The sequence below is a fragment of the Mauremys mutica genome, chromosome 3 (assembly GCF_020497125.1).
Source record: "Mauremys mutica isolate MM-2020 ecotype Southern chromosome 3, ASM2049712v1, whole genome shotgun sequence".
In the NCBI taxonomy this organism is placed as follows: Eukaryota; Metazoa; Chordata; order Testudines; family Geoemydidae; genus Mauremys; species Mauremys mutica.
Window position 1 is genome coordinate 204024916 of NC_059074.1, and position 285484 is coordinate 204310399.

At 48.2% G+C, this 285484-nt stretch overlaps 7 protein-coding genes and 1 long non-coding RNA gene across 16 annotated transcripts; 3 read left to right on the forward strand and 5 right to left on the reverse strand.

The window, feature by feature from the left end:
• Positions 1 to 19847: 19847 nt before the first annotated feature.
• Positions 19848 to 28630, reverse strand: LOC123366706 (oxidized low-density lipoprotein receptor 1-like). Its single transcript, XM_045010349.1, has 4 exons — positions 28564 to 28630; positions 22804 to 22955; positions 21257 to 21399; positions 19848 to 20238 (listed from the first exon to the last, which is right to left on the reverse strand). The coding sequence occupies exons 1-4, from the start codon at positions 28628 to 28630 to the stop codon at positions 20091 to 20093; spliced, it is 510 nt and encodes a 169-aa protein (XP_044866284.1). The 3' UTR covers positions 19848 to 20090.
• A 9697-nt stretch (positions 28631 to 38327) lies between these two features.
• Positions 38328 to 47945, reverse strand: LOC123366031 (C-type lectin domain family 1 member A-like). Its single transcript, XM_045009116.1, has 5 exons — positions 47835 to 47945; positions 42355 to 42482; positions 41446 to 41588; positions 39954 to 40096; positions 38328 to 38725 (listed from the first exon to the last, which is right to left on the reverse strand). The coding sequence occupies exons 2-5, from the start codon at positions 42473 to 42475 to the stop codon at positions 38584 to 38586; spliced, it is 549 nt and encodes a 182-aa protein (XP_044865051.1). The 5' UTR covers positions 42476 to 42482; positions 47835 to 47945; the 3' UTR covers positions 38328 to 38583.
• Positions 47946 to 51274: 3329 nt separating this feature from the next.
• On the reverse strand, positions 51275 to 64205 carry LOC123366030 (natural killer cells antigen CD94-like). 3 transcript variants are annotated; one of them, XM_045009114.1, is made up of 8 exons: positions 63929 to 64205; positions 62380 to 62475; positions 60842 to 60934; positions 57518 to 57625; positions 55423 to 55521; positions 54514 to 54656; positions 53100 to 53242; positions 51275 to 51925 (listed from the first exon to the last, which is right to left on the reverse strand). In XM_045009114.1, the coding sequence occupies exons 1-8, from the start codon at positions 64017 to 64019 to the stop codon at positions 51784 to 51786; spliced, it is 915 nt and encodes a 304-aa protein (XP_044865049.1). In that variant the 5' UTR covers positions 64020 to 64205; the 3' UTR covers positions 51275 to 51783. The 3 variants fall into 3 exon arrangements, with proteins under 3 accessions (XP_044865049.1, XP_044865048.1, XP_044865050.1); XM_045009113.1 differs by having other exon boundaries at positions 62380 to 62478; XM_045009115.1 differs by lacking the exon at positions 55423 to 55521 and having other exon boundaries at positions 62380 to 62478.
• Positions 64206 to 70828: 6623 nt separating this feature from the next.
• Positions 70829 to 126805, forward strand: LOC123366034. Its single transcript, XR_006577892.1, has 3 exons — positions 70829 to 70948; positions 125392 to 125510; positions 126586 to 126805. It is a non-coding gene; the product is annotated as an uncharacterized LOC123366034 (long non-coding RNA).
• On the reverse strand, positions 78120 to 85272 carry CST3 (cystatin C). Its single transcript, XM_045009117.1, has 3 exons — positions 84999 to 85272; positions 80197 to 80310; positions 78120 to 78528 (listed from the first exon to the last, which is right to left on the reverse strand). Exons 1-3 carry the CDS (start codon positions 85215 to 85217, stop codon positions 78451 to 78453), a joined length of 411 nt encoding a protein of 136 aa, XP_044865052.1. The 5' UTR covers positions 85218 to 85272; the 3' UTR covers positions 78120 to 78450.
• Positions 126806 to 127681: 876 nt separating the features above from the next.
• DSTN (destrin, actin depolymerizing factor) lies at positions 127682 to 140999 on the forward strand. Its single transcript, XM_045011197.1, has 4 exons — positions 127682 to 127892; positions 138572 to 138879; positions 139177 to 139253; positions 140712 to 140999. The coding sequence occupies exons 1-4, from the start codon at positions 127890 to 127892 to the stop codon at positions 140819 to 140821; spliced, it is 498 nt and encodes a 165-aa protein (XP_044867132.1). The 5' UTR covers positions 127682 to 127889; the 3' UTR covers positions 140822 to 140999.
• A 12941-nt stretch (positions 141000 to 153940) lies between these two features.
• Positions 153941 to 210536, reverse strand: RRBP1 (ribosome binding protein 1). 3 transcript variants are annotated; one of them, XM_045008866.1, is made up of 24 exons: positions 210356 to 210534; positions 194880 to 195578; positions 186714 to 186859; positions 185310 to 185432; positions 182847 to 182999; positions 181913 to 182031; positions 179750 to 179903; positions 175726 to 175864; positions 174428 to 174615; positions 174201 to 174238; positions 172707 to 172797; positions 172078 to 172170; positions 171166 to 171258; positions 170982 to 171062; positions 170728 to 170817; positions 169760 to 169852; positions 167941 to 168012; positions 167616 to 167711; positions 164548 to 164631; positions 161097 to 161189; positions 159742 to 159825; positions 157761 to 157859; positions 156243 to 156386; positions 153941 to 154437 (listed from the first exon to the last, which is right to left on the reverse strand). In XM_045008866.1, exons 2-24 carry the CDS (start codon positions 195556 to 195558, stop codon positions 154399 to 154401), a joined length of 2991 nt encoding a protein of 996 aa, XP_044864801.1. In that variant the 5' UTR covers positions 195559 to 195578; positions 210356 to 210534; the 3' UTR covers positions 153941 to 154398. The 3 variants fall into 3 exon arrangements, with proteins under 3 accessions (XP_044864801.1, XP_044864802.1, XP_044864803.1); XM_045008867.1 differs by lacking the exon at positions 210356 to 210534 and adding an exon at positions 209697 to 209826; XM_045008868.1 differs by lacking the exon at positions 161097 to 161189 and having other exon boundaries at positions 210356 to 210536.
• A 19292-nt stretch (positions 210537 to 229828) lies between these two features.
• Positions 229829 to 235688, forward strand: BANF2 (BANF family member 2). Of its 5 annotated transcripts, none has more exons than XM_045008816.1 (3): positions 229829 to 229985; positions 233564 to 233692; positions 235485 to 235688. In XM_045008816.1, exons 2-3 carry the CDS (start codon positions 233567 to 233569, stop codon positions 235629 to 235631), a joined length of 273 nt encoding a protein of 90 aa, XP_044864751.1. In that variant the 5' UTR covers positions 229829 to 229985; positions 233564 to 233566; the 3' UTR covers positions 235632 to 235688. The 5 variants fall into 5 exon arrangements, with proteins under 5 accessions (XP_044864751.1, XP_044864752.1, XP_044864748.1 ...); XM_045008817.1 differs by lacking the exon at positions 229829 to 229985 and adding an exon at positions 230708 to 230792; XM_045008813.1 differs by lacking the exon at positions 229829 to 229985 and adding an exon at positions 232341 to 232498.
• The last annotated feature ends 49796 nt before the right edge of the window (positions 235689 to 285484 follow it).

The window sequence follows — 285484 nt, forward strand, 5'->3', positions numbered from 1 at the left end:
GGACGGTCCTGGAGGCAGGAGCCCTGGCTGGAGGGAGCCCTGGCCCGGGAGCCCTGCTGCTTACCCCGACCCTGCCAGCACCGGGGCGGCAGGGGGTGTGGGTGGGGGGGGTGAGAGCCCACAGCTGAGGTGGGGGGCAGCCAAAATTTTTTTTGCTTGTTTTTTGCTGCCCCTAGAGCCGACCGTGGGACTGGGCCCATGGAAAGGAACGCCATGATGTGCAAGTAAGTCATTGCCAAGCCAGACTTGAGGAGCCAGAACCTGAGCTGCTGTAAATGGGTATAGTTCTTCCCAGTCTTCACATTTTTAAGCCAATTTAGTGATCATGAAAGGTCCTAGACAAATAGCCCAGGACAATGAAGCCTTTTATTGAGACATGGGAATTGCAGAGCCTGGACAACAGCAACACAAGCCAGGGCTCTTGCCAATGAACCTACTTTAGTGTGCAAAACTGAGATCTGTGTGCCACAGGGGAGAGGTCTAAGAGTAAATTCCAGCCTCTGGGACTCGTTTTCTCAAGGTGAACCAATACCCCTTTAACTAGCAATCTTGGTTCATGCATATTGTAATGAATGAGTCTTTAGGGGATAGGTGTGAGAGGCAAAGAGAATCTGGGTGGGGAAATCTCTAGGGGAAGCTTATAAAAGCCATGGGGGATAGCCTATAAAGCCACTGCAGTCCTGCAGGGTCAGTGCTGGCCCCAGTGACCTGTGCAACTGCAGGCAGGCATAAGAGACTGGAACCAATTCTGTTCAACACACAAGAGGAATGGAACCCAGCTAGGTCTCTCCTAGCTGAACCTGAAGAAACCACAGACCCCGTTACCCTTCTCCTGGCTACCTACTGCAGATGCAGACTGGGAGGAAGGGTGGTCCAGGGGCTAGGGAGCTAGCCAGGGCAAGTTGGTTTCCTTGCTCTACCGGTGACTTCCTCTGTGAACTCGGGCAAGTCATTTAGGGCCACATTTCTCATAGTACTTGGGCCTCTCTCCCATCAAAACCAGTGGGAGTTGGGCACCTTAATACCTTTACAAATATGGCCCTAAGGCTCCCTGGGCCTAACTGCCCCATGAGTGAAGTGGAGATAACACTGTCCTACCTCACAGGGTCTGTAGGGATTAATGCAGAAAAGCTTGAGGTGCTCAAATATTCCAGTAATGGGAGCCTGTGATGAGGGGCTCACCCCACCTCAGCTCTGGAAAGGACTAAGGAAAGGCCAGTTAGAGAGACAGGCCGCACAAGAGGGGTTTAGGCTGGAGAAGCAACCCCTGAGTGGAAGTCAGAGGCCCAACCCCACCAGTGGCTCAGCTGGTAAGTATAAAGCCAGGAAGCTGGCCACAGAGATGACAGCAGTGAGGAAGTCTGCAGCTGCTCTGTGTGTGAGAGAGAGGAAGGAGGGACCCCTGGGAAAGAGTAAGAGCCTGGCTCTGACAAAGGGTGTACCCGGGAGAGTGATGGGTGGAGAAGAATAGGAAGCAGCCTGGGGAGGGACAGCAGCAAGGCGGAAAACTGAGCAGACTTTTTGGCAGTGTGTTGTAGGGTCCCTGGCCTGGAACCTGCAGTAATGGGCGGGAAGGCCTGGGTTCCCCTCTGGGCCACTGGGACAGCTGGTCCATTGAGATTCTGTACCCCAGAAGGGGCAAGCCCATAACGATCTGGCCGGAGGGCTGAGTCACAAAGAGTAAGCTGGAGGGGGGGCGGGGGGGAACTGTGGAGTCCTAGAGGACAATGAAGGGAGAGATGGGGAGGTGTTGGACCTGGAAGAGAGCCAACCCCCAGAACAGCCAGAAGGAGGCACCACCTGCAGCGAGTAGAGCACCCCATGACCACCACAGGAAGATTTTAGAAGGGCCCTTAGATTACTAGGGTATTCTACGGTGTGGCTCTGGAGAGAGGCTTGCTCAGAACTAGGTTGCACTGCAGCTCTTACCAACTGCTGGTGAGTCCTGTGAAGTCACCACACCTTTTTTAAGCAGGTGGCCAGAACACATTGGGCCTTATCATGCCATCAGTTTTAAAGCAGAGCATTCTCTGGATTTCCCTGCTGCGATTCAGCAGGACCCTATGCCCAAGTAATTTAACCTAGTAAAGTTAGAAAATACTGCTACCTTGTGGTGCTGTGGAGAGATGACATGGTGCTTGTTAATACTAGCTCTTTGCATCAGCACATCTCAAAGCACTTTACAAAGGGATCAGTGTCATTATCCCCATTTTACAGATGAGTGGGAAACTGAGGCACAGAGCAGTGAAGTGACTTGCGCAGGTCACCGAGCAGGCCAGGGACAGAAACCAGCTCTCCTGTATCCCACTGCAGCATGCTGTCCACTAGGCCATACTAAAATATACTGTTCCTTCCCTGAACTCCTAAATGGAGATGCTTCATTCCCATGGGCATCCAGCCCCTTTCTGCAGCTTTGAAAATTCCACACTATAGGACTTGCATATATTTTTTTTTGTTTTGTCCTTATTAGGTCTTTGGTCTATTGTTAAGCAGAATGGAGCAAGCAGTGCATTCTGAATGATCGCACCCAGGCAAATCAGGTTTATGGACTTCAACTAGATTGTATTGGGGCTGGAGGAGCTTGAAACAAAATGACTATGTAACTGTTGCTGTGATTTTCTTTTTTTTTTACTCTCCACCCCAAAGGGCTGTTCTGGCATCTAGGGATTGCTGGGGCATAGAGACACCCTGGCCTCTCCTTTCCCTGGGGAAGCCCCTTCTACCAGTAGGCAGGTGATCAGAGGTCCTGATTCTCAGCAGCAAGGGGTCATCCTCATTTCCTATTGTTGGCACCGAGGGGCTTTTGTAGCTCAGATGCTTGGCACCTCACAGAATCACACCTTACGTGTGTAAAAGATGAGGCAAATTCCTTTTGTGTCAGGACAGGCAGGTATCTTCCATTCCACAGTACCTATCTCATTTGCTGCCTCATTAAATGAATAAAAAAATTTTTTAATATAAATGGCTTACTCCTGTATTTATGTAACCATACTGGCAAAATGTATTACCTGCGCCTTTCCCCACCCAGTGTTTGATCCACAGGCAATAGCCACTTTCTTCTGCTCTCAGTTTACAAAGTTAGTCTTTTAGCCCAGGGAATAGAAACCTGTGCTTTGGGTTGGAGATCCTGGTCCTCTCCTTACTTATGACCCAAATTTTGAACTGCTGTGGACTTCAGCCTGTGTAACAAAACACTGGCAAAGTGTGTCGTATACCTACATGATCTTCCAATTCAGCTCTGCAATCCAGACCTTCATAGGTTATTTCCAGTTAGAACTGGCTGGAAAAATAGTAAGTTTTTCCCAAACAAACCACTTTTGAACAAAATGAATTTTTTATTAATTTTCCATTTTCAACAACTGAGTGGGGAAAAAAGCTTGCTATACAGTTTTGGATTCCTTTTCTTCTACTCTTCTCCTCCCCCTGCCCCCCTTAGGATTAAAAACCCAAAACTAAACAGCCAACAATTTTCAACTGTTGAAATATTTCAGCCAAATCAAAAAAAATTGAAGTGAAAATGTTCGTTTGGTCTATAAGCCATTTCCCATTTTAAAAGACAATTTTTGTCAAAACTTTTTATCAGCCTTCTTTCCATGAAATGATGACATTGTGAACATGGCCCATGCATAGTCAATAGTTTTCCTCTGAATGCCTTCCATTAGTCAATTCTCTCCACTCCCTATGCTCTTCCAATATGATTTCACACTGTTTTTAGCCTGCTGGAGTTTTGTTTTTGTTTTATTTGAGTAATATATTCTCTTAGGAGACCAGTTAGCAGAATCCTTTGTAATGAATGTTTTCCATAATGTTGATAAATTACACAGCTCTAAGGAGGCCTGCAATGAAAGAGAGCTTTATTTTGAAAGTGGTCCTCGTGTCACATCATGTTGTGAAGACTGATTACTTGACACGACTGAATGATCCCTCCATTCCCCACACACACCATATCACAACGCATGGTGAAAACAAGAAACAAAGATGGCTTTTCTCCATGGGCTAAAGAGGCGCCAAAGAACTATCTGAAACAGCAGGAAGTTCTGCTCTCCAAAGATCTGGCTTGCGTTCCAAGCTGTTTGATGCATCTCTGTTATAATGATAGCGTGTTTTTGTAACTCATCAAAGAATACTTCATTGTTTCCCCTTCCCTTGATGTGTGTGGTGTGCTGTTATTCTTTGCCCTTAAGTCCTCTTCACCCACCTCTTTCTACTAGAGCAGCATGGGTTGATTCCTTATTTCTCTTGAGACGCACTTCAGTTGTGTGTGCCCTAAAACCAGATTCTGCTTAATTTACAAGCCTGATCCAAAGCCTATTGGCATCAATGGAAAAACTCCCATTGATTTCAATGGCCTTTGGATTAGGCCCCAAGCATCTATTTGTTGAGGTAGTAACTCCCTTGTTCAGTATGTGCTTCGTGTTGACATCTGTTCCCAGTGCGCAGAGGATGTGAGTGCATTGCAGCTCTCACTTTGAGAGGTTGTTTCTTTAGCTCATGCTGGGTTGAGCCTTGTCTTCAGCTCTGGAGGTGCCCACTTCAGTCCTCAGAGTATTAGCCAACATGGCAGCCATCTTGGAGCAGAGATTGTTACTGGGTATTGTTGTATTGTTTTTCCGCCACTCCATTTTAACACCATCAATTCTGCACTGAGGAATAAAACATTGGGTCTGAGCCTCCAGTGCCTTACATCAGTTTGACACCAATGTACTTCCATTGACGCTCCACTGCTTCTGAGAGGCACCATTGAGCAAGGCTGTGGCTAGACAAAAGGTGCCTCAGACCCCTGGGCACAGAGCCCATCCAGTGCTCCTTCTGATTGTGTACAGATGATTAAGTACTCCACCAATGAGCATTCTTGACACACGTACCACCCCCTTCATGTCAGCCAATAGCATTGCAGCATTAAGTGGAGAGGATTGCTGGTGACTCATTGAATTGCCTCTGAAGCCAATGACTCTGCTTAAGGATGGATTCAGCTATTCCTAACTACAACTGAAATTTTAGATATAACAATCGTTAACTATGTTTAATTGCACTAATTTCTTATCCATCTCCTATGCACTCATTTTCCATAACTGTTTTACTATATGGAAAGCCTTCAGGGTTAATGGCAAGCTGTTCATTATCTAAATAAGGGCAAAAAAGAGACCCAATGGCAAACTTTCTTAAAGGGCTCCAGTTTTACTGAATTCATGATTTGAAATGAACAGATGTAAATTCTCAGAAAATTCAAAGTAAATCTGTACTACAAGATTAAGGACTATAAATCTGTGGAGGATGCACTGTGTATTTTTAATATATAAAAGAGGTTTAAACACTGCTTTAAATCCAAAACTCAACTCAACTTTAACTATGGAGCCGTTACCTACACTTCCATAAATATGTAAATTTCTTTAGGATGCTTTTAATGTTCTTTCAGGTTACTAATAAATATACTTTATCTACAGGCAGGGTTCTCATGAATGTTCTCTCTGATCAGATACCAACACTAATTGCTTTGGCACATAACTAGATCCCTTTCCGCAGCTCAATACACTGCTGTTTACCCTTATCGTTTCTATATGGTCATTTAGCCAATTTTCAGTCATGTGCTCATATCCAACCTGATGTAAATTACAGTTGCAAGAACCGCTACGTGAAAAAACGGAGTAAACACTTTAGAACAATCTAGATACATCGACTGCCTTCTTTTTCACTACCACTATCCTGATGCTGCAAACAGTCCCATTAAATTAAATTGATTTCGAAGCAGCCAGGGCACATGGACTCTCACCCCAGTCTGGCAGCACTGCTAAGGTTGCCTGACACTTCCCATATAAGACCCTGTTTTCAGTTGCTTATAACTGCCAGACTTGAACAATTTGTACAAAATTTCCAGTGCTGGGTTTCTGCCTTCCCATCCCTATTCAGGCTTTTCATCTCAGCTTCACTTGATGTGCCCTGATCCTTCTTCCCTTTCCTTTTTTTCCATTTAGATGATCCCCCTCAGCAAATCCACCCTAAATAAAATTTAAAAGTGGCACTTACTTGATGTTTGCTGCCATCACATTGTTCATTTTGTTTGTGTGTTCTACTCCTTCCCCCACCCTGTCTGCCTGGTCTACAATTCTCTCATCTGTAGCCATCTGTTGTATCGTGTCGTGTACCTGGATTATACTTGCACAGGTAACCTTAATTCTGGCGTTTCTAGCTTTTGAGCGCTTCACTTGCAACTGTAATAATCTTGTATATAGTTTTTGTGATCTATAATTCAACTTAACCTTAGCTGTGAAGTCTTTACCGCTGCTTCCATAATGTGCATATAACCAGCGCTAGAATTTTCACCCATTTCTTACTGACTCACTGTATCCCATCTGGTTTGCTTCTTGTAGGTAGGGCAATATCTCAAATTGGCTCTGACCCAACAAACAGCAAGGAAATAGTCCTTCAACAGCTGCAGTAATACACCCTTCCTTAGTAATTCTGCAATGCTTATTCCACCCAGTGCTGGCTAACTGTGTTCTTATACGAGCAGCATTCTTTCCTCTGTGCCGTCCTCCCTTATCTGCTCTCGTTTCCTGCTCTGCCTTTCCTTCTGATCTGTGTCAGTCTATCCAGGCTCACAGGTCTAACCAGCCTTTCAGTGAGGAAGAGGATCAGTCTGAAAACCTAAAAGGAAGGAGTTGGGTTAAACAGAAGCAGTGGGAAAGGGATTGCATTATGAGCCAAGTGCTCTAGGGAAATTCAGAGCCGTGAGGAAAAAGCGTCTTAAGAAAACTCAGTGGAAAGCTGAGAGTTAATCCTTCCGGCTAATATTCAGGATACTAATTCTCTAGAAAAGTTCTGTGTATGTTGGGCCAGATCTACAACTGGTGTAAATCCGCAGAGCTGCCTTGAAGTCGCTAGAGATTTAGAGCTATGCTGATTTACACTGGTGCAGGATCTGAGTTGTTAGCTGACATGGAGATTCATTTGAAAAATTAATAGCTCTAGTTTCCAGGGCCCCTATAACTGAGACCAAGAGTATTTCTGAGGGCCTTTGCTAGTTGGGGTTAATAGCCCTTGGCTCGGGACCTTGGATCATTGACTCCTTACTGGTCACTAATCCCTTAGAAATGCTTTGGGCCTCCATCATTGCCTGAAGTGTTGTTCTGCTCTGAAAAATGGCCCTGTGGGTCCTGTGTTTAATGTGACCCCATGACTCGTGCTCAGTTTACAAGTCCTAGATGGTGGGCCTGATCCTGCTCTCATGACACTAGCTTGAATAACTTCCTTGAAGTTAATGGAGTGTAGGCAGCCTCTAGTTGAAGGGCCTTTGAACTTAATTGGGATTGTTTCAGGCAGGAAGATACAGCGTGCTCCAACCCAGCCTTGGAGACTCCAGCTCCCATGATGCCTCGGGGAAGACAGAGACCTTCTCTTCCGGGGGCAAGGGGAGCCTTGTCTTGGGTGCAGACGCAGCATGGTGTGGGCTTCGTTTTGTGGGGAGCTGCGACTGTCACCAGTCCCCTAGTCAGGGGACAGGACGTTCCTTGGTGGAGCTCTGTCCAAGCCAGGAGCTGCTGCTGAGAAACCACTGTTTGGCCAAGCAGGGAGCCGAGAAGGCTTTTGCTGGGCATCATCAGGGCCAGGGCAGAGACCATAGCTGTCCCCAGAAGCGACTGAGGCTGGCCTGCAGTGAATGCAGTGGGAGTAAGCACCAGCATGTGTGTTAGGGAAAAGGGCTAGTGAAGAGACTTGAAGGGGGTTTCCTTGAGTCTGAGAAGGGAAGGGGTCTAATGGGCTAACCAGGATCCAGGTTACTGAGCTCCGGGTATAACAACTCCCATCTCCGGCAGGGTTGTGTAGCTCCGAGTGATCCCAAGTTAGAATGGGTCTGCCCCTTGTTGCCATGGCTGCACTGGTTACCAGTCCAATGGAGTGCCAGCCCCGGCTTCCAGATCTACAAGCACACCCTTGCGAGCAGGTGTCTGAAAACGCGGGGATGGGGTCACTGGTGGCAGTGTAAATGTAGTAAGCTGGTTCAATTCTGTTTACTGCTGCACACTGCATTTATTGTTTGAAGTGCCCCCTACTGAGGAAAAGTGGTTGTGACATTGTAATTATTCTCAATCTTATGTTTTTCTACATGGTTAGGAAAAGGCGTGTTAACTCCAGTCTGAGTATATTGTTTGTACAGCATTGATAATTGGTACTTGTAGGTTAGACCCACTGCATAGATTAGTTCAGGTTTATCCCTGGAGGCTCCCAGGCCATGCCAGTGAGTGTTGCCTGCTCCCAATTAACCTGGGAAGGAAAGGGGGTTTACAGCAGGATTCACAAGCAGAACTGAGCCTGTTTCTAACTGTCAGCTCTGCTCCTGCTAATTCATCTTCGCCTCTAGAGCTGAGTTCCTGCCTCGAATTAAGTCAACGGGAGTTTTGTCATTGATTTCAATGGGGCCAGGATTTCACCTTGAGTCACAGATTTCCTTCCATCACCAGCAGCAAAGATTTGGCAGACCAGATTAGGCCTTAACCTACACCTGTGCAATCCTACTGTCTTCCAGTTATGTCTCTGCTACCCTGTCCCCTGGTCTTTAAGGGGCTTCCCCAGGTGTAGCTTATTCTATTAAAGCTGCACAAAATAGAATAGGATTTGCATCTCTCTCTGCAGGGCTAACAGGAATGAAAAGCTATAAAAAAAAATCTTGTCACTAGGTCAGCAGACATGACTCTGAACACACACAGGGAACAGACAATAAGTAAAATTTTTAGACCATCTTCAACATGAAAACACACTCTGAATAAATACCAGGGTATTGAGTCCACTGAGAACAAGTCCATTGTTTGTATAGAAAGGGAAGCTGACAATGAGTTGAGCTGGAATTCTGACAATACCTCCTTGCTACCTGGGCTCTGTTCCAAGGAAAACCCAAAGCAGCGTCTGACTTCCTCGAATTAAATCCTAGTGCTAGCAAATCCCTTTCCTGGCAACTTACTGCACCCTTTTCAGAGGAAGTCTTCTGGAGGTGAGTAAGAAACCTGGCTTTGTGAAAGTCTGGGTATCACCTTAGTTGTTTTGACAAATTCCCCCATGACTGGAATCGCCCTGCACTTCAAAGACATTCCCGTGACAGAACTATAGCGAAGGCTCCAGTTCAGAGACTGATGAAAGGGTCGCAAAAGGGGATAGAGCCATGAAGGGATTTTGTTGCCTCGCTGCCACTTTAAGCGCCTAAAGTCAAAGTGTAAACTGCCTACACCTGGAGCTAGCTGTGATTCCTAGCTCAGCAATCCCGCCTGGGTCCCATGGGCACAGAGCATGGCTGGTCCCGGCTGCCACTCTCCGCTGCCTGTTACTGTGGCTACAGTATTGGTTTTTAGTGTGCTGGTTCGATGAGAGTTAGCATGAGTGTCTGCATGAGCTGGGGTTGCACCCTTGGCTCCGAGTGGAGACATAACCTTAGCCTCAACTCCTGCTCAGGGGCTGCCTAAGTCTGTAGGAATGGGGATTTGTAAAGGGATTTGCGCAATGTTCTGCACCTGCCACCTGACTTTCAATAGACAGGCAGGTATCTGTGCATGCCAATCCTGGAGCTGCCTTCCCAAATAATTACGCTCCTAACTTTGAATGCACAGGTAGTTGATTTGCATGCACAAGGGTGGTACTGACAGAGCAAATTAACTGCCAGACCCTCTGGTGGTGGAAATTGGTGTGGCTCCATTTAAGTAAATGAAGTTACACCAATTTACACCATATCAATTTACATCAGCTGATCTGGCTCTTGCTGCGCACCTATCTTTAAAACTAGGCCCTAGTCGTCATGTACAGGGGTAACCTAGTTAAAACTCTTACACCAGTAGACACTGAGTGCTATATCAAAGACCCTATCCTCCACTGGAGTAAATGGGATGTAAAATCAACAGCAGGAAACTGAAAAGAAAAAAGTTACTGTGAGAAATTGTTCCTTAGTTCAGGTTGGAGATTTGAGCCACTGCCGGAGGTAGAAGAAGGCAAAACACAGACTGGACATGAAGGAAAATGGGCTGTGCTCAGATCACGTGATTCAGGCTGCCGCAGGTGGAGTTGAATATCAACATAGAGCAAGAATTGGATAAACCAAGAGACCTGGCATCTCATTTAGGAAAGAAAAGTACTGAAAGGAAATGTCCTGAATGCTAAGACCAAGGAAATATGGGGGGGAGGGAAGATCTGGCAGCTGAAGCTGCTGCTATGATAGGAAACTACAGAGCCATTTACCAACTGAATAAAGCCCGGCATAGAAATTTCAAAACAGGAAATGCAAAGCAAAGATGGAAAAACTCTTGCAATTGAAGTGGAACAGAACAAGTTGAGCAGAGCATTTCAAAGGAATCCTCAATTGACCCAGCCCTACTTCAGCACCAGATGTTGATGAAACATGTGGACCCGATCAACTTGACACATCAGAAGTACTAGCTGCAGTCAAGAAGCTGAAAAATAACACGGCGGGAGATGATCAAATTACAACAGAAATGCTAAAAGCAACCATCACCTGAATGAAACTGATAGTGGATCAATGAAGTTTGGGGGGAAAAAAAGACCCCTCTTCACCAGCAGAAGCGTTGTCAGAATACCCAAAAGGAAAGGATGATTTTGCTGACCATAACAGCCGGAGAAGAGATGCATTACTCTGAGGGGAAATCCTTCCACAGTGCGATGGAACCCATTTAATAGCCAGACCCCTAGCCCCTGTCTGTGACACCCCTTCCCCCCCTGCCCCAAAGCACGGAGCATGTACTCAGAGGAAACCAAATGGTGTAAGGAAATGACAGCACCCAAGCAAAATCTTAAGAAGAACCCCTGAGCAGGGAGGACAAAACAGTCCATCCCAAGACCATAGAGCAGATGGAGGTAGCAGCAGCAAATGACAGAGGAATGGAAAAGATGAGCTTCTGTCCTATGCACCAGTATTGGTGCAGGAAGGATGTAATGTAACTGCAGTAGAAAATAAAGGCAGTGAATTATATCAAAGAACTACCTGTCTAGAATGCTGGGGAACAGCACTGAATTAGAAACAGAAACAAAATATTATATTTCTATAGCTTTAAGGGTGAAATCCTGGGCCCATTGACTTTTTGCCACTTTCTTCAATGGAGCCATGATTTCACGCTAATCTTCATCGGTCTCCTGCCGTTCATTGTGTAGCAGTTCTGTGCAATGGAAGCTGTACAGTTTCTCCTCCTCGTAGTGTAAGTCAGCACGCTACAGGAGTCAAATGTCTGCGCAAAAGGTAGGCGCGTCTGTATCGTCAAGCACCTCTTGCTTGGTGTCTTGTTGTTTGAGGGTTTTTGTACAAGGACTTTTGGAGTAAACTGTGTTCTTGGCTTTCCTGAATTATGTAATGTATGCGATACTCAGACTAAAGAGAGAGGACGTATCTCTCTGGCTTAGCTCAGGACGATCCACTCTGTTTGCGTGATGCATGTTGAGTTACCAGAGACATCCCTAAGGCTTTGCCCACTTGAGAAACCTGCCCTGGTTTTAGTACACTTGGGAATGGATTTATTTAAGCAGTGCATCCCCATTGTGCAGACACTCTCTTCTTTTGCTTTGAGGGCCTCATTTGGAAATAGACTCTCTGCAAGGAGTCAGCCTCAGCTATTTAGATTCCTGTATAATCCTCATCACCATAGTGTCTGAGCACCTCATAGTCATCCATGGACCATCACAAAACCCCTGTGAGGTGGGGAAACATTATTCCCAGCTGAGGAACTAAGACAAAGGGTAGACTACAACCCAGATCCTCAAAGGCATTGAGGTGCCGAACTCTCGTTGACTTCAGTGGGAGTTAGGGATACCTCGAGGATCTAGCCCTGTGTAGTCACACAGGCAGTTTGTGGAACTTCACTCCTGTCCCAGTCTAGTTCCTGCCACCCTTTAGAAACCTCAGGGAAATAACACTTTTAAACTGAGATGCGGGGCCTGTGCAAGGGCTTGCTCTCATTTTAACTAGCTCAGCTGCCAGACTGATTAGTTAGGCTTATTTATGTGGTACTGATTAGTTACTTTTTCCTCCATGACTGGAAGGATTTGCAAGCCCTGTGTGAACAATCTGTGCTAGAGTGTTATCTGCTGCCCTCTGCTGTTCTGTTACAAGCAGTTAAAACCTGTAGCTAGATGTCACTGAGCCTCACACCACAGGACCTTGCACTGTATACTCATTATGCTTGGCTGAAGTAGGTGTGGTGCCTTGGTGTTCTGAAAATCCCACGACCTGTCTAGCTGTATCTTTAAATACCTTTAAAAAAATCTGGCCTGACTGTCCCCTTCACTTAGGGCAGGTCTACACTTAAAATGCGGTAGCGCTTTAGTAAAGACACCACTTCACCAACAGGGACACTTCTTCTGTCGGCACAGTTACTTGACCTGCGTGAGAGGTGGTAGCTATGTCTATGGGAGAAGCCCCAGTGCTGTCTGTACCGGAGGGTTAGGTTGGTATAACTGCATCACTTGTTGGGGTGTGTGTGTGGATTTTTCACATGCAAGAGCTATATAGTTGTGGCAAAGTAAGTTTGTAGTATAGACCTGGCCTCACATTAGTTTTTATGCCAGTGTAACTCCACTGACACTGGGCTAAACTCAGGGTAAATGAGAGGAGAATGAAGCCCATAACTTTTTGAAAATGTCTGATTATTTTAGCCTGCCAAATCTGTAGCGAGAAAACAAGGACAACAAAGGTCAGGTTTTCTGCTGGCAATACAATAAACATCAGCTATAGCCCTCAATGTTGCTGTAGAATATTTTCTACCTTATTATTCCAACCACTTTCTAACCCAATACCAACCCCTGCCCTCTACAAAAAGTCCTCAAAAATGGGGAACGGAAAATAGTTCAATAAATATCCTCAAGCAATGTGACTTCACTCAGACCATTAGCCTGATATATTATTATTGCCAGGAATAAAATCTAAGCATGCACTCCAAGAGCCTGATCCTATGATATGTTCCACATATGCCTAAATCACCCACTACGGACTGTCCAATACAGCTTGATGTCTGTACATTTCATTAATAAACCAGATAGTTTTAATGCTATGAGGTGAAATACTGGCCCCACAGAAGTCAATTGCAGAACTGCTGTTCACTTCAGTGGAACCAGGATTTCACCTTATACTTTAAGAGGGGTCTTTTAAAAAAACAAAAACAAAAAACCCATCTTGTTTGGCTGATCTCTAATTTGATATGGTTTCTTCCACCAGGGTTTTTATTTTTCAACAGCAGTTTAAGGGCATGGTTGGCTAAGAACATTTGTCATAGCTATATAGCACATGGTTAATTACAGGTGAATCTTAACCTGCTAACCACCTGGATTTGCATCTGAATGTGTGCCGATGCATGGTGGTGGTGATTATTATAAGGTCATGCTGATGCCAGCCAAGATCAGTGCCCCAGTGTGTTAGGCACTGTACACAGTCGTAGCGAGAGACAGACAGGGAGCAGAGAAGGAATCATGATTCCCCGAGGCAAAATTGCTTCCTGCATTGTCGCACTGCCAGCCCTTAGCCCTGGCAGACTGTAAAGGCACAAGAGGATTTGTGTGTGATCTAGCTATTACGGCTGGGTTGGAAATAGATTTCCCATCCCAGAAGAGATTTCGAGAGTTCAGTACATTTTCCTGTCCTGAAATGGGATGAAAAGTTGACATCGCAAACATTTTCACAAACTAATCCAAAAAATAATAATTCAGAGCAGGTCAATTGAAATGTTTTGTTTCAATTTTGACCTTTTTAAATAAAACCATTTTTAGTATAAATTAACTACAATTTTAAAGTCATTTTGAATCGACACACAATATTCATTCTGAAAATGTCAAAGGAAGTTTGACTTGGGAATTTTTTTCCCAACATTTTTCTAATCAGGAGACTGGTCTAAAAAGAAAAATTCTTTCCTGCGAAAGTTTCATTTCAATAAATCAACATTTTCCAATGAAAAAACATCTTATCAGAAAATTCCAGACTAGCTCTATTAACTACCCAGTAGTAAGTGGGCCTCCTTTTAGGACCAGGTTTTGATACCCTTATTTACAAGGGGTGGTATCTTATGCCACAAAATAGCCAGTTGATTTCAGTGGCATTATTCTAACGTACTGTTTATTGCAAGCACAGCTACCAAATCTGGCCTTTAAGAGGTATTACACCTTCTGGTCAATTGATAGAGACTTGACTCTATTTTTGAGAAGCATTTCTAATTTTCATCAGAAAGTGTTCAGATTGTTAGTGCTAGTCAGAGGGTTATTTTGCCAGAACATCTAAAAATGCAGCATAAGGAACTAATTATTGCTGTGTTCTCTATGATGTCATTCACACCTATTCCCGAGTCTCTGACCACCTCTAACATTTATGGGTTCACTGAAAAAAATTGTTACAGAACTTGGATCCGTTTTGATAGTGAAACCTCCACTGAGAGTTGGGGGGAAAAAAACACTTTGTATGTTGCTTAGTGGAAAATATGAAAGTCATCTGCAATATTGTTTCTCCTAAATGATACCCCAAGCCAAAGGACAAAATGTCATTGGAAAACAAGTTCATAAGGATTAGCAATGGAATCAAATTGGCCAACAGCTCCAAGATATTCATCAAAAATCCAGGGCTTTCATAGGGTTCTCTTTGCCCTGCAATATGTATCTGACTGTTTAATTAGGCAGTGGCACTTTCTGGCAGTTGAAAATCAGTACATATCTTCTTCACCTGTTAGAGATCCTAGCTAAACAGGTTTTGTCTGGAGGTTTCTAGTACTTTCTGCTTGCAGCCATTTGGGAAATATTGCAAGAGAGCTGTTTTTTCATGGTATTTCAGCATTTCCAGTCCCAGCTGGACTAAGTTCACACCCCTCCAATTTTGCTTAAAACAAGTGAATTTAGGGTTTGAGAACTGGTTGCAGACCACAGGTCTTTTATGCTAAATTAATGGACCACTTTTTATTTGGGCTTATTTTTCCTTTGAGGATGCGGGTGGCACGACCTGCCCCCTCGTTCAGTGTGATGACATTTATTAAGCTCTCCCTCACCCCCTGCAGTCCACACTATCTAACCCCACCTGTAAGTGCTATGTTCTCTCCAAACCCCTTCCCCGCCCCTCCCTCTGACACGCACCTGATACCTACAGCCCAAGTGACTTTTCCAAAAAGTGAGCTATGGGGCACCTGATTGGGGGACACACACTAATCAGTGGTTGGTTCTGCCTGGGTGTTAAGTCTCACAGCAAATTTTTTTTCTTTCTCTTTTTCCCCCCGTGCGAGGACTCAGGGTGAAAGAGCCAAAGACCCAGAAAAAGCCCTGGGAACATGGCCCTGAGAATAGCTAAGGGAGCTTTTGGGCATAGATGTTGAAAGGGGCTTCAAATTCTGGGCAAAGATGTTGTCTCTTGTTTTTGATTCCTGCTATGTTCAGGAAAACAGGACTTTGTACTTTAAAAAAAAATCAACAGGATTGCATCATAGAAACACCCGACTTCATCACCAGTTTTTCCTCCTAACTGGACCATCCTGCCAGACCCTGAATTTTTGGCTAACTGCTCAAGTCAAAGGGGGCAACAATATAACGAAATGATGCTCCCTGCCCCCAAGAGCTTAGTCTCCTCCTCCATAGTTCAGAGAACAGCTGAATTGACCCAGTCCCTCCCCCCAAACCGACCACAGCTCCTCCATCCCCTTTATTTTTAACCCCACTCTTTCCCTCGTCTGTTTTGAACAACTAGAGACCAGATGCTAGAGCAGATTTGCGCCGTATGCATCCTGCGCATTACAGAAGCGGAACTGAGGAATCTGGTGATTTGCACAGGGCCCTGAAGCAACGTCCATACAAGTCCTTCCATGGACCGAGGGCTTTGAGCAACCCTAGCAGCAGCACCTTTGCTCGCTAAGCTGACCTCCTGTGTGCCAAAGGGCGTTATATTTCACCCACTTACCCCTGAGTTGAGCTTGATAACTTATGTTTGACTGAAGGGTGCCTTCCACAACGGCACCTGCCTGTGACTTAAAGACATCGAGATGGAGAAGCCACCACTTCCCCAGTCGTTTGCTCCAGTGGTCAGTCACTGGCGCTGTTAAATGTTTTGTGCCTTATTTGTCTGGCTTCAGGTTCCAGCCGCTAGGTCTTGCCTGTCTCTGCTGGATTAAACAGCCCACGCCTGCCTGATATTTTCCCTTTGACAGTACTTACCCACTGTATTCTAATCGCTTCTCAGCTGTCTTTTTGGTGAACCACTCAGACTGTGGTTCTACACTGTAAGATCTGAGCCATAGACTCTTTCTGTGATATGTCTGGATAGCCATGGTAATACCTCTCCCTCTCTGCCTTTACCCCAGATGCTAAGGAGGGTTTGTATCTGCTTTTCTTATTGTTCCAGGCACAGGCGCTGTGTGTAACTCACATACGACTAGGTGCCACTGCTCTGAGCTGTGACTTTTGAGGTGGCTGCTGGGGTCTCATTATTTATATCCAACCGAGTGTGAAGGATGGCAGGCTGGATTGGACTAGTTAATAGTTTTTGAGAATGCATTTGGGGACATTTTATTATTTATTTGTATTGCCCTGGTGCCCTTGAATCTGCCAAGGCTTTTGTTTCTCCAAGTTCTCTGCTACTTGGATTGACTGTTCTGCCCAGTGTCTGCTGGGACATGCCTCAGCTTTCTCTGTGGCCATTTTTCTGGCTCTTGTAAGGTTGGGTCATTTTTGTGGAGCTTGTCCAATTTTTGTCCTATCAAGGGCTAGTGCTTGTGGAATATTTACACCAAACCGCGCTGTCTGCAACCATTTGCTTTCACTAGTTAAGAGAACGCTGAAAGCCATGTCTCCTTTATGGGGGCTGGTATTTCCCATCTGACTGGCAGGATGTTCGTGGTTAGGACCTTGGACTAGAACTCAGGGCATGTGGGTTCAGTTCATGTGCACCAGACTCCCTTGGGCAAGTCACTTTAAGCCCGGTGTTCAGTGGTATTTTTGGCACCTAACTCCCACTGAAATCCATGAGAGCTAGGCACCTCGATAGCTATGCGGATCTGGGCCTTACTCTCTCTGGGCCTCGGTTCCCTATCCGTAAATGTTTCCTACTTCACCTGAGGGGAAAATCCACTAGAGGCAGTGCAGGGCTCAGATGCTTGTGATGACAAAGGCCACATAAATAGCCTTCTGGGTGTGCAGTTTCATGGTCTTTCTGAAGTTGAGGCCGTTCTTTGCAAAATGGTTTCTGGCTTCCAGCAGTTTATGGTCTATTTCCACTTCTGCATATTATTGAAAACAATCAGCAGCAACTTGCAGCTCAACCAGTGCTGGACACATTAGCTTCATGCTGCAAATTTTAGCTACATTGTCACTACCTAAAGCGATCAATGAAGAGGGACTTTCAAGGTGAGGTGAGAGGGGTTGGCTGACATGGGTCACTGTTTCCTCTGCAAACTGCTCTCCCAATGCAATGGATGTGGTTAACCTGTTTGTGCAGCCATGCAGAAAATAGCAAGCGGGAGCAGCTCAGCTTCTCTGTCACTCCCACGCTCCCCTCAAAGCCTAAGTGGGACCTGTGAAACGCTGATGTCCAACACCAGTGAGCAAGAAGCAAACACTGAGCAGAGATCCTGGCTCCTTTATAAAGACATGGGGCCAGATCCCGAGCTGGTGTAAATCAGTGTAACGCCACTGGAGACAATACACAGGTTGACCCCAGTTGTGGATCTGATCCCCAGTCTCTCTGCTTTCACTCCATCTGCCCACTTCCCCCAGGATTGTCTTTCTGAACATCTGCTCTCCAAACAGGGGACTTTTCCACCTGGGAAGGAGGTTCTGGATCTCTGCCCCTTTCCTCCTTGGAATTTCCCCAGTCTGTTCCTCCCCCCCCAGATTTCCACTCCTATGTGGTCACTGAAGGTTCAGTGCCAACCACATCAACCACAGCACCAGCACCTTGATTGCTCTCTGACCATGTGGTGGGATGTCAGTGTCGGGTGTGGATGGGCGAGAACAGGGACAATCTTGACATGGGCAGCTCTTCAGTGCAGACTCACATCTTCACCTGCAATCTTCTCTTTGGTGAGCATCACCCCAGCACAGACAGGCAGCATGAGGCCCAGGCATCACTTGGGCCTTTAATGCTGGTCCCTGGCCAGGGGTGAATTTCACTCTGTGTGATAGAGATGCATTATAGGGACACTTATTACCATTAGCTGTACTTGAGGAGATGGGGTTACTATCCCTGGCCATGCAAGATTGCTGTGTTTGGGGCTAGCTCTTTGCACTGCAGTTAGATAGCCTTTCCACCAGCAAACTGCCTCAGTCTTGCTGTCTCAGAGCACTTGCTGGTTAGCGTGTGTCTACACTGCAATCAGACATCCAAGGCTGGCCCATGCCAGCTGACTTGGGCTAAGGAGCTGCTTAATTGCCGTGTAGATATTTGGGCTCAGGCTGGCACCCTGTGAGTGGGAGGGTCCCAGAGCTCAGGCTGCAGCCTGAGTGCAAATGTCTGCACCGCAATTCAACAGCCCCTTAGCCCGAATCAGCCGGCATGGGCCAGCCGCGGGTATCTGATTGCAGCGTAGACACACCCTGGGGGCTAGGGGCTGCTCATGAAGACACAGACATAAATGGTGTTCTTCAGAGGGGGAGGTAGGGTTTTCTGCCCCAGTATAGAGAGAGTTCCAAGCAAAGCAATGGATGGGGTGCGGGACTGGAAGAGGCTGGGGGAGGGGGGGAGGGTATGTGAGGCAGGAGAAGCAAGAGCACATACCTCCACTCCCAGTGACCTGCTTCCCCAATTTATCCCTCAAAGCATGAAGCCCTCACCCATCTCGTGGCGTGTGCCGTCTAATGTCCATCTACTCTTCCAGTGCATGAACTGAAGCCAGGTTCCCTCACCAGCTTTCAAAAGCGCTGCATGCAAACACAAAGGTACCCCAATGCCAAAACCCTCCCATGGGGTTCACCAGCACCTCCCCTCCCTTCTCCAGAGAGGTGCCCCCAGATTTTTGGATATAAAAATCAGGCTACTCTAGCATTGTTAAACTACCTGTTATTTATGCCAAATGTGATGTAGCCAGCTAACTGTCCTTGGAGAATCTATTCTTAAACAGGCTAATTTGATTTATTCTGCATGCTAAATGTGTCTTATCCTCTCTATTCACATACAGCTAATAAAAACAAAGTGCATGCAGAAGTGCTCAGGGCAGTTTTGTGTATGGTTTCATTTAACAATTGTTTCAATTCATTACCTCAGACTTAGCACAGTAATAACACAGCGCAAGGAACTGGGAATAGACCTGTACACACACATTGTTTCTGATGACTTCAGTTTTGTCCTCATGGCTCCACATGCCATCCCATCAAACAGCCGATGAGAGGCGATTAGGTGATGATGCAAACATAGTATTATAGCATCACAGGAAGCAGAAATTGATCACTGAAAGAGGTAGATCTTAGTCAACACACAACTAGTGATAACACAGGGGACCCAAGGAGAAATCATTCACTGCTTTGCATTTTTCATTTTCTTACCAGCTGGAAACGAACACATGCTAGCATTTAATTCTCAGTAGGGCTGGATGAAATTTTTTGTTTAACTTTTTTCAGCTGCAAAATGTAGATTGAGGTTGACTAACCTTTTATGAACTCATGTTTGCTTTGCCAAATTGTTCCAGCTGGAAAGAAAAAACAAAATTCTGAAACTCTGTTTGATACAAGTGACTTCATTTCAAATTTTGCCTCAGTTTTATTTGTTTTAAAAAAAACAAATGAAATGAAGTGGTTTGCTTGGCCTCCTGACTTATTTTTACTTTTTCGGTTGGGTCAGCAAACTGAAAAACTGGTTACTGAGAAGTTGAGCTGTACAAATAGTTCTTAATGGGACACTGGTAATTTGGGCCAGTGGGAGCAATCTGATTGGCTGATAAGGTGTGTGACTATTGGCTAGAATTGCAGCATTGCACTCTGAAAGGCTGACTCTACCTCTCCTTGTGGCACAAACTCATTTGAATTTCTGTGAGCCTGTTTACAAATTGGAGGAGAGTGTGACACGCTGAGCCATATTTTCTCTCTACAGCTCCATGTTCCCCTATCTGCTGCTGAGTCTAGTCCTTCACTCCCTGCTGGGTGATTTGTTTGAGGGCTCAGCCTAGCTGATCTGTTGCCACTCTTGTCTTCTCACAAATACAGAATCGAGTTTCCTCGCAGTTCCCGGCTTTCGCGTTCCCTCCTTGGAAATAGGCACAAGCTCCACTCTGAAAATTGTCACTGGGGCCTCCTGGGACGTGAAACCTGGAAAACAGAATGGAGGGGTTCAGTACAGGCTCTGATGGTGGCAGTGGACCCAGAGGCTGACACAGGGCGGCAGAACATGAGCCTAGAAGGGAATAGGGTGACCAGACAGCAAATGTGAAAAATCGGGACAGAGGGTGGGGGGTAATAGGAGCCTATATAAGAAAAAGACCCCAAAATCGGGACTGTCCCTATAAAATTGGGACATCTGGTCACCCTAGAAGGGAACTAAGTCGTCTTTTCTAGGGGGAGGCCTGTAGGCAGACTACAAATAATGCTGAATCGGCACATTTACCCCCGCTGATCGTGGTAGTTAAATGGCATTATTATAATTATAGTGCAGCCGCAGAATAACACCCACCACCATCGACCCCCCAACTGCCTTCAGGCCCCTAAGAACTTCCTGTTACCCCGTCCCAGGGAATGGGGATCAGGGCACTTTTATCTCCCCAGGCCTGCTTAGCCCCATTCATCCTGAACCATCCAAAGGTGCCTTGTAGAGGGTGAGCCAATGGCTTGGCTTGTTCCTGGGTTTCTGTCCATGGAAGCTGATGCAGCCCTTACCAGAGGGCCCCTAGTGGCAGAGAATCAGCCCAGAAGTTAGACACCTGCAGTTGAGCTGGGGTCGTGGGGCTGTTTAATTGAGGTATAGACAGCTGGGCTCAAGCTGCAGCCTGAGCTCTGGGACCCTCCTAGACCCTGGACTCCAGCCTGAGCCGGAACAGCTACCCCAAAATTAAACAGCCCCTGAGCCCCAGTCAGCTGGCCCGGGCCAGCCACTGGTGTCTCATTGCAGTGCAGACCTACCCTCAGAGCACTACGGTGATGTAAATACACTTGCAAGCTCCCCACACCTGGGGGGCTGCACTCGGGCAATGGTGCTCTCACGGTGGGGAGGGGTGGTGGGAAATGGGCTGATGGACGCGCCGGAGGCTCACAGTTCCATGGCAGAGCCCACATAGGTGTTAGTGCTACACATTGGCTCATCACAGAGGACGTCGTAGTGCCAGAGACTTACAGGCCAGAGGACAGAGCCGTGCCATCCATCCAGCCCCATTTCTTGGTGCTGGGGTCGTACGATAATCCAATCCAGAAAGGGAAATAATAGGGAAGGCCTTGGCGATCTTCAACATATTGATAGGAGGCTTTTTTTATGAAATCCTGCACGAGAATAAAGAAAGACCCTAAATGCCCTCCGGTGTGAATGACTAGATCAGCAGAGTATCCCCGATTCCCAGCACACTATACTAGTCTAGAGATGAGCGCAATAACTTGAGGTTGACTCGTGCTCCCAGTATATTAACCTGCCCTATCAGCTGCCCAGAACTTCCTCAAATAAACCCGGTGGGGGCTGGAGTTAGCCAGGCTGAATTTCAGCCCAGAGCTGCCTTTTTTTAAATTTAATTTCAGCAAAATCCATGTAGCCATTTCCATGTTAAACAAGGTTGAAAAATGTATCTATTTCCTAATGGGGACTTTTGCCCACATGAATTCAAAGGTGCTTGAATAGATTTTATTCATACATGGCTCATTTCATAGATCTGTGCGATCACAGAAGATCTAAACAAAAGGCCTTGTTTGAAGAAAATAGCTACAGTCGATTTTGATTTAAAGGGCTCTGATTCTTGTTCCAACTAAGGTATTTTATACCATTTCATCAATTAAAGAGGCCTTAAAATGGGCATAAATTACATATACATGCACTTTAACATCCCTTTATGCTGCTAGAGCAGAGTAAAAATACCTTAGTGTAAATGAGAATCAGACTCGTCAATGTACCAACTTTTCTTGGACATATGCAGCAGGTTTAGATTTTTTCCTGCATTTCTCAATCTAAGCCCTAGAATGATGGCTGGGTAGTTGAAGGTGACTGTATCGTTCAGCAGCCAAAGGCAGCTGCAGAGCCTTGAAATTGTGGCACGAAGCTGGAAACTCAATATAATCCAATAACTTTAATGCAAAATCCAGGTTGGGGATTCAAATGCTCAGTCGCTAAATGCCCCCAAACAACCTTAACTCTGCCCCTTTCGTGCCACTATTTATGCCTTAACATAAGATGTCTATCATTGTGAACTATTTCCCAATTAACACAGTAGACAATACGAACGCGGGGGTAGAGTGTGACATTACAACCTGCCCAGTGTAAGGTAAGGGGCAACACATTGTGCTACCCCTTCAACAGCCTGGGAACGAGACCGTGACTTGGGGAATCAGAGTCTTCTTCCTGCTCCCTCCACTGCTGTAAGGAGGGAGTAAACTGCCAGATGGTCAGTCGCAGCTGTACCAGCTAGTACATTGCGAGGATCCACCCCCGTCCCTCCCACCCCCTGGCGGAAGTAGCCACTCTCTGGGTTCTGCTTCTGCCTTCCTGTTAGGTGGGTAGCAGGCACTGTAATGTAAGTGCCATGGGGCTAGCTGGGCCACAAGGTAGTCCACAATCCTCCTTTCATTTACCCAGGTTTATAGCAATATAATGATATTTCTCCTGATTTATTCATGGAGGATCAAGGCCCTAATTCTGATCCATTTGTTTCCACCAGTGGTTGAAAAGAGACTCATTTTTACCAGCTCTTCCTTGCCATCAATCTTGAGAAACCTGGACTCTTGAGAGGAGCAAAAGGAGCTACATCTTTGCCAAGAGAAGTTTTCATCGGAAAAGAGGTAAGAGGCTTGTCCCTGATGTATCCACCTCTCTGGACAAGGGCTGCTTTTATGTCCTCAAAAAACCAAACACATGACATTACTCTCTTGCATCTCTACATAAACGGTGCAACCTATTGTGGCTGGGAATCTGGAGACCCGCCACCTGCCAAATCATCAGCTTGCCAAATCAGCAGAGCGGAGTTATATCCTCCTTTATCATTTACCTACACTTGTTCTTTGCTTCAATTATTATGGGATTTACAATCAAATTGCTGTTGAATGGTTGGCAGGTAAATTGCAAATTCAACCGATCTACAGCTATAAAGCTTTCCTAAGGAGACATCAGGTTCTAGTACACAATTTACCTCGCTCCTGTGTCAGATGCTGCAGATTCTCTGAGGCGTTTGCCTTCTGGGCTTGGCAAATGTTCAACTGCTGGGTAAGGTTTTCCAGCTGCTGGATTAAATTTTCCTGTTGTCTGCTCAATAAAATGACTGAAAAGGACAGAACAAATTTATTTTAAAATAACAGTGGCTTCACACAGCAATGGTCCATTGAGTATGGCAATACCAAGAGTGATGCACTTAATATTCAAGATTCCTTTCAGAGCTTGAAACGATGTCAAAAAATGCACTCTCTCTAGAGTTTGTTCTGGTGTGTGGGGACACATGACTGATTGATTTAGAACCTGATCCAGAAAATACTGGTGCATGTGTTTAATTTTACATGAATAGTCTTTTAAATAATGCCTAGTCTGTGAAATGAAGAGCCGTTCAAATGCTATTTTAATGGGAGCTAGTAGCTGCTAAGCTCTTTAGAAAACCAGGCCCCAAAATGACAATTCAGTTGTTACAAATCAATGCAACAAACATTACTGCATGCCGACCCAAAAGAGTGATACATTTAACACCGCTGATTTGATCTGATTTTGGTTTTTGGTGTCTTCAAAGTATTTTTAAAAACTGTCAACTTTGCAAAACAAAGCGTATCCATCCCAGATGAGGAGGATTTTCATTTCATTAATTAAACAAGAATAGGAACCTAACTAGTTTTAAGATGGAACTTGATTAGTTGATGAATGCAATCATATGATGGGGTTGCCTGTGATAGCAGGGAACTGAATTTGATGGTCCCGGTGCTATGTCCCTGTGTAATAGTGTGCACTTAGAGAGAGCATAGAGAGGGGATTTCAAAGCATTCTGCCTAACTGCTGAGCTTCAGTTCATTTGCAAATTTGACACCATCAGTTTAGGATTAAACAAAGACTGTGAATGGCTTGCCAACTACAGAACCAGTTTCTCCTCCCTTGGTTTTCACACCTCAGCTGCTAGAACAGGGCCTCATCCTCCCTGATTGATCTAACCTCGTTATCTCTAGCTTGCTTCTTGCTTGCTTATATTTACCTGCCCCTGGAAATTTCCACTCTTGCATCCGACGAAGTGGGTATTCACCCACGAAAGCTATAAGGTGCCACAGGATTCTTTGCTGCCTAATATTAATTAATTTATGCTCTCCAACATCCCTGTGAAGAACGGACCTGATCCCACAGCCCTTTCTCATTATTTATATGTTTTAAACTGGGCCTGTTCCTCATTCTAAGTCAGGTACAATATACAGATATTTATACAATCTACAGAATAAACCATCCCTGCATTACTAGCTAGTCCTCACCCAGCTCATCTATCCTCACCTCTGCCCCTCCCTCCCTTCTTAACCCACCCTCTCCCCTTCTCAAAATCCTGCAAGAGCCAATGGCATTTCCAGCACACCCCCAAAAGACAAGAGACTCCACTTCTGTCAGACCAAGGAGGGAAGCAAGTTCCCCAGGCTAGGGCCCCTCCCTGAAGCTGCCCTGCCTCCAGCTCCCTCCTAGTTAAATGAGCTTGAGCAGCTCAGCTGAGTTCAACCATCCGGGTCAGACAGGAAGAGAGAGGTAGCAACTCAGATACGCAGGGACCAAAACAGAACCTCAGCCATTGACGCTGGCTGAATGCCATTGACTTCATTGGTGCTGTGTCCATTTACACCAGCCGAGGAGCTGGCCATAAGCGTGTTATAGCTCCAAACCTTGAGCTGCATCTGGAAACAAGTTGGAACCAGGGCAGGCATAACGTGCTTCCTGCCAGGTGAGAAAAGCAGATGTTCTGCAGGCATAAATGTTTCTGCACAGGCTTTAGGTGTAGCTCCATGCACAGCACAACAGCCACCCAGTCTTCAACTGGCCAAGGCACAGGTAACTGGAGCGAGGTCCATTTTTAAAAGAAATAGTCACCACTTTCATCCTATGCACCTGTGGGAAACACCCCTCCAGGCCAGCGCTGTTACCTGACCTGCCAGACACAGCCAGGGATCCAGTGAAAATCCTAGGCTAGGCACCTGTGTGGTGAACAGCAAGTTTGATCTCCAATCCAAGGAGCCAAAGTTATCGCCAACATTTCATCTTGTTGCTTCCTCCAGCCTTTCAGCATTGCCCTGATATTAGTCTCAGCCTCTGTGCAATTGAGAGGTGCAGCAGGCGAAGACAGAGAATCACAGAAGATTAGGGTTGGAAGAGACCTCAGGAAGTCATCTAGTCCAGCCCCCTGCTCAAAGCAGGACCAACCCCAACTAAATCATCCCAGCCAGGGCTTTGTCAAGCCTGACCTTAAAACTCTCTAAGGATGGAGATTCCACCACCTCCCTAGGTAACCCCTTCCAGTGCTTCATCACCCTCCTAGTGAAATAGATTTTCCTAATATCCAACCTAAACCTCCCCCACTGCAAGTTGAGACCATTGCTCCTTGTTCTGTCATCTGGTACCAATGAGAACAGTCTAGATCCATCCTCTTTGGAACCACCCTTCAGGTAGTTGAAGGCTGCTATCAAATCCCTCCTCACTACCTGAGTTAGCTTTGATCTAGCTAGCTAGATAAGAACAGCAGTGAAGCCATGGCAGCCTGGGTGCTGGCTGCATGCATATGTACCTAGGATCCCAGGGAGGAAGGGCTGGCCTGTGCCACCACCTGAGCTGCCGCAGCTTCACTGCTATTGTTACTTGAGCTAGCTTTGTTCTGCGCTCAGGTACGTCAACAGGTGCTGCAATCACACCACCCGATGACAATGTAGATGTACCCTAAGTCTCAGCCAAGCCCCCCTGTCAATTGTCACTGCATCACGCCAGCCGAACCAGAGGAGACTGGAGCATTTCTTTAATTTACTCTTCATGATTTCCAAATGCATCCAAGCAAATAGCTGGATTCCAAGAAGGAAAAAAGCTCTTCCAATCAAGCCAATAAACGTACTGAAAAAGAGCCTGGGGGAACAAGACGGCCAAACGACCTTGGCTGGATAATAAATGAATACAGCAAGACGTTAAAATGCCCGTCTCAATAACAAATTAAAAAGACGGTATAAGGCAATCGCTATAGAGTAACAGAAAAGAGACCCCTGGTGCTAGTTTGTAAATTAACAGGGCTTGTGAAAAGTGCTACGTACAGGAACATTAAGAAACAAGTGAGATGGGATCACAGGGATCGCCAGACTGGCTCAGATCCAGGATCCCTCTAATCTAATCCAGTATCTGGCCTTCCAGCGTGGCTGGACCCAGATGCTTCAGAGAAAGGTGCAAGAAACTGCAGCAGACAGTTATGGCATTTCTTCCTAACCCCCCGTGGCAGGGCGCTGCTAGGGAAACCTCAGCCAGCTCCTGCCACCCCAGCCTCGGTTTGCCTAATCACTGACTGCACCTGCCAGGCAGGAGCTATAAGGCTGGGAGGAAGTGAGTGGAAAGCGGGGGGCGGAGACCAGGAGGGAAGGGAGGCTCAGGGAGAGGTAGGAGTCTGCTATTCTGTTGTTGACCAGGCCACTGTAAATAGCCTGTATATAGTAGGAAACTGGTGGTGAGAAACGGACTCAAATAAAGAGCATGGATGTTGCACCGCTTGGAGCGTCCCTGAGTCTGTGAGGAGCGGGGCCGAGGGGCTGAATACGACAGGGCGCGACGTGATCCCGTTACACCCCCACTAGCCAGAGGTTAGTTGATGCCCTGAAGCGTGTGGGTTTATATCCCTTACAAAACTCTTGGCTTTTTAAAATAATCCTCTTTTTTTGTAATGAAATAGATCATTCAACTACAGTGCTTGATTCAGCGTTACCTTCGAGGAAAGGAAGATCTTGGCTTTCCCATAATATTAGTAATAAAGAATAATGTTTACCATCCTCGCTAAGCCAAACGCTTAGAAGTGAACAAGGCCCACGCTTTAAAAGCAAGATAAAAATGTCAGCTCTACAAAGGAACAGCAATGTCTTTCTCTGAGCTTGTGTGTTCTTAGAAACACCTGGGAATACCTGGAATATTTTAAAAACAAATTTCTTCACATGTTTCTCATTAGTCTTTCACGACTGGTTGGTGATACCAAAAGCAACAATCAACATACATGGAAAGGTCTTGCTGAGGATAATGAGGAAAAACTCTGATTAGGGACTGCAGGAATTTTAAAGGGAAGATTAAAATGTCCGTTAGAGTTTCATATCTTATTAGAAAATGGTTCCCCACCTGCATAATCCTCAGGGAAACCAAGCATCCATCCATTTTTGAACTTGGTAGTATTTCCCATTATTTCTATTTCTTGGGAAACACCATATTCTCTTGAATAAGCACCAGACAAGACTCTCAGCACTCGCCTCCTTTATCTCTAAATCAGCTGAGTTTACCTGAGTTTCGTTAAAATTATGCTCTGCTAAATCAGCTGTTTTCTCTAAATCAGACTTTTTTTTATCCAAAGACACAAATTAATCTCCTCCCAGGAGAATAGAAAACAGACCTGAAAGCCCTTGAACGACACCTAGTGAGTATTAACTATTATATTAGATATTTGTAGAAGAAACTGAAGACGAGGCAGTTGATACCTTGCCTGGTAGGATAACACCCTCCCAAGCAGAGCAATGTGACAGGGACTGAAAGGAGAAAGGAAGCATCCCGTCCATATTTTCAGCTCCATTCAATGCTTCCGCTGATATAAACTAATCTAAGATTACCTCCCTCTTAAAACTGGGTTCATTATTCCAGAGACTTCCATTCGAGCCAATGGGACTTCTCTCCTGAGTAACGACTGCAGGATCAGGTCCTATGTACGTAGCATATTATCTGTTTTACAGATGAGCAATTTGAAATACAGTGAGATTAAGGACCTGCCCAAGTTATGAAACATGTCAGTGGCATAGCCAAGAATAAAGCCAACGGTTTCTGACTAAAGGCCCAGGTGATTTTTCCCGCCAGAACTTACGCTTGGCACCAAAGATTCTCGCTGCTATCAGCAAAATCAGGCACAGTGAGAGGACGCCGAGCACGACTGCCATTGGTGACCAGGGAGATGATGGAGTGGGAGAATCTAGCACAGAGAGAAAGTGACATGAACACAAGATGAGCAGAGAGAGGGCTGAGAAACGAAGGTCACATTGGAGTTTATTTGGGCGGCACCAAACTCTAAAAGACCGAGACCAACCAGCCAGTTGAAAAAAAAAATGCTCCAACTTAACTTCCGTTGACTGGAAGTTGGATGGGCCTGATCCTCAGCTGGTGAAAATGGAGTGCAAACGGGTGGTGGTTGCACCACCATTTACTTCAATGGAGCTCTGCCTGTTTGCACGAGCTAGGTTTCTAGTCACATTTCTCCATAGTCCCATATTTGTTACATGGTGTACCTTTGCTTCCAGAGCTCTCAGGCTTTGGTGTCTGATGTTCTGATTTCAGGTCCTCCTGTTCACCCATTTCTGGTGGGGCAATAGGAATAGACATTTTAGACTTGCCTCCAGAGGTTGGATGAGAGTGGATGAAATGCACGTGGGTCTATAAAATAGATCATAAAGGCAGGTGCAGAAGCTTTCAGTGAAAAGATTTAAATAATACAATAATTTGTAGTATCTGGGTAAACTGAGATGAACAAAAATCATGGAATAGACCTACGAGCATGAAAAATGGCCACACCGGGTCAGAACAATGGTCCACCTAGCCCAGTATCCTGTCTTCCAACAGTGGCTGGTGCCAGATGTTTCAGAGAAAATTAACATAACAGGGCAATTATTGACATCCCTGCTGTCCAGCCCCAGCTTCTGGCAGTCAGAGGTTTAGGGACACCCAGAGAGAGGGAGGCAACCTGACCATCTTGGCTAATAGCCACCGATGGACATATTCTTCATGAACTTCTCTAATACTACTTTGAACCCAGTTATTCTTTTGGCCTTCACAACATCCCTTACAGGTTGACTGTGCATTGTGTGAAGAAATACTTCCTTTTCTTTGATTTCAACCTGCTCCCCATTAAGGCTCACCCGATGAAATTAAGTCTCATGTTATGTGAAAAGGTAAATAACACTTCCCGAGTCACTTTCTCCACATCATTCATGATTTTATAGACCTCTAGCATATCCCCCCATAGTCATCTCTTTTCTGAACAGCCCCACAGTCTTTTTAATTTCTCTGCATATGAAAGCTGTTTCATACCCGTGATCATATTTGTTGCCCTTTTCTGTACCTTTTCTATTCTAATATGCCTTTTTCGAGATGGGGGGACCAGAACTGCATGCAGTATTCAAGCTGTGGGTGTACTATGATTTATATGTAGGCATTATAATATTTTCTGTCATATTACAGGTCCCTTTCCTAATGTTCCTAACATTCTGTTAGCCTTTTTGACTGCCGCTGCACACTGAGCAAATGGTTTCAGAAAATTATCTATGATGATGCCAAGATCTCTTTCTTCAGTGGTAACAACTAAATTAGACCCCGTCAATTTGTATGTATAGTGAGGTCATTAATCGGAAAGATATTCTGATTTCCACTACCCTTTCCCCGCTCTCATTGTGTGTGCGTATTCTGTGTCTTTTGGGCTTAAAGTTTTAGTCCGTAAAGTGCTCTCCATAATCAAGGAAAGATAGGGAATATTGCTTCCAGCCGCCAATGCCTTCTGTCCACCCTACAACAAAAACCAAACTTGCCCATGCCTGGTTCAACGATAAAGGGCGATACCAACCTCCTTCCCAGAAGTAAAAATCTTCCTGCTACCCCATGACAAGTCTTCCCTCATCTCCAAAATCCTACCAAAATTCTCTGGGTTTTCTTACTTGAAATATTCAGTCACCTGACATACAATAGGTAAGTCCCAGCTACAGCAAACACCCATTATCAAACTACAATCCATGACAGCACCTGGGAGGGATACCTGAGTGTGTGTCCGGAGGTCTGTGAGCTGAGGACGGTGTTCTGGAATAGAGCTCTGAGTAATGTTTCAACCCCGCTGCTGTTTATGAACCCCAATGGGTGCGGCAGGGGGCGGAGCAAGGCTCTGATCCTCCTCCCACATCTGCTTTACACGGGATTAACTCCCTTGGCTTACTCCTGATTTACCCTGATGTAAATGAGGTCAGAATCAGACTCTAGCAATGTGTGTCTTCCAGTCGGACTGTCTGGATCTCAGGGGCCCAGCAGAGAGAGGAAGGATGATTTGCGTATTGCTGTTCCAGCAGAAACCGCACAGGAAGAGCTTTCTCGCTGCTAATTTGAGATGTGAAACTCCTACACACGACATTTACCTTGACGAGCTCGAGAAAGCAACGCCAAGGAGGAGGCCTGAAGAGAGAACTCCAAAGACCAGCGGAGGCTCTTAAAGTGCTGAAGTTATTAAACCAGAGCGTATAGGAAATAGATGCTCAGCAGTTGACAAGGCTTGTTGGAAAAATACAGGCCAACCATTGCAAAGCAGGGTGGCTAAAGACAGGCTCCTGGGGCCTGTTCCAAATGTCTCTGAAGTCAGTGGAACGACTGCCATCAACCTCAGTGGCCTTTGGATCAAGCCCTTCAAGCCATATTGCAGGATCTAGTCTGCGATGTTCAATGGAGCCTAGGGGAGTTAGATGCTAAACTTCCCCTGACTTTCAATGGAATTGGGTCAAGTATCAGAGGGGGAGCCGTGTTAGTCTGGATCTGTAAAAGCAGCAAAGAATCCTGTGGCACCTTATAGACTAACAGACGTTTTGGAGCATGAGCTTTCGTGGGTGAATGCCCACTTCGTCGGATGCATGACGACGAATCCATGAAGTGGGCATTCACCCACGAAAGCTCATGCTCCAAAACATCTGTTAGTCTATAAGGTGCCACAGGATTCTTTGCTGCTTTTAATGGGATTGGAGTGTCTTAATCCCTGAGGCCCCTTTGAAAATTCCAGACCTAACCGGTGACTTGATTTCTAGAAATTCTCAGCACCAGCTGCTCCCCCTGCAGTCCGTGCAAGTTTTGGTGCTCAGCACCCATGTAAACCAGGCCACTGTTATTGAGGTGCCCGTATTGAGGACACCCGTATTTCAGAAATCCCTGCTCTAGAGCATTGTCTTTGTGCTCTCAGGCCCTCTTCTTTCCCTTAGGGGGGACTCCACCTGGAATGGGACTCCCAGCACGCTGCCCGCTCTGCCTGGGCTGGAAGGAGATTGGGGAACGTTTTGTCCTCCCATCCTTGACATTTTCTTTTTTTGCTTCTGTGCCACGCTCAGCCTTGCAAGGCCTAACTGATTTAGGAGCCTACATCTCATTTTCAGAAGTGAGTATAGCAATGCCTGAATACCTTTAAAAATCTAGGCCTCAGTGAGCGGGCAATGCAGTCTCAGAATGAAGGGTGGAAACTGAGAAGAGAAACAGCATCTGACTTGGACCAAGGTTCTTCATCAGCACATCCAGGGATCTTCACCCCAATATGTCCCACCCAGCACGCAGCAGCAATTCGCCCCGGCTGATTGCAAGGAATTGCATAACAAGGATATTTTTATGTGCCCCAACTCCAGGGATTATGGTAATTGCGGACAGCTCTGCAAAGTGCAATTACCCAGCATCCTAGGGAATGCCAGGCACCACAAAGGCCAGGTACCATTTCTGGAAAGTGCAGATCCATGATACATAACCAGCAACACCCATTTTAAAAATATATTCCCCAAATAAGTTACAGTAGTTGATCTCTTCAGAATATTAACTCCCCACCCCCATCCTGATGAACTCTACAAACACACACATATGCGCGCGCGCGCGCACATACACACACACTTCTGAAACCTTTTCAACAATTGCTCATGGTGGTGGACTCAAGGATGTTTGGTGTGAGATTTATTTTAATAGCAATTATTTAACTCATGTTTCAGATCTATGATGCGGAGTCTGCCTAGGGACATGGTGGCACTTGAAAATCTTGAAATTAGACAGGATCAGACACTACAATATGTACATCTTCTTGCAAAGGCAGAATCAAGTTTCTCCACAGTCTCCATCTTCGATGTTCCCACGTTGGATCCGCCCAGTAATGGGCCATTAAAGATCCATTTCAACGTTGGTAGCAGAGGATGGTTACCGTGCTAGTGGGGAAAGTCAGAGGTTTCTGAACTGGTAAGCCAAGATAAAAGAAACAATATATTGTGTTAAAGCATTGTGTGGTGCTGGGAACTGGGGGAAAATAGCTTGGAACCAGAATATTCTGGTAAGCCAAGTGCAAATATTGTTTTGAGACAGTGTATGGTGCCGGGGAACCGGGGATTAAATACAACTTGGAACCAGTATATTGAGAGAGGAGAAACACACAAGTACGCAGGGTTGTTTCAGTGTTATCTTAAAACCAATGATGTTCGGCAAGCGCAAGCAAGGTGGGTTTACCTTGGAGGACAAGGGGGATGCCCCGAAGCCTGCGGGTATGGTGAATCAGTGCTTACTAAGACAGGCATGTGAATGCTTGGGGTCTAATTCATGTCTGGCTAATGGAGTCCCCACACTGCATGAGAAAGGTTTGGACAACTTGTTCTTGGGGTATCAGAAGGGTTACGCTCCTAAGAAAGCCCAAACATCAGCTGTGCTCTGGATCATGCTGTAAATATGCTTGTAAAGGAGCAAGATGTTTTGGAACATAAGCGAGAAAGTTGAGAACAGGAATTGGAAAAATTAAAATTGCAAAATGAAAACCTGAAACAGGACCTGCAAACTGCTGTGGCACAGAACGTAACTGAGGCGCAGCAGATAACAGCTTTAATCCATACATGTCAGGGCTTAGAGGAAATAATAAATGTACAGGTGGAAGAGGAATCGGAGCCCCTTCCAGGGCCTCCGGTAACCCAGACAGCAGTGGTAGTGCAAATACCTCAGCCTCCACAGCAAATACAAGAGGAAGTAATTCATCCTCTGGCTGAAACTGAAAAACAGACACTGGCTAAACAACTGTGTTCTTTGACTGAGAAAACATGTTTGTCTTGGCTGTTGGGATACCTGGTTAGAAAACATCTAGATCTTAGAGATTTAAGAGAATTGATAATAACTTGTGCTGGCCCTAAGGAATGAACAACATTGTTGGCAGAAATTGAGGCAGAGCTAAGCAAAGATAACAGAGACGGTGCTATCTGGAAGGTAGCCCGATATTTTCTGACTCTCTCTGAATTAAGGAGATTGGTTTTGTTGATGTATCAGGAGGAAGGGGGAGTCTGTTATGGCTTATTGTACTAGATTGTAGTTCTACTCTCTGGCTGGAACTGAGGAGAAGCAGGTGACAGATTTAATATCTTGGACAGATTTAGATCAAGCAGAAAGGGTAGTAAGTGGAACAAGTAGTTCTCCTCGCTACGGTAATCAGGCAGGCTATAATGGCTCCAATCACACTGACATGGGACGTGCCAGTTGCAATGCAATAGGACAAGGCAGAGAATGCTCTGGTAGGAGACACACAGTGTCTAGTTAGGGATCATTGTGAGCACAGTTATGGGCAAGACTTCAGAAAAGAGGGGCAGATATGGCTCATTTGGGTAGGCAACCTGTAGAGATGGTGTTAGCTGCTTTAAGTGATTTGATGGCAAGGGCTAGATCACAGTCAACGCTCCAACCAGGAGCTAAGGCTGTTGAGACCGTGGAAACAGGTACAGGAAACCCTTACGGTTTGTTATTCCAGGAATTGGCTCAGATGGATGTGGTGACTCCCCATCCAGGTGGCTCCATATTTCAGTAAAAATGCCGTAGCAACCCCTACCCCCAAGATTGGATATTAGTGGCCAAATTACAGCCCCACGTAACTAATAGACCCTACGTGGAGATGGGGACAGAAGGAAACATATAATGGCTGCTAGCATTAATTGACACAGGAGCAGAGGCAACTTCAATTAAGTCAGTGCAGGAGGATGTCTTCATTATTCCGGAAGCATGAGACAGAGCGTTCCATTCAAGTCAGTAGGTTTCTCACATGAGTAAGGACTGCAGGATCAGATCCTATGTACGTAGCAAATTATTATTCATTTTACAGATGAGCAATTTGAGATATGGCCCGAGTTATGCAGCACGTCAGTGGCATAGTCAAGGATAAAGCCAACAGTTTCTGACTGAAGCCCCTAGTGATTTTTCCAACCAGTGCTTATGCTTGGCACCAAGGATTCTCGCTGTTGTCAGCAAAAGCAGGCACAATGAAAGGACGCCAGGCACAACTGCCATTGGCAACCAGGAGGACGATGGAGTGGAGAATCTAGCACAGAGAGTGACATGAACGCAAAAAAGATGAGCAGAGAGAGGCCTGAGAAACGAAGGTCACATTGGAGTTTATTTGAGTGGCACCAAACTCTAAAAGACTGAGACCAACCAGCCAGTTGGAAAAAAACATGCTCAAACTTAACTTCCGTTGACTGGAAGCTCAATGGGCCTGATCCTCAGCTGGTGAAAGTGGAGTGCAACCTGGTGGTGGTTGCAGCGCCATTTACTGCATTGGAGCGTGGCCTATTGGCATGAGCTGGGTCATAGCTATATTTCTCCATAGTCCCGTATTGGTTACATAGAGTACCTTCGCTTCCAGCATTCTCAGGCTTTTGTCTCTGATGTTCAGAAGAAGATTGAAATCTCAGGTCCTCCTGCTCACTCATTTCTGGTGGGGCAATAGGGATAGACGTTTTAGACTCGCCTTCAGTGGCTGGATGAGAGTGGATGAAATGCAGGCGGGTATATAAAATAGATCATAAAGGCAGGTGCAGAAGCTTTCGGTGAAAGGATTTAAACAATACAATGATTTGTAGTATCTGGGTATACTGAGATGAACAAAAATCCTGGAATAGACATACAAACATAAAAAATGGCCACACAAGTCCAGTATCCTGTCTTCCGACAGTGGCCAGTGCCAGATGCTTCAGAGGGAATGAACAGAACAGGGCAATTATTGACATCCCTGCTGTCCAGCCCCAGCTTCTGGCAGTCAGAGGTTTAGGGACACCCAGAGATAGAGATGCAACCCTGACCATCTTGGCTAATAGACACTGATAGAGAAATTCATGAAGGATATGTCCAATACTTCTTTGAACCCAGTTATTCTTTTGGCCTTCACAACATCCCTGGCAACGAGTTCCACAGGTTGACTGCATTGTGTGAAGAAATACTTCCTCCTGTTTGCTTTAAACCTGCTGCCCATTAATTTCATCGAGTGACCCTGGGGTCTTCTGTTATGTGAAAAGGTAAATAACACTTCCTTAGTCACTCTCCCCACATCATTCATGATTTTATAGACCTCCAGCGTATCCCCCTTTAGTCATCTCTTTTCTGAACAGCCCCACAGTCTTTTTAAATTCTCCGCATATGAAAGCTGTTTCATACCTGTGATCATATTTGTTGCCCTTTTCGGCACCTTTTCCTATTCTAATATGCCTTTTTCGAGATGGAGCGACTAGAACTGCACTCAGTATTCAAGCTGTGGGTACACTATGGATTTATATAGAGACATTATGATATTTTCTGTCATATTATCGATCCCTTTCCTAATGGTTCCTAACATTCTGTTTGCTTTTTTGACTGCCACTGAACATTGAGCAGATGGTTTCGATGACGCCAAGATCTCTTTCTTGAGTGGTAACAACTAAATTAGACCCCATCATTTTGTATGTATAGTGAAGTCATTAATTGGAAAGATTTTCTGATTTCCACTACGCTTTCCCTGCTCTCGTTGTGTGTGCATATTCTGCGTCTTTAAGCCCAAAGTTTTAGTCTGTAAAGTGCTCTCCATACTCAAGGAAAGTTAGGGAATATTGCTTCCAGCCGCCAATGCCTTCTGTCCACCCTACAACAAAAGCCAAACCTGCCCATGCATGGTTCAATGATAACGAGCCAAGCAAACCTCTTTCCCAGAAGTAAAAATCTTCCTGCTAGCCCATAAGTCTTACCCTCATCTCCAAAATCCTACCAAAATTCTCTGGGTTTTCTTATTGAAATATTCAGTCACCTGACATACAATAGGTAAGTCCCAGCTACAGCAAATGCCCATTATCAAACTACAGTCCATGACAGTACCTGGGAGGGATACCTGAGTGTCCCTCTGGAGGTCTGTGAGCTGAGGACAGTGTTCTGGAATAGAGCTCTGAGTGCTGTATCAGCCCCGCTGCGGTTTATGAACCCTGATGGGCGTGGCAGGGGGCGGAGCAAGGCTCTGATCCTCCTCCCACATCTGCTTTACACAGGATTAACTCCCTTGGCTTACTCCTGATTTACCCTGGTGTAAGTGAGGTCAGAATCAGACTCTAGCAACGTGTGTCTTCCAGTCGGACTGTCTGGACCTCAGAGGCCCAGCAGAGAGAGGAAGGATGATTTGCTTGTTACTGTTCCAGCAGAAACCGCACAGGAAGAGCTCTCTCGCTGCTAATTTGAGATGTGAAACTCCTACACACGAAGTTTACCTTGATGAGCTAAAGAAAGCAACACCGAGAAGGAGGCCTGAGGGGATAAAAAATAATAATAATAATAATTGGAGATATACCAATCTCCTAGAACTGGAAGGGACCTTGAAAGGTCATCTAGTCCAGCCCCTGCCTTCACTAGCAGGACCAATTTTTTCCCCCAGATCCCTAAGTGGCCTCCTCAAGGATTGAGCTCACAACCCTGGGTTTAGCAGGCCAATGCTCAAACCACTGAGCTATCCCTCCCCGATTCACAGACCAGTGGAGCATCTTCTAGTCCTGAAGTTATTAAACCAGAGCGTATTGGAAATAGATGCTCAGCTGTTGACAAGGCTTGTTGGAAAAATACAGGCCAACAGTTGCAAAGCAGGGTGGCTAAAGACAGGCTCCTGGGGCCTGCTCCAAACCTCACTCAAGTCAGTGGAACGACTGCCATCGACCTCAGTGGCCTTTGGATCAGGCCCTTCAAGCCATATTGCAGGATCTAGTCTGCGATGTTCAATGGAGCCTAGAGGAGTTAGATGCTAAACTTCCCCTGACTTTCAATGGGATTGGGGTGTCTTAATCCCTGAGGCCCCTTTGAAAATTCCAGACCTAACCGGTGACTTGATTTCTAGAAGTTCTCAGCACCAGCTGCTCCCCCTGCAGTCCGTGCAAGTTTTGGTGCTCAGCACCCATGTAAACCAGGCCACTGTTATTGAGGTGCCTACTTTTAGACACCCGTATTTCAGAAATCCCTGCTCTAGAGCATTGTCTTTGTGCTCTCAGGCCCTCTTCTTTCCCTTAGTGGGGACTCCACCTGGAATGGGACTCCCAACACACTCCCTGCTCTGCCTGGGCTGGAAGGAGATTGGGGAAAGATTTGTCCTCCCATCCTAGACATTTTCTTTTTTTGCTTCTGTGCCACTCTCAGCTTTGCAACACTTAACTGATTTAGGAGCCTACATCTCATTTTCAAAAATGATTTAGGCACTTGGGAGCCAAAATCCCAGTGACAGTCAATAGGTTTTAAGCTTCTAAGGGCCTAAAGCACTTTGGAAAAAGAGAGGTAGGCTCCTAAATCAGATAGACGTTGCAAGGCTGAGTATAGCAACGTCTTAATGCTTTTAAAAATCCGGGCCTCAGTGAGCAGGCAATGCAGTCTCAGAATGAAGGGTGGAAACTGAGAAGAGAAACAGCATCTGACTTGGACCAAGGTTCTTCATCAGCACATCCAGGGATCTTCACCCCAATATGTCCCACCCAGCACTCAGCAGCAATTCGCCCCGGCTGATTGCAAGGAATTGCATAACAAGGATATTTTTATTTGCCCCAACTCCAGGGATTATGGTAATTGTGGACAGGGAATGCCAGCATCCTAGGGAATGCCAGGCACCACAAAGGCCAGGTGCCATCTCTGGAAAGTGCAGATCCATGATATATAACCAGCAACACGCATTTTAAAAATATATGCCCCAAATAGGTTACATTCATTGATCTCTTCAGAGTATTGACTCCCCACCCCCATCCTGATCAACTACACACTCACTTCAGAAACCTATTCAGCAATTGCTCATGGTGGAGGACTCAGGGATGTTTGATGTGAAATTTATTTTAATAGCAATTATTCAACTCGTGTTTCAGACATATGATGTGGACCTGCACCAGGGGAGTCCATAGGTCTTTTCCGACCCTCATATCTATGATTGTGTAACACACACACACACACGTCTGTACACGCCATAGGCTCTGGAGAGTTACAGTTTACTCTAGTGGTTCCCAACATTGCATCAATACAGCCCATACAGCCAAGAAAATAACATTAGGTGAGGTGTGCAGATTTATCCAACCACTGCAGGCGCCAGCAGATGAAGTTAGGCCATAGGGGAAAGCGATTGTAGTCAACTCTTGCACGTGCAACATAAACGAGCAGATGGAGGAAATTACCAAGCCAGGAAATGAGATTTTCCCATCTCTGTTTGGTTTAGCAGACAGCCCCAGGCCGGCAGTCCCTGTTCCATGTGAGGCCGTTCAGGTTCTTGTCAAATCCTTCATCTTCTCACACTGGCACAATCGAGTTTCTCCGCAGTCTCCAGGTTTGAAATTCCCACCTTGGATATAGGCACAAGCGCCATGCCGATACTGCTGGTAATCGGCTTCTGGGATTTCAAGCCTGCAGTGGAAAAAAGCACCATTTACATTGCATCTTAATAACCCCTCAGCCCCCTGCCTCAGGTCACAGTGCTTGGACTCTGTGTTCGTCCTGGGGACAGTAAGCGATGCTGAACCAACGTGTTACCCAATGTGTCTGAGGAGACTCTGTGACCACAGGATCACTAAGACCTCCTGGCCCTTGTGTTCTTTACTCCCCCTCCCATTGTGATATATCATGGTCAGCGTTGTCTCCAGTTTGGTGGTGGGAGAGTGAAATACACACACACACACACCCCCGCCACATTCAGTCACAGCAGTGGAAATGGTGTCCGTGTGATCAATTCATATGTCACATGGGTCTGCAATTTTTCAGGCACCTTAGATCAAATCACCTGCCCTCTCCCTGCTAACCCAGCTCAGTGGGACACTGAAAACCCTGGAGCAGTATGGAACAGCTGACTTTGCTTTTGTGACTCAGTCTGCTAGAGAAATGTTAACAGACATTTACACTGACATGCGTAGGTAGAGAAAAGTTATTTTAATACACTTAGGAGTTTTTTACAGTTCTGCCTGAACCCTGTAGTGTTCGACTCATGGCGTAACGAAGTCACCAGGCTCTCTCGGTAGAGGGATACAAATAGGACTCCTAGTACACTTTTTTATTTTTTTTACAATAACTCATTTTTGCTGCAATATGTGGCCTGTACAGAAACCTGGCAGGGTTGCGTTACCCGGGACTGACACCAGCGAGTTCAGCTGTTTGTCTCTCAGTGGGTGCTGGATAACCAGCTCCTCCTCCTCCTTTGCCATCCCCAGCCAACAAGCCCACATTGGACCCCAGTGTGTCTGGCTGCAGCCCATGGCAGGGGGAAGGAGCAAATGTCTTTCTCCTCCACAGCCTTCTTGGCCTTCTGGGCTGAATTTGTGTCACTAGGGGCCCAGCACCACCTACTATCAGGCTTGCAAATTGAGGGCACTTTGGGGTGTTTCAGGATAAAAGGCATCACAAAGGAGTTAGAATTGCTCAGAGAACGGCACTGTGGGAGCTGGGGAGAACAGGAAGTTCCCAGGGGCCTGAACCCCAGTTGAGGCCAGTGCTGTGGGTTAGTATCTCTTCTTCTCTGTGTCTCCACTTGAAGGAACCCACCTAACGCAGGCTGTCGGAGGCTCACAGTGGAGAATCAAACACAGGACTTAGTTCCACGCTTTGGTCCATATTCAAGGATATGCTAGTGACACAGACTTACAGGCCAGAGGAGAGAGCTGTGCTGTCCACCCAGACCCACTTCCTGGAGCTGGAATCATACGATAATCCAATCCAGAAAGAGAAATAATATTGAAAGCCTTGACGCAGATCAAAATAAAGAAATGATTCGTGTTGTATGAAATTCTGCAGAAGAATAAAATAATGTGTTAAGACCTCAAATTCAATCATGTGGGTATTAGTGGAAGTGGCTGGACAGGGTAGAAGATCAGGAACTCCCAGCACACGGTATCACCATCGGTGGTCTTAGAGGTATCACTACAGCTCAGGCTGAGTTCCCACTTCTTTTACAGTAACTGGCTGTTTCAGTGACTGATAACTTTCTCAAACCAAATCCTTTTGGGCTGAAAGTGTCCAGCCTGTGTGTCAGGCCAAAGCTGAATTTTATAGCAAAGTTACAGTAAAAACTATTTAGCCATTTTTGGGTTATGGAAGGGTGCTAAAAAACATCCGACATTTCCCCCAAATGTACCAGTCAGGAGCTGGTGCACACATTGAACTCAGAGGTGCCTGTACTGGTTTTGTGCAGACGTGGCTCATTTCATAGATCTCAAAGGGATCTAAGGAAAAGCCTGCTTGAAAGAACTTCGGTTGGTTTGAGTTACAAATGTTCTAACTTTTCTCAAATATTCCCAGTCCCCTTAGATTTAGCTAAATCCCTTTCACTGGTTTAACTGCTGAGAGTGTACAAAATGGTTAATTGAAACTTTCATTGATATCTGCTCAGTACCTGAGTGGGTTTGAATACAGGGGGCTGTGAAGGACTTTAGCTTCTTTCAGTCTCTTTTAGAGGTGCCAGTTCCTTCAGGATTCATGACGCTTCATGGGGGAAGTTTTCAAAACCCACCAGATGACTGAGTCACCCAATTCCATTCATTTCAGTGGCAGCTGGGTGGCTGAATTCTCTACTGGGCTCTGAATATTGCAGCCAGATTTCCATTCTTAGTTCTGCCACACGGTTCCCCTGCAGCCTTGGGGAAGTGATTTAGGAGAGACATTGCAACCATTGGTGCCCCTTCGCCAACCAGCAATGAAAGCTGGCCCCAAGCAGAGCTCCTAAAATGGCAGGTGGGCGAAATGAGGAGATGAAAGACGGTGTGGTTATTGCCATTGGTGGTTTGGAGTTGTTCACCACAAACAGAGTTCTTTGGCAGAAAAAGAAATGTTCTGGCCATTTTCATGGTCACAATATGGCGTTACCCACAGGGCTGTCAATACATTTACAAGAACTGATTCTGTTATCTTCAGAGTCTGCTTGTTTGGGGGAATCTCCCTGGCACTTAAAATCAAGCTGCATCTGAAGATGACAGGGCCCTTTGTGCCATGCAGGGCATTGCTGCAGAGTCACAGCACCCTGCATGTAGCATGGGGATGGATTACGTGTCGGGCACGGTCCATCCCACACATTCAGCAGTGGAGTCGCTGCCGATTAACACAAGTTTTGCCCCAATATTTTAAAAGAAACTCAGATTCACCTTCTCTTCCTTGCTCTCAGTTTTAAGCAGCCGGGCAGATTGAGATGAGCAGTAGGACTGACACTGGTCCCATGTTCTGTCTGCAGCAGCAAAGAGGTACAAGCTGTCACTGGACTGTATCCACCGTACCGGACATTTGTCCCCTTGAACGAACAAACACTGCTGATCAGTTCACCAGGATCCTGCCTCGCTCTGGTGTGATGAGGTGTGCTGGGGACATTGCTGTCAATCCCTGGGATTGTACTCCAGCCTTAGACCTCAGCCCCCATGGCTACTGTTGTCATGGACCATACAGTCCGGCAATCCCATCATCCCATGGGGCTGGGCCCTTTCCCTCCAGGAGCTGCAGCTGCCAGGCGGGGAAGAGCTGGCTGCCTGAAGGGACTGGCTTCCCCAGCAGCATGATGGGGTGACTGGAGAACCAACCCCCACCATCTTGGTAGAGGCCTGACTGCCCTCCTGAGCCCCAGTCAAGTTGTGGAGATGGGAGCTTGTCACGAGCAGGGAGAGGGGCACCAGGAGGAGCACATTGGCTCAATTTAGCTGAATCCCAGTTGCTAAGAGGAGAAGGGAGGAGCCAACTGTGGAGCTCGATGTGAGAAATGACCCACAAGCTTCAGCCTGAGTGTACAGCCCTCAGCTGGGCTGCGTCGGGCCACGGGAGGGGAGTTTATTCACTGACTACGTTCCTTCCTCTCTCAAGGGACAGGGGAAAAGCTGAGATGTTTGGGCTGAGAAGCGAGGTTGGGAGGGCTCTCCATCCCCACCCCACGGCTGGCCAGTGAGATCTCCTGCAAGCACCTACGGGGGAACTCCCATCCTAAGCCCAAGCATTTTGAGACAGAAGGAATCTCCTGTACGGATCTGGGTCTGGCTGGTTGGGACAGCGACTCCTCCTCCTCCATTTACCTCTGTTGCTTGGCAGCTCCTGCGGAGTCCCTTGGTGGTTTGTGCTTCGGCTTTGGCACAACTTCCGCTGTTGGGTGAGATTTTCACCTGCTGGGTGAGGATTTCCTGCTGGCCACGCCATTGAGTGTCTTAAATGTCAGAACAACACAACAGTGTCACTTACCAAGGCTAGGGCAGAATTTACAGAGCAGTCGTTCTCCGAATCATGGTGATACATGATACAGCATGGCACCTAACCATCGTATTACCAGTGCATTGTGGGTATCTATCCTACAGCTCAGATCTTCTAACTGGCTCAAAACTGAAAAACAGACACTCCCTAAATAACTGGGTTCTTTGACTAAAAAAAGTGTTTCGGATACATGGTTAGAAAACATCTAGATCTTAAAGTTTTAAGAGAATTGATAATAGCATGTGCTGGCTCTAGAGAATGAACGACATTGCTGGCAGAAATTGAGGCAGAGCTAAGTAACGATAACAGAGACGGTGCTGTCCGGAAGGTTGCCCGATATTTTCTGACTCTCTGAATTCAGGAGATTGGTTTTGTTGATGTATCAAAAGGAATGGGAATCTCTTATGGCTTATTGTACTAGACTGTTGTTGTTCTGCTCTCTGGCTGGAACTGAGGAGAAACAGGTGACAGATTTAATATCTTGGATGGATTTAGATCGAGCAGAAAGGGTAGTAAGTGGATCAAGTAGTTCTTCTCAGAGAATGGTTGGTGGGGCTCCCTACAGTAATCAGGCAGGCTATAATGGCTCCAACCACACTGCCATGGGACATGGTAATTGCCTTAGCAACCCCTGCCCCCAAGATTGTATGTTAGTGGCCAGATTACAGCCCCACGTAACAGATAGACCCTATGTGGAACCGGGGACAGAAGGAAACATATAATGGTTGCTAGCATTAATTGACACGGGAGCAGAGGCAACTTCAATTAAGTCAGCGTAGAAGTATGCTTTCACTATTCTGGAAGCATGAGACAGAGAGTTCCATTCAGTGATTTCCCTACACCCCCCCCCAGGGGGGGTGTACACCCCCCCTGAATTTTCCCAACACCCCCCCAAGTTTTGTGAGCTAGTTACATACCAATTTAGTGACTGTTTGGAAATCTGAATTTAAACTGAAACATTAATACACACTTTAAAAGCTTATACAGCGTATGGTAAAATATGTCAAGTATCAGAGGGGTAGCCATGTTAATCTGGTTCTGTAGAAGCAGCAAAGAATCCTGTGGCACCTTATAGACTAACAGACGTTTTGCAGCATGAGCTTTCGTGGGTGAATACCCACTTCTTCGGATGAAAGCAGTGGAAATTTCCAGGAGCAGGTATATATATGCAAGCAAGAAGCAAGCTAGAGATAACGAGGTTAGTTCAATATCAGAGAGGATGAGGCCCTGTTCTACCAGTAGAGGTGTGAAAACCAAGGGAGGAGAAACTGGTTCTGTAGTTGGCAAGCCATTCACAGCCTCATCCTCCCTGATTGAACTAACCTTGTTATCTCTAGCTTGCTTCTTGCTTGCATATGTATACCTGCCCCTGGAAATTTCCACTACTTGCATCCGAAGAAGTGGGTATTCACCCACGAAAGCTCATGCTGCAAAACGTCTGTTAGTCTATAAGGTGCCACAGGATTCTTTGCTGATAAAATATGTGTATCTGAAAAAGTATAATATATTTGAAAAGTATGAACATAGACTAGCTTCCTTGCTTCCTTATACAGCTGTTTTTTATGATGTCAGTGCATTCATTTAGTTGATGTTGGCCAACCTAATAGTTTCAAATGATGATTTGTAAGCAAAGTCTAAATGAGTTCTCCCTGACAGCTAGTGATGAGCTGGGGGCTAAGGCTTCAGGGCCAGATTATATTTACATTCACACCTAATCTACCTAGGTATCCAGCAAACAGAGCTGTGTTGTCCAAGTGATAGATTTTGGCTGGGGTTGGGTTACAAACCACTTGAATGTCGGGGAAGGGGGGATGAAATGTTGTTCTTATTGTATGAGTAAAGGGCAGTAGAACTGTACTTAGTCTGTGATGATTTTAAGGCATCAAGAGAGAGGGTGGGGACCTGTCCCTCTCCACTGTTTAAAGACAGAGCTGATTAGGCTCTATAGATAGTCTTTTGTTCTGTTAAGTGACCACTGCAGCTGAAATCACTGACAATCTGCTTAGTCCTGTTGTGGGGACAGTGTTCCTGTGGGTACAGTGTTTTTGTGTAAGAGACAGCCCAGACTGCACTAGCAGCGAGGTTCCCGCACTGACAGCTCAGCTGAAATCACTGAGAGCTGGTGGAACCTCAAGAGACCAACTCGCAGAGGTCACAGTGGTAAGTGACAGCAGAAGGTGACTGTGCAGGGCCATTGGCAACAGAGTGGTAAAGTGAACCATGGCACAACGAACAGCCGTGGCCAGAGCAAACTGTGCCTTTTTGTCCCCCACCTGGAAGGTGTACTCACGTGAAAGCACCTCTGAACTCTGAGTCTCCAATGACCAAGGACAACACCGGTGAGTGGAGTGCGGTGGAGGGAAAAGTGAGGGGCATGTTAAATAAACATTTGTTTGTTGGACTATATTTTAGTCACTTTGCTCCAGAATGCTAGATTTGTGACTGGGAATGGAAACTTATATAAATATGTTTCCCAGTAGGCCAAGATTTTTAAAATGCAGTATTTGCCAAGGTTGTTATCTCACATTGTTGCTATCTTGGGAGGTCATTATGTTGGGGAGTTTCTGTACTAAACATTTTTATTATAATTAATTTTTACATAAGAATGGTCATACTGGGTCAGACCCATGGTCCATATTGCCCAGTACCCTGTCTTACAACAGTGGTCAAGGCCAGGTGCTTCAGAGGGAATGAATAGAACAGGGAATCATCAAGTGATCCATCCCCTGTTGCCCATTCTCAGCTTTTGGCAAACAGGCTAGGGACACTCAGAGCATGGCGTTGCATCCCTCTCATCCTGGCTAATAGCCACAGATGGACCTGTTCTCCAGGAATTTATCTAGTTCTTTTTAAAATCCTGTTATAGTTTTGGTCTTCACAGCATCCCCTGGCAAAGAGTTCCCTGGGTTGACTTTATATTGTGTGAAGAAATACTTCCTTTTGTTTTTTTAAAATCTGCTGCCTATTAATTTCATTGGGTGACTGCTAGTTCTTGTGTTATGTGAAGGATTAAATAAAATTTCCTTATTCACTTTTCACACCAGTCAAGATTTTGTCGACCTCTATCATATCCCCATTAGTCATCTCTTTTCTAAGCTGAAAATTCCCAGTCACTTTAATCTCTCCTCCTGTTTCATACCCCTCATCATTTTAGTTGCCCATCTCTGTACCTTTTCCAATTCCAATATATATATTTTAGGATGCGTGACCAGATCTACACATACTATTCAAGGTGTGCACGTACCATGGATTTATATAGAGGCAATATGATATTTTCTGTCTTATTATCTATCCCTTTCTTAATGATTCCCAACATTGTTTGCTTTTGTGACTGTTGCTGCACATGGAGTGGATGTTTTCAGAGATCTATCCACAATGACTCCAAGATCTCTTCATTGAGTGTTAACAGCTAATTCAGATGCCATCATTTTGTATGTATAGTTGAGATTGCTTTCCAATGTGCATTACTTTGCATTTATCAGCATTGACTTTAATTTGCCATTTTGTTGCCCAGTCACCCAGTTTTGTGAGATCCCTTTGTAGATCTTCGCAGTCTGCCTGGGACTTAACTATCTTGAATAATTTTGTATCATCTGCAAATTTTGCCACCTCACTGTTTACCCATTTTTCCAGATGAATATGTTGAATAGGACTGGTCCCAGTACTGACCCCTCAAGGATACCACTATTTATCTCTCTCCATTCTGAAAACTGATAATTTATTCCTACCCTTTGTTTCCCATCTTTTAACCAGTTACTGATCCATGAGAGGATCTTCCCTCTTACCCCATGATGGCTTACTTTTCAAAAGTCAATTTAAATTAAATACATTTTTTTTAATTTTTTTTTTTTTAGAAATCTAGATCTGTTATGTGTTTTGGTGTAATTTGCATTTTCCTTATGTTAAATTTGGATTATCCTAACAAAACATTGACTTTATTCACTTTCTTCACATCAGTCAAGATTTTATAGACCTTTAGCATATCCCCCCTTAGTTGTCTCTTTTCTAAGGTGAAAATTCCCAGTCATTTTAATTTCTTCTCCTGTTTCATACCCCTAATCATTTTAGTTGCCCATCTCTGTACTTTTTGCATTTCCAGTATGTCTTTTTTGGGATAGGGTAACAAGATCTGCACACAGTATTCAAGATGTACATGTGCCATGGATTTATATAGAGGCAATATGATATTTTCTGTCTTATTATCTATCCCTTTCTTAAAAAAGCAAAGGTTTCAGAGGAGCAGCGGTGTTAGTCTGTATTGCAAAAAGAACATAAGCTTTCATGGGCTACATCCGATGAAGTGGACTGTAGCCCACGAAAGCTTATGCTCAAATAAATTTGTTAGTCTCTAAGGTGCCACAAGTGCTCCTGTTCTTTTTAAAAAGCAAACAGAATGTTGGGAATCACTGACTGCTGCTGCCCACTGAGTGGATGTTTTCAGAGAACTATCCACAATGACTGCAAGATCTTTCTTGAGTGTTAACAGCTAATTCAGACTCCTTCATTTTGTATGTATAGTTGAGATTGTTTTCCAATGTACATTACTTTGCATTTATCAACATTAAATTTCATCTGCCATTTTTGTTGCCCAGTCACCCAGTTTTATGAGATCCCTGTGTAATTCTTCGCAGTCTGCCTGGGACTTACCTATCTTGAATAGTTTTGTATCATCTGCAAATTTTGCCACCTCACTGTTTACCCATTTTTCCAGATCATTTATGAATATGTTGAACAGCACTGGTCCCAGTACCGACCCCTCAGGGATACCACTATTTATCTCTCTCCATTCTGAAAACTGATAATTTATTCCTACCCTTTGTTTCCCATCTTTTAACCAGTTACTGATCCATGAGAGGATCTTCCCTCTTACCCTATGATGGCTTACTTTTCAAAAGTCAATTTAAATTAAATACTTTTTTTTAAAATGTATATTTTTTTTAGAAATCTAGACCTGTTATGTGTTTTGGTGTAACTTGCATTATTCTTATGTTAAATTTGCATAATCCTAACAAAACATTTACTTTATTCATATCTCTTTTACATATCTCATTGGTCCTGACACCCCCCCTGTAAATTCGAACACCCCCCCTAATTTCAATTCCTGGGGAAACCACTTCCATTTGAATCAATGGGGCTTCTCATGTGAGTAAGGACTGCAGGATCAGGTCCTATTTACGTAGCATGTTATGTTTACAGATGAGCAATTTGAGATATGGCCCAAAATATGCAGCACGTCAGTGGCATAGCTAAGGATAAAGCCATCGGTTTCTGACTGAAGCCCCTAGTGATTTTTCCGGCCAGTACTTACGCTTGGCACCAAGGATTCTCGCTGTTATCAGCAAAAGCAGGCACAATGAAAGGACGCCAAGCACAACTGCCATTGGCAACCAGGAGGACGAGGGAGTGGAAGACTCTAACAGAGAGAGAGAGAGAGAGTGACAAGAACACAAAACAGATGAACAGAGAGAGGCCTGAGAATGAAAATCACACTGGAGTTTATTTGTACAGCACCAAACTCTAAATGATCACCCAGTTAGAAAAAACATGTTCAAACTTAACTTCCGTTGACTGGAAGCTCGATGGGGCTGATCCTCAGCTGGTGAAAGTGGAGTGCAACCTGCTACGCCATTTACTGCATTGGAGCGCTGCCTATTTGCATGAGCTTGGGTCATAGCTATATTTCTCCATAGTCCTGTATTAGTTACATAGAGTACCTTCGCTTCCAGCATTCTCAGGCTTTTGTCTCTGATGTTCAGAAGAGGATTGAAATTTCGGGTCCTCCTGCTCACTCATTTCTGGTTGGGCGTATTAGTCTCGCCTCCAGTGGTTGGTTGAGAGTTGATGAAATGCAGGCGGTTCTATAAAATAGTTCATAAAGGCAGGTGCAGAAGCTTTTGGTGAAAGTATTTCAACAATACAATGATTCGTAGTATCTGGGTAGACTGAGATGAACAAAAATCATGGAATAGACCTACGAGCATAAAAAATGGCCACACTGGGTGAGACCAATGGTCCACCTAGCCCAGTATCCTGTCTTCTGACAGTGGCCAGTGCCAGATGCTTCAGAGGAAATGAGCATAACAGGGCAATTATTGACATCCCTGCTGTCCAGCCCCAGCTTCTGGCATTCAGAGGTTAGGGACATCCAGAGATAGGGATGCAAACCTGACCATCTTGGCTAATAGCCACTGATGGACATATCCTTCATGAACTTCTCTAATACTTCTTTGAACCCAGTTATTTTTTGGCCTTCACAACATCCCTGGCAACAGGTTCCACAGTATGACTGTGTGTTGTGTGAAGAAATACTTCCTCCTGTTTGCTTTAAACCTGCTGCCCATTAATTTCATCGGGTGACCTTTGGATCTTGTGTTATGTGAAAAGGTAAATAACACTTCCTTAGTCACTTTCCCCACATCATTCATGATTTTATAGACCTCCAGCATATCCCCCCTTAGTTATCTCTTCTCTGAACAGTCCCACAGTCTTCTCAGTTTTTCCTCAGATGAAAGCTGTTCCATACCCATGATCATCTTTGTTGCCCTTTTCTGCACCTTTTCCTATTCGAATATGCCTTTTTCGAGATGGGGCGACCAGAACTGCATGCAGTATTCAAGCAGTGGGCGCACTATGGATTTATATAGATATCTATTATAACATCTGCCATGTTATCGATCCCTTTCCTATTGGTTCCTAACATTTTTTGACTGCTGCTGCACACTAAGCAGATGGTTTCAGAGAACTGTCTATGATGACACCAAGAGCTCTTTCTTGAGTGGTAACAACTAAATTAGACCCCATCACTTTGTATGTATAGTGAGGTCATTAATCAGAAATATTTTCTGAATAGCACAGAATATCAGGGTTGGAAGGGACCTCAGGAGGTCATCTAGTCCAACCCCCTGCTCAAAGCAGGACTAAACTCCAGACAGATTTTTGCCCCAGATCCCTAAATGGCCCCCTCAAGGATTGGACTCACAACCCTGGGTTTAGTAGGCAAATGCAAAAACCACTGAGCTATGCCTCCCCCTCCTGAAATACAATAGGTAAGTCCCACCTGCAGCAAACACCCATTATCAAACTACAATCCATCACAGCACCTGGGAGGGATACCTGAGCATGTGTCCGAGAGTCTGTGAGCCGAGGCCGGTGTTCTGGAATAGAGCTCTGAGTGGAGTATCAGCCTTTCTGCAGTTTTTGAATCCCGATGGGCGTGGCAGGGGGTGGAGCAAGGCTCTGATCCTCCTCCCACATCTGCTTTACACAGGAGTAACTCCCTTGGCTTACTCCTGATTTACCCTGGTGTAAGTGAGGTCAGAATCAGGGTCTAGCAATGTGTGTCTTCCAGTCGGACTGTCTGGACCACAGAGGCCCAGCAGAGAGAGGAAGGATGATTTGCTTGTTACTGTTCCAGCAGAAACCACACAGGAAGAGCTCTCTCGCTGCTAATTTGAGATGTAAAACTCCTACACACGACGTTTACCTTGATGATCTAAAGAAAGCAACACCGAGGAGGAGGCCTGAGGGGATAAATTCACAGACCAGTGGAGCATCTTCAAACGCTTGTTGAATAGATACTCAGCTGTCAATAAGGCTTGTTGGAAAAATACAGGCCAACAGTTGCAAAGCAGGGTGGCTAAAGACGGGCTCCTGGGGCCTGCTCCAAACCTCACTCAAGTCAGTGGAACGACTGCCATCGACCTCAGTGGCCTTTGGATCAGGCCCTTCAAGCCATATTGCAGGATCTAGTCTGCGATGTTCAATGGAGCCTAGAGGAATTAGATGCTAAACTTCCCCTGACTTTCAATGGGATTGGGGTGTCTTAATCCCTGAGGCCCCTTTGAAAATTCCAGACCTAACTGGTGGCCTGGTTTGTAGAAGGTCTCAGCACCAGCTGCTCCCCCTGCAGTCTGTGCAAGTTTTGGTGCTCAGAACCCATGTAAACCAGGCCACTGTTATTGAGGTGCCTACTTTTAGACACCCGTATTTCAGAAATCCCTGCTCTAGAGCATTGTCTTTGTGCTGTCAGGCCCTCTTCTTTCCCTTAGGGGGGACTCCACCAGGAATGGGACTCCCAACACACTCCCTGCTCTGCCTGGGCTGAAAGGAGATTGGGGAACGTTTTGTCCTCCCATCCTTGACATTTTCTTTTTTTGCTTCTGTGCCACGCTCAGCCTTGCAAGGCCTAACTGATTTAGGAGACTACATCTCATTTTCAGAAGTGAGCATAGCAATGCCTGAATACCTTTAAAAATCTGGGCCTCAGTGAGCAGGCAATGCAGTCTCAGAATGAAGGGTGGAAACTGAGAAGAGAAACAGCATCTGACTTGGACCAAGGTTCTTCATCAGCACATCCAGGGATCTTCACCCCAAGATGTCCCAGCAGCAATTCACCCCAGCTGATGAAGGAATTGCATAACGAGGATATTTTTATTTGCCCCAACTCCAGGGATTATGGTAATTGTGAACAGGCAATTACCCAGCATCCTAGGGAATGCCAGGCACCACAAAGGCCAGGTGTCATCTCTGGAAAGTGCAGATCCATGATATATAACCAGCAACACGCATTTTAAAAATATATGCCCCAAATAGGTTACATTAATTGATCTCTTCAGAGTATTGACTCCCCACCCTCATCCTGATCAATTCTACATACACACACACACACACACACACACACACACACACACACTTCTGAAACATTTTCAACAATTGCTCATGGTGGAGGACTCAGAGATGTTTGGTGTGAAATTTATTTGAATAGCAATTATTCAACTCATGTTTCAGATCTATGATGTGGAATCTGCCTAGGGCCATAGTGGCCCTTGAAACTCTGGAAATCAGACAGGATCAGACACTACAATATATACAGTAGGGGCGATTGGCAGGGAGCTGCACTAGGGGAGTCCATATGTCTTTTCCATCGCTCATGTCTATGACTGTGTAACACACACACACACGTCTGTACACGCCATAGGCTCTGGAGAGTTACAGTTTACCCTAGTGGTTCCCAACATTGCATCAATACAGCCATTACAGCCAAGAAAATAACATTAGGTGAGGTGAGGTGTGCAGATTTATCCAACAACTACAGGCGCCGGCAAAAGAAGTTACGCTGTAGGGGAAGGAGATTGTAGTCCACTCTCACACGTTCAACATAAAAGAGCAGATAGAGGAAATTACCAAGCAAGGCAATGAGATTTTTCAATCTCTGTTTGGTTTAGCAGACTGTCCAGGCCTGTTCCAGATGAAGGAGTTCAGGTTCTTGTCAAATCCTTCATCTTCTCGCACAGGCAGAATCGAGTTTCTCCGCAGTCTCCAGGTTTGAAATTCCCACCTTGGATATAGACACAAGCTCTGCGCGGATAATCCTGGTTACTGGCTACTGAGATTTCAAGTCTGCAGTGGAAAAAAACACCATTTACACTTCATCTTAATAATCCCTGAGCTCCCTGCCTCAGGTCAAAGTGCCCGGACTCTGTGTTTGTCCTGGGGACAGTAGACGATGCTGAACCAATGCGCTACCCAATGTGTCTGAGGAAACTCTGTGAGCACAGGATCACTAAGACCTCATGGCCCTCGTGTTCTTTACTCCCCCTCCCATTGTGGTATATCATGGCCAGAGATGGCTCCAGTTTGGTGATGGGAGTGTGAAATACACACACACCGCCACGTTCAGTCACAGAAGTGGAGTGGTGTCCGTGTGATCAATTCATATGTCACATGGGTCTGAAATTTTTCATACACCTTAGATCAAATCACCTGCCCTCCATCTGCTAACCCAGCTCACTGGGACTTGATCTAACACTGAAAACCCTGGAGCAGTGTCAAACAGCTGACTTGGCTGTGTAGGTAGAGGAAAGTTATTTTAATACACTTAGGAGTTTTTTACAGTTCTGCCTGAACCCTGTAGTGTTCGACTCATGGCGTAACGAAGTCACCAGGCTCTCTCGGTAGAGGGATACAAATAGGACTCCCAAGACATTTTTTTTTTACAATAACTTATTTTTGCTGCAACATGTGGCCTGTATAGAAACCTGGCAGGGTTGTGATACCCGTGACTGACACCAGTGAGATCAGCTGTTTGTCCCTCAGTGGGTGCTGGATAACCAGCTCATCCTCCTCCTTTGCCATCCCCAGCCAGCCAACAAGACCACATTGGACCAATGTGTCTGGCTGCAGCCCATGGCAGGGGGAAGGAGCAAATGTCTTTCTCCTCCACAGCCTTCTTGGCCTTCTGGGCTGAATTTGTGTCACTAGAGGCCCAGCACCACCTACTATCAGGCTCGCAAATTGAGGGCACTTTGGGGTGTTTCAGGATAAAAGGCATCACAAAGGAGTTAGAATTGCTCAGAGAACGGCACTGTGGGAGCTGGGGAGAACAGGAAGTTCCCAGGGGCCTGAACCCCAGTTGAGGCCAGTGCTGTGGGTTAGTATCTCTTCTTCTCTGTGTCTCCACTTGAAGGAACCCGCGTAACGCAGGCTGTCGGAGGCTCACAGTGGAGAATCAAACACAGGACTTAGTGCCGCGCTTTGGTCAATAGCCTAGGATGTGCTAGTGGCACAGACTTACAGGCCAGAGGAGAGAGCTGTGCTGTCCACCCAGACCCACTTCCTGGAGCTGGAATCATACGATAATCCAATCCAGTAAGAGAGATAATATTTAAAGCCTTGACGCAGATCAAAATAAAGAAATGATTCTTGTTGTATGAAATTCTGCAGAAGAATAAAATAATGTGTTAAGGCCTCAAATTCCATCATGTGGGTATTAGTGGAAGTGGCTGGACAGGGTAGAAGATCAGGAACTCCCAACACACTGTATCACCATAGGTGGTCTTAGAGGTATCACTACAGCTAAGGCTGAGTTCCCACTTCTATTACAGTAACTGGCTGTTTCAGTGACTGATAACTTTCTCAAACCAAATCCTTTTGGGCTGAAATTGTCCAGACTGATGTCAGGCCAAAGCTGAATTTTTATAGCCAAGTTACAGTAAAAACGATGTAGCTATTTCGGATTATGGAAGGGTGCGAAAACACACCCGACATTTTCCCCAAATGTACCAGTCAGGAGAAACCTGCTTGAAAGAACTTCAGCTCAGTTCTTTGAGTTATAAATGTTCTAACTTTTCTCAAATATTCCCAGTCCCCTTAGATTTAGCTAAATCCCTTTCACTGGTTTAACTGCTGTGAGTGTACAAACATGGTCAATTGAAATTTTCATTGATACCTGCTCAGTACCTGAGTGGGTTTGAATACAGGGGACTGTGAAGGACTTTAGCTTCATTCAGTCTAATGTAGAGGTGCCAGTTCCTTCGAGATTCATGACACTTCATGGGGGAAGTTTTCAAAACCCACCAGATGACTGAGTCACCCAATTCCATTCATTTCAGTGGCAGCTGGGTGGCTGAATTCTCTGCTGGGCTTTGAATATTGCAAGCCAGGTTTCCATTCTTAGTTCTGCCACACGGTTCCCCTGCAGTCTTGGGGAAGTGATTTAGGACAGACATTGCAACCATGGGTGCCCCCTTCTCCAACCAGCAACGAAACCCAACCCCAAGCAGAGCTCCTAAAATGGCGGGTGGGCGAAATGAGGAGATGGAGGATGGTGTGGTTATTGCCATTGGTGGTTTGGATTTATTCACCACAAACAGTGTTGTTTGGCAGAAAGAGAAATTTTCTGGCCATTTTTATGGTCACAATACAGCATTACCCACAGGGCTCTCTCAATCTATTTACAAGAACTGATCCTGTTATCTTCAGACTCTGCTTGTTTGGGGGAATCTCCCTGACACTTAACATCAAGGTGTGTCTGAGGATGACTGACCCCTTTATGCCATGCAGGGCACTGCTGCAGAGTCACAGCACCCTGCATGTAGCATGGGGATGGATTGCGTGTCGGGCACGGTCCATCCCACGCATTCAGCAGTGGAGTCGCTATTGATTAACACAAGTTTTGCCCCAATATTTTAAAAGAAACTCAGATTCACCTTCTCTTCCTTGCTCTCAGTTTTAAGCAGCCGGGCAGATTGAGATGAGCAGTAGGACTGACACTGATCCCATGTTCTGTCTGCAGCAGCAAAGAGGTACGAGCTGTCACTGGACTGTATCCACCGTACCGGACATTTGTCCCCTTGAACGAACAAACACCGCTGATCAGTTCACCAGGATCCTGCCTCACTCTGGTGTGATGAGGTGTGCTGGGGACATTGCTGTCAATCCCTGGGATTGTACTCCAGCCTTAGACCTCAGCCCCCATGGCTACTGTTGTCATGGACCATACAGTCCGGCAATCCCATCATCCCATGGGGCTGGGCCCTTTCCCTCCAGGAGCTGCAGCTGCCAGGCGGGGAAGAGCAGGCTGCCTGAAGAGACTGGCTTCCCCAGCAGCATGATGGGGTGACTGGAGAACCAACCCCCACCATCTTGGTAGAGGCCTGACTGCCCTCCTGAGCCCCAGTCAAGTGGTGGAGATGGGAGCTTGTCACGAGCAGGGAGAGGGGCACCAGGAGGAGCACATTGGCCCAACTCAGCTGAATCCCAGTTGCTAAGGGGAGAAGGGAGGAGCCAACTGTGGAGCTGGATGTGAGAAATGACCCACAAGCTTCAGCCTGAGTGTACAGCCCTCAGCTGGGCTGCGTCGGGCCACGGGAGGGGAGTTTATTCACTGACTACGTTCCTTCCTCTCTCAAGGGACAGGGGGAAAGCTGAGCTGTTTGGGATTAGAAGCGAGGTCGGGAGGGCTCTCCATCCCCACCCCACAGCTAGCGCAGGAGATCTCACTGAAGCACCTACAGGGGAACTCCCATCCTAATCCCAAGCACTTTGGGACACAAGGAATCTCCTGTACGGATCTGGGTCTGGCCGGTGGGGACAGTGGCTCCTCCTCTTCCATTTACCTTGGTGGTTTGTGGTTTGGCTTTGACACAACTGCAGCTGCTGGGTGAGATTTTCCACCTGCTGGGTGAGGATTTCCTGCTGGCCTCGCCACTGAGTGTCTTAAATGTCAGAACAACACACCAGTGTCACTTACCAAGGCTAGGGCAGAATTTACAGAGCAGTTGTTCTTTGAATCATGGTGATATGAAAGCCTCAGCTGAAACATAGTGCAGTGCAATGGATCCATAAAACCCACCCTGATTAGCCTAGATCTTTTCAGAACATCCATGCACAGCATGGCAACCAACCATCATATTACCAGTGCTTTGTGGGTATCTGTCCCACAGCTCAGATCTTCTAACTGGGAACCTTCTGCAGCAGCTCTCCACACCTGGGTGGGGCTGTTCTACAATTCTTTTGAGAACGTCTACTGTAGAAAGTCGCTTTTTTGATGTACACAGTAGCACACTTTTTGCAATATTGAACAGCGTTGGTACTTGCATGAAAATGTTCTGTATTTTTTAAACAACACAGGCTGCAAGCCAGATTCTCAGCTGGTGTAAATCAATGTAATTCAATGACTGTGTCAATTTCCTCCAGCAAAGGATCTGGCCCGAAACCCGTTTGTGTACAAATACAGACACTGCAGTACCTTAAAACAAAACCAGTCAGGCCTACAGAGGGCTATGTCCATTGCAGGGAGTGTTGGCTAATTGATTGCCCTTTCTGGGTGACATCATGCTGAGAGCTTAAGTGACTGATTGATGAGAGGGTAAATGTTGGTTGAGCTTTGGTCTGGGTCTGTTCTGCAGCTCCTCCTTCCAAAACATTAATTAGCGTGTACCAGTAATGAGCGCCCACAAGGCATAGCTCTGGGACATGTGACTCCTTGCAGAACAAAAGGTATAATTGCTAAACAAAGTAAATTAGTTAAGTTAGTTCCCTAATTCATATCTAAAGAGGTTTGAGACAGTGAGACAGAAATCCTCGGGGTGAGCCAGACCTTGCTTCAGGGGACATTTAACAGACCAAGGACCTAAGAGAAGAAAAGCCGTCTCCCTCTAGATATATCAGCCTTGTTTGCTAATCAGGATCCTGTGTAAGGCCAACATAGTGACTGAAACTTAAAGCAGACACTGGCTAAACAATTGGGTTCTTTGACTAACAAAACGTGTTTGTCTTGGCTGTTGGGATACATGGTTGGAAAACATCTAGACCTTAGAGATTTATGAGAATTGATAATAGCATGTGCTGGCTCTGTGGAAGGAACAATATTGTTGGCTGAAATTGAGGCAGAGCTAAGGAAAGATAACAGAGACAGTGCTATCCGGAAGGTAGCCTGATATTTTCTGACTCTCTCTGAATTAAGGAGATTGGTTTTGTTGATGTATCGGGAGGAAGGGGAATCTGTTATGGCTTATTGTACTAGATTGTTGTTGGTACGCTCTCTCGCTGGAACTGAGGAGAAACAGGTGACAGATTTAATGTCTTGGATGGATTTAGACAAAGCAGAAAGGGTAGTAAGTGGAACAAGTAGTTCTCCTCAGAGAATGGTTGGTGGGGCTCCCTACAGTAATCAAGCAGGCTATAATGGCTCCAACCACACTGTTGGAGCATGGAACATGGTATTTGCTATGCAATAGGACAAGGCAGAGAATAGTCTGGTAGGTGACACACAGTGTCTAGTTAGGGATCATTGCGAGCACAGGTATGAGCCTGGGAAAACACATTGACCCAACTCAGCAGCCTCCCAGTAGCTAAGGGGAGATGGGAGGAGCCAACCATGGAGCTGGATATGGGAAATGACTCACATTCTTTGGCCTCAGTGTACGGCCTACAGCTGGGCTGCGTCAGGCCACGGGAGGGGAGTGTATCACTGACTACGTTCCTGCCTCTCCAAGGGACAGGAAAAGCTGAGCTGTTTGGGCTGAGAAGCAAAGTCGGGAGGGTTCTCCATCCCCACCCCACCCCACCCCACGGCTGGCCAGTGAGATCTCCTGCAAGCACCTACAGGGGAACTCCCATCCTAAGCCCAAGCACTTTGGGACAGAAGGAATCTCCTGTACAGATCTGGATCTGGCTGGTGGGGACAGTGGCTCCTCCTCCTCCATTTACCTCTGTTGCTTGGCAGCTCCTGTGGAGTCCCTTGGTGGTTTGTGGGTTGGCTTTGGCAAACCTTCGGCTGCTGGGTGAGATTTTTCTGCTGGCCATCACACTGAGTGACTTAAACATCAGAACAACACAACAGTGTCACTTACCAAGGCTAGGGCAGAATTTACAGAGCAGTCGTTCTCTGAATCAGGGTGATACGAAAGCCTCAGCTGAAACATAGTACAGTGCAATCGGCCCATAAAACCCACCCTGATTAGCCTAGATCTGTTCAGAACATCCACGCGCAGCATGGCACCCAACCATTGTATTATCAGTGCATTGTGGGTATCTGTCCCACAGCTCAGATCTTCTAACTGGGGACCTTCTGCAGCAGCTCTCCACACCTGGGTAGGGCTGTACTACAATTCTTTTGAGAACGTCTACTGTAGAAAGGAGCTTTATTAATGTACACAGTCAGTAGCGTAGCTAGTGGGGTGCAGGGGAAGCAGCCGCTTCCCCTCAGCATACTTTCCAAAAGCAGCGTGCCTTAGTTAGGAGTTACCATGGCGCCCACTCTGCTCTGAAGCTTGGCCTGCCGGCGGGCGCTAAACTCCTGCAGGCAGGGGGCGGGCAGGGGCTGGTCCCTGCGGTGGGGCGGGGTGGCACCGGGCACAGGAAGTGGAAAGCAGTGGGGCTGGTACCGGGAGCAGCATGGAGCGGCTGCGATAGGTGGGTGCGGGCAGCCCAGCTCCCCCTGCCTGGGGCTCCCTTTGCCCGCCGCGGGGTGTGGGCTCCTCCTCTGCAGCAGTGCCCGCCGCGGGGCTGGGGCTCTCCCAGAGCTCTGCCCTGCACGCGCCCAGCACCCCCGGGGCCGCTTCTGCCTCCCTGGGATGGCCCCACATCCCCTCCCCCAGAGGCCTGGGGTCCTGCTGCGGCTTGTACCCCTCTGCCTCCTCTGCGGGGCAGGCAGCTCCAGGGGGTTGAGGCCGTGCCACGCCTTCCCCAGCTTCCCCTTCCAGCAGCCCCCGCACCGCCCTTCCGGGCCTGTTCAGCTCGGCCCCACCGGGTCCTGCCCGCCTCATGCAACCTGCCCCTACCATGGGGCCGCGCAGCCCAGGGGAACTGGGGGAGCCGCAGCAAAGCCCCGCCCAGAGCTGGTGCAGGAGACGAGCCTGGCTCTCAGCCCAGGCTCCAGCATCAGCCTGCAGCGGGGAGCGGAGCCACCCCCCACCGGCTCAGCTCAGCCCAGCCCTGCTCTTAACGGGACACGGACCCCACCACGGCTCGGCCTGGCCTGGGGCACGTGGGGGTATCACCTCACCCCCCGCCTGGGGGGCCTGGCGAGGGGTGTGCTCGGCACCGTAGCAGTGCAGAGGGGAGGCCAGCATGGAGTGGACCCCATGAGGGTGGGGGGGGGCGCGAAGCGGCCAGAAAAGGAGCCAAGGGGGGGCATGGCTAGAGGAGGAGCCAAGGGCGGGGGCTTTTTTATGTTTGCTCCCCCCTCTTAGAATCTGGCTATGCCACTGTACGCAGTAGCACACATTTTGCAATATTGAACAGCGTTGGTACTTGCATGAAAATGTTCTGTATTTTTTAAACAACACAGGCAACGGGACTGCAAGCCAGATTCTCAGCTGGTGTAAATCAATGTAGTTCAGTGACTTTGTAAATTTCCTCCAGCAAAGGATCTGGCCCGAAAGCTGTATGTGTACAAACGCAGACGCTGCAGTACCTTAAAACAAAACCAGTCAGGCCTACAGGGGACTATGTCCACTGCACGGAGTGTTAGCCAATTTATCACAGGTGACTGTCTCAACACCCCAGTGGTGTCTGCATGGATTGTTATAGCCTTTTTTCTATGGCGTGGGGGTGCCAATTAACCCGGTGAGAGGCTACACCTGGAGGAGAGCCAGGGCTGATGAGGTCTAATGGCTGGTGAAGCCCAGCTGGGGAGAGGAGCTGGGGCAGGCAGGAAGAGAGGAGGCTGGTGGTAAGAGAGGGTGGCAGGGAGGAGCTCTGCAGTCACTCCCTAGAGAGGAGGGGAGTTGGCAACAGACAAGGGGGAATAAGCCCTGAGGTCCTGTCTCAGCTACAGGCTGATTATGACAAGAACCCGAGAGTGGCCAGACAGCCATAGGGAGCAGAGGAAGCTCCACTGGTAACTCAAGGATGGGCCAGAAGGTAGGAAGGGAAGTAGGAAGGAGTCCAGGGAAACAGCCATGGGGCCTGGGAGTGAGCAGACTGAGGCTGCTGGCTAGAGGGTCTCTGTGCTGGACCCTGGAGTACGGTGGGCCTGGGTTCCCCTACCAGTCTCTGGGGCAGTGGGTCAGACTGGGCAGTGGAGCAGAAGACTGCCAGAGGCACTTTGCCCAGTAGGACTTTGATACCGTGGAATGGAAGGACTACAGTGAGCAAGCCAAGGCAAGAAGCACCTTGAGCGATGGGGAGGGAATAACCTGACTCCAGAGACAGAGAGCGAGACCACGGGGTGAGGAAACTGGCCATGAGCTAGCCCCCAGATGGACACAAGGAGGAGCCCCAGCGGCGAGTAGAACGCCCCGCGACAGGGTAGAACAAAGGCACAGAGAAGTAACGTGACTTGTCCCAGGTCAGAGGCCAAGCTGTGACTAGAACCCTGGAGCAGTTTTAGTACGTTGTGGTGGGTCTAACAAAACGAAAGTGCCTCCTGTCCAGTGAGACTGTGCCCAGGAACTGCCCCGGGGTTTGGGGTGGGCTAGTGAGATGATTCTAACTATCCTCTCGCTTACACTCCCCTAACTGAACTGACTCAGTGGATGCTGAAATTGCCCTTGGCATGGAGTGTGGGGAGACTCTCTGGGCTCCCACCTGCTGCAGGAGTGGAGCCCTGCTCCTTCCCACCCTAGTGTCATCCGTTCAGTTTTATTTCAAGGTTCTTCCCCTTCAAAAGTGCATTTTTTTAAAAAACGAAAGCCAAGATTTTTCTCTCGCATCACTAGTTCCCCAAGGCATGGAGAGGCTATGTATGGTGCAAAGGCCTGCTCCACCCAGCAGTCCTAATTCCTAGTCTCTTCAGTGGTACACAGAATCACTGTTTGTCTTAAACAGGAAGGCACTTGTTAAAGAGAACCCTTGCAATTATAGACAAACAGACTTCTACCCAGCTTGAGTTCCAGTCTTGTCTCTCTTGTTTACCAGGGAGCATACTCTGCCTTGAATTGCATACAGAGATAGCTAGTGGCTGAATAATATACAGCAAATGATATGGTATTAGTCTCTGCTATAGCCACTAGACAATGCTGTCTTCCCCTTCAAAACATTATAAGAACTCAGGTCAGATTCACAATGACTCCTTTTTCCTGTACTTACCCTTGAAAACCAAAACTCCTGTTGCTATCGACAAAAGCAGGCAGAGAATCCCAAGGATAACTGTAGTGAGCAACCATTGAGAAGGCAGAGGATCTAATAAAGAAATACAAATAATACATCATAATTATTGACATCTGCAAAGCTGCAAAATGAACATCAAAAATAAAGTACCTAATCAGAAAAGGAAGGGGGAGGGAGGAATGTAGTTGTCTTAAAAAAAATCTCCTAGAAAGAGAGCTTTTGATTTAAAAAAAGAAACTGAATAGCAGGGCCAATGAACAGTAAGCTAAGAAGATAATTCTGGCCTTCCGGTACCACAAATAGCTACGGGCCCTACCTTTGAAAAAGTGTGTGAGTTGCAAAGCAAGTAATGTGCGTGCAGTCATAGAGACTCAGGGTGCAAAGGCAGCAGTAGATTAGCCGATCACTGAAGAGGCTCCTGTAGCAATACTGAGAGGCCTGGGAATAAAGAGAAGGAAGTGTCTCTGGAAATGAAGAACGGAGACTCTAGCTATCTAGACCTTGCCACAATTAAAGTTGATACAGGTTCCCAAACCAATATATTGTCAGCAAAGTTACACCAGAAAATCAGAAATAAGCCTGAGCTGGGGAAAAAAGAGAAACAGCAGACAGAGCACAGGGGAGAGAAATGGCCAGTCAATGAGATTTCAGCCAGATAATGTCTGTGAAATCATTTGATTTTTAGTGAATAGGGATCAGGAAAGTCAGACTGTATTCCCCCACCCCGCAACAGAGATGTTATTTCTAGTGGTGCCAACTCTCTCCATTTGATCATGAGTTTTGCAAAATGTTTGTAAAGCCCCAGCTGCTGGAATCATGTTACCTGAGAATCTCAAATTTCATTGTAAAAAAAAAAATGGTAAGATTCTTGTACTCATTGGTTGTGGAGACCAGACTGAACTCCTGCCCCTAAACACCCCAATGCCAGAAGAAACAAAAGAAAACAAAATGTCATATTTTTACATCTCATGATTTTTAGTCCCGACTCGTGGTTTTTAAATGCTTGGGGTTGGCAGTACTGAATAAGCAGCAGACAGTGATGATCTGTGCTTCTGTTCAAGATTTCCCCTCTAGTGGTGATAATGTTTTACTTGTGTAACTTAAATGCTGCACCCACATCATGGCTACAGCTGAGATACGACAGCCATTGGCTATCTTGAGAGAGAAATTCCAACTTTAAGGTGCTTGGTATAGTGTCTGGAGCTATGGATTACATGTAGATGTTGGATTATTGGTGGTAAAGTAATAGAATGGTCAGGAGTACAGAGCATGCAGTGAGTTGTTAAAAGGTACAATACAGTATTGTGCTAGTCAGTTACTACAGGTAGAAAGTCTCATGGGGTTTTAATATGTGGCAGGTGGATTTAATAGGAGGTATTTAGTAGGATTGAAGAAGAAGAGTGTTGGATATGGGTTGCATTGGTGGTGGTGAAGAGTAGAAAGGCTAAATTCTGAGCAGCAATCAAGACCAGTTTAGCTCTGTTTTGCTGTGATGATGCTGTTGTTCCATACGGTACCTTTGTCTCCCCCACCTTGGGGTCTTTGGCTTCCCTGCTGCTTAGCTGAGGTGTGATGGTTCGGTTCCTGGCACGTTACCGATTCCTCACGTGTTGCTGCTGAGATTATAGAGACAGAAATTTTAGACAGAAATTCACCGTTAATTTTTCGCAGGAGCTGCCAGCAATATTATACCAGGAATAACTCTGTGATGGTGGAGAGGAGGGAAAAACACAGGGCCCAATGGAGAGACATTCCCAGTAAATAGGATATCAGCTGTGGAAAATACAAAGGTGCTGCGAAGACACTTGTTTTGCCGATGGTGGGTGAGGAAGCTCCATCTGTGTTAGGGACTGCAAGGTGTGAATAGCTAAGACAGGTCACCCGTATAACAGGAGCCTGGTGTGGTCTGAATGACAAGTTCCAGGAGAATTTATTGATGAGATGGGCTGGCATGAGGACATGCCTGAGTGCTGCCCTGCTATCATTCTACCCAGGGCAGTTCCATTAGCAGGGAACAGCTGGGCTCTGCAGGAACTAACATGCCTCGTGCATTTCAAAGTGAGAAATCAAGGCAGCCGACTGGCTGGGTGCATCCAAAAGTGAGGACACTTTTTCTTACTCAGAACTGAAGAGCTTTAGGGTGAGATTCTGGCCAACCAGTGCACAGCTGCAGAAAGAGCTCCCTCTGCCCTTTGTGTCTCTTTGCGGAGGTTGACCAGAACTGGTGTGTAGCGCATGCGTGTCCTTCCCTGGAGGCTAGCTGCCTGAAAGGAGATGGTTTCTCAAGTTAGACCAGCTCCTGACAACCTACATTAGAAAATTACCATAGACTCTTAGGCACTTGTTTGAAAACCGTTGACTAGAGCACCCCACAGAATGCAAAGGACACTTAAGCTCATGACAGCATCGGTTCAAACGAAGCCTGAGCTAAGACAAATTCCCTAGCAAGGGCAATGTTATCGGAAGCTGAGAGTAGCATGGAACCTGATCCAGACAGACTTGTTTACTGTGAAAACCCACTAACCCCTGCTGATAAAACATAGACGATGATGCAAGAAACTTGCAAAGATACAGCTCTAAAATCCTCAGAAGGCTGAATCTTGAGTGCTAGCCAGAGGTGAGGAGAAATCTCATCCACTGACTGTTATTGTTAGTCTGTTTTTGATAAGCTTCTGATGGTTAATGTAATCCTTAAACGGAAAAAATAATCAGTGAGTCCATGCATCATGAGGAATCAAGTGCTATGTTGCATTCATGATGAATTTCTGGGAATGAAATTAAGCGAAGAGAAGAGCTAGAGTAATCTTTATTAGCCTGGTACAAACACACAGGTTGCTGATCTGGATTTGAAATGTAGTGGTCACGGCTATAGAATCAGAGCATTTTTAGTAAGGAAAACAAAGACCTTGGCAAAATATATTAGACGATCTCTTTTCCTTTGTAAGCACGGATTATTTAGTGGTAGAGGACTCATATTCAGGCTACTTTGAGTTTTCTACCAGGTACCCTGAATGAAACACCATTAAGTGTTATTTCTGTACAATAATGTTTTATTACGTACTGTACCTTTGTCACCAGGTCTCGGCCTTCTAGACTCATCAAATTTCAGAGCTGAGTAGGTTACCACATCCTCATTCATTTCCGGTGGAATAGACATTTTAGACTTGGTTTTAGATGACTGAGGAAGCTGGGTGGGATTCAGTGAGAAACTCACGGGTACATGAAAGATCTCTATGTACCGTGATAACTCTGTCTAGGCCTTGAACTGCTGAGTTTTATAGCATGTTATAGTCTGAAATGACACTTTAAAAGAAATGTTAAGGTTGCAAAATCAAGCACTCAATAATTCGGAAATGCCAGATTTAAGGTTGCCCATGCAACCTTAATTCACCCCCTTGTGCATTTTGATACAGTCTTTAATTACACAGTCACATATTGTTTTTTCCACAGGACCCCTGCTTCATTCAGTGCTCAGGATGGATGGTGCTCTGTGAATGGGTAGTTATTCAAGATCTCTTTCTGTTTTCATCATTTAATATGTGGCCCCTTGCATTATCTACTGTGCGCTATTCAAACTCTGCACTGAATACAGAATTATTGAATTCCTCATTGACTTTTCTATGCTACTCTCATGGCAGTATGTTAGCGCTTTGCAAACGTTAAGGAATTCATCTTCCAACATCCCTGTTTGGGGAGGGGTAAGTAGTATTTGCATATTAAGGATGGGGAACCAATGCACAGAAATCAAGGCCAAAATTGTCAAAAGTGTTAGCTAATTTTGGCTGCCCAATTTAAGAAGCCCGGGACCTGATTTGTCAGAATACTTTGCTTTTTAAAGCACTTTATTTGTTCTGAGAAGAGCTCCCACTGACCTCAGTTTCAGCTGTGAGTGCTTAGTACTCTCGCAAATCAAACCCCAAGTATCTCAAGTCAGAGCCCCAGGAAATGAGGAGCACACAATTACTGACCACTTGTGAAAAGTCTCAGTGAAGTGACTTGCCCAGCATCACATAGGTAGAGTAGGTAGAATCCAGTCTCCTGGGCAGTATTCAACTGCCTTAACCAGAAGACCCTCCTTTCTCTTCCCACAAGCCCCTGCCTCATTCGCTGCACACCTTCCAGCTTCTGCCACAAATGACACCAGGGTCCTACAGAGAGCAGCCTCCTTCACTGCACACACTTCCTAAATGCTGTTTCGAAATGGAAAGTGCTGTTTAGCCATTTTGAATCATTTCGTTTCAGTCAAAACTCTTTTTGGAATTCTTCATGTCATGAAAAAAATGGACATTTCAACTTTTCCTTCTGATTCAGAACAGAAAACAATATGAAATTGCCAATCTTCCCGGCCAGTGGAGAGTTCCATTTTTTGAACAGCCCTAATCATAACTGATCTGAGTCCTGAAGGGAGCAAGAGCTTTAGATATCTATAATTTGAAAATATTTGGATGACCTCTTGAGTTGCAGAGGAGACTTTAAAAGGCAGCAACCCAAAGCCCCTTCAGTGTTGTTAAACCAAACGGTAAATATTGTTGTGAAATCAATGTTCTGCTGTCAAGATTCTTCTGGCTTCAGAAGGAGCTAGAAAATAGTCTGCTACAGGCTGCATCTAATGTATAAAGAGCCGAGAATTGACAACTGAGCTGCCAAAGTCTTCTGCACCAGCTTTCCATGCAGCAGTTCAAGTATAACTGTGCTTCCTATGATAAAACTAGCAAGGGACATATATAGGACCAGACTCTGCTCCCAGTTAAACCACTATAATTCCACTAACTTCACTGGATCTACTCCTGGTTGATTCCAATATCGCCCCAGTTAGTCCTGGGTAAGTCTGTCTCTACACTGGGCTAGTGTAATCAGCATGCTCCACTGGAGTCGACAGAGGGATGCTGATAGATGGAAGCTAAGGGTCTGGCCCATTGTGCCTTATGACAGGAGAACACAAGAATCTGATTCTTTTTTCTTGAGAACATTAACTCCTTTCAGAAAAGTCTCTTCTCCCATTTCATCTGATCGTGACGGGTTTCAGTGGAGTAAACACAGCAGTGCTCTCTCCCCTTTGCTCTAAGACCGACATTAACCTTTACCCCCAAGGACAATCACCTCCAACCTGATCCTGCTCCAAGCTGCAAAATCCTTCCACCTGCCCTGTGACAAACATTTCCAGCTGCCTCCCCGCTCTATTTCCTACCGAGACATTGACAAGCAACTCCAACCTGGCCCTCAGCCTCAGTTACCGGACACTTCCTGTGTATTTTCCAAAATCATCCTGCTTTCCTTCTTGGAAAACATGATTCTCTAAAACAGGATGTAGCCTGCTCTAAGGATGCGCCTCCCCCTTCCCCCATGCCCCCAGGATTTGAACACAGTACCTTTGTTTATCTCCAGTGGTTCACAGGCAGAGGTTCTGAAATGGACCCTGAAGTGGCACGTCCCACCATATATGAGGGGGATAAGGGAGACCAATGATTGGCTGTGCAAAGTTCCATCGGAAGCTGCACAGGAAGCTCTTGCTGCTAATTTGAGACACGGTCCTTACCTTGCGTGCTAACCAAAAAGGGACTTTAATCTTTACATGCAATGAGACCTTTTTACTCTCTTATAGCACATGGAAGGAGGTTGTGAAAGGTTTCAATTTCACATGAGAGGTCACCCACCTAAAAAGGTTGAGAAACGCGGATCTAGTGCTCAGAGCCCTGCATGCAATCTTGGGCACCTTACACTCCCATCTGGGCCTCTCACAAACAGCCCAACAGCATGCAAGCCTCATCCTGAGTGTCTGTGTGTACCTGCCGCCTGCCAGCTCCACGTGGGTTACGCTCTGGCTCTCACTAGCCTGTGTTATTCTGCAGGGTGACCCCAACACACTCCCAGTCCTGGCTTTCCCCCCATCAACGTATGTCTTGTACTGCCCAGCCCTGTCCTGTCCTGTCCAAATATATTGTCCATTATTCCTTTTAAGAGAATAATATACGCCAGTGTATTACCTTAAATAGTCACCCAGACGCTCTTATCTGATCCAATGTGTTTAAGTTAAACAATAAAACAAGTGACTGAACTACGAAGAGAGAGATTTTAAGTGAGTATAAGCAATGAGGCAGAAGAGTCAAACAAGGTTACAAGAAAAATAAAGATAAAACCCTTTCTAGTGCCAACTTAGCAAATTATATTTGATTTAAAGCAAAGTTTCTCCCAACATGCGTCTGACAGCATTCCTGACCAAACTCTTCAGGTTAGGGCCACTCCGCCAGAGTCCAACCGCTCCTCCTTTTCGTCTTCTGAGGTGCAAAGCGAGGGAGAGAGAGGGAGGGGTCTCTTGGGGTGTTTGCCCCTCCTTTTTATCGTTTTGGTCCCACTCTTGGAAAGCATTTCCAGCTGAGAACCGGAGCCAAAGACTGTGTGTGGAAGGATGTTCCTGCACCTGTGTGAACTTCCTTTGTTTTATCCTTCCCCATCCTGAGTTTTTGGAATCCGTTATTCACAGCTCTCATAAGGAGTAGCTGCTTCGGGGTTGGAGATTTCTGTCTTTCAGCCTATGCTGTTTCTCTTTGGACCATTGTGGCGGATGTAACAGTGAGACACGTTGAGTGAAGGCCTGTGTCTGAGCACTGAAGAACTAAGCCCAGTGGCACTTCATCAGGTGCTTCACGCAATAGACTCCTACCCTACAGATGGCTGATATGCTCAGCCTAGCTCAGTGCAATGCACTGTCATAGCCTTTCAGCTGTCATCAAGGTGTTTAAACTGGCTTCCCTGCGAGTGTTTGGAGGATGGTGTGACAGGTTGGATCACAGAACCCGCCTTGGGAGCTGCCACCCGATGTGCCAAGACTACGTCTGCCCCTGCCTTCCCTGCCAGCTCAGGACCCCAGCACCCTGTCTTGCTGAGCCAGACACTCCCGTCTGCTCCAACACAGACCCAGGGCCTGAATTACTTGCCCCAAAGCTGCAGGTTTAACTGAAAGCAGCTCACAGAAGTGTTCCTGTCTTTAACACTCAGATGCCCAGCTCCCAATGGGGTCTAACCCCAAATAAATCCGTTTTACCCTGTATAAAGCTTATGCAGGGTAAACTCATAAACTGTTCACCCTCTATAACACTGATAGAGAGAGGTGCACAGCTGTTTGCCTCCCCAGGTATTGGTACATACTCTGGGCTAATTAATAAGTACAAAGTGATTTTATTAAATACAGAAAGTAGGATTGAAGTGGTTCACTGCCCTTTGTTCCAGTTTCTTCCAAGTATCCTGGGGGGGTGGAGAGGCTCCCTCTTTAGCCAGCTGAAGACCAAATGGAGGGGTCTCCCATGGGCTTAAATAGACTTTCTTTTTGTGGGTGGAGACCCCCTCCCCTCTCCTATGCAAAGTCCAGCTCCAAGATGGAGTTTTGGCATCAGCTCGGCAAGTCACATGTCCATGCTGAATGAGTTCCTGACCAGCCAAGCCACGTTCCTGGGAAAGCCCAGATGTGTATTGGTGTCTCCAAGTTCATTCTTCGCTCAAGTGTTTTCGGATTGGGCACTTACTGAGAATAGTCTTTTCTCAGGAACCTGACCAACTGCGTCACTACAGCCTACTTAGACTCAAACAAGTATGCAGCCAATATTCAGAACCTCGAATACAAAAATGATACATGCCTACAAATAGGATGAATAGATTCAATAGATCATAACCTTTGCAGAGATACGTTACATGGCATATGTAGTATAAAACACATTCTAGTGATGTTATATACATACATTCATATGCATATTTCCATAAAGCCTTATGGGAAGTACCGTCACAGATGGGTTGTCTACAAGCTTACAGGCCCCTTGCAACTTCCCTCCCATTGATTCTCAGAGAGGGAGGTAGACCATACGTCCTGGATGTTTTCACTCTTAACTATCAAGGAGCCCTGCTGCAGCTCTGAGCCTTGCGTGGTCTCTGCGCTGGTGGCACTTACCTTTGGAGGCTAAAGTGGATTGAAAAGGGAGGGAAAGCTCCCACGGGACCAGCCCAGGAGACAAACAGCTAGGGGAGCATTGCTTTAGCAGTGTGTGATGGAATGCACCCCTATAGTCACACCCTACGCACTACTGTAATAATCTTTGTACAAGGCATGCCTTGTGTGGTATCATTTGAAAACTCATCATGTGCTGATCATTGATATCATGGTGAAATGTGTGTGGCAGCATTCTGTGTAAAGTTATAAATTTCCCCCTTTATGATGTTAAAAATACACGTTCAGACTCACGTAACATCGAACTGGTCAAACAGACCTGTCTTGAACAAAGGGGCGTGTGCTTGTCTTAGTTTGCAATTAAGCAGTTGTACTTGATGGGACCCATGTTCCTCCCAGATGGTTCATTCCCAGCACAGGTTAGCTCTCACTCCGGCTCCTTCAACATCCGATGGCCAAACAGCAACGGGAGCGGGATTCGCTCCTTCCCGGGTGGCTGGTGTCTTTCCGGGCCGCCAGGGGGCAGCAGTAAGCAGCGGGAGTGCCCAGGTAGGCCGGAGAGCGGCCGCAGCACAAACCCAGCCGCCCTCGACGTCGCGTGGGTCTGACTCCCCCGTGGCGGGAGTGGTATTTCTGCAGGCAGCTGCTAACGAGAAGAATGTCACGTCTGCATCTAATCGCTCCAGCGTGTGGCTGAAGCAATGGCCTCACGCACGCCTGCCGCTGTCTCCGCGCACCCTGCGCCACCCATGGGTCCTGGCAGGCTTGTCCTCCTGCTCCCGCCTGCACTAGGGCTTGGGCCGACCACGGCACAGCCTGAGCTGCCTGTATGTGTCTGGCTGCTCTGAAGGGTCAGTGGAGGGTGGCTAGTTATTAAGGGCAGCTCCAGGCACAGCTAGGGGGCAGCGTGTTTGGGTCTCCCCACTGAGTGGAGCTGGCAGCTGACTGACGCCCCGTTGTGCTTTGGAGAGGACGGGGGAGCACGGCTTCCCCCCGGGTCCGTGTTCAGATGCTGCATCCGGGAGCAAAGTTTTGGAAATATTAGCCCCAGATCTTTTCAACTGGCAGCTTAGCCCTTTGGCGCGCTGCCCGCCGCGCCTGGGGAGATCCCTACCGTTTCATTCTGCACCCTGGCCTGGGAGGAAGATCCAGCGGGTCAGTCCTGGAGCAGCACGGACAAGCCAGCCTCGAGGGAGAGCCAGGAAGGCTGCTGTCCTGGCTGTGCGATGCCAGCGCTGTTTATCGTGTGCTGTGTAAATGCTAATCAAAAACACAGCGCGGCTTGGGACTGGCAGCTGCACCCCGCAGGATAGCCTTGTTCTTGTCCCCTACGCTGCTCCGCGCCATGAATTCCAGGGCACAGGGTGGGGTTAGGTGGTTTCCTTGGAACCACAAAGAGCCAGGGAGCTCCTGGAATCCTGCTGCCGCGTGGCGAGTTTGCGGGTCTCATGCAATCGAGCGTCCTTCACAAAAACTCACGAGACCAGGTTCACGCACAGACGTTGGGGCACCCATCTTTGGCCTTTGCCTGGCTCCCGCTTCCACCGCCGTCCTGCACCATCAGCCCCTTTCTCGCCTCCACCTCCCTGCTAGTGTTAAAACGCTGACCTTCGTTCCCGGCTGCTTGGCAAATTATTGCCCACTCAGATGAATTCCAGTTGCAGACATCACTCCTGCCCCCACAGGATTTTCCGGCAGCAGGAGATTGGGGGGAGGAAGAGGATTTGGACTCTATGGCCTTCTACCTTATTTTGCCTCATTTGGGCAGATCTAATGGGATGTGCAGCCCCCACAAGGCAGCAGACACTAAAGAGTTAATGACGATTACCAGCACTCTCCCAGCAGGGCTGAAGTGACCATTAGGAATAGCTGGGGTAAAATGCTGCAACCCAGGCAAAGCAGGGGGTTGCTGGAGAGGCTGAACGCTGCTGTGAAGGTGCCCCAAGGCACCCAGAGGGGCAAACTTCCTGGCAGAAGGATCCAGGGGAGGTTGCCAGAGGTAGGGGACAGTCTGGGAAGGCAGCAACAGACCTAAATAAACAGCCTTTGACTCCCCAGCACAGGCTACCCGAGCTGGGGCCCTCTTCCAGCTCTGTAAGGGGAAGGAGTGGAGCTTGCTGACACCCCAGACTCAGGGTGGTGGTACTAACGTAAGTGTGTTGGCCTTTATTTTTTTCCCTGCTGTAATTTCCTTTGTTTCTCCCTGATGAAGGAGGGAGATACTAGACTGGGAGACTTTAGGTGGAGGTCTTACTCCCCTGACAGGGGAGGGACTCCAGTGACCAGCCAGAGGGCTGGAGCTGGAGAGAGATGCCAGGTGGTAAATCCCTAAACTGACACAAAGGGAAACTGAGGCAGGGCTACTGGGGGGTGCGTTTGGGGAAAAACCTGCTGACGTCCATTTTCTCTATGGTGTGTTTAAACATACGAGTGTATTTCTTCTCCTCTTTACTGTAGAGATACCAGATTTCTTCCATTGTACCCAGGCCAGCAAACCAAAATGTTGTACGTGTGATAAACCACGACACTCCCTGTCCACCAGCTTCTGTCACTGAAAGTCAGAGAATGGGGATAGAAACGGTAGCTGCAAACTGATCGCTGCGATTTCATTATGAAAATGCTGTAAGTTAGAACCCAGGAGTTCAAGCTACACTGGGGCCTTTAACACTAGGTGTCTGTTTTAGCTGCTATCACCACCATCATGTTCCCCTTACGCCTCTGGTGTTTTGGGCAGTGACAAAGCTCCTCTGCTCCTGTCTATTTCTGGCAAGTCTTTCAATGGTTCCCCAGCTGTGCCCCAGGTTTTTCAGCTCAGCTTCCACAGCTCTTTGCCGTGTTGTTTTCGGGCGGCCTCATTTTCGCTTGCCTTCAGGTATCCATCTTAATGCTACTCTGGTGATGGAATCAGTTTCCATCCGAAGCACCTGGGCAATCCATCGCCAGCACCTCCTGGCAATGACGGTGCTCATATCTTCTGGGCTGCACTGTGTGAATAGGTCTTGGTTTGAGATGGTTCTGGGCCAAAAGATTCGGAGGATTTTTCTGAGGCAGGTTGTATGGAACGAAGACAGTTTGGACATGTCAGACTTTCTCATTCCCCAGCGTTCTGCACTATAAAGTAGTGTTGGAAATACGCAGCTCTGATAAATCTTGAGTTTGGTTTTGGTGTATTTTGATGATTTCCAGACTGTATTTAAGCTCCCGAAGGTGTTCCTGGCTTTACTGATTTTGTTCCGGATGTCCTGGCTTGTTCCACCGTCCTGGCTGATGGTGCTGCCCAAGTGTGTGAATGTTTCTACGTTGGTGAGAATATGACCCTCTACCCGTACTGGTGATGGTGATGCAGTAGTAAAGGTCATGGTATTGGTCTTATTGTGGTTGATTTTCAGTCCAATTTGCTGTCTGAATGCATTGAGTCGAGCTGTTTTTTCTTGTATATGGTGCTGGGTATGTGGTAGGAGAGCGAGATCATCTGCGAAGTCCAGGTCTTCAGGGGATGAGAAGGGTGTTCATTTAATGCCTCTTGGCATGTCTCTGTTGTACACCGCATTACCCAGTCGGTGGCAATGCTAAAGAGGATTGCAGACATTACCCACCCCTGACGTAGTCCTGTTTTGACTTCAAAACTGAGCTCACTGTGCTCAACACTGCATGTAAAGTTCAAATAAAAGCTTCTGATGTTGATTATATGGAGAGGGATTCCATACGCCTGCAGAATGCGCCATAGGCTGGTCCTGTGAATGCTATCAAAAGCCTTCTCAAAGTCTACGAAATGTATGTAGAGCTGCCATTGCCAGTCTAAGCATTGTTCTATTACGTTTCGTAGAGAGAAGATCTGGTCTGTGCATCCACATCCTTTCCAAAAACCAGCTTGCTCTTTTCTGAGAACGCTATCAACTGCCTCTGATATACGCTGGACTATGCTCTTACACAATACTTTGCTTCCTATAGACTAACAGACATATTGGAGCATGAGCATGCATCCGACAAAGTGGGTATTCACCCACGAAAGCTCATGCTCCAATATGTCTGTTAGCCTATAAGGTGCCTCAGAACTCTTTGCTGCTTTTACAGATCCAGACTAACTTGGCTACCCCTCTGATACTTGAATACTTTGCTTGGCACAGATAAAAGTGTGATACCAGGCCAGTTATTACAATCACTGAGAGTGTCTGTCTTTGGTATCTTCACTATAACCCCATTGGTCCACTCAGCTGGCACTTTTTCCCTTTCCCAGACTGATGTAAATAGAGGGGCCAGGACAGATGCTGCTAACTCAGGATTTACCTTGAACAATTCTGCATTCAAGTTATCCTTGCCAGGAGCTTTCCCATTTTTAAAGGCTTTGATGGCTTGAATGATCTCTTCCTTAGTTGGGGTGTCTGTGTTGATATCAAGATCTTCTTCTGCCTCCTGGATGTTTTTGCTGCTTCTTTAGGTGGCTCCCTGTTCAGCAATTCTTTGAAATGCTCTGTCCAGCGCATTTCTTGTTTTTTTTCTGTTAGTAGGTGGCCTTGTTTGGCCCTAATGAGAGTGTTTGTTGGTGTCTGTTGTTTACCACTGACAAGCCGTGTCATCTTTTAGACAGTTCCTTGTTCACCACCAGCAGCTGCATCCTCTGTTGCCAGATTATCAATATAACGTCGTTTGTCTGCTCTCACAAGGCATTTGATCTCCCAGTGTGCCTGGCTATACTGCTCATGGTATTTGTCCTTTAGCTTCTGGGATTTCGTCTCGAAAACTTTTTTTCTTTAGGGCTCATCTGGTTTCTGTGGCGTTCCATGTCCTGGGTGTAATCCACTCCTTCCTTCTCCTCTGTCTGTACCCTAGTCAGGCTTCACTGCTCTGTTTATAAATTGCTGTTACTTTGTCCCACTTCTCGTTGATCTCCTCATCTGCATTCCCCTCCTCTTCATCAAGGCCTGCAAGTGCTTGAAACCTGTTCTTTAGCTGCAGAACAAAGGCTTTCTGTATTTCAGGGGACTTTTGCTTGTCAATGTCATAGCGTCTACGTCCCTTGTTTGGACCCACACTTCTCAGTTTTAGCCTGATGGAGCCTGTCACAAGGTGGTGGTGGCTGCCAACATCTGCTCCCCTTCTGACTTTCACATCTGTCAGTGAGCGTCACCATTTGCCATTGATCATCGTGTGGTCAGTCTGGTTCTGATTTCTGCCATTTGGAGATCACCAGGTCAGCTTGTGAATTTCACACTGTTGAAATAGGGTTCCGCCAATGACTAGGTAGTTCATATTGCAGAAATCAACAAGCCTCTCTCCGTTTTCATTCATGGTGCCACACCCATGTTTGCCATTGCTCCGCCATTGTTTGCGTTGGCCTTACTGACCTTGGCATTCAGGTCTCCCATGACGACAGTTAGGCCGTGGCGTGGTGCTCTCTCTAACTCCACCTGTAGCGTAAGGTAGAATTTGTCCTTTGCTTCTTCATCACTGTCATTTGTCAGCACATAGCACTGGATCAGGGTGATATTATTGCGTTTCCCTTTCAGTCTGGCTCTCATAAGTCTGCTGCTGATGGCCTTCCACTCGAGCAGGGACCACTCCACTCCCTTCTTCTAAAGCAGGGGTCCCCAACCCCCGGTCCGCGGCCCGGTACCGGTCCGCGGCCTCTTACAAACCGGGCCGCGAACCGACCCAGTGGACCTCCCGCAGGCGTGCCTGCGGGAGGTCTACCCGAGCCACGGGACGAGCGCTCCCTCCGCAGTCATGCCTGCGGGAGGTCCGCTGCTCCCGGGGCTCCGGTTGAGCTGCCGCAGGCACGCCTGCGGGAGGTCCACCGGCTCCGGTTGAGCTGCCGCAGGCATGCCTGCGGGTGGTCCAGCTGAGCCGCGCGACCAGCGAACCGTCCGCAGTCATGCCTGCGGCAGCTCAACCAGAGCCCCGGGAGCAGCGGACCTCCCGCAGGCATGACCGGTCCCTGGTCCTGAAAAGGTTGGGGACCCCTGTTCTAAAGGATGGCAACACCCTCCTAGTGTTGTCCAGAATACGGCAAAATTTCTCCCGAAGTTGTTGGTAATCTTCCTGATCCCGTCCATCTGCTCTGGCTGACACCCAGGATGTGTAAGCTGTAGCGTCTCATCTCTGCTGCGACCTGAGCTAGCTTCCCTGTTTCGTACATTGTCCATACGTTCCAAAAAACAGGTCTGGTTTTTGTTGTGGTGTTGAGCACTTGAGTCTTCAGGCCAGGGGCTTCCTTTCGGCTTTAGCTATGCTAACCCCATATTGTTCCAACAAATCCTGTATTCTGTTCAGAAATGCAGCCTCATAAATGTATATTATAGTAACTTCATGGTGAAAGCAGATCTGTGTATACACAGATTTTCCTCTCTCTCTCACACACACACACAGATTCACTCCTCTCTCTCAAACACGTGTGCACACGCAACTCTGGCTGATCTCCATGAAGACTAGAACAATGCATCTGCAGGAAATAAAGAGAAACAGAAAGATCTCAACTTACACTGGCTATATATCAGCTTTTCCTATTTGTTAGCTACCTCAAGTCCTACTCCATGCACTAGAGTCTGCCTTGTCTAGGTCCTAGAGATACCATGATGCTGGAGTAGCTTTGAAAGTTGCAGGTAGGGAAGGGGAGGAGAGGATAGTGTATTAAATCATGTGATCGGAGATGGTACATAGCTACAGCGTACACATGTGAATTATACCCAAATAGGCCCCTACTCATAGTTTAAGACCAGAATGAACCATTGGATCATCTAGTCCAGGGGTCGGCAACCTTTCAGAAGTGCTGTGCCGAGTCTTCATTTATTCACTCTGATTTAAGGTTTCGCGTGCCAGTAATACATTTTAACGTTTTTAGAAGGTCTCTTTCTATAAGTCTATAATATATAACTTAACTATTGTTGTATGTAAAGTAAATAAGAAGCTTCATTTAAAATTAAATTAAAATGCAGAGCCCCCCCGGACCGGTGGCCAGGACCCAGGCGGTGTGAGTGCCACTGAAAATCAGCTTGTGTGCCACCTTCAGCACACGTGCCATAGGTTGCCTACCCCTGATCTAGTCTGACCTCCTGTATAACACAGGCCATTAAATCTCACCCAGTTAACCCCTGTATTGAGCCCAATAACCGGGGTTTGACTAAAGAATATCTTCAGAAAGGCATCCAGTCTTGATGCGAAGACATCAGGAGATAGCGAATAATCCACCATTTCCCTTGGTAGTTTGTTCCAATGCTTAATCACCCTCTCTGTTAAAAAGCTCTGCCGTGTTTCCAGTTTGAACTTGTCTGGCCTCAGCTTTAAGACATTAGTTTTCATTCTGCCTCTCTGCTAAATCAGAGCCCTTTAGTCCTTGGTATCTGCTACCTAGACACTGTAATCAAGTCACCTCTCACTCTTCTTTTTGACAAGCTAAACAGATGGGGCTCTTGAAGTCTCTCACCATATGGCAAGGGACTGGACCAGGTGACCTCTCGAGGTCCCTTCCAGTTCTATGCTTCTATATCCTCCAGCCCTCAACTCAGTTTTGTGGTTCCTTTCTGCACCCTCTCCAATTTTTCATCTCTTTAAAATGTGGACACCAGAACTCTACCAATATTCCAGTGTGGACTCCCAAATACAGCAGTACAATCGCCTCTGTTTCTACTCACTCATGCCTGTTTAGCCAAGGATTGCATTAGTCCTTTTGGCCACAGCATCACACTGGGAGGGCATGTTGAGTTGCATGTCTACTGTGACCCCTAAATCCTTTCCAGTCCTTTCTTTCCAAGATGCAGTCCCCCATTCTGTTGGCGTGGCCTGCATTCCTCATTCCTGGATGCATAATTGGCTGTATTAAATGGGGCAAGGTTACCAAGCAATCTAGATTTGCCCTGTCCACTCTGCCAAACTTAATCAGCAGTGATTTATATTTACTTCCACAGCTACCTTTATCCACTGAACTTGTAATCTCATCAAAAAATGAGATCAAGTTTATTTGATAAGACCTATTTTCCGTAAGGCCCTGGTGCCTGGCATTAATTAAATCCTTATTATCAATTTAATTCCATGTCAGCTTTTCTGTTTTGCCTGGGATTGATGTCAGGCTAACTGGCCTGTAATTACCTGAGTCCTCCTGCTTGCCCCTTTTTGAATATTGGCGCAACAGTAGCACTCTTCCAGTTTTCTGGAATTTCCTGGGTATTCCAAGATTCATAAAAATTAACATGAAGGGGCTTGAGATTTTCTGAGCCAACTCTTTTTGGACTCTTGGGTGCAAGTTCTGCAGGGCCGCTGATTTGAAAATGTTCATCCCCAGTAGATGTGGTTTAACATCCTTCTTGTTTACTAATTGACTGGAAAGTATTTCATCATCCTTGTGTGAGAAGTACATCCTTCCTTACAGATAAATACTTCTGTATTGAACACTTCTGCGTTATTAACAATGTTACCATCCTCATCTAGCATTGGGTCTATATCTACTATGCTGCAAACACTTCTGCACCTGGGTGCATGTCTGCAGGATCAAAGCCATTATTTGTGGTGGTTTGTCTGCTGATAAAAAGCCTTCTCAGGTCCAGTCTCTGAAAGCAATTGCTCCTCCCCTATGCTGTACTTCTAACACTGACTGAAATGAAATCTCTGGGTGAGTGGGAGGGAATGGCCTCATGTTTAACCATTACAAACACAGGGAGCTCAGAGTACTGTCCTTGGGATACCTGATCCATGTGTCTAGGTGTTTATCATGCACTGAAAATTATGTATATTCAGGGGCAGGGAGGGGGTGCAAAATGACTTGGCACCCCATGATTCACCTCTCGATTTACCCCTCCCATTACATTGTACACGTTCTCTGAGCATCCCTAGGCAACTGAAACTGGGCTCAACCTTCAGTAGGGCTCCTCGGTTTTAGCTCCTTCTGGATTGATGGGCAGTACACACCTCTTAGAGCTATTGTTCCAGGCTCTCAGCAGACTGAGGCAGAGAGACACTGCTACCTTGGTTAATCCTTGAAAATGTGATCCCTTCACAACTAGGACAGCTACAGTTACTTTTCAGGCTACTGTCTTGCTGCCCAGAATTTTAGCTTTAAATTAAAAGAGGGATCTGTTCATTGTACCACCATAATCCAAGCCTGGATTATATGGGTGCTATGAGTAGGATCTCAACCACGCCACACAACTGGTGCAGCAAAACCCAGGCCAAACAGCATGCGTGCTGGTGGTCAGGACTGAGCTACGCAGGCAGAGCTGCGTGGGGAACTTGCAAAGCAGATGCTAGCTCCCGGGAAAGCTCCTCCCTTTAATAGGCAACACATCCGTTCGTAGGCTTATAACACACACTCCTGACAAAATGACTCCATGCTCTGGCACGTATTAGTTTTATTTCTGTCAGGCTCTGTAACAGGGACACAAACATTTCTCAAAACCTCTGACGTTGACAAGTTAGGTTAATGTTTTATTTGAAAGGACAGACTGGAGGAACAAAGTAATGATAGGTAAGAAACAAAAAACATTCTATTTTGCTTCAAAGGAAGGTTACAGAGCTTAATTGCATAGCACAAGTATACGGAAGCATTTGAGTTAACAGCAATGGACAGAAATCCATCTCGAGAGGGTAATTTAGATTATTGCTTTTTCTTTAAAAACAGCAAACCTACAACCGGTTGCCGACGTGTGCGGGAACCAACAGGTGCTTATTGGCATTTATTTTCCAGTAGGCTAATTTTGTTTAGCCAAGGAACAGTGTACACTACGAAGTTGCAAGTGACGTGCTGAGGAGAAAGGGGAGAGGGGGGAAAAAGTTAGTTTACAAATATAAAAATGCAGATACAATTGAACTGGTCATGCCAGGGATGCAAACATTTACTATCTGTGGAGGTCAGCAGCGTATTGCAGAACTGAGAAGGGGGCTCTTCAAATTATCTGCACTTGACGAAACTGCCCCAGAATATTCACAACAGGAGACCAGAGTTGGAAAACTAGTTTTCCAAGTATCAGAGGGGGAAGCCGTGTTAGTCTGGATCTGTAAAAGCAGCAAAGAGTCCTGTGGCACCTTATAGACTAACAGATGTATTGGAGCATGAGCTTTCGTGGGTGAATACCCACTTTGTCGGATGCAGTATTGTGGGTATTCACCCACGAAAGCTCATGCTCCAATACATCTGTTAGTCTATAAGGTGCCACAGGACTCTTTGCTGCTTTGAGTTTTCCAAAGTGTCAAGTACCCAACCCCTGCCATCAAAGTCAGCTAGAAAGGCTGAGTGCTCAGCACTTTTGAAGATCAGGTTAGCTCCTCTAAGGGGGTCTATACCACAACTAGACACCTACAGCTGGCCCGTGCCAGCTGGCTCAAGCTCGGGGGCTGTTTAATTGCAGTGTAGACATTCGGGTTTGGCTTGAGCCTGGGCTCTGGGCCCCTGTGAGGTGGGATGTCTACACTGAAGTTAAACAGTCCCATAGCCCAAGCTGTGTGAGCCCAAGTCAGCTGGCATGGGCCAGCCACCGGTGTCTAACTGCAATGTAGACATACCCTAAGAGCCTAAGTTCAGCCAAGACTTGCAACAGGAGTCTGAAGCTTTGATGGAGCTTTTCAGAAGAGAGCTAGCACCCATGTACATTTAAAAAAAGGACATGTCAGGGCAGCTAACTCAGTGCATGCATCCCTGCAGCATGCACAACTCTAGTAACTGCATACACAATTTACCAGCTAGCTGTGCAACCAGCAGTAACTCTGCATGTACAATTTCATGCAGAGTTGCAATAAATGTGCATGCGGGCACACATCTGATAATCTAGGCCAATAGTTCTGAAGTCCTTAATAGTGATAAGGATGTAGTAGTATTGAAAACTGGATTCTGATTAGGCACTATTTTGTGGCACAGTTTAGTCATTAAGGAGTTGATCTGAAATCAGGCGACATTTCCCCTTGGATTACGTTATTTGTGTGCAGAGGCCTGGGATTCTTTGCAAATCTGCCGCAACTGTCAGATCTCAACTCCTGTAGCAACTAACCTCTGCCACCATTAACCTATTTGTAGGCCTCAGTGACAAAATGAACCTTTAAGTTTGGGACCAAAACTTAAATTTCTCAAATTGCCAGTGAACAATTTGACAGAGGAGTAGATCTGGAGTGAGAGTGAAGAGCTGTGGGTTATGTTTCCAGCTCTGCCAGACCCATGTGACCTTGGATAAGGTCACTTATTCTCTGTTCATCAGTTCCCCATCTGTGAAATGGGGATAATAGCACTTTTCTCCCACCCTTTGTCTGTCTTGTCCATTTAAGACTGCAAGTGCTGCAGAGACTGTCTCCCTATGTGTCTGTACCACATCTAGCACAATGGGGCCCCAGATAAGACCTGGGTGTCTAGGTCATACCTTAATACAAGTTCTATAGATGCACTAGCCCTCTTGAGTTTTTTTAAGCTCTTTCTATGCCATACCTTAGCCAGATCTGGTGTTGAATGAAATTCACAGTGCTGAACTTCCGTTGATGACTTGGTGCAAGTTGTCCGGCCAACATTAACTTTCAGATAGTACTTGACTCCGGACACAATCTGTAAATTGAGGGGAAAAGCTTGTTTACAGCACTGATAGATTGTCTAGAAAGCACTACAGGCCATTGACCTGCCGAGAGGGTCAGAGTGAGACCGGACTAAACGGAAGCCTTGTTTTCGTGGTGATGTTGCTAGTCTAGGATGGAGTTCTTTGTGGCAGGCACTCTTTTCCTAGGTGTGCGTACAGCACCAAGCACAATTTGATCACAGAGGAGGCCTCTCGGGGGTCGTACTGCAATAAGTACTGAAGAAAAGTGTCAAACAAATGGAGGTGCAAGGAATAAGTGAGTGACACTGGAAAAGCAGAGAGAGTCCAAGGGACTGAAACCAAACATGCATCCAAAAGGACTGCGTGTGGCAATTAAAAATAAGGAGCCAGCACCCTTTGCAGGCCAGAAAACAAAACCCAAGGTGCTGACTCATGGCATGTGATAGCTTTGCTTACTGGCTTAAAAAGCTATTAGTAGATATGTTTAGTTTAAAAGGAACTGAAGCAGATTACTCGTACTTCTTTAGTTTATCAATGGGAGTATTGCCAATACCAAGCAGTGGAAGAAGAAGAAGAAAAAAAAAATCACAAGTCTAGCCCCCAAAATCATGATTGCCTAAAAAAGTCATGTTACAGAGACCCAAACATTTAAAAAATATTTGACTTCTAGGTTTTGAGCCTTCAGGGGTCCCATGTCCAAGCTTTTCTCTGCAAGTGTGAGGGCTAGAAAGTTGCCTCTTCCCCCAACCGCCCCCTTCCTTCCAAAAATTGAAGGCTGAACTTCTCATGTAATTACTAGTGCTGTTGATTGCCGTTAACGCCTCTGATTAACTGAAAAGAAAATTAATGCATTAATTTCATACCCCTGGATGAGGAGGGAGGCATTGGCAGCAGAGGGGCTAGAGCCCTGTGCCTATATTTGAAAATAGAGAAAAGCCCCCAAAATATTTAAATACATGGTATTCTATTATTGAACAGTGCAATTAATCACAATTTTATCTCATGATTAATTGTGATTTTTTTTTTAAATCACTTAACAGCCCTAGTAGTTGCATGACTCCAAGAGCTGGGGCTTTAAGAAAAACACCAAATATCATGTGACATGTGTTAAAGGTCTCAAGGGTTGGCAACGTTCCAGAGGAGACTCCAATGGAACAAAAGCAGGTGCTCAGGTATTTTGCTAAATCGGGGTCTCATTCTCCGGCTGACATCCTACAGGAGAACTGACCAAGTGAAGCATTTGAAACAGCAATTTTTTTTTTTTAACTGATTGAGGGCAGCCTATTTTAATTGTTAATAGAAAAATGAACTAACCACTCAAGGCAGAAGGGCAGCTGAGGGGAGTCTATAGGTTAGAAAACCATTGTGGAATGAACAGGTGTGTCTATCATAACCCTGGTCACTTTCTATGCCTGCTGTCCTTTTCACCCTCCTTTCTCAGACCTTGCCGCTTTGGGCCGTTGGCACGGTCTCTGTGTTTGTACACTGTCTAGCATAATGGAACACACACCCCCCCAATCCCCATCCCAGTCTCTGTTCTCTAATGCAATATGCATTAGAAAACAGTGACCGCTAAAGTCCTCCAATTTCAGTTTCAAAGTCTCCCTCCCATCATTGGGGGTAGCAGTGTGAACTAGTGGCTAGAGCACTAGACTTGGAGTCAGGAGATCTGGTTCTATTCCTTACTCTGCCGCTGGCCAGCTTGCAGAAGTCACTTCATTGCCCCGTACCTCAGTTTCCCCATCTGTAAAATGGGACTAATGCTCCTGACCTTTGTAGAGTCTTGCTCTACCAATGAAAAGCACCGTGTAAGAGCTAGCTATTGTTATTTAACTAGTCATTTCTTTTTATTTTTTTAAAGCATTGATGAAATTGTGTCACGGCCACTAAGAGTCACTTCAACCTCCAGAGATGTCCCGCAGAAGAGGAAGGGGAGGAGGGAAGGGTTTGTGGTGTTTGTTTCTTTATGATGCAAAGGAAAGGCCTAAAAAAGATTTTGGTTCTGTTCCCCAATTATTTCCCCTTCTCCTTGCTTGTCTTTCATTAGCAGTTAAGGTCCTGGTTTTTTTCCTGGGAAACTCTGGATGACTGGGCAGTTGGGCCGGGTGGTTATGACATTACAGATGCCATAGAAACAAAACCCAAAACACTGTGAAGGCAAATGATTGATTTTTATTCAAGCTGTTTAAAAGTCTTCAGTTTTGTTAACCTCTAAGAATCTTTGTTACAACAGCCTCAACCCCTTGGAATTAAGAAAACCTCTCCAGGAACGTACAAGAGGGACAGGGAAAAGCCCCTGCCCCTCCCTCTCCCCCACTAAACTTTCAAAAGGAACCAACTCATTCCCCGCTCCCCACCCCTTGTGCAGGGACATTTCAGATAAGTGTTTAGACGCTTTCTAGTGGCCTCCTCACAATGGGATCTGAGCACTCTCACAATGGGATCTGAGCACTCTCGTAGTGCGTTAAGTGCTGGGGCTAACATGATTCATTCTCTCATCTTCTCACCAGGGGGACACTTGTGTCTGCAGTAGACTTTTTTTTTTAAACATATGTAGGCACTACATGGTACAATCAACCACAAAGATTCTAAGTGCTAGAATGAAATATAGAGAAACACTCCTTGCTGGTTACTGTTTGCCTTTCAAAGAAGGCCTGTTTCTCGGTTCCTATTTGCTTTTTCAAAAAGCTGGCTTGGTGGTTTGTTTTCCTGCAACTGGCCTGGTCTACGCTACAGAGTCAGGCTGACTTGCACTGACCCAACTATGCAAGCGCCTACGCTGCCATGGTGCTCTCACAGATGGAAGTCGCCCACTGCGCCGACTAATAACTCCAGCTCTGTGAGGGGCATAGTGCTGAGGTCGATGTAGTTAGGACAACAGTGTCTGTAGACACTGCGTGACTTACATTGCCTGTTGGCTGTCTGCCCCCACACGGGGACTGACAGCCCCTCTTCTGCCACCTCTCAGTGTGGGATTGCATTTCCCCCTCAATCTCTCACTGAAAGGCAGCCAGGCTCAGGCTCTGCTCTCATGCACCTCCCCACCGCAGAGGCAGCAACAGAGGGGCCGACAGCTAGATCTGTGAGCCTAGGCACCTGGCCTCAATTTCACAGCAAGGAGCCTACCAGCAGTGTAAGTTTCACGGTTGCTATTATTTCACCCTTGGTCACCAGAGGCTGTCAGCCCCAGGGCTGGGAGGAGAGGGGGACCTCCAGCTGTGAGCCCTGCACTGGGCTGACAGCCAGAGATAAAATGCAGAAATAATAGCAGCTATGAAACTGACAAGAATGTCAATTTCATTGCTGGTAGTGGCCCTGCTGTGAAATTGAGCCCTGTGCCTGACTCACAGCTGGGGCTGTCAGGGGGTACTCCGGCTGTGAGCCCTGCACAGCTGGCAGTGCCCCACTTCAATGGGTGCAAGCGCTCCTGATGAGCGCCACCAGCAGAAGGAGGGTATCCTGGACACCATTTAATGACTGCAGTGGCTGTAGGTCGACCTAACTTAAGTTGACCTAATTTTGTAGTGTAGACAGGCCTTTAGTTCTCATGTAGTTCAGTGCCTATACAAGTAGTTCTGGCAAACAACTTGGGGGGAGAAGATTTTAAAGCCCCAATACACAATGCTTGATGAGTAAGAGATGGGCCCCCTAGGAAAGCATGAACAAAGGGAAAAGCCTGCAAGCAACAAGGGAATGAGGACTGAATAAAGCAGAGAAGCCCGAGAAGAAATGTTCACATACAGCATTTTGGTTACAAGGCCCAGCCTACTGGACTCACCTTCACCAACTGCATTTGCTCGGCACCAGCCCAGAGAGGAAACTCAGGAGTGGAACGTAACCCACCACTTACTGCCTCTGCTTCGGTTTTGCATCTCTTGATTTCTCCATTTTACATTTGCAAAACTCACTGTCATTCTCCCTCCCTGACCTCTGAGAAAACATAACTACAGGGGCCTGCCTGAAGCTGGGGGTAAGAATTGGGAGTCACTCCAGTTCTGCAGGAACCTTAACCTTATACAGGGGTAAAATAAATGGAGTTGGAGAACCAACCCCCTACAAGTCCCTCAGACCTACCAGTTCTTTCCCATGTCTGCTCCAGAGGCACATTTCAGGGCCAGGTTCACACACACACACCCTGCCCAGGGCCAGCCTGAGGGGCCCCATGGCCAAGGAAGTGCCATGCAGCGGTGCAGAGTCAGGCACTGCCGCTGTACAGTCAGAAACTGCTCCTGGCTGGCAGGGGAGCGTGGGGGTACCCAGGTTTTTCCCTCCTCCCTCCTGATGGAGGTAGGGGGAGGACAGCTGATGAGGACAGATATTACTTGCCCCCTCAACAGTCCAAGAGCTCGGTGCATCCAGGTCACTTCCCCGCCTGGGCTGGGCTGTGAGGTGAGCAGCCCCCGCCCCCCCTACACAGCCCAGGTGGGGAAGTGCCCTGGATGCAGGGAGCCCTGACATCGCTCCTCACTCCCCCCCCACCGCCCTTAGGGGGCCCGGGGAGCAGCGTCCGAGGGGGGTGCCAGGTGCTCCGGGCACCCAGATCTGTATCCCCGCGTGGGTGCGGGGCTCAGTGCAGCAGTGGGGGGGGGGTTTAAATCCAGGGATTCCCACGGGGGGGGGGTCGCTGTCCGCGCGGGGCTCTGCTCGGAGATCCGGGGGGGGGGCTGGCTGGGTGCCCCCCCGGGGGGGGGCGCGGTACCTGCTTGCGGGCCTGGAGGAGCTCGGCCGCGCGGCTGCGGTACTTGTCGTTGCTGGCTTTGTTGTACTCGCTCATGGCGAAGCGCAGCGCCCGCTGCACCCCCTCGTCGTTCTCCTCGGCGTCCATCAGCCCCCCCAGCAGCCGCGGGGGCCGGTCCTTGGCCAGCGCCGCGCCGGCGGCCAGAGCCAGGGCGGCCAGCAGGAGCCACGGGGCGTCCATCGTCCTGCGCAGAGCGGCGGTGCCCGGGGCCGGCCCCAGCGCAGCGCTATATCCCCGCGGCCCGGGGGGCAGGCACCGCCCCGGCCCGCCCACGTGGCCGCAGCCCGCGCCGGGACACGCCTCCCCCAGCCCCCTTCCTGCCAACGCCGAGGTCACCGCGCCTGGGGGGGTCCCAGCAGCGGGTGGCCCCTTAGAGATGGACCCCATCGCCCCTGGCCGTTTGCATCCCCCCACTCCGGGATGGGGCGGGGGGTGACTTGTGTTTGGCTTTGGTTTGGGGTGACCAGATGTCCCGGTTTTATAGGGACAGTCCCGATTTTGGGGTCTTTTCCTTATCTAGGCTCCAGCCCCCCGTCCCGATTTTTCACACTTGCTCTCTGGGCGCCCTGCTTTAGTTACACAGTGCAAAGGGGGAACTGTCTGTCTGCAAACAGGCCTGGGAGCACATTTCAATTGTCGGCTTCTCCCTGCCACTTAAAATGTTTCGCTTCTTTTTCTTTCCGCCATCCAAGTTCCATCTCGGGATGAGACAAACTCATCAGAATGTGGAATTAAAAACAGCAGCAGCAGCCGGCTCTACTTAGCGCTTCACTTCATCTCCCCCTGCTCGACAAAACATGAAGGAGGCATCAGCCCCCCCAAATCGAGATTGCTTAAATTACAATGGAGCTGGTATTTTTGAAGGGGCAAAGGGTAGGTTGCGTGGCATGCAGGGTAAAAGAAATACCTTTGCTCCTTTTGGCCCAAGCGGGGAGCCATTTGGCATTTTGTGGGTAGTTGCTGATAGGGGGCAGATATTTATGTCTGGTATGTCTTTGGTGCAAGCCCATGTAATTACAAAGAATGGTTCCCAGGACACAGCAGGAACAAACAATAGAAAGCCGTTTCCTTGCTCATAATTCCAAACCTGCCTTTTCAGCCAGCACTCTGCCCAAAGAAAAGGCTCCTCTCTTGCCTTCTTCTTAGAGACATGCTCCCAGAGCTTCTCTGGCTTTTCAGGTACTTTCTCTTGCCTGTCTGGTTCTGACACATATGGACACTTACAGCTGCAATCCAATCAATGCACTATCCCCTGCATTTGCAGTCACTTCTCAGGGAAATTCCTCTTATTCCTCCGCAATTAGTGCTTCCCCAGGCCTTCTATGTGGCCAGTGCTTTGGGCAGTGGTTTCTCTTTTTTCAGCTATCTTACTTTCTAAAGGAGCTTAATTGCGACTTCCATTTAGCCATTAGCCTCGAAGAGGTCTCTGACCTATGGGCAACCACAGACAGGCATGCTGGGAGCCACCAACATAACAACATTGAGCAACTACATCATTCAACATCCAATACATGCACAGAAATATGGACTCACATTGAGTAGTATATTACTTCACAAGTTACTTCAATGATTTCCATGAGGCTGTTTGCAGTGTGAGGCCTGGTCTGTGTTTACAAGTTTTCTGGCATAGTTCTGTTGGTTAGGGGGGGTGATTCCCGCCCCCCACCCCCAATCCTGACTGACATAGCTATGCTGGCAAAAGCCCTAGTGTAGATGCATTTATACCAGGAAAAAAGAAGTCCTTTTGCTGGTATAATTTATTTTGATCAGGGAAGTATTAGTATAAGTATTCTGGCAAAAACATTCCTTTGCCGGTATAAGCTGCAACTCCACTTTCTAGTGTGGACTAGACTGAAGATGGTGTAGATCAGACGTGGGCAAACTACAGCCCGTGGGACCATCTTGCCTGGCCCCAGAGCTCCCGGCCGGGGAGCCTAGTCCCTCTCCCACTGTCCCCCCTCCCCTGCTGTCCCCCCTCCCCCACAGCATGGGGAGCGCAGCTGGCTCTGGCCGGGTGGTGCGGCTGCGAGCTCCTGCTGCTGGTAAGGGGGCAGGGGGGGTTGGGTAAGGAAACAGGGGGTTCTGGGCAGCACTCAGGGAGCAGGGGGTGGGTGGATGGGGTGGAGGTTCTGGGGGGGCGGTCAGGGGATGGGGAACAGGGAGGGTTGGGAGTGGGAGTCCCAGGGGGCCTGTCAGGGGGTGGGGGTGTGGATAGGGGTCAGGAGGGCAGTCAGGGGACAGGGAGCGGGGGGGTTGGATAAGGGGGTGGGATCCCATGGGGCAGTTATGGGCGGGGGGTCCCAGGATGGGGCACTCAGGGGATGAGAAGTAGAGGACGGTTGGATAGGGGGTGGGAGTCCTGGGGGAGGCTGTCAGCAGGCAGGGGTGTGGATAGGGGTTGAGGCAGCCAGGGAGCAGGGAGGTTGGATGCGGGTGGGGGTCCCAGGAGGGGGTGGTCAGGGGACAAGGAGCAGGGCAAGGTTGGATGGGTTGCGGGTTCTGCGGGGGGCAGTCAGGGGGAAGGAAGTGAGAGGGGGCAGATAGGGGGTGGGGGCCAGGCTGTTTAGGGAGGCACAACCTTCCCTACCCGGCCCTCCATGCAGTTGTGCAACCCCGATGTGGCCCTCGGGCCAAAAAGTTTGCCCACCCCAGCTGTAGATCCAGAGTGAGAAATCTTGCCCTGAATTAGCTGGGGTCCTGCAGAAGAAATAGTAGGTGATCATGTAACCATAATGCCTACGCACAAGAGAACAGAGTGAAGGTTGTGCCAGCTCCCCTAACCTTGGCCTTTCTTGACTACCGAGTGCTTTGCAGACTTGAGTCTCAATCCTGCATAGCCTGATTGCAAAGTCGTGTGTAACATCACATCAGTTAATCCAACTCCTCCAGGTCACTTTCTTACACGACCCGAATTTCCTAGTGAAAACTAGCACACTGGCTTCAATGCTGCAGAAGGACGCACCGCTGGCCCTTTGATTAGAGCTGGCTGGAGCTCAGCAGTTCCATTTAGCAACAACTTCTGAGGTTTTGAAATTTGTTTTTGTTCTGTGTTGGAAGGAAACCAAAACCTTTTGAATATGTTCCCTAAATGGCTGTTTTCAGACTGAAAAGCTCAGGGTTTCAATTTGGGGCTCTCTCTCTCTCGCTCTCTCCGGCCAGAAGTGACCAGAGAGCTCTTGACCTCACAACCCTCCTCTGTAAAAACGTAATTGAAACCAGTACATCGCTGCCAGATGTCGTGGCTTTGATGAATCAGCTATTTCAATGAAATTTCATTTAATTGAAAATGTCCCACCCAGCTCCACTTCGCACATCTGCAAACACTGGGGTTCCATTTCATCAGACAGATCCTCTTGGCACCTTTCTTGGGGGGGGTGCACTACCTTGCAACGTACATAGTCCTCTATGTACTGGGCCCAGTCCTAGTCAATATACTCATAAATGATCTGGACAAAGGGGTTAAACAGTGAGGTGGCAAAATTTGCAGATGATACAAAATTGCTAGTGAAGTCCGAGGCCGACTGCGAAGAGCTAGAAAAGGGTCTCTCAAAACTGGGCAACTGGGCAACAAAATGGCAGATGAAATTCAATGTTGAAAAATGCAAAGTGATGCACATTGGAAAATGTAATCCCAACTATACATATAAAGTGATGGGGTTTAAATTAGCTGTTATCACTCAAGACAGAGATCTTGGAGGCACTGTGGATAGTTCTCTGAAAACATCCACTCAATGTGCAGCAACAGTCAAAAAAACAAACAGAATGTTGGGAATCATTAAGAAAGGGATAGAGAATGAGACAGAAAATATCATATTGCCTGTATATAAATCCATGGTATGTGTGCACCTTGAATACTGTGGTCGCCCCATCTCCAAAAAGATGTATTGGAATTGGAAAAAGTTCAGAAAAGGGAAACAAAAATTATTAGGGGTATGGAATGATTTCCATATGAGGAGAGATTAATAAGACTTGGACCTTTCCGCTTGGAAAAGAAATGACTAACGGGGTAAGTTGGAGATCTGTAAAATCATGACTGGTATGGAGAAAGTAAATAAGGAAGTGTTATTTATTCCTTCTCATAACACAAGAACTAGGGGTCATCAAATGAAATTAACAGGCAGCAGGTTTAAAACAAACAAAAGGAAGGAGAAGGGAGAAAACTTGTTCATCTTAGCCTCTAAGGATAGAACAAGAAGCAATGGGCTTAAACTGCAGTAAGGGAGGTTTAGGTTGGAAATTAGGAAAAAGTTCCTAACTGTCAGGGTGATTAAACACTGGAATAAACTGCCTAGGGAGGTTGCGGAATCTCCATCTCTGGAGATATTTAAGAGTAGGTTAGATAAACGTCTACCAGGGATGGTCTAGACAGTATCTGGTCCTGCCATGAGGGCAGGGGACTGGACTCAATGACCTCTCGAGGTCCCTTCCAGCCCTACAATCTATGAATCTAAGTATTTTTTTCACACAGTGCAGTCAACCTGTGGAACTCCTTGCCAGAGGATATTGTCAAGGCCACGTGTAGTGGGGTGGCTGCCCCACTCCTCAGGAACAGGGGTTAAAAGCAGCCCTGGGGAGGGCCGTGGCTGGGAGAAAGCAGCTACTAGGCTGATTAGGGAAGCAGCCGCAACTGGGCCATGCCCCAATCAGGCCAGTGCTGGCCCTATAAAAGGCCAGTGAGCCAGGAGCTGGCAGAGACTCTCTCTAGCTTTGAGAGGGAGGGACCTGGCTGCAGGGAGCTGAGAGAAGGTACCTGGAGTGGAGCAGGGCTGGGGGAAGGCCAAGGGAGCTGGGCAGCTCTGGCCTGGAAACCCCGCAGGCTGCGGCCTAGTGGAAGGCCAATTAGGTACTGGGGGCTGCAGGGAGAAGCCCATGGGTAGGCAGAGGCAGCAGGTCCAAACCCCCCTTGCCTATGATGAGTGGCTTTTATACTGCAGTCTGCCCCAGTGAGTGGGGGCTAGATGGTGACTGACAGTTGCCCACGACTGAGGCAAGGTGGGGCTAGAGGGTTGTGGGGGGAGACCCTGAGACTGTGGGGGTATTGCCAGGGGGCAGCATCCCAAAGACAAAGGGCACCGGGTCTTGGGAGGGACATGGGGGCCTGCAGAGGGCGCGCCGGAGGCTGGAAATGCTAATTCCCTGAGATGACCAGTAGGAGGCACTGCAGGGGTGAGTCCTGCACTGCTTACACAACGTCTATAACAGGGTTCAAAAAAGAACTAGATAGGTTCATGGAGGATAGGTCCATCAATGGCTATTAGCCAAGACGGGCAGGGATGGTGTCCCTAGCCTCTGTTTGCCAGAAGCTGGGAATGGGTAACGGGATGGATCACTTGATGATTCCCTGTTCTGTTCACTCCCTCTGGGGCACCTGGCACTGGCCACTGTCGGAAGACAGGATACTGGGCTAGATGGACCTTTGGTCTGACCCAGTATGGCCGTTCTTATGTACTTATAAAAATACAGGGCTGGAAGAAGCCTCTCAAGGCTCCTCCAACCTCTTCCCTGCCCCCCCTAATCTCCCCAAGCTCCTCAGCATTGAAGTAGGATTAAGTCACCAAGTGGGAGTAAAACACAACTATTCATTTGTTTATAGTATTTCACACCTACTTTACACAGGTGCAAGGCAGTGGAGCAACATGTCCTTTAAGAACACTGCATTTGTGTAACTGATTCTGACTTTTGTATGCAGCGGTGCTATAGCCATGTGGGCTCTAGGATATTAGAGAGACAAAATGGATGAGGTAACATCTTTTATTGGACCAACTTCTGTTGGTGAGAGAGACAAGCTTTCGAGCTACACAGAGATCTTCTTCAGGTCTGAGAAACTGATTCGACATGTTACTGCTAAACACAGGATTGTTTAACATAAGTAGTTAACCTAGGCCGTGTCTACACTACTAAATCGGCACTGCTGCGATCAATGCAGCAGTGTCCATTTAGCGGGTCTGGTGAAGGCATGCTAAGTCGATGGGAGAGCGTAAGTCACCGCTGCATGTCGACCTACGTTACATTGACTTCAGTATGTAATTTAGTGTAGAACAGGCCCTAGTATTTAGCAGTGACACTTGGGCCACGTCTGTACCTGCTGCACTGCAGCACAGGTGGTGAAGATGCATTATGCCGACAGAAAAGAGCGCTGCCATCGGCATAAAGAAACCCACCTCCACAAGCAGCATAAGCTATGTCGGCGGGAGAAGCTCTCCCTTAGATTGGCTGCGTCTTCATTAAGCGCTGTCATGGCGCTGTAAGTGTAGACAAGCCCTGAGTCCGTTTCTCAGACCTGAAGAAGAGCTCTGGGTAAGCGCTAAAGCTTGTCTCTCTCACCAGCAGATAAAAGATATTCCCTCCCCCACCTTGTGTCTCTGACTTTTGTAAACCTACTGTACAGACCTACGATATTTATGCAACGCTAGAAGTAATGTAGAGCCCCCTCCCAGTGACTGTCCAGAAGAGACTAATGCAGCCAGGTGAGGCCGTATGTGACAATGATCCAAAAAACCCCAAAGATTGAAGCACAAGGGCACAACCAAAAAAGATTCAAATGCCTCACTCTTAGCCAAAATAAAGTGAAATCAAATCATCATAATAAGTGTCCCGTAGTCCCTGCAAGGAAAGACCAAGGCTATTTTGATGACTCTAAAAAAAAGCCCAGTATCTGCAAGCATTTCAGCCAATGCGATCAAGTTTCAGAAATCTTATCTTCCTTATCTCCTCCACACATAACGCACCTTCCCAGCTTCAAAAAATGCAAAGCAGCCTAGACACGGTTTGATTCCAATAGCAGAAGCGGAGATTGTGACATTTCACAATCTGCCCTGGAGCTGGGTTGGCGCATGCACATTGCTGTGCTGCCTCCGCACAGATTAAGGAACTGATTGTGACTCTAAGTCACCGTTTGGTCTTTTTCCTCTCCTTGCTCCATGGGGGAAGTGACCTGCTGGTGGAATGTCTGTTTCCATGTTCTTCTTGCTTCCAAGCTACAACCTTGGAAAGGCATCCGTATTGCTTATTATTATTTATATTATCCTAGTGAGTTGCGATCATGACCCGGGACCCCATTGTGCTAGGTACTGTACAACCACAGAATACAGGACAAAAGACAGCGGATGATCCAGACAGACCAACGGGTGAGCGCAAGGAAACAGTGGGACAATACGGGTCAGTATGACAGGCTGTGGCCTCCGCCCACCAGCAGCCTAACTGATGCCTAGAAAAAACTTAACACAGTTTTGAGAAGGGATTTGAAGGAGGACAAGGAGGTCGCTTTATGGGGCGCTCCTTCCAAGCACGAGTAGCAGTGTGTGAGAAAACACACAGGTGCCAGGGCTCTAGGGAGCTGATTGACAGAAATGCTGAGCACCTACACAGCACCCACTGGCTTCAGCTGGAATTTGGAACTCTGAAAACCAGGCCTTCGGTTTCTCCTCAGGTTCTCCTCAGTTAGGTCACACTCCTCTGATCCTTTGGGTGGAAGGCAAGTCTTCCTGGTTGAGCTGAAGCCTCCATCATAGGCGAAGGGATGAGCATGCATTTTTTGCATTACGCCTTAAAATCATAATGTTCCTACTGCAATTAACACCCCTCACTGCTCCTCAAAGGAGGGGTAGGGCCCAGGCACGGGAGGAGGAGGAGAGCTGGTAGCTCCTTCAGGCGCTCCACACCTTGTGGGGACAGCAGAGCACAGCACAGAGGACACTGGCAGTTGCCGTGGGGATGAGGCCTGCCCTCTGCCCCCCATGCATGCTGGAGCTTTGTGGCATTTCCAGCTTCTGCCCCCTCCCACCATTTGGATTTGCTCCCCTTCTGTGGAGGAAATGATGCCCGGAAGGATTTTTTTTTAACCTGTTTAGGTGCTTCTACAGCTCCCATCACAACGCGCGTGTGTGTCCGTGCCCAGCCCCGTTTCACAGATGGGGAACGGAAGCACAGCGTGATGAAGCCAAGGTCACACAGGGAGTCTGTGGCAGACTTGGACACGGAACCCAGGTCACCCAAATCCTAGACTGATACAGTAACTAGGTGTCCTTACCTGCCTGGAATATTACCTGGTGGCAGTACACAGAGAGGGTGGGAGGGCACTGCGCGGTAGTCAGGCCAAGAGATGGCAACCGTGAAATGGTTTAGAGAATCACGTACACTCGGCGGCTGCAGCCTTGTCATGAAAACGAGGGCAGTGTGCAGTGACTGGAAAGGCCGTGTGGTGCTCGCTGAGCAGAAGTAATGTGCAGTGTGAGAATTACCGCAGGGACAATCCCTGACGTTGGCCACATGCTGTGCAACTCATTTGATGGAAGCAAAATGTGACAGTTGTTCATATCACTAGATCCTTGTGCACCACAAAAGATGTGTACTGTAGTATGCAGGGAGAGAGAACCACCGGGTGTAATTTAGAGCTGAATCCATGGAAATCAATGGGAGTCTTGCTCCATTTTCTTCAGTGGGCTTTGGATCGGGCCCTAACTGTTTTTAATCCTTGTAGCGGTAGAGTTAGGTGCTCCGTCTTGCATTGTCAATGCCTGATACTTGAAGAAACAAGCCTAATGTGTCGTGATCAGTCATAGGCCCTGCTTTCATGAGGTACAATCTCCCCTCAACCTCTGTTCTGGCCGCTGAATTCCAACACTGTTCCCAGGCTGCAGTACAAACCTGTGGGCTGTACAGTATTACCAGAGACATTAGAAGGTTTTAATGAAGAGGGGAGGATTAGAGAGTCCTGGGCACGTTTTCAAACAGGCACATAGGGTTTGAAAAGTGGTGGGCCAGCGTTCCCGTTGCCTGCAGCTTGTGTGGTCATGTATTCAATGCAAAGCTAGTGCAGTTGGTGTAAGATGCTGCCAGGTCAATATAGTAACGTTACAGTCACGTTGCTCTGGTGTAAAGGAGTAGGCCAGGGGCAGGGCAATAGAGAATCTGTCCCAGTGAATCCCATTTAAAAGCTAAAACCTTGCCCAACTTGAAATTATTATTGTGTATTTATTTGTGTTACTGTCAGGGCTGGCACAACCCATTAGGTGACCTAGGTGGTCACCTGGGGCACTAACATTTGCGGGGCGGTGACTGCGGCGGCCGGATCTTCAGCCACCCCGGTCGTCGGTGGTATTTCGGGGGTGGGACCTTCCGCAGCCTCTGTCGGGGCAGCATTTTGGGGGTGGGACCTTTCGCCACCTCGGGCGCCAAAAAGGCTGGCGGCGCTCCTGTTTACTGTAGCACCTAGGAGCCCTCATCACAGATCAGGACCCCACTGTGCAAGGTGCTTTATAAACACAGAACAAAAAGACAGTCCTTGCCCCAAAGATGTTACCTATTAAGGGAACTTCACAGTCGTCTCACTGAAGGTTTCAAAGTGATGCGTTGAGTTGTCTGCTGGTGTTACATGAAGTACACTCCTTCCCACTACAAGCAAATGTGGCCCCAAGGCTCCAATGAAGTTTATCCAAGTGAACTCACTCTCTCTCTTTGTACTGACGATTGGAAGGAGTCAGGAATTTCTCAGTGAGTCGGGAGTTTTAAGTCAGAAAATGCCAATTTGTCCAAACCAAAACTTTTCACGGTTTCGATGAAATGTTTGGGGAGAGAATTTCTCAGATCCAGTATGGAGTTTCTGGCGAGAGAGGTCCCTCCCCTCTCCCAGAACAGCCAATAGCATGGTGGTTCGGGCACTCACCGGGGATGTGGGAGACCATGTGAGGGCAATACGAGTCTCCCTGTTTGCTCTGTGTTTTCACAACAAAAGTTCAAACGGTCTCAGTTTTGTCCCGATACGGCCAAGAACGTTCTTTTGAAATCCTTCAAAATGTTCTCAGGACGGGAAACCATTTCCCACCCAGCTCTATTCATGACCCAGAAATGGAGGGAAGGAATTGACCAGGGTCAGTGCAAAAGACCGTTGCCCATAGGAGGAGACAGACAGATGGACACAGGAATACAATGAATCCCTCCTGGTTGGTTCTACACAACCAAATGCATTCACTAAGAGGAGCTGATTATATCGGTGAGGGGAGGGGGCCAAGGCGCGCTTCGTGTGTTTAAGTATGAGGCAACACTATGAAGTAAATGTTATAGATATGGGCTGGGATGTTCTGAGAACTTAAAGCAGCCGCGCTGAGATCCTCAAAGTATGTCGGCACCAAATTGCTGGTTCTGGGCCCAGTTCTCATTGGATTTCAGTCAGCTCTGAATGCTTCTCTCGCTTTGGCTCTAGTGAAATCTCAGGCTTATAACCTAAGCACTTGAACCAACTCTTTTGGATGCCACGGTGAATTTATGGCCCCTAAAATAACTCCAGAGGGCCTGGCCATGCCTTGGGGCAGTATGGAGCTGCACAGCCCTGGGGGAGCGTTGGAGACATTACGCTAACCCAGGACTTGTCTGCACTGGCATTTCACCAGTGCACACCCCAGTGCAGACATGGGTTATACCCGTGTAGCACCATTTGGGGTGAGTTACACGGGTGTGAATCGTGCTGCACCAGCAACAATTGTCAATATAAAGGTGACACCGATATAGCTACCCCAGGGGATAAACTCGCAGTGTAGGTGTGACAGACTGACAATATCCTGGACAAACCTTACGCAATTAAGACAAGCTGCACTGAATTAAGTTGGACCTTATTGAATTAGGTTCATATCTTTGGGGTCCAGGGTATTAAAAATGCAGGTGTTTCTGTTTCTAAGGCATGTCCAACTCCAACTATTGGCTGTATGCAAACAAAGCTTACCTATCTACCTACCCTACTGGCCCCCTCCGACTCCCGCCTGCTAACTTCATTCTGGCTAGCTCTTTTCAGACGCTTCATGAAAAAGCAGCACCATTGAAATAGACCTCTTTAAACAAGGCAGCTTGGCAGGCGTGTTCAGTCTCTTAATCCAAAGTAACTGTTTCTCCGCAAAGCTGACCCCTCCATGACCCTCACAGAAAGCAATTACTGCAGTAGATGGTGGTAGGTACAATAGAACAAGCACAACTGAAAAAATAAACAGCTGTTTTAAATTAATCTTAACCTCCAGAGCAGCAAAAATCTCCCAGAGGAGACAGTGCAAGCTGCTGTTTGACGCAGGGCCAGATCCTTAACAGTGGAGCGACGCAGAGTCACACCAGAAGTTAATGGGAACCAAGAGCCAGGCCTGCAGCTAGTGTAAGTCAATGCAGCACCATTGTGTCCAGTTCTGGCCTTTGGGGTTTTTTTCCTGCCCTGTAAATAAACAACGTGCTGCGTTTTGGAGAAGTACAGCTCCGAAAGGGCTGCAGTCCTGTGACCCAGATCCGAAATCAGTCAGCAGTTCATGAGGCAGCTGTTAGGAGTGATTTACATTTGAAGAGACAAATGGCCCCACTGGTTTCATCCCTGTGGTTAAGGCCCTACATTTTGGGGATTTACCAGTTTTCTCCAAAACATTCCTGGGTTTTGAAAAAGCCGGTTCGGGTTTGACCTATTTTTTTTTTAACCTGAATTTTGGCCTCCTGACGCTAGCCCTTCAGCATGGCTCTGTCCCCACTTCCCCTGCATGTGCTCTGTACATGCTTTGTGCCTCTGACTGTGACTCCAGGACTTGTCTACACTAGGACCCATAATTCACCAGCAGTTTCAGGTCCCCAACCTGGCAACCTTAAGGAGATGAAACTTGCCCCTTCTACCTACACCCACACTCCCTTTCTCTCTCTCTCCCCCTCACCTCCCCTCCTCACCTCCCCCCAGGGTGGCAAGCTCGGCACACACTGCACCTTTGACATTGACTTGCACCGTTAAGGTCCAGCCGTGCTCTCCTTGAGCCTCAGGACAGCCCTGTGAGATGCACCAAAACAAATCCATCACTTAGAATGGCTTTAAATGAGTCCTTGAGGACCAGCGCCTCAGAAGAGCTCAGCGCCCAGGGAGCTGGATTCTTTTGAAAATGTGGCCCTTATTTTCTGAGCAGTGACAAAAAAAAGTGACCGAGTAATTTATAATAAATTAAAGTCTAGCTCTTAGCTGGTGCTTTTCATTGGCAGATCTGAAAGCGCTTTACACAGCAGGTCAGCTGGGGAAACTGAAGCACAGGGAGGAGAAGTGACTTGCCCAAGGATATCCAGCAGCAGAGCTGGGACTTGACCCCCAGTCTCCTGAGTTCCAGTCTAGTGCTCTAGCCACAAGCCATGGCTAGTAATTAAGAACCAGGCAACAGACTTAGCCTTGTTTTAACTTAGTAATTAAATTACTTTAAGATTCCCCAGCCCTACATAGTTCCTGTCTATATTCCCCCCCGCCTCCAGCCCCTGATCCAAGGAAGTTCTGCCCAGTTTGAATCCCCTTCACTCATATAAATGATGGGAATACCCTGGGTGTGGCTAATGTATCGTTGTGTAAACATTTGTATTAATAATTCTTGATGTTAAGTCATTTCTGAATAAGCACAAGAGAACAAGTCATTCTTTCACTTCTTAATAAATAAAAGCTATTAAGTAACTTCCAGAGCTCTGTGTAAGCTCGAAAGCTTGTCTCTCTCACTAACAGAAGTTGGTCCAGTAAAAGAGATTCTCACCCACCTTGTCTCACTAATATCCTGGGACCAACACGGCTACAACAACACTGCATACAACAAAAATTGAGTCATTCTAAATAATCATCTAGGGCCATATTCAAATCTGGGGAGGCTTTAAGCAATGATTTCAGTGGGGAATTCTGCTTGAAAACTGATGGCATGTTATAGCTATTAGCAAATAAAAATGACGAGGTAATTTGTTTTTTTGAGTGAGGTGATTTCTATTATCAGAAATACTGGGAGAGGGACGACTGTGCACTCAGAAATGTTACTGTAGGTTGCATGCAATCTGGTTCTTAGATGATCCCGAACACTATATTGCCATGCGTTTAAAAATAGCAAAAAGTTGCTCCTGTTCTCTTTTCTCTCTCTCTCTCTCTGCCTGCAGAAGAAATCGCCTTGTTTTTAACTTTGTTGCTATCAGTTTGCTCTTGTCCCTGTATCTCCAAAGAAATGATTGAGACTAAGCTTAATCGAGGAAATGAGTTTTGCATTCAGTCCCTGATCCAGCAAATCGCTTAAGCACATGCTTAACTTTACCCCTAGGAGTAGTCCCTGTGACCTTAGTGGAACTCTTTATGTGCTTAAAATTAAGCACGTGCTTAAGTGCTTTGCTGGATCAGGGCCCTAGTGCTAGCAGTGGCTAGGTCCATGGTCCGTTCTTATCTCTTGCAGAAGCGGGTTCCAAAGTCTGATCCAAAGAGTCAGATGTTTCCATAGAAATTTGATTAAAAGGCAAACAAAAAAGAGGCAGCGTCTAAAGATAAGAGTGATTCTCTGAGCTGGTTTTGGGCCAGGCCTTCCTATCTGCTGCGCCCCATGGAGAGTAGCAAGCTCAATGGAGCAGAGGCCTCCAAACGAGAGGGAAGCAGGGCCGACGTTGCTTGCTGTCCCATGGGCCTGCAGAAAATTCTCCTTGAGAGACCTGTGCAGGGCAAGCTCTGCAGGTGTGGGGGGTGAAAGCTGGGGTGGAGCTGGCGAGCAGCCTCTGACTACAACACGCGCCGTTCCTTACCTTGTGGATTTCCGCTGCTCCCGATAGGGGGCTTCTGCACAGGGATGGGGGCTGCAGTCAACGGCTTCCAGTCCGGCCGCTCTGCTACTGGGCAGAAAGCTCCGCGACCCTCCCACAGAGGAAGGCCCTTCGGGTGGTAGATGGGTCTGTGTGGACTTCCCAGAAGCTGCTGGCTTACCAGCCAGGGCTCCTTTCCCCTTCACATGAGCCCAGACCGTTCCCATCCTCCCCCAATGCCTATAACTCTGCTTGTGCTCACTTGATGACCTTTGCGGGGGTGGGGAGTTACCCTAATCTGGGGTTCTCTGCCTTTGGGGGGCATGAAGCACATGATTCACTAAACACACAACACTGTCCATTCAAAAAAGAATTACCAATAATGTGTGTGTGGGGGGGTATCGATCAATCACTCATTTCCAGTCTGAGTCTATTGCTTTGAGATGCAGAGTCTTGTTGGCTTTGATGTGGTCTGCTGCACTAACATTTCTTTAAAGGGTTCAGAGTTGTCTCCCCACTGCCTAGTGGTAGCAGTTGTCAGGGCCGTGGACGGAAATCAGTCTGGGCCTAGTTTGAGTATAACTTGTTCTATTTACACCCTATCTGCCAGCCCCTGAGCCGCGGTGGTCACACATTCTGCTAGCTCAGCATTTCCATGCCACAGGCTGTGCTTGCCGCTTGGGAAGTGAAACCCTCTCCGTTTTGAAACATTCCAGAGCGGGGAACAACATGTTCTCATGGGACTGGCTTGGACGCCCAGCTGGTTCTCATTAGAAATGACTTAGGACCTTTTCCACACTGTGCACGCGGGGGGTGAGAACTTGACATGTTTTCAAGGTCTCAGTTGGCAAAGCACAAATTCTCAGGGAATCACAGTCCTTCGGCGACAGATCCAAATGGGCCGGATTCAAACTAGCGAGCAATAATGGAGGTGCACATACGCATGGGGGAAATTCATCTGATAGATTACACAGACACAGACACAGGTGATGGTTGGAGTTCTGAGCCTTAACTGGGCCCTCCTGAAGTGAACCAGGGAGGGGGAACACAGGTGCAGTTACCCCAGAAACTATGACAAACAGTATTGTTGGCTTCACACATTCAAAAATCAGGAGTCAGATCCCCAAAATCATGAGATTCCCTTAAATCATGAGACTTTTTTTTCCTATATTTTGGTTGCTTTTTATTTGCTTTCAGGATTTTGAACCTTAAGGATACACTTTGGTCACACTTTCAAGCTTTTCTCTGAAGTCATGAGGACGAGAAATGTTTTGTTTTGTTTTTTGTTTTCAAAGGAAAGCTGAGAGTCTCATATTCACATGACTCCAGGAGCTGGGACTTTAAGACATGCACCAAATATCGTGAGATTCCTCACAAAATCCTGAGAGTTGGGGCAGTTATCTGGCCTGTGTTATACAAGAGGTCAGACAAAATGATCACAATGATCCCTTCTGGCATTGGAATCTGTGAACACTGGGGGTACGTCTACACTACGGGACTATTCCGAATTTGCATAAACCGGTTTTGTAAAACAGATTTTATAAAATCGATTGCGCGCGGCCACACTAAACACATTAAATCGGTGGTGTGCGTCCATGGTCCGAGGCTAGCGTCGATTTCTGGAGCGTTGCACTGTGGGTAGCTATCCCGTAGCTATCCCATAGTTCCCGCAGCCTCCCCCGCCCCTTGGCATTTCCGGGTTGAGATCCCAGTGCCTGATGGGGCAAAAATCATTGTCGCGGGTGGTTCTGGGTACAGCCTCACCCCTCCCTCCCTGAGCAGCAGACAACCGTTTTGCGCCTTTTTTTGCTTGGTGAACTGTGCAGACGCCATAGCACAGCAAGCATGGACCCTGCTCAGCTCCATACCGCAATCGTGAATGTTTTAAACACCTCGCGCACTCTAGTGCAGTCTATGGTGAACCAGGACCTTCAATCCGAGGCGAGGAGGAGGCGGATACGGCAGCGCGGCGATGACAGTGATGAGGACGTAGACACAGAATTCTCTCAAACGGCGGGCCCCTGCGCTTTGGAGATCCTGATGGTAATGGGGCAGATTCTATCCATTGAACGCCGATTTTGGGCCCGGGAAACAAGCACTGACTGGTGGGACCGCATTGTGTTGCAGGTGTGGGACGATTCCCAGTGGCTGCGAAACTTTCGCATGCGTAAGGGCACTTTCATGGAACTTTGTGACTTGCTTGCCCCTGCCCTGAAACGCCGTAATACCAAGATGAGAGCAGCCCTCACAGTAGAGAAGCGAGTGGCGATAGCCCTGTGGAAGCTTGCAACGCCAGACAGCTACCGGTCAGTCGGGAATCAATTTGGAGTTGGAAAATCTACTGTGGGGGCTGCTGTGATGCAAGTAGCCAAAGCAATCACTAAGCTGCTGCTACGAAAGGTTGTGACTCTGGGAAACGTGCAGGCCACAGTGGATGGCTTTGCTGCAATGGGATTCCCTAACTGTGGGGGGGCGATAGATGGAACCCATATCCCTATCTTGGCACCGCAGCGCCAGGGCACCCAGTACGTAAACCGCAAGGGGTACTTTTCAATGGTGCTGCAAGCACTGGTAGATCACAAGGGACGTTTCACAAACATCCACGTGGGATGGCCAGGGAGGGTTCATGACGCTCGCGTCTTCAGAAGCACTACTCTGTTTAAACGGCTGCAGCAAGGGAATTACTTCCCAGACCAGAAAATAACAGTTGGGGATGTTGAAATGCCTGTCGTTATCCTGGGGGACCCAGCCTACCCCTTGATGCCATGGCTCATGAAGCCATACACAGGCAGCCTGGACAGTGGTCAGGATCTGTTCAATTACAGGCTGAGCAAGTGCAGAATGGTGGTGGAATGTGCATTTGGCCGTTTAAAGGCGCGCTGGCGGACATTACTCACTCGCTCAGACCTCAGCCAAACCAATGTCCCCTATGTTATTACTGCTTGCTGTATTCTCCACAATCTCTGTGAGAGTAAGGGGGAGACCTTTATGGCGGGGTGGGAGGCTGAGGCAAATCACCTGGCCGCTGATTACGCGCAGCCAGACACCAGGGAGATTAGAAGAGCACACCAGGAAGCGGTGTGCATCAGAGAAGCTTTGAAAACGAGCTTCATCAATGGCCAGGGTACAGTGTGACTGCTGTGTTTGTTGATGAACACCCAACCCCCTTGATTGACTCAGTCCCTGTAAGCAACTCCCCCACCCCCTTCGAGTACAGCTTACTTATGCAAATAAAGTCACTCTCATTTAAAAAGCATGAATTCTTTATTGATTCCTTATAAAAAGAGGGAGAGAAGTAAGGGTGTGGTTTGGGAGGAGGATAGGAGGGATGGAGAAGGCCATTAAAAAAAAATTCACAGTAACGACAGCCTTCTGGTTGGGCTGTCCACGGGGGTGGAGTGGGCGGGTGCACGGAGCCTCCCCCCACGCGTTCTTACACGTCTGGGTGAGGAGGATGTGGAACAAGGTGAGGGTTGAGGGTGGTTATACAGGGGCTGCAGCGGCACTCTGTGATCATGCTGCCTTTCCTGAAGCTCCACAAGACGCCGGAGCATGTCAGTTTGATCACGCAGCAGCCCCAGAGTTGCATCCCGCCACCGCTGATCTTCCTGCCGCCACCGCTGATTTTCCTGCCGGTCTTCCTGCCGCCACCTCTCATCTCGGTTGTCCCTCCTGTCCTCACGTTCATCCCTCCTGTCCTCACGTTCACTGGCCTCTTTCCTGTAATTTGAAACCACGTCCTTCCACTCATTCAGATGAGCTCTTTCATTGCGTGTAACTTCCATAATATCCGAGAACATCTCATCTCGCGTCTTCTTTTTCCTCCGCCTTATCTGTGCTAGCCTTTGGGATGGAGGAGGGATGGTTGAAAAATTTGCAGCTGCATGAGGGAGATAAATATTTAGAAAGATACATTTTACAGAACAATGATTATACTCTTTCACAGTGAAAAGAAGTATTCACCTAGCACATGTGATTTCCCTACAAGGTCGCATTTTTAATCTTAATAGTGAGTGCCTGCAGCTCTGGAGTTACAGATCTCACAGACACAGGTCCAGGCATCAGAATTCAGCTTGCATGCGGCCATGGTAAGCCACTGTCTTTCTGCTTCTGTAGTGATGTACCCCTCCCCCCCAACGCATGGCTAATACCATGCTAGCTCCCTGCTAATCAACAACCTTCCCACCCCCCCACCCACTGCGTGGCTGGTAGCTTGGGGAAGATCGCCGGTGACCAAACACAGAAAAGATCATCGGCATTTCACTCCTCCCCTCCCCCCGCTTCGCTACGTGCAGGAAAGTTTTTTTTTTAAGCTGATGCAGTCCACGAACCCAGTAGAAAAATGGCCACCCCCCTTACTTAAATTCCTGATTTTTAACCAGGTTATCCTGAACGATATCACTTTGCTGAGGATAACAGAACAAGATAAAGAACGGATGCTTCTTGAATGCCAGCAATCACCGGGACCATACGCTGCTATGCTTCTGGAGTACCTACAGGAGCGCTTCATCGAGATGTCCCTGGAGGATTTCCTCTCAATCCCCGGACATGTTAACAAACTTTTCTAAGTAACTATACTGTCTGCGAATGCATCCCAAGTCCTCAGGGCAAATCAATCATTAAAAAAGGCTTGCTTAAAAAACAATGTTTGCTATTTGCAAAGGTACACTCACCAGAGCTCCCTTCCATGGCGTCATTGTCTGGGATAGTGGCTTGTGAGGGCTGGGAGGACGGTAATTCCGTCAGGGTGATAAAAAGCTCCTGGCTGCTGGGGCTCACGGAGTGCTGTGTGCTCTCTGCTATGTCTTCCTCCTCTTCTTCATCTTCTTCATCTTCATCTTCCCCGTCTGCATAATCCTCAGCCATGGCAGAGATTACAACCCCCACCTTGGAATCCACCATCAGGGGTGGGGTACTTGTGGCGCAGCCCCCTAAAATTGCATGCAGCTCAGCATAGAAGCGGCATGTTTTTCGACCTGCCCCGGACCTTCCGTTTGCTTCTTTGGTTTTCTGGTAGCCTTGTCTGAGCTCCTTAACTTTCACTCTGCACTGCACTGAGTCCCGGCTGTGGCCTTTATCCGTCATAGCCTTAGAAATTCTTTCAAATACTTTTTCATTTCGTCTTTTGGAACGCAGTTCTGTTAGCACTGAATCCTCTCCCCAGATAGCGATCAGATCCAGTACCTCCCGTGCAGTCCATGCTGGGGCTCTTTTACGATTCTCAGGAGACTGCATTGTTACCTGTGCTGATGAGCTGTGCGTGGTCACCTGTGCTGATGAGATGAGATCTCCACGCTGGGGAAGCAGGAAATGAATTTCAAAAGTTCGCGGGGCTTTTCCTGTCTACCTGGCCAGTGCATCCGAGTTCAGAATGCTGTCCAGAGCGGTCACTGGTGCACTGTGGGATAGCTCCCGGAGGCCAATGCCGTCGATCAGCGTCCACACTAACCCTAATCCGATATTTTAATACCGATACTAGCGTTACTCCTCTCGTTAGGGAGGAGTACAGAAACCGGTTTAAAGAGCCATTAAAATCGATATATGGTGCCTCCTAGTGTGGACGGTTGTGGCGTTAAATCGGTTTTACGCTCCTAAAACCGGTTTAAACGCGTAGTGTAGACCAGGCTTGGGACAATGATGAGTAATTCTGACAGTACTCCAGCACAACACTAATTCAAAACCCTGATGGACATTTATTAATGCTAGATATTGTTCATTCTTTCCCTTATAAATAGAACATACACCAAAAAAAACCCCTCAAACAAACAAGGAGGCCCCACTGGAGGCAATGAGGCCACTTACATGGATAAAGTTATTCACAGACCTCTTTACTTGTAGGATCAAAGCTCTTAACACAAAGCCGTGTTTCTTTTTACATAAGTCTCAAGTCTCATTTTGATGATACACAGACATTATGATTTCCGCCCTTCCTCTTTTCTAAAATAGGTTGTTTATAGAAGAAATAAAGAGAAGTTTCACAGCTGGATGCGGAAGTAAATCAGCCACCTTAACTCTTAATATTTTCTTTCCACTTCTTTTCGGTCTTCTTGAGCCATCCTAAAGGAAAAATAGAAAGCAGAAATTCCACCCACACGTGCTGTTTTGTGTTAATATTCCATCAGAGATGCAGCTGTTCCCTGCTAGAAAATTGGTCTATAACCATAAGACCATATTCAGCAAAGTTGTACTTATCCAGCTGCAAAGAAGAGAAAATCATTTATTATTATAGCACTTAATAATACCCAGCGTCTTTCATCAGTAGTTCCCTAAGCACTTTACAAAGGAGATCTCTACATTTCATCAAAAAAATGGCCAACCATCTCTATCCAAAATCACTGATCACTTTTGAAAATTCAGGTCACAATTTGATACAGCATCTGCTGTTACCAACTTCAAAGGATGTTGAACTAAGACATTCAGAGGAGAGCACATCTCTTTGGTTTTACCTGCTATACCAGGGAAAAATTTAGGCAGCCAATTACTAAATTGGAGATGTGGATCTCATGTGCTTGACATAATTTGAAATCGTTCCGGATTGGTCCCCGCACCCTAAAACATTTCTGCCAGAATCCATTTGTCTCAAGTGGTTTTTGAAGTCACTTTTGGGAAGAAAAGATGAACATTACGACAGGAAGCCATTGGTAAAGGCTGTTCCTTCATAGGTACATTTTTTAAAGGTTTTGAACCAATAAACTATCAGTTGATCACCCCAAAAGAGGCACAACTGAGGTTGGCTGTCAGCCAAAGGAGGGTGCAAGTGGGTAGATTATCTTCACTGGGCTTTGAATCAGGACCTCAGAAAATCCAGAATCAGAGGTTGAGATTCTGAACGTGGTTTATGCCCTTTCAGTTCATTCTGTTATTCTTTCTTTCTCAGCCTAGCATATTTCCCTTCATTTATAGGTGAAAAAATCCTTCCAGTGGGTCATTGTTAACAAAGACAAAGGAAAATTCAGAGCTCTTTCTGACTGATTAGCATTAATGGCCCGTTCCATAATCCCTTTCACCTGAGCTAATACCATTCACTAATCCCGCATTACACGTAATTAACAATGTCCATTTTAATGCTGTCAGGAATGCGGCAAGAACCTTTGCTTTTTTTTTTAAGGCTTTCACTTAGACAAGAGTAAAGCATTTCACCACTCCTACTGGGCTTAGCCTTATGAGCAGCTCCCATGTCAGGTTATCCAAAGGTGTGTGAGCTGTTCTAGCCTGATACCTGAACTGAAAAGGAGATGTCCCTTCACCAAGGCCGGATTAAGGCATCAGCACTATAGGCCCGGGCTTAGGGCCCAGCTTCTGGAGTCACGTGATGAAGTCAGGGGAATCTCACCTTTCCCGTGATGGGCCTGATTATGTGTCTCCAGAGCAAAGAAGAGGCAGACCAGAGAAGATGGGGCAAAAGAGGTGTTAAGACAACTTTGTGCCCGCTGAATCCAGGGCTTTACAGGGACCATTTGGGACCACTGTGTAAGTCACAACAGCCTCCCCACTGCTGCCCATGCCATGCAGCGCCACCCAGAGTGGATACAGAAGTGGTATGAAACCATGTGAACTGTGGCCCCACTTCTCTGGCTTCACCCCCAGCACCTCCCACATGCAGCTGCTTCTGGAGGTTACCTATAGTGGGCCAGGGCAGTGCCTGAGTTGGGGGAAATACCTGTTCACAGCCCCTGTTGGCCATTGGAGCAGGGGTTGCAATCCCTTCCTATGTTTCTAGTGCTGGTCTATATTAGAAAGCTTGCCCCAGCATAATTACTTCGCTTTGTAGTTATTCAGCTTGGTTTACTGTTTTATCTACTCCAGGGTGTTTAAATTGAAGTAGCTGAATAACTATTTGAAATCATAAAATGGCGTATTTTTCTTTTCAAGAAATAATGGACTTAATAAAACTTGTACTGTCGAGGAGAGGGCTGGGTCGTACAGGGCACACATTTCTGGGGGGAAATCTAAGACTGGGGATGTGTTGGGATCACCCTGCAGAATAACCCAGGCTGGTGAGAGCCAGAGCGTAAGCCGCGTTCAGCTGGCAGGCTGCAGTTATGCACAGACACTCAGGGTGCGGCTTGCATGCTGGAAGGGTGTTTGTGAGCAGCGTAGGTGGGAGCTACGTCAGCAAGGCATTGTAAGGCCCCCAAGGTTGCAGGGCAGGGGTGACACAGCCCCCCACTGGTCTGGATTGTAGCCTGGGTCTGATTTCTTTGAAATTGTAAAATTCCTAGATTTGGAGAGGACAAACAATATGGTGACCCCAACGTTGCGACCCAGCGTACACAGCATGTCGTAACGCATTCAGCAAAACATAGTTCTCAACGCAGGGAAGTACCCAGACTAAAGGGAATATACTGGGGTGTAAATTATCAGAGTTCCATTGACTGCAATGGAGCTGTGGCACTTAACACAACTGAGGGTCTTCCCCAGTATGGGGGTGGGCCGTTAATGACTGTTTGAAGCCGTGATACTCAGACCTCAGGGGTTCAAGAGCCAAGTTAGCGATCAACGGGACCCAAAGGAGCCAGTCGTGTGAATTCACTGTTTCGTTTTAAAAATACTCACAGCAAAATGACTGACCAAGTGTTATTATTTGATTGACTACAGGTGGTTAATAATGTGGGAAAAGCATCCTGATTGGTTAATAACTGAGACTGGTGAATCATTAAATCACACGGCGTTTTAATATCGCGTGCTGCAGAGCCGCAGGAGGCCCATTGAAGAACCACTTGCGGCTCGCGAGCCTCCGGCGGAGTATCACTGGTTTAAAGGCGAGGAGGACGCCATGTACCCAGGGGCAATGGGGTGGGTTTCTCAGCTTCCTGCTTTGCCAGTACTGGGCTGCTTCCAGGTTGGCGGGAGGTAAATTCCTAGGGCAATTCCTGCTCCTCAGGCAGTACGCGCCCCATCCCTGCGTCCACGCTGCGTGTCTGTTATACCCCTTGGCATGTCTAGCTATACTGTAAGCCGGGGTGGCCAGCCTGAGCCTGAGCAGGAGCCAGAATTTACCAAGGTACATTGCCAAAGAGCCACAGTAATACATCATCCGCCCCCCTCCGTCAGCTCTCCCCCCGCCCCCGGTGTCTCCCACCCACCGGCAGCCCCGCCAATCAGCGCCTCCCTCTCCCTCACCTCCCAGTCAGCTGTTTCGTGGGGTGCAGGAGGCTCTGGGGGGGAGAGGGAGGAGCGAGGACACGGCAGGCTCAGGGAAGGGGGCAGGAAGGGGTGGAGGGGGGCAGGGCCTGGGGCAGAGCCAGGGGTTGAGCAGTGAGCACCCCCGGCCCATTGGAAAGTTGGCACCTGTAGCTCCAGCCCCAGAGTCAGCGCCTGTACAAGGAGCCGCATGTTAACCTCTGACGAGCCACATGTGGCTCCGGAGCCACAGGTTGGCCACCCCTGCTGTGAGCTCTTCGGGGCTGGGACTGTCCTTTATGCTGTACAGAGCCTAGCGCAATGTGGGCCCTGATCCCAGTCGGCGTCCCTCCCTGAGCAATTATATAATTATCAATAATGAATCCTGGGAATAAAGGGCCTGATTCTCATTTACACACAGGGCCCTGTACATCACTCTAGCAGTGCCACGGGGCCTGACTTACCGGGGCTCCCACTCTGGGCACGTCTACACTGCAGGCAGGAGGGGTGACTGCACCACGTCTTGGCATCCCCGAGCTGGCTTTGATCAAGCTGGAAACAGCAGGGTGGCTGCGGGGGCGTGGGTGGTGGCGTGGGCTAACCCGCCTGAGCGGGCACGTTGCCTGGGACCCCGGGCACATACTCGGGAGACTAGCCCATGCCACCACCCACGCTGCTGCTGCGGCCGCCCTGCTGCTGTTTTAGTGAGGTAGCCGGATTGCTGTGTAGGCATATCCTATATGGCTCTGTAACACTGCCACTGGGCTCATGGATTTCTGTCCCCATGGCGGGATGGGTAACATTTTCTAAAGCATGGGAGCATATAGGAGCCAACCAGTGCTTACGTTGTACTGAAAGAGGTGCTGGGGCTCAAGCAATTTTTCTACCTTCAGAGCGATCCCAGAGGTGTCAGCAGGGCTCAGCCCTGCCCTGAATGAAGCCCTGGAGCCGCTATCTCACCGAAAGCCACTTTTGAGAACGGGACGTCAGCTCCGGACTCACTTGGGAGCATTTGAAAACTTTCCCCCTGACTCAGGTACTTTCTCCCCCCGCAAGTCACACTTTAAAAAGCCGTCTCTGTCCTTCTTGCCCCTCGTGCTGGTTTCGTCCTGACGCACAGGCCAGCCGCTGCACTGCAGCCCTTAGTCCATTCCAGTGGATTAGCAAAGGCACCGGAAAGTTCCTTTGCCCCGCTCGCTTCCTTGGGAACTGATTCAAAGCTCTCCCACTGCCTGGGTCAGTGGCTCCACCACAGGACGAAATGGTTCTGACACAGTCAGTGACTCAGTGACCAGCGGCGCCAGACTCAGACCTGAGGTGAGTGTGTGCAAATCCACTGAAGACAAAGTAAGTTCACCCCCCTCTGCCCTCCCCCCCCGCCCCCACTCTGGGTCAGCGTTTGACCCCATCACCAACCATCACATTTCTTACTCAAACCATCTCCCCAAGTCTCTAGGGGGGGAAATTCCATCCCTGCACCCCGCAATCATGCTGTGGTCTGTGTCTAGATTTCTCCTTTTGGAGCCACAGTGTTAATAAGTGGAGGGGCAGGAATGTTCAGACCATTATGGAGTCATTCAATAGCTAACTAGCCAATGGTCCATTCTGGACTCTGTTAAAAAAAAAAAGAATAGCCAGGGGGAAAAAATATCTGTGCATAATAGACAACACAACTGACACCCTACATGTCTCTCTAATTCTCTGCAGCTTTGGCCCTGGGTACCATACTTCTGTGAAATTAGAGGTCTTATTCGCTGGGAATCTTTTCACTGACTTCCATGGGCCTTGGATCAGGGCCACGGGAGTCTGTTTTGCCAACTCCCGAAACAGTGGTGTTCAGATAATGCCACCGTTTGAGTAGTAATGTGCAACTTAAATCTGAACCCTGCATGTCAGCTTTTCTGCGCATAGCCAGCCAGGGTTTCAACTCTACCTCAATGAAATGTCCAACTACAACAGAACCTGTCATGTCATTGCTTCACAGCATGGGCCAGTACCCTCTGCGTGAGCCCACTCCAGATGCCCTATTTTCTTCCTGACGCAGAGGGATTCCATACTGTTAATCTAGGCACCCAACTCCCAGGAATTTCAGTATCCATTCAACTTCTTTAAAAACCCCAGTCTTGAAATGTGTCAAGTCTGTGTTCTCTTGCCTAGAAACTGAAAACTGAAATCAACCAAATCTTCTGCTGAACCAGCAGACTCCAAACAGCTTGCTCAGCCTAGACTGTGTGTGCGAATAACATTTGGAACGGATGGTGAAATCCCCCAAATGCTCATCTGCTATAGGCCAAATGCCTGTGAAATTAATGCTCTTGTAAAGCTAAAAGGTTGTAAAGCTGTCTGAGGTGACTCTAAAACCAAAGGGACTCAGAGACTGCAGTGATCAGTACAATATAAAAACAGATAACCAGATGCCTGATAACACCACTAAAAATAACCTAAAATAATGCCTAGCTCCCATATAGTGCTGTTCATTAGTAGATCCCAAAGCACTTTATAAAGGTCAGTATCATTATTCCCATTTTACCGATGGAGAAACTGAGGCACAGAGAAGTGCAGTGACTTGTCCCATGTCAGAGGCAGAGCTGGGAACAGAAGAGAAAGTTTCTAGCCCTCACGACTGCAAAGAAAACCTTCCCAATGTGAACCGATTGTCACCAACTCACTGCTGTCTTCCTGAGTCTGCAGACAACCTGAAACAAAGACTATGTGAGCTGTGAACTCCCTTACCTCTTCTCATCTCACTGGGGTGTTAACTATGAAACCTGATGATGGCACTTTGAAATGTCAGCATTCATTATTTTAATGGATGGGATGGAACGGCAGGACGGGAGTGAAGCCCTTTGGTAGGTGAGGATTGAGGAAATGCAGAGGCAAGAGCAGAGGAGACAAACACAGATGGGGGAGAGGGAGAGAAACAGAGAGGGGAGGATGGGAAAGGAAGAGACACTAAAGGCAGGATGATGCCAAATGGGACAGTGATAGTCCTGACCGTATATTGATCATAGATAAACATTTAGGCTGGGATTCAAAGGGACCTAGGCATTTAGGGGCCAGCAGTCAGTTAGTGAGAGCTCAGCATCTAACTCCCTTTGGGTGCATGAAAAATCCCAGCCTTTGCTATTCCAGAAAAGCTGAATTCCCCCTCTGGTACCTGTGCAGTCTCATGGGAATTCCACTGAGGACTGAGCAGGGGATCCTAAACTACACCTCGGTCCATGGAGCCTCACTGAAAATGGAATTCAGCCTTCTCCGCAGAATGGCTGGACACTGCTGACATGAACAGGCAGGAAGGGCGGGCTAGTGCCTGTGGTGTGTTGAGAGTTGTGTTAAAATTGTACGCTGTCACTTTAAATGTCCAGGGTTTTCCTGGTCCTGCTTGCAGGCTAGGGGGCTCTGTAGGGAAGCATGAGATCTGGGCATAGCAGCAGTCAGTCTCCAGACAGCAAGCTAGGGTAAGGTGGGTTGATCTGTGCCTCTCTGGTTTTAGGGAGCAGCCTGCTTTGTCTCTCTGCTTTGGGGGTCCTGAGTATTATCGTTCTGGATTCTAAGAAATAAAGTCGTGTTACACTGTAGCCTTCCAGCAAGAATATTTATGGGCCTTCTCTGTGCGCATGCTGTGAAACATACCAGGGCCACGCTGCACCACGACAGCAGCTGCTCTCCCTTCTCAGAGACATACGCTGGTATCGGGGTTTAGTGGACACTGAGCCCCTTGCTGGGTTGGGGAGTCCCATGAGAGCGATCACATGGCCCCAGGGGGCTGGGAACGGGATAGTTTAGGACTCAGGAGTGGGGTTAGCACCGACTGCCTGTGCAGGTAATCGTGTGACACTGGTTCCTAATGAGCCAAGCACACTAGCTAACGCGCGCAGTTACCTTAACAGCGCCCGCAAGAGAAGGGGCCAGCCCCTGCTCTCGGGGAGAGAGTCGCAGAGACGTCACGGCCGACTCGGTAGGAAATAAGAGGCGCTGCTGTTGTGGCTCGTTGTAGCCTCTCCCTGTACAGCAGCCTTATCGGTGTTGTTTTTAGTGACAGCTTTATCCCTACCTTGACTCTACAGCCTGTGCTGCGGGGTCCCCCCCACAAGCCCTGAGCGGGTTAATGTGGACCAGGAGGGGAGCCATTCAGATAAAATGCTGCTCTTGGGGGGGAACCAGGGCTTGATACAGCCCAATGGCAGCTGAAGCCCAGCTGGGGGCAGGGGGACTGGCATAGGACTATAAACCAGGAAGTGAGGGCAGGGAAGGGGTCTGCTGTCGCTCTTTAGAGGGAAAGGGAGTTGGGTGGGCACACGGAGGCAGCCCAGGGGGAGAGTAAGCCCAGGGATCCTGTCCTCGCCTAGGGAGCCCAGCAAGAAGCCAAGAAAGGTGAAGTAGCCACAGGGACCAGAGGACACTCCGAGGGGAAACCCAAGGCTAGGCAGAGGCAGAGAGGCAGTGTAGGCAGGAGCCTAGGGAAATGGCACCAGGGTCTGAAACTGAGCAGAGCTGGGTTGCTAGCCATAGGGGTCCCAGGCGGGACCCTGGTATTGCAGGTGGGCCCGGGTTCCCCTACCAGCCCCCGGGAAAGTGGCCCAGGACCTGGAGACTTGGACAACTGAGACAGCATCCAGCTTGTCCGGTGGGACCGTGTTACCACGGCGTGGGGGGGGACTGCAGAGTGACCTGGCCAGAGGGCCGAGTCATGCGGAGAGCACACCCGGAGTCATGAGAAGGGAACACCCGACTCACCGAGTGTGTGTGGGGGGGGCACAGCATGAGCAATTGCTGAAAGGGGTGCCAGGTGGGGCGTGAGGCCATTCCCAGACCCAGCCACAAGGCGGCGCACCTGCGGCGAGTGGACCCCGTGGCGTAGCCTTTTGGCCGTCCGGGAGCAGAGAACTAAAGGGCTTGCAGCCTATCTGACAGGCACCCGTTCGGGAAGTGGACACCTTGGGAGTCAACTAGCTGCCCCAGAGCCACGTCTTCACAGCTGGTTGCTCATACGCTGCCCCTGGCTGTTAGCGTGACAGTGTTCTGGCTGCCATGTGTGTGCACCGCTGCCCTGATCGGCTCCGAGCGTTAGGAGCTGTACGCCATTCGGCCCCAGCGGCCCTGACTGAGACCAGGGCCCCGCTGTGCTAGGCCCAGTCCATACCCATAACGAGAGATGCTCCCTGCCCCGCCGAACTTACAACAGGCAAAGCGGGGGAGCAGGAACAGAGGCACGAAAAAAAGGGAAGCGATTTGCCCAAGTTCTCCCAGCAAGTCTGTGGCAGGGCTGGGCCTCCAGCCAACATCGCCCCACTCACAGCTGTGTGCCCTTTCCGCTAGACAATGCTGCCACCTGCTGTGCAAGCTGCTACAAGTCAAGGGACTTCAAATAGCGGTGAAGCCTTTCTTGCTGCAGCCGCAGGGCCTGAGTTACATCCACCCTTTTAATTGCAAAGGACATGCAGCTGTTCGGACTAGTTCTGAACTGGATGTGAAGAGCTGTGAAACCTAGACATACAAGGGAAACCTCTGCCTGGCTGCTGGGACGCCACCCAGCAGTTCAAAAATTCCAACAAGTTCTAGTAGCCACTCGTCTCTCTTTGCCCACTGTGACCAGCCAGTTTACAATGGCTCCAGTAGCTCCATGGAGCCGGGACCATGCACAGAAGGGGACCCGGCCTGCTCCCCTTGCACTGCGCCCTGAGACCCCGAGACTCCCCCTGCCCACCACTTGCTCGACTCGGCCTGCCTGCCGGCTGGCTGAGGGGTCCTCTCCTCCCCCACAGCCCCACCCGTCAGCTCCTCTCTGCCCCCATGCCAGACCCAAGTGCACCTCCGGCTCCGGGCGGTCTCTGCTTCCCACCACCTGAGGGACTCCTGCCTGTCTCCCCAGAGCTGAGCCGCCTGGGACTGGTGCAGAAGCTTGGCAGCATTGCCCCTTGACACAGGGGGGCGCACTGAGGCGCACGTCATTACACCTGCCTGTGCAGGGGCTTAGGGAGGCGCAAGGTGGCCCTAACTCTGCTGAGCTTGCTACCCGAACTGTGCATAGTGGCATGGGAGGAAAAGCAAACACCCTCCCCCGCCCCCCCCCCCCGGGCCACCTGCAACACATGGGGGCAAAGGTAGGTAATGTCGATAAATTGTAGGGTCCATTGCTTGGCCTTGCTTTGGTATGAAATATATTCAAGAGTCCAAATAACCAACATCAGTCCGGTTTATTGCTAAAAGTCAGTAACAGTACAGTACATGAAGACAGGGCCAATACGGTAACAGTTACCGGGAAGCCGGCTTGTGCAGCGTTGTTAAATACACCTTACGCAGATGTGCTCCCAACGTTAGCCCCCACCCAGCCATCTCCTTATACCCAACCTGTTTACAAGTAATAGATACTGTTTGCATCATCTGAAACTAGATTTAACCAATCAGCTTATTACCTTGTTTTTCTGGTGCCAGGGAGTACGTCCCCCTTATCTCTTTGCTCTGAACACACGCATTCCATGGACCAAGAGGGCGTGAAGGCACCTCCTAGGCTTTGTACCAGGGTAGAACACTCATATGTCTTCCCTTTTTCCTTTGAGACGTTCCCGTGCTGGTCTGTGAGAGTAACTCCCCACCTGTTGCTATGGTAAAATGCCCATATGTTCTGCTCCTGACAGTTTGCCTATCTGCTTAAGCCAAAACTTACTTCAGCTAATGCCAGGTGTTATGGGATACTTATAAAAAGGCCTGGGCCAATTTAGGCCATATATTGGTATTGGGTGGTGTGAATGATACATATATATGAGCCCAGAATATACTGGTCATCAGCAAGGAGGGGGCTGGCCCCGTAGCATGCCAGCAGCTGCTCTGGCACACCAGGGATGTCATCTGTGCCAGGTATAAGATTGGCACAGAGTACTCCCCCCACCTTGGCGCATGGTGACTCTGACTGGCTCCTAGTCTGTGTGCTGTCCTCTGGGCAAACCTGCAATTTACCCCATTGTGTTTTGGTAAGAGGCCTGCAAGATTCACTCTAGCCTCACAGATGAATATTTTGCTAGATGACAAGCTGATGGAGAAATCAAAAAGCAGGGAAATGCTTCACCATCTCCTTGTATTTTTATTAAAGAAACCAAACCTAAAGGGCCCAATTCTTGTTTACACCAAGGCCCTTTCACGCTGCTCTGGCAAAGTAAAGGTGCCTTCGAATGGACATAAATGTAATTTATGCAAATTTCAAGCCCCTCTGTGCTGCCAGAGTGGTGCCCAGGGGCCTGCGTGTAAATGAGAATCAGGCTCAATATATGCCACAAGGTGAAATATAGCACTGATGTGAAAAATTGCCCTTGTATAGCTCTTGGCATGGGGGAGATGGAGGTATGCTACCCAGCAGCGAGAGCAAGGAGCTCTGGGCAGACGGGAGAGCGAGCCTGTTAGCTGGCTTGTTTTGGAGTTTGCTGGCTGTATGCTGCATGGAAGGAATGCAAGCAGTGACTTTTGCCAAGTCTGGGTGATCCTGCTTAGACTGGAAGTTCTGAAATAAGCCCCAAACCCCAGAGATGCAACCAGCGCCTCTTGCAGACTGCCTGTCCCTGGATGCTCTCTGGCCCTGTGGGGTGTTGTAAGGATAAACGCTGAGATCGAGTGATGAAAAGCACTATAGAAGAGTTAGTGATGATGATGATTGTGCTAAGCTCCCATCTCTAGCCTGGACTAATGCTGGTTGATGCTCAGCTGCTGGCTAGTAGAGTCACTGCTGTGTGTGACTTGACAAAGGATGAGGCCCTGGAACTGGCACATGTAATATGGTTCAATGACCCAGTTGGACTGTAGTTCCCACCCATGGTATGTCGTTCAGCAGGAGGCACTGGCAGGGGTGGATTTGAGAGGTGATAGAGTTGTGCTCTTTGCCTCCAGTGCAGGAGGTCTCCTAGTCCAAAGCTAGGTTGGACTCGGTACATCCATCATGTGTGTGAGTCCTGAGACAGGGCTGGGGTGAAGGCTGCACACCTCTCTACTTCCTAAACGCTTTAGTCGAGCTAACGCTAGGTAGCTCCTGGTGCTGGATCGGCTCAGCATTTCATGGCTGCGTGACAATCACTCTGGCGGTGGCTTGGGGCAGTTTAGAATGGATTTGTCTCCTTCACTAGCAATAGAGTGACCACCCCCAAGCCACCTCTACTGGTTTTGCTCTCACAGATCCCTGTAGTTGATCATCATGATGTTACATGATAATCTGCAACAGGTGAACCAAGAAGGGAGATGGCCAGTGGCAGAAAAGTCTCCGGTTGAGTCAGACCAACTGCAGCACAGAACCTATTCAGAGTCTTCTGTGGGGCGATGCACAATGTGAAGAACTAGCTCCTTTCCCCCACCCTACAGTCCCTGAGCAGCTGTGCAGCAGAATCACTCCAGATGGCGAACAGCTCGGCTATTCTGCATTGCCCCCTCTTCCTGCCAGTTACAGCTGAGTGCTTCTCACTGGGTAGAATGTCCCTGTGACTTTGTTGATAAAGTCGGGTAACTTTGCTGAACTGCCTGGCACCGTGGAGGCAGAATAGTATTGAGGGGGCCAATGCCGCTCACAGAGGCCACAACTAATACTTTGGGCCAGATTCTCTGCCCTGTTCTGCTGACACAGTGCAAAGGGAGGAGATGCCACCTTCCAGTCCCCTGCTTGGGATTCCCCCAACATGGAGAAGTCCCCAGTCAATGCAGACCCGGTGTAGCTGGCTCCTATGTCTCCCGATAGTCCCTTGTGCAGGAGGAAGTAGGGATGCCAGTGGGCGCCACGATCGGCCAAACCTGCAGACGCGTCAGGTAAACAAACCAGCCTGGCCCACCAGGGGCTTTCTCTGAACAAGCAGCGGCCCTAGTTTGAGAACCACTGGTCTAGATCCTACTGTGAACTCAGGATTGCACTGGAAACTTTAGTGTCCTTAGATGTAATTTTTTTACTAATTGTTTTCATTTTCACCAATATTTCTATTGTATCGTGACTAGTGAATGATATGAGAGCTCTCTAATGGCCAAAGCAACACCTCTAAATGCACAAGGTCTGATTTTCAGAGATCAACCCAGCCTCTGTTGGCTCTGAAAATCAGGCCCTTGATTACTGGCCTTAACTAGAGGCTAGACCCACAAAAAAACCCTTTTTCACAAAGGTAGTTAGGCTTAAAAACCAGGCAAGCCACACTTTCCAGAGCTCAAATGCTAGCACGTGAACGGCAAAAGCAATGGGGATATTTTAAAGGAAGCTGTTCTGGGGATTAAATGGAAGTAGGATATTGAGACCAGGGCCGGCTCCAGACCCCAGCGCGCCAAGCGCGTGCTTGGGGCAGCATTTTGCTGGCAGGGTGGCAGGCGGCTCCGGCGGACCTTCCGCAGTCATGCCTGCGATAGGTCCCACCGGAGCTGCGGGATAGGTGGACCTGCCGCAGGCATGGCTGCAGAGGGTCCACTGCTGCCGCAGCTCCGGTGGACCTCCCGCAGGCATGACTGCGGAGGGTCCGCTGGTCCCACGGCTCCGGTGGACCTCCGCAGGCACGTCTGCAAGAGGTCCCCTGGAACCACAGGACTGGTGTGCTTGGGGCGGCCAAATTCCTAGAGCCGCCCCTGATTGAGACAATAGTGCTCCTGGAAGGATGCAATTGGCTGCATTCTGAATCACATGCCACCAGACCATTCTGCAGAGAAAATGAAATTGACCCTGATCAGTGTGGGTTTTGCCACTGATTGCCAGGGGAGCAGCAGCAGGCCCAGAGCCTGTAGAATTTGGAACTGAAGGGGAAGATCACCCCACCCCTACTGGTGTAGATTCTCTTAACAATGGATGCCAGCAGAGGATCTGCCCCGGAGAGCACATCCTCATTTCTTCTCTGTCCTGGCTGCGGATTTTTGGCACTAGCCTTTCCTTTCTGGATGGCAGATCAGTCCAGCCTAAGTGCCCATTAGGATCAGACCGGAAGGGAGCTTGAGGAACCGGGGAAAGCAGAAACATTACAAGGTGTATCCTGACGAGTCCACAATCAAAGTCCTTTCCCCCAAGCTACCAGGAGAGGCCCCCTGTGGGGGCACAACGGGGCCCTGCAGCAGCCACTCTCCTCCAGCCATATGGCTCAGGGGAAAGACCCTGTCTGTAACTGGGGCAGCAGGGAGTGCAGAACACCAATGCTGCCGTCAGAGTGTTCACACTTGGCGCTTATTGGCTGTTGACTCAATCTCTCTGCCCTTGACTCACCGTCTCTTCACCTCAGCCTCACTGCATCTCCCTTCATGCCCTGCCCTTCCTGCCCTCCAGCTAGTGTCCCCAGTCCCTGGCTAAGTAACTCTGACCCCCCACCCCCAACAGAAAAATGGTGATACTAGCATGCCATCTGCAGCGATCGCATTGGTCACGCTAGCTGTTAGAGCTCTTTATCCAACCCTGCGTCTGTCTTGTCTGTCTCGACTGTAGCTCTTTGGGGCAGGGACTGGCACCCACTGTGCATCTGAACAGTGCCTGACACAACAGGGCCCTGTTCTGGACTGATCCCTAGACATGACCATAACAACGAGTGATCATTAAAAATAATACCGGCGCTTTTATACCAAGCCTGGCCTCTTGTGGCTCCTCATGATGGAAGCTGGAGATACAAAATACCATGGACCAAGGGTAGGACTTTCAAAGAAGTCAGAGAGAGTTAGATGCCCAAATCCCTTTACACTCCTGTGAAAGTCGCAGCCCACAGTCACTCCCAGGATAAGCAGCTGCAATTCCCATATGACGTTGCTGTTGCCCCAGTGTTTTACCTCCAGTAAACAGAATAAAACATGAAACTTCTCCTTGGGTATTTTGCTTTCCTTTCATCTCATGAGTCTGGAGAAATCCCTGGCTGCTGCACAATGACCCAGAACAGTATTTCACAGAGGGTCAAAGGACAGCTTCAAAAGTGAACCTAGCTATAGAATAAGTTAAATGAATTCTGCTGTGGGCAATCATTTCCCTATGGACCACCTCCTCCCCATCATCTCCAAGAACCTTAGGCCAGTCTCCCCTTTGAGTCAGCTCCTTCGCACCACTCAGGCAGTGTAAAAGAGCTGGAATCGCTTTGGAACTGGCCAGCAGCAAATTCCCCAGCCTCCCCCCATGTGGTAAGCTCTGACTTGGTGTAAAGCAATGTAGCTAGCTCCTTTGTACAGCACCCCTCCTCACCCCTGCCTGGTGAGCATGTCAGAGAGGAAGGGCTGGAAAATGGGGCAGAGGGCACCAAATCTCTGCTGACATATGGCCCTTTAGACACCATACCTAGCTGGTGTAAGTCGGAATAGCCCCTAGGCTGCTCTAACTCATACTAGACCCAGTGCAAATCACTCCATGGAGACAAGGAGTTGTAACCAGCTCTGTACTGATACCTACTTCCTTGTACTGAGTGGATCTTGGTACAGGAGAGAATCAGCCCTCAGGAACTGTGAACACAACTGATTTCAGAATTGCAAAAGCATGAAATACCCCCATGTTACATCACAAGATGGTGCTCTGGTCTCAGGAGTCATTAGCTAGAAGTTTGCTGTTCCTACTGCACACACCGAATATTTCAGTTTGAAGGAGTGGCAGAGAATGTAAGAGAAGGCAAGGGCGCAGTGGCCTTTGCAAAGTTATTAGCTATTTTGCCCCTAGATTTGTTTTTACTGACACAATCTTTTTAAGCTAGTTTCAGTCCCATCAATAGTCAAAACAACTATCCCTTCTGTCTTGGTCCATAACCCTGGCTTGGCATCTAAGAGGTACAGAACATTTCCAGTCCTGTGGGTTTTGAAAGAGCTGGGTGGGCTGAGGATATAGAAAAGGAAAATAAATCAACCACCTGCTTAGAGATGAGAACCCCACAGGGACTGGTGGGGAATGACAAAGTGGGAAGGGGGTATCCTTTGGGGTTAGGAGCTTTGTAGGGGGCAGGGATGGTGGAGTGACCTAGATGTGTATTTTTTGACGTTGAGGATCTAGGCTGGAATTTTCAAAAGAGCCTGAGGAAGGCACCCAAATCCCATTGGAACTCAGTGGGAGTCAGGTATTTAGTTTTCAACAAGGCAAAAGGTTACATCTGGAGCTTTCTTCTTCTTTTCACTAGCCTCAACTAGTAACGGTCCTCAAGAAAAATCCACCTCCACATTTGGAGCAAAAAGAGCATGAGCCATTCTGCTATATGTTCTAGACATTCTCGTACCTGTGTTGTGTTCAAAGTGATCCTCGAGCCGGGACGAAGCAATAGAACATTCTTAATGTTTCTAACCTGCTGAGAGGAAGGAGGACCCAGTGGGTAGGATGCTACCATGTGAAGTGAGAGACTTGCATCTAATGCCCTTCTCTGCCATAGACTCCCTGGGAGACCTTGGGCTAGTCAAGTCGTCCCTTGGCCCTCAGTTTCCCATCTGTATAATAGGGATAACAGCACTGCCTGACCTCCCGGGGATGTGGTGAGGATGCAGACATTAAAGACTGTGAAGCACTCTGATACTACGGTAATGGGTAGTTAAATGCAAGTCCGGAGCTTCAGCACATGAAGCACTACTTTCGCTTTTCATGGAGTAAAGAGAATTTCGGATGCAACTCACTCCTGTGCAAAGGAGCCCACGCAGCGCAGCGCAGCACGGACATAAGTCATACTTACCCCTATTTTGAGGTTTGAGGTGGGACTTAAATTGTGCAGAGGCCTGGAGCTGGCTCTCTGCATTTCACTCTGACTTCTTATGCAAAACTGCCAGAACATATCACCTAGGTGATGTATCCAAAATGTAATGAACTATACAGAAGAGAAGCAAGAGATGCAAGACAGTGATCAGACATACAGGATGCTATCCAGTGTGAGCCTTCCTCTAACTCCATTTCCTTTTTTATCCTTCTAGCCACTAAAAATGTTTCTGTGTATTCAAGGCCCACTACAAGCCAAACTCTGGGCCAAAGTCTGACCTCAGTTGCACCAGTGTAAATCCAGACTGACTCCACTGAAGTCAATGGAGTTACTTTGGATTTACACCAGTGTAACTAAAATCAGATTCTGGCCCAGTAGGTCTTAGCAGCGGTTGTGCAACCTATACTTAAAGTGACAAAACTTCAACCTGCAGCCACTATCGAAGCCAAGAACAGTTTCAAAGTACACTCGGTTCTGGCACTGATCTCTGGCAATTCAGGACAGGCTTTTCCTTACTGTAAAGAATGGTGTATTTCTAAACAATAATACATAGCTCTTTTCACCACTAGATCTCAGAGTGCTTTTTAAAAGGTCAGTTTCATTAGCTCCATTTTACAGATGGGAAAACTGAGGCACAGATTAAGGGCATTCTTAAGGTCACCCAGCAGGTCAGTGGCAGAGCAGGGAATAGAAACCAGGTCTCCTGAGTTCCAGCCCAGTGCTCTATCCGCTAGGCCAAAAGGAAATGAGATAACTTAGCTCCAATATCAGCAGTTTTTGAAACTGAACTTTCAGTTACTTTCCATTCAGATGTTGGTCTCTTTGTAACTTTTGATTTGGGAGATGCTATGACCTCTATCAATGGAGGTTTTATCACTCTCCTTTAGCCTCATACTAGCCACTGGCTCTTCGGTCTTTGTAAGCTTTTACAGCCATTTGCGTACATGTCAAAAATAATCTTCACTGAGACTTTTTACATGCCAAGCAAATGGATGAACCAATATCCCTGGAGTCGGAACAAAACGAACTCCTGTATTCAAGCACACAACATTGTTATAATATTATAATAGGTGCCAGTCAGAGATCAGGGCCCCATTGTGCTAGGTACCATATATACATGTAATGAAAAGATAGCTCCTGCCCCAAAGAACTTAGTGAAAGGTTCTGATCCTGCAATTCACTGTATGTGTGGATATGTGCTGACCTCATGTAGAGGCCTTTGAATTGAATGGGATTCTGTGTGGTCACCGCACTGCAATGAATTTTAGTACACCTCTACCCCGATATAACGCGACCAGATATAACACGAATTCGGATATAACGCAGTAAAGCAGTGCTCGGCGGGGCGGGGACTGCGCGCGCCAGCGGGTCAAAGCAAGTTCGATATAACGTGGTTTCACCTATAATGCGGTAAGATTTTTTGGCTCCCGAGGACAGCGTTATATCAGAGTAGAGGTGTATCAGGATGTAAAAATATGACAACAGGAGGATTTAGCAAAGGGGAGCACAAGGCATCAGTGATTAGCCTAATAAACAGCAGTCACAAGAGCACATTAGCAATTTGCATAGGAGCACAGTCCATGTTTGGAATGCACCTGCGAATCTGAAAGTATTTTAAAAAACAAACAGACAGGATTTCCATGGCACAAAAGCAAGGCAATGTATTGGCATGTAGGAGTTTGGGTAAGGCGTGGAGCATGCAGCCCAGAACACTGTGAAATACTTTATAGTGAGAGTCTATAAAAGGAAGGTTTAAAGGGAGGAAATGAGTCAGTGCCTTGGAGGATGGAAGGGAGAGAGTTATACTAGCTAAGGTATATACAGTAAGCAAGCCTCCCCCACCTGAACTGCAAGAAGACAGGGAAAGGGGTGGAACCCTCCAGAGACACTGAAGTCAATGGGAGTCCTTCTGAAAAGAGGAGACTAAGGGGGGATATGATAGAGGTATATAAAATGAGTGGTGTGAAGAAAGCGAATAAGGAAAAGTTATTTGCTTGTTCCCATAATATAAGAACTAGGGGCCACCAAATGAAATTAATGGGCAGCAGGTTTAAAACAAATAAAAGGAAGTTCTTCACCCAGCACACAGTCAACCTGTGGAACTCCTTGCCTGAGGAGGTTGTGAAGGCTAGGACTATAACAGGGTTTAAAAGAGAACTAGATGAATTCATGGAGGTTAATTCCATTAGGAATGGTGTCCCTAGTGTCTGTTTGTCAGAGGGTGGAGATGGATGCCAGGAGAGAGGTCACTTGACCATTACCTATTAGGTTCACTCCCTCTGGGGCACCTGGCATTGGCAACTGTCGGTAGACAGGATACTGGGCTGGATGGACCTTTGGTCTGACCCAGTATGGCTGTTCTTATGTTCACTGGGCTTTGGAGCAGGCTATGCCTGATCAGAAAGTCCCAACAGCTGGAATAAAAGCCAAAGTATCATAGAATGGAGTCAAAGTAGTGAGTCCATTGATGTTATAAGCTGCATTTTGACACAAAAGCCTTTTAACTTCCTGAAGAAAGCACCTTTCTGTCTGAAATGTCTAGAGCTCTTTCTCAGATCAGAATGTAAGAATGGCCACATTGGGTCAAACCAATGGTCCATCTAGTGCAGTATCCTGTCTACTGACAGTGGTCACTGCGATATGCTTCAGAATGAACAGATCAGGGCAATTACTGAATGATCCATCCCCTGTCATCCAGTCCCAGCTTCTGGCAGTCAGAGGCATAGGGACACCCAGAGCATGGGGTTGCCTCCCTGACCATCTTGGCAAATAGCCATTGATGGACATATCTTCCATGATGGTGAGGACAAAATTTGGGGGAGGTGAAGTTTCAGGTTAATTAGACGTGCTGTTTCTGAGTTATGAGACTCTGAAAATTTGTGGGTTTTTACTTTTTGAGACACGTATCTCAAAATGGTTTATTGTAAACACTTCAGATTCATTTTCTATCTATATGTATCCTCCATCAGTACTAATGCATTGGACTCTTTAATAATGCTGGGTGGAATGCTGGAGATAATTAGGAGAGAAATATAGAAAATCTGGTCCAATATGCCATTTTAGGGATGCTAAAGCGAGCCATTATTTATTCTTTGTTCTTTTGTTTCACAATCCTAGACCAACCAGCACCCTTGTATTGCACATAAATCCCAAAAGGAAATCCTGACCCACTGAAGTCTGAGTTTTTTCTTAATTTCTTAAAATAAGCCATGGCAGGATGTGCATTAGTGTAGCAGTAAACTATGAGCAGATGCATACAATAGCAATAAGCTATGATAGGGAGTGACATCCTCACCTGCACTCTGACCCCTTTACACCACCTAAAAGGGCTGGGATGGTGTAAAGGTGCACCCAAAGCCTCATTTCTAGCTGGGGGAAGATTCTCCCACTACAAGCGCTGTGGAAGACAGCCATTCGACTGCCTTTTGAAGACCCTTTTGCAAGCCCTATTGTAGGGGAAATGGTGATGGGGGTGTGCTTTGGAAGTGAAGTAATTATTCCAGATACTTTTATTCTGGAACAGAGTGTCCACACAGGGGAATTATACCCAATAAGCTCTTTGAGGAGGGAACCGTCTTTTTGTTCTGATTATACAGCACGTAGCACAACTGGGTAATGGTCCATGACTAGGGCTTGTAGGCACTATTGTAATACAAACAATAATAAATTCACTATTATACAATAGTTATTCTGCTATAGCTATGCTGGTCAAATTCCCTGTGCAGACTCGTCTTCAGTTACACCAGGGGCCCTGGAGCAGCCCAAGGGAAGACCGTCTTCCCTCACAACCTCCCCCTGCCCCATGCACCACAAGGATTAGGAATTCTGTGCTGCTCCTTTTGGAGGTGCAACGTGGGATTTCCCCTAGTGTGTGCATCAGTACAGCAGTAACCCAGGACAGAGTATGCACTGCTGGACTATTGGTATATTGCAACATGGGTATAGCACAGTGTTTCTCAAACTGGGGTCACTCTAGGGCAGTGGTCTCCAAAGTGGGGTGCACAAGAGGATCCTTCCGGGTGCGCCGCCGGAGCAGCGCCGCTTCGGCAGTTCGGGCGGCTTTTTTTATTTTATTTTTTTGCCTCGACAGTTCGGTCGGGAGTCTGAGTGTTTTTGGGGGGGGGGTTCGCTTCAGCAGTTCGGGCTTTTTTTTTTTTTTTTTGCTTGGGGCGGCAAAAATGGTAAAGCCGGCCCTGCTCAAAATTTTTTTACTGATAGGGGTGCGCAATCAAAAAAGTTGGTCTAGGGCAGTGGGCCCCAACCTTTTTCATCTGGCGGGCGCTGGACGACAAGCCACCGAGGACCGCGGCCAGCGGACGAGCATCTGCCGAAATGCCACCAACAAGCAGCGTCATCCAGAGGCGTCACTGCCGAAAATCTGCTTCTCGGCGCATTTCGGCGGATGCTCATCCGCCGGACAGTACGCAGGCACACATAGATGCCTGTGGGCACCGCATTGGGGACCACTGCTCTAGGGGGTTCAAGGGCCCCTCTGATCAACTCCTCCCCCTCCCTCCCACCACCTCCTGCACACCGGGGAACAGCTGTTCCGCAGTGTGCAGGACGCACTGGGAGGAAGGGGGAGACATAGGGATGGGGCATGCTCGGGGGACGGGGTGGAAAGAGGAGGGGCAGGGTGGAGTGGGGACAGAAAGAGGTGGCGTAGGTGTAGGGCCTTGGGGGAAGGGGTGGAGTGGGGGTGGGGCCTGGAGCTGAGCAGAGGACTTGGGGGGGTCTGCGAAAAATTTTAAATCAAAATAGGGGTCCTGGGGTTGCTCAAGTTTGATAACTGGTGGTATATCTCATACCTTTAGCCACCTGAAAAGCATATCCATCGCCTATTAGGATGCACATGCTAGAGTGGTGTATTGCTACTTTGCATTTCATTTTTAACAAAACCTTGACAAAACAGTTTATGGGCTTCTCCTAGCATGTCCTTCCAGTGTGAAAAGCAGTTCCTATGAAAAGATAAGAGACAGTAATAAGGAAGGGTTACGCATACCTTCTCTCTACTGTTTTAACTAGATAGGTTGTTTTTTTCAAAGCCTCCCCCCTTTTCTTTTTTTCAGGTTCCCTGGGTTACATGGGCCCCTTCTTCCCAAATGCAATACTCCCAGAAGCTCCGTTGCCCCTTCTGCAGCACTTTGTTGCCCAGAAGCCAGCTTCAACTCATTTTCTTTTATAAGAGGTAAGTACAGATTATGGAACCAGCCCGTCTGGCTTTTACAGTAGGGAGTGAGCTCAAAGGTCTGAAAGAGCCACAAACTGATATCTGGTATTTGATGGGGAGGGGAAGACAGTTTGAAACGATCACTTTTTCTCCTTCCCCACCCCAGCTACCTCACTTCAGCCCCAGCCCCAAATGGTGTCTTAATATCTCTGTGCGCCCCTTCCCCGTTAACATAACGGGCACAGTGATTTTCTCAGTCCGATCCAGCATCCATCGAAGTCATTAACTCCTACTGACTTCAATGGGCATAATTTTCAAAAGCACTAAAATGATCTTAGGCCTGGTTTACATTTCATTTTGCTGGCATAACTACATCAGTTAGGAGTTTGAATGAAAAAAATCACACCCCAACCAATATGCTAGCTAAGGCCCTAACATAGTTGCAGTTATTCTGGCAAAAAAGCCCCTTTGCTGGTATAATTTATTTCATTTGGGGAACTGGTATAAACAAGTAAAAGCTACATTCACGCAGGGAGGGTTTGCCAATATAGCTGTACTGTGTAACTGTACTGGCAAATCCTCTCTAGTGTAGGCAAGGCCTTACACTGGTATACTGCATCTACCCTGGAGCTTTTACCAGCATATCTATGTTGGTAAAAGAATCAGACCCTCTAAATGACATGTAGCTATGACAGTAATACATTAAGTGTAGACCAAGCCTTAGCAGTAGGACTTTTCTTACACTACCTGTGGCAAAAAACTGTGACTTCACATGATAGATTATCTTAGACCCTGATCCTGCAAACATTTAAGCAGATGCTTAACATTATGCTTGTGAGTAATTACGGGATTCTGCAGGCACAGGGGTCCACCCATGTGTATGATCGCACAGGACTGGGACTCTAAGGGAACGATTTTCCTTTTGGTGGTGCTCCTGGATTGAGAGGAGCCTCTGGAACTGGGCCAGAAATATCAGCCGTAGTCTTTTGATCCATTAGCAGTATAATACTACAGTATTTTTACAATTTTTTAAATTATTTTTAAACTAAGCTTGTGCTCGGGTTACAGAAAACCTTCTTTCTTCCTTGCACAGAAAGTCCAGGGAAATCAGAGTTTCCGTGAGATTGACGTTTCAGACACAACCTTACCAGGAGCACACTACAGTAAAAAGGGAAACACAGTTTCTTTAAGCCTTTTCTCAGAAACACCTTTCTGCCATCTCTCACTTCTCCTGTCTCAAAAACAAACCCTGTGTTGTTTTGGAAACATGAAACAAAAATGACTCAGACTGAGTCTGACTCATACACAGTGGAGCTACTGCTTCTTCGGCAGCTGCCAAGTCACCTCTGGGAAGAAATATACAGGGTTTCCCTATAGCACACAGCGAATCTGGTGGATTGAACCAATAGGGGGTGGTTTGCTATAATCGCACCAAAGTAGGTAAAAATGAGAGCTCCTTCCCTCATCTTTTCGCTGATCCTCCTCCTCCTCCTCCGCTTCCCCCATCTCTCTCCTCCCCTTCCCTCCTTGCCTCCCACTCCCTGCTCGCCTCACTCCATGCCTGCTCCCACCCCTGCCTGCTTCCTCTGCCTCCCCTCCCACCCCTGCCTGCTTCCCCCTCTCACCCCCCCTTCCCTGCCTGCTTCCACCCTGCCTCCCCTCCCCTCGCACCCCTGCCTCCCCTCCCCTCGCACCCCTGCCTCCCCCTCCCACCCCTGCCTGCTTCCCCCTCTCACCCCCCTCCCCTGCCTGCTTCCACCCTGCCTCCCCTCGCACCCCTGCCTCCCCCCTGCTCTCACCCTGCCTCCCCCGCCCTGCCTGCTTCCCCCCTGCATCCCCCCACCTAGGGTGACCAGACAGCAAGTGTGAAAAGTCGGGACGGGGGTGGGGGGTAATAGGAGCCTATATAAGGAAAAGACCCAAATATCGGGACTGTCCCTATAAAATCGGGACATCTGGGCACCCTCCCCCCACGTCCGGCCTCCACCCCCAGCGCCTCTCCCTCCTCAGTCCCTGCCGCCTCTGCCTCACCTGGGGGCACCTAGTCGCCCTCCCCCCGCGTCCGCCCGCCCGCGGCCCTGCCATTGGCAGGTGGGCACGTGAGCCCACCTGGCAGCGCCCTCTCTGATTGGCAGCCCGCCGGCCCCTCCTTCCTATATAAGGGCCCCGCCCCCCCGGGGTGGTGGAAATCAGAGCGCGGCGCAGAGCAGGCAGCGTTCGAGCGCAGCCAGTAGGGCTCCCTCATAGCAACCGTTTCCTCCAGGCACGGCGGCGTGACGTCGGCAGCGCTTCCGCCCGGCTCGCGCCTCTCTCTCGCTCCTTCCTGTTCCCGCGCCTCGCCCAGCAGCAGCACCGAGTGAGGCAGCCGCTCCCCGGACTCCGAGCCCCGCCGAGACCATGGTGAGAACCCGGGCAGCGCCCGCCGGGGAACGCGGGCTGTGCACTGGCTACCCACCGGCCCCCTGAGCGACGGCACCGTCCGCCGTATCCCGGCCCCTTCCATCGCTTCTTCCAACCCCCCCGCCCCCGCCCCCGCCCCCGCCGCTCGCCGATGGTACCGCCCGCCACGGAGCCCGGAGCAATGGAGCCTTCCGCTCCCTGGCCTGGCGACCCCCTCCTCGGCCTATGGTACCTCCCTCCCCCCCCTTTATACGCGCTGGCGCCGGCGCGTCCATCGCGGCCGGGGGGGGGGGTGGCGCAGCGTCATCTCCTTGCCGCTCCGCGTGGCTCCTCAGGCTTCCATCCTCCCCTCATCGTAGGGCGTGTCCCCGCCGAGGCGCTGCGGATGGGCCCTTCCGTTCCCGCCCGGCCGTGAGGGGCGGGGAGCTGGCGGGCGCCCCCGGGGGTGAGGCGGAGCGGCGGCCTGGCTCAGCCCGGCGCCAACGCCCCCCCCGCCCGTTGGTTGCGGCTGGGTGCGCGCGGGGTGGGGGGCAGAGAGGGCGGCGGCCTGGAAGAGGAGGGGGGCGGGGGTGCTGGGGGAAGAGGGAGCCGGGGGTGTCACTGCCCCCCCTCCCCCGCGCGCGCCTCTCCCGGGCCAGCGCGCTGGCTCCCCTGTGCGGACGGGACCTGCCCGGCAGCACGTGGGGGCGCGGCCGGAGCCGCTCCCGGGGCGGAGGGGGGGTGTTGCTGGCGGGCCGCGCTGGCTGCCCGCGCTCCCTCCCTCCCTCCCGGGGCAGGCTCGCTTGTGCCACGGGATCCCTGGGTCGGTCTCTGTGCCCGGGCTGACATCTGGCGGGTGAGGCCTTGGCACGGGTCGCTTGCGCGTTGACAGCTGGGACTTCTCCAGTCCCTCTCGGACAGTGGCTGACTTGGGAGGAATCCAGTGGCTTATTTGCGTTCAGCCATCTACTCCTGTACATGGGGAAACTTGACTTCAGGATTTGGTTTCCCCGGAGTAACGTTCATTGCCCAATGTTAAGCTTATACAACTTAATTTTGAAGGTCTTAATTCTGTAGGCAAAAATCTGATAATTCCCCTTTGCCCATATAATGCCCTACTTGTCAGGTAAAAAAAAACCTTTGCTCCCCATGTAATTAGCTGTGCGGAATTTAACGAGGAATTAGCCTTTAAAAAGTTTTTAGGCTGTGACTTGCCTAACGCTGGTAGACTCATACTGAAAAGGCTAGTTGGAGACATTACATGTTGGGATGATAGCTTGTACTGAGGCCTTGATTTGCCGCTTCAGCTGAATATAGGTTGTTCAATTTACAGTTCGCTATGAAACTTTTTTAAAGAAAACTAGCATCTAGCTATGAAAGGACTTCTTCAGAGGTCATCCAAAAGAATGCTTGCCTGTGTTTAACCAGGCAGTCTCTAGTCTGTAACTTATTAAACCTATTTAAAGAGCATTCTTCCTCAAAGCTGTTTCTGTTCTCATTTGATATTATAGTGAAGTTAGAAAGCTGTATGCATGTTGTGTTGTCATAGAAATGACTGTCTCAAAACCAGAACTGACTCACCAGAGAATGTTTTCTCCTAGCTCTAGCTGACTGCTAACACTTCTCTCTATTAATTACTACTGTATTCCTGTGTGTTCCAGTATACTGGGTGGGGTGATCAAGCCTCTTTGATTCTAATTAATCAGTTTTGTTGTCTGAAATCAACTTTTAATAGCCAATAGAAGGATGAGAGGTAAATCAACTTTACTACAGTAAACTCTCAAGCATAACCTCTTTAATGCTGCCACACCATTGAAACTTCAAAGCTGTTAACTGATATACCTACTAGGCAAAGATTGTATTGCCATACTTTGGTCTGTGTAGTGCAGCTTTACAGTGAAGTGCTGAAAAATAAAAATTGAAGTAAATATAGAAATGTGCTGCTTCTCTCCCTGTCCTTAATCGGTTACAGAAGTAACTTTCATAAATCACAAAGGGTTTTCTGTGAGTGGGACAGAAGGGAGTTGGCATTTGGGCTTAGTTCAGTTTCTGTTAGCTTTGCTGTTCACCTTTATGGCTTTGTCTGCAGTAGAGCTTGAGGTGCTACCAGGCCACAAACTAATGAGGTTTACAATTACCTTGTTAGCTACTCTGATAAATGCTACCTTAGCCTAAGCCTAGGATAAACCACAAATACTTGTCCTGGAACAATATTTGAATTGTCTAGGTTAGTATTTACAAATGTTAGCTAATTTGAGTCTGTTCCTAATTTACTCATTTAAAACAGGGCTACAAAGCATATTACGTAGTTTTCCAAACACTTCCATCTATATAGCTAATAAAATACTCAACTACTTTAGCAGCAAAGAGTCCTGTGGCACCTTATAGACTAACAGACGTATTGGAGCAAATACATGCATCCGACGAAGTGGGTATTCACCCACAAAAGCTCATGCTCCAATACGTCTGTTAGTCTACAAGGTGCCACAGGACTCTTAGTCTGGATCTGTAAAAGCAGCAAACACGGCTACCCCTCTGATACTCCTTCGTGCACAGCCTGTTGGTGGAGTGTACGACTGTCCCTTCACTGCCTTCTCTAAAAACAGGTTAGAGGAAATCTTTGTCTAGAACAGCCCCTACAAGATAGGATCTTGCTAATGGGAGTACTGTTGGAAGGAACTAAAACTCCGACAGAGTTGCTTTTAGAAACTAATGAATTAAACTTTTCAGTCCATTTTAAGAATGTGTAGTTATCATTTGGACTAAACTTGATGTTAAACATTGAGGTTTCCTTAAAGGAGAACTTAAAAAGTGCAAATCTGTTGGCTCTTGTTCTTTGTGGAAAATGCTGAAACTGGCTTGTTCAATCAAGTCTATACCTGTACTACAGCATGGAAAATCCAGTTTAGAATTATTGTATTTGATGAAGATCTTGAAACTTATTGTCTGTGTACAAGCTTAATGTTTGCTTCTAACATAGCAATGTATGATTGAGAGTTGTTATAAAGTCCCAAAATCTTTCATGAGAAACTAGTTTTTGTGATGGTGGCCTTCATGTTGGAGCAAGGTCCAATTTAAAGAATCCTCCAACAAAAGACAAACATGCTTTAAGACTGTAGTGCTCATCTTATAGAGCACTGGGTTGTCCTGTGTGGATTACTGCACCCAATAAGATCCATGTTCTCTGCTCATAAACATTATATGCATTTGATTAATGACCTCTAGAAACTTTCTCACTCTTGAAAGAGCCTTCAGAGTACCTTGGTGTATTTTTTTGCAAAGGCATTGGCTAATATTTCTTAAAGCCTATAATCCCTATAACTAGGCTTGGAAAGATTAGACTTTTATTAGTAAATGTTTACCAACATTTATTTTGCCATACATAGAAATGGGCACAAATGCTTCCATTGATTGAGATCTACATATAGGCAAAGTGAGAAATGCTTCTCAAATTTGGCTTGATTTAGGAATATTTATTTTTTTATATGATGTGATTTTGTGTTAACATCAATAAAGCCTACTTTCTGAATCTCAACCAGGGTGACCAGATGTCCCGATTTTATAGAGACAGACCCACTTTTTGGGCCTTTTTGTTATAGGCTCCTCTTACCCTGCACCCCGGTCCTGATTTTTCACACTTGCTGTCTGGACACCCTAATCTCAACATCTGCCATGATTAATTCTGAGCCCAATGATTTCCCACAACTGTAATAAAAAAATTAAATTAACAATGGCTTTTAAATAAACATAATTCTGCCAAGATTACCTTATAGACTTTGTGGGCTACCCTGTGATGCACTGACATCACATGTGATAGGAAGCTCTTGACCAGCTGTGTTTTGGGACTAGGCATGGCACTCTGCATGTCCTCCCATACACTCCAGAGTATCACCATTCATTGACAAGCTCCCACAGGAAGCTGGGGCTTACTTGAGAGGCAACTGATAGCCAGAACTTTGCTCCAAGTAGCCCTGGATGTCTCTGATACAGCAGTCTTGTTTCTCTCTGAAGCTATCACCGTGAAAAGGGCATCCTGGTTACAATCCTTGGGGATTCAGAGAAATTCAAATAACTGAAAGGGGGAGACGTTTAAAGGACCATATGAGTTGTTTAAAGGCCCTTCAGATGAGTTGTTACATGCCTTAAAGGTTTCTAGGGTCACACCAAAATCCCTGGGTATCTATAAATCTGCTACCAAGACAATCTTTTTAGATACCAGGGACAATTCAGACAGAACTTCCTCCTCATGAGCAGCAGAGGCCTGCTGACTACTGTATCGTGAAGCCTAACTTCTGTAAAAGAGCCCTAAATCATTCTTCTACTAGCACCCTGCATCCTCTTTCAGAGAGCAGCATTGACACTCATGTACCAACCCTCCAACAGCATTCTTCTCTACAGCCCATTTTTGGGTGCCACAATTCTCATTTTTCTCTGGCATGGGCTGGGATTACTCCACACCAGTGGGTACTGGAGATATGCCATACAATCTCTGACCACCTTCAGGGACTAACCTGATGATCCAACTGATGAACTGAACCATCACTTCAGCTAGGAGTGATGGAGTAATGCCAGGAATTCACAAGGAAGGGTTTCTATTCCAGCTATTTCCTAATCTTCCTCTGCCTTTGTCTAGCTAGTAAGATCTCTTATTAGTAGACAAGGCTGAATGGAGTCTTGACTCTGGTTTGGAAAGAAACTAGGTTAATACAGAGTGACTTATTCGTTAGGCAAATCATGCCAGCCAGGCTAGGATATGATATACGGAAAAACTTTGTACTTTTTGCTGCTTTATGATTTGTAAATGGTCTCTCTCACTAGCAGTAAACGGCAGTTATCTTAAATGTGATATGCAAACAATCGTATCTTAAGTACCCTTTTGCAGAAATTTAGACTTCCTGCACTGTGTAGAACAGTTGTCTGAAGTACTGCTGCCCGAGGTCCTGTCTATACCACAACTTATAAGAGTTTATAACCAGTTACTTACGATACTGTGTACAGACTTGTCACTATTTAATCATGTTCTAACCTGTCAAGGGCCTGGCTTGATACAAGGTAGTCTTCCCCAAATCAGCTGATCATAGCCTCCATCAGCTTGTTTGTCCATTGCTTCTGCCTTCCAGCTTTCAGTGCAAAGGACATCCTAGGGGTGTTGCACAGCAGCATGTGGGAAATAAGTAAATCTAGCATCTTCCTAAAAGGAATGTTCACTTCCGCCACATGGTAACTGACTAAGGAAAATTTGACCAGCTCTCAGAAAGAGGTACTGTGACAAATCAACGGTTACTGGGTCTGATATAAATGCCACACAGCTACAGAAATGCAGTTGCGTTATCAGTATAGATGGGTCCCCAGTTTTGTGCAGCAGGAGAGGATGTCAAGTTCAATCAGAACATACTGTTGCTTGGAAGTAGGGAATTAAGCGCATTCTGTCTAGCAATCCTTTTATTAGACTGAAGAAGTACAAAGTTTTAGAGTCTCTACTCATGCCTTCTATATTTGGCTAGGCATGCTTGAGGAATGTAGCTTTCAAGCTGTGTACAACTGAACTTAAGAACTGAATCTTTTTTCCAATAAGCAAATGTTTTCACTCAGGTGGATATGGGTAGTTCACATTGCTTAGAACACATGCATGCAGTTGATGTAAGATTTTGCTTTATTTGGGAGCTACATTAAGACCCAGGTCTCAAGAACAACTGGTAAACCAGTTGAACTGGTTTACCATATGTAAACTTAACACTGGTATTATGGCTTTTGGTTCTATACTGCTGGCCTTGGGGGAAGAGAACCTACATGTTATCCATGCTGGTCTCCTCCTCATCTCTTCTCCCTTGCCGCCCCCTCCCTTCTCCCCCTCCCCCCCAAACATCTTTGTGCAAAACTCCCAAGTAGTTTAAAAGCTTTTTGTCTCCTCTGCAGTTGAGAAGGGGGAAAGATTAATTTAAGCTTTTTTTATTTTTGGCATAATCAAATACTAAAGGAAAATCCTAAGGTTCATAGCCCAGGGTTTTGTTGGGAAGCACTAGCTTCAATACAACTTGCAGGGCCTCTCTAACTTCAAAACTATACTAAAGGAATAACTAGTTTAGATTTTGTGCAAGGTTTTCGGGCACTTGTTGAACATAATTAAAGAAAGCAAAATGTGGTAAGTTGACATGGCTGTCGTGAACAACCTTTATCTGCATCCATCAAGATGGGGTGGGGGGGGACTGGAGGGGGACTCTTTAAAAGGAAAGGTCTCTTGCTTTTTTAGTACATAGTGGTAGTTAAGTAAGGCGTTCCTCTAGCACAAGACATCAGAGCATCAGCATGCAAGGTGTAGGAAAAGTGCTACACACTCAGAAAAGAGATGAGAAATGGGCTGTGTCACTGTCATGCATTCTTACTTGGCATCTAATGCATCTCTTGTATATTAGCAGACCTCGTGTGCCTGCAGTAGTCTAGACAGGTTTACAGTCTGGTGTTGCAAGAATTCACAAACATTCATGCCACAGCTCCCTTTAGGCTCACCTCTGGAACTCAGTATTCAGGTTGGCTTTGCACAAATGAACACTCAATTTTAAGAGTCTACTTTGAAAACTATGCATGGGCAGCCAAGCCTGGATTAACCAGTGTGTACATGGTGCACTTGTATAGGGCCCCTGTCTCTGGCAGGGCTCAGGAGCACCAGACCAAAAAAGGGATGGACAGCTGGTGGCTTGAAGGTCGCATCCAGCTTGTCAGATCCCTTTATTTGGTCCTCTACCCTGTGTGCTGGAAGGGAGGTATTCTTCCCCTTCTCTTCCTCTCCCCCACCCCTTTCCAATTTCAGCATGTTGGTCCTGCATCCTCCACCTCCACTCGTGTGACCGGCTCCTGGCCATAGAAGGCATGCTGCTGTGAGTGCTTCTATTGCTCTGGTAGCAGTCAATGCTGCCTAGCTGGCCAGCTGCTGCGGTGAGTGCTTTGTTGATCCAGTAGCAGCTGGCGCTGCCTTGCTGCTGTGAGAGCTGTTTGCTCTGACGCTTTCCTGCATTTTTCTCTCATCTCATGACACACCACTCCCAACCTGCAATTTGGGAACTATTGCACTATTTAATAGCAGCCCATGAGACATGCTTCCCTCCATGCTTTCCATTATATAACATCCCTGTTGAAAGGAATAGATTCACAATACTAATTTCCAAACTAATGTAGAACTTTATCCTTTTTAAAGAACTCTGTACTCTTCCTGTGTCTCCTATTTCTTGCATTTTTACCACCTGGCCCCCTCTCTCCTAGGTTCTTCCACCCTTGTAATGAGATGGTTTCTTTCCTTTCTTCCTCCTAGTAGGGTTGCTAGTAAGGTGGGGAGGGGGTTTCAAATGCCTTAACAGGCTTGAGGGCTCTTGCAGTAGGCACCTGTGGAAGCAGATCAGGGTGGATTCATGCATCTGTTCTTTGTTCTGGGAATCAGAGTCAAAATTTGTCTTTGTCTATATGCTAAATCAGAATATATTCCAGTGGTGACCTGGCCTTGCCTCACACAAGTACCAGCAGCTTCACATTTTAAATAAGCAGCCATAAGTCTAGATCTTGGCTAACAATTTTGATGCCCAAGGTGGAGTAGAATAGAGTTAGTTTTTTTCACTAGATCTGTGCTAGTCCTGCAGTGTTAACGGTAGTGTTGCTCCATTTCATTTGCCAAGTCAAGACAGCATAAATAGTGATATGTGCAATATGCACTCCTCTGACCTGAACACCAGTAGTGAGCAGCTATGGAAGATCAGTGTTCCAAATGCTGGGGAAATTTTTTCTCCTCCAAAGAATCCATTGTCCAGGAGACTGGGAAAACTCACTTAGCTACAAGATGTTTCAAGTAACTAAAAGATGTGCAGAGGTCTGATTGGTGCCAAGGAAGTAGTAATCCCCATTGCAGTAATCTGCATGTGCTTTCATAGAACTGTTGCTTCCTACTGCAACTAAAACTGGCTGTCTTCTATAAAGAACACTTACACTTACCCAGCCCTGTTGGCTGTGCAAAGTTTACATCCTCTGGGAGAGAGCCGTTCAACAGCAGTTGTTAAACAATCAACTTGAGTTCCCAAATTTAACCCTCTTAACCCTTTTTGAATCTTAAATAACTTGCCAGACATGTTGGATTTCTTTGCAAGGAAACAAGTAGTTTCCTGCCTCGATATGAATTACTGGCTCTACACAATAAACAAAAATCGTCTCTTGGCTGTATTGTTGAGACTCACAGCTCTACTGTAGCTTTTCTCTGGTCTTCTAAGGTTGTGTTTTTATCCACAGTAAGATCACTAGCAGGTCTGGGTTTAAGCAAGCAGGTCAGTGTGGGAGCTGGAGCCAAGGTTGAGGGTTCATAAGAGAAGACATATGGCTTTTGCCATTTCCATATGGAATGTAGGGAATGACGAGTACTGTCTAGTTCAAATTTCATAGGCCACAAGTTCTAAACATTGTAGCATCTTGCAACTTCAACTGGAAATGTAATGTTTACATGGTAGACTATCCTGAAACAGATTCTGTTGCCCACTTCTAGGTGGTTTATCTCTAAATGCTGCTCTCAGGATGGCACTTCAGATTTCACATGAAGAAATCCTAGCTACAGGGAATGAGCCAGATCAGGTGGTATCTACCAGCATGGCAGATGTCTGAACAAGGGAATTAACATGTATTCAGTGAGACTACAGTTCAGTAGCTGAGTGGCTTGAGTCAATTCATTTTCTTGCACCGGGAGGGGAATGACAAGGGGGGTTAAGTTAAATCCTTAAAGGCTGTTCATCTCACTGAAAAGCAGGGCTTCATTCCCTCTCCATTTTCCTATCGTGTAATGTCTTACTGCTAGCCTTGCAGATTCAACCTGGCATCTGAAAAGCAAGTTGTTTTCATACTTCAGTGCACTAATAAAGATTCTGCAGGCTTTATTACCTCTGAGGTCTTCAAATCATGCTCTGCGTGACAACCATGCAACTCTGCTTCATCAGTAGGCTTGCACAGGTGCATTCTAACCAATTAGAACTGTGCCACAACTTAGTGCAAAGCCACAGACATCATGGCTCTATTTCTTTCTTTGCAAGAATACCTCATTAAACAAGACTTAAAATACACAGATGTGAGTAAGAAGGTACCATGTTAGTCACATTAGAGTAACTACCTTAAATGGGTACCAAACTGAAATCCGTCTAAACTGGTACCAGTGACTTTAAACACTGCACCTCTGGAGTCTCTTAATGACTTCCATGGTACTACAATTGAACTATTATGTCTCTTAACAATATTTTTCTCTCCTCTTGCTATGAAAGACCCCTACAAACAAGTGACAATACTCTAGATAAACAGAGCTGTCAGATGCATACAAAAAACTTTTCTTTAACCTCAGTCCTAAACGTTAATCAACTGCTTTGTAAGCTAGCTGCACTTGATTGTTTGTGAGCACCTAAGTCAGTTACTAATGTGGTGTAATATTGCAGCCTATCAAGGGCACTTTAATAATCAAAGGGCGTTTGCATGTGCTGAACTCGGATGTGTGAACACGTAGTCTCTCAAATCATTGCAAGGATGAAGAGGTTTAACACTCAGATATGGCAGGCTCATTACATTGAAGCATGTATCATTTTGAACAGATTAGATTAGACTGAAGCATGTCTAGCAGTCATCTTCTACTGCTCTAGCCTAAATGATATCTCTGTGGGAATACCTCAGATGAGAAGTGTGCCCTGATGGACAAACTTAGAGCTGTCGGGGACACACATGCATCTACTGCACAGAGTATATGTATAACAGTACGTATAACCCCAGCCATCCTTCAGTTCTGAAGGAGCAGCAGGCTTTTATTCTATTCGTGTCTTTTACCTTAAATCTTGGTGTCTATATGTGGGAGGCTGAGTTTGTGGCATAGATGGGCCATATAAGAGGATTCTATTATGTAGTCAAAATTCCCTGTTGGATTATTTTAATTTAACTAAGCCAGCAGCAAACCAAAGAACTAGGAAACTTATCAACCAGTTTCCAGAGATATTCTAACCCTTTAATAAAAACATGACATTTTCTTTGAGTAACTTCAGTGCAGACTTGTCACTCACTCTAGTCAGATCTTGAGCCTAAAACCCAGCATTTTTCATAAACACGTTTTGCTCCAGTACACCACTTCTAAACCTGAACCACACAGACGTGTGACTATACAGGTAGAATCTGATAGCGCTGCTTTATTTTCCTGTAGACTAAAATGGCTAGTCAAAATAGTGGCAAGTTGAGACTTGTCAAATAGCTAAAGAATGCTGTCTCAAAATGACTGCCTCATAAATGCTACTTTTGGTGTTTCCAAATGATCAGATATAAGCATTCACTTCAAGATTGTCCGTTAAACAGATCTGGAGCTACAAGTTCCTGTCCCTCAGTATAAAGCCTTCAGTGCAAGCAGGATCTTCCTTCTCCATCAGTCACTTTTCAAAAATGTAGTTTATGTGCATTAGGAACTATGATTTTAAAAGTTAACTATAGCCAGAATGGGAGACTTAGTTTATACCCTGTCTTTCCTATATAAACTTCTGGTGTTAACTACTTCAGGCTTTCTGTATCTGCCACTCAAGCCTTTGGTACTCTAGGAAGTATTGCTTGTCTTCTAGTCTCATCAGCCAAATGCATTATGGTGAGGTTATGCAGGAGTTATACTAAGTGCATAGTCCAGGACTGAAATTGACTTAAAGCATTTTCTGTCATAGGCATCAGGAGTACAAGTGGCTGATGAAGTATGCCGTATCTTTTATGACATGAAAGTTCGGAAGTGCTCCACGCCAGAGGAAATCAAGAAAAGGAAGAAGGCAGTTATCTTCTGTCTCAGTGAAGACAAAAAGTGCATTATTGTGGAAGAAGGCAAAGAAATCCTGGTGGGAGATATTGGCGTAACGGTTTCTGATCCTTTCAAGCAGTTTGTGCAGATGCTCCCTGAAAAGGATTGCCGTTACGCCTTGTATGATGCAAGCTTTGAAACAAAGGAATCAAAAAAAGAAGAGTTGATGTTTGTCCTGTGGTAAGCTGGAAACCTGGCTTATATGTGGGATGTGGTCTCTTGGCTTCCCCAATGTACATACCTATCTGCCATGCCTGGCATGTGCACAGAGTCTACATTAATGTGTAAGACACTGAAATGTGCAGACACACTCATCTGGTCCAACTGCATGCAATATATTGATGTGGGTGTCAAATGTTCCTAAACTTTTAGGGCTACTGCTTCAGTCACCTGAGTCTGTAGGTCTTAAGATTCTGATACATGTTGGATATTGAACATCATTGTCTTAATTACTTTCCCCTTGGTATATCCAACTAGGGCACCCGACCAGGCGCCTCTCAAGAGTAAGATGATCTATGCCAGCTCGAAGGATGCAATCAAAAAGAAATTTCAAGGTATGTAATACAGGCAATGCTTCCTGACTTGGCCCAATTAAATCTGACTTGCACCATAGAACTGCTGACACACAGGACTTAACAGTTGCTAATTGACGAGTGTGTGTTTAGAAATGCCAGTCAAAGATGACGACTTAGCAAGTGAAACTTCTTGAAACACGATTAAAACACAGCATAGCAAAAGTGTTCGAATGGCATGTGCAGTAGAACTGCATTTTGAAGAGTGAGGCAAGACCAACATGCCATGTTAGAGCAGATATTTCAGTGCGTGTGTTTTGGGGGGGGGAAATAAGTACGGACATTGTTCTGCTTAGTGTTCAATGGCATAACTTGGGAATGGGGGGGATAAATTTTTACTACTAAATTGGATCATCTTGGCAGCTGTCCATGTGGCTCAGGGTATTTCAATCCTGCATTCGGTGAGATACTGAACATTCTATAGCAAACCTTACGATATTGCTCTTTAAAGAGCAAAGGTAGCCGAGTAAGCAACCAAGATGCTATCCTGGGTTACTAAGGCATAGTCAGCAACCGTAATCACTAGTGGAACAGGACTGCATACCCCGATGTATGTTTGGTTGGTTGTATTGTGACCCCTTAATCTTCACCTTCACGCTTCCTAAATTTTTCCACTGATATGTAAACTCGCAAAAATAGTTTGGAGTGAACATGTATTGGCACCTAAGCCTAAACTTGCTCCAGGCTTACACAGTCTGCAGTGGCAGAACGGGACAAGAATGCAGCAGTGCTGAACAACCAGTTGGGGTTCACAGGTAGCCTGCACAGTCCAAAAAACGAATTGGCATTGGTCAGAGAGTGGTCCTGACTGTAGTGCATGAAGGAGTTAAAGCCGCCCTCCATAGGAAGGAGCAGATATTGCCATTTCCAGTGTATTTGTCATCTCCTCCCCAGATTAGCAAGGCCTTGCTAGTACAGAGGTGACTTAATCTTCTCTTCACTACTTCACTGAATTTGGTCTCTCTATTTTGAATTGGCTTTTTAGCCATTTATTAAAAGCTTGCTTTTGAGATTCCCCCAGTCCCTAATCCCTCTCTGAGCATGGCTTCCCTGCCAACTAGTCCATGGCTTTTCAACTGCACGCATCCAGGGTCCCATGCCACTTCAGTGGGGTTTTTGTAATGCTGAAACTCCCAGCTTCACTCCAGCAAAATCTGCAGCTGGGAAGACCAAAACATACACATGCAGTTTGTGTCCAAATGCCTTGTACTTAGTGATGTGCAAGCACTGACACTGAACTCCCACTGAAATTCAATGGCACTTGAGCACCTAAATCCCTTGGGTTCTTAAAATTCTAGATGGGACTGCCATGTGCTTGAATTCCTGTGAATTGTTGTATATGTAGCCAAGAGTGTTTGAGCAGGTAGTCCAAGTTTCTAATGAGAATTACTAGCATATGGGAGAACTTGTGAATCACTGAATTTTTTGCCTTTCTTCTAGGCATAAAGCACGAATGTCAAGCAAATGGGCCAGAGGACCTTAACCGAGCTTACATTGCCGATAAGCTAGGAGGCTCCCTAATCGTAGCCTTTGAAGGCTGTCCTGTGTAGATGCCATACAGTGCCACAACTCTACAAGCATTCCATGTTTTAATATATCAATTATGTAAAGCAACCATTCTAAACCAGGGTTTCACTAATGGTAGGGAAGCTGTCTGTCTTGTAGAATAAAGTAGACGTTGCAGACGTAGTTATGTACAAATGATCCTAAATAAATCAAGTCTAAGGATTTCTCTTGCCTGAGCAGTCTTATCACAAACAAGTTTAATATTGAACTCTGGCTTCAGTACTGCGTAGTGAAGGGGGGGAGTTGATCTAAATTGTAGCAAACATCACAATCTTAAATTTTCTCTGTAGCCATCAGCCAAGTCACACAGCCTTTTTTTTCTTCCTGGCTAGTGTCTTCGGACAAGATTAATACAACTTTATTAAATGTCATATGCTAAAAGGAATGCTGTCTGTCATCTTAACCCATCAGTGTACTGCTCAGAACTCCTTTTTTTATATTGAAACACATCAAGCTCTGGTGTACCCTAGCAAATAGCTAAAATCAAAGTACAAAAAGGCACACTTTGCTGGGGGAAATAATCCTAAACCATTTCTTGTAAACTCCTGGTCTTTTATTAGTGTGTCTGAAAGCTTCCTTGCGGTGCTTTCTCTAACTGCTTTAGAACAGTTGTGTTCACATAGTGCAAGCTGTATAGTGCTAAATCAAACTTGTACACAAATACTAACCAGTCAACTTAAGTGTCAATCAGAAGCTCTTATTTCAGTTGTGCCATAGGTGGTGGTAGGGTTCTGGAGGGACCATTTTAACTCCCCTGGGCAATGTTCTGAACCTCTGATCTGACTCAGACCAGTGGAATAGGGATGTAAACTACCCTGTGTTTCTCAAGCTTGGAACAAAGCCAGTGTAATGAAAATGGCTTTGAGCTAAACTGCTGTAGGGGCTTGTAGAGACTTCTCAACCCTGTTCCCGTAGAAATCTGTAGTCAGACTTCAAAGCATCTAACTTACAGCTGCCTTTCAATAGATGCAGAGACTGTTCCACCCAAATATACCATCAAGCTTCCAAGTTTTACCTCTAGCCAATCAGCTTCATAAAGGAAGGACTTTTAACCAGTCTCTCAGGCTCTGTCACTTGTGCAATTGTATAGGACGTATCTATAGCTTCTCATGCACTAACCTATGTTCTGGGCTGGCAGTCCTAACAATCTCCAGCAGAGAGTCTGTCTCCACCGGGTTAGTGGCAACACCTGGCATTAGATGTACCTTGTGAGATGTACAGCAGAGACTGCTCCAGGGCAGTACAAGCCAAAACCCTGCATGCCCCACACGTTTATGCACTTGGTATGAGTGATGAAGTGCACAGTGCTCCTCTCTAGCTGTACTCCTGCATGATGGTAGGGTCATCTTGGTCCTGGGGCAGCTGCACTGTTGATGCAGGTTTTTTCCCTGACTTACTGTACAGACACATCCAAACCAGGATTAGAGTGGGGAAGGGGCATTGGATGGAGCACAGACCACAACACTCAAGGCTAGGTGACTTGGTATCACTCTTCTTGTGCCTCCATTTCTGTACAAGTGAAGGGACTCTGAGTACCCAAGTTTCAACAGTACTATCAACTTTTAGTGTGCTCAGTGATCCTTGGAGCGCAAAGTTGTACTACTCTACCCAGACAAGCCCTGCTGCTATCTACAGCTACTGTAAGCATGGTGGTGTCCCTGCACTGTCAGTGATGCTCCTGGAGCAGGATGCCAGCCATGGTCCAGTATGTGAGCTGGCTTGTTAATGTTCCCTTGGGCTCTCATCCCAATACCATTGTTGCTGTGGGACTCGTGTAGCTGGAACTCCTGGCACCACTGTAGTTCCCTATTTCTAGATGCCCTGTGGCAGAGGACCTGCTCAGGAGGGAAAGCGAGTGCTCAGTTGAAGCAGGGAGTCTCCCCACCCCCCACAGACAGTGGCAGCTGCTGGCCTGCATATCTGCCTCTAGCAGCCACTAAAAGCAGCTGCTTCTGTCCTAAACATCGGGTGAACAGCAGGCACAATCTCTCAACATGAATATCTCTTCTTCTTTCAGTACCTTCCAGAGCCAGCCCCAGTTCCTTACCATCTAGAAATAGGAAGTGGCTGCTGTGTAACTTCCACTATTGTGCTATAAAGCTTGCATGAGGACCTAGTCAGCAGCCCAAAGTGGTCTCAGCTCTTGGCTATCAGATACTTTGTCAGCTCCTCAACTTGAATGCCAGAAACACCAAAGGAGAGTTTCTTATAAGTTGAAGCGCTTTCTGCTTTCCAGGTTCATGTGGCAGTGAATGGGGTCAGCAATGGGAGGGTTTGCCTTGTTTAACTGGGAAAATATTGGAACCTTCACTTTCATTATAGTGATGTTTAGGTAGTCAGTACACATCTGCTACTGACGAGACCTGTTTTTCTCCTTAAATGTAATAGATCGTTGCATGATGCATAAACACACTCCCTGCTCTGCATGGTCTCTGTTGCATTGCTGTTGAAACCTTCACACTTGCATTTTCTGATTAACTGGGCAGCTGCTCATGTGGTATCCACCCACTACCTTTTTTGTGATTGAAATCTATGAAGATCCATGAGGCATCAGAAATCCTTCTTTAAGTCAAGAAAAGGAAGTAGGCTGTGTTAAAAGTATCTCTTTGAGCATTTGTCCTGACTCACTCCTCCACAAACTGGAGTGAGTAATACCTGCTAGAAGTTTCTGCTTTCTCAGCTGGTTAAAGTCTGCTTTCAGATAAGTGCCGCTCCTAGTTCCTTACTCAGACTTTGCCTTAACAAATAAAGAGAGCTCACGGTTAAGGTGGAGCTACAATCCAGAAGAGATTGTCAAGCACTGGATCAAAATCTCTAAGGAAAATTCCTGCTCCGCTTAAGTCAAGGGGAGTGCAGTGGACCCAGGCTTCCATTCCCTATTTAACAGGATTCATTGCTAAATGGCAGAGTAAAGAAACCAATTGGAACGGCTTAGCCTGGCAGGCACATTGACTATCCTCTCATCATGAGTGCCCTTGTGAGCATAGAGATGAAACGCAGTCACGCTTGCTGGACCTGGGAGGATAATGCCCAGTCTTCCCAGTTCCAGCTGATGGGAGTGGCTAATGGCTGCCTTCCCCATCAGCCTTGATGCTGGTGAATAGGATACTGGTGTTTGGAGTAAAATGGTTCTTGGTACTGGCAATATTCCTTGGCAGGAGACACTGACCCTACTGCCCGAGGGTGGCCAAGGGTCATGCTACGCCAGGCTCTCCGCAGGCACTAACCACACCCTACCACTCCTAGGGTGAGTTACCGAACAAAACTTCTCTTCAACCTTCCGTACAAGGCCTCTGCTTGTATGACCGAGTGTGAAGGGGGAGAAGCTTAGTGTCAAAGAAAGGGATTTCATCACAGGCACCTTGGCAGGGAAGCCTGACCTAGGAGCCACAGGCAAGAGGAAAAGAGTCCCCTCTGTCTTGCACCAATCTGTCGGCATTGCTAGTGGGGTGGGAGTGGTAGGAATAATTCTCGGCTCGGAGAATATTCTCAGCTCTGTGGCATAGATTGCTGTGGATTTCTGCACGAAGGAGGTTAGGCGTACCATGGCTCTGTCCTCTAGATGGCAACACTGAGCAGAGACATTTTAAAAGCCCAACGGTTTGAATGTGGTCACTTCAATAGTCTGTCAAAGCTGCTGCGTACCTGCAGTTCCTGTGGCCTTGGATGGCGGTCGGGTCTGCAGCCTTCTGAAAAAAATAGAGGAGCCTAATTTTAGACTGTCCAGTTTGAAAAGTTTTGCCTAAGACACCTACCCCCTGTCCAAGAGTGTGTGTGTGTGTTGGGGGGGTGGAGATAGAAGGTGCCAGGTCTCCTGACTCCTAGAGTTGCACTATCCTCCCTCTACAGCCCATGCCACTGGTGGACTCTCTCCTCGCCCCACCCCCCGTCATGTGTCCCATCACCCTCGCTGCCCTTTTATGGTAAAATAAGCAGAGCTGCCATCACAGCACTGGGCTCTTCCTGGAAGTGGAGAGCCCTTGGCATACAGGTTATAGCATTCCCTAAGCAAATACAGTTGCTGGAGGAGCGGCCCTATCTTGGCAGGGAGAGGAGTGAAGAAACTGGGACCTGCCTGCCACTCCTTGGCACACAAGAGAAAGGGGAGTGTTCAGCCAGTGTGGCTGTGCAGTGCCTGCTGCAGCCTGGCAGATCTGTGCATGTGGCCAGGGGAAGTGTGACCCTCCTGCAGCCCTGCTCTGGGAGCAGCAGCTGGAGTGAAGCCAAGGGCCGAGTCAGCGGGGAGGGAGGGAGGCTCTCAGGGTTAACTCTGCCCCTGGATGGGAGGGGATGGAGGCTGGGGCTTTGCCTGAGTGTCACAGCCAGCGGGCACCAGCTGATGATGCAGATCTGTAGGGTAGCCCAGCAAAGCCTACACCTGGTTGAAACCAAGGTTAAACTGCTGGGGTGAGATGCCAGGCTGAGAGCAGTTTAGCCTGCGCCCTGTAGGCATTGGGACTGGTATAGCGATGGCACTGGCTGAAATCCAGCAAACCTCCCCTGTAGAGACGGGGGAAGTGACACGGGGCTAGGCCAGGCTGTTAGAGAGAGAGCATGTGCTAAAGGGGAATGAAGAGAAACCAGTGTGACACAGGGTGTTCTACAGCAGGGGGCTCAAGCACGGGGCCCACGCGGGGCTATTTCCTGTGGCCTGCCAAGCAGCTTGCACCCGCCCCCCCCTCAACCCCCGCGGGCCTACCTCCAGCCCAGGGGTGGGCAAACTACACCCGCAGGATTCCCCCGAGCCCCGTACCACTCCCTGAAGCAGCTGGAACCACGTCCCCGCTGCCACCCCAGAGTGCAAAGCCCTCCTGCATCCTGCCCCCCCAACTCCCTGCCCTGAGCTCCCCCCTGCCCTGAGCCCCCTACTGCACCCCATTCCCCTCTCCTGAGCCCCCTGCCTGCACCTCAGCCCCCCCCTGCCCTGAGCCCCCTACTGCACCCCATTCCCCTGTCCTGAGCCCCCTGCCTGCACCTCAACCCCCCCTGCCCTGAGCCCCCTACTGCACCCCATTCCCCTCTCCTGAGCCTCCGGCCTGCACCTCAACCCCCCTCTGCCCTGAGCCCCCTGCCTGCACCTCAGCCCCCCCTGCCCTGAGCCCCCTACTGCACCCCAGTCCCCTGTCCTGAGCCCCCTGCTGCACCCCATTCCCCTTTCCTGAGCCCCCTGCCTGCACCTCAACCCCCCCTGCCCTGAGCCCCCTACTGCACCCCATTCCCCTGTCCTGAGCCTGCTGCCTGCACCTCATCCCCCTGCCCTGAGCCCCCTGCCTGCACCTCAACCCCCTGCCCTGAGCCCCCTACTGCACCCCATTCCCCTGTCCTGAGCCCCCTGCCTGCACCTCAACCCCCCTGCCCTGAGCCCCCTACTGCACCCCCCACCCCATGCCCTGAGCCCCCTGCTGCACCCCATTCCCCTGTCCTGAGCCCCCTGCCTGCACCTCAAACCCCCCCTGCCCTGAGCCCCCTACTGCACCCCCCACCCCATGCCCTGAGCCCCCTACTGCACCCCATTCCCCTGCCCTGAGCCCCCTGCCTGCACCTCAACCCCCCCCTGCCCTGAGCCCCCTGCTGCACCCCATTCCCCTGCCCTGAGCCCCCTACTGCACCCCATTCCCCTGCCCTGAGCCCCCGTCCTGCACCACAAACCCCCCTGCCCTGAGCCCCTACTGCACCCCCCACCCATGCCCTGAGCCCCCTGCTGCACCCCATTCCCCTGTCCTGAGCCCCCTGCCTGCACCTCAACCCCCCCTGCCCTGAGCCCCCTACTGCACCCCCCACCCCATGCCCTGAGCCCCCTACTGCACCCCATTCCCCTGCCCTGAGCCCCCTGCCTGCACCTCAACCCCCCTGCCCTGAGCCCCCTGCTGCACCCCATTCCCCTGCCCTGAGCCCCCTGCCTGCACCTCAACCCCCTGCCCTGAGCCCCCTGCTGCACCCCATTCCCCTGTCCTGAGCCCCCTGCTGCACCTCAAACCCCCTGCCCTGAGCCCCCTGCTGCACCCCAAACCCCGCCCTGAGCCCCCTACTGCACCCCCCACCCCATGCCCTGAGCCCCCTGCTGCACCCCATTCCCCTGTCCTGAGCCCCCTGCCTGCACCTCAACCCCCCCTGCCCTGAGCCCCCTACTGCACCCCCCCCACCCATGCCCGGAGCCCCCCACTGCACCCCATTCCCCTGCCCTGATCCCCCTTGCTGCACCTCCACCGCCCCTGCCGTGAGCCCCTACTGCACCCCAGTCCCCTGCCCTGAGCCCCCTGCCTGCACCTCAACCCCCCCTGCCCTGAGCCCCCTGCTGCACCCCATTCCCCTGCCCTGAGCCCCCTGCCTGCACCTCAACCCCCTGCCCTGAGCCCCCTACTGCACCCCATTCCCCTGAGCCCCCTGCTGCACCCCATTCCCCTGCCCTGAGCCCCCTGCCTGCACCTCAACCCCCCTGCCCTGAGCCCCCTGCTGTACCCCATTCCCGTCCTGAGCCCCCTGCCTGCACCTCAACCCCCCCTGCCCTGAGCCCCCTACTGCACCCCATTCCCGTCCTGAGCCCCCTGCCTGCACCTCAGCCCCCCCCCTGCCCTGAGCCCCCTGCTGCACCTCAAACCGCCTGTCCTGAGCCCCCTGCTGCACCCCATTCCCCTGTCCTGAGCCCCCTTTTGCAACCCACACCCCTTCTGCACCCTCAATTCCCTGCCCTGAGCCCTCTGCCTGCATCCCACACCCCTTCTGCACCCTGAGCCCTTCCTTGCCTGCACCCCAACCCCCTGCCTGCACCTCAACTCCCTGCCCTGAACCCCCACCACATCCCTCATGCACCCTCTGGGGGGCAGCGACTTCAGGGAAGAGGTTGGAATGGGGGCTGGGAAGAGGCAGGAACTCATGGAAGGGGTGAGTGAGGGGCAGCGGGGTTGGGGGGAGGGTGTGTGAGAGAGAGAGAGAGAGAGAGTGTAATGCGGCCCGCAGGCCAATGAACTAGCTCCCATGTGGCCCGTGTGGGCATTTGAGTGTGAGCCCCCCCACCCCGTCCTACAGTAATAGAACTAGACGCGGGGCCAGGTGCTGCCAGCATGTCCGGCGGAGTGACAGCACTGTGCAGAGAGACAAGGAGGATGGTTGGGGTGCGGGGGGGAACAGCACAGGGGTGTTACCAGAGGTGCTGCCTGGACACCACCCAAGGCAAGCCGATGGGGTGATCTCCCCACACTACCGTCTACACGGGGGGAGCTGGCTCAGAGTGCTGACCCCTGCTGTCCAAAGGCTGAAATTACAGGTACGTGCACCAGGGGCCAGAACCCCCACCCTGCTGTTCCAGTCCAGCTGACACTAGGGGACTGGGGTGTTTTATTTGTTCACTTTCTGGAGTGGCTCAGCAGTGCTACTCCCTGGGAGGGCTGGCCTGACCCCATTACAATACTGTAGGGCTCTTCTGCCCTCCTGGGCTCAAGTTAAGATGCACTCAGCCACTCCACCCCACCCCTCTGCCATAGTTAGCTCCAGCCCTGCTTATCAGTGTCCAATATGGGTTCTGGGTTACAGCTGCACCCGTGTGTGAGCCACTCACAGGGGCCCAGGGGAGCATACCCTGGTCTTCAGCTAAAGGGGACCAAACTATTCTGTGTCCAGGAGCAGCTGACTGCAGGGTGTGGTTTGCAGACTCATACAGCTCTGCTACTGAATTATACACTGGGGAAGGGGGATCTAGGTCTCCCTTCACAGAGAGGCTGCTTGGTGTTAGAGGTCAGTGGATGAGACAGCTCCACCAGGGTATCCTACCTCTTCCGGCAAAGTGTGAGGCCGCCAAGCTGGTCAGCTACAGCGCTCAGCCCCTGCTCCACTGGGACGTGTTTAGCTGACTCTGGTGTTGGCTTTGCCTCCATCATCCAGTCCTACCCCCCTTCCCCCAAGAAAATGTGTAGCTGGTTCCCGGGGGCCACTGTGGCCATGGCATTAAAGACGAGCCTGTTACCACACAGCAATGTAGCAGTCCTGTATGTGAGCCTCACTTCCAATGCTAGTACCCCTTTAACAGTGCCACGGCCCTGTTGTGCAGCACAACCGGTGCTCATTGCTGTGGCCCCCCCGGGGCTCTGCTTGTTATTACCGCAGGCTGTTTTACATAATGCTCTTTACAAAATCATTGCCAAAAAAAGGGTGAAGTTATTGTGCTGTTGCCTAATGTGATGAGAGCCCGGCTTGTTGCTGCTTCTAAACAGCAAAGGACATGGACCGATGCCTCTTCTCAAGGGTTAGTGCGCTATCCACTTTCCTTGAGCGGCTTTTGATGAGATTTTCCCCAAAGTTTCTCTCCCTCACTAATCCCCTGACCCTGCCTTTTCCAGATGAACAGGCACCTGGGAACTCAGTGTCTGAGTAGTAGATATAAAGTCACTTAGGGCTGTGGCCAGTACTGAACAGGCCCCACTGCTGCCACTTCTGCGGCTGGAGAGAGGGTAAGAACGCCTGGCTGATGTCAGGCTCAGTGCTGAGCTGCTGCGGTGGTGAACATGGGATCACAACTGATACAGAACAGAAGGCTGTCTCGGCTTAGACACAGGGTTAGGTTTTACTAGGAGCAGGGTACGATGCAGACAATGCAGTACAGCAGCAAGAGACCTCTTCCCCCTCTCCCCCCTAAAAATAAAAATGCATCAAAGGGAGGCCTGGGGCATGCAGAAATAGAACTGATGCCCTGCTTGCTGTATTCAGCTGGAGCAGGCTGCACTGCCCCAGGAAGCACCAGCTCCCCCCTGCCTGGTTCAGGGTAATTAACACTGATTTCAAAGTGGTGCAAGTACCACCTTTAACTACTCTTCTCTTCTTCCTCCACGTCCGGGCTGCAGCTGCTCAGCACAGTGCCGAACGGGTGGAGTTCTGATTGCTTCTGGCACTCTGCACAGACAGCCGTGAGTGTGAGCCAGGTGCCAGGGGATCTGGGTCCTTTTCCAGCCTCTACCATGAACTGCTTATGTGACCTGGAGCAAGTCTCTTCCCCGCTGTATGTGCCTATATTCCCCTCTAGACACTTTGTTACGCTCTTGGAGCGCTACAGGAAGCAAAGTCGTATTATTAATACAGAGCTATAAAGGGAGCATGAGTTCAGTGACCCTAGTGACTTCCTTCCACGCTCATACCGGCGCTATTTAAACTCAGCCCAGCCCCCGAGCTTCTGGATCAGTCCTAGGAGTTTTGATGTTGAGCTGGGTGATTTTAAAGACTCTTGTTCCTTCCATTAGGTCTTTGGAAAAGAGAGTCAGCTCGTTCCAGCCACACCGCTTTGCTGGGGCAGTTCAGCCTCAGCCCAGGAGAACAGGCAATGACATAGCCTCTCTCTCTAAGAATAGGCAGTTGCTGTACTGTGTCAATGAAGGGAGAGTTGCTTTGGCAGAAAACAGTCCTACAGAATACACGCCAGGTAAATCAACCTAAGATACGCCGACTTCAGCTACACTATTCGCTGGTGGCGTAGCTGAAGTCAGCGTACCTTAGGTCGACACCCCCCCAGTGTAGACCTAGCCTCAGGGAGGTAGGAGGAGCTCTGCTGGCATCCCAACATATACTGCATCTCCACGAGGGGGCTCTGTCAGCATAGCAATAGCAGCAAAGGCTCTGTCATGTAGACAAGGCCTTATTCTTTTATTAACCTGTTATACAGCTAATACCCCCAGACACCAGGCCGTGACACTAGCTGCAGCCTGCTACCCTGCAGTTCTGCCTCCCAGGCCAGAGAGCAACATTTCTCACTTGGGCAGCCACCTCCTCCCGCACAATACACGCACCATCTCCTCCGCAGCGGCGAGGCCAGTGGCTGGAGCGGAGGGGCATGGGAGCCGGGGTCGTGCAGGGGCTTACAAAGAGCAGAAAGCAGAGAGGAATAGGCGGCTAGAACCACCACCACAAAGGGAAGCTGGATTTTGAATGGTGAAGCGGTGCTGTGAAGGCAGCCTCATGATGGCGCTGGGAAACCTCCCTGTGCAATCCTATGCCCCGTTTCCTGCAGGGAAAGCAGCTGGTGCAGGTACCAGGCAAGGAACCACGGCATGTGACAAAGCTGCGGCCTCAAGCAGAGTTACTGCTCGCAGGCTGATGGCCAAGAAGGGGACGTGAATGAATGGAAGAAGCACAAATCAGCTCTCACTCCTCATCTCCTACCCACCCCACCCCCACCAGCAGAGTTGAGCACAGGATGTTGTCACATGGCTGCAGGCTACAGGAGTTCAAGTTCCTAATGCACAAATTTAATTTGAATCAATGACTCTCGGCCCCTGACATTTGGGGTATGTCTACACCTTGAGATAGACTTAGGCCCAGATCCCTAAAGGTGATGAGGCCCCTGACATCCACTGATTGAGGTGGATGGAACGAGCCTGAATAGCTTTGAGGACCTGGGCCTCAGGCACCGGTGCAGAGCTGAGGAATCCCCTTCCCTACTCCCTGCCTGCTGGATGCAGACAGCTCCAGGTAGATTAAAGTTAGGTTGCAGGGGAGATTCTCCAAGGCACCACTAGTAGTTACTGCCCAGTGGCTAGTCCATGAGAGGCAGGTGCCTACCCACCCTTTCTGTGCCTTTAAAGACCCACCCGACCGTCTATGGAAAGTTATTTCAATTAGAATTAATTAGCTGCCACGTTACCCTCCTGCCTTTGGTGGGCAATCGTGGGAGGACTTGGCCTGGGACCCGCAGGCTGAGAGGCCATATCCCCAGCCCCCTGGGATCTGCAGCCCAGTTTTGAGCTATGAGCTGCTACAGCACAGTCCATATCCAGCACAGGCTGCCAGAACCCTCCAGGAGTAAGAGACTAGCCCAGGAGCCACTGGTGACGTTTAGGTGCCACGTGCCAGCAAATGGAAGGCTGGGCACAGGGCCAGTTGCCAAGGCAGCGACAGACAGCCTAGGGTCTAGTGGTTTCCCTGAAGGCAAGAGGGGTGGATCCTGAGCTTGGAATGAAAAGCTAGGGGCCGGCCCAGCCATGCAGCAACATTGGCCCACGCCTGCAGCCAGCCAGGGACACGGCCGGGTGGAAACACAGCTCACAGCTGCATGCCCACAGTTAGTCAGCAGGTAATAACCACCAGTGAGTCTTCACCATGCCCAGCCTCTGGTGGCTGCTGAGCCTGGCACCTCCACGCAGATGGCGAATCCTCCCTCCCGTTGCTGTTTAAATCAGTGAAGTGGTTACTGCTGCAGCAATGTTCGGCCAGGGGAGATAAGCACAGCAGGACAGAAACCGAACTCCTCCGAGTGTCAGCGAGCGAGCAGCACAGAACATCCCTCGTCGGGCTCACCTCCAGGAGCAAAGCAGGGTTCAGCCACCCACGTGTCCACGTAGCCCTTGTTGGTTCCCAAACCGCGAGGTGCAATGAGCATAAGGCTTTACTCCAGCGCAGCATCATACGGGATCAGGACTCGCCTCCCACAAGCAAGTGAGGGGCACCAGTCTGGTGTAATGGGGGGAGCAAAGGACCTCCCAGCCGGGTACGACTTCACTAGGCAGCACAACAAAGCACGGCGAGATGCCCAAGAATCCTGGCTGGCCCAGAAGCACCGGGCAGGTGGCTGCTGTATAAATACGTCCCTGGTCTGCCAGGACAGTCCCGGTCGAGGAACTCCTGGAACTAGAGTCACTTAGAGGCACTGCGCTGCTCAGTCTTCGGGCCCTGCCGCCTGGTGGACTTCACAACCCTGCGTCCCTATACCACGCCTGGGCAGAGTTAGCGGCCTGTGAATGGCATTCACGGAAGCCAGCAGGCTGGGCTGGGAGCTGCCAAATCTAGCCAATAGGAAACGCTCAGGAGAGGGGTGTGGCCTAGGCCCTGCCCCTCAAATGAGTTAGGCCCCTCCCTCCATTTGGGCTGCACCGCCATGAACCCTCTCCTGTAGTCAGGCCTCTCAGGCCATCGGGCAGCCAATCACTCGAATTGCTGCCGTGATGTGCTAGGGGCAGCCAGAGCCTGGGGCAGGAATCTGATTTCAGGTGTAAATACAGGGGAGGGGAACACACAAGGCACCAAGACAAACATCAGCACTGGTTCCACCTGCACCCGGACCCCTAGAGCCCTGCTGGGAACAAAGAGAAGGGTCTTTATCCTCTACTGACAGAGCCCCAGACTCTGCCCCGACTAACCCCACTCCACCCTGGCTTTGAAGGCTCCCTTTGATGCTAAAGCAGCGCATGCTTTGCCCACGAACGCCTGGGACCCCTGCAGACGCAGGACAAGGAACAAAATGAGTGCTTAAGCAGCAGGGGGCGCAAAAGGGCTGGTTTAACATAAGCAAGTCCAAGTAGGTTGTACGGAGCAGCACGTGCACCAAGCACCAGTTAAACCTGCCCTTAAAGAGAGAGGGACTTGGCTACCTCGGCTACATCCACACAAGCCTCCTGATCCCCACAGGATCAGACCAGCCCCTGTGCTCTCACCTCCTCCAATCAGGCCACTCTATCGAACATTTAAAAGTGACCACCGGGGGGCAGCACGGGGAGGAATTAGATCTTTCGAGGGAAAAATCTCACCCCTGAAAGCACCAAGTGCCGACCCAGCTCAGCTCCTACCGAACCAAAGTCAACAGGAGTTTCGTCACCAACGTCAATGGCAGCAGAGATGGGCTCACGGCTCACCTGCGTTCAGAAAAGCTGAAGCCACAGCTTGGCCTGACTTCTCCATACAGCTCTTCCCCTCCTGGACAACTCCAGGTTCGAGGCTCCCGTGGGACGCCGTGAAAATCATGCACGCGACCAGCAGCAGGGAAACTTCCTGGATGCCCAAGATGGACCAGGGCAGCTGGCACTCCCGCCATGTCAAACCCGTCTCGCCAGCTCCCACTGCTGTGTTCAGCGCTCCTGGTACAGGACACATTCCCCTGACGCCCCAGGACCATCTCTGTCCCTCCCTCACACCGTGGAATCAGGAGTGTTGTAAACTCCGCCCTCTGCTCACATCACTCACGGAAGAGCAAGAAAAGCGGAGCGCCACCTTTCTGTTCCGTCCTGCGGCTGGGGGATGGGGCCTTTGGGACATGGAGGACTCAAGGTCTGTTACGATCGTAGCACTTTATACCATCACCAGGAGCATTTGCTGCTAGTGCCTCAAAATAAGACCAGCACAACCCCTCGTTAGCTACACCATTGGTTTAATTGCATTACCGTCCAGAAATTCACAAGGACACTTGCCAACAGCCGCCTGGTACAACGAACAGGGGCGTCATGTACCTTCCAGGCTTCATTCACTCCAAAAAGACAAAAATTGCACTGATTGATGAACAAACACAGAGTCTTCCCTTTTCGCACATTCATGGATTCTGTTACTACAGAAGGTAAAGGCTTGGAAGCAGCTGGCTGACACAGTCAGGGCTTTCCCCAGGGAACACAGTTTTACAAAAAAACAGTATGAAAATTCCTTTACAGATGTACGTCTGCAGTGTGTACTTGTATCCTTTTCAATCTCAAACTAGGAGGTTTCTGGGGTCACTAATGGCTTGTGTGTCTTTATCTGCAAAGAACTGAGCATATATTTTTAGGAACGTGTAAGGCATTTTGGTAAGTGGAATAGTAAATTCTAGATCTTAGACCCATCAGACAGAAGTTCCTTCCTTTGAACCGTTGTCTTCTCCCTGGAAGAGAGAGAGAGCAGAACAGGTTATAGGATTGTATATAGAACACGTATTATGTTTTTAGTAGTTGAGTAAGCAGGTATTCTTAGGGACAGGGTTTTATCTAACAATTACGTCAATATCATAATGCAGAGACTGGATTCAACATTTGACTCAAAGAACCCCTGATCCAGTGATGTTAACACTGATGCCCCTATAGGCCAGATCTGGCTTCTGGCCATGCAGTCAGATTAACTTTTGTTGGTGAAAGAGACAAGCTTTTGAGCTCCATAGACCTTTTCCTCAAGTCTGGGAAATGTACTCAGTGTCACAGCTAAATACAAGGTGGAAGAGATTAAGCATAAGGAGTTAACACATGTTGCAAGAAACCATTCAAAATGAAGGGGGTAATTAACACCTCTGCACTCATAGGAAAAGAAAGAGTAGGTTACAGATCCTTGTAACGAGACAGAAAACCAAGGTCTCTATTGAATCCATAATTTTTGGTGTCTAGCACAGTTATGAATTTAAGTTCCCAAGCTCATCTTTAGAAGGTGCATCAAATGCACCAACAACTACATGTGTAAAACCAAACAGAACTATACTCTCAAATGAACTCATACAGGAAAACGATAAAAAGACAAAAGCACCCTATCACCTGTGGGTGAACACTTGCTATAAAGTGATCACTCCATATCTGACCGCTCAGTCCTCATCCTCAAAGGAAACCTGCACAGCACCTTCAAAAGATAAGCCTGGAAGCTTCAATTCTGTGAGGCGCCGAGTACCTTTCCCAGATCTGAAGAAGAGTTCGGTGGAGCTCAAGGGCTCGTCTCTTCCACCAAGTGGAGTTGGTCCAATAAGAGAGATTACCTCACCCACCATGTGTCTCTCACATCCTGAAACCAACATGGCTGAACTACCAGTCATGCTGTCCAGAATCTGAATTTTTGTTGAAAAAGTTGATAAGGGGAAATGGATTCCTCTACTCTATGTTCTGCCACCGCTAACAGCAGCCCGGGCAGTGTCCCCTTGTAAAATTCCCGTTTTTGTGCATTATGTGCGTCTTGAATAGGAAGTGGGTATTCACCCACGAAAGCTCATGCTTCAATACGTCTGTTAGTCTATAAGGTGCCACAGGATTCTTTGCTGCTTTTACAGAGCCAGACTCACACGGCTCCCCCTCTGATACTTGAATAGGAAAGATGGTCTAATGGTTAAAGCACTGGGCCGGGACTCAGAAGATCTGTTGCCAACTGTCGGATTCCCTGCATCCTTGGGCAAATCACTTCATCTCGGAGTCGCTGTTCCCCAGGGCCGGCTCCAGGCACCAGCATTCCAAGCAGCTGCTTAGGGCAGCAATCTGCAAGGGGCAGCAGTGCGTGTGTTCTTGCCCCCAAGCAGCGTGCCGAATTGCCACCCCAGATGGCGGGGGCAGTCCATGTGCCGTTAGGGCGCACGCGCATTTCCGCGGCGGGAGCTTCTATGTTCAGCTGTCCGCAGCGGTGCAGGTTCTGTCTTCCAGGTGAAGATGCCGAATTTACACCGTCATGGAAACGCACGTGCTGCCCTAACAGCACACAGACCGTCCCCGCCGTCAGCGGCGGCAATTCGGCACGCTGCTTGGGGCAGCAAAAAACAGTAGAGACGGCCCTGCCGTTCCCCACCCTTTGATTCATCTATTTCAACTGTAAGGTCTTCAGGGCAGAGACGGTCCCTTCCTGCGTGTCTGTGCAGTGCTTAGCATAACAGGGTCCCAGTCTCGGTTGTGGCTTCCTGGTTCTATCCGCACACCATTACGTTCCATTTGAAGACAGATGCAATACCGTGTCTTGAAGCTGCTCTTTCAATTTCTTCACTGCTTCTCTTTCTTTGGCCAGTTGTCCCTGGGTAATCTTCAATAGCTCTTGGAGTTTGGTAGCAGCTTGTCCCAAGTCCTTCGTTAGCTTCTTCTCCTTCTCAAGTCTTTCCTGCACACAATTGAAGTAAACTATTATTTGTGATAACTAGATCAATCATTTACTGATCACTGGACACAGAGCAGCAGCATTCACAGGCCACTCCCACCTTGCAGAGCCCCTGGAGAGGTTTTTGCTATGGGGTTGCACTCTGGTTTTTGTTTGACAGTGGAGAAACCTTTGCTCAGCTCCCTCTAGACGTAACTGATGTTCATCCCCACATTTCACAGGTCGGTCTCCCTTAATGAGAGTCTCTGTGCAGGAACAAAGAATCAAGACTTGCTTCTGCACAACAGACATTTGCCAGGATCTCATCGCCCCACCAACTGTCTAGCCACCTTCTGCGATGGGGCCAAAGCAATGGATGGCCCCGTCCCACACAGTCAGCGCGCCCCATTCCTTCCTGTATGAATCCGACTGGTGTCTGAGGATGACATGCTGGTTGCCAGTCTCTGGCCATCAGAGGCAGAGTCTCAGGGCTGCTCCTCACCTGCCTGCTCTCCCTCCCCGCTAGTGCCATGGACCCATGGGAATGGGCAGGATGGGGCTCGGCTTCACCTAAACCCCCTGCCACACTTGATGCCAGGGTTGAAGGGAGAAGCAGCCCTTGGAGTCTTATTTCCTCTGCTCTGCCACCCTACCAGGGCCAGATCCCACAGCCCGAGCCTGGGGAGCTCTGCCGGCTGCAGCGAGACATCACACGAGGAAGGGCTGAAGGTACACCGTGCAACGCCCGATGTGAGGAGTGGCTTCAGGATCCAGCTCTCAGGCCCAAGTCAGGGACCACAGCGATAGCAGCGAGTGTGCCCCTACTTACCCTGCGTATAGCTTCCCTTCCCTGGCTTGGCAAACATTCCCCCTTAATGCACAGCATAGCATCATAGAATAGCAGGGTTGGCAGCGACCTCAGGAGGTTTCTAGTCCAACCCCCTGCTCAAAGCAGGGCCAATCCCCAGACAGATTTTTGCCCCGGATCCCTAAATGGACCCCTCAAGGATTGAACTCACAACCCTGGGTTTAGCAGGCCAATGCTCAAATCACTGAGCTATTCCCAGCCCCGCCCCCAACGGTGCTGCTCAGGCCGCCCTGCTGGGATCGGTTCCGGGCTGCATCAGAGGGCAGGGCTGCATTCTGGGCTGCTATGGGGACCCAGACTTCCCACTTTGTGGATTACATCTGGCCCGGCAGCTGCCAGCACTGAATGCAGTGCCCCTGCCCCCTCACAGGGTTAGGCCCGCAAGCTAGAGAATTCTCACCCAGCCTGCGGTGGGACCGTTATGCTACCGGAGCAGCAGACAGAGACTGGAAGCAGAATCTGGCCCAGGGCACCCTTCGCCCTCCCGGGCTTGCAGACCCCACACTGTGAGGAGGTGTGCAGGGAATTACCTTCAGGTGCTGAACCTCCTCTGTTTCCGAGGACGCTACGTTTGCAGCGGATCTCAGCTTTTCCAGTTCGGCTTGCAAACTGCACACAGAGCTCTGCGCCTGCGGTTGCAGGAAGTGAGAGGTCAGTCCTACCCTACTAGGATCCTTGACACTCAAACGGGTGGTCAGCAGACAGGACGAATAGGGGTCCAGGAGGCACGTCCCAGAAGAGCAGAGGGGAAGCTCTCTAGCCAAGAATCCCAACACCACACGGCCGCAGGTATAGCGACACTTATCCTTCGCCCGCCGCGCAGAGCTACGTTACACTGCTCTCAGTGGCTACATTAAGAAACCAGCTCAGGCTAATCCTAGCTTCAATTTTCAAGATAAACCCTCTTCACGACCACCACGCGCTACGTTTTCCCACCCGTGGCGTTGGTTTGCATGTACCCGTGGCAGGCTGCGAACAGAAACTAGCCAATGCATTGCAGGCCTTGGTATTGCTTGGGCAGGTGAGTTTGCCAGCAAAATGCACATACATCTTTTCGTATCAGGCTCAGGAAGTTTTAAAGATCTCCCTACAGCCACGCCCCTCCCTGCAGCCATGCTGGTTTGCTCCTTGGAAAGAGGCAGGGCAAGGCGATATCTCAAACAGCCTTCACTTACTGCTAGAATTAACCGGCTAGCATGTGCACCCATGTGCTATGGCCGGTAAAAGGGAGCTGATGGCAGCTGCAGCCACTCGGCATTTCATACTTTTGAGTTGCGGGGGGTGGGGGAGTTGCACAAGGACACACAGGGCACAGACTTGTGTTCTGCCTTTCCACCACCCCATGAGCAGCTGGCTGGGACATTGTAGCATTTGCCCCAGAAGCAGCCAGCCTGTCCTCCCCCCATTTACAGGCCAGGGTCCTATTGGTTAAATTCAAGCTGGTTTTCCACTTTTTTGTAGAGCTGCGTTTAAAAAAAAGGTCCAGTGACAGCCAACTCGACCCAACAGAAGCAGACTGGGGGAGTCGTTTTCCTGCAGCCCTGACACAGACAAGCAGGCTAGAGGAGTCCCAAAGATTTTAGCGAGAAGAAATGGACCAAATGCACGTGGTGAAACAGGCTGACAGAGGTATGGCCGAGGAACCGTTTCAGTCCTGCAAGACAGGTAAAGCCTGCTGAGATTTTTCAGGAGCGACTAGCTACTCTGGCGCCTAATTTGAAACCTTCCAAAGGGATCCCCAAACTGTCAAAGTGCCAAGCACCTGCCCCTTTAAAATGCCTCAACATGGGCACCCCAAAACTTGGAGAACACAGGTCAGCTGCCACCTGTAGGTGAAAGAGCATCTCCAAAATAAACACTCGCCGGCACGCAGATGTTCCTTGGGGTTTGCTACTGCAGCTTCAGACCCTTCCCGTTTGCCAACCAGGATAACGACCAATATTTAGGAAGTAGCACATGTAAGTTCTTTGGCATTGACAGTTTCCTTTTAGGATTATGAGGACGCTTGGAAACAGGTAGAGGAATTGGAGACGTGTGTTTGGACAATGTTCTTTTTGCTACCGTTTTAGTCCTGCAGCAGCAAGCCGCTGCCTTAAGTTTCAAAAAAAGTGAGCACGGCTGAAAAGGCAAATCCCAAATGGGGGAAAGAGAGCGCACTTCACTGCTTAAAGTGACACTCGTTGTAAAATGCTGGTAACGACCCAATAAGTAAAAGATGATTAAAGGCCCAAACTTGTTGCTTTCGGTTTTAGGTCTTTGTCAGTAATAGGCATAGAGGAAAGGCCAGAAGGGATGATGACCTCTGCAATCCCACCCACATTAAGAGCTCGGAAGAGCCAGCATCCTGGAAATTCTGCTATGCTGGTGATCACATACAGCCTTTCAAAGGGACTTTCCCTCCTCCATCGGTTTAAACACAGACCTTCTGTCCAGAGGGAAGCAAAGCCCCCAATCCCGTGTCACAGACAACAGGCCAGAGAATGTCCCATGCACACGCAGGTCTGAACTTACTTCTTCAAACTCCAGCGCTAGCTTCTGCCTCAGCACTTGCTCGTTATCCACGTTGGCTTCGGTTTGTTCCAGCTGCGTTTTCAACTGCACAGAAAACGAAGTGAATCAGTCACATCGGAAAGATCAACTGGAGCCGATGGGACCCCGAAGCCTGCTACACACAGATAAACAGAGACAGACTAGAGCTTTCCCCAAAGCTTCCAGGGCCTGCTTCCGATCTCTAATCCCCAAAGGAAATCTTCCAGGCTTTCCCCAATTTGGTGCAATATTCCACCCTTGTTCCAGCCCCAGCAACTTGAACTGGAGCCGGCTGCAAAGGCCAAGAGCAGACTGACCCCACCCGTCTCATCTGACGGCTCCCCACCACCTTGGGGAAAACTCCACCATGGACAGAATTAAGAGAACACAGCTTGTGGGGTCAGTAAGCTAGTGAGGAGAGAAAGATTAGGCTGAAAGACTCTCAGTTAATTCCTGGAACCCAACTCTGGTTAGTGAGATTAGAAATCCACTCCTACACAAAGTCCTTGCCCCTCTGAATTCTGATCCTTAGCCCAAGAAGTCCTGTAAGACCAGAATTCTCCACCCTCCAGGGCCTTGAGTAGACAAGGCAGCACCCCATAAAACCGGCCAGAGAGAGATATGGAGTGCCGTGTAATGGATTCCCTCACTTCAAGGACCCAGTGCCTCAACTCTGCAGGACTCCCTGCCCACCCATTGTCTGACCCCAGATCCCCTAAAGCATAGTGCTGCCACTAAGCCCAGCGGTCAGCCCACTGTCATCGACCAAGGAGGTCTCAAAAGCAGAGAGCACTGATCAAAGCCAGATCTCATTCCTGCTCAGAAAGTGACCAGATGATGGTCTCACTGCTAAGGCATTGAGCTGGGACTCTGGTGATCTGGGCTGGATTGCCGGCTCTGCCACAGATTTCCTGCATGACCCTGGGCAAGTCACTTCATCAGTCCCCCCACCCCCCCATCTGTAATGCCACTTCCTTCCTCTCGCCCTGCGTGGTATCTACTTCAACAAAGCGCTCTGGGGCAGGGGCTGTCTGTACAATGGGGCCCTGGTCTCAGCTGGGGCCCATTAGAACTACCATAAGAAAGTGGGTGTTTTGAATCCTCTCTTTACAAATGGGCCATGGTACGAATATTTGTTACGTGAAGCTTGTTCCCTTCCCTTATCTAGTTAAGAAAATTAACCACCTCAATAGAAGCCCCACAGAAACAGCACAACACACACATTCTACAGTCATCAGTGAAGCCATATACAATTATCATGCAGGTGCCGAGCGGGAGACGGGACAAGTGCAGTCGTTAATCAGTGCCTTAGCGTGCAGTGCTCTCACCGCCCTAACCTCGAGGGGCTCACGCTCGCTTGGGTCAGCCCGCGACCCAGCTGCTTCTCCATCATGCACATGGCTCTTCATCTCCCTCAACTGCTGCCTGACCTGAAACAAGGACCAGCAAGCCTGGCTCAGTGACACACAGTGGCAGCCAAGGTGTGGGCGAAGTTTTGAGGTAGGAAGGGTGGCCAATGGAAAAACACGCCTCGTGGCCAGCAAAAGTAGGAACGCAGCTGCAGTCAGATTTGTTCTGCTGCCTGAACAAGTCAACAGGAAGTTAGCTGAGCAACAGGGGAAGAGATTCACAGAGTTGCCTAGGGGGATGAGACACCCAAATCCCACTGCGCTCCGTCAGAAATCCCACAAAGGATCCATGAAGATCAAACACGGAACGTCCTCCTGAAACTGCCCAAAAGTAACAGTTCAAAGTTAATCAGACCAGACTCAGTGACATAAGAACAGCTGCAACGTCACTGGTATGGATGGGGTTCGCCAGGTACCCCCAGCAGAGAAATTCACCCGTCACAAACTCAACCCTATGGAAGAGTTACAAGAACAGACCCTGATCCTGCAGTGGAATCCCCACATTCAGACTTCTGTGTTCACATGTGTTCCTGGGGTTCCTCAGAGACACAAGGATCAGATCAAGGTGGAGCCAACTGGAGGATTAGGGGCAGGGCTTTCAGTCCATGGTTTTGGAGTCCTGTAGTTAATAAATGGACAGTCGGTAACATTAAAGGGAGGGCATGGGGCTGATAGATTCAGTCTTGCTTTCCAACAGGTCATCTGCGGAAGGAATCCCAAACACAGCTGATTTTGCAATGGATCCAGAAGACACTACAGCCTGCATTCAGATTCTGTAAAGAGTTTACTTCTATGTGGAGCTGTGACATTCACAGTGCAATAGCAACAGAAAGGCAGGGAAACCGCTTTAATGCAACACTCTATTAATTGCCTGCAGCGTAACAGTGGGACAACTCCTTGGTTAGAAGCTTATCACACAAAAATGACTCAAACATGATTGGGGGGGGGAGTGTCTTAAATGGGGTCTTTCGACAACTTTTTTCTAAGCCACACAGGCCAAAATTTGACACTTCACCTTCCTTGCATTTGTTTAAGGACATTTTATTTTTTTAAGTTGTCTCCACTTCCGTTATGAAGAGCAACATTTCCAATGAGAGCGGCAGAGCCAGAGGCTGCTATCAAGAGAAGCCAGCGTATATTTCTGCTAAGTCTGCCAAGGAGCCCTGGAGTTGCTCAGCCCATCCACAGTGTGGCGCTGCCCTTTACGGAGACGTGGGTTTGAAGGTTAGAAGATTTACAATGGGTCCTGTTCTGGGAAAAGAGATGCTCCATCAAAATACAAGTTGCTAAATACCTGCAACTGCTTCCCTGTTTAATTGGTCTAATTAGTCCTCAGCAGCAGGTACAGATCTGTGACAACTACCTGAATGATCCAAATGATTAGACTTACAGTGCAGGGGAGGCTTTCATTATTCCAAAGACGCTATAACCAGACACCAGCTGGTGCACTGTGGAGGGAGATTTTGAACTGCCTGGCTCTCGTCCATTTAAAAAGTAACCAACCCTCAGGATTTTATCACGTCTCCCAATATCAAAACTCCTTTTCTGAAAGCTCCAGTTCCTGGAGTTACACAGCTATGTGAGAATCACAGTTTTTGTTTAAAAAAAATAAAATAAAAATATAAAGCTTCTAGCCCACATATTGGGAAAGAAAAGCTTGAAATGTGAGCCGTAAGGTTCCCAACCCCAGAAAGCAAATAAGAATCCAGCATATAAGATTCCGGCATTTTTAGATAAACCTCATGATTTCTTAACGCTTAGGAGTGGCACTCCTGTTAACTTCTTAACACTCCCCCTTCTTACAGGGTAGTCACATCACATTGATCAAATGGCTTCACAGAATATCAGGGTTGGAAGGGACCTCAGGAGGTATCTAGTCCAACCCCCTGCTCAAAGCAGGACCAATCCCCAACTAAATCATTGCAGCCAGGGCTTTGTCAAGCTGGGCCTTAAAAACCTCTAAGGAAGGAGATTCCACCACCTCCCCTAGGTAACCCATTCCAGTGCTTCACCACCCTCCTAGTGAAAATGTTTTTCCTAACATCCAACCTAAACCTCCCCCATTTCAGAGATAGGTAGGCAACCTTCATAGATTTCTATGGCTAATTCTTACATACAGAAAAGCCAGTTTCAAAAGGAACCCGAAGTAAGATTCCTCCAGCCAACAGATGATCTGTAAGGACATCTGAGGGACCCCGGACGCCCTCAGGATCCCTCCCATAAGGGGACCTACTACCAAATCCAATGGCAACCAACAAAGGAATGTGTGCACATATGTATTAGACAGACACTCTACACTAAAATCATATTAAGGTTGCAGAATCAAGCATGCCGAACATAGGAAATGCCAGAATGAAGGCTACCTTTGCAGCCTTGGCTCGTGTTACGCAGGAGGTCAGATTAGATGATTGCGTGGTCCCTTCTGGCCTTAAAAGTCGATGAAAAGTTTACACTGGCATTTCCCAATTTACGTGCTAGACTTCGCAACCTTAACAGTCTAATATAGTTGTGTGTGGGCGCAAGGTACAGGGAGTGAGTCAATTTGTTATTTGATCCCTGGACCCATGAGAGCATCATTCCCTGTGCCCAGAGAGTCAGTTCACATGGTAACTCCTTGACATTCTGAAGATGATCCAGTAGCGCTTATGTGCTGGCTGGGTTGTATACATTTTACAGCAGCTTCGATTCATGCTTCTGCCTGGGAATCATCCGGCATAGCTGAAAAAATGGCCTAATCAAGAAAGCAATGATGAGAATTGCAAAGAGTTTCATGGTATGAAACCCTTCGCCGCCTTCTTCAGCATTTTCAAAATACAAATCCCCCTGGCAGATGGTTCGACGGGCACTTGGAGTTGGACATACTTGAAGTCCGACCCCATGCTGAATTCAGTGGAGATTTGGGAAATTCATCAGTGTCAGAGTCTTACATCCCTTCCAACTAACCACAGTTTACAACAGCTTCCCAGCCTGCCACTCTCCACCGAAGAGCGCCTCTATGTTAGGTCTCATCGACACTGGAAAGTTATGGAGTTAAAGAGGTACTGGTATAACTGAAGTGCTACAATCCTCTCTAGTGTTGGCAGAGTTATGCCAAGATAAAAGTGCTTTATGCCAGTATAGCTATTCCTGAACACGAAGGGGACTTTAATCCACTTTATAAGTTAATTGAGAACAATTCTGAGCATTCCCATGTAGACAAGCTCTAAAGATACGCAGGTACAGGCACCTTTACATCAGTATAGCTGCACCCACTCTACAGATTGTATCGATACATCATTAACAATAATCACCCCCCTAACCAAAATAGTTCTGTAGAGACAACAACTTTTAAGTGTAGGCCCGACCTTAGATTAGATATTAACGAGAAATTAGCCATTACCAATGCAAGCTCCTGGCTTTGTTTCTGTGCTTCTGCTTTTGCTGCATCCAGCTGTTCTTGGGATTCAGAGAGGAGCTGCCTCAACTGGAAAAAAGAAGAGGGAAGTCAGCAGCTGTGTTAGTGTCTGGAAGAAGCTTGGGGGTTTGGAGTGGCAGGGAGAAGCAGCAGCATATCAGTTACATAAGAATGGACGTGCTGGGTCAGACCAAAGGCCCATTTAACCCAATATCCTGTCTTCCGACAGCGACAAGTGCCAGATGCTTCAGAGGGAAGGCACAGAATATGGCAATTAGCAAGGGATCCATCCCGTCATCCAGTCCCAGCTTCTGCTAGTAAGAAGCTTAGGGACACCCGCAGCATGGGGTTGCGTCCCTGCCCATTATGTCTAATGGGCATTAATGGGGCCTATCCTCTGTAAACTTCTCTAATTCTTTTTTGAACCCAGTTATACTTTTGACCTTTACAACATCCCCTGGCAATGAGTTCCACAGGTTGAATGTGAGCTGTGTGAGGTCTGCTTTAAACCTGCTGCCTATTCATTTCACTGGGTGACCACATTCTTGTGTTACGTGATGGATAAACAACACTTCCTTACTCACTTTCTCAACATCAGTCATGATTTTATAGACCTCTAGAATATCCAGTCCAAGCTGTCTCTTTTCCAAGCTTAACAGTCCCAGAGTTTTCACTCTCGCCTCAGACAGAAGCTGTTCCATACCCCTAATCATTTTCATTGCCTTTCTCTGTACCTTTTTTTATCTTTTTTGAAATGGGACAACCAAAACTGCACACAGTATTTAAGGTGCGGGTGTACCGCGGATTTATACAGTGGCGTTAGGATATTCTCTGGTTCTGTTATCTAGCCTTTTCCTTATGGTTCCTAACAATCTTTTGATATTTTTGACTGCTGCGGCACATTGAGCAGATGGTTTCAGAGAACTATCCATGACTCCTCCAAGATCTTGCTTGAGTGGTAACAGCTAATTTAGAGCCCATCATTTTGTAGAGCTAGTTGGGATGATGTTTTCCAATGTGCATTACTCTGCACTTATCAACTGATCTCCCCGACTTAGCCCAGCCCCCTTGTCCAGGGAGCAGAGGATGGGAGGCTACAGCCTCCTTAGGAAGCTCTCAGCCTGGCCCAGCAGGCCGCTAGGCCCAGCGCTCAGCCCCTAGAACAGACCACACTAGAAAAACGTAAAACAAGCACCCAGCAAGCAGCATACAAACAAAAATCTCCCTCATCCCCTAGGCTCACGTAGTCACTCCTCCTGCACCCAGAGAGCCCCCTCGCAAAACTCGCCCGTTTGCCGCTCCTGTTCGCTAGGTGGTTTGCAAACACACTAGGCCTCTCTCCTCCCACTTCATCACCATGTATTCTTATGGTGCGATGGCTAGGACCATCAGACTGACCAGAACAGCTAAATCATCAGTCAAAGCAGCCTCTTTTCCTGCCAGCATCTTGAAAGCTCTATGGCTGGATCGCCAAAGGAGCCCATGTTAAGTACCCAACTCTCACTACAATTCAACAGGACTCAGGTGCCCGACTCCCTGAGGCACCTTCGAAAAAATGACCGGTTTCAGAGCCAAGCCTGAGGTCTTGTAAAGCCCATTTTAAAGAGGTTGTTTGTCCTTCTGCGAGCAGACGCAGGCTAGTGAAGTAGGATCCGCATCTCTGGCTAGTGAAGGCGTAGCGGGTCCAGCCAGGGCCTAGTGGTCGCCATGCCAACCTGCTGCCCATTTCGGAGCCGCTCCTTCCCTTTCAAATCCTCCAGAGAGTTATTCTGCAAATCGAAGACTTGTCTGTTCTACGCAGTTCTTCGGCTTCTACAGGCACAGGAGCTGGGGCATCTCAGCCTTCACCTGGCCGGCTAGCTCAGCCAGGCGGACGGCAGACAGCATATTTACACCCAGACACAAGGCTTCCTTTATGCTTTGCAAAGCCATGGATGACTGAGGAGTTCCGCCCTCACTCTGTTCAGTACACAAGCGGCTCTAGCTTAGTCCCACCTAAAAGTTAACTCAGCTGCTTGTCTTCAAACACCGGATTTGATGTTAAGACAAAGCCTGGTGGTCTGCAGGGAGAGGAGTGGGCAGTGCCCTCTGTGTCCTCTGACACCTGTGGCTTCATTTATCTGCTCCTTCTAAACCCTAATGCCAGGGGGATTAATTATCAGCCATTCAGAGATGCGAGGAGTGTTTAAAAACCTCAGAAGTGGAGACTCTTCTGCACAACTCCCTGTGCATTTCAAGTCAGGAATGCATCCAGCTGTTCACTAGTGGGATGGGGCAAGGCCAGATGGCTACAGTAAAGTAGTGAGGAACAGGTATGTTAGCCCCAGGCTAAACAAATCCCTGGTACCATGGTAACCAAACAGCAATTGCTCCAGGTTAATCAAGACACCTGGGGCCAATTAAGATCCTTCTAGAAGGCAGTGGAGATATTTACATTGATTGGGACACCTGAAGCCAATCCAGGGCTGGCTGGAACTAGTTAAAAGCCTCCCTGTTAGTCAGTGAGGTGCATGCGAGGATCTGAGAGTGAGAAGACATACTGCTGGAGGACTGAGAAGTTCAAGCGTTAACAGACATCAGGAGGAAGGTCCGGTGGTGAAGATAAAGAAGGTGTTTGGAGGAGGCCATGGGGAAGTAGCCCAGGGAGTTGTAGCTGTCGTGCAACTGTACCAGGAGGCACTCTAGATAGCTGCAACCCACAGCGCCCTGGTCTGGAACCCGGAGTAGAGGGTGGGCCCAGGTTCCCCCCAAACCTCCCAACTCAGACACAAGAGGAATTGACCTGGACTGTGGTTTCTACCAGAGGGGAAGGTCTCTGGGCTGTTTCCCGACCCACATGGTGAATCTGTGAGACGAGCAAATCCGCCAATAAGCACAGGACCCACCAAGGTAGAGGAGGAACTTTGTCACACTAGGCAGACACCACCTAAAGTATTCTCCAAGGGGGAAGGATGAGCTTGTGGCTCGCAAACTGGACTACAGCTCTGGAGATTCCTGGCCCTGATTAGCTTTAGTCTCTCCCCACTTCCCCCAAAGAAATGACCAACACTTACTGCTTCAACTTCTTTTGTGTAGTTCTGGCGTTCGGAACTGGCCGTCTCCAAGTGATTTTCCAGCTGTGCTTCCAGAAGAGAAGTATATTCCTTCAGCTGATTAAAACAAGGAGAGCACGGTGATTTGATCGGTAATGATGCAGGCGTTCATCTGTTTGCATATCTAGCCTCCCTAGACCAGCAAGACCAATTCTCCCAACCTCCCCCCCGGAGGGGTTGAGAAGAAATTATAATCGCCTCTCTCCTGGCAACATTGAAGGGAAGTTCCTAGGGTGCAGCAGAAATCAGTACCCTTGCCTTTTGGAGTAGGTGGGAATGTCCATACCTGATCTGTGTTCTGGAGCTCTGCCCTCAGCTGGTCCACAGCCTCTGCAAGAGATTTCACTTGGACTTGTGCCTACACCAAGCGTTGACCCCCCCAAAAAAATGGAAAAGAAAGAAACAAAAAGTGTTAGTAAGCAGTATGTCCCAGCGTGGGCTCTCCTCTAAAACGTCTCTTACAAGCGACTAAAAATGGCACAGTGGGGTTACCCTGTAAACTCTTTGAGGGAAGAGACCATTTGTTGTGTTCGTACAGAACCTGGCACAACTGGGCTCCTGATCCAGGATTGGGACCTTTACTAACAGCATCCAAATAAGAATGACGATACAGTCATCCCTGCAAATTAATCAAAGGATCTGAGAGTCAAGCTGGGTTCCTCCCTTTTAGCGAGTCACCACTGACATCAATACAATGTTTTCTGTTGGCCGCATTTGATGCAAAAAGTGGCTTTTTGAGGGCATTGAAATTTTTGCTGAAGAATCCAAAAAATAAAATTAAATTTAAAAAAATCTGAAATTTTTTTGGTTTTAAACTGAACATTTTTGAAGTTTGGGTTTTTCAGTGAAAACCTCAAAGGAAAATTAACACACAAAAAAACCCACCACTCACTATTTTTGTTTTTCAGGAGGAAAACATCATTTCCTGACCAACTCTAGTCACCAACCATGACAAATCTGTTGGCCATATTATGCTCAGCTACATCCCTGCAACCTCACCAACTTCACATTACACGCACGGGCAAGAAAGAACATAATATGGCCAGCAGAATCTTGATTTCATGCACCGCCATCAAAGAAAAGAAGCCAGCTTCTCTCAAAACTCTGGTGTTCACGGGAGTGGGAATTACACACACCCCTTGTAACCAGAGGAAATTTAACATTATCTATTTGACACAAATACTGAACTCCACAATGCTATGCTTAGTTACTTTTCAGTGTAAAATCTTTTTAGAGGGACATTTTAAATTCCTTTATACTTTAGTGTGCCCAGGCAGGTTCTCAGGAACATCAGCTAAGAAATAAGAGATCAGCAACACCCCTTCATTCCCACACTCACTAAAGCAGGGGTGGCCAACCCGTGGCTCCAGAGCCACATGCAGCTCCTTGCATAGGCACCAACCCCGGGGCTGGAACTACAGGCGCCAACTTTCCAATGGGTTGGGGGGTGCTCACTGCTCAACCCCTGGCTCTGCCCCCACGCCACCCCTTCCAACTCCCTCCCCTGATTCTGCAGTACCCTCAGGAGGTGCAGGCAAGGAGAGGGAGGGGAAGACTGACGGGAGGCTGCTGACGTATTACTGTGGCTCTTTGGCAACGTATTGGTACATCAACGTTCAGGCGGCTTTCCAGCCTCCCCTGGATGGAGTGGAGGTGCCCGAGTTTGATTCTCGAGCTGGGATGCGAATGTTGTAAGGTAGGTAATGGAATACTGTCACCAGCTCAAGAGGCAGAATGTGTGTGTCAGGATCTCAGGGAGGCAGAAGATTATACGGAGGGCATCTTTCCTTCTCACCTTTCAGCATGCGCACACGCAGTATTGCAGAGGGCAACGGACGTGGTATCGCCCTGGAGTTTACCTTTATTTCAGAAGATGCGTTTTTACACCAAGTTCAATCCTAGAGCCTTTTAACGCTGTGCCCCTTCCTAGCAAGGGACCTCTAAAGCCCTCGCCTTTCATAGATTGAGGCCAGAAGGGATCATTAGGATCCCTTTGTTATTTACAAGGTTAGACACATCACCAGCCCATTGGTTTCCAGCACCTATAGGCAGCCAGCACCCCAGGGATTCCTGCTCACACACAGGCGAGAATCTTTAGGATGCACCTTTTGCAGTTCCTCTTCGGACACCGTTAGCTTTGCTTTCCACACATGCTCCTCCTCCTCCACGCTCTTCTGCAGGTCTTTGAGCATTCTTTCCTGCCGAGGGAGAAGGGACGGAGGCGTGAGGCTGGGCAGGCGGAGAGGGGAAGGCTCATGGGGGCAGAGCATTCAAGGCAGGCATTCAAACTGCTGTCAAGGCAGGAAGTTATGGGCATGGTCCAGTTCCCACTGAAATCAATAGGTCAGCTTGGGTTCTAGGTTCTTTAGAGAAGCAGCCTCCTGCTGGACTCAGCACTGGACTGTCTCTGCAAAGCTAGGAGATCACTGACTCACAGGAAGGCTGCCTGCAAACAGAGCCAGCCAGTCAATTGTCCTGGTTGATGGGAGCCATTAAGATTCCAAACCACCATTAACGGTCCACACTTTGCCTAATTACAATAGGCCCTCAGAGTTATACTTCCTATTTCTAGTTTCAGATACAAGAGTGATACCTTTATACAAACAGGATGACCACACTCAGACAATAAAGCTTTGTAATGACACCTTACAAGAGACCTTTTGCATGAAGCATATTCCAGTTACATTATATTCACTCATTATCAAATTTTTCTAAAATCATATGGAGTGCAACGTCACAACACCATCCTGCCTCTACTTGCTCCAGACCACCCCTTTCACAGGATGTTCTCAGACCACGTTGTAGCAGAGCCGGAGAATTTACAAGGGCAGTTCTATTGTAAATACTCAGAAATAAGAATGCTAGATGTAATCGGACAGTGAAACGGAGAGGAATATTTTTAACCAAGCTCTGCGAAAGCCTCCCAACAAAGGCTGCAAGATTCACGTGCATCACATCTGTACAATGTCTTGAGAGACTATAGGCACGGATTGGCTGTTACCAAGTCAGTGGCAAGAAAGGTGGAGCGGTACTTTCAGTGAAGAAGAGAAATTGCCTGAATGGCTTAACCTACCGTCTCAGCAAGAATAGTTCTGTACTGCTCGCATTCTGCTTGTAAAGTGCTCTGCGCCTCTTCTGCTTCTTTTAATTGAAGTGCTGAATCCTGAAAGAAAAAGGAGTTTTATAGGGTTCCCCCTTCTCACCACGCCCCCGCAATAGCTGCTGCTAGATTTGATGTTTGTCTGTAGCTGCTAAGCCTTACACCCAACGCCCACAGAAAGCAAGATGTTTGGGGCGTGGCTGTCCGGTCCTGAGGAGCTCACTTACAAGAGATTCTGGTTTAGCTGTCTGCTGCTTTAGCATTTCCACACTCTTCTCCTTAAATTCCTGCAGCCACTCCTCATAAACCTGATTAAACAAATCAAAACAGAGCGTCAGTTGGTCTATCCCATTCCTGCACTGGCACAGCTGTCTGATCACCTTCCAAAAGTACGGGAAGGTCAGTGCCTACCTGCTGTGGAGCTAGAGTGATCTGTGGGAAGAGAGAAAGCAGCGTCTGCTTTGTTTGCGTCTGAATTGCACTAAGCTGCTGCTCCAAATCTTCCTGAAAGAGAGAACGTAGGTTTTCATGAACTAAACTTACGCCAGCACCTTTCAGCTGGGGCCAGATCCCAGCTGTTCTAATTTCACCGAGGTCAATGGCACGATGCTGATTTAAACAAAGCCTGGCCTTTGGTTTGTAGTCGATACGTCACTGTGAAAGAGGGGAGGGGAAGAGCCAAAACCAACAAAACTTGCACAAATCTCCACGAGGCTAATTATGCAAGAACGGAGGAGGCAAGGTCCCATTCCGAGACGCCCGTACGTACATCTGAGTATGTCAGCATCCCGGGCAGCGACGCTGCCCATCTTTGGAGGAGTCAGAAACGCGGAAATATTGACAAGCCATTTGCGTCATCTTCCTTTCATCATAACATTTACAGAACGTTGTAACATCGCCACCTCCCCACACCATCACCAGGGACATTAACGACCATAAATATTGAGAGGGGAAAACACCACCAGCTCTGTACAAAGTTTGTTTTCAAAGCGTTCAGGCGGGTAAGTTACGGGAGACCGCCGTTGAAAAGATCATTTCACGGTGGCGCTCAGTCTCCCTGCCCTGTGCCTTCGCCATGCGTGGAGGCTGCAGGATCAAGCCCCAAGGGAAAACAATTGTGGCAAACTTTTTTTTAGAAGAGCTCTAAGGGGTCAACAAGCACAGAGGGTAATCACAGGTTTTAAACAGAATCTGGGCAAACAGAGAGTTGCTGAAATTCAGTTTAGAAACTGAACGGGGCCCTAATTCCGTAGCTGCTCCCTGGCAGCAGAATCCAGCTCCAAAGAACAGCCCCACTTTGTTACTGATTGAAGCAAGACTCACCTTTGCTTTTGTGGAATAAAGCTGCTTTTCTTCATGTGCTTTCTCAGCTGAGGCCAAAGCCTCCATTGCTTTCCAGTTCTTCTCACGAAGATCCTGTTGGGACAGACGCACGCAGGAATAAGCCACACGCTGCCATGGAGACCACCACAAGGTTTGTTTAGCATAATGTTACTTGCCACTATTGGAAGTTATGGATCCACATCAAGGGAGGGGGGGAGGCTGCCTCAGTGGTTCACCCACTCCCATGGTGAACTCCAGCCCTTGTTCCTAGTGTTCCTTCATGGGATGGAGACACTAAGCCTACAGAGGCCGCTTGGCTAGCTGGAATCCCTTCTCCACCCCCACCCAGCCAGAGGGCCGCAGCTTTGTTCGTTCCTCTGTCAGACTCCCCCACCGAAGACTTGGCTTTCTGCTACTCGGAAGTCAGCCAGCTTCTCTCCTAGCAAGGCGCCTAGGATAGAGATGAGCGTCCCTCAGGGCACACAGAAGTTAAGCCTTTGACTTGCCCAGCGCTACATTTTAAATTTTATCGGGCAACTTTTAAAACCCAATTGTTGGTCAAGTGCAAACCAGGGGTTTGTTCAGGTTTGCGCTGGCAGAACGAGAGTTCGGCTCGTCCAGTCGCTCACGTTGTTTTTTGTTTTCTGCTGTTCGATTATCTCTCTCAGCTCCAGAGCTTCCTTTTCGAGCGAGGAGACCTGGTCAGCCTTCGCTTGAAGTCTGCAATGAAACAAGAGGGAGTGTCTGGAGTGGTGCTCATCTCCGAGGCTCTCAGCAGTCACGATCCAATCCCCCCACACACCCCAGAGTGCTAACAGAACAGCGATGTAGCGCCAGAAGTCCCTGCAGACCCCAGTGACATGCAGCCAGACTGTGCCAGCAGCAACAGAGAACCCTAGGACTGGAAGGGCCCTCGAGAGATCTAGTCCAGTCCCCTGCACTCATGGCAGGGCTAAGTATTATCTAGACCATCCCTGACAGGTGTTTGTCCAACCTGCTCCTAAAAATCCCCAATGATGGAGATTCCACCAAATATGCACCAGTGTGTTTTGGGGCTCTCTTTATTTAAACAAAGCTCTTTCCCCAAAGCAAATGGCAGGCAGATTGTTTTGGGAGGACAGAATACCATTGCTCAAGTTAGAACTAGTTTGCTGAGTAGTTACCTGTACCATTTCCCCCTGTGACATCAGCTAATTAGGCAAGAGAAACTGGCTAGGTGGGTCTTCAAAACGGCACCCGGAAAGGAAAACAAGCATTCAAAACAAGAGTGCAGTTTGTCAAGCCATGAACTCTGTACGGGGAGATGCAGGACTCGAAACTGCTCTCAGCTCACCTCTGTGAGAAATTAAACTAGGCCAAGAGTTTTCAAAAATGGCTACTGAGAGCGAAGGGCCCAAATCTTCAGAAACGACTAGTTACTTGGGTGCCACGGTTTCTGTCCACCAGCTCGGGACCTTGAAGGGGGCCTGGTTTTCCCAGCAGCATCGGGCACCCACCTATAGGTCCCTTTTAAGGAGCCACCCAAAAACTGAAGCACTCAAATCACTAGTTACTTCTGAAAGTTTTGGGCCAAGGCTCCTCGAGCTGTATGGAGACACTCAGGCAAGCGACTGGTGTGCTCGGTCGGTCAATGGTGTTTGCGGGCATCAAGCCAGTCTGAAAAGTCAGGCCCATCTATTTATTTTCGGGAAGTCTGCAATCCGTTTGTTGGGGGGTTTTAAAGAGGGTATGGAGAAGTTGCTCTGATTGGTGGGCAAACTTCATTTTGATGGACACAAAATTGGCCTCTACTTCAGCATCTCTCAAAAACGGGAAGCTGTTACGGAACTACAATGCAGTCAGCTCTAAAAAGGCATGCGGTCTTCAGCTGTATGTGCATTTGCAAAAAGCGTCACTTCAAAATGGACCAGCCGTTGTTATAGGCCAGCATTTGAAGCAACATTTCCATGGTCTACACCTGCCAGAAGTCAGTTAGATGTAACTGTGCCTTCTAGTGGCAGCAGACCGGAGACCATGCCCCAGTAACATCGGACCATGAACAGCTCACGGGATCCCAGCCCATATTCCTTTGTTGCAGCCTTTTAGCACACGGACTGAGAGGTCGGTACATTCATCAGTCTTACCTTAGCTGCAGCTGGCTCATTTCTGCTTGATTAGCTGCCTGAAAGTTAGACAGAGGTTGCCTTTACTACATGCCTTAGAAACACATGACAGGACAGCCCCCCCGCCCCATCTCCAGTACGCTTATGGTGCATGCAATGCTATAAGTCACCCTTCATCCCAGGCCTGCTCTCCCCTTCAGATGTAGGGACCACCACCATGGTGCTAGGATGTAAGCAAAGCCTCTGACCTGCAAGTCTGCGTCTTTCTCCGCTTCCTTCGCGCGGCCTGCCTCCAGGAGAGCTTCGATGGATTTGATCCTCTCCACGAGCTGCTCGTTTTCAGAGCTGGCTTCTAGCAGCTTCACTTTCAGGCTGCTCAGCTCCTCCGATTTACTTTTCACCTCTGCTTCATAGGACAGCAGCTTGGCTTCAGACTCTGCCAGAGGACGGTGGGTAGAGGAGAAAGAGACACGTTAGCTATGTACAAATTCAAAGAGGGAGAGAGAACGCAGGCGGCTGGAGCTAAAGTTAGCCCTACAGATGACAGGGCTTTGGATCGTGAGCATGTTTCAGACAGCAAGGTCCTGGGCAGACAGGGAAAGAACACGCGCAGAGAGATCAGGCACTACGGACGGTTACTGGCCCTGGGCAGACAGGGAAAGAACACGCGCAGAGAGATCAGGCACTACGGACGGTTACTGGCCCTGGGCAGACAGGGAAAGAATACACGCAGAGAGATCAGGCACCACGGACGGTTATTTGCAGGCTCACCCGGAAGAATGCTCGTGTTTGATTGTAGCTCTCACTTCAGTGAGAGAGTGATGGATTTTCAACAATATGGTTGGCCAAAAAACACACCCCAAGTATTGGCTTTAACCTGCAAGTCCTTGTGCGTGATACAGCAGGGAGCACACACTTCTTGTCCTCTAGTGCAAGGGGGAGTGGAGGATCTACCATACCAAAACCTGTGCCAGCTGAACGGCACAGGCTGCAGGTAGAGGAGAGGCATGTCGGAGATCCGGACTTACATGCAGACCTCAACATGCAGGCAGCTGAGTCTCCCGACTGCCACCCCGAGGCAGGAGGAACTGAGACTGCGCCGCAGCACTTCACATAAAGCAGCGACTTCACCAGCGCTTCAGCTCTGAGAGTCAGACCCTTAGCGCAACACCCTCGGCCAGGCAGGACGGAGCCTCAGAGAGGCTAAAATTGGGAACCTCCCGTCTTCTCGTGTATTCGTCATCGCTAGTGCAGCCGCCCCTCTCTGGACCACCCTACCCGAGCTCCCCACAAGAGCCCAATTCTCCCCACTCCTGCTCTCAGCACTTCACCAGCAGCACCCACAGGCCACCAAACAATCACCCTTGGATTTTCCCTGCTCCCGCTGGGCCAGCCGCCGAAACTCAGACACAGAGGCCTGCCCTGTTCAGCTTCAGAAAGGAACGCGATAGCATTTGCCAGGCTAAGACCGCAGCTTAAGGGCCCCGTCTGAGCTCCAGGTCAGAGCATGCGCGCACCCCTGGGCGTCCACGCAGCGTCCTCTCACCAGCAATGCTCTGCTGCTGGTCCTTCGCCTTCTCCGTCTCCGCCAGCAGGTTCTTGTAGCTGGTCTGGGATTTGCGGAGCTCCTCGCTTACTTCATCCAGCCTCTTCTGCAGCGTCGCCTCAGTTTCTTTTTGAGATGTCTGCATGAAGGAGAGAAAATCAAAAGAGAGAGTGCTAGAGAGAGCAGCCCCACTGCACGTCTGCCAGTTCCAGCCCAGTCTGTAAGCTGGGGTTTGAAACCCAGTCTTCCCGCAGCATTCTCCAGGCAGGAAGCGTCCACACGCACGGTGCTTGGATTGGAGGTACACGAACCCATCAGCGGCCTCCTCCTTCCCTAAGCTGACAGCAACGTTGTTCCGTGTATGCCGCCGCCCCCCCCCCATTCCCCAGTTTTGGGCCATGCTTGTTACTGTATGTTCCTAGGGTGAGATTTTTGAAGCGGACCTACAATTTCCAGCATGGCACAAGCCAGATAGCTAGGGATGCAAGTGCATCCAGCCATTCATGCACGACCAGGGAAATTCCACGTGCACGTCAGGTGTGCACAGTTTGCACATCTGATATTTAGGGCTGGTCCAAAAAAAGTCTTATTGGAGAATGTTTCCGGTTGGGAAGAGTCTCGAGGGAGTGATCAGAAACGTTTGCTTCTTTTGAATGAGCGTTTTTTCCCAGTGAGGGGAATTCTCATTCTGAAGCAACGTGTCTCTCTGGGGGCTTCACTCCTCCAGCCTTTACGTTGCCTGGGGGTGATGAACCACTGTGGTGAGCCACCTTTAAAGTCAAGCCCAAAGCTCCAGCTGGCACAGGACACTGCTGCTTACCTAGCCAGCGGGGTAGGGAGCACGGTCCGTGCTGAAATCTCCACCCTGCATTCCTGTGCTGGGAACAATTCGAGGGGCTGGCGGGAACCTTCCTAGCCTAGGATCTGTCTATTTTGGTACCAACGTCTCATGCTTTACCCCGGCCCCGCAGTTACTGTGTTCTTGCTGCCCGTCCTCACCCCTTCAGGGGGCAGGGTTCCCAGGGGAAGGGCATTTGCTCCCCATGGCAAGGAGGTCCTGCTTATTTTGCTCGCCAATGGCACGCGCAGCTATAGAATTCAGCCGGCTAGGAACAGAGGTACTCGATACGTTATTATGGTTGAGTGTGTTCCGCTCAGTGGATTTTTCTGTGTGGTTTGGTACAATCCTTCCACATCAAGAAGTGGCAAGAGAAGAGCGCGCACTGGCCGGCCCTTCATGGAGGCGCAAGAGCAAACAATGCGATGATCACGCTAAGAGAGAAACTCGCTTCATTTCTCCTCCCCTACCCCCTTTCCGACAAGAAACCCCGGGGAGGATAAAGTTATGGCGATCTGTGGCTAACACTTCCTTCCATCTGTCCTGTTCCTCCAGCTGCCAGCAGGGAGGCAGATTTTAAAAGCACATATCTGAAACTGAAAGCTTTTCAGCGGGATGACAACATGGTGCAACCACACAAACTTAGCTCAGATACTGGGCCACACTTAAAGTTCCTAAGTCACTTGAGAGCCTAAGTCACTTGAGATTGAGTCAATCTCCAAGACAGGATCTACATACACACAACATATCTACATACCAGCCATGGTCACAACTAGCTCTTACCCTAACTTAAGGCAACATGGTGATACAGAGATGATTCACTTGGAAATATGTCAGCCAGGTGCTCATTATTTTGTGAACATTAAAGGATGCAGCAGGTAGGCTGAGTTGTAGATCATGCAGAAAGGCCAGTGTTACGTGTCAAGAGACCTGTGTTTGTCTGGTAGCCACGCGGCTCTCAAGCTTGCAGGCCTGAGCCCCTGTGGCCACTTCAAAGGAGCTCCCCTCCTGAGACTTGACCCATTCCCCAGTTCCATTCAATCTTACGGCAGCCGGGCAAGCGCACAGTTCAACAGAAGTGCGCGTGCTTTGTGCATGTACTAATGCGTGTTGGGAGGCGCCTGTTCTGAACTGGGAGCTATCAAAGACATCCAACCACATCTCAGCAGAGAGGAGGGAGTTTACAGCAGAGCGATATTAAGGTTGTAGGTTACTCGGTCCAGATGCTGCGCGCCACGTATCCACGGCTTATATTGACACCCAGTGCTATACTGTTTAAGCGCCTCCCAAGTGGTAACAAAACAAGCTACCAAACACTAAAAATCCAGCCTACAGGAAAACATTCCCCATCAGTAATGCAAAACCAGTTTTCTAACCTATCTGCAGGTAAACAAGCTCGGAGAGAGCAGAGGTTGAGCGAGACAGAGTGCAAAGTGCCTGTTGTGAGAGCATTCTGGTACGTCATATCACAAACCCCCTCACACGAGAGGCACATTGCCGGTAAGTTTCACAGTGGAACTATTTTTATGATGCTCCGCTTGATAACAGGATGGCAAATCATTGTTCTAGGCCGCCCGAGTCGTGTGTCACTTTGACCCGCTCTGTGCTGCAGCGGCACTTGGCAGCGGCACAGTTGGGTTGGACATTTATATGGCTGAGAATACGCAGAGTTATTTTAAAAGCCAAACAAGGGCTTGTAAACCCTCATGCTCCAGGGCGAGCACCAGCCTCTGGAGTACTGGGGGTCAGGAGGGAATTTTCCATGGGGGCAGATTATCTCCCAATTGCTTATGCAGGATTCTTCAATATTCCCCTGAGGCATCTTGTGCCAGCCCCTGTCTGAGGTGGGATACAGGAATAGGAGAATCACTGGTATGGCAGTTTGATGTGAGGGCAGCACTAATGTGCCAGACGACTTCTGACCAGCGTCAGGTACCTTCAGCAGCACTCAGTGTTAACCCCCCATTACACAAATAGTGTTTTTAGTTGCTTTGACCTCATGTCAGGCTAGGCTTGTCTTTCTGGTGGCAACTGACACTCTCTGGGACAGGGAAGAAGCTGCAGGGGGTGAATGCGGCCAACGGTCAGTTTGACCACCAGTTTCCATCAGAATAGAAACGGACCTGGCTACGTGGTGTTAAGGCCGATCAAACCATCCCTAGGTTTATCATCAACTGCACTTTTGGTGTCCTGAGGAATTTGTTTTTAAATGGAGATCCCCGCCCCCCCTCATTTTATGCTTTGTACCACCCTTTGAGTTTCTGTCAGTGATGCAATAGGCTCACCTTGTAAGTCTATGGTGCACAGGCTACCATGGGGGGAAGGGAAGGGATGTGAAGAGGTTGATTTTTCAGCAAGAAATAGGCCCGAGACAATACTCTTCCTTATCAAGAAACCTTTACCAATTCACAGTCTAAATATTCCACATTATTAGCTGCTTGTTTGGCCATTACAGCTGGGCAGGAAACTGGTCCCAGCCCCACACAAACCTGCTGTAGGGGAAAAAATGTTTCGGTCCAGAACTGTGACCAGGAGGGAAAAAAAAAAAAAGGCAATTTTCATGAGCTGAAAATCCAGAATCATCATTTCAGAGAAGTATTTTTGTTTTGCTTTTGGCCAATTTTTTTTTTAAACCAATTAGCTTAAAATTTCAAACCCGCTGTTTTGAAGCAGAAATATTTCATTTCTAAAAGGGCGAAATGGAACAACGTTTGGACTGTCTCCGCCTCCCTCTCCCCCCCTCAGTGGCAACAATTCATCAAGCCCAACACCCTTTCCCACAAAGCTTCCATTTTGGCTAATCGGTATTTTGACAGAAAGACATTTCATCCAAAAACTCTCCCCCAGCTCTAACTCGAATAGCACCCACTGCTCCACAGCTTAATTAGGACCCTGTTGTGCCGCATGCTGCGCAGACATCAAGAAACAGCTTTGGTTTGAAACAGACAACCCCATCGTTCGCCTACGTTTTAGCCCCATTTTACAGAAGGGAAACTGAGGCACCAAGCTTTACATGACTTGCTTAAGATCAAACAGCCAGATCTCCAGAGTCCCAGTCCGATGCCTAACCACAAGACCACCCTTCCTCTGTGTAAGCAGCGGCTGCAATAAAGGTAGATACTTCAGAGAAGAAAGCCACATGACTAGCAGAAAAACAAAACAGTGGTTTGTTGGCACAGCGCTGACCTGGAGCTGGTTGATTTGTTTTTCATGTGCAGCAGCCTTTATCTCCAGGTTCTTTTTCTGTTGCTCCTCCTGATGAAGCGTCTCCGATTTTTCAGACAGCTCTTTCATTAGTTTACTGCACTCCTGCCGCAGCTTGGCTAGTTCTGCATTTTGCCTGGACCGACAGACAGATCTGTTACATTTCTGTAGAGACTCATACTATTCCAGCTCAGTGGGGCTGGAGTTATCTCATCAGCCTCAATCCTACACTTGCATAGGTACTGGAAGTAGAACTGCGGCCGCACCCCCTGGCTTGAAGTGGTTTCCATTCTAGACAGGGTTTATACTTTGGTTCAATGGCTCTCAGCACCCCCACTATACAAATTGTTCCAGTGCCCCTGTACACTTGAAACATTTTTACTGCATTACTTAAGATGCAACTATTCAGAGACGGGTCATTTTCCTGCTTCCTCAAACGTGTAATTTCCTTCACAGGAGAGAACCTCTTTAGCAAGAAAAGTCACAATGAAGTTAAATCACCTTTTCAAAAGATGGAGTTTCATTCTTAGGATGTAAAAATCTGAGGATTTATGCTTCCGGACATAAAAAGGAAGTTCTCTAAGCATTTGGAGTTGAGTCAACAATTACTTTAAAGCTTTTATATAAAAACTAAATAGTCAATGATCTCTTATTTTAAAGAGATTTGTTTAGTATGCAATGGCTAGTTCTTGTTTCTCTATTGTTAACCTTCCTTTTCTCTTATTCTACAGCCAAAAAAATTGGAGGTTTTTTAAACCCAATTAGGAAGTTTTTCCATCAATCACGCATGCAATGTTATTTTAAATCAGGTGGATAATTAACTAGGGTAGGTTAGATCTAGGTTAGATAGACACCGCAAAGAGTGAAACTGAACAGTATAATTTACCTGCACTAAACAAGACACCTATGGTTTGCCAATTTAGTGGTCCCTTCTGGACCTGAACTCTATGAAACTATAAAGCTAGAAAAATGATACAAGTTTAATCACCAAATATTCTGAACCCCCTCAAACACAAAGAGCCCCATCACAATGCATGAGCCAGGAGTGTGTTAGTCTTCACAGGTGGCAGCTAAACTGAATTTTGAATTTTACTGTAACTTCAGAAAATGGTATTTCAGTACCGAGTGTTACGGAGTTGGGCTTAATTCCAGCCCTGGTTAGATCAGGTGAAGGAGTTCTATCATTTACATCACAATTTAACTGCCCCATAATCCAGTGTGAATTAGCAGCCTGCTCCAGAACTAGATTGATGGGGTGCGGGAAGGCCAGCATTTTGCAATACATCGGTAATAATGCTGGGTGGAAAACGGGTTCCCACCCACAGAAGACTGAAGGGGTTTAATGGAAAAAAGAGAGAGCTGCCCTGGTGCCTCCTGGGAGTTGTAGTTTGGGTACCTCATGCTCATACTATCTTCTCCTGTACTCCACAGTCAGAGTACATTGCCTGGGTGTCAATTTCACTTCCTATCAAGGGAAGACTGTGCATGAATAGAGGCACCTGAACTACAACTCCCATGAAGCACCATAGTGACCATGTGCTTTTCCAGCTGAAAACATTGACTTAACACTCCCCAAGTGCTCCCCACTCCAAAAAAACCCACGACATTTTCTGCAGACAACGCAGACACTTTTCCTCAAGAAAACTGAGTCATCCAAAAAAACAAAAACAAACAAAAAAAAAAACTGTCAAGTATCAGAGGGGTAGCCGTGTTAGACTGGATCTGTAAAAGCAGCAAAGAATCCTGTGGCACCTTATAGACTAACAGACGTTTTGCAGCATGAGCTTTCGTGGGTGAATACCCACTTCTTCGCTTGCATCCGACGAAGTGGGTATTCACCCACGAAAGCTCATGCTGCAAAACGTCTGTTAGTCTATACGGTGCCACAGGATTCTTTGCTGCTTTTAAAAAAAAAACAAAACTGATTTCAAAAGACAGATTCAACAGAAAGCTTGCAACCAGCTCTACCTGGCAGAGAGATGAGGAAGCTTGGAGCGTGCCTTACTTTCATGGGCACTGGATGTGCCCTATGGTGGTTGGCAGGTTGGACTTTTGGAAGGGAGGAAGACAGTGTAGTAAAGCTAACCTACACGACCCACGTCTGCAGCTCACATCCGTGTATTCACCAAAAACACAGTTTCTTACTTGCTCTCCGTCTGGCTCGTGGCTTGGTTCAGAGCATCCCGCAGGATCGAGTTCTCCTGCTGCAAGCGAGCTAGCTGCGTGCTGGGGCCGTTCTCAAGCTGTTCTTGAAGAGTCCGAATCTGGAAGAGCAAGGACGTCAGTACACGGGGACGCCTCCCATGGCGCGCAGGCTCCGCGGCCCACCACGCTGGGCCCAAACTACAGCAATAATTTTCCTTTATTTAAAGTCACCCACAGAAACCATGATTTTTTCCCCTCCACTTGTCCACTGTAGCAAAAGCCTGGCTTTCCACAGATGGGCCCCTCTGCCCCCAAATCCCTTGCCCTCTTTAAGAGTCCTCCCTTTTTAGTACATCTTTTACCATATTGGTTATAACCAAATGCAGAGCCCAAAATAAAGCATGTGAGAAAGGGGGGAGGACAGCTACCCCCCCCCCCGCCCCACACACACACACACACAAGCCATTGAATAGGGGGAACTTCTGTAACAAGAGCTAAATCTTAGGCAGTTCCTGTGAGATCCTTTCATCTCTCCTCCTCCCCTAACCCTACCCCAATTAAGTAAGTTTGGAAAGGTATTTTGGGAGGGGGGAAATGGGACGCCACTTTCTCCAGCTTCAGAAGTGTTTATAAAGTTACTTTGTTCCATTCTGGCCTTAAGATCCATTAATCCTAAACTCCAAGAGGGAACTCCAGTGGTATTTCCTTAGAATTACAGCTGTGGGAATTACTCAGATGTTAAAGCCAGTGGTCATAGCTTCAGCCATGCCAAAGCAGGTGGAGTTGGGGGTCCCCCTTTGGGGTTTTGAATGAAGTTTACCTTATATCTCCAAGGAAACTAAGCCCTGCAAACCAATCTCTGCTCCCAGTGCTGCCAGAGTGCAGATTAAGTCTAGTAGGAGTCTGTGTTTTGAAGCATAAATGCGTCTCCTACCTTTCCTTGCAACTGCTGGGTTTCGTTCACATGATCCTGGTAACTAGCCTGCATGCGAGCTTGCACGGCGGTAATCTCTTGTTCACGTGCCAACAGCTGCTCTTTCAACTTGGTTTCGACAGCGACGGTCTTGGCCTTCTCAGCTGCAAGCTCCTTCAAGAAGAGGAGATGCTTTTAATTCTCAGCAACTTTTCTTTAAAAAAAACAGACACCTCACAATCTAAAAACATTTACGCGTTCAGCAATTTTATAGCCAGAGGACATCCATCCAATCCCATGCTAACACAGCATTAGCCAGCACCGTTGATCGGAATTATTCAACTCCAACAAAACCTTATGTTTGTTTCTGAATGCTGTTTTGAGTGCTGTAGCCGCTCTAGTTCAACATGAGGTCAGCTAAGGGAGAGGAGTAAGACATCCTAGAGTTTCTCCAGATCAATAACCTTTCTATTACACACACGTGTCCAAGCGGGAAAGTCACACCAGAAGGCGGCACCACTGTTCTTTAGTTTCGCTGTCCCACTGCACTATTCTGCTCCATTAACTCACATGGGTCACAAGCAGATTTGTGACACCAGCTAGGACGGGATTAGAGAATATTTGCAGGATGGGTGGCTAATGAAGGACAACAAAAGAGAGGAGAATTGTTGCTCTGTGTAATTTCCGGAGTCTCACACACACCACTTATTAAATCAGGTCCAGATCATGGCTTGGCCTGAACAGGGGGTGTAAGGACTTGCTTATTGGCTTTCAGCTTTAATTAGAGCAGGAGGAGTTGAAGTTTGGTTCCAGAGTGCAAGGAGGTAGAGAGGCTAGCGTGTCGTCAGAGGGGTACCCATCCCAGGCTCTAATGAAGACACTACACTGCAATTTTCACGTTCACTATTTGCAAGGAGAGGAGAAGAATCTCTCTGATTAGGGTGCATACAGATGAGTTTGGTTCTTTCCATCCTTCTCCCCCTTATGGCCAATAACCCACCTTGCTATTACATAGCGATTCCGGGAGCCTAGGACAGGTGACTAGTTTTGACCTGTTCTGGCCCCCATTGACTGCACAGCCTCAGAAAATATTTGCATTAAAAGTCAACACTAGGATTTTAGATCTCGGCTGGATTCTGGAGGACGGCTCAGAAACAGAATTCGTATGGTTACACTGTACAACTCATTTGGCTTTAAAAAGCATCCTCCTGCCAGGGAAGGAGAGCAAGGACGTGCTCGGTAGTTTTACACTGAACATGTGCGAAGCTGCCTCGGACCCATTAAACTGTGCAGAATTCTCCCCCAAACAAAGAAAGCAAAACGTTTGTTGAAATTTTGCAGAAGGTGTTTTTCTGGATAGCCACCACCCTGTGAGCGTGTGACACAGACTTCCATGGGTGAGCTCTTTTGGACAGGGACTGTCTTTTTCTTCTCTGTTTGTACAACACCTAATATGATCCCTAGGTGCTACCACAGTTCAGATCGTAAACGTGCCTTGTATAGAATCAGCGTCACACCAGAAATGAGCTCTCTGAAGAATTTTACATGGCAGACAGCTAGATTTGAGAGTCCACTGAGAAACACTGGCAGCAGGGGAGCATGTCAACAAGGACAAGTGCATCAACAAGGACAAGTGCAGAGTCCTGCACTTAAGATGGAAGAATTCCATGCACTGTTACAGACTAGGGACCAAGTGGCTAGGCAGCAGTTCTGCAGAAAAGGACCTAGGGGTTACAGTGGACAAGAAGCTGGATATGAGTCAACAGTGTGCCCTTGTTGCCAAGAAGCCTAATGGCATTTTGGGCTGTATAAGAAGGGGCATTGCCAGCGGATCGAGGGACGTGATCATTCCCCTCTATTCGACATTGGTGAGGCCTCATCTGGAGTACTGTGTCCAGTTTTGGCCTCGCACTACAAGAAGGATGTGGAAAAATTGGAAAGAGTCCAGCGGAGGGCAACAAAAATGATTAGGGGGCTGGGACACATGACTTATGAGGAGAGGCTGAGGGAACTGGGATTGTTTAGCCTGCAGAAGAGAAGCGTGAGGGGGGATTTGATAGCTGCTTTCAACTACCTGAAAGGGGGTTCCAAAGAGGATGGATCTAGACTGTTCTCAGTGGTAGAAGATGACAGAACAAGGAGTAATGGTCTCAAGCTGCAGTGGGGGAAGTTTAGGTTGGATATTAGGAAACACTATTTCACTAGGAGGGTGGTGAAGCACTGGAACGGGTTACCTAGGGAGGTGGTGGAATCTCCTTCCTTAGAGGTTTTTAAGGTCAGGCATGACAAAGCCCTGGCTGGGATGATTTAGTTGGGGATTGGCCCTGCTTTGAGCAGGGGGTTGGACTAGAGACCTCCTCAGGTCCCTTCCAACCCTGATATTCTATGATTCTATGTCAGATAGACACTTTCTCCATCATTCAGGCTAAAGCCAACGTGAGCAGTCCAGGCTACAGGGAATGCAGGAGACCACGCTGTCCTCACCTTAGTGAGCTCCCTCAGTTTGTTTTTGGCAGCAGATGCATCCTCTTGTTCAGTAGTAAGTTGCTTTTCTTTCTCTTCCAACTGACGTTTCAGAGTAGTAACTGGGTCCCCTTTCTGAGTCGCCTGCGAAGCAGAGATCACATGTTATTTGTGCACTCCACCTCGTAATCTCTTCTTCCGTCAGGATAGGAAAGATTAGCAGGAATTTGTGCCTAAACTGCCAAGTGCAACAGCAGGGAAGCAAACTCAGTAAGAATGCAAACACTTAGGTGGACAGAGCATGCAGAAGGTGGTTTCTAGCCAACCCTCGCTTAACCTCATCACATAGGGGAAGGGCGTTTCCCACTGCAGAGGGAAACAAATGGAGTGCCTGGCATGGGATTGAAGGCTAGTATGACAACCCAGCATGTCCCCATCTTCCAGAAGGCTTGTCAGTTGGACAGCCACACCGAACAATCAAGCAACAACCAGATCTTTGGCTCGCAGAACTCTGCTGATATCGCCAGCAGGTAAGAGGAGATCTAGACAGCGCTCCGCACACACTGTATTTTAAGGGGATGCACCACGGAAGGACTTTAGAATTGCTGGCACCAAGACACTGCAAGGCAAGCGTTAATAAAACCTAGTGCTGATGTTGCACTTTTCACCAATGGATCTCAAGACACTTCACAAAGGAGGTCAAGAGCATTATCCCCATTTTGCAGATGGGGACACAGACAGGGGAAGTGACTTGCCCAGCATCACCCAGCAAAGCAGTCGTAGAGCTGGGAAGAGCGTCCAGGACTCCTGAACCCCAGTCCAGTGTCCTGTCCACTAAGCTGCACTGCCTCCCCTCGCACAGCATTCTCCCCCAGCTGACCTCGAACCGATGGAGTTTGCCTTTAATCTCTGCATGCAATGCTGGGATTCGCTCTCAGAGGAGTGGCAGGGTCTAGAGAGATTAGTAGTTCTACCTCCGAGGACAGTTGGGTGCCACAGCGTGCCAAGAAACAAAATCCTATTGTCTCAGTCCCGTGAGGTATGTGTGCCAATGCGGGAGTCCTCACAAGGCTTCTGACACCCGAGGCATAACTTGGCACTGCATAACCCTGGAAGTCAGAGCTTCCTCAATTACGTTTATGGACCGGATGGGTGCTTTGGGGAGAGTTCTGCAAAACTTATTTACACTCATGCAAGGCAAGTATGTTATATCTGAAGAGCAGGGGCCAGGTCCACAGCTCCATTCCTTACACCAGGAGCAGATGCGGCCCCCTCCATCTTCTGGTTGCATTCTACAATGCATCTGAACGTAACACGTGCCAACAATTTAAGGCAGAGACGAACGACACCATGCGGTTAATGTTGGGTCTCCCTTCGTTATTCGGAAATCAGCAATTGAGCTCTTTGTAGCTAGAGTTACAGTACCGTATGCCAGGTGTCCTGAACGCCTGCTTTATCGGTCAGGATCTCAATGAGCTGCTGAGCCTCTCCCTCGCTGAAAACCATGCTGCTAATGGTGGAAACCAGGGTCTTGTATGGGAGGTAGAGGGGGCCATCAGCATCTGTAGGAACTAGAGATGGAAAAGCGAGAGATTCGCATAAATCATTGAATTCTCCACGGCCGGGCACTAGGGGGTTCTCACATGCATATTTGTACTGATTTAGTCAAACTGGTGCAACTCCCTGTGCAAACATACTTGTTTTGGTTTAAGAGCCTCTTATTTCACTAGCTGAAACTGTTCCTAAACTGACTTAAGTTAAACCAAAATAAGTCGGTCTTAAATTAAATCAGTATCCACGCAGCAGCCTTTTGCATGGGTTTAACTAAAAGATTATATATTTTTTTAAATTAAAAAAAATCACTTCAGGTTGTAGTGCAAAATTAGTAATGAGGAAGACTGACAGCACATGCAGTTCTCAACATACAGCTGAACTGGTTCACGAGACTATTCAGATACCACATATATCATCATCTTATAGCACCAAGAGTAAACGTCATCTTTGGTGTCTTGTCTTCTTTCTTACTAACACATTCACCTAGTTCCGGGGTTCTCAACCGGTGGGTTGGGACCCCAAAGTGGATCGTCCCCCTGCTTTAATGGGGTCGCCAGGGCTGGTGTTAGACTTGCTGGAGCAGGGCGGCCTCAAACTTTGGTCCCCGTCCTGGGGTCATGTCGTAATTTTTGTTGCCAGAAGGGCAATGAAGTTTGAGAACCGCTGACCTACTTGAAACCTCACAGACCACAACTTTATAAAGTGACGTTTAATAGACTAGAGTTGAATGAATTTCGGACACACCCAATCTAGGTTAGTTTTAGTCCCACACTCCAGCTCTGGGATTCTAATACAGCCTAAACATTTTGAAACCTTCAGGAACTCAGCATCTTCAGCTAGTCTGCACATAGTGAGTGGTGAGGCCACGTGGGTCATTTGCAGATACAGTCTGATTTTCCAGAGCGCTGGAAGTTCACAAAAATGGGATCATCTCCAGTAATTACTGGTGCAAGATTCTTCAGACACAGCACAGATGGAGGAGAACTACACAGCTGTGAAAAAATGCCAGTTCTCAAGATTCAGATTCTGGAGTGGCATCACCTCCAGAGTCAGCAGTTTCTGTAGTACTGCAACAAGTTGTATAATACTGTTGTGACAGATCTATGGTTAGTTTAGCAGTGGTTCTCAACGAGGGGTACGTAGCCCTGGGGGTATGCAGAGGTCTTCCAGGGGGTACATCAACTCATCCAGAGATTTGCCTAGTTTTACAACAGGCTACAGAAAAAGCACTAGACAAACTAAAATTTCATACAGCCAATGAGTTGTTTATACTGCTCTATATACAATACACTGAAATGTAAGTACAATATTTATATTCCAATCCATTTTTTTTTAAATATAATTATATGGTAAAAATGAGAAAGTCAGCACTTTTCCAGTAAGTGTGCTGTGAAACTTCTGTATTTTTAATATCTGATTTTGTAACAAGTAGTTTTTAAATTAGGTGAAACGTGGGGTACACAAATTAGCCTCCTGAAAGTCTGCAAAGGTTGAAAACCACGGTTCAGGGGATGGAGGAAATCGTGGTTTATAGATTTGGACTCGAGACAAATTAAGATAACCAGTTGTGGCCAAGGCCTCTAGATCTAGATTTCTGCAGAATACAAAAGTCCTGCAGCAATTTCATACCAGTTTTAGGAATGGAGGTTTTCAGCGGATTAACTGGGATAACGAATAATACAGTCAGCGTTGGAGCCACACTCTTAGCGATCATATGTGATGTTGCCCCTGTGGTTTCAGTGTGTACCTCACAGACCGTCTATACGTGGGAAGTTATTCCAGAACAAGATAGGGTGTAAATGTAAAGCACAGCACCATGGCTATTCCGGAATAACTCCCCTATTCTGGAATAGCTCTTCCACTCGGCTCCCCGTGCGAATGAACCTCAGCCTGTCGCTTTAGGTTTCCAACCCATTAAGATGGGGCAGTTCATATCTTGCGTCACCACACAGGCTGAGACTCCATTCACATTTCCCAAGCTCACTACAACCAGGAGGACTAGATTCTGGAGTGCACGTCACCGCCCCCAGGGGAAATATGGCTCCTGTCCATCCACAGAGCGCCTGTTCCCCATTAAAATGGTGGGGTCTCAGACAGCTTCCAATTAACCGCATTGGTCCTTCGGTTTTAGTTCCTGGGTTCAAGTCCCACTGCTGACTCAAGCAGGGTTAGTACCACAAGAAGCCCTGTTTATTGCTTCAATTTGCTGGTACAGTACTGCGCCCCCACCAAACACACACCCAGATAAAGAGTTGACTTGTTGAACTTTGTCTGCATTCACTTCATTCTGCAAGCGCAAGCGTCGAACACATCTGGCAAGCAAAGCTGAGTCTGACCTTAAGCTTTAGCAGACAGACCAAAGGGTTTTTGGCTTGATATTTTGTTTATGTAGTTTTATCAAACTAAGCGCTTTCTCTGAGCATTAGAACACCACCACTAGCCTTGCTGGAAAAGGATTTGAGACGGTTTCTTTATACAGCAGCATGGCAGCAAACAGCTTGGGATCGAAGTGTTAAATAGCAGCAAAATTATGTCACAGCCCAGAAGCCTTTTATAAGGGAGGGACTGCAGAACTACAGTAACCGCATGCCAAGAGCTTCCAGATTTTTTGAAAAGAAATTCTGGAGAGCACTAGCCAAAGGGTGAGCCTCATGCCAGGCACAATCTCATCTCAAGCCTACAGAGAAGGTGAACAGTGGCTGTTTGAAGTCATGCAAACATGGTGTCTCGTAATCTAAATCAACCGGGCACCTGACACAAAAAGCTAAAGTTCGCTTCAGACACGTATTTGCCAGGCCAGAATAAAGCACATGCAGTTACCATACTCTGGGGCTGAGAGGTAAGCAGGATTTAAGTGAGCACGCCCGTAGGAACGCTAGCTGGTACGACAGGGACATGTTCATGGGATGAGGCCAACTACCCATTTCACTGAGGTCGCTTAGACACCAGGCACAGATCCCCAGAGGCTCCAAACTTTACTCCCTTCCCTGCCTTTCTTGGCGCTTTAAGCCGGAGGACTAGTTCACCTCAGGGGACGCTGTTTCTCCTGGCGGGGAGGGGGGGGAGAAGCTGGGCTGCCACCAGCTGGCTCACTAGGCCACCCAGGAGACCCTGCAGCCCAGCAAGGACTCGAGAAGATGGGGGAGCAGGGAGCCTGCCCTTCCCCCTCCACCCAGCAGCGAGGGTGGGAGAGGGAGGAAGAAGAAAGCAATTGCTGGTCTGGGAGCAGGCTCTACAACCCACCACGGCCCCCAAAATCAGCCCCAGCCAGTCCAGGAGAACCCCTGCCCCAGGGAGTCCCAGCCCAGATCAGTGTATGGGGGAGGAGCTTTCTTCTTCCCTCACGCACCCCCATGAAAAAGTGGTGTTGGGCCCAGATGGGTAATGGCGGGGGGTGAGGAAGGGCAAAGCAGGCCACAGAGCTGCCTGCAGGGCAGGGCTGCCACCAGACTCGTCCCCTTTTTGAGGCCACTGTCCTGGGAAATCTCAGACTCAGACTTTAAAGGCCAGAAGGGACCATCGTGATCCGACCTCCTGCACCTCAAAGGCCTCACACCCCCAGATCTGCCTGGTGCTCAGTACATGCTACCAGCTGCCTCTCCTTAGGGGCTCAGATCATGCCCCTGGTTTTGTACTTCAGAGGTGGCAGCCCTACCACAGGGGCAGGGTTAAACAGATCGGGATCGAGATCAGTCAATGGGGGCAGAATTTGAGCAGGAGGGGACAAGTGTTGACAATGGTGGGGAGAGAGGATGGGAAGCAGCCAGAGAACGGGCATTACCCAGGCCAGTCTGGCCTGGCCGTTCCCTGCACTCCTCTCCTCTAGCTCCTGAAGCGTGAGCTGCCCAAGCACTGGCAGGAGCTGATCTCCATCCTGCCACGCTCTTTCCCCGTGAGCCCTCCCGTCGGAGTTCTGCGCAGCTGGGGCAAGAGGGGCGTGCTGGCAAGAAGCAGGGCTGCTTCAGAGATCACCCCTCGGGGCAGAGAGCAGCGCTCAGGAGAGCCCAGCCCCACCAGGAGCAGAGAAATAAGCAGGCCACCCACCTTAGGAAAGCCGCAGCGAGACCAGGATTAAGTGATTTGCCCAAAGTTACACAAGAACCCTGTGGCAGAGCAGGGATTTGAACCCAAGTCTTAAATCTTAGGCTAGTGCACTACCACTGGGCCACCCTCCTTCCATTTCCCCCTCTCAGCTTTGAGTTTAACTACAAATAATCAAAAACTCATCTGGCTCGGACTGAGCAGCCCCAAAGCCCGTAACACCTGGTCTTCCCATTGCACTGAGAGAAGCGAAAGAAGGGACAGTTCTCGATCCTCCCTACTTTGCTTCACAGCCAATGAGGCAGCAGTCAGTGAGCCTCTGGCCACTTCCAACTCTCTTTCACTGTCTGGGTCACGTCTAGTTGGCACCGGGCAGAATTCTTCTTCAACAAGGCGTGGGGAAGAAAGGTGTCCATCTCCTCTTCGTTTGGATCCTCTTACTAGTTGCTACTACTTCTAGCAAGCAGCCGGAGACTCAAATATTGGTTTTGTTCCATTTTCAGTTTTAAGGCAGGGGAAAAGCACAACCCAAAATCTGCATTTTCTTGGGGCATGGGGAGACCGAGGATGGACGATCTCCGCCCCCCCCCCCCCCCGCCAAAGAAACGGATTCTAGCTGTCTGATTTTAGGTAGGGGCCCTGACATTATGGAGAGGTGTGCAGAGGTTTCAAAATAGCCAGACGGGGGGAGGGATATCTCAGTGGTTTGAGCACTGGCCTGCTAAACCCAGGGTTGTGAGTTCAATCCTTGAAGGGGCCATTTAGGGAACTGAGGCAAAAATCTGTCTGGGATTAGTCCTGCTTTGAGCAGGGGGTTGGCCTAGATGACCTCCTAAGGTGCCTTCCAACCCTGACAGTCTACGTTACAGCCCTCCAAAAATGAGCAATATGGACTAAAAGCTCAATATCAGATGAACGGTGTTTTTGTTTAGGCATTAAATACTTAACGCTAAGAAGCCGAGAACTTTTCAAACCCGCATGGACATTCAGCAGCACGAACACACAGTAACGCTAAACCAGGTTTGAAACTTGGCAGTTTGCTTCTCCTCCAGGATGACAGGACTGGCTTTAGGCCTACCCCCTACATTTGACGTTTGCAGGTGCCGATGGAAGTTGCACCTTTCGTTGTCTCGCTGTTCTAACGATAAAGGAGCTAGATGCATGCTAACTTATGCTCAGGTTCGGTTGGAACTCATGGGTAAGGAAGAAGGGGGCAGAAATGCACTACACACATGGCCCTAGTTCAAGTCAATGGCAAAACTCCCATTGAGTTAATGGAGACAGCAATTCACTGGGTCTTTGTCCACAGTTAGAGATCAAAGGGATAGCAGTACAAAAGCTAGTGCACTTCCTGCTTCCGAACACCGAGGTCCTGATCCGTCACGTGACAGTTTTGCTCTCTCTTCTCTAAAGGAGGTAGATCCACAATGTACACCTTGAAGGTTACACAGTGCCTCTTAGTCCAGATATGGGCAGCTCAGTGCAGCTATTTACACCAAGTAAAAACACTCAACTGCTAACAGTAGCCAGAGGACCATTCTCAGCTTTGAGGCAAGGTCGTGAAACAGCTGCTCCTTCTATACCAAGGTATCGCTATATGGCGCACCAACTACAGGGCTGCTAGGTTTAGGAGGCAGTTTTGCAAGTCAGTGGGAGTCTTCCTGCGTGACTTCAGTGGACTTTGGATCAGGTCCCATATTTATTGTGGGTCACACAAGTTACATTCTGTTCTCCAAAATGGGACCTCTTAGCAGGCACCGGCTTTGCAATAGCCACATACTTCTCATATGGAACCAGCTTTCAGGAGCATTGGTCTTTGGAGATGAATGGCTCCTTGCTTCAGCTGTACCTGGCATTCTGAGGTGGAAATATGCTTTGGGCAAAATCCATTTCACAGGAAGATTTTTGGAGAGTGGAAGAGGAGGAGAATGGGAAGATGTTTTTCAAGTAGTCCAGCCTTACCGCATCTGTACATGATAGGATTACAGCAAAAGCTAGCTGAAGAATTATGCTTGGCAAGACAGTCCAGTGGACCAGGAAGGAGATGAATTCGAGTACTGGAGGTAGGAGGTGAAGGTCACATTTGAGTTTGCTCAGTGGACAGGGATAGCTCAGGGGTTTAAGCATTGGCCTTCTAAACCCAGGATTGTGAGTTCAATCTTTACAGGGGTGCCCATTTAGGGAACTGGGGTAAAAATCTGTCTGGGGATTGGTCCTGCTTTGAACAGGGGGTTGGACTAGATGACCTCCTGAGGTCCCTCCCAACCCTAATATTCTATGATGTCTATGACATCTGCCATGGTGTTGAGTGACAACATGTGCCACTGGTGCGTACTTTCTGCCCAGCAAGGTTGCCCCTCCTAACTGCAGATGTCCAAGTAGTTTATATGCAGGAGATTTAAGCACCCGACACTCTGCTACTTTGTTGGGGTAGGAGAACAACATGGACACTAAGAATCACAAATCTTGCAGTCACCGCCACCATCTGAACTATCTCAGGCTTCCATTTAAAGAGAGTGCTTCGGTGTTTCCATTTGCACAAGGCACAGAGGTAGCCATTAGCAACACAGACTTTTGTGGGGTTAGCCTGTTAGCCCATCTTGGGGAAAGTCTCTGCAAATCAGATCAGAGAAATCCGTCCCCTACTGCGTTGCCGCAAGAGAGGAAAAAGCCTACATAAGCCCGGAAAGTTAACTGATTACACAGGAATAAAGTGGCACTAGCTTGTGTCAAGGTGCCTAGTGTAAGAAAGAGAGACACCTTGGTAATAGTATTAAAATTTTCAAAACCGCTGCTCTCAAACACAAAGTGCTTTTTGCCCTCCAAGTGGATTTACATATAAGACTACAGTAAAGCAGACGTTTCAGAATGATTTTAAGAGGAAGTCGGGAAGCGTGAACATTAAGATTCCAACAGCAAAACTGTTACGCTGTGCATGTGCAATATCCTCCATTCTCTCAGTGGACACCAAAATAATCTAAAGACAAAGAAGCCAGCCAATAAGAATGTAAAGAAGTTCTAACTTCCTGCCTCTCCAAAGCATACTCATGCTTTGCTTCCCTCTAGTTACAGTTTAATTAGAGGAAGAGTTCCTGCAGTGCACGGTAGCAGTTTCTGAACAGTTATCAAATGCAAAACATTAGTCCTCCAAGACTAAACCCAATCAGCTTGCTTTCTGGATACAGACGGATAAGGTGCTCCTTCTTCAGCTATGTATAGCAGTCTGCTAGCAGTACTCAGCCTTTGCATGGGCAGGTCCACCTTAGTGGGATTCCTTTCATTACAGAGGTTGACAACTAACTAGCCTGATCACCTTCAATATAAAAATTCAACAGCCACCTGTCCCTTATGAGGATCAGTAAGAAGCAATCCACGCACGCTCTCTAACTTCATGCTTGCTTCTTCCAAGATGGCACAATGTCTAAGCAGGGGTCTCCCCCTTTCCTGGGACAGGTAGGGGAGAGAATACAAATCTACCCCTCAACCACTCATTCTGCATTCGTGCAGTTTTGCAAAGTGTTCAGGTACCTGTGATGAGCATATTACAAATACCTACATGACTTAAGCGGTCAGACTCAGGTATTCAGAACCAAGGAAATAGACTCATAGACTTTAAGGCCAGAAGGGACCATCATGATCATCTAGTCTGACCTCCTGCACGCTGCAAAACGATAAGCCAGCTCCAAGCACACAGAAGCACCCAGCACAAGATGCTACATTAAAAAAAAAAAAAGAGGCATTGAATCAAGAAATTAAGGCTGTAGTTGAGTTTCACAGAGAGGAACCCAAGCCACTGAGGCTTTCCCAGTCTAACAAGAGCCACACACACGTAATCAGCCCTTCAAAAACAGCCTCCTGTGGCAACACCGCCATTTCTAGGCAAGTTAACAGCGGAGAAAGGGGGCTCCTCACCTGACATACCAATGCTCAGTTTCCCCACCACATAGCGCCTCTGGTGACATACCGTAAGGACGCTTGCAGGAGTCAAATACTTACTCAGCTCACTCTTCTTCTTGGCCACAGCCTTCTTCCTGGCAGCTCCGTCGTGCTTTGTCTCTTCTTGGGTTACCAGAGCTTCTGCTTTTTTGACAGCAACAGAATGAACTACAGGAGCACTTTGTAGCGTGCCGACCGGTGGGACTGCCACAACAGGCACTTCTTTGGCAGCTACCTCCAAGACTGGAGAAGATTTTGATACAGAGACTGATGGAGAAGTAACAAGTGGGGGAGCTGGCTCAACCTTGGCCACCTTCTTTTCCTTCTTCTTCTTGTCTTTAGGTGACGGGGCAGGTTTCTCCTTCTCCTGAGGGGGAGCCGAAACCGCCAGAATAGGAGACTCAATGATCACTGGCTCAGACACCGCAACAGGTTCAGGGTCTACTTCCTTGGGAGCGTCAGTCACATCCGGAACCAGCTCCTGCTCAGGTATTTTCCCATTCGGTTTCTCCTCTTTTTTCTTGGCCTTTCCTTTCTTCTCAACAGGTTTCTCTTTCTTTTTCTTTTCCACTTTGTGCTGCTGCGTTTTCTCGAGCTCCTTGCGTTGCTTAGCCAGGGCTTCCTCGTAAGAGGTCTCCTTCATGGAGAAGGTGGATACCAGGAAGATCCCAATAGCTGAAATCACCATGAAACCACCAAAGACCATAACACCCAGTGTCTGAGGATCGTACAAATCCATCCTGGCTTATCTCTCTCTACCTGCAAGACACAAGGACAAAAGTTAGTGCTAAGATATTGCTTCCCAGCACCAGCTCTATTGTGGTGGAGGCGGGGAGGGAGGTACATGTGTGCGTAAGTAACACTTGTTTTTATTGCATAGCCACCAAAGGGTGAGGCCCCATTATTCTAAGCACTGTACAAAAACGCAGAAGAAAATCCACATCCCAGCAAGCTACAAAACTCAGTGTGTGTCAGACTGGAAAAGATGTGGTGAAGAGCCGCTTAAACGAGTTGATTTCTTAGGCTACAGTCAGCCAACGGATCTAGAGGTTTTAAAGAAGCTCATTCGTTACACAATGTCCAAGTGTGCATATAGTAGGATAAAACCGGGACATGAGGCATCAAGAGTCTTGTACTCCTTCCCTTCCAGGTCTAGTGAACCCAGAAACACGTCCAGCATTTTAGATGCTAAAGGGAAATACCCATTTGCAATCAGGTAAAGCTTTTCACACATCCATTAGCAATAGAATGCTACCTTATTGGTATACAGAATCATAGAAGTGCTGGAAGGGACCTCAGGAGACCCTCTAACCCATTCCTCCCCCCCACACACACACACACCCACACCCCCCTGCTGAGGCAATACCAAGTATACCCAGATTATCCCTGACAGCTGTTTGTCCAGCCTATTTCTTAAAAACCCTCCAAAGATACAGATTCCACAACCTCCCTTAGAAACCTGGTCCAAGGCTTAACTATCCTTATAGTGAGGGAAAACTTTCTATTATCTAACCTCAATCTCCCTTGCTTAAATTTAAGCCATTTTCTTCCTGTCCTACCTTCAGGGCACATGGAGAACAACTGATCACTGTCCTCTTTGTTACAGCCCTTAACACATTTACATTACAAGAGAACAAGCCAATGTCGAGACTTCTTTGCATGTTCCCTGTTACAGCCAAGTGGGTATTAATAACCTACAACAAGAATTATTCTCTGCAGCAGTATGTAATCCTCACTATACACATTAGAGCCAGTCCTTTAACTATGATCTGATGCTTGAGACCTGTATTAGACACCAAATCAAAGTGCAAGTCCCAGTTATTTGAACCCATGTTTTCTGTGTGGGTACACAGCCAGTCTGCAGGCATGAAACTGCATGAAGATAAATACATATATTTGACTGCTAAACTAACCAAATCGAGCAGTGCAAAGCAGAGACCCCAGCCTGTATTCTTGATTTTATTAAAGTTAACTTGTGTATATTTAATTTTAAACATTAAGAGGGAAAGTACTGTACATCTGGGGTCAGGCTGGAGTTACCAGGGATTACAGGTATCAGTTACAAGGTTCACAAGATACATACACAGCACATAACCAGCATAGACCCAGATTGGAGTGTGGGGGTTTTTAAAGTGTCAGTGGATAAGTGGGCTCGGGTACGCCACCCATGGAATGTATTAAGAGTCCGAGTCAGTATCAGTGTAGTGAGTAAGGACATAAGTACACCTCTCCCCAGCCCAATTTTTTTTTTTTTAAATAAGGGACGTATCAACACCCCTTGCCCCAGTGTGCGAGTTTATTCAATGTCTCTAGCACTTATTCCAATTGCAGCAGGTAGGTTTTCAGCTCCTGGGGCTATAAACACAAGTTAGAGCAGCTACGCCTATGCAGCATGCAGGACAGCTTCCCGCCTACTCCAGGAGTTGCAGCCTCCTGGCCGACCCCCTCCGCTGTGATCCATCGGGCTACAACATTCGAAAGCAGAAGCCAGGGCCAGTTCTTGCAAAGCTGCCAATCCTGGCTCTCCAGATGCCCCATAGGCGGTGGGGGATTCCCTCCCCCACCTCCCACCCGACCCCAGGTGGAGGGACAGCATGCCGTTCACAGCTGCATGGTGTGGAGCCTGCACGACGTTGTGTTGCCTGAGCACAGTGGCAATTACACAGACACACAGAGACAAGGTTGCTCAAGTGTATTTCTCGAGATATAAGCCCTGAAAGGCAATAAATGGTAAATTAAGACAATGGTCACACGTGACACCGGCGAGCCCATGGCCAGCACAACTCTCACCCCACACTCGCTGTCAATTCAGCCATGCCCTCAGCGTACAGCAAGAGCCAAGACACACACTGCAACTCACAACTAAAGCCCGAAGGAACCATTCAGATCATCTAGTCAGACTTCCCTGCAAAGCACAGGTCACCTAACCTCACCCGGCGGTTCTTGCAGCCAGCCCATACTTCTGATTAGCCTACGGCACGTATCTCAGAACAATTACCAGCTTTGATTTAAAGACTGCAAGCGACGCAGAATCCACTACTGCAGGGGTGCCCACCCTCCAAGACTGGCCTGGAGTCTCTAGGAATTAAAGATTAGTCTTTAAAGGAGTGGTCCCCAAACTGGAGGAGCGTTCGGGGGGGGGGGATGCAGCAGAGCTCAGGCCAGCCCCCAGAGGGGGGCAGGAAGGCAGCACCATCTAGCCCCGCTCTACCCCCAGCTACAGGCCCCAGCTCTCATTCCCTCTCCACCCCCAGGCCAGCTCCACCTTCAGTCCCAGTTCCTCCCGCATCCCCAGTTCTGCCCAAGCTCCTCTGCTGAACCAACTGTACAGTAATGCGGGGATGGGGGGGCGCTGACAGATTCCATTACTGGTCGGGGGTGGGGTCACGACAGGAAAAGTTTGGCACCGCTGCTTTAAAGATTACGTCATGTGATGAAACCTCCAGGAAATATGTCCAGCCAAAACTGGCAACCCTACCTAAGTAAGTTGTTCCGACGGTTAATTACCTTCACTGTTAAAAATCTGCAACTTAAATTCAGGTTAGAAATGTCTAGCTTCAGTGTCCAGCCACTGGATCTCACTGTGCCTTTTTCTGGTAGATTACAGAGCCCTCTGCTATCAGAAATCTCTTTCCTCTCCCTCCCCCAGTACTTGTAGGCCATGACCAAGTCACCTCTTAACGCTCTCTGGGATCAGCTACAGATAACTGAGCTTCTGAAGTCTCACTAAAGAGTCATGTTTTCCAGACCACGAGTCATTCTTGCAGCTCTTTTCAAGATCCTTTTTGAAGCGCTGACAACAGAACTGGCCACAGTTTTCCAGTCCCTGAATCACTTTCAGTTTGATTCACTATATAGCATTACGAATATGTCTACGGACTACGCTGAGTAGGGCGGCCAGAGCCCCAGAATAACGGCCATTCCAGTACGTCTGGGAACAGCATGGGCCCACTCCTGCCTGCATACCCCTGTAACGTCACACACACACGGTCCATGTGAGGTCCCATCGCACAGACAATGCCTTTTTCAGAACCTGCTGCTCCACCCGCACCTGCGTGACCCTGTCCACGCAGTGTATGTAAGGTCACGCCAGAGAGAGAGAAAACGACGTTCCCCATGCAGTGTGACAATACCGGACATCCAGTACCGGGCAGGGAAAAGCCTGTCCAAAGACAGGACTGGACAACTTCAAACTGGACAAACGGCCAGCCTACTGTTGATATAGGGTTCATCATCAATGTGGATGAAAAGTCTATTTTATTTAAATTGGAATTTAAAAAAAATTCATTTAAATTACATATTTAAAAAAAAATAGCTTATTTTCAAATTCAATTTGAAATTGACAACCTATGTTAAGGTCTAAACTTACTAATCATTTAAATACATTTTATAAAGGCTGCATCAAGGAGCACTCCTCACGTTTTAATGAGCTAAAGGGTGCTGCTGTTTTAATTTATAAAGACTTGGGGTGGACAGAAAACAAGACACCTTTAACTTTTGACATCAGCTCAAGCTTTATAAATATGACACACTGTCCTGTCCTGCATGATGTAATTATTTTCAGTCTTTCCAATGGAGCAAATGCTAGTATTTACATTTTTCCAAGGGTCAGTACTTGGAGTTTGTTGTGCAGAAAAGCTTTTGCCTTAATTGCTTTTGGTTTCAGTACAACAAGCACATGCAGAGAATGTTTTCTTTAAGTTGAGAAACCGATTGGGCGTTTAAGCAGCAGGAAAGCTTGTTTTCTTCAAGCCTGTAAAAGCGGGTGGGGGGAAGAACAGTTAGAAGAGGAGGAGTGTGACGGGTTCGGTCACAGAGACCCCCTTGGGACTGTTACCTGATGTGCTGGAATTACCTCGGAGCCCATTTTCCCTGCCAGCTTGGGACTCCAGAACCCTGCCTTGTTGAGCCAGACACACTAGCCTGCTGCAACACAGACCCAGGTCTGGTCCATGCCCCCAAAGCTGCAGGCTTTAACCAAAATCTGCTCAGTAGGTCATCTAGCTCCAGCACCCAGACACCCAGCTCCCAACGGGATCCAAACCCCAAATAAATCGGTTTTACTCTGTATAAAGCTTACACAGGATAAACTCATAAATTGTTTACTCTCTAACACACCGATGGAGAAAGATGCACAGCTGTTTGCTCCCCCAGGTATGAATCACTTACTCAGAGTTCATTAATAAACAAAAGTGATTTTACTAAGAATAAAAAGTAGGATTTAAGTGGTTTCAAGTGATACCAGACAGAACAAAGTAAGTCACCAAGCAAAATAAAGCAAAGACACGCAAGTCTAAGCCTAATACATTAAGAAACTGATTACAGGTAAAATCTCACCCTCAGAGATGTTCCAATAAGCTTCTTTCACAGATTAAGTATCAGAGGGGTAGCCATGTTAGTGTGGATCTGTAAAAGCAGCAAAGAGTCCTGTGGCACCTTATAGACTAACAGACGTTTTGGAGCATGAGCTTTTGTGGGTGAATACCCACTTCCGACCCATGGATCCGACGAAGTGGGTATTCACCCACAAAAGCTCATGCTCCAAAACGTCTGTTAGTCTATAAGGTGCCACAGGACTCTTTGCTGCTTTCACAGATTAGACTCCTTCCTAGTCTGGGCCCAATCCTTTCCCCGGTACAGTCCTTGTTAGTTCCAGCAGACATCTTAGGTGGAAACTAGGGGTGTTCTCATGACTGGCCGCCCCCTTTGTTCTGTTCCACCCTTTTTATAGCCTTGGCACAAGGCAGGAATCTTCCCTCTCTCTGGGTTCCCACCCCTCCTTCTAAATGGAAAAGCACCAGGTTTAAGATGGATTCCAGTATCAGGTGACATGTTCACATGTCCCGTGGGACCCCAGCCTCCATTCTTCCAGGGCTGGCCCGCACATATCCAGGAAGGTTTGCAAGTAAACAGAGCCATTTACAGGTCATTGATTCTGAAGCACCCTTAATGGCTTCCACTTAACATGGTGGTCCCCAACCTTTTCGTCTGGCGGGCGCCAGACGAAGGACCACGGCGGCGGTGGAGCACCTGCCGAAATGCCGCCGAATTTCTGCAGCATTTTGGCGGTGATGCTTCTCGATGACGCCGCTTGTCGGCGGCAAGCAGCATCATCGAGAGGCGTCCCCGCCAAAATGCCGCTGAAATTCAGCGGCATTTCAGCGGGTGCTCCACCGGGGGTCAGGACGCGGGCACATTTAGCTGTGCCCGCGGGCACCGCGTTGGGGACCCCTGACTTAACATGTTTACATCAGTGATACAAGTTTATATCTTATTCTCCTAACTCCAGACATCGAAATAATATATGCAAACAAATAGGATGAACACACTCAGTAGATCACAAGCTTTGTAATGAAACCTTACAAGAGACCTTTTGCATGACGCATATTCCAGTTACATTATATTCACACTCATAAGCATATTTCCATAAAACATTATGGAGTGCAACGTCACAATGAGATCTACTAAAATTCTAAAAACCCTGAAGGACATGAATTTTCAAAAAAGTATTCAGGCACCTGAAAATGCAAATGGGAGCTTCTGAACCCACTCCTAAAACATCTGTCTGCATCTTTAGGTGCCCAAATAACAGAAAAAACTGGCTCTTGCGCCAAAAAAAACCAATTAATTTACTAATCACAGTTAATATTTCCTGTATTTAATAAGTCAGTTTTAAATGCAAATTATGTTTTGATACACTCACTTTCTTTGTATGTACCCAGCACATTTAAGGTAGTTTTTATTTAACTAATAAAAACAAATTTTAAAATGTTTTGGTACATTTTAATTGAATTCCAATTCCCATTCAAGTACAGCTTGACCCAAACCAACTAGTAAAATAGTGCAGCATTCACCAATTTCTAACCAAAAAGTCTGAGTGTGTGTGTGTTAAACTGCTTAAATAAATGTGCATGGAAATAGTGTATCACACATGTAGCAAACAGTAGCAACAAATTTAGTGTAAAGGATGTATCTGGTTGTGAATAGACCAAATATTTATCAAACAAACCAATGAGAATGAAACTCTTTTTAGGAAAAGAATTAAAGGGCAAAACAAGATGAAAATCAATTATTTCAGTCAAGGTTTCCTCCTTGCTGGTTTAAAAATCAATCCACCCTATTGTTTAGTACTGTGTTGCGTAGATATGTTTATTAGATATTTACATTATGATTTTTAAAATACTCAGTTTTAATTTATTTAGTCAACTTGGCAGTCTTTTCCCATCCAGTGGATTGGTCAGGTCTCATGCTGTCGGCTGGTTACCAGAGGCTATCGAATGCATTATGCACCTCCAAGATGTTCTGTCCTGAACCAAAACTGGCACGTTACAAAAAGTCAGAGGTCTGTGAGGGGCAGTTGTCTATTGACACCAGACATTCATTGTGTTTTAGGTCTTTTGGGGGCGGGATTTAAAGGGCCTGGGGCTCCCAGCAGCAGCCGCAGCCCGGGGCTCTTTAAATCACCGCTGGAGCCCTGCCACCGCTACCCGGGGGCTCGGGTGGCGCTTTAAAGGGCTCGGAGCTCTGGACACTGCAGGGAGCCCCAGGCCCTTTAAATCACTGTCGGAGCCCTGCCGCTGCTACCCCGATATAACGCGGTTTCACCTATAACGCTGTGAGATTTTTTGGCTCCCGAGAACCGCGTTATGTCGGGGTAGAGGCAAACATGGAGGCAGAGGATCCAGGCTGGAGAGAGGGATTAAATGATATGTGGGCAGAAAGGGGAGCTACAGAATCAGTGTTCAGAGCTCCCTCTAGAGAGGTACGGATGCCCAGAGGAGAAAGCTTTAAACCCATAATCCAGCTTCCTCTGCCTGGTTCTCAGAAAATCTCACGTGAAGCTGGAAGAGCCCAAAGACCTTAGAGTGCCAGCTGGAGGAATTCTCCTCTGGGAATGTCAGTCTAGGTTGCAGCAAGGTCCATGGTACAGATTATTTAAGGTTATTTAGTGGGAGAGTTGTGAAATTAAACACTACAAGTCACGTCTAACTTCAGCTCAATTGGCACTGTCACTTTATCAGTGTCTATAATTTGTTGGCTAATGAATGCTCCGAAATCCGTATAAAGCTGTATTTCTAACCTTCGTGGCTAAGAAGGGTCTCTTCTCTCACTCATAAGGGCTAGGAACACTGGGTTCTTAAGAGTAGGTCACCAATCCATTTCACAAAGTCCTTTTTTAAAAATCATCTTCCCACATCTATCAGCCACTAGTGGTAGATTAAGGCCTGGTCTACACTGGGGGAGGGGGGTCGATGTAAGATACGCAACTTCAGCTATGAGAATAGCGTAGCTGAAGTTGATGTATCTTATTTCGACTTACCTCCCGTCCCCACGGCGCGGGATCGACGGCCCCGGCTCCCCCATCAACTCCGCTTCCACCGCTCGCCCTAGTGGAGTTCAAGTCGACGGGAGCGCGTTCGAAGATCGATATATTGCGTCTAGACAAGAGCGATATATCGATCCCTGATAGATCAATCGCTACCCACCGATCCGGTGGGTAGTCTGGATGTACCCTTAGATTTGCCAGTGACAAATTTAGGAGTAACGACGCTGCCTTCCAACACAGGTTGATAGGGCTCTGCCCTGAGACTCTGAAGACCTGGATTCCTTCCCCAGTTCTGCTAGTGACCTGCTGGGCGACCCCAAGCAAGTCACTTCCCCACCCCGTGCCTCAGTTTCCCCTCCCACCCTCTGTCTTTTCTATTTAGGTTACAAACTCTTGAGGGCAAGAGCATCTTACTACAGCAGTGTCTTCATTGCCGAAGTGTGCGCACCAGGGCTTGTAAGGGAAGCCAGGCCCTTCCTCTCCTCTGGGTTGCAGTCCAGGGACCCCTGAATGGGCAGCCAAGGCCTGGCTACAGACTTAATGCCGCCTTCCCAGGATTACTTTCTGCCTTGCACTGCCTTGGGCCTTAGCTCCAGCCTCATCCTGGGTTCCCAGCACATCAGCCCAGCTCTCTCTAAGCCTCTTTCCCAGGCTCCCTGCGGCGCTTCACATTTCTGTCTGCCACCCAGCTGGTTCTGCTGAGTTTCCTCCTCTCCCAGGGCAGTCTCTGACTCAGCAACGGACCCCGGGCGGGCTCACTTCCTGCCGCTTTGCTTCCCAACTGCCTGGGTGCCAGGCTCTCGCCCAGCTCAGCTCCTTGACCCTGGCTGTGCTTCTTCCCCGGAGAGAGAGGTAAGGCTGCTCTCCTTCCTGGTCAGCCCTTTGAACTCCTCCCACCCAGCTTGACACATACCCCATGCAGGGCCAGGCTGACTTAGCCCCCACCCCAGGCCCAGTGTGGGGTTGGTACATCCCACCATAAATAAGCACTAGTTATCCTGCTATTTAAAAACAACCCCACCCACCCATTTCGGCCATAAGAACACAGCCCATGTTTGTACAGTGCCTAACACGAGAAAGCTCTATCGTGATGTTACCGCAATACTAAATGTTACTGTTTCCAGCCCCACCATGTCTCCCATGGGATCATAGGGTCAGAAGGGATCACAAGGGTCATCTAGTGTCATGCCATGTATATTTTAATTTTGATTTAGCCAGGGACTTTGAAGCACACAGACAGACATTTGCTAGATGGGCTTGGGAGGAGGGAACCATCTAATTTGAGAGGCTGGTCCAAGGTGTTTGAAAGGAAAAAAAAAACTTTTACTGCAAGAGTTCCCAAAAGAAATTAGTCTGTAGAGCAGCAGTTCTCAAACTCCACTGCACCATGAACCCCCTTCTGACAACAAATACTACTACACAACTCCAATAACCGGAGCCCAAATCCACCGCAGCCCTGCCACCCTGGGGCCCACAGCTGAAGCCCAAGGGCTTCTGCCCTGGGCAGGAGACACATAACCTTAGGCCCCCTTCCCAGGGGCTTTGGCCCTGGGGGGTGGGGCTCGGTCTTTGCCTTCAGCCTCGGCCCTGGGCCCCAGCAAGTCTAACACCAGCCTTAGCCACCCCAGTTTGAGAACCCCTGCTGTAGCGCTTAAAAAAAAGACGTTTTACTCCTGCTTCCAGCTAATCATAAGCAACCTTAATTAGGAACCTGCTACTCCCTAGCTCCACAACAACATATATGACAACTACACTCGGCTGCTGAGCTTCATAGAGAGCCTGATCCCTTCAATTATACTCAAAGGAGGGCAGACCAAGAAGACAGAAATAAGGCATTTTTAATAATCACTAGGCAATAGCCAGCCTTAAGGTTTGTCCTCTCCAGCATATGAAGTCAAAGGGCCTAAGTCCTGCAGAGAGTTCAGCATTGACTTAAATGCAACTCAAATGCACGTCTACCCTGTATTAAATACAGCCGGACCAGGTCAGCTGACTCTGGCTCATGCTGTAAAGTTATACTTTCCAAAGATACCTACAGCAACGTGGTCATCATTAAAAACTCAGGCTCGATGGGGGTTGGACTAGATGACCTCCTGAGGTCCCTTCCAACCCTGAGATTCTATGATGGCTCCTTAATACCAAAGGATGTAGGTTTCCAGGAGTAACTGACTTTCGTAAGTGATCGCCAACTACCTCAGAGCAGTATCTGTGATATTGCAGCTAGTTCCTGAGTCAGAGTGTGAGTGGATGGAGTGTCTGGTTTCACAGCATGGTAACCTTGGACTAATGCAATAATGCCAGAGATGAAGGAGCCGTTTTGTAATATCAAAGATGGCGCCATAATTCACAAACAGTTCTAGTGACACCAGAAAGTGAAAGACACAAAAGGAATCCCAGGAGGAGTCTTCCAAGCTGATTTACTGCCGTGTTTAGCAGCATAACAACCAGGGATGATTTTAGCAGAACAGAAGCCAAAGTTTAAAAATCAAGAAGTAAATTCCAATAGAATGGCAAACTAAGACCTGATCCTGCAGAACTTTACTCACACTGGTAGTTGTTACTTATGAGTAGTTCAATTAACACCTGTGGAGAATAGGTGCATAAAAACTCTTTGTGCAAATTAGTTTGCCATAGCAAGACAACAGTTATTAAGAAAGCCAACAACTCGGGGACAAGAAAACAGCTACATTTGATGTAGAAATTAAAAGTGTTACTGATCCAACCCCACTCTAATGGGAAGCCCCCCCTCCACCCACTAGTTTTTAAAATGGAAGCCCCTAACCTTGTCAATTTAAAAAACCCACATTTAAAAACTTGCACAATGGGTGGAGGGAGGATATTTATTGCAGAGAAAGTCACATCTCACTGATCACACCCTCCATACTTTACTTTATTCTCACCATCAGTTGCGAGAGAAGGCCCCCCTCCCTTCCCACAAAGGCTTTTGAAGTTAAAGTACACAAGGGAAAAAAAAGTTACACTTGAGCTACCAAGTGAACTGGAGTCACTCTCTGTCCAGCTCCACAGCCATGCATGACTGCAGGCAACAGAGCCGCCTTCGGCTGACGGAGCCACCTCAAACAGGTTAAAAAGCGTATTTCACACAAATCCATGGAGGTGGATGCTGATTGACCATCCAAACCTTACACTGAGAGTTCTGCTTCTTTGGTATCCTAAGAGACAGTCTCATTCTTCCAAACACAGGAGGCGATAATATGCTTTAAAAAACTCAAGTCTGGAGTATTCAAAAGGTCAGTTACTCTAGCACTAGTCTGTACTCTTATTGTCCCATTAACATCACTGGGCCTCTGCAAAGACAGAGTGATCCTGATCCTGCAAACAGAAACTTTCAAGGGATTCTGGCAACATCATAAGCCAGAAAGGGATGCCGGAGTGGTTTGTTAATGCACAGATGATACCTCTGACAGAGCCTTACCCCATTGCACACACTTCTGGAAGGAAGATGCTGCTATGGCTTAAGGAGGAGAGACGTATACACCTCTCTCAGATCCGCTCAATTTTTATATATTAACATTCCAAAGAGGCATTTAATATTGTTCAGTACTGACAATGAGACGCAGTGACCTTTCAGACAAGAGACCCCACCCACGTATTACAGTTATAAGTTACTTAAGCTTGCGTAGGCACTTTTAACGAGCCACCGCAAGAGCTAGGCAGCTGCAGCTGTGTAGTGGTAGCTTTACACTTTATTTTTCCCCCGGTATATTTTTGTAGCTTTTACTAAAAGGAGTTGAACAGGCCCCTGTTAGGCAACGTTTTAAGACCCTATTTTTAATCACATTTTTAGAGTCCTTGAAATGTTATCACAAACCCCCAAAAAAGGCAGCGGTTCAATGTCAGACCTCAAAAGCAGCCCCTCAGCTCTCATAAGTAAATGATTTTTGGCAAGGAAACAGTCTGGAATTCAATTCCAAAGGGTTATTTTTGTAAAAGGGATGATTGCTCCCTTCATTCTCTTCACTGTGTTTGCTCCAGCAAGATGTACTCTTGTTATTTTCTAGATGTTACAATGACAGTAGCTTTTCCTGATCGTTCTCTTTAAAGAGTTATGGTCTTTATAAAACTACGATCAATACAAATCATGTTACTAAGTAAGTTTAGACTTAGGATAACCATGGAAGTTGAGGTTCACAAAGAGAATTAGATCTCTAGATTCCTCCCTGTCAAGGCAGGATAATTCTCCTACTACACATCTGGCAGTGCTGTGCTTGGTCTAGTGCAGTGGTTTTTCACCTTTTTTCATTTGCAGGTCCTAAAACATTTTGAATGGAGGTGCGGAGCACTTTGGAAATCTTAGGCATAGTCCACAGATTCTCAGGGATCCACAAGTTGAAAAACACTGGTCTAGTGTTAAGGATACCAAACAGTGGAATTTTCACATCTTCCCTTGGAAGGAATCCTCCAGTAGCTATTGTTAAAAAGTTTGCGATAGTCTGCTGAAGTCTTCCAATATACATCTCCCTTCTTCGTGGCTAGGGCCTTCTAGCATTTGTAGCTTCAGGTGACTACAGAGTATTTCAAGTAAGAAGGTGTTATGAAAGATTTATGCTACCTTTGTACCTGTCTCATTTATTTTGTTGTTCAGATGTGATCGGACATCAGTTCTGGTCACCTTATTCAAGAAGAATGCCATACTCCAGAGGCAGCCACATTAGAGCTACTTGGCACAAGATTATTATTCTGCTTCTACATTATGTATACCCAACCCAAAGAGACCTCTCACTGCAAGCTCATTGGTACTTTTCTATACTCACTCTCTCTCTTAAGGCCATCATTAGAACTTTGTTCCTTCCTGTAGATATCTGGTTCTTCTTCTACACAACCCCAGATGCATTGGTTGCATAGAATACCTAGCTTTTCTATTGCACTTTTCTCAAAGCACTTTACAAAAGGAAGTCAGTATCAGTATCCCCATTTTACAGATGGGGAAACTGAGGCGGAAAAGTGACACAGCTTGCCCAAGGTCACCCAGCAGGCCAGTAGTAGAGCAGGAATAGAACACAGATCTGAGTCTCAGTCCAGTGCCCTGTCCTCTAGGTCCCAGTCATTCAACTGACAACATGCAGGCAAGCCTGACTGGTCATACAATCAATTACAGAATCAGAGCCCTTTACTTGCTATGTTACTCTGTATAGTTTCTCTGTTCTAACTAAAAAAAGAACAGGAGTACTTGTGGCACCTTAGAGACTAACAAATTTACAAGTACTCCTGTTCTTTTTGCAGATACAGACTAACACGGCTGCTACTCTGAAATCTGTTCTTCCTGGTTTTCGCATCTCTAGCATCCTCTCTGTACTGTATTGCTATGGTCATTTAATTCTGCACCAGTCAATGGCTCATTTTATGGGTTAACACAGCTGAAAGCCTTTGTTCCCTTAAAAAAGAAATCCTGTCATGGTTGTGACCTCTTGTAACTGTATTTAATCAGATTACAGGATTTCACCAGATCAGTTCCAACTATGGTCAAAGGAATTTGTTTCAAATATTTGCAGCAGATGGGATTGTTAAAAGTTTGCCATGACTGTTTCAGTGGGGAGAGGTTAGCTCTGAGGACAATCTATTCAGAGACAGCAGCCTCTCAGCTACTACAGCTCCGTGTCCAGGGTAACTCCTTGTCGGGTATGCCAGATAAAGAGAAAACTTTTACCCGTCCAGGATTTCATAAGACCAGCTACATCAGAGGCTACACAGAAGCACAATGCACATCTGTAGCTAACCCATTTGTTAAGCAAATATTGCCTTTGAGGTGAATCTTTCTCCCTGGGTTGTGAAACCCTTACCCTGGTATCCCCCCTCCGTTAAGCTTCTGGCGGAGGGAAATGCAGACATTCCTCAGTTTCCCCGAAGATAACACTTCGGTCTTTATTTGGGGCAGCCTTGTGATTGCACCAAGGGAGAGCAGCGGCCAGGGCCCGGCCACTAATCCATCCGGAAGCCGGCAGCAGCCAGAGCCAGCGGCCCGCGATCGGGGAGGGGTTGCCAGCGGCTGCAGGCGAGGGACACACGGGGGGAGGATCGGGGACTCCCCGAGCACTTTCAAGGAGCGGGCAGAGCTCTTGGCTAGCCACCCCCGCTTTGCAAGCGCTGAAGCGAAGGGCCTGGGGACGTGGGTTCTGAACAGCAGAGGAGGAAACAAGCACTGGCGCTGGAGCGGGCTCCGTCCGCTGTGCCCTGGGGCCGGGGCAATGTGAGCGCTCCTCCTCCCCGACTGAACACGTCGTCACTCCGCACCGCCTCTGGCACAGCGCGGTCCCATTCATCCGGAAGGGACCGGCCCCCCCCGCAAACCCAGCCGCTTATGAAAGCGGCGGCTCGGCAGACAGGGCACGGATCGCCCCGGGGAGGAGAGGGGGAGGCGAAAACTCCGCCTTAAACTGTTCTGCAAACTCCGCCGCCACGTTTTAATCCCCTTCTCCCCCGGCAGCCTGCCCCCGGCGCCCCAGGCCAGGGGGAGGCGTGCACACGGATCTGGGGCACGAAGCCGCAGTTCGTGACGTCCCTGCAAAGCCCGAAGCCGCCCCAGTGCCCACCTTTCCAGCCCCCTCCTCCAAGAGGATCGCAGTCCAGGGGCCGCCTCACCGCGGCTCTCACGCCAACCCGGTCCCTGGCTCCACGCAACGATCCAGCCCTGGCTTAAGGCTTCCAGGAGGCATTTAAATCCCCTGGAGACTTCCAGTCAAGCAACGTCAGCTGTGAGCGCTCCTGCCATGTAACCCTTTCCTGCTCCAGCTGTGAACGTGGCCGGAGCCGCACAACTTCACCCGGCGCTTCCAAGGGGAAACGGAGCACTCGCTACCGGGGGGGGGGGAGAGATGCTGCTGGGTAGGCGCGTAGTGTTAGCCGGGGGGGTTCCCCCATTAGATCTAGGGGGGGGAGAGGTATCGCTACCCTCTGCGCCACCACACACACACACACACACACCGGTTCTGATTCTGTCCCACTTCGCTTCAGCCGCCGCTGGGGGGTGTCCCGGCCCGGCGTGCTTTGGAACGCTGAGGAGGAACCCTATGGAACGCTGGGGGGACCCTATGGAACGCTGACCCGGGCTCATGGAACGCGGAGCGCCCCAGAGTTCGGAAGGCTGGCGCTGGCAGGCTGAGATCGCGGGCTCCGCTTCCCGGCCACCGGCCTCGCTGCAAGCAGGGGCAATGGGGGGGGGGGTGGCGTTGGGGGGGTTCCACTTTCCTACCTGACTGGAGCCTCCGACTTCGCTCTCTCGCCCCGGCAACGAGACGCCCCGTTCCAAGCTCTGCCGCTGCCAATGCGACGCCCAGGCTGCAGGAGACAGCGCCTCCGGCCGGGTGATGCGCCCTGCTGCCCTTGCCCCGTCCGGTGCCCGAAGCCCCCCAACACCCCTCCGCCGCTCGCCGCCTCTGTGGAGTCGTGGCACTTTTTCCTCTACGCTGGCACCGAGCCTTTCCCAAGGCTTCCCTCCACCCCGCCCCCGCCGCTCAGCATGGGCCTGCTGCGGTTGGTGCCAGCCCCGCCAGTCAAGCCTGCGGCGGCCCAGTGAGCGAGAAGACAGCTGGAGGGAGGGCTCCAGGACTCGTGCGAGTGGACGAGCAGGGAGGCCAATGGGGCAGCTGGAGGCGAGTGGAATTATGGGAGTTGTAGTTTGCCAGCTGCAGGCTTTGCCCTGGAGAATAGCCCCAAGGAAGGGCATTCCCTTTTACACCTGCTAGTTCCACACGCTTTACTAGGGCATCCTGGAGTCTCCCCTGCGCTGCACCCGGCCTCTCCAGGCTCCGACCTTCTCTGTCAACTGGGTGGGTGGCAGGAGTGAAAATAAAAGATTGTCAGCACTTGGGGGGCAGGGATTGTCCCTCACTATGCAATTGTACAGCACCTGACGCAGTGGGGGCCTCGATCCTGGCTGGAGTGTTCTAGGCACTACAAATAGTATCTGGTTATGGCTGATGATTGCAAAATCAGTTACTTGTTAGGGCACCTAAGGGCTTTTTGTACTGGGGTTGTTAAGTGCTATTCCACTCGAAAGAAATGAAATGAGTATATAATTCATAATCTGGAGTGATTACAGGAGCCCAAAATTCAGCCATCCTAACTCAGGCAAAACTCTCCTTAACTTCAAAGTGAGGGGAGGGGACTATTAGCTAAGGCCTTGATCCTGCAAATATTTAAATATATGATTTTCTTTACTTGTACAAATAATCCCATTGACATAAATGGACCTAATCCTGAGTTAAATTAATAATCCCTAGCTCTTATACACACACTATATTTCATCAGTAGATATCAAAGTGCTTTACAAAGGTGGTCTGTATCATTATCACCACTTTACAGATGAGGAAACTGAGGCACAGTGGGACCATGACTTGCCCAGAGCTGGGAATAGAAACCAGGTTTCCTTAGTCCTAGTCTAGTGCTCTGTCCAGTAGACCATGCTGTGTCCAAGTGCTTAAGCAAGATAAGCATGTGCTTAAATCATGGCAGAACTGGGCTCTTAGAAAGGACTGAAGGTTTGGGATCACAGGCATTACTTTGTGGCATGTTCAATTTGGTCAAATACTGGAACATTATTTCAGAAGCGCCTTTAAATCCTGTTTGGGGATCACTTTTGTTTGAGGCACTGTGCACACATATCATAAGATAGGCCTTGCCTCTAAGTGTTAAACTTTACAGTCTTGTATATACCAAGAGAGCAGATGGATAAAACAAACAAATGGAGGGAGAGAAGGTAAATAGTGAAACATTTCTGATTAGCCTAAGAAGTAGACTTGTCAGACCTGCCCACAAGTCATATCTATTCACAAGGAGGTTGCTTCACATAGGATCAATTTTAAGGGCTTTCTGGTTAGACCCAGCTGATCTGAAAGATCAGGCCCTGGTGTCCCAAGTCGGTCACCCAAAATTATTGGACACTTTGAAATTTGGCCTTGGCCTCTCTGCTTTAATTTCCCTATCTGTAAAAATGGGGATACTCTTCCCAACCCCACAACTCGCCCCTTCCCAGGAGTTGTCACAATTAATTAATGTTTGCAAAACACTGTGTAAAGTGTTAAAATTCCCCCATAGCCCTCCAGCTGTTGTGATTTCAAATATAGTGAGACCTCCCAATATTAACCCTGTAAAGCCCTTGATCCTGCAATGAACTCTGCATGAGCTTTGGGATCGGGGCGCATGGGCTTGATTTAGCAAGGCACTTGAGCAGCTGTGTAACTTTAAGCGCATGAGTTTTTCTACAGAAGCCAATGGGACTCCTCACGTGATTAAAGTTATGCATATGCTTAAGAACCTTGCTGAGTCAGGGCCAAAGGGAGGGAAGTGCCTACATACCTTTTGAGGATCTGCGCCTAAGTACCAACCATCACGCTAGTGGCTTGTTCAGACAGCTGTCCCTAACACAACTTTTGGAAATGCAGGCAGCTGTGCAGGAACACCAGCACACATGTAGTGCTGCCTCGTAGAGCAGGAAGCTGGTGGTGACATTCAGACCTCTGGCCATCCCATCGCCTTTGTACATAAAATGAGCCGGTTAAGTGCCTTATAGAATAACCTCGCTGGCCCTCCATGGTGTCTTCAGCTCAGTCCTGCATGATCACTTTCTGGGAGTGGTAGAGTGAAAAAATTTTTGGCAGGCACCACCTAAAACGCTAAGGCTGGTGTAGGATTTTTGTGTGTGTGCTTCAATGAGACATATAAAAGTCATTCGTTATTTTTCAAAATCTTCCCCATTCGAGTTACCATCGCAACTTTAGAGCTTGTTTGGAAGCGGATCTTTCAAGGCTTAAATTACTGCCTGCACAAACAGGTGTGGAAGCCTAATTCTAACTAAGAAATAAAAGATCCTAAGTCATTATTTAATATATCTAGCATTCTCAGTGCTGGTGAAACGCTGCAGACCTGCTCCTTGTCACATTCCCTGGGAAGAAAGACTCCTTTGTTGGACTTAATTTCAAGTGGAATATGGTGAGAGATAGTACAGCATTAGCCTCTTAGAATTAGGGCCAGGGGCTGATTTAACACAATGGCTACATCTAGCTTCAACACTATGCAATCCAAGTTGTGAGGGTTTCTATGGTGCATCCAGAAGGCTGGATGTATTTACTTTTCATATACATCATCTCTAATTAGTATAATTCTATAAACTAGGAGTGGGCGGGAAATGGTTTTTCTGTCCCAGGAGAATTCTGAGATTTTGAAAAAATTTCCCATCACACAACAGGACGAAAAGTTAAAATCTCAAAATGTGCACAAAGGCAACAAACCAAACCAAATTTCAGTTCAGGTCTTGTGACGTGTTTGGTTTTGATCATTTTGGAACCTTTCAATACAAATCTGACCCTTTTTTACTTTCTTTTCTTTTTTAAACCAATTTCTTGGTATGAATTCAGTGCACATTCTAAACGAAAAGTTGTTTTGAACCAAAACTCCCGCGACTTTTCATTTTCACAATGTCAAAGGAGGACATCTTGGCAATTTGGAAACTTTTTTCCAACGTTTCTCGAGTCAGGAACGGTGTGGAAACAGGCTCTTTGCCGCCAACAGTTTCAGTTTTGACAAATCAGCTTTTTTTCAGGGAAAAAAATGTTTTGTTAAAAAATTCCCAACCAGCTCTGCTATAAGACTGGACTGTCCTCTGCCAGGGGGAGGAAAGGAATTGGGGGAGACTACAAATAGACGGGAAACTCAGCAAGTTTCCACTGCATTAATCCATCAGATGGTGGGAGTTTCCCCTTCCTCTCTCTCAGCATTGGCCTGAGCCCTCTCAGGATAGCTCAGTGGTTTGAGCATTGGCCTGTTAAACCCAGGGTTGTGAGTTTAATTCTTGAGGGGGCCACTTTGGGATCTGGGGCAAAATCAGTACTTGGTCCTGCTAGTGAACGGCTGGAATTGATGACCTTTCAAGGTCCCTTCCAGCTCTATGAGATAGTTATATCTCCATTTTATTATACCCTGGGATCTGCATGTATCCCAAGAGCTCCTTGGAGTCCAACACCTTTTATTCAGAGCCAGGGAAGTCCACACAGCTCAGGGGGACAGTGTGTATGGGAATACTGACGAAAGCAGCATGATTTGGTTTAAGGATTCTTTATGGGTCTGGTGTCCTGATGCCATGGAAAGTGGCTGCTGGTGCTCCTGCCCCATCCCTCATGCACACGCACGTGTACATCTCAGTTCCTCTAGGGCAGGGTTTCTCAACGACCGGTACAGGGACTGGCGCCGGTCCTTGAGATCTCACTGACACAGTTTGGGAAGGCAGCAAGCTGGTCCCTGGTATCAAAAAGCTTGAGCGGATCCACAGACACGCTTCTGTTGGCTGAGGTGAAGAGTAACGCCCAAAAGCCAGAGTTCCCCACGTGTCGCACCCCACCAGCGGATCCACGATACCTGGGTCCCTTCCTCGGACGGAAGCAGAGTGGACTATCTGGCCCATAAGCTTTAATACCTAGGAGGAGCAAAATGTTAGCCTGAGTAAGGGTCCATTGACGTCAATGGGAAGATGGCCATCCATTGATTTCGGGGGGTGTTTAATCAGGAGCGTCGAAGACTGCTTACATCCCCAGTGGGGCCTGGTGGCAAAGCCATGGTGGGGAGGCGCTGGCTAGCAGTGGCACTGATTAATTGTCTTCCTAGGGCCAAAGGCCCTGTACAACAGGAGAACTGTGCCGGAGAAATAACAGGTTCCCTGCCCTAGCGGACTGGCATTTTAAGAGCACGGGTACAAACAAGCAGAGCAGTTCGGTGCAGTAATGGAAGGGCATGGGGTTACTGTAGCTGGATCGCATCACTGCCCCGGCAGCCTGTTCACACTGGGGGAAGAGACGGGGGAAGCAGAGACGCCAAGTGGAAAAACTGCATTTGCTGAAGGTTTTGAATCCCCAGCCTGGCACGGGAGATTGCTCTTCTCCTGCAGCTCCACCCCCGCTCTCCCTCTGACATGCTCAGCTGGACACAAAACCTCCCGCAGGGAGAGAGAGCTCCTGGTCTCAACTCAGCACTGCTCTCCCGCTCTCTGAGGGACAGCAGGTGCTGCCCGCAGCTGTGCTGCCTATGTGGCTTGCACCCCGCCGTGCACATCCGGAAAGTTAGCGCCCCTCCTGCAACAGCTGTGCGGATGCAGTGGGATACCTCAGGAAATTCCTTTGCAACAGCCATTCTCCAGCTTGGCCATGCTGTGTGCAGCATGGCATAAAAGGCCCCCGCTCCTTTCCTGCCCACCATTCCCGGTGCCAATGGCTTTGTGGCCCACTGGCTTATCTAGGAAGCACTGCCGTTGTTTGCTTCCCAGCAGCACAGTGTGTTTTCCATTACCTGACTGAAAGCGATGTAAAAGAACCATGCTCAAGGCAGATGGCAAAGCATCTACTAAATGAAATTGGCAGACAGAAGTAGGCGCGCCCCTAAACGATTCTGGTAATGAGACTGACCTGGCATTGAGTGTGCCCTGGGCTGCACCGTAAGGCATTTTCCCCTTAAGGGACATTAGGAAACAATCCCATGCAGTGCCCAAAAGGAACATTGGGCGAGGGGACCCAGCTTACATGACCCCTGAGGGGTCCTTCATAACATTCAGTCTCCCAGCACTTCAGGGTGGGACAACAAATGATTGTGAGCCCCGAAATGCTTGTTTTCACCATTGTACCCTCCTTTGGCCCCGCAATGTTCCCCACTTTCCCACTCCCTGCTCCTCCCCCACTCCCAATATCCCATGTCCTCCGTTACCCGTTCTCCTTCCATTGTCTGCTAATCTTCTCTCAGGCTACTTCGACACTCGAGCTGGAGCTCCAGTAGACACATGCATGCTAGCTGGGATCACGCTAGCTGCTATAAATAGCAGCGTATGCCGTGGCGCAGGCAACAGGATGGGTTAGCCGCCCTGAGCACAATCCCAGCCGGGACCCTAGACACTAACTCAGCAGCTACCCTCCTGCCACTCACACCTCGTGGCTACACTGCTCCATTTTCGTTCACTAACTCAATGCGAGTTAGCATGAGTACACCTGCCCAGGCAGCAATTCTCCCCTCCAGCACCAGGGTAGATGTACCCTTCGTGTTTCTGGTGGGAGGGCATTTCTATCTAAGCGTGGCCAGAATTTGATTGATTCATTTCTTTTATCATTTTGATGGATAATATCAAAGTTTATTTTTAAGCTCCACCCAGCCCCTGTTTTTATCAATTTACATTTTCACAATTGCGCAGACTTATGCTGGGTTAGACAATGGAGCTGTTGGGCAATAATTATTTAATGACAGTAGACGCTGAGATTCCAAAAGTTAAAGCTTTATAACCGTTCAAGCACGGATGATTATTTTGGCATGTGATGTTGACAAAGTAAATATCCTTAAATCAAATTCCAATAAGTTCGCAAGCAACAGTTTTCTTACTTTACCTGTCCATACATTTTGATTATTATAGATGGAAATACACCTCTACCCAGTTATAACACCACCCGCTATAACACGAATTCAGATAGAACGCGGTCAAGCAGTGCTCCGGGGGCCGGGGCTGCATGCTCCAGCAGATCAAATCAAGTTCGATATAATGCGGTAAGATTTTTTGGCTCCCGAGGACAGCGTTATATCAAGGTAGAGGTGTATTGTTTCATTGGCTTATGTGTGTACACTGAAATTGACGTTTATTAACATTTACCGACAAAAAAATCTAGTCTTTCCAAGTCTATTTATATCCAGGGCCGGCTTTAGGCCAATTCAACCAATTCCCCCGAATCGGGCCCCGCGCCTAAGAGGGCCCCGCACCCAAACCCTGCCAGTGCGCTGTACCCGGGGTGGCCCAGCTTCCCCAGGGGCAATTTAAAGGGCCTGGGGCTCCCGGGACTGGAGTCTCAGGCCCTTTAAATTGCCACCAGAGCCCCACTGCTGGAGCCCTGGGGGCTATTTAAAAAGTCTGGGGCTCCCCTTGCTTCTACAGACCCGGCCCTTTAAATAGCCCCTGGAACCCCGCTGCTTCCCCAGGGCTCCTGTGGCTATTTAAAGGGCCGGGGTGGTAGAAGCAGGGGAGCCCCAGGCCCTTTAAATAACCCCCAGAGTCCTGGGGTAGCGGGGGGCTCCAGCTGCCTCTGCTGCCCCGGTCCTTTAAATAGCCCCCGGAGCCCTGCCGCTTCCCCAGGGCTCCCATGGCTATTTAAAGGGCTGGGGCGGTGGAAGCAGGGGAGCCATGGGCCCTTTAAATAGCCCCCGAGCCCCGGGCTGCTGCTGCTACCCAGGTGGGGGAGGGAGGAGGAGGAGGCACTCACCGTACAGGGTGGGCTGTACCCCCTGTACCCACACCCCCTGCCTGCAGCCAGCCCCGCACTCCCTGCCCTGCCTGCAGCCCGCCCCTGCCCGCACCAGCCCCGCACCTCCTGCCCTGTCTCCAGACAACCCCTGCTGCACCCCCCTGCCTGAAGCCAGCCAGTCCAGCACTCCTCTGTCTCCAGGCCTGCCAACCCTTGCCGCACCCCCCTGCGGCCCTGCCTGAAGCCAGCCAGCCCACCCCACATCCCCCTGTCTCCAGCCAGCCCCACACCCCTTGCCCTGCTTGCAGCCAGACCCTACCTCCAGTCAGCCCCTGCTCTGCCTCCAGCCAGCCCCATGTCCACTGGTGCCCTGCAGTTCCCAGGGCAGTAATCCTGCACACCTGCTTCAATGAGAGGGGCAGGGAACAGCTTGGACCCACACCTGTGCACACCCTAGGGTGACCAGACAGCAAGTGTGAAAAATTGGAACAGGGGTGGGGGGTAGTAAGATCCTATATAAGAAAAAGACCCCCAAATCGGGACTGTCCCTATAAAATCTGGACATCTGGTCACTCTAGCACACCCCCAGGGAGTGGTGGGGACCCACACATGTGAAACAGAGCTCATTTCTAGTTCAGGCTCATCTTTTTAAAAAAGAACTTTAGGTAGGGTTAACGTACATCCGTATTTTCCCAGACATGTCCAGCTTTTTGCTTCTTAAATCGCCATCCGGGAGGAATTTTTAAAAATACGGACGTATGGTAACCCTATTGGTACAAAAAATACATACTGTGGCACATCCCTTAAAGCAGAACTTTTTACAGGGAACCGGTTGCTAAGAAATGAAAGGCTTTTTTTTACGTTTTTTTTTTTTTTTTAGTCATCCCTGCCGGGGCCCCGCCGAAAATGTTCGAATTGGGCCCCGCACTTCCTAAAGCCGGCCCTGTTTATATCCCTTCCAAAACGTCCTTATTTTTTTCCTATTTCCTGTGATAACACTGAATATTCCTGTTACCCACGTCCTAGCCCTTTCTGAATCCTGTTAAACTCTTGGACTCCACGATGTCTTGGGGCAATGAGTTCCACAGACTAATTGTGCATTGTGAGAAAAGTATTGCCTTTGGTCAGTTTCCAATGTGCATTATTTCCATTTCTTCAAGTGTCCTTTTTCTCTTGCATTTTGTCCTGTTAAATAGCTTACTGGACTTTTTTATTTAGATGTTTCCAACTGCTGTACGGTTTTTCTGGTTGAAATCGCACCTTGCAACTAGGCTGCAGCTTTGAAAGGGTCCAGCTCTTCTCCCTTCCCTTCCTCCCCTTGCCTTTTCGTGAGAAATTCATTCCTGATCTCATCCCAGACCTAAATCCCTTATTCTCTTCTGGTCCCAAGCAGATGCTGTCAATCACATCGTATTCTGATGCGGTTTTTATATGTAGACAACTAGAAAGTGGGATGAGACCATCACAACTATTTCAGTTCTGGCCAGAAGCAATTGTTTGAATTGGTGCAAAGCTGCAGCAACTGGCCATGAAAAGTGAGGCTGATGTCACCGTACACTTTTAAATAACACCTCCAACTGGGTATGTGCAGTTTTAATTCTCTGCGTTGGTGCTGGTGACAGTCAGAAACAACTAGGGTCACTCTGATGGTTTTTACATTTCACAGACAGTCCTTAGCAGAATCATAGCCCTATTATTTACCATTACTGCACGTCCTGATGAGCCTTTGTGCAAATATATCCCACTTAGGAGCACCAATTAAATGTGCGATTGATGATACCTGGAGTAACTACATGCACCATTCCTATAAGGACCACACCCCCATTCGGACTATTTATATGCTAGAAGCACCCAGAGGACTCATCTAAGATGAGAAGCCCTCCAAACACAGAGGAAGAGATCCCCGGCCCCAGAGAACTCCCCATCTAAAGAGATGAGGCAAACGAATGGCGAGAGGGAAGCGGCTGGCCCAATATCACACCCCAGGTCAGTGGTAGAACTGGGGATAGAACCTCTGTCCATCTCCTGATTCTCAGGCTATGTCTTCACTAGAAACACTGCAGCTGCTTGTGGGAGGCGGTCCCCCCTTGCTGGAGTTAATCCACCTCCAGGAGAGGCAGCACTCGGGCAATGGGAGAATTCTTTTGTCGACCTAGTGCTGTCTCCGCCGGGGGTTGGGTCGGTTTAACTACATCGCTCGGGGGTGGATTTTTCACCCCCCTGAGCGACGTAGCTGGGTCAGCCTAACTGTCTTGCATAGACCTGGCATTAATCAGATGCCCTCCTAGGTCCTGCCTCCCAAAGACGTGGCGCCATCGCAAAATCAGCGAGTCAGAGTCTCCTGCCAGCCCAGCTCCATTCATGGACGGGCATGATTCCCTGAAGCAGTGGCAGATTGCAACACGACCAAAGTGATGAGGAGCACCCAAAGGTGCTGCCAAAGTGAGAGGAGCACCCAAATATCTGAGCGTCTTCAGGAGCACTGGCTGCCGACCGTCAAACCAGTGTGATTCTTCTCTGCTTTTCTCTAAGTCACCTCTTAAGGGACAACAAATCCCTGCTCCCCCTAAGTCTTTTCCCATACCAGGGGTAGCCCCTAACCTCTGCCCCAGGAGCGGATTCCGGTCTAGCACTGCTGAGGGTCACATTACCCCTCATTACTAGTTCCACATGTGATGTTAATGACGCCCCATCCCTTCGTAATCCTTTCTCTCTGACTCTGCCCCTGAGTTCAAAGCCAGTAATGTACAGTGAGCCCGTTTGTAAGCATGGCACCCTGCTGGAGGCGTCTGGTCTGGTGCCTCCCAACTGGAAAAGAACATTGTCCCTTCAGAAGCATCTTTATCAGCTAGGGACAAAGCCACCATAGGCGGCAGGTTTGTATAATTTTTGGTGGGGCCCAAAATGGTGGTGCCCCCCCGCTCCCGCCCTGTAAGCCGATATAAAATGAAGCTACAACGTGTCAGCGCCACAAGATTACAAGGGTCAATTAAAAGTGGAAAGTCAGAAGCAGCACTTGCCTACTTCAATATACGGTATTATATTTTGTTGCATCTGTTGTGATGAAGTGGGAATGTTCTTAATATTTTCTCTGAATACTGTGTGGGTGCCTCAGTTTCCCCTGCAAGATGCCAACTGAAGGTGTTGGGGACAAAGAGATCAGGTGGCCTCCTTGTCCAGAAGAGACACAGAGGCCAGAGGAGGGAGTGTCAGTTTGGAGCTGGCTGGGGAAATTGGGAGAGACCCAGAACTTGGTTCTGGGCTCCCCACCCCCCAAGATGGACCTGACAGAGGGGTTCTGTTTTCTGTACCAACAAGCTCTGTTTAAACTGTGTTCCCGTCATCTAATAAACCTTCTGTTTTACTGTCTGGCTGAGAGTCACATCTGACTGCAGAGTTGGGGTGCAGCGACCTCTGGTTGCCCCAGGACCAGCCTGGGCAGACTCACTTTGGAAAGTGCATGACGTGGAAGGGCATGCTGAATGCTCCGAGGTCAGACCCAGGAAGGTGTAAGCTTCTTGCCCTGGAGACAGTATGCTCCGAGAGAGGAGGCTCCCCCAGAGTCCTGACTGGCTTTGTATGGAGATGTTCCAAAGCATCACAGCATCCCCTTCCACACCGTGCACTTCCCAGAAGTCCGCACAGGCACTGACACTCCCTCCTCCGCCTTTGTCTCTTTTCCAGGCATTAGGAGGCCACCTGATCTCTCTGTTCTCCAACACCTTCAGTTGGCACCTTGCAGGGGAAACTGATTTGGGAGAAATGAAGTAAAAGCTGCCCAAACCGAGCTTGAGCACTCCTGAATTTTGAGGTGTTCAAATCTGGAAGGCAGGTGCTGGGGGTGGGAGAGGGCTGTGGGCTCCATGGGGGAGCATGGCAGCAACTGTCTGGAGCTGCACGGAGCCAGACACGCTGGTCTGAGTGGCACAGTAAGCAGTTTGGGGGTTGGAGAAGAGGTAGGGAGTTCCGGGGGGCAGTCAAGGGACAAGGAGCAGGGGGAGTTGGATGGGGCAGAGGTTCGAAGGGGCAGTCAGGGGACAGGCAGCAATTGGATAGGCATGGGAGTCTAAGAGGTTTATCAGGGGACAGGTAGGGGGTGCGGTCCTGGGGGGGGGAAGTTGGGTGGGGTCTCAGGAGGGGGCAGTTGGGGACAAGGAGAAGGGAGGCTTAGATAGGGGCTGAGGTCCCAAGGGGCAGTTGTCTCGGGAGGGGGTAATTGGGGAACAAGGACCAGTGGGGCTTAGATAGGGGGTGGAGGTTCTGGGGGGCAGTTGGGGCAGGGGTCTGGGGAGGGGGCAATCAGCGGACAGAGGCTGGGATTCAAAGGGCTCTGGGCTGCTGGCAGCCTCGGGGATCCCAGAGCCCTTTGAATCCCAGCCCCGGCTGGGAGTCAGAGGACTCTGGGCTGCCTGCAACCGCAGGGGAGCCCGCAGCCCTTAAAAACTCAGCCGCGGCAGGGATTTAAAGGGCTCTGGGCTGCCTGCAACCGGGGGGAGCTGAGACCCTTTTAAATCCCAGCCGCAGCCGGGAATCAGAGGGCTCTGCGCTGCCCGCTGCGGCGGGGAGCCCAGAGCCCTTTAAATCTCAGCCGCGGCTGGGATTTAAAGGGCTCTGGGCTGCCTGCACCCGCGGGGAGCACAGAGCTTTTAAAATCCCAGCCGCGGCCGGGAATCAGAGGGCTCTGGGCTCCCCGCCGCAGCAGGCAGCCCAGAGCCCTCTGATTCCCGGCCGCGGCTGGGATTTAAAAGGCTCTGGGCTGCCCGCCGCGGCGGGGAGCCCAGAGCCCTCTGATTCCCCGCCGCGGCTCGGATTTAAAAGGCTCTGGGCTCCCCGCGGTTGCAGGCAGCCCAGAGCCCTTTAAATCCCAGCCGCGGCCGGGAATCAGAGGGCTCTGGGCTGCCTGCTGCAGCGGGAAGCCCAGAGCCCTCTGATTCCCGGCCGCGGCTGGGATTTAAAAGGCTCTGGGCTGCCCGCCGCGGCGGGGAGCCCAGAGCCCTCTGATTCCCGGCCGCGGCTCGGATTTAAAAGGCTCTGAGCTCCCCGTGGTTGCAGGCAGCCCAGAGCCCTTTAAATCCCAGCCGCGGCCGGGAATCAGAGGGCTCTGGGCTGCCTGCTGCGGCGGGGAGCCCAGAGCCCTCTGATTCCCGGACGCGGCTGGGATTTTAAAAGCTCTGTGCTCCCCGCGGTTGCAGGCAGCCCAGAGCCCTCTGATTCCGGCCGCGGCTGGGATTTAAAAGGCTCTGGGCTGCCCGCCGCAGCGGGAAGCCCAGAGCCCTCTGATTCCCGGCTGCGGCTGGGATTTAAAAGGCTCTGCGCTCCCCGCGGTTGCAGGCAGCCCAGAGCCCTTTAAATCCCAGCCGCGGCCGGGAATCAGAGGGCTCTGGGCTGCCTGCTGCGGCGGGGAGCCCAGAGCCCTCTGATTCCCGGCCGCGGCTGGGATTTTAAAAGCTCTGTGCTCCCCGCGGGTGCAGGCAGCCCAGAGCCCTTTAAATCCCAGCAGCGGCTGAGATTTAAAGGGTTCTGGGCTCCCCGCCGCAGCGGGCAGCCCAGAGCCCTCTGATTCCCGGCCCCGGCTGGGATTTAAAAGGCTCTGGGCTCCCCGCGGTTGCAGGCAGCCCAGAGCCCTCTGATTCCCGGCCGCGGCTGGGATTTAAAGGGCTCTGGGCTCCCCGCCGCAGCGGGAAGCCCAGAGCCCTCTGATTCCCGGCTGCGGCTGGGATTTAAAAGGCTCTGGGCTCCCCGCGTTTGCAGGCAGCCCAGAGCCCTTTAAATCCCAGCCGCGGCCGGGAATCAGAGGGCTCTGGGCTGTCTGCTGCGGCGGGCAGCCCAGAGCCTTTTAAATCCCAGCCGCGGCCGGGAATCAGAGGGCTCTGGGCTGTCTGCTGCGGCGGGCAGCCCAGAGCCTTTTAAATCCCAGCCGCCGCCGGGAATCAGAGGGCTCTGGGCTGCCTGCAACCGCGGGGAGCCCAGAGCCTTTTAAATCTCAGCCGCTGCTGGGATTTAAAGGGCTCTGGGCTGCCTGCAACCGCGGGGAGCCCAGAGCCTTTTAAATCCCAGCCGCCGCCGGGAATCAGAGGGCTCTGGGCTTCCCGCTGCAGCAGGCAGCCCAGAGCCCTCTGATTCCCCGCGGCGGCTGGGATTTAAAGGGCTCTGGGCAGCCCTGGCGGCGGCGGCGGCAGCGGCGGGGGGGCGCTCCAAGCAGGGGAGAAAAAACATTGGTGGGGCAGAGCCCCTGCTTGGGATTTATTCATGGGGCTAAAGCCCCAGAGCCCCATATAAGTCGGCGCCTATGAAAGCCACAACTAGTGAGGCTTATTTCAAGGTGTGGGGGCCAGAGGGGGTATGCTTGGGGTGAAAGTACCTAGGATTTCACTGCCCTACTTCCTACTAAAAACATTTGTACAAATGTGATTTGCTGGGCTGAGTCCTGAGCCCCGCTCCAGCCCCTTTGTGCTGCAGCGGAAGGCAGGCAGACCCAGCCAGCTGAGGATTCCCCTGGTGCGTGGGAGTCTCCAGTTGGCATGGCTGCAGTCATGGCATAGCTGGCTCCTGTGCCACCCCGACTGCAGGACAGGAACAATTAGCAACTACTGAGTTTAGGGCCTGATCCAAAGCCCACTGAAGCCAGTAAGTGACTCCAATAGGCATTCATAGATTCACAGATTCCAAGGCCAAAAAAGGACCGTTGCGATCACAGTCTGACCTCCTGTATAGCACAGGCCAGAGAACTGCCCCAAAATAATTCCTAGAACAGATCATGTAGAAGAACATCTAATCCTGATTTAAAAGTGATCAGTGATGGAGAAGCCACCATGACACTTGGTAAATTATTCCAATGGTTAATTACCCCAACTATTAAAACTTTGTGTGTTATTTCCAGCCAGAATTTGTCTTGCTTCAGCTTCCAGCCATTGGATGGTGTTAGATCTTTCACTGCTAGGCTGAAGAGCCCATTATCAAATATCCGTTCCCCATGTAGATACTTACAGCCTGTGATCAAGTCACCCTGAACCTTCTCTTTGTTAAGGTAGATTGAGCTCCTGGAGTCTATCACTATACGGCAGGTTTTCTAATCCTTTAGTCATTCTCGTGGCTCTTCTCTGAACCCTCTCCAATTTATCAACACCCTTCTTGAATTGTGGGCACCAGAACTGGACACAATACTCCAGCAGTGGTAGCACCAGTGCACTGGATCAGGTACTTAGAGAGTGACGGGACTGAAAAACTGCACTTCTGACTAAATGTTCGATTAAACCTTCAGGCAGGAGCCAGACTGGTCTAAGGACCGTGACACACATCTCCAATCAGTGCTGTCGCATCTTGCTAGTGTAAGGTCAGAGACAGAACTGTTAGCGTACAGTCTCGTAACTGGATTCGCTCCCGAAGGCATTTACTGTCTGAGATCAAAGAGAGAAAAAGCAATTTTGATAATAGAAGGAAGAAGAGGAAAATGGGTAGCTGACGGCTACATCCATAAATGTTCTATTACTATCATTTGTTTTACAGGAGCAATTAAGGGTGAGGCTCCGATGCAGTAGGTGCTGTTCAGACACATCGTAAGAGACTGTCCCTGCCCCAGTGAGATTAAAATTCAATATTTTCGTGGAATCAACGTCAAGATGGCAGGGAAGCGCGTGGGGAAGCAAAATAATTTGAAAATGTTGTTCAATTTTTGGAGCTAAATCCTCAGTTGATGCAAATCCGCAGTGGAGTTATGCTGATTTACACCCACGGAGGATATGGCCAGACGTCTTTCCCCTGGTGCACAGAAAACAAGCCCTGCTATTGAAGAGGGGCTGTCAAAGGTCAATGGGTCTCGTGGATTGCCTAGTACATCTCGCCACAGCAGAGATGAGAATGAGTGACTGTTTTGCGCAAACAGATGTGATGAAAGAAATGAAAAAAATATGCTAATCAAGAGCACTTTCTGCTAATTATGGTAATGCTACTTCTGCATGGCATCCCAAAATAGTGGCTCTATTCTCAGCGCCTGAGAGAGACTCCAGGGCTTTCACGTTTTTCCTGGATGCTGCAGCCAGGCGTGGTGCCAGAGTCTTATAGGACTGGGGCTGCTCTCCCCTTCTCCCCCCCCCCCCGGCCCTGCCCCGCCCCGTCACTCCCCACCAACACACAAAAAGGACACTGGTCTAAACACACTGATTAAATGAATCAGCTAAAAGGCACTCCAAGTGCATCATGTGACCAGGCTGTAATCCTAAAGAAAGAAGATGGAGAGAAAGGCAGGTCTTATGTTTAGCCCTTTGGATTGGAATGCAAGTGAGCTGGATTCAATTTCTGCTTCTTAAAATCCCTATGTGATCTTGGGCAAGTCACTTCCTGTGCGTGTGCCTCACTCCCCTCCCCCCCCCCCCCGTGAAGCGGGCGTGGTACTTCGGGTCAGGCTGTAAGCTCTTGGGAGCATGGGCTGCCTCTTCTTTTGTACGGTGTTTAGTACCCCTAGGTGCTACGCTAATGTCAATATTAATAAAACTCATCCCAACACACATCCAGTACAGGGTCAAGTGATTTAGCTGCATGTCTCCCGTTAATGTTAGTGGATTGTAAATGGTTAAATCTTTCTGCCCTGCCCGGAATATTCCCCCAGTTTTGCAAAGTAATAATAATGGGGGAATTTATTAGAGTTGCCACCTTTCTAATTGGTGGTCACTGGACCCACAAGGCCCCGCCCCACTCTGCCTCTTCCCCCTGCTTTGCCTCGTCCCTGGGGGCCCCACCCCCTTCGCTGTCTCTTCCCCCCCCAGATAAAAAAAACCTGGACATCAGGACTTGTCAAACGGCGCCCGGACATACAAGCCGAAACCCGGACTGTCCGGGTGAAAAGTGGACAGGTGGCAACCCTAGAATTTATCTCGTGCCCTTCATCTACTGAAACTGCTCTACAAATTGATTTCCAAACCCTGGGTCACATTCTAAACCCAACTTAGAGGGAGGGAGAGCTCAGTGGTTTGAGTATTAGCCTGCTAAACCTGGGGTTGTGGGTTCAATCCTGGAGGGGGCTGCTTAGGGATCTGGGGCAAAATCAGTACTTGGTCCTGCTAGTGAAGGCAGGGGGCTGGACTCCATGACCTTTCGGGGTCCCTTCCAGCTCTCTGAGATAGGTATAGCTCCAATTATTATTATTAAACTACACCTGTGCAGCCCATTGATGTCACAGATGTAAGGGGACCTCTGTGCATAAGCATCTTGTCACTCAACACTGCAAAGCAACCTCCCCTTCCGTACCGAGCAGCAACGCTGTACAACTGTGCACAGCAGAAAATAAAGAAGACCTTGGTCAGCGGACCCCAGAGGAGGCACTGTACATAGGTAGCATATACTCCCCTAGCGTTCTGCCAGGACACCTCCTGATTTTGCATAACAAAAATGCCCTGGAGCTCTGTATTAGCAACAACTTGTCAAGGCCTCTGGTTGACACCTCATCTATAAAACAACACTCACAGCACGGCAGGACTGAACCACCCCTCAATCTGCTTCTTGCAGTGGCTTGGGCGGAAGGTTTCCCATTATCACATGGCTTTTGATCTGTGGCAGGCCGGGGATAGTCCATACCCCAGGTCCAGTACAGAAAACTCCCACAGTGGGATTATTGTTACATTGAACATTCCCCTGGTTTTGTCTAGCCCCATATTGCTTCTTATCTTTGTTTCCTTTCTTCTTGGGGGTCTTTATGTCCTGGGGTATTCTGAGAAATCACATCCTAAGCCTCTGGCTGCGCCTGTCAATTACATTTCCCTGCTCTTGGAGCACAGCACTCTTGCTTGATTATGCTAATTGTCTTTGGCACATTAGTTCCTATTAGCTTGCACGTTATTTATCTCGAAGCCAGACCCTAAATGATCTGCCCTGAATCTCTGCTGCCGCTGATTGATTGCAACAGCCACAGAACTCTTGCAATCAGGGCTGCTCCAAAGCTGGCCTCATGGAAACCTGTCATGTCCTCAGCTGGAATAAATCAGGGCAGCTCCAGTGGAGTGTCAAGGGAGCTAGCTGATTTATACCAGCGGGGAGGATCAGGCCCACTGCCTCAAGGACACTGCAGGGAAAGCTGCATCTTGTGGAAGATTCCCACCACTGGATGCTGTCCCTTTAAGAAATACCTTTACTGGAGGGTCACAAGGTGAGATTGATTTTCTCCCTTTATGGTTCACAACTAGTTCATCCCACATAACATCTTCTCGCCTCAGGAATTCCCAGGTTTAATTTAATGCCCACGCCCCTGGCCACAAGTTTAACTGAGCCCACCTGCTGCTTCTGCTAGGCCTGCAGGAACCTTTCCCCTGCCGTCTTGGCACTTGTGACCTGTACATCCTACCAGCCACCCCACTGCAGGATGGTAACTTGTATGAATTGAATTTTCATTTGATTTTTTACTTTCTTTATTGGTTTGGACAAATACATCCTACCAGGTGTTTCTCCTCACTCTTTGTTATCAGACTAGTCATCCATAACAGTGGTAACATTTTCCCAACAGTGGGCAGTCCCACCAAACATTGATTGGTGCCCAGAAGGAAATACTTTTTCACACAATGCACAACTAGCCTGTGGAACTCATTGCCACAAGATATCATTGAAACCAAGAACATAATAGGGGACAGAAAAGGAATTGGAGAGACAGTGTTGACTAGTGGATAGAGCACTGGAATGGGACTCAGAAGAGCTGGGTTCTGTTTCCAGCTCTAACACTGGCCTTCTAGGCGACCTTAGGCAAATCACTTCCCTGCCCTGTGCCTCAGTTTCCCCATCTGTAAAATGGTGATAATGTTACTGACCTCTTTTGTGAAACACTTTGAGATCTGTGGATGAAAAGCACTTGATAAGCTATATTAATTATCATTATATGATTAAAAAGAATTTCTAGGGTTATAATAATACATAACCAAAAAAACTCAAGAGTTTTGGCAGGACTATAAACCCACATGCTTCAGGCCTTAAACCAACCTCTAACTAATGGGAGTCAGGAGGAAACTTTCTTTGGGAGCAGATTATCCCATTACTATCTCCCGCATTTTTTCTTGTACCTTCCTTGAAGCAATTTGTAGTAGATGGCCCCCTGGTCTGATTCTGTGCGGCAGCGATTAATGATTATTATTATTGTTATTCATTTGTATTATGGTAGCACCTGGGAGCCCCAGTCATGAACCAAGACCTCATTGTGCTGTGCACACACAGAATAAAAAGATAGTCCCTATCCCAAGCCGCTTAAGTACAAAACCTTTTGAGGGAGTAGGGAGAGGGGGAAGATTCTCTTTATATGGCTCTATTCCTCCAGTGACACTCATGTTAACTACCCCCAGAGTTATTCCTAGAGAAGATTTAACTGGGACAAGCTGGACCAGGGCGCACATTACAAACTTTGGTGCTCTAAGCTAGAGAAGTGGAGGGGGTATCTGTGCCTCACCAGCCTTCCTGCTGATGGGGTAAACCTCCCTCTCTGGTCCAGCCAGAGGAGGAAATCCGATCAACTGTGAATCTGTGCTGGCCCCAAGGAGTCAGGCCCAGATCCTCCCATCAGATCCAAGGTGCCTAAATCTCTGTGAGGATCTGGGCCTGAGGGGCCCACGGTGTTTAAGGCTGGCTCTGCTGCCAACCTGCAATGTTTGTTCCTGTCCTCGTGTAGCCAAGAAAGCAACGTCAGGTGAAGAGAATTCAGCACTGTGCCTGTGAAAACAAACCTAGCCGACTGGAGAGCGGCCCTGATCTGTGAAGTCATGCAGCGCCGAAGCTTAAACAAACGAGAAGAAGAGCGAAAGGGAAGTGTATTCTCCGTGGTAAAAGCAGTGCTGAAAGTTCACAGCCAGACCCCTGAAAGAGTGGGCACATGTACCAACCCTGGTACGTAACCAAGCAACTGTTCGATGCCATGTCGCAGCGACCCGGCAACAACTGCCCAAGGTGATGGCACGAAGGGAAGGTTTGCTGCATCTGAGGGGGAAATGAAAGGAGTCGGAGCTGGGCACACCTTGTTAATTAGGAAACACAGAAGGTAGAAATAAACCTTCTTGCAGGGATGTCAGATCCAATCATTAGAACCAGTGCACCTGAGCCGGCGACATCAGACGCTGCGTGAGAAGACAACGAAAGGTGCAAGCAGATCCCTGAACCTGCGTGGACCCCTGGGGGTGATGCACTGGATCATGGCAGGATCGTGGCCTCAGTGACTGAGTGACCTTTGAACAGACAAACGGCTCCATCTTGCAGATGAAGGATCCATGCAGGATAGGACTGCAACTCCCACTGCTGCCTCCAACTGTCTGATACTGCAGCAGGGAGGAAGGGTGGCTACGCTCCCTTGAATGCTGCACTACATGGGGGGCTTCTGGACTCCCCTTAATTAATGAGCAAGCAAGCAGCTAAAAGTTCACCCTATAACTTTGATCCAGATGTCATTCAGGAAGACACACCAGGGAATGAACTCCCCGCCCCCAACCGACACCAGAGATTATTCCATCAGCATAGCATAGTCATCAGCCACACAATTCCACCTCTATGCTCAAAGCGGCCCCTGGTGACTGATCAACATCTGCATTGGAGGCGGCTGCCGCTCTGTGTTTCCAACCAAGCCACCCAGCTGGGGAGGGAAGTAAGAAGGAATCGAATCAGGTGAGTAAATAAACAAAGCTTTGTACAATGAGGAGGTTAAAACAGGATAAGTTATTTTATAGCCCCAAGCCTCTGGCTGCTAGCTAGGGAGGCTTTGGCAAGCCCTGTTGCTTAGTGCTGGTGCATTTCCAGATCTCGCCACTTGATTTATTAGTTTACTTAAAATCATGCACGTCTCAGGGAGATACTTTTAGGCCTGCGCTTGCAATGAGCAAGGCTCCGTGGGGAGGCAGGGTTTTTGCTCATGGAGATTTCGTTGTGGGATAAGGGCCACGATCCTCATGCCACGCCCCACATTAGTCACACCCAAAGCAGCATTCCCAGCCAATCTAGCCACTCGGAATTTCTTTTCTAACACTGGAGCGTGTCTTACAAGCCTTGTGTTTTGCTATGGGAAAAATCTCTAGGGGCAGTCATGGAATAAAGGTTTTAGAATGTGACTTGTTCGGGGCATGGGCTCTTTTGGTAGGATTGTATAGCACTGACCATGATTTGGCTGCTATAGAAATACACAAATAAAATAAATAATCATTAAGAAAACTTAGCAGAAATGTTAATACAAGCAACTCTTGTAGGATTTGAATGCACTATATTAGCCAGAGAAAGACAGATACATTACCTAGGAGGCTATATAATGCTCTATGCACAAGGAGTTGAGAGGTATAGCCTAGTGCATTTAACTTCCCTAGTTTGTCCCTTTTGAGCTCCTGTAGCCAGCAACCACCCCCTACCCCTTATAAAAGCAGGAGCCTTGGCTTTTTGCTATTTCCTTGCTTGCTGGCTGTTCCTTCTGCTCCTTGGCTCCTGGTGTGTTTTGCAAGTGGTTTCTGCTTTTTGGTTCAAGAAGTGACTGGTCTATAAGGGCAGTGGAAACTCCTACTACTGGTTGCAATTTAGTCTGGCGTAGGGTGTTGTGATGGAGGATTAGGAGGGGTAGATAAACAACTGTTGTATCAGATAACTGGCTCCTTGTGTCTACTCATGCTGGTGGGTGGTGCACCTATCTAGGGTTTTTAGGACTATTGGTTTAATTATAACCTTGAATGTCTATGTGGCTCCCATCTTTAGAAAATGCACCGTGTCTGTTGTGCTGAAACTGTGCCAGGCAACAATCATGGGGCAGATCATGTCCTCCTCTGGCACAATCTGGTGTGGGGCCTGGGAGAGGAAACCCCTGTGAATTCTCCCTTGTAAATCTTCCTCTGACTCTGGGTCTGGAGGGGGCTGCCTTGCTCTGCCTGGAACCAACTGGGGAGCCAGCCTCCAAATCCTGTGGCTCTGGAGATGTCTCTGCTCCCCCAGCTCCCTGCCAGGGCGACCGTAGGGTAGACCTGACGAGACACCCCTCCATGCCGTGGGGAAAGGGTTTCAGTGAGTAACGGGCTAACACAGCTGGGGCCTCTGTTGCCCTTGCAGCAGATTTCCTGCCGAGGGCTGTGAACAGATCGCTACGGGGTCCCTTCCCACACAGGCTGCCTTAGGTGGAAGGAGATGCCACCTCCATAATATCATCCCCTCCAGATCCTCTGCGCCCCATGCCGGGGACAGTCCAACGCCCTCCTCTTTGCCTTCCCGTGAGTCCCCTCCCCTCCACACAAGTCCTTGAGCTTCCACCTCCCGGCACTGAAATCAAGAAGGTGGCGGAGAAGCCCAAGGGCGGGGTGCTCGTCTGCGAAGGGGAAACGGCAACCTTCTTTCTCCCTTATTCCCCACCAGAGCTATCCCCTCGCTGCCCCGTGCCCCAGGGCAGGTGGTGTTTGGGCCTGGCCTTGCACGTGAGGTCAATGGGAGTGACTCAGTGCAGGAGTGAGCCCGTGACTGGCCCAGCCAAGGCCCGACTCCGCAAAGAGCTCGGGTTCCCACAGCTCTGAAGAGAGGGGGCGGTGGTGGCATTGGGAGCTGAGCACTGACTGAGGGGCCCAAATGGCAACCTCTCCACCATCAGCCCAGCCTGCAGCTGCTGAGCCCAGCTGGCAACGGTGCCTGAGCTTCTGAAGTGCTCAGCACCCGCTGTCATCAATGCTCAGTGATTCTGCAAGTCAGGCCCTGATGCATGAATGAATGGAGGGGGGTTGGGCTAAACCCCTCTACTTGTTACTTGAAAATATCCCCTTTCTGGGGGTAGGGACGCGGTGTAACCTGCTGTAGCTGTATTGACGGGTTTGATTTCTGTTGCACCGCACTGTCCAATATTTCTAACTGCAGGAGTGTTCCTAGCTGCTCAGTGCTCGCCCTGGGGCCCGCAGCCACGTTCCCATCGGCTGCGATCAGGACTCTCTCAGTGGAGAAACTGCAGGCCGCTAAAACCCAGGCCGAGCAACAGGCCTCTTCCCGTGGCACGGGGCAGTGATGTCATAGGGACGGGGGTTCCAGAAGCCTGTGGCAGTTGAAGTCTGCCAGGGCGTATCCAGCCCAGGCCATGGTGGGGAGGGAGGTGTACTCACAAACCTGACGTTTGGGCCTGGGAAGCACCCACTGCTGCCGCTTCTCCCTCAAGGCCTCTAAAGCCCAAGGTGTGTGAGAAGGTAGAGAAGTGGCCCCAGTCTCTCTGGCTTGCTTTCGCCACCGTCCCCTTTCTGCAGATGGCTTCTCTCCATCAGACCAGCTGGGCAGGTGACGGGAACTGACAGGCAGGGATGATGGTGCTATGCTAGAATTGGCAGCAGGAACTAGCTAGCCAGCTGAGCCCTGGGTTCTGCCCTGTGGTGCAGGATGGGCCAGGACTCTGCTACTCTTCTCTGTGGGGTCATGCAGCTCATTAGATGCTGAGCTCGCCTGCACACGGGGGAAATCAATGCCCGGTTTATCAGCAGCGGTGCCGCTGCGCTGATGCTACCAGCCTCTGAGCAGCTTGTCACGACTGGGCGGTATAAATGCATAAACCCCATCTACGCTGTTGGTGGCAACAATGCAACTGCACCGGGGCTGGAAAACGTGCGCTGGTTTTCCCCGTGTAGCTATAGAAGGATGCGTCTTGATCGAAGCAAAAAGTCTCAAAAGTGGCCCCTGACTTTGGATGCCTTGATGCTCCGATGTGAGCCTGACTTTTCAGACGTGCTGCTGAGCCGGAAGACTCAGCAAAACGTTATTACAAGTTAGATATCAAGTTAGGTGTAACCTAGAGTCTCTCTCTCTTTTTTTTTTTTTTTAAATGAGATAGAAAATGAAGTTTATACAGGACAGAAATTGCTCAGTCAACAGGGAGCAAGGGCCTTATCTGGGAGGTGTCTGAGGCATTCCTGGTGCACCGCTGGTGCCCAAATGCGGGGTGCTAAAGACCCAAATGAGGGACACGCCAACTATTCATGCAACGATGCACCTTCGGTATCCAACTCTCTAACCATAGGTTCATGCTTATTTACTCCTGATGTTAATAAGCTTCAGCCATCAAAGCAGGGAGGCGGGGAGTCGGCTTTGTACGGAACGTGGCTCACGTTGGGATTAAGACGAGGGAGGGATGCTTAGGGGGACGCTTGTTCTGTGGGACGGCTGGTCTTCCAGGGGGACTCTGAGAGGTGGGATATCCGCATTGGCCTTTGATTGTTCTTTGCCTCCTTCTCGCGCTGCCGCTGGTGCAGATCATGGCGACCAGAACTCAGAAGTTCAAAGCGTTTGTGTCTGAGCCGATGGGCGATAAGGACGTTACGGCAGTGGATGGCATTAACGACGAGCTTGGGCTAAAATTAGCCGCAAAGGGTTTTGACAAGGTAACCATGTTTTCCTCCCACTCCTTCCCAGCCTCTGTTCTATTTATGGGGACTGGGAAGGGACTTGATTTTAAGAAGACTGTTCTGGTGATTTTGCTCTTGTGACAGTTTCTCCTGCTATTATGGTCTTAAAGGCACTTCATTACCATCACTTAATCTAAACTCTGCAGGGTAGTTGTGCTGAATTATTCAAAGGCGCAAGACTGAATGTTGTTCAAAGGGGCAAACTCAAATCTCTTCAATCTTAAACTGAATGCATCAGGACAGTTCTTTACAGTCCATCCGGAAATATTCAAACCATGCCTTTGGGGGTTTTTTTAAACCCATTTTTCTCCCTGTTGCAGAATTTGTTTGTAAGAAAGCCACAAGGACTTCCCATGGGAGGGTGGGAGTACAGAATTAAAAATATATATGTCATGCATTCGTTATGGTGAGTCTGGCAGCAGCTAAGCTAAAGAAGTTTGAGCTATTAAGTTCCTAGTGCTGGCTTGGGAAATTCCATCACTGGGGAAACCGACGCCTCTGCTTTCTTACTACCTTCCTTGAACGCTGGTTAGCCATCTGCCCCATAGGGAAAACATTTTTCCACCTCTAGGCCAGTTAACCTTTTGTGCGTGTTGGTTGAAAGGAAGTGAACAGAAGGGGTGTGGGAAGATCTGTGTAGATTTCAAGAAGAGCAAACCCTGCTCCACCTGTCTGTGTTGGGGATCAGTTTTGTGTAACTACTGGATCCTGTCTGCACCTGTAGCATTGCTACAAAGTCAAGTAGTTAGGGCAGGACAGACCGCTATGGTCACTGCATGTGTGGCCTTCTCTCCTCCTAGTACACGTGCATCAGCTTGGTTACCATGGGATGCAAGGGAAGCAAGTCAGACAGCAACAGATACATGATGCCACCTTCTTTTGTTAAGCTGTAGTAACCAGGTGACGGCAGGGTCTGAGCGGTGCTGCTGATCAGGTAATGGGCACCTCGTAGTGCCTGGTCCATTTCCTGCTGGAGTTCTGATGGGACGACTGCAGAACCCGTCAGCTAACTCCTTTGGCAGACAGTGACTGTCAAGGCAGGTCCGTGTTTAGGCCCAACAACCCTGAACCTGTCCTTGTCTTTTCCAATAGCTAACCTCTCAGGCTGCAAGCAAAACGGGTAAGAGTGGATTGAAGTGGGGACCAGTTCCTGGCTGATTCACCCCCAGCACAAAAGTTAGGACAGACCCTGTTCCAGTGGCTATGGGGTGGAGTTAGCCTGAGGCTGACCAGACAGCAAGTGTGAGAAATCAGGGCAGAGGGTGGGGGTAATAGGAGCCTATATAAGAAAAAAACCCAAATAATCGGGACTGTCCCTATAAAATCGGGACATCTGGTCACCATAGATAACCTGCAACAGCCTCGCGTCATGAAAACAGCCTCTTTCGAAGGAGCCGGTCAGACAAGGCCCGAGGCTGCACTGCACACGGTAGTAGCGCTGATACTACCCCGGAGAAAGGAAATGAAGAGAGGGGCTCCTCTTTTAATGGTGCTAGGAGCCTATCACCCCCTTGTGTCAGAGTAAACCTGGCCTCCCTCTCGTTCTGGAGAGCTGAGCACCAGGCTAAAAACGGGCACCGTTCCTTATCCTGGCAGAGCACCGCTAATGAAGTAACCGGAGGAAGAGAAGCAGTTACTTGTCTGGCAAAGCTTAGACTATAAAGTGGCCCAGAGTTTCAAATTAACCAGCTCTTCCAGGGTATGGAGTCAAATGGGTGGGCGGGGGAAATTTGTTAGCAGTGCTAACTCGTTCTGTTCCTCCCCCTAGGCATACATCCTTCTGGGCCAATTCCTCCTGTTAAAAAAGGACCATGCGGTTTTCCAAAGGTGGCTGAAAGGGGCGTATGGAGCCAGTCCGAGCCAGGCTCAGCGGTGCGCCTCCTGTCTCATGGACTGGTGCTACGCTTTCCTCTAGGGAGCTGGCTGCTCAGCCCTCATGGTGTGTTCTGCAGCCTGCAATAAAGTCTCTCCTGCCTTGAACTGTCCAGCCTCAATGTCGTCTTCTTAGATGAACAGGTTTCTATTGCCCCCAATACGAACTGTTGTATGTTCTTGTGCGGGGTGATTAAGTGGGTCAAATTCTGTCCTTCGTTATCCCTGAGCTACCCCCACTGAAGTCACTGAGAGTCTGGCCCAACAACCCCCTGCCCACGGGGCAACCTGGAACGTCTCGCTCGTAGCCGAGCTGTTCTCGCGGACCCAGGCTCAGCAGGTTAGAAAAGCACGTGCTGCAACGCTGACCCCAGGAGTGGCCCGACTGGGGTCGCCGGGCTACGTGTAGACTTGAAGGTTAGCCAGGGGCCGAATCAGAGCCTAAGAGGCAGGGCCGGCGCAACCCATTAGGCAACCTAGGCGGTTGCCTTGGGCAGTAACATTTGGGGGGCGGGGACCGCGGTGGCTGGATCTTCCTCTGCCGGGGGCGGGACCTTCCGCCGCCTAGGGCGGCAAAAAAGCTGGCGGCGCTCCTGCTAAGAGAGGAAAGCTGGTCTTGTGGGTAAGGCGGCAGGCTGGCACCCAAGAGATCTGGGTTCCATTTCCAGCCTCCCCTGTGTGACCGTGGCCCACTCGCTCAGGCCGACACTTTCAAAATCAGCCATTGACTCTGCATGACACACTGAGCCTGTGATGCTGAGAATTTGCTGTTTCTATGGGAGCAGCAGCTCCTCAGCAAATAAGGCCCAGGATGTCTCAGTGACCCCCTGGAAAGGGACCCTAACTTCTTCCCGCTCTGTAAAAGCACTCTACGTGTGGGGCCGAGAACAGAGCCCTGCATGCAGGTCAGGCAGCCGAGAGCTGGGACCCCAGGTGCAGGGGTGTGGGGTGGTAGGACCCCACACAAAAACTGGGGGTGCTGCAGCACCCGCCGCACCCCTAGTTCCTGTACCTATGCTCCACTGCTATAATCTGAGGTTTCAGAGTAGCAGCCGTGTTAGTCTGTATCCGCAAAAAGAACAGGAGTACTTGTGGCACCTTAAAGACTAACAAATTTATTTTAGCATGAGCTTTCGTGAGCTACAGCTCACTTCTTCGGATGCTATAATCTGAGGTGCTCTGCCTCTCTCTACTGACCTTCCCCATGCTGGTTTGCTTGGCGTTCAGATGCAGGATTCTTCTGTTGCTTCACTTCCTGGTGCAAAGTTTTGCTTGCACTGGAGTAGCTCCATAAAAAAAAAAAAGCTAGTGAAGTTCCATGTTTGTGGTGCCCATGAGGGCAGTTCAAAGGTGCTCGCTTTACATATAAAAGGATGGGCTAGGTTTTTCCAGCCCTGCAAACTCAGCCAGGGCTCCGAGCTGAGCTGGGTTATTTCCTGCTCTTGGTGATGGGCGAGAACAGAGTCTGTGACACCTGTAGGCTAGCACAGGTGTCCTAGATTAGAAACTAACAACCAGTTCTGATGAGGATGCACAAGAAGCAACAGACTGCAGCTCCTTTCCTGGAAGAGGAATGTGTTTCACCTAGCTCGCAGGAGGAAAAAGCAGTGAAAATATTATTTAGGTCACTGAGTCAGCAGATGGGACTCTGACTAGATGCAAGGAGCAGATTAGCTGAGAATGAAGGTGCTATTTGTATGTAGGTGTCAGACTTCCAGGGTCACATTCCAGTTAAAGTGGCAGGCTGAATTCCAATTCTGCATCTCCAGTGTTGGAATGGGGGTGAAATCTGACAAGGTCCATCTTCCCTTCCTCAGAAAACCCTCTGCCCCGCACAGAGGCCAGGCTCTTTCTTCTGTGTATCTCCCTAGGCCGCTGAAGATATCACCATAGAAGATCAGGGTTGGAAGGGACCTCAGAAGGTCATCTAGTCTAACCCCCTGCTCAAAGCAGGACCAATCCCCAGACAGATTTTTGCACCAGATCCCTAAATAGCCCCCTCAAGGATTGAACTCACACTCTTGGCTTAATATCAGACATCAATTTGTTCAAACCTAGAGGATAATAATCTGATAAGTAACAGCCAAAGTGGATTTGTCAAGAACAAATCAGGGCAAATCAACCTTATTTTCTTCTTTGCCAGGGTAACCAGCCTAATGGATGCAGGAGAAGCAGTAGATGTGATGCATCTGCACATAGAATCATAGAACTGGAAGGGATCTTGAGAGGTTGTCTAATCCAGGCAGGACTTAGTATTATCTAGACCGTCCCTGACATCCCAGGTGTGTGTTCAACCTGCTCTTAAAAATCCCCAATGAGGGAGATGCCACAATCTCCCTAGGCAATTTATTCCAGTGCTTAACCACTCTGACAGTTAATGTCCAACCTAAACTGCCCTTGCTGCAATTTAATGCATTAAAAAGGCTTGTGACATAGTCCCATGTGACATTTTCATACACAAACAAAGAAAATGTGGTCTCAATGAAATTATTGTAAGGCGGATTCACAGCTGGTCATAAGACCGTTCTCAAAGAATACTTATTGAGTGTTTGCTGTCCAAATGGTTTGCTAGGAGGATGTATCTGGTGGGGTCCTGCAGTGGCCTGTTTTGGGTCTAGTATTTCATTAATGACTTGGATAACAGAGTGGAGTAGATGCTTATAAAACCTGCAGCTGACACTAGCTGGGAGGGGTTTCAAGCCCTTCGGAGCTCAGGATTAGAATTCAAAAATTTGAAAAATTGGAGAATTGGTCTGAAATCAACAAGATGAAATTCCGCACAGACAAGTGCAAAGTACTACACTTGGGAAGGAAAAAAATCAAACGCACTGTGATGGGCTGGACCCCCTGGGATGTCACCTGGGGTGTTGGGCCACCACTGAGTCAGACTGTTCTGCCAGCCTGGGCCCCCTTTTACCTGGTCGTGCTGGGCCAGGCTCCCCAGCTTTTCCCAGCCAAGCACACAGGCAAGGACACACCCAGCTGCACAGAGAGACACAGATCCGCTCTGGGAAGGCTCAGTTTATGGGGCTTGCCACAGCACCCAGATATCCACCCCCCTTTGGAGTACAAACCCCAAAGTATATGAAATTCGCCTCTTCCCTCAGGGTGGAGGAGCATGTACAACTTCTCGCTCCCCCAGGGAGAAATCACATAAACTGGGTTATATAATAAACCAGAAATAAATGTATTAACTAGAACAGGTGTATTTTAAGTAGTTAAGGAGGTAGCAGACAGAACAAGGCAGATTACTAAGAAAATAAAACAGAGCACGCAAACCAAGCTTAATACACTAAAGAAACTGGTTGCATGTAAGTTCTCACCCTAAATGTGGTTCTAATAATCTTCTTCACAGGCCAGATGCCCTTCCAGCCTGGGTCCAGTTCTTTCCCCCAGTTCAGTCTTAATTGTTTCCAGCAGTCATCTTGGGTGGGGTAGCCGGGGAGAACTGACGGCCGGGATCACCTCACTCCCTACCCTTAAATAGGATTTGTGTAAGGTGAGAGTCCTTTGTTTCCCTTGTTTGAAACACATCCCCCAGCTTCTCGTGGAAAAGTACAGAATTCAAGATCATAGAATATCAGGGTTGGAAGAAACCTCAGGAGGTCATCTACTCCAACTCCTTGCTCAAAGCAGGGCTAATCCCCAGACAGATTTTTACCCCAGTGCCCCCCTCAAGAATTGAACTCACAACCATAGGTTTAACAGGCCAATGTGCAAACCACTGAGCTATCCAGGTTCCAGTATTAGGTCATATGGTCACCAGCCTCTGTATGGCCTCATAGCCATTCTTCACAGGCTGACCCACACGTTCACAGGAAGACTAAGCTCTTTTACACTCCATTGTCTTTTGCTGATGGGCCATCAGCACTGTCCGGCTTTTTTGTTGTTGTACCTGAAGTGTTAGCCAGTGGGAGGGAGGGGATCACCCACAGTAGCATAGCTGAAATATAGATACATGGTCAATATTCCTAACTTCGGATACAGACATGACACAGGCATACGAGTTGGATAATCACATTCAGTAAGTCATAACCTTTCCAATGATATCTCACATGACCCGTCTTGCATCAAGTATATCTCAGTTATGTCATTTTCACATCACAAGCACATTTTCATAAAGACCATGGAGTGCAACGTCACACACACAACTACAAAATGGGGAATAACTGGCTCGGCAGCCCTATGGCAGAAAAAGATTGGGGGTTATAGTGGATCGCAAGCTGAAAAGGAGTCAGCCGGGCTAGGGCGAGTAAGGCAAATGTCATCCTGGGCTGTATTAAGAGGAGTGTTGTAAGAAAGACACAGGAGGTAATTCTGCTCTACTCAGCACTGGTGAGGCCTCACCTGGAGTATTGTGTCCAGTTTTGGGCACTGCGCTTTAAGAACAATGTGAACAAATTGGAGAGAGTCCAGAGGAGAGCAACAACCATGGTAAGAGTTTTAGAAAACCTGATCTGTGAGGAAATGCTGAAAGAATTTTAGTGCAGGAAGAGCAGGCTGGGGCGAGCGGACCTGATTACAGTCTTCAAATATATTAAGGGCTGTTATAGAGAGGCTGAAGATGAATTCTTCTCCATGCCCACTGAAGGTCGGACAAGACGCAATCGGCTTTATCTGCAGCAGGAGAGATTTAGTTTAGACATTAGGAGAAACTTTCTAACCATACGGAGAGACATTAGGAGAAACTTTCTAACTATACGGAGAGAGAAGGTCTGGAATAGGTTTCTAAGGGAGGTTGTGGAATCCCCATCCTTAGAAGTTTTTAAGGACAGGTTAGACAAACACCCATCAGGGATTGGGCTTAAGGTATACTAAACCCTGCCTCTGCGTGGTGGGGGTGGACTAGATGACCTCTTAAGGTCCCTTCCAGCCCCACATTTCTATGGGTCTAATATGGATGTCGCTCTAAACATCCTGTACTAAAAAGCAGATTTCCTTGTCAGCTGTCTCAGGCACTGACATGGGCCGTGCCGAGTATATGAACAAAAAGCACGATTCTCACTCTGTCCCAAGGAACTTTATCCTCCGGCAGTGTCTGGGAGAAAGAGAATAGCCAGGAATCGCTGCGATTCAGCCACAGCACTTTCCCCTTTTGAAAAGTATCTCCACATGCGTTGGTACAGCATGACCTCCTAACAGCTACTCTGCACGTCCCCGTTGGAAACTTTGCAACCAAAGTGCTGAGGATGATTTGAAAGATGCCCCTCAACCAGGAGCAGCGTAAGCCCCCTAAAAGTGATGGGTCCGTGGGCCTCTCTCCACCCCCGCCCTGTTCCAGCGCCCTTGCCCTCCGCAAAATCATTGTTCTTTATAACTTACACTGCCTGTTGCTGCCGGTTGCCATTGCCACGTCTGTGAGGGGCAGACAGGGTAGTGAACAGAGCGTCACTAAATAGGCACGAGGCATTCCGATTCGTTTGTATTATTCCATAGGAACTGAATTGCAGATTTGAAAGATGCAACTAGTCAAATGTTTCATTAGGACAATATTTGCCTGCAATCTGGGGGAGAGCAGATGATCTCCCTGTGGACAGGCTGTGAAGATTGGCGGGACTGCTACTAAATTTCTGGGAGAAGATCCAGAAAGGAAAGGGAAAGATTTGAAGGAGGATTTTCTTTGTTTGTACAATGAAAGCAAAGGGGGAAAGCCAGACTCAGTAGCTGCAAACAGAGATAATGTCTTACTGGGAGACACTAGGAATCAGGACGTCTAATTTGTTTTTAGATATTTAGTTATAACCATTAATCAAACCCAGCACACTGCAATTATCATCTGAGAGTTTCTCCTGCCGCCGGCTATCCCTAGCGAGGAGAAGTTGGAAGAGCAAACAACATGCTTCTAAAGAAATCATTCTAGGCTTGCTCAGTTATCAGTAGGTGACACAGCACTCTATCATCATCCCCATTTTACCACTGGGGAAACTGAGGTATGGGGAGAGGAAGTGACTTGCCCCAGGTGACCCATAGCAGATCCAGGAATAGAACTCAGATCTCCTGAGTCCCAGTCCTCTAGCCACTAGGCTACGCTGCCTTGGGGAGAGGGATGGTTCTGCTTTAACTATTCCAGGCCACTTACAATGCTACAGCTTTACAATTCTGGCATGCAGACCAGTCCTTGCAATCCTAGGGTTTCTGACAATATTTTGGTACTTCGGCCAGTGGTCCTGGCCAAAACGTGCAAATGCAGAAGTGGCCAGAAATGAAAAATAATGACAGAAAAATGTTTTTTTGAACCTCAGAACATTTAGGTTTGTATTGGGTGAACAGGGGGGTGTTGTTTGTTTAACAGAAAAGAGGAAAGTGGCCTCACTTTATCTGAACTGTCGGCCCCACGTCCCCATTAATCTGTTGTGTTTCATTGTATATTCCATGGGCCAGAGTCTCAGCTGATGATGTATATTGGTACAGCTCCATTAAAGAGAATGGAGCTAGGCCAATTTACACCAGCTGAGGCTGTGGCCCAGTCTTTTTAAAGGCAGCAGAAAACAGGAAGACAATAAAGCAGGCACGGGTCCAAATCAGGCACTAGTGAAATTACTCCAAGGCAAAATTCGCCATACTCACTTCTCAGCCATACGGACTAAATGGATTGAAACAAAAAACAGGCAAACAAAAAACTCATGGCGCTAACATGGCACTTGCAAACCATTACTCTGCTTGTGTGCTACCCCACCCCCTGCCTCTCTTGTCTAGTTAGGTTGTAGCCTCTCCGGGGCTGTCTCTTAGTATGTATTTGTACAGGACCTAGCGCAATAGGGCCCTGATCTCGGCTGGCTCCCGGGCGCCACCTTAATAAACACAGTAATAGCTAAGCTTGGACGTCCTTCTGAACCAAGACAGATAACATGGGTTTTATTTGACCTGCTAAATGCCTTCATGCAATGCAATATGCTCACAAGCATATTGATTGAGCCACAGCCCCCCAGATTTCCTCTGTAGCCAGGAGGCTAGAAACTAAGTTTCTTAATGAAAAGCAGAAAATCTTACATATTCACATGACTCCAGGAGCTAGGGCCTTAAGTAAAACAGCACATATAAGTCTCATGATAAAATTGCAACAAGTTGGCAATAAAGAGGAAAGATAATCTTGTGGTTAAGGGACTGTCAGATTGAAGTCCTGTGTCTCTAGGGTGACCAGATGTCCCGTTTTTAAAGGGACAGTCCCAGTTTTTGGGACTTTTTCTCATCTAGGCGCCTATTACCCCCTACCCCCTGTCCCGTTCTTTCACAATTGCTATCTGGTAACCCTATATGTATCCTGTGCCTCAGGTGGAAAATAGCACTTCCTAGCTCATAGGGCGGGTTGTAAAGGTAAATAGATTAAAGACCATGAGGTGTTCAAATAATACACTGCTGGGGGTTGTGTATGTACCTAGATATATGAGTTTGCTTTGGAAAAGAATTAGACATTTATAAACCTTCAGAACAAAGAGGGACTAATTTAGAATATTAACAACGGCTTTCAGGACATGCATCACAAAACTATGGGTCAGATCCTTAGCAGGTGTAAATTAGCTTAGCTCCATTACAGTCAACAGAACTGCACCGTTTTACTCCATCGAGCACTTGGGCCATTGCTTCGTGAAATAAAGTCCAACACTGAACATGGCGTTCATAGAGAGTCAGAGTTTAAGGCCAGAAGGGACTATCAGATCATAGTCTGACCTGTGTATCACAGGGCACCAACTCCACCCAGCACCCCCACACTAACCCCAACACCCAAAATGAGACCAAAGTATTACAGGCCACAGGAGACTAGACTACCGTGGGTCACAGGCAGAGAACAGGTGGGACCAAGGTGCACCAGTGCCCGAGGCCCCGCAATGGCAGGAAAATTATTAAGTGAGATACATCCAGATAATCCTGGCAAGTGACCCACACCCCAGGCTGCAGAAAAAGGTGAAAACCCTCTAAGGTCACTGCCAGTCTGACCTGGGGGAAAATTCCTTCCCGACCCCACATCTGTTGATCAGTTCGATCCGGAACACGTGAGCAAGAACCAGCCAGCCAATCACCTAAGAGAGAGAATGCTTGGTTCCACCTCAGAGCCCTGGCCCAGAGGCACTGACTTTTGTTTTTCCCTGAGGGTGCTCCACCCTGAGGCCCCGCCCCCACTCTGCTCCCCCAAGGTCCTGCCCCCGCTCTGCCTCCTCCCCAAGGCCCCCACCAGCCCGCTGTTCGCTGCTCTCCACCCTCCCAGAAGCCCCTCCCCAAGCCAGCTGATCAGCACCGCAGCCAACTAGCTGAGGCATTTTTTCCCCATGGGTGCTCCAGCCCCGGAGCACCCATGGAGTCGGCACCTATGCCCGGGCCTGCCCTGGTCAATGTTAAGAACATAAGAACATAAGAACATAAGAAAGGCCATACCGGGTCAGACCAAAGGTCCATCTAGCCCAGTATCTGTCTACCGACAGTGGCCAATGCCAGGTGCCCCAGAGAGAGTGAACCTAACAGGCAATGATCAAGTGATCTCTCTCCTGCCATCCATCTCCATCCTCTGACGAACAGAGGCTAGGGACACCATTCCTTACCCATCCTGGCTAATAGCCATTTATGGACTTAGCCACCATGAATTTATCCAGTCCCCTTTTAAACATTGTTATAGTCCTAGCCTTCACAACCTCCTCAGGTAAGGAGTTCCACAAGTTGACTGTGCGCTGCGTGAAGAAGAACTTCCTTTTATTTGTTTTAAACCTGCTGCCTATTAATTTCATTTGGTGACCCCTAGTTCTTATATTATGTGAATAAGTAAATAACTTTTCCTTATCCACTTTCTCAACATCACTCATGATTTTATATACCTCTATCATGTCCCCCCTTAGTCTTCTCTTTTCCAAACTGAAGAGTCCTAGCCTCTTTAATCTTTCCTCATATGGGACCTTCTCTAAACCCCTAATCATTTTAGTTGCTCTTTTCTGAACCTTTTCTAGTGCTAGAATATCTTTTTTGAGGTGAGGAGACCACATCTGTACACAGTATTCGAGATGTGGGCGTACCATGGATTTATATAAGGGCAATAATATATTCTCAGTCTTATTCTCTATCCCCTTTTTAATGATTCCTAACATCCTGTTTGCTTTTTTGACCGCCTCTGCACACTGCGTGGACATCTTCAGAGAACTATCCACGATAACTCCAAGATCTTTTTCCTGACTCGTTGTAGCTAAATTAGCCCCCATCATGTTGTATGTATAGTTGGGGTTATTTTTTCCAATGTGCATTACTTTACATTTATCCACATTAAATTTCATTTGCCATTTTGTTGCCCAATCACTTAGTTTTGTGAGATCTTTTTGAAGTTCTTCACAATCTGCTTTGGTCTTAACTATCTTGAGCAGTTTAGTATCATCTGCAAACTTTGCCACCTCACTGTTTACCCCTTTCTCCAGATCATTTATGAATAAATTGAATAGGATTGGTCCTAGGACTGACCCTTGGGGAACACCACTAGTTACCCCTCTCCATTCTGAGAATTTACCATTAATTCCTACCCTTTGTTCCCTGTCCTTTAACCAGTTCTCAATCCATGAAAGGACCTTTCCTTTTATCCCATGACAGCTTAATTTACGTAAGAGCCTTTGGTGAGGGACCTTGTCAAAGGCTTTCTGGAAATCTAAGTACACTATGTCCACCGGATCCCCCTTGTCCACATGTTTGTTGACCCCTTCAAAGAACTCTAATAGATTAGTAAGACACGATTTCCCTTTACAGAAACCATGTTGACTATTGCTCAAGAGTTTATGTTTTTCTATGTGTCTGACAATTTTATTCTTTACTATTGTTTCAACTAATTTGCCCGGTACCGACGTTAGACTTACCGGTCTGTAATTGCCGGGATCACCCCTAGAGCCCTTTTTAAATATTGGCGTTACATTAGCTAACTTCCAGTCATTGGGTACCGAAGCCGATTTAAAGGACAGGTTACAAACCTTAGTTAATAGTTCCGCAACTTCACATTTGAGTTCTTTCAGAACTCTTGGGTGAATGCCATCTGGTCCCGGTGACTTGTTAATGTTGAGTTTATCAATTAATTCCAAAACCTCCTCTACTGATACTTCAATCTGTGACAGTTCCTCAGATTTGTCACCTACAAACGCCAGCTCAGGTTTGGGAATCTCCCTAACATCCTCAGCCGTGAAGACTGAGGCAAAGAATCCATTTAGTTTCTCCGCAATGACTTTATCATCTTTAAGCGCTCCTTTTGTATTTTCATCATCAAGGGGCCCCACTGGTTGTTTAGCAGGCTTCCTGCTTCTGATGTACTTAAAAAACATTTTGTTATTACCTTTGGAGTTTTTGGCTAGCCGTTCTTCAAACTTCTCTTTGGCTTTTCTTATTACACTCTTGCACTTAAGTTGGCAGCGTTTGTGCTCCTTTCTATTTGCCTCACTAGGATTTGACTTCCACTTTTTAAAGGAAGTCTTTTTATCTTTCACTGCTTCTTTTACATGGTGGTTAAGCCACGGTGGCTCTTTTTTAGTTCTTTTACAGTTTTTCTTAATTTGGGGTATACATTGAAGTTGGGCCTCTATTATGGTGTCTTTAAAAAGGGCCCACGCAACTTGCAGGGATTTCACTTTAGTCAATGTACCTTTTAACTTTTGTCTAACTAACTCCCTCATTTTTGTATAGTTCCCCCTTTTGAAATTAAAGGCCACAGTGGTAGGCAGTTGGGATGTTCTTCCCACCACAGGGATGTTGAATGCTATTGTATTATGGTCACTATTTCCAAGCGGTCCTGCTATAGTTACCTCTTGGACCAGCTCCTGCGCTCCACTCAGGATTAAATCTAGAGTCGCCTCGCCCCTTGTGGGTTCCCGTACCAGCTGCTCCATGAAGCAGTCATTTAAAGTATCGAGAAATTTTATCTCTGCATTTCGTCCTGAAGTGAAATGTTCCCAGTCAATATGGGGATAATTGAAATCCCCCACTATTATTGGGTTCTTAATTTTGATAGCCTCTCTAATTTCCCTTAGCATTTCATCATCACTATTACTGTCCTGGTCAGGTGGTCGATAATAGATCCCTAATGTTATATTTTTACTAGAGCATGAAATTTCTATCCATAGAGACTCTATGGAACCTGTGGATTCGCTTAAGATTTTTACTTCATTTGAATCTACACTTTCTTTAACATATAGTGCCACTCCTCCCCCTGCACGGCCTGTTCTGTCCTTCCGATATATTTTGTACCCCGGAATGATTGTGTCCCATTGATTGCTCTCAGTCCACCAGGTTTCTGTGATGCCTATTATATCAATATCCTCCTTTATCACAAGGCACTCTAGTTCACCCATCTTATTATTTAGACTTCTGGCATTTGTGTACAAGCACTTTAAAAACTTGTCCCTGTTTATTAGCCTGCCTTTTTCTGATGTGCCAGATTCTTTTTTATGTGACTGTTCATCATCTGATCCGGCCCTTACATTATATTTCTCATTCCTCTGCTCCTGACTATAACCTGGAGATTCTCTATCATCAGACTCTCCCCTAAGAGAAGTCTGTGTCCGATCCACACGCTTCTCTGCAGCAGTCGGCTTTCCCCCATCACCTAGTTTAAAAACTGCTCTACAACCTTTTTAATGTTTAGCGCCAGCAGTCTGGTTCCACTTTGGTTTAGGTGGAGCCCATCTCTCCTGTATAGGCTCCTCCCATCCCAGAAGTTTCCCCAGTTCCTAATGAACGTGAACCCCTCCTCTCTACACCATCGTCTCATCCACGCATTGAGACTCTGAAGCTCTGCCTGCCTACCTGGCCCTGCGCGTGGAACTGGGAGCATTTCTGAAAATGCCACCATAGAGGTCCTGGATTTCAGTCTCTTCCCTAGCAGCCTAAATTTGGCTTCCAGGACATCTCTCCTACCCTTCCCTATGTCATTGGTACCTACATGTACCACGACCACCGGCTCCTCCCCAGCACTACACATAAGTCTATCTAGATGCCTCGAGAGATCCGCAACCTTCGCACCAGGCAGGCAAGTCACCATACGGTTCTCCCGGTCATCACAGACCCAGCTATCTACATTTCTAATAATCGAATCTCCCATTACTAAAACCTGCCTTTTCCTAGAAACTGGAGTTCCCTCCCCCGGAGAGGCAACCTCAGTGCGAGAGGCAACCCCAGCACCATCTGGAAGGAGGGTCCCAACTATGGGATGTTCCATCTCCAGACATGGCCATCCTTGACGCTTCAGAGGAGGAGATTAAAAAAAAACCCTCCCGGAATACATGGGGGGCAGGGAAAATTCCTTCCTGACCTCTGCATATGGCCAGCTGAAGCCTTGAAGCATGGCTTTAGGAATATAAGACATAAACCAGAAGTGACCTGGAGGGCTGTTGTACCCTGCCTCCAACTATCACAAGCAATCCTGTCATACACAAAACACACATAATTTGTGTTAAGAGAAAGCTGGACAAATTTAAGTCATTTGTCCCATAACTCCTGTTGCGAGACTGTTCTAGAACCTCACCCCTGATGGGTAGAAACCTTTCTTCTAATTTCCAGCCTGAATTTGTTTGAGGTCTGTTTATACCTATTTGTTCTTGTGCCAACATTGTCCTTTAGCTTAAATAGCTCTTCACCCACCCTTATTCCCCTCAGTAAATAAGTTACAGAGAATTCAGGACATGGAATAAATCAAAAAATGGAATCCAACAACCTTTGGGGAAGCAATGTGGCCTAAAGGATGGATTTGCTGGGCTGAGACTCAGGAGATCTGAATTCTAATCCTGGTTTTGCTTAGTAACCTTGTCTGTTAGCCATTCTGTGCCTCAGTTTCCCCATCTGTAAAATGGGGGTGGATACTGCCCTCTTTTGTAAAGTTCTTTTAGATCTGCTGATGAAAAACACTCTACAAGAGCTAGGTATTAGGGATGCCTGGAGGACAGAGAGACTCTAGCAATCCTATTTATTCTCTACTCATGAGAATATCAGACAGCTGAGACCTTTCAGGAAAACACTAACACAACTTGACCCCAGCCTTCTAGGGATCCATCTACATATGGAAATTGCACCAGGCAAATTTGCTACAGCAAAACTCCCTGCTACTTGTACCAATTGGTGAGTAACAAATGTACTTTGACACTCTGGACCTGAGTGAAATATTTACCTGGATAGGGCCATATATACCTGCTTGCATAGCTACCTGCATGCCTAATTGTAGACTTGCCTATGGAACCCTTCGATATACAAATAAACAGGTTTAAAAATCAATAAGCCCCAAATTAGACTCCAGTGCAGGATATAAAAGCATTCAGTGAGCAGACACTGCCACACAAACACCTGCCATCAGATATCTGCTTCGCACTAGCTCTGAATGTTCCTGTTGTGCACAGCAAACGCCTATCACTGCCTTAACTTCCAGTCCAGGAAAGGATCTTAAAGAGATAATGTCCTAAAGAGCAACTAGTGCTATCCCACATTATGCACTTGTAAGTGCAGAAAAAATTGTGTGCGCAAATCATACATTTACACACACAAAATGGGTAATTAATTTTGTATCTACAGTGGCTATGCAGGATCACCCAGGGACCTATGCCCCTTATGTTCACCAGTGGAAGCGATGTATGTGCAATTAGAGCTGGGTAACATTTTTAGGATGAAACAAAAAAAATGCAGTGTCAGGTCGAACGAAATATTTCATAGATTCACCTCAAAATTGTTTGGAAAAGGCACAATATTTCCTTTCAACCTTGCGATTCAAACTGACTTTTTGTTTTGAGTTTTACTTCAATATTTTTTAAAGGTTAAAAAAAAAAGCCGCAAAAATGAAAGGAAACATTTCATTTCAGGTTGAATGAACTATTTTGTTTGACTCAAAACTACTTTTTTCAAACTTTTCCAGTTTCCTGAAAATGTTGGAAATTTTCCATTTTGGGTTAACCAGAAACAATGTATTTTTCTGATTTTTGTGGTTTGCCCATTGAACCAGAAAACAGTCTTTTTGCACAGGTCTATGTGCAACCATCTTTTTGCCCACACGCGTGTGCATATTTTGCAGGAACTACTTAACTGTGATTGAAAATCGGACTTCTTATGCAGGATGTGGGATTTTCCATGGGGAAGCAAAGGGCTGGATCTCACGGTTAAGTTAACTGTCCTAAACATAACAGGACCATCTCTCCTGCTTGTCTGAGAAGCTAGAATGTGAGACTAGAAACTAAACTCTAGTCTTTTCCCACATGGCAGTGAGTTTATGTCTTTCCTGGATGGTATTAGCCCTCTAATATGGGAATAAAGAGCCTCCACCAATAGGATAATTGAGCCAGACCGACTGGAAAAGAAAACTGTTTAACAAATCTATAGATATCAATTAGGAGATTTACTGTAAATAATAGACTAAGGACTTCGGGAGTCCTTCTCGCTTTAACGCTAGTTTGGAGATGATTCAGGCAGGACTCATAAAGCTGTATTCATTAATCAACACCTGCATTCCAGGCTGAGAAAATCAAGGGACTTGATACAACAGGCTGCCTCGGGGGAAGGACAATTAGGGATTGTACAATCCATCTCACTACAGCTGGCAGTCACACAGAGTTGCCAAGGAGGGACAGAGAAACATGGCTATTTCCTGGGACTTGTGTTACTTAACAGGCGCCAGGTCGTACATTTTCAAAAGAGACTCATGATGTTGGACATGTTTTTTGGACGCCCAACTTGAGCCGCTTTAAAAGGAGTCTGATTTTCAGAAAGTGCTGAGCCCTGGCCCTTGGAGAATCAAGCCCCTGAAGCCTCTCAGATTCAGCCACCCAAAAATTGGGGCACCAAATTCACTAGTCGCTTTTGAAAAAATCTTGGCCAGAATCTTTAGAAGCCCAACAATAAAGTCTAATTCAGACAAAATTTGAAAGACTGTATGCTATAAAAAGCTGTCATTTCAGGAGAGCAATTGTCCTGGAGAGTAACTGGTATATTGCCACTCAGAAATGTCATTTCTAATTATTTATTCCATTAAATATGGCTTTTTACAACATGCTTACATTTTATAGCTCACAATAACCAGGCAGAAGATCTGACCTTTGCTTTCAGGAAGCCTAGAAGTCAAAATAGCCAGACACATGGAGAGAGCTGTATCATATACCGTCAGGCTGCTTGCAGGCTGACAATCAAAGCTGCAGCGTTTCAGTAAAACAGAATGTGAATCCCAGATGCCAAATAAATGGACGACTTTCCCAGATTGCTGCACTTGCCAAACAGGTGTTTCCATTTCAGCCAGCTGTCTGCACCCACTCCTCCCTTCACTAGCTGCTTTGTTAAAGTCCCAACATCACTCTGCTCCCTCGCTCTCCAGGGGAGTTGGGCTCTCAAGGAGAAACTTTGGAAGCTGTTTGTCTCCAGGTCAAGGCCTATATTTTCAAAAGTGGCTTGTGCTTTTTGGATGCCTCAATTTGAAGGTTCCCAACTCAGGTCACCTTCCCAGGGCCTGATTTTCAGAAAGCGCTGAGCACCCATCCTAAGAAAGCCACCTCCCTTTAAGGCAGGGGTCGGCAACCTTTCAGAAGTGCTATGCCGAGTCTTCATTTATTCACTCTAATGTAAGGTTTCATGTGCCAGTAATACATTTTAACGTTTTTAGGGTCTCTTTCTATACGTCTATAATATAGAACTCAACTATTGTTGTATGTAAAGTAAATAAGGTTTTTAAAAAGTTTAAGAAGCTTCATTTAAAATTAGATTAAAATGCAGAGCCCCCTGGACTGGTGGCCAGGACCCGGGCAGTGTGAGTGCCACTGAAAATCAGCTCGGGTGCCGCCTTAGGCGGTGTGCCATAGGTTGCCTACCCCTGATTAAAGGTGTCACAAACTGGCAGAAAAAAAAATCACTAATTATTTTTAAGTATTATTAATTATTTGTATTATAACACCTCTACCTCGATATAACACTGTCCTTGGCAGCCAAAAAAATCTTACCGCTTTATAGGTGAAACTGTGTTATATTGAACTTGCTTTGATCCACCAGAGTGCGCAGCCCCACCCCCCCAGAGCACTGCTTTACCACGTTATATCCGAATTCGTGTTATATCGGGTGGCGTTATATCGAGGTAGCGGTGTATTAGTGCCTAACAAGGAATGGGATCATGTGTGCTATGCAATGTGCAAACATAGCGTAAGAGACAATATCTGTGCCAAAGAGTTTACAGTCTAAATACATGAAGGATGGATTGCGACCCCCATGTCATAGATTGGAAACTGAGGCACCAAGCTGCATACAAGCTCACACTAGGACAAAGCTGAGAATTGACCCAAGATCTTCCGAGTCCTAGGACACTGGCTTAACCAACTGTCCTCATTTGCTAATGTGTCTTCTCCAGTCACTTTTGTAAATTTAGGCCTAGGTGATTAAACTGATGCTTGTACAAAATTTATTTTCCAGACAGACAACTTATATGGTGCTTTTTACAGCTGGGTGAATACTGCAGAAAGAGTGTCAGTATTTGCTCAGATTTATTTTCACTTCCTGCAAAACTTTGAGCAACTAAGCCAGGGATGGGCAAACTTTTTGGCCTGAGAGCCATATCTGGGTATGGAAATTGTATGGCGGGCCATGGATACTCACAAATTGGGGGTTGGGAAGTGGGAGTGGGTGAGGGTTGCGGGAGGGGATGAGGGCTCTGGGGTGGAGCCAGAAACGAAGGGTTCAGGATGCAGGAGTGGGTTCCGGGCTCAGGCAGAGGGTTGGAGTGTGGGGGTGGGGTGAGGGCTCTGGCTGGGGGTATGGCTCTGGGGTGGGGCTGGGGATAAGGGATTTGGGGTACAGGAGGGGGCTCCAGGCTAGGGCTGAGAGGTTTGGAGTGTGGGAGAGGGATCAGGGCTGGGGCAGGGGTTTGGGGTGCAGGAGGCTGTGAGGGGTGCAGGCTCTGGCCAGCGCTTACCTCAGGTGGCTCCCGGAAGCAGCAGCACTTTCCCGCCCTCCAGCTCCTAAGCGGAGGTGCAACCAAGCGGCTCTGCGCGCTGCCCCGTCCACAGGCACCGCCCCCACAGCTCCCATTGGCCATGGTTGCTGGCCAATGGGAGCTGTGGAGATGGCGCTTGGGGCGGGGTCAGCACACAGAGCCCCAGCCTGGCTGCCTCTATGCCTAGGAGCTGGAGGGGGCACATGCCACTGCTTTCATGAGTTGCACAGAGCCACAGCAGGCAGGGAGCCTGCCTTAGCCCTGCTGTGCCACCGAATGGACTTTTAATGGCCCAGACAGCAGTGCTGACCGAGCCGCCAGGGTCCCTTTTTGACCAGGCGTTCCGGCTGAAAACCAGACACCTGGCAACCCTACTCATGTAGAACCCTAATGCCAGATATATATCAGCAAGAGAGGCCTCTGTGCTGGCGATATTCTCAGGAGGTAGTTTCCAGAGCCAGGGCCGGCTCCAGACCCCAGTGCGCCAAGCGCGCGCTTGGGGCGGCATTTTACCGGCAGGGCGGCAGGCGGCTCCGGCGGACCTTCCGCAGTCATGCCTGCGGGAGGTCCATCGGAGCCGCGGGACCAGTGGACCTGCCGCAGGCTTGACTGCAGAGGGTTCGCTGGTCCCGCGGCTCGGGTGGACCTCCCGCAGGCATGCCAGCGTATGCTCCACCGGAGCCGCGGGACCAGCGGAATCTCCACAGGCACCCTGCTTGGGGCGGCGGGATTCCTAGAGCCGCCCCTGTCCAGAGCAGCTGTAACTGAGTCACATGTCTGCAGCACCTAAAAGGTTAAGTTCTTAGGGCTAAATTCCCTCTGACCTCATTCTTTTTGCCCTGGTAAATGACCATTTTAATAAAGCCACCCCCACTAACTCATTTCCCAGAATCACTGGGTGGATGTTCCTTTAACACTTCTTGGTCAAGTTGTAATTCCTTACGGTTTCTTAGTCTTCTGAATGAACGATTCAGGCCTGAATCTGCGCCTGATATTCGAAACATATGCAGGAGTTTTCTTCTGGCTCGGAAACGAGCCCGTGAAGTCTTCTCCCTTGGACTTGGATTCTATTTGTGCTTCGCTTTTTCCCCGGCACACAAAGTACAGTAATTCTGTGTGTTTGTTTTGGAAAAGCCCAATGTGCAAACATCTCTCTGCTAGGCCAGTGGCTTTCCGCATCCTGTTTGCAAAGGCAGATTGTGCACAAGACAGCCGAGCTCGGAGTACTGATTGCACTTGGTTATTTTTGTCTTTTGCTTCAGAATTGCCAAGGAAATAAATAGACAAAACCCCTTGAGCGTACACTGGGTCAGATCCTCACCTGGTGTAAAGCAACATACATACACTGACTGCCCCAATGCTAGAGACAAAATGCGAGAAAAAATGCAAGAGCAGGAAATTGCAATCTAGCCAGCAGACAAGCATCTAATAGTTTACGAAAGAGAGGTTTGAATCTCCTCTCTGTAGAATAAGGCCTTGTCTACATGGACAAATTGACCAGCATAGCTATTCTGTAATATCTTATTTTAAGTACATATATGGCCCCATCACCATAGTATCTATCTGAACACCTTGTGATCTTTAATACACTGATCCTCATGCTGTACCATCCTTCCTCTCTTTGGAAACAGAGTAATTATTCTGGAATAAAATCCCTTCTATGCCAGAACAGAGAGGCCACACAGGGGAGTTATTCCAGAATAGCTATAGTGGAATAGTTATCCTGGAATAGCCAGGCTGGTCAATTTCACTCGTACATTTGTGAGCTGGTGGAAAATGGGGGACTGCGTTTATAATTTGAGCACAGTGGTGGAAAACTGCATGCCCCCCATGATGCATCCCCTTCTGCAACCAACCTAGCAGATGAAGGCACGTTTTCCAGGTCCGGTCTTTCAGGGATTATTTTTTCAGTAACTGCCAGCTCAGTGATGCTGAAGCCAACCTTGTGGATTTTGTCCCACTGTCCTTTTGCAGGCAAAGGAAGAGCTGGCAGGGGCAGCTGCTCAGGATGTTTCCCAAAGACAAACATTCAATCAGAGATGTCCCCTTATCTGCTGGATATATAGCCACTTCCTGGACTGCCCATTATAATGTCAGATTTTCCCCTCTCTTGACAATTACTCCACTTGTTTAAAATGAAGATCATTGAAAGAGCCAAGGAGGGGAAAAAACCCACCATAACTCTTCTTTTTTTTTTTTTAAAAAATGGCCTACATTTCCCAAAGCAACTAGTGATTTGGGGTGTCTCAATTTTGGGGTGCCTAGTTTGAAGCACCTTAAAGGGGCCCAATTATCAGGAATGTCAGTGCTCAGCATTTCTCACAAACAGCTCCCTTTAAGATCTTCTAGGTTGTGCACTTGGAAAGGGAGACACCCAAAATCACTAGTCACTTTTGAAAACGTAGGTCCTAGCAGATCCAGTGCCAGATTGACGGCCCCGGAGAAAGAAGCCTCCCATTCACAGCCACAGAACTGGTGCAGGACAACCGGCCCGCCTCACCAAATGTGCCTCAACCCTGACTAGGAGCACCCATCTCTAGGACTGACGGTTAGTTTAGTTTCGCTGACCTTTGTCTTCTCCATCGCATCTGCCAACCATGGTGGCCACAGCCCGGTTCCTAGTGGACAAGTATCCTTCATTCATTTCACACAGGCCACTGCACTGCTATGGACGGTAATGATTTTCAATCACTGGGCCAGATTCCAAGCTAGAGGTGCTCAGAGTGCCAAATCTAATTAATTGTGTTATCCCTTTCATCACAGATGGTCCAAGAAAAACAATCAGGACAGATGAGGTGCCTGGCGAGATCTCTCTGGGGCTGGATTTCCGGAGCAGCGCTCCAGGCTTGTATCAAGGTGTCATTGTCTCCTTCCTAACTGATCCAGCATCACGATACTGCCAATAGCACTGTCAGTATTCAGTAATTCATTGCAATAACTTGGCAATTCCATGATGGTACGCTCACTTGTGTTATGGACGAGGGTGAGTCATCTGAACCATTCCCAGTCACCAATGGAGTCGAGCAGGGCTGTGTATTGGTCCCAACCCTCTTCAGTATGATGTTTTCTGCCATGCTTACAGATGTCTTTAATGACTGTGACACTGGGATTGGCATCAGACATCAGGACTGATGGCAAACTTCAATCTGAGGAGACTACAGGTGAAGATCAATGTACAGGAAGTGATTGTTCGTGATCTTCTGTTTGCTGATGACTGTTCCCTGAATGCCACATCTGAGTCTGACATGCAGCAGAGTACAAACCGTTTATCTTCAGCTTGTGACAATTTTGGTCTCACAATCAACATCTAGAAGACAGAAGTGATGCACCAGCCTGCACCAGGAAAGACTTACATAGAGCCTGCTATGACAGTGAATGGCCAAATCCTCCAGCCTGTGGAGAAGTTCACCTGCCTCGGCAGTACATGGTCATGTGCAGTTCACAGCGACGATGAAACCAATGCCAGAATTGCCAAAGCAAGTGTGGCCTTTGGCAGGCTACGTGCAAATGTGTGGGAACGCAGAGGCACTAGTCAATAGAAAAAACTGAAGGTCTACAAAGCCACCACATTGCCAACTCTGATGTATGCATGCGAAATCTGGACAGTGTAAAGACGCTATGAAGCTAAATCACCTTTCCATAGGCTGTCTGAGGAAACTGATGATGGTAAGATAGCAAGGCAAGATTCCAGATATTGAGGTTCTCCTATAGGCGGGTATTTGAAGCATCCGTACTCTGATGATGAAATCACAGGTGAGATGGCCATGTCACCAGAATGTTGGATGAGTGACTGCCGAAGAAGATCTTTTATGGTGAGCTAAAGGAGACAAAGCGCTCTCAGGGAGGCCAGAAGAAACGTTTCCCTCAAGTTATCCTTGGTGTGTTTCAACATCGACCCAGAGTTTTGGGAAGATCTCGCTCATGATTATTCTCCCTGGTGAAGTCTCATCCCTACTGGAACTACAGTCTGTGAGGGGAGGAGAACTGCTGAGGCAGAAGAGAAGCACCGGCAGTGTAAATCTCTCAGCAGCAGCATGTCCACTGTTAATTTAAAAAAACAAACAAACAAGGAGTCCTTGTGGCACCTTAGAGACTAACAAATTTATTTGGGCATAAGCTTTTGTAGGCTAGAACCCACTTCATCAGATGTATGAAGTAAAAGATACAGGAGCAGGTATAAATACATGAAAGGATGTGGGTTGCTTTACCAAGTGTTAAGTCAATCTAACAAGATAAATCAGCAGGATACCAAAGGAGGAGAAATAACTTTTGAAGTGGTAAGAGAGTGGCCCATTACAGACAGTTGACAAGAAGGTGTGAGTAACAGTAGGGAGAAAGTAGTATTGGGGAAATTAAGTTTAGGTTTTGTAATGTCCCAACCACTCCCAATCTTTATTCAGGCCTAATCTGATGGTATCTAGTTTGCAAATTAATTCCAGTTCTGCAGCTTCACATTGGAGTCTGTTTTTGAAGTTTTTTTGTTGAAGAATTGCCACTTTGAGGTCTGTTACTGAGTGACCAGGGAGACTGAAGTGTTCTCCTACTGGTTTTTGAATGTTATGATTCCTGATGTCCATTTTGTGTTCATTTATTCTTTTGCGTAGAGACTGTCCGGTTTGGCCAATGTACATGGCAGAGGGGCATTGCTGGCACATGATGGCATATATCACATTGGTAGATGTGCAGGTGAACAAGCCCCGGATGGCGTGACTGATGTGGTTAGGTCCTGTGATGGTGTCCCTTCAATAAATATGTGGACAGAGTTGGCACCGGGATTTGTAGCAGGGTTTGGTTCCTGGGTTGGTGTTTTTGTTGTGTGGTGTGTAGTTGCTGGTGAGTATTTGCTTCAGGTTGGGGGGCTGTCTGTAGGCGAGGACTGGCCTGTCTCCCAAGGACTGTGACAGTGAGGGATCGTCCTTCAGGATAGGTTGTAGATCCTTGATGATGCGCTGGAGAGGTTTTAGTTGGGGGCTGTAGGTGACGGCTAGTGGCGTTCTGTTACTTTCTTTGTTGGGCCTGTCTTGTAGTTGATGACTTCTCAGTACCCTTCTGGCTCTGTCAATCTGTTTCTTCACTTCACACACTTGGTAAAGCAACCCACATCCTTTCATGTATTTATACCTGCTCCTGTATCTTTTACTTGTTCAGGGAAAGCCCCTGGTGGGCCGGGCCGGTTTGTTTACCTGCCGCATCCACAGGTTCGGCCGATCGCGGCTCCCACTGTCCATGGTTCCCTGCTCCAGGCCAATGGGGGCTGCTGGAAGCGGCAGCCAGCACATCCCTCGGCCCGCGCCACTTCCTACAGCCCCCATTGGCCTGGAGCAGCGAACCACGGCCAGTGGGAGCCATGATCGGCCGAACCTACAGATGCAGCAAGTAAACAAACCAGCCCAGCCTGCCAGGGGCTTTCCCTGAACAAGCGGCGGCCCTAGTTTGAGAACCACTGGTCTAGCCCACGGAAGCTTATGCCCAAATAAATTTGTTAGTCTCTAAGGTGCCACAAGGACTCCTCGTTTTTTTGTTTTTGCTGACACAGACTAACACGGCTACCACTGAAAACTGTTAATCAAGTCACCCATAGCGGCATCTCTTGTTCAGTGTGCCAGAGACTGTTCAAAGCTCAAATCGGCCTCACATGTTCACAGAAACCAAACCAATCAGCGATGTCGTGGTCATCTTCCACTTCGAAGGACGAACGACAACATTCAGTTATCAAAACACAGCTAGTTGTACTTCCCACCAAGCTGTCAAGGTGACCCAGTACTAAGGCACTGAGCATGGCATCTACCTAGGCAGGGCGGGCCAGGTATATGTCTTGCTGTGGGTCAGATGTACACAGACAGAACGCTGCAAGTTCAGGAAGACACTGCAATCGTTATCCTAAAAGCAAAAAGGTCAATGCAGGACAACAGCCCTGGGATGAACTGGGCTGGTTTCAAATAGCAGGCGGAATGAGGAAAAAGCCATTTACCCTACGGAACTAGAAATCAGAATGCAGCCACTTGAGAATGCAAGTCTGTCTGTAACTGTCCAAAAACTAAGAGGACTTTTAGGTAGCCTAGAGGAATGATCTCAGTTGGTGTCTGGATACATGTGAATCAGGGACAACTGGCAAGAAACACCACCTCTTTTTTAAAAAACCACAGACTACTTTCTTTCCCCCGTATAAGGATTACGTATATGATTTATATGGAACTGGCATATATATATTGTTTATATAAAAGAAACCAAGCCAGTCATAGCAGGCTTGATCGAAAGACCATTTAAATCCATGGCTAGTTGCTCACTGATTTCAATGAGCTCTGAATCAGGCCCTAAAAATGCAAGACAGCCCATCCCTATGTTATTCCCATAAGCAATTCTACAGTAAAATATCCTAGAAATGAAAGGAAGGTAGCCAAGAAGCCCGGAGCGACACCTAGAAAAATGCATTCCAGATTTCTGCATCTGGGCTCAGCCGCTATGTTAGAGCTCTGGGGCTTGTCTACAATGGGAAATTGACTGGCATAGTTATAGCAAAGTAACTTAGACCAGCCCTTCCTGAGACTGGTCTGTCCTGCATCTGCTGCAGGGTAGAGCAGATCAATGTTTTTCCAAAAAGATTTTTCATTTTAAAAAGAGTCGTTTGCCTAAAATGATTTTTAATGAAAAATTGCTGACAATTTTACATGTTTTTGGTAAAAAAAAAAAAAATCCATACCTTTTTTATTTCACACACACACACACACACACACACACACACACACACACACACAATTTTTATCAGAACATTATCCAAATGCTTCGAGTAATTTTCTATTTACCAGCAAAACAAAGGTTTGGGCAAATTTCCAAAAAAACTTGGTTATTGGTAAACAAAAGGTTTTGATAATGTTTTCTGATAAAAATGTGGGGGCGTTGGGGGGAGAGGAGTACTGTTTTTTTGTTAAGATCCCCAAAAAGTCGAGAAATTGAAAAACAGTTCCATCTGGAACCCTTCAAAATGAAAACAAGTTCAAACTCTTGACATTGTTCTCAAAACGACTTCTGAATTTTTATTTATTAATTAATTATTATTATTAGCTCTGTGTGAGAGCCAGTCCTGGAAGCTCGGGGCTACCTTTGGAAGACAATTATATACACCTCTACCCCGATATAACACGAATTCGGATATAACGCGGTAAAGCAGCGCTCCAGGGGGGCAGGGCTGCGCACTCCAGTGGATCAAAGCAAGTTCGATATAACACGGTTTCACCTATAATGCGGTAAGATTTTTTGACTCCGAGGAGAGCGTTATATCGGGGTAGAGGTGTACCAACAAGTAGGAACAATGAGACAAACTCAGAATGAAACACCGGTTAGATGGCGTGGGGCACAGTGCTGTCTAGAAAAGACCAGATTGTGCTTTGGGATCTGGGCTTGTGCTAGCAATGTTTGCAACTGGGGCAGGGAAATAAGGGCCAGATTACGATAACCTCTACTCATATGGTGCAGCACTTTACCTTACAAGTAGCCCTTGTCATGGAGTGCAGGGCGTTAACAGGTGAGCCTGTACTCTGGTCATTCTGACACCAATTCGTTCCTGGGGAGAAGGCTGATTGGGGTAATTGAAGTGCTTTATCTTATGGTGGAGGGTGGGTGAGCTAAATTATCCCATCAGCTCAAGACTGATCACTCCTGGGGAAATTCTGTGCCACTGCGCAATGCAGAATTTTGCAGAAATTAATGTTGTACGTGCAGAATTTTCTTTTTCCCCACAGAAATGGGCTGCAATGCTGCTGGCTGCCTCTAGGGGCCGCTGGACCCAGAGCCCAGCTCGCAACTAGAAGACAAGGCCGGAGGGAGGGGAAAGGAACCGGAGGGTTCCTGGCAGCTGCAGTTCCCAGCAGGAAGGAGACTGCGGCAGGCAGGAATCTCCACACAAGCCTGGGACCAAGCATCAAGTTGTTTCTCTCTCTGGATCCCTGGGCTCTGAGGGGTAGGGGGGCGGGTGTCTGGGTTGGGGGCCCTATGGCTGGGTTCTGGGGGTGAGGGGGACAGATATCTGGGCGGGGGGGCACCGTTGGGCTCTGGGGAGGAGGGGTTTTGGGTGTATTGGCTGGGGGGAGGTCCTGCAGGTGGGCTCTGAGGGGGAGAGGGGTTGTGGGTGTTTGACCTCCCCTGGCTGGGGAAGGGGGCAGAGAAACAGGAACTGGGTTGTCATTGGGTTTTCTTTAACTCCCTACTCCTGGGGGAATTTTTGTGTGTGTCTGTATTGTTACAGACATACTTGCTAACAGGTATTTTGAAATAAATTAACAAAATAATTGAAACTAGTGTGGTTATGTAGTGTTATTTTGACCAATAAAGTGTGCAGAATTTTGCAGAATTTTAAAATATTGTGTGCAGAATTTTTAATTTTTTTGGCGCAGAATTCCCCCAAGAGTAACTAATAAGAAGGGCACAGGGAGGAAGCAAAGGAGGGAGGACTGGGACTAGCTGAGCTCAGTCTCACAGAGCTCTCACAAAGGGAGACCTCTGCTCCTCTCAGGCCCTGGGAAGGGCAGAAGCACTGGGGATGCTTGCTGCACAGAACTGTAAAGGTGAGGGTGGAAGGAACATACATAAATGGCAAATTACCAGCAAGGTAGGAAGTGTGTTCACCAGGGAATGCCCCTACATAGCTGGCAATCATGCGGTTGCCAAAAGCTCAGGTGGCATCGTAAGTAATAAGACCGCCAGTAATGGACAAAATTGACCAGTGAGTCAGACCATCTTAAGAACCTAGCTGGAGATCGATCTGATGGGCTCGATATCCAACGAGGAGTCCCCTTGGGACTCACCTTGAAGATGATAAATTCTTAACACTTACGGAATTCTCTCTTCTGGGGATGGTGCATGGCGGTGAAGAATCCAGCTTTCCAGGTCGACCCACTCCAAGACGGGAGCCAAAGGCCAACGGTGTCCGTCATTCCATTCTGAAGGGTTTCTGAAAGGCAGATATGGTTTGAGGGGTGCGTTAAGGGATTAACTCAGGGGTCGGCAACCTTTCAGATGTGGTGTGCCAAATTTTCATTTATTCACTCGAATTTAAGGTTTCGCGTGCCAGTCATACATTTTAACATTTTTAGAATGTCTCTTTCTATAAGTCAATAATATATATTGTTGTATGCAAAGCAAATAAGGTTTTTAAAATGTTTAAGAAGCTTCATTTAAAATTAAATTAAAATGCAGAGCCCCCCGGACCGGTGGCCAGGACCCAGGCAGTGTGAGTGCCACTGAAAATCAGCTCGTGTGCCGCCTTCGGCACGCATGCCATAGGTTGCCTACCCCTGGATTAACCATTTCTACCACAATATGGGCATACTTCCCCCGTTAGCTCTAGCTTTGTGAAGCTTTCATCTGGGCTACTGCATCTCAGTGAGGTATCCCAGTTACAATATGGATTTAAGAGGCAATGGGCTTAGTGGATACAGCTTTGGCTTCAGAAGACCTGGGTTCTACACCTAGCGCTGCCATTGGCCTGGTGGGTGACCTTGGACAAGTGGCTTCACCTCTTTAAACCTCAGGTTTCCCATCTGTTAAATGGGGCTAAAGAGATCTACTGATGAAAAGTGCTATGAAGAGCTAGGTATTATTATCTGATACCATCAGTGCTTCTCTTCCTTCAGCAGATCCACAAGCCTTTTCCAACACAATACGTGAGTAATTCACTTTTTACAACAGAGAAGCCAATGGGACAGAACCTCAGCGGGTGAAAACTGGTGCAGTTTTGCTGCAGTCAGTGGAGCTATGCCAGTTTACACCAGCTGAGCTCCTTAGCCCAGTCAATGGTCATATCTTCACCACCCTGTTTTCGACTGTGTTCTGGCCCTTCAGATCACTCCTTTCCATTCTGCCTTGCAGCACCAAACCTATTCCAAGGTCAAAATGGAGAGAGAGAGAGAAACAGATTCTGTGTTAATTTACACTAGTGCAAATCCTGAATGACCTCAGTGGTCTTGCTCTGGATGTACACTGGTGTCAGGCTCTGTCCCAGTGTGAGTGGATTCTACATGTAAGTTACATTATTGTAAAGCTTTTCCAGTGCGCCGCTTCCCCGGCGCTCCCAATGCATGATCCTTTGGGTAGCGAATGTTAATGTGAAACATAATGGCTAGCGTACCCATTCTGAACACATTCTCTACTCAGGTGTAACTATTAACATTCCACCCAAGAGACATACTCCACTCCAGATCTTCCCTCTCTCCAAGGCTCTGTTGACCTCACGCTCTCACAATTTCCGATTAAAAATAATAATAATAAAAAGATCTAAAGTAGGACTCAGGAAACATCCTCCGCTCCCTTGTGACGAGCCAAAGAGAGCTAGAAGTAAAAGACCACTGCTGGCTGCAGCCTGGCGCTCTGTTTTATTTGCATTTTGAACACATGGAAAAGGTGTTTGGATCCTTACACACAGTCAGCAGGAGATTACAGCTGCACTTGAAAAGCCTTGCTCCGAGCAGGCCGAGAGAGTTGCATTCGTAAAAGAGAATCAAAGAGTTTCCTGTACTTGTGGCCTCCTGGCCCATCTCCACCCATGGCTAATGGGACAGGACTAGAATCTTGCTGCCGGCTGCGCTGACAATTTTTCCTAAAATACTTAATTAACTTTAGGAAAAAACAAATAAACATGCAGATATACATGTCCAAATCATTGTAATTTATTTATGTAGGGTTTTTTCAGACTCAGTAATAAGACTTGCTAGCTGGTAAGTCTTCTGCTGTGAAAAGTGATATTTGTATGTTTGTAAATAGCACTTTTCACAGCAGACTGACTCAGCCCCGGCAAGCCTTGGGACAAATTAAGCCCTGAATGGGGAGGTGGGCAGGGAGGCACAGGAGCCCAGGACAATGACGGGGGTGATGAGTCTGAGGCCGGAGCCTGGAACCAGAGCCTGCCACCATGTGGACGGAACCCGACGCTCCATATCCGAAGCCTGCCTCCCCTACCCCTGGGGAAGTGGGGAATTCACCTGCTGCCTGCACCTCCAGAGTTTGTGACTCTGGAGGGAAGCAGGGCCCAACTGCTGCTGGAGGCCCTGGGAGAGAGGCCACTGCTTTGCACCACCCCCTTTGGGGAGTGTAAACCCAAAATAATATTGTCTTGTGCTGGATAGAAAAGTCTGCACAGCCCAAGTTCATAAAAATTCGCCCTCTCTCTCACTGTGGAGAGAGATATGCACACCCCCGATATGAATTGCACAAACTGGGTTGTTATAAAGAAGAAATAAGTTTATTAACTATAAAAGGGAAATGTTAAGTGATTATAAGGGATAGCAAACAGAACAAAGCAGATTACTAAGCAAATAACACAAAAGACGCATACTAAGCGTAAGATCTTAGAAAGACTGGTTTCAAGAAGTAATTTCTCACCCTAAATGTTGACTTGGGGCAGGTTGCAGAAATTCTTGAAGGTCAGCTCCCCTGCTTGCGGCTTAACTCTTCAGGTATCTTATTCACAGACTAGATCCCTTTTCCAGCCTGGGTTCAGTACTCCTCCCACTTTCTCTTTGTGCTTAGGTGTTTCCTAAGTCATCCTGGGTTGGGATTCAGTGAAGAGTGAACCCAGACCAACTTACTCCCCAGCCTTAAATAAGATTTACATAAGATGGGAATCGTTTGTTTCCCAGTCCTGACCTCCACCTCCTTTTAGTGGAAAGTTACTAGAAGTCCAAGATAGTATTTAATACCTGGTGACATGACCACCTGTCCTAGCAGTGTCAAAGCAACATTCCAGGATGTTCTTCTCAGGAAGGAGAGAGATTAATATCTTCACAGTCTTATTGTTTCTTCCTAATGGCCTATCAAGGCTGATGGCCTGTTGTCTGGTGGGTGTTTCCCAAGTGCACACCCAGTTGTAATTGTTACATAGTCAATACTCTGAACTTTAGATACGGAAATGATACATGCATACAAATTGGATAATCACATTCAGTAAATCATAACCTTTCCAATGATACCTCATATGACCCATCTTGCATAAAATATATCTCAGTTATGCCATATCCATATCATAAGCATATTTCCATAAAGAATATGGGGTGTAACATCACACAACCAACTCAAAACTGTGTCTCGGGATCACGTGGCCAGGTAGGGAAATAAGAACCACTCCCACCCCTTTATCTGCAAGACTTCCCTGTGCCTTGAGGCTGGCTATGCAGGAGTAAGTGGGGATTGTGCCCCCCTCACCAGAGCAGGTGGGCAGGGATCAGGTGGAGAAAGGGCGGAAGCTTAGCTTTACCCTGTGATGCTGGCAGACCAGGTGCCAGCTCATGCCAAGGCCCCTACGTCTTACTGAACACTGACAAATGCATAGCTGGAAACCACAGCCAGTTTGGGGTTTGTGCCCTGGTTCATAACAGTCTGCCCTGAGGCTGGCACTCATGGTCGTAAGCCACTCCAGACAATTTGCTGGTGGCATAGGCCAGTAGCAAATTACTACACACCCCCACATACGGAGGGGTGCAAAGGAGGAACTGTGACACAGAGAGGTGTCCGTGGTCACAGGGCTACTTCTAACGGCACAATCTACCGCTAAAGCAGCAGAACTTCCAGAGGGTAGCTACAACAGGAGGGGAACATTCAGGGATACATGTGCTATCCTGTTGATGTTACCCTCAATGCAGCTGGAAGTCTTGTGCAGTTTCATCCCTGGTCCCCTCCTCACCAACTAACTTTATTCAAGGTTCTGCACTTCTGCTCTAGCGATGGATGTGTAGGGTCATGCACACTGTGTCATCACATAGTCAGTGCCATGTCATCTGAAGAGGTTCCACTGTCCCAGGCTTAACCCAGGGGATATGGGATTGGCACGTCCCAGGCCACGGGATGGCTTGAACTAGAATCGCCGGTTGTTCCAGTTGTTCCGCAGTCCCCACTTTTGGTTTAACAGTGAAAGAGATGTGTTTCATCCTGAGCCCTGGTTGAACTCTGAAACAACAAGTTCCCCAACTCCTTTGCATGCGACACTGAAAATCCCCTGGCCTCATCTACACCAGACATACAGTGCAGCGCCATTGATGGAAGCAACAGTGGAAGCACTAGTGTAGACTGAGCACTGAAATGTAGGCACACAGGAACTGCCAGATTGTATCAGACCGAAGGTCCATCTCGCCCAATGTCCTCTCTTCAGCGGTGGTCGGCACCATGTACTTCTGAGGAAAGTCCTTGTATTAGGCAGATGTGGGATAATCACAGTTTTCCCCATTGCGTTGCCTAACCTACTCTGAACAGCGTAAAGCTACCCATGTCCTGTCTATACTTGTGTCCTCACCATTGATAGCACATAGAAGATAAGTGTCGGGTTTCCTGGTTCCTTTACATGCTCAGATTCTATCCCCTTATAAGAGCCTTTTCCCCAGATCATTGGTTATCGCTACACACTAGCCAGTTCCTAGTTTGCGTTACCATTTCACCGATGCCTGAAAAGAATAGCCATTCCCAATCTTTTCACATTGACTTTGCACAGACAAGTTCCCTTCCTTAGTGTACACTCGTGTCTATTTACTTGTCCACCTTTTAAATAGTCTTCCTTCCTGGGAATTAGGTCTGTTGAATTATCAAATGTGTAACTTGCTTTAGCAATACACAGAACAGTCGATACACAATGGATTTTGCTCTCAGTACAGCGTGTATACATATTACACGGATGGCAGGATGTATACTATGATGAAGAAATTCCTCATTAGGCTCCATCTCAAATACTATGCTATAAAGGCTTCCTATGCAAACACATAACACAAGGCTGTAATTTTATGCATCACGGGATTGTGATGGCGTTATAAACCACAAAAGCGGATTCTGAAGATAATGGCATGATGACCTCAGAATGGGGTCTGCTGATATTAATATGTCCCCCTAGTTTTAATGGGACCAAGACAAATTCCAAGACTGGGCCTTGCCCAGACTTTTTTGGGGTGCTCAAAATCTTGATGCAAATTTTGTGGCTTGGAGCCACCTCTAAATAATAGGCTAGGGAGGTATGAATTCATTGGGCATGGTTGCCTGTGGAAATATGGGGTTTTGCACACAAAAATGTTGCTGGCAGTTAGATACCACAGCATTGGGCGCCTTGGAAATACAAGAGACAGACAGAGAGAGAGAAGAAGTAGCAGGAACAGCAGGGATTGAGAGCAACTAGCTACTCTCCTGCTATTCGCAGGTCTCTGATCCACCACAGAACTGAATGCCAGCCTCCTCAGCAGGCCAGCCCAGCGCACCCACTGCCCCCCAACAGAGGGCAGAAGGCCCTTGTAGCACCTCCAGCAGGGGGAGCCTATAACAGCTCCCCGGGAAGGCAGGGTGGGGCTTAGCTCACAGCCTCAGGCTGCCCATAGCCCCGTGCTGTCAGCTGCTGGGGAAGCAATGTGAATGCTGGGAGAGGGCTCAGCGGGTATGGAGAGAGAGAGGTGGCATCAGCCAGTGGAAAGTCAAAGGGAGGGTGAGGAAGGGGGAAGTGATAAGAAGGATAATATAAGAAATTTACTAAGAAAAAAATGAATTAAATTATAGAGTTTCCATAGGGGACAGGAACCAATAATATAGAATGGCCAGATTCGTTATATTGATAATACAGATTAAAACTCACACCTCTCTGCCACACACATACACACACACACACACACACACACACACACACACACTGATTCGCTGGTTGAGTTATCAGCCGACTTCAAAGCACAAACAAGCAGACCTGTGGCTTCAAAGTACAAGCGACGGGCTGTCTTAGCTGATGCTGTATTGGGGACTGTGCCTTTAAGGGCTGAGCTTCCTAGACAGAGAGCCTGGATGGTGCAGAAGCTCAGGTTGTTATGCGCAGTCGGCTCACAGAATAAAGCAGAGCTGTCGCCAAGTGCTTAGAGTCTCAGATCCTCAAAGCTATTTCAGCTCCTAACTTCCACTGAACTCAGGAGCCTAAATACCTTAGAGCAGTGGCACTCAACCTTTCCAGACACCTGTACCCCTTTCAGGAGTCTGATTTCTCTTGCACACCCGCAAGTTGCACCTCACTTAAAAACTACTTGCTTACAAAACCAGACATAAAAATACAAAGGTGCGACAGCCATTATTACTGAAAAATTTCTGACTCTCTCATTTTTATCATATAGTTATGAAATAAATCAACTGGAATGTTAATATTGTACTTACATTTCAGTGTATAGAATATAGAGCAGTCTAAACAAGTCATTGTCTGCATGAAATTTCTGTTTGTACTGACTTTGCTAGTGCTTTTTCTGTAGCCTGTTGTAAAACTAGGCAAATATCTAGATGAGTTGATGTACCCCCTGGCAGATCGCTGCCTATCCCCAGGGGTATGTGTACCCAGGGCCGGATTAAGGCATAAGATAATTAAGATACAGCTTAGGGCCTCGCAATATGAGGGGCCTCTAAAATAGAAAAAAATGATTCCATTTCAAATGTTATCAAAATCGGTTGATAAATAAAGGCGACATGGGGAAAAGAAGAGTATTTTTAAATACAGACATTTTCGTTCAAATATGACAAAAATATACACATCTGGCTACACAAATACCTTTGCCCTATCCTAACCCTTCATTAACTGTTAATTATTGACAGGTGGGAGGCCAGGACTGAGAAAAAAATATATAATTGCATTTTCAAAATTAGTATTTCTATGAGTAAGTCTGCTATCAGTCTCTTAAGGCAGCGTTTTGTTGGTCAGCTGCTACTGGTAAAATTCTAACCATACCTTCATAACATTTAAATAAATAAATCTCACTGCCGATAAAAATCGGGAAAAATGTGAGGTCGGAGACAGCAGTGTCATGAAGCAATCTTGCCAAGCTCATACTCGTATGGGACTTGTCCTAGGAGTGACATCATGTATAGCGTCCCCCTTGGCTGGTAATAGCCAGAAGGCCGCCATCTTTTGTTTACGGTCTAGCACACTCAGTCCTATAGTGCCTTCGCTCCTGCTTTTCTTCATTTTCTTAAGTGTTCATATGTTTTCTTCTTTTGATCTGTACATACGTACAATTGTGTATTTTAGTGCGCACGCTGCTTCCTGCTTCGTGCACTATCCATGCTTCACATGATTGAGTTTGCAGGTGATCGTCTTACGGACTTGGGTCGAGTGGATCTTGAGGAGGATAAATCTGTGCTGGCTTTCTTCTGGCAGTTTCAGGAACCTTCACTGTAAATATCAGAGAGTGCTGACGAAAGGATAAAGCAAGGGTTTTGAGAGAAGTGAAGGAAGATAGATATAGATATAGATATTCAGAGTACTTGGTGAGCAAGTTATTTCAGCTATGTGCATATATGTTTTATAGGCTGTTAATTCTATAATATTCATCATATTTGCTTGACTATAGACTAGTTTTTCCTCACTTTCTCAAAGCCTGTCTAGAGATTACCAGTCTTTTTTCTGGTAACTTCTTTCTTTCTCTTTCACGCATACAGCTTGTTGTCACTCTGTGTGTCCGAGGTGTTTACTTGAGGTTAATTAGTGGTCCTGTGGGAGACAGAGGATAAAGAAGCAAACACAAAGAGAGCTGTCTGCCTAGAAAATGCTGCAAGAAAAGCTATCTACCCTAAGCATTCTGTGCACCGAAAGTGACAAACTCCATAGCTTATCATTCGAGGACATCAAAGACTTTGCTCTCCAAAAATCATGAAAGAAAATGTTTTAAATTTCAGTGCTAAAATTAATGTGATGTGCAAACAGACTTGCTGCAGGCTGTACTGCGTCCATTAAGTAAGCTGGTCTGTGTAACTGTAACTGCTTTTGTGTTGCTGTAGATTCAAAGTTTTCATATCTACTAATTAAGAAATCATAGACGAAAACATGTTAATTTGAAACTATTTTATAATGCAAACAGACATATTGCAAGACATGTTTTAGTTAGATTATTATTCTATTTTTACAACTTCGCCTTTGTATATATGCAGATATAAACAGGAAAGCTTTATATATTCAATGTCCTTTCTGTGAAAATAATAAATTAATTTTTTTTTATGGTATGGAGCCTCTTACACTTCACATAGCTTAGGGCCTCAGCATGTTATAATCCGGCCCTGTGTGTACCCCTGGGTGAGAACCACTGCCTTAGAGAACCTGGTCCGAGTCATGACTGACCACCACCGCTGGCAGCTAGCCACCGTGGGCCACCGCCAGAGCGGGACACTTTGCCGGTACAGGTAGATGAAGAACTGAGCTTTGTCCCCTCCTCACTTTAATTGTTTTTATATTGTCTAAGGCCTGGTGTACACCAAAAAACTTACCTCACCCTAACTATGTCACTCAGGCCTGTGAAAAATTTCACACCCTGTGCAATGTAATTAGATCGACCTACCCACCACTGTAGATGCAGCTACGTCAATGGAAGAATTCTTCCATCAGCCTAGCTGCTGCCTCTAGGAGAGGCAGATTTACTTCAGTGACTGAAAACCCCCTTCCGTAGCAGTAGAAAGCGTCTTTGCTACAGCAGAAGAGCTGCAGTATCACTTGCAGTGTAGCCAGACCCTCTGACTGGAAACTCTTTGGGGCCAAGGCCTGTCGTACGGCCCATCCCCAAAGCTCCAAGCACGTTGTACCCTAGAAGCAATCAGCAAGATGACTGTACTAGTTCCCTTCCTTGCTCTCTGTAAATAAGCCTACAGAGTTTGATGTCTCCTAATGAACATTTTGGGCCTTTCAGTTTTGCTCTGACGTGGCACTGAAACAGCTGGGAGCAGCAAAGTGCTGCAGTGCAAGGGAATCCACCCAGGTGGGTTGCCGGGTTTCCTGGTTTTTGACTAGAAAGGGACCTGACAGCGTCCAGTCAGTACTACTGACCAGACACCAAACATCCGGTTACCTGAGTAAACATCCACAATCGGCTTCCGTTCCGCCCCCAGCAGGGTGGGAAGAGCAGCTGCTGCTGGAGCTGGAGGAGCCCCCGGCTCTGGCAGAGAGAGGTGCCGGTGGCCGGGGAGAGGGACCCCGAAGTGTGTGGCATTTGAGGAGCAGGGCCGGTGGCTGAGCTCACTGTCCGGGCCCCCTTCTCAGCCTCCTTTGTGCCCTGCCCCTAGGGTGCTGCCCCCCATCCTGCCCCAGTCACCCCCTCGCCCCAGAGTGCGGCTCTCCCTCCCCAGTCACCCCAGCCCACCTGCAGAGTGAGGCTCTGCCACCTTGTCTGACGCCCCTTCCTGCGGCTACCCGGCCCATCGTTCCACTCACTTACGCCGCGGCCTCTCATGCGCCAGGAGCTGCAGCACTTTCCTCTTCATGCCTTAGGCCTCCAGCTAAGTCACATTAAAGGTTTCCCCTCCTCTGGGGTATCACAAGTCCCTTGAGACAAACTGTCCCAGGTGCTCCTTCCCCTCTGCGGGGTCTGTGCCACTTCCCCAGTGGCTTGTAGGGAACCCAGGCCCGCCCTCGACACCAGGCTCCAGTCCAGGGACCCTCAACCCAGCAGCTTTGAGCCGTTACTCTCCTAGTCCTCACTGCTTCTTCCCTGGACTGCTTCCTATGCTCTCCTTGTAGCTCCTGCTCTTCCCCTGGCATCAAGCAGTGCAACTGCAGGTTTCCTGCCGCAGCCCGCCAGCTTCCTCTCTTTTCAGGTCCTGGCCTGCTCCTCTTTCTTCCCAGCTGGACTTCATCTGCAATCAGGCCCTAGCACTCCCTAGCTTTCCTTCTGGTGCAGCCTATAGATTAATTGGCCTTTACCCCTTCAGGCCTTGTGTGTGGGGTGGACACACATCCCCACACACCCATTTGAATATTTTTTTAACAAACTACTTAACTTTTATTAATCAAACACCACCCAAAAAAATCTTCAAAGTGTCAGGGATAAAAACGTCAAGGACTGACCGAGTTAAAAAATATATTCTAACCTGCTACTAGAAACTCTGCTGCTCTGTTTCCAGATGAATTAGGTGGAGATGCCACTTACAGTATTGGCTGTGAGAATATATTGTCTGTTCCCAGGAACTTGTACACATTTGGAAAACGGCAATTCACATTAGCACCTGGAGGACGCAATGGAGATCGGGGCCCAGTTGTGCTGAGAGCTGCACAGACATGTAGTAAGAGAGACAGTGAAGTGCTTAGGCCCAGATCCTCAAAGTTATTTAAGAGCCTAACTCCTAAATCCTTTGGTCTCATTTTGGTTGTTGGGGTTAGTGTGTGGGTGGTGAGTGGTGGTGGAGGCCTATGATACACAGGCGGTCAGACTCCATGATCTGATGGTCCCTTCTGGCCTCAAACTCCATGGACTCTAAACAGACAAGAGAAACAAAGAGCAAGAGGGGAAATGGAGGTGAAGTGACGCAGCTCAGTGGCAAAGTCAGGAAGAGAAGCCAGGTCTCATGAGCCCTACTCTGGTGCCCACACCACTAGACCACACTGTCCCGCTCACTCAGACGCCAGCTGTGCCTAGGAGCACACACTGGGAGATCCCCTATGGCTCTTCAGCTGGGATTGGGCCTAGCAAGGTCCCTATGGAGTGCTACCACTCTGCACCATCCCAGCATGGGTTTCAACAGAGCATAAAATCTCATCTAAAAAGGGCACAGTGGTATCCTAGTATGCTGCATTTCTGGTCTTTCTGACCATTGCACTCATAGTCTGTGCAGGGGCGGCTCCAGGCACCAGCATGCCAAGCACGTATCTGGGGCAGGGGGGACGACACTCTGCCGGTCGCCGTGAGAGCGGCAGGCAGGTTGCCTTCGGCGGCATGCCTGCGGAGGGTCCACTGGTCCTGCGGCTTCAGCAGACCTCCTGCAGGCTGCCGCCAAATTCGCGGGACGGGGACCTCCCACAGGCAAGCCGCCAAAGGCAGCCTGCCTGCCGTGCTTGGGGCGGCAAAATCCCTAGAGCTGCCCCTGCATAGGACCTAACCACATCAGCCACACCATCCGGGGCTCCCCTGAGTCTGTGTTAACTTTCATGGCTTTGGTTCTTTGTCTGAAGACACGTTACTTCAGCTGGCAGAAACACTCAAGTGTATTCCATGGGTGATTGCAACATGTGGTGCAAAGAGCCAGGAATAGTTCATGGCCTTCCTCTGGGCCGTACTGTTAAATGCACCTGCTTGGCTTCGTGGCCACAGCTGGAAGAAATATATATCCTCACGGCTGCAGTGAGATGTCTCCTGCCCTCCCCAGCAGTTATATAGACCCATGACTCATGCACAGTTCAAAATCCAAAAGGCACCCGCTGTCACTTGAGATTCAAAGACCTCCTCAAACGGAGGGCCAGAACCCAAGCTTCTGCTAATGTTGGGATCCTGGCAGGATCTGGAGGTCTAACCCACGGGTCAGGGTACTTTTCCTTGTAGCACTTGTGCATCCTGTATGGTTAATGGATTCAGTTCTTTCCACGGTTACTAATGGTTCAAGGAGCTCTGGTGTGCGCGTTCATTGCACACTCAGAAGGAATCTCTGCAGCAGTATCAGACAGAATTCCCTTCTGGGTTACTGCCCTGGACTTCTAGGAAAATAAATGCACTCAGCTCTGGGCTGCTCTTCAGCAAAACACCAAGAAACACTCAGTCAGGGAGGTTTCTATTTAGCCTGCCTGATTCATGCCAACTAACTGTCCCCTGTGGTGGAGTGCAGTGGCCCAGAAGCAAGAAAACACACAACAGATGTTATTTCAACAGCCGCTGGCGGGAAGCAGAGCTCCTGCTCAGAGTATTTCCCAAAATCTGTGCAGCTTGCACTCTTCATAGTGATCATACATTGAGCTGTTGGAATTATATCTGCTGAACACCTGTTCTTCTGTTAGGGTCAGCCATATAGGGAGAGATTCAGCCACTTGCTTTTTTTTTTCTCTTCCAGACAGGATCTCTCCCCACCCTGTCCCCAATTTATTGTCTTTTACTTTTCTTGCAAACGATCATCAGTGAAAAGGAGGGACCAAGAGCAGAGTCTAGAGACAGCCAGATTGCAGCCAGATTTCCCCCACACTGGCCTGCCAGGGCACCTCAGGCTCAGGGTATGTCTGCACAACACATGGGAGATGTAGCCATACATGCACTAGCATGTGCTGTGGTGACACCACAACCCGAGGGGTTTGGACAGAATTGTACTCAGGCAGCAAGCCTGAGCTGCTGCAGCCACACTTATCTAGGATGCCAGTTTGAGCAGATCTAGCACATCTGTCTAGCTGAGTTGGGAATCATGCCTCCCAGCTGCTGTGTATACATCCGATAAACCAAAAGCAATTCCTGCTATTCCAGCCCCAAGCATCTCCTGAGTTAACACTGCAATGGTACAGTTCAAGGTTTTAATCACCAGAATACAGGAGCTACCTGGAAACCAACCAACCCATTTTCATTTGGGAGAAGTCACATTTGAAGCTGACTCCTCAGAGGTAAATTAAAGCCACATGAGTCAATGGAGCCATTGCTCCATCCTTGTCCGATGGCCTTAAAGCTGAAGCCATCACCCCGGCATGGCCTGAACAGGCCAGAGTGTGAATGGTCCTTTACAAGCCAGCACTTGGGTGAAGCTGCATCTACTGTGTTACAAAGGTGAAACCCACCCAAAAACCCCCATGACATTATTGGAAAGATTGCAAAGTGATCGTTCAGACCCTGACTCCAGGACATTGGCCATGTGTAAGAACGAGGCCCAGTCAAACATTTGTCATCAAAACTATTTTGACAATAAATCAGGTTTTTGACTAAATAACATTTTTCATTAAAAATGCCTGGAAATTTTTTTGTTAAAAAAATGAATGCCCAAAAAATGTTACCCCAAACCCAGATCATTTCCATTTGGAAATGCTTCTGTGGTGCCTGATGGGATTTGTAGTTCAATTATCTCATGTCCCTGCTACTCTGCATGGACCAGTCTCTGCAGGCAGATTACATCTCCCATAATGCACTATGGCCAGGGACTCTGACACTGCCTTCCTCTCCAAGAAGGGAGATCATCATGCATCAAGGGAGATGTAGTCCAGCCAGGCCTAGGCAGAAGGATGAGAGCAGGAAGCACATGAACTACAACTCCCAGGAGGCAGCACTTCCAACTTGAAATATTTTGGTTGTAGAGCAAAGATTTTCAGGTTTTGGATTTAATTTTTTTGGTATTTGAATTTTAGCCAAAAAAACCTGAAAATTTGGACAAAAATGTTTTTTAATCAAAATCTTCATTAGAAACCCCTGCCCAACCATTTCTAGTATGAACATCCCTGAATAGAGTGTTACTTGTGGGGACTGAACCCAGGACCACTAGATCTAACAGCAGGAGCCATTACTGTTTGTGTTAAAGGGTGAACATTGCTACAGGTGAGGCAAGAACAAATTCATAAACCTGTCTAGGTGGTGTAAGCATTAGCATGAGTGTTAGCATGAGTTATTCACGTGCCAAGTTCAATGATAAACTATGACTCTTCAGTCATATTATCTACACACTCAATAATGAGCATCCCGTCAATGATCAACATTCAATCTTATTCTCTTCACTGATATGGCAAGTTTTTCCAAAGCTAGGTAAGTACATTTCCTGTGAGCCCTGGATAGATATTATGTTAATAAAATGGAGGGAAGAAATAATGTACTAAGTGGAATTCCAAGATGATTGATTAACTTTTCGATTGTAAGCTATTTGGAGCACAGCCTGTGATTTGCTACATGTTGGTACAGAACCCAGCACAATGGGGTAGGATCTGGTTGAGGTCTCTAGATACTACCGCAAAATAAAATAAAATTAGTTGAGTTTGTATACAAGTCTCAAACATATAAAAAATTAGTGATTGCCAAATAAATCTAAGTATCCTTCAGAATTAGATCCAAATGTCCAGTCTCATACAACAGAACAGCCAAAAAAGCAAACAGAACATTGGGAATCATTAAGAAAGGGATAGATAATAAGACAGAAAATATCATATTACCGCTATAGAAATTCATGGTACGCCCACATCTTGAATACTGTGTGCAGATGTGGTTGCCTCAACTCAAAAAAATATATATTGGAATTGGAAAAGGTTCAGAAAAGGGCAACAAAAATTATTAGGGGTATGAGGAGACATTAATAAGACTGGGACTTTTCAGATTGGAAAAGAAATGACTAAGGGGGGATATGATAGAGGTCTATAAAATCATGATTGGTGTGGAGAAAGTAAATGAGGACGTGTTATTTACTCCTTCTTATAACACAAGAACTAGGGGCCACCAAATGAAATTAATAAGCAGCAGGTTTAAAACAAAAAAAAGGAAGTATTTTTCACACAACTCACGGTCAATCTGTGGAACTCTTTGCCGGAGAATGTTGTGAAGGTCAAGACTATAACGGGGTTCAAAAAAGAACTAGATAAGTTCATGGAGGATAGGTCCATCAGTGGCTATTAGCCAGGATGGGCAGGGATGGTATCCCTAGCCTCTGGTTGCCAGAAGCTGGGAATGGGTGACAGGGGATGGATCACTTGATGCTTACCTGTTCTGTTCATTCCCTCTGGGGCACTTGGCATTGGCCACTGTCAGAAGACAGGATACTGGGCTAGATGGATCTTTGACCTGACCTAGTATGTCCGTTCTTATGTTCAAGTTTTCCAAATTGGCATCTGGCTTCTATATAACATAGATTACGGCATGTATGTTTGGGTTTATTATCATAAACAAGTATAATAAAACCCAGTGGCTTACTAGCCATCTACCTACATCCATCTCCCCTACAAAAGACCTACATATCTCCTGATGAAATCTCTACCCATTTGCAAGTAAAGACCTCCATGTATCTATGCAGGTTATGTTTGTTCCCTTGATATTGGGTGGAAAGACATAGATAGTTTCACTGTTTGTATCTGCTGTATCATGGTATGACACCACCACTGCATTTGAGCATCTCATTTGCACCAATGACAGAAAATATCATAATGCCACTATATAAAGCCATGGTAAGCCCACACCTTGAATACTGTGTGCTGTTCTGGTCGTCCCATCTCAAAAAAGATACTAGAATTGGAAAAGGGAGGGGCAACAAAAATGAGTAGGGATGTGGTACAGCTTCTGTATGAGGAGAGATTAAAAAGACTGGGATTGTTCCGTTTAGGAAAGAGACGACTACCAGGCATATGAGAGGGGTCTATAAAATCATGACTGGTGCAGAGAAAGTGAATAGCGAAGTGTTATTTACTCTTTCACAAAACACAAGAACCAGGGGTCACCTGATTAATGTAAATAGGCAGCATGTTTAAAACAAACACAAGGAAGTACTTCTGAATGCAACGCAGAGCAAACCTGTGGAACTCATTGCCAGGGGATGTTGTGAAGGCCCAATGTATAACTGGGTTCAAAAAAGAATTAGATGTGTTCTTGGAGCATAGGACCATCAATGCCTATTAGCCCAGATGATCAGGAATGCAGCCCCATGCTCTGGGTGTCCCTAAGCTTCTGGCTCCCAGATGCTTGGACTGGATGACAGGGGATGGATCACTCGATAATTTGCTTTGTTCTGCTCATGCCCTCTGAAGCATCTGATACCAGCCGCTGTCGGCAGACAGGTTACGGGGCTAGATGGTCCATTGGTCTGACCCAGTATGGCCGTTCTTATGTTCTTGGTGGATTTATCCTTCCAGCACCCCTGTGAGAAAGATCATTATCCCAATCTCACACATGAGGAACCGAGGGTCCAGAGAGAGTAAGGAACTTACCAAGGTCACGCAGGCAGTGCGTGGCAGAGTCAGTAATAAGCCCAACTCTTCCTAGTCTTAGTATCTGTATGAATCACAAGCCCAGCCTCCCATCTTTGTGCGGACAGGAAATGGGATATGAAAGGAGGAACTCTGGCTGTGAAATAAGCCACAGAGCTCTTCTGCTGTGGTTGTTTCTGTTCTGTGCTGTGTAACCTCCAGTGACACTGGCTGAAGAGGCGCTCAGAGATGGAACAGGCTGGTTGCAACCTGAGAAAGCCAATAACACAACTAGGTATTTATTTATTAATTATTATTACTATTTATTTGTGTTGTGGCAGCACCTAGGAGTCCAGTCAAAGGCCAAGACCCAATGGTGCTAGAGCTGTATAAACACAGTGGGGAAAAGGGCCATCCTCTTATCTGGCAGAGAGAGAACCCAAGGTAGAGAATTTATGTGCCGCATATGGATTCTGACAGCAGGTCAAAACCAAGAGGCTGGAAGTGAAAATAAAGGACTGCCGTGTTCTCTGGGTGTGACTATATGAGGCCCCTGATTCATAAGTGATGCAGATGCACCATCGCTACCAGTGGGCTCAGGTGTTTTTACCATCACGCCATGGAAACCTGTCCACATTTGCACCTACGTCATTGGAAACCACACCTCAGCTGCACCAGTGCTAAACAAATGGAGACTAATTTTACAGGCATAGCTGAGATTGCTCAGCAGCGAAGGTGGAGAGGATCGCCACATCTGGTCGCTACATAGAAGACAAGATGGGTGGAGAGATCAGGTTGTGGATTTGCTCTCTCAGGTGGCTTTACAGCCAGCCAGGGTAACACAATCTTTTTAATCCAGCCGACAAAGACACAAGGAGATCCAATGGCTGGAAGCTGAAACTAGACAAATTCAGACTAGGAATCAGGTGCTCATTTTGAACAGAGAGTGTAATTAACCATTGGAACAACTTCCCCGGGAAGGTGGTGGACACCCCATTCTGTGTAGTCTTTCAATCAAGACACACTGTCTTTCTAAAAGCGCTGCTCTGGCTCAAAGAGAAGCTACGGGGTCTGATGAAAGTGGAGCCAATATAGAATAATGTTCTGAATACTGTGGAGCTGTGATGCAATAATCTAAGAATACTGAGATGTAGCAATTTTATGAACAGTGTGTGTGACCTGGTGACGTTACTGCGTATCGGGTTATACGACTTTCCTGTGTGAATGTATTCATCTCTCTCACTGGCGGCTGTGGGAAGAGCGAACAGGAAGGCAAATCAACGGCTCCCCAGATCAGCAACCTCCACGCAAACCGCTTGGGGTGGCAATTACCAGCCAATGGCCTGCCAAACCCAAATGACCCCACGGTTTTGCCAGGCTGGGAACTCAAGACAGTAACCAGTTAGGGGAAGAAGGGAGTCACTTAGCAGCAGCTGTCCAGAGAGAGAGAGAGAGAGAGAGAGAATCCGTGGAGGGAGTCTAAGGAGGTCAGGCCTTCTCAGGTCCAGGCCATGGTAAGCCTTAGGGAAGAGCTAGAGCTGCGTACAGTCTGTTTGCTTGTTTTAAGATCCGTCTTCTTTTAAATAAATAATTCTTTGCGTTTAGAAAGCTGCGTGGTCACTGACTACCGCTGTCCTTGCTCCATCAGGGAACACCCCGCTGGCGCAACCACGTTTGATCGCAGGGGACTGCAGCCCGGGGCCAATCTGAGAGTGGAAGAGTTGCGCAAGTCCCCCCAGAGCCAGGTAATGGCTAGAGACCTGAGTCCCGGGAGGCGGTAAGGATTGTCCTTGACTTTTGGTGTCTCTTTGGAGTCTTCCAGCGGGTTTGGAGGTGTGGTCAGAGGGGCGGCAGAGTCCCCCCAGCAGAACTTGCACTCTGGAAACACAACTTCCTGCGTCACAGTCAGAACCACATGGATTACAATGAACTGACTGCAGGGGGCACAAACGTCACCTGTTGTGCCTGAGCACTCCTGCACGCTCCGCCAGTGTGGATGCCCTGGCTTCCAGAGGACCAGCATGGCATCGACCCTCAGTCACCTCCCTCGCCCTGGCGGCTGCGGTGGGTAGCGGGGCGAGCAGCAAGCGTACTCCAGAGAGAGTGCCTCTGCCGGGCCGGGGGAAAGCTCACACCCAGCATAACCAGCCAAACTCCGCTCCCATAGGAGCGCCAAGAGGAAAGGGTTACTCATCTCTGACAAAAGCAGCCCACCACAACGCCAGTTCCTGCGATCCAGTGGGACCACCCGGTTCCCCAGTGTAGCACCACTCGGCTGGGGAGTATTTGCTGCTGGTTGTCAAGGATAACACCAGAGCAAAAGGCTTGGGGAGGGGTGAAGGAGGAGCTGTGATATTCCAGAGGGCCAGGGAGCAAATTGGGCAGAGCTAAGGCTGTGCTGTGTCCGAAGCAGTACGGCAACCTACGTGTTTCCCGGGCGTTGTAAACCCGCACTTCGCTTTTTCCTGGTCACACTGACAGTCCCTTCGAGGAGCCGTGGATAGAGCTTTGCTGAGTGCTCCCTGCTTTTCTAATGTGTCACTCTCTGGGTTTGAAGCCCCACACTCCAGACGGGCACGGGCTGGGGACAGGGATCCTAATCACCATCTTAACAACAGTTTTTGTAAGTGGATGATTTCACTAGCACGCTGCTCACTGTAGAGTCTTCCAGCCTAGAGGAGACCTGAATTAAAAGCCACTCCACCCTCCCCCGACTCCTCTTTCCCCATCTTTCCAGCCCCCTTTAAGCATCGGAAAGAAGAAGAAAAAAAAAAAGAGCACAAACTCAGTGTTTCTTCACCTTTGCAAATCACTTTTCACGTGTACATTCTCCCTGTGAAACAAACCTCCCAGCATTTATCTCTGTGTGCTCGTAAGTCACATAACCTGCTGCACTAAATCGCCCCCAAAGCTCATTGTTCACTATTGAGAATAAAAAAAATAATACCGAAAGCAAGCAGTATTTCAGGTCAAGCAGGGGGAAGAATCAGCTAGAGTGAGCTCTGCGGCGCACAGTGAAGCAGAAGGAAATTAACTGTCTTACAGCTTATGGGTGAAATTTTCCAAGGCCCAGATCCGCAAAGATATTTAGGCATATCGGGAGTTAAGTGCCTAAATCCCTTAAATGACCTGTGTTTAAGTGACTTGGGAACCTAACGCCCCACTGAAAGTCAATAGGACATCAGTCCCTAAGTCACTTAGGTGCTTTTTGAAAATTCTACCGGGTCACCACTCGCACTTGTGCAACGGGGTGTACAACTCTCTCACTATGATCTGGTGTGTTTCACACCCCCTTAGCATGGGTTTATATGACCGCACAAGGTGCACTGCAGGGAGAATCAGGCTTCCAGAATGAACATTTTCTGAGGGGTAATAAAATATCTTTACCACAATCTCCCGATCCCTCTTAGACCAAACACCCATTGAAGCATGTGGCCATCAGTGGGACGAACTGAAGTTAGTGGAAGTTTTTCCCTGGGCATGGACAATTGCAAGAACTTAAGATGGTTCTATCGCACCACCACACACCAGGGATGGAGCAGAGTGAATGAATGTAGGTTTTTCTCCCACTCTCAGGCGAAGAAGGTGCGTTCGCACCATCTCAAAAATTAGGATTGTGCCATACAAACGCTGCTTCCTAAATAGAGGCAAGGGTATAAATCAGAGCAGCTCCACTGACTCCGAGAGCTACATTGTTTTCCACCAGCTGAGGACCTGGCCCACCAAGTCTGCTGTTCTTGGTGTGTGTGGGGGTGGGTAAAGTTTCAGAATGCACCAGCTTTGCCCAGTAAAACTTTTCAGTGAAATGTCTGTGCAGAACATTGGTGCACTTGTGTGTCCATGATGCACTGAAGAGTTCCACTGCGTTCCTCTACGAAGGGCTGTTTGAAAGAATAACTCCTTTGGGAGTGACCTGCAGGGAACTCTTTCATTCCGCCTCTCTTCAGCAACGTGCTGCTCCTGAAATCACCGCCCCGCCGGGAACAGCTGAAGGTCATGGCTACAAACAAATATTTGATCAATCAATGCACGGTGACCTTGAACGCTAACTCCCCTGTTCGTTTGGAATGGCCCCTCTCGTTTGTGCATGTAGGTACGGGCTGCAGCGTGCCACCCACGCTGTATTTCATTACCTCCCCTCTCATGCCCAGCGTGCGTGTACTGACTGTCTTCCTAATGTTCTGATGTTCCCTCATGGGGTTTTTAATGCTCAGTGAGTGGGAATCGGGTCCATAAATTAGCTGGAAAGGCGTAAATTACTTTGAGTGCAGCTATTATTATCCTCTGTCTACAGGCAGAAGATCAATGCTTCTCCTGGGCCACCTCTGGGCACACTCATTCCAACCCCCCCCCACAATCTCTTGGGAGCGGTCAAATGTTCCTTTTCCCCATACTTTTTAAGGACACTGAGGGGCAAATTCATCCTTGTACCAGCCCTGAGGCTGGAGCAGGGACTGATGGGAGGTGGTTTGTGCCAGTCCAGTTCCAGAGTTGTGGAAAGTCAATGGAACTAGGCCAGTTCACACCAGTTGCAGACCAGCCCCCACCGGTCCTTTTTCTCCCTCTATGTATCATCACAGTCTCTCTGATCTACTTGATCTACCCTGTGTCCAGCGCCCTGCAGCCAGGCCCATCTCCCTCTATAGCTAGAGAGACCTTTTTTGGGCCTCTGGCTCACAGCCTCTCATAGGGGCCAGTGGGCCTGATTGGGGCATGGCCACAGCTGAGCCTACTTTCCCCACTCAGCCCAGGCTTAGTAGCTCTCAGCCACAACCTTCCCCCAGGGCTGTTTTAAGCCCTTCAGGGCAGGAGCAGGGGACCACCCTGCTACAAGCTGTCACTGGACTGAACCCTGGGGCCATCCAATTCTTCGCGACCACAGCAAGGATGGAAGTTAGATCCTTCTGCTCTAAGAAGAGAGGCTTACTTGAGCTAAGGGAGAGTTCCCCTCAAATGCTTTGCAGTATAGGAGCTTTGACACACACTTGAGCTGTTCCCATGCCCTCCAGTAGAGGAAAGTGGTACATATACACCTGGGATGTCAGACAGGGGAGAGAGACTCTTTTAACTATGGCCTCTGGGCCAGGATATAAATGTAAGCCTATATACCCTATTGACCTCAATCCTCGGTGGGATGCCTATTGATATCAATGGGAGGTTTGCCCAAAGATCCACACAGAACACGGCCATTAGTTACTCACTGCACTTTTAGTTACTCCCATTAACTACGCAGTATCTTCTTGTCACAGTCAGCATAAATGGGAAAACATCCCTTTCCTGCTCTCCATTTCTCTTCCTTCCCCATCCTCCTTTCTCTGCTCCTCTCCCTCGTTATCTCTTCTGTTCCTCCTTCTGCATTTCCTTCCAAGCAGCAAACCCCACCTCCCTACCTCCCCCGTTTCCACTCCCCATGGGATTCCTTCCTGCCTCCATCCCATCTACTAGAATGATCAGCATTTAAATACTTAAAATGCTGAGATGAAAGTGTCATCACTGGCTTCAGAGCGTTCACCCCAATGAGATTAATGGTGGTGGGGGAGTTCACACCTCTGCGAGTTTGTTTCACACTGTCTGCAAACTCCAGCACTGTCTGGATCTGGTTCCCCCTCTCCCTTTCCGGCAGGTCACTGGATTATTGTGAAAGGATCCAGCTGCTGGATTCTGGGTGTTTTAAACCTGTGGCGTCTAAACAGAGCCCAAGTACTGTCCCTGTCTTGGGGTCCCTAGGCACAATCTCAGGGAACAGATGCTTTGTCTGGCATCCCATCCTAAGAACGGCACAGTCCCATGAATCAGTGCTGACCCCTCGGATTCTACTGTAGCATAAATGCAGCCTCTCCCAGAACTCCATCCAAGCTGTGAGCTTTCTGGTTTCCCTCTTCAGGGGGACGCGTGGTAGATGTAACTGCACAAAACGCACGGCCCCTTTGCACAGCATTCGAACACATTATTGCTCTTGACTTAATGCCATGAGAAATACACCAAGAGTACAGATCATACAGAAAACAACCAACCTCCTACCAGCTATGCCCCTAGCTCACCCTTCCCTCGGAAGCACACTGCGCTGCATCAGTTACAAACTGGTGACATCTGAAAGGGTTTCTTTGCAGCCGCAAGGGCAAGAAACTTTATTGTAATGAACGACGAGCTAGTGCAGATTCAGAGTGTACCGCGCTGGCCACAAAAATACATCTAGTGAGCTGGATCCACCCTATGGGCAGGATAATTGACATACCACATATACACACTAGCCAGTTCATTACAGTATGAATTGTTGAGATACAATCAAAGTCATCTTTTTTTTTTTTTTTTTTGCAAGGCACCAGTTTATTTGGGGGCATTTTCCTAACGTAGCTGATAGCCCTTTAAAGGTGACCTGCAAAAGATTTGTTTAATTGGACTTTTTTTTTTTGTAGAAAACCCAAAAGGGGGGTGTTGTTTGTTTTTTAAAAAGTTTTCTTTCTTGTTTGTTGTGTTTGTTTAACCTTAGAACTATCATGAGAGTGTTGTCTGGGCTTCCCTCCTTGCCCAGGAGGTCTACTGGATGTCTCAGTCCTCCTCGATACCCCAAGTAGCACCTGATGAACTCAAGGTCGGAGCTTTGATATAAATCCCCTTTAAACTGAATTAAGAGCATCCACACTGTGTTTAATTAAATCACTGTTTAAACTGATTTAAAGTTAAATGAGTGCAACACGGACCACAGACAGGGCCTCTGAGGTATTTATCATGAGCTCTCACTGTAAGGAAAGGAAAAGAGGTGAGGAATTGTTAACAAAGCCATCCTTCATCCAAAACGTTAATAGTTTAAAATAGCTGTTCACAAAGACAAACCATTTAAACAGCCTGACTGAACTTCCCTTCCTCTCTCAATAGCTCAGTTTTTGCTCCCTAGAGCCTTGTAATGGCAACATTCCCATAGTTCCTCTGTCATGACAGGCCCTATTTATCTTAGGGCCCGAGATAAGATATCGTAGTACCTGAGCTCCTGGCAATCTGTAATGTGTTTATCCTCACCACTCCCCTGTGAGGTAGGGAGGTGATTTTATTCCCATTATACAGATGGGGAACTGTGACAGAGAGAGGCTAAGGGACTAGCCCAAGGTCAAATCTTGGCAAAGCAGGGAATTCTGGATCCCCCCTGTATCAAACTAGCACCCTAACCACTAGGCCATCCTTCCTCTCTCACCTATATGTGTTTGGTTTTCTTCTAAAATTTCCTGTTGCCATCACCACCGGTTCAGCTCCCACTGGAGGGACCACTAGCGGAGGCAAGGCCCAGCTGCCACCAGGGTTCCGTATTTTGCTCAGAGGGATGGAATAAGCTACGCCACCCGTATAAGGTGCATCCACACTAGGAGCGTTTTGCTGAGGTAGTATATACTGGTATGGCTAGGCCCGCAAAGGGAAGTCCAACACCCTGACGCGCACAACTCCACGCCCCTAAACACCACTCACACATCTACCTAACCACTGACTGGAGCAGGGCCCTGCCAGGCCAGTTGGGCTCACTTCTGCTGGGTGCCGTAGAGTCTGCCCCACCTCCAGCCCAGAGTTTGCTCTGCTCCACTACTGGCCCAGTTTGCTACCAGCCCAGCATCTGCAGATTTCTTCCTCAGGCTGCTGGGGGCCCAGGTACCCCCCAATCCCTGACCAGACCCCCTGCATCACAGAATCAGCCTTCTCCCACAGGAGAGTCCATCCTCTTTCTGTGCCAAGGCTTTACAACCCCATCAAAACCCAGTTCTCGTAGAGTTAGGGTGACCCCTCACTCAGGGCCTGTTTGGCACAATGTCTATTCCCCATTTTTGAGGCCTGGCCGGATACTGTAGCTGTTTATTATTACCCTTCTACTTCGAACATAAACAAAATCCAGTTAAAATCAAACCGCTTAGGTGGAATTGTGGGTAAACAATCATGCACCCTAATCTAACCGAACTGCCTTTCCCCTCCTCACCAGCAGAGGGATCCAGGGAGCTCCATCCCTTTTGGCCATGAGACTCAATCTAAACTAGTGGAACTGAACCAGTTCATGACAGTATCTGAGACCCTTACAATCATTAATGTGCATGACCACATCTCCCCCCCCCCCCCGCCCCGCGCCCCATGTACAGGGGAAGTATCATCATCACCCCCATTTTAGAGATGGAACTAAGGGGCAGAGTGACTAAGTAACTCACCCAAGGAGTCTATAGCAGAGGCTAGAACTGAGCCTACATCTCCTGAGTGGAGGCAGAGCGGGGAAGAGCAAAGCCTTGGCCCCAAGACCATGCTTCTGCCTGAGGTAACAGAGACTAAGCTCTAGAACCTTCCAGGGAAGACAAGACTTGACTTTCTAATGTCTGAAATAAGCAGTAAAGAACCTGTTGTTTGGCAGCGGGTGGGACCTATTCAGAGCTACTTTATGCATCATAAAGAAACA

Excerpts from the sequence above, each read along its gene's own strand:
- LOC123366706 (XM_045010349.1), bottom strand. The coding sequence starts at position 28,630 with ATGGGTGAACAGGAGGACCTGAAATCAGAACATCAGACACCAAAGCCT. Across the intron at positions 22,956-28,563 it reads TGAGAGCTCTGGAAGCAAAG|GACATAAAAGCAGCCCTTGT; the intron begins GTACACCATGTA and ends TGGTTTTTTGAG. Across the intron at positions 20,239-21,256 it reads ACGGCTCTGTCCTCTGGCCT|GTTTCACGTCCCAGGAGGCC; the intron begins GTAAGTCTCTGG and ends TCTGTTTTCCAG.
- LOC123366031 (XM_045009116.1), bottom strand. The coding sequence starts at position 42,475 with ATGGCGTGGCCAGCAGGAAATCCTCACCCAGCAGGTGAAAATCTCACC. Across the intron at positions 40,097-41,445 it reads CTGAGAGCAAGGAAGAGAAG|AATTTCATACAACACGAATC; the intron begins GTGAATCTGAGT and ends ATTCTTCTGCAG. Across the intron at positions 38,726-39,953 it reads ACAGCTCTCTCCTCTGGCCT|GCTTGAAATCCCAGAAGCCG; the intron begins GTAAGTCTGTGT and ends TTTCCACTGCAG.
- LOC123366030 (XM_045009113.1), bottom strand. The coding sequence starts at position 64,019 with ATGTCTATTCCACCGGAAATGAATGAGGATGTGGTAACCTACTCAGCT. Across the intron at positions 62,479-63,928 it reads GCCGAGACCTGGTGACAAAG|CAGCAACACGTGAGGAATCG; the intron begins GTACAGTACGTA and ends CTATAATCTCAG. Across the intron at positions 55,522-57,517 it reads GGAGCTGCCAAGCAACAGAG|ACACTCAGTGGCGAGGCCAG; the intron begins GTAAATGGAGGA and ends CTGACATTTAAG.
- CST3 (XM_045009117.1), bottom strand. The coding sequence starts at position 85,217 with ATGGACGCCCCGTGGCTCCTGCTGGCCGCCCTGGCTCTGGCCGCCGGC. Across the intron at positions 80,311-84,998 it reads TCCTCCAGGCCCGCAAGCAG|ATTGTGTCCGGAGTCAAGTA; the intron begins GTACCGCGCCCC and ends CTCAATTTACAG. Across the intron at positions 78,529-80,196 it reads CAACACCAGATCTGGCTAAG|CACGTCACTTGCAACTTCGT; the intron begins GTATGGCATAGA and ends CTTTCTCCTCAG.
- DSTN (XM_045011197.1), top strand. Across the intron at positions 138,880-139,176 it reads GAGTTGATGTTTGTCCTGTG|GGCACCCGACCAGGCGCCTC; the intron begins GTAAGCTGGAAA and ends ATATCCAACTAG. Across the intron at positions 139,254-140,711 it reads AATCAAAAAGAAATTTCAAG|GCATAAAGCACGAATGTCAA; the intron begins GTATGTAATACA and ends CCTTTCTTCTAG.
- RRBP1 (XM_045008866.1), bottom strand. The coding sequence starts at position 195,558 with ATGGATTTGTACGATCCTCAGACACTGGGTGTTATGGTCTTTGGTGGT. Across the intron at positions 172,171-172,706 it reads AGCAGAAAACAAAAAACAAC|GATCTTCGTGAGAAGAACTG; the intron begins GTGAGCGACTGG and ends CTGTCCCAACAG. Across the intron at positions 157,860-159,741 it reads TAGCGCTGGAGTTTGAAGAA|GCGCAGAGCTCTGTGTGCAG; the intron begins GTAAGTTCAGAC and ends CTGCAACCGCAG.
- BANF2 (XM_045008816.1), top strand. The coding sequence starts at position 233,567 with ATGGCGACCAGAACTCAGAAGTTCAAAGCGTTTGTGTCTGAGCCGATG. Across the intron at positions 233,693-235,484 it reads CCGCAAAGGGTTTTGACAAG|GCATACATCCTTCTGGGCCA; the intron begins GTAACCATGTTT and ends TCCTCCCCCTAG.